Source organism: Pelodiscus sinensis, chromosome 2, assembly GCF_052426305.1.
Source record: "Pelodiscus sinensis isolate ZL-2025 chromosome 2, ASM5242630v1, whole genome shotgun sequence".
Classification (NCBI taxonomy): Eukaryota; Metazoa; Chordata; order Testudines; family Trionychidae; genus Pelodiscus; species Pelodiscus sinensis.
Genome location: NC_143053.1, coordinates 89,524,618 through 89,747,665, shown reverse-complemented (window position 1 = coordinate 89,747,665; position 223,048 = coordinate 89,524,618). Strand labels below are relative to the sequence as shown.

The 223,048-nt window shown below is 43.5% G+C and overlaps 2 protein-coding genes across 9 annotated transcripts; both read right to left on the bottom strand.

Moving 5' to 3' along the window:
• Positions 1 to 31,209: 31,209 nt before the first annotated feature.
• CEP192 (centrosomal protein 192) lies at positions 31,210 to 195,969 on the bottom strand. Of its 5 annotated transcripts, XR_012901559.2 has the most exons (47): positions 195,709 to 195,837; positions 190,091 to 190,278; positions 182,244 to 182,369; positions 173,508 to 173,665; positions 170,557 to 170,606; positions 169,555 to 169,687; positions 159,326 to 159,480; positions 156,880 to 157,014; positions 156,518 to 156,617; positions 152,928 to 153,010; positions 150,989 to 151,319; positions 150,492 to 150,647; positions 149,981 to 150,045; positions 149,684 to 149,887; positions 149,022 to 149,148; positions 140,667 to 140,791; positions 138,652 to 139,732; positions 138,432 to 138,558; positions 136,800 to 136,974; positions 124,761 to 125,658; positions 121,623 to 121,771; positions 120,316 to 120,546; positions 117,328 to 117,453; positions 116,263 to 116,406; positions 115,518 to 115,581; positions 114,508 to 114,647; positions 114,318 to 114,410; positions 97,381 to 97,499; positions 91,444 to 91,620; positions 85,257 to 85,347; positions 83,904 to 84,080; positions 81,801 to 82,061; positions 81,429 to 81,550; positions 76,945 to 77,054; positions 71,483 to 71,624; positions 62,738 to 62,910; positions 62,220 to 62,343; positions 60,007 to 60,112; positions 56,239 to 56,440; positions 54,530 to 54,609; positions 53,792 to 53,887; positions 52,001 to 52,120; positions 46,224 to 46,342; positions 45,310 to 45,433; positions 44,350 to 44,408; positions 38,582 to 39,850; positions 36,157 to 36,290 (listed from the first exon to the last, which is right to left on the bottom strand). XR_012901559.2 is itself a non-coding variant. In XM_089776315.1 (46 exons), the coding sequence occupies exons 2-46, from the start codon at positions 190,258 to 190,260 to the stop codon at positions 36,152 to 36,154; spliced, it is 7,887 nt and encodes a 2,628-aa protein (XP_089632441.1). In that variant the 5' UTR covers positions 190,261 to 190,278; positions 195,907 to 195,969; the 3' UTR covers positions 31,210 to 36,151. The 5 variants fall into 5 exon arrangements, 4 of the variants coding, with proteins under 4 accessions (XP_089632441.1, XP_075777126.2, XP_025037664.3 ...); XM_089776315.1 differs by lacking the exons at positions 38,582 to 39,850; positions 195,709 to 195,837 and adding an exon at positions 195,907 to 195,969 and having other exon boundaries at positions 31,210 to 36,290; XM_075921011.2 differs by lacking the exon at positions 38,582 to 39,850 and having other exon boundaries at positions 31,210 to 36,290.
• Positions 195,970 to 200,995: 5,026 nt separating this feature from the next.
• SEH1L (SEH1 like nucleoporin) lies at positions 200,996 to 222,523 on the bottom strand. 4 transcript variants are annotated; one of them, XM_075921014.2, is made up of 9 exons: positions 222,256 to 222,523; positions 216,673 to 216,723; positions 214,520 to 214,666; positions 212,536 to 212,747; positions 209,948 to 210,046; positions 208,457 to 208,597; positions 206,935 to 207,092; positions 205,856 to 206,006; positions 200,996 to 202,672 (listed from the first exon to the last, which is right to left on the bottom strand). In XM_075921014.2, exons 1-9 carry the CDS (start codon positions 222,364 to 222,366, stop codon positions 202,477 to 202,479), a joined length of 1,266 nt encoding a protein of 421 aa, XP_075777129.2. In that variant the 5' UTR covers positions 222,367 to 222,523; the 3' UTR covers positions 200,996 to 202,476. The 4 variants fall into 4 exon arrangements, with proteins under 4 accessions (XP_075777129.2, XP_075777132.1, XP_075777130.1 ...); XM_075921017.2 differs by lacking the exon at positions 200,996 to 202,672 and adding an exon at positions 203,059 to 204,262 and having other exon boundaries at positions 222,256 to 222,514; XM_075921015.2 differs by lacking the exon at positions 200,996 to 202,672 and adding an exon at positions 204,360 to 205,418.
• Positions 222,524 to 223,048: the final 525 nt, after the last annotated feature.

The window sequence follows — 223,048 nt, the reverse complement described above, 5'->3', positions numbered from 1 at the left end:
CATATGTACAGTTTGAACTGCATGTGTAACCTGTACCCAGGTTAAATTCCCATGGGTGCTGGGAAAGTAGGATCTGGCATTTTGTGTTACTAGCAAATAATTTGCTGAAACATCTTGATTCTTCAAGGGATTAGGATTAGTCTAAACTACAACTTGTCCAGTGAATCAATGGATGATCATCAGGGCAATTCAGCAGGAGGTTTTTCGTACCCTTGTTGGATTCTGAGAGTTCTACCTGCTCCTATACATTGACTGAATTCTCTTTCGTGTCTCATCCAGGCCTACACACATTGGAGCAGACCCCCAGCTCCACTGAGTCAAATAATACTTTATTTTAAATGATTGAAATAAAGCTCTCTTTGTTCATGAAAGGTCTCCATTACTATGAGGAAAAAACATGATCTCATTCTGATAGAATTTTCCCATTAATTGTTGGAGGCTTTGCATTGCCTCAGCTCAGAAAGAATGTCACTCCAGAAGGTGGATTTGAAGGGTCCAAAAAGAGGTTTATTAAATTACTTCAACAATAGAAAAAAGGAAGAGAATGGCATAACTGAATCCAAAATAATGTATGTGAGAGAAAGCAACAGTGCTGAACAGGGCATTCAACCATTCTCTAGGTCCAGCAGTGTCTCAGTTCTGAAGGAGCCTCTAAAGTCAAGCAGCCTACTCCTTACCTTCCAGGAGAACCCAGAACTTCCTCTCAAAAAGTGACTGCAGACTTCCTTATCTCTAGGCACAAACAGAAATGCACCTAAGCAAATCCTCCTTTATTGTATAGACTAAAGGCTTGTGTTTGAGCCTCCTGCTGTGTACTCTTCAATAGGGTCTGAAAAAGAGGTACAATATATGGAGCTATTTAGGCTAATTGCCTAATACAGTTATTTTCAAATCTGGAAGGACTAGTTCCAGTCAATTTTTCTCCTAGAATATGCCCCACAGAAATGAATACTGGACAAACAGATAAGTAGATGGGATACAGCAGAGAGAGGAAGTTTCACCACCCACCAGTCCTAAATTGATTTCCAGTTATCATTCTGGGACTGACAACAACAGTCTGAATCTGAACCATTTCAAAAACAGAAGCATCATCACAAGAGCAACATATAATATAGTGATTACCTTCAGTGCTTTGAGAACCTGAATTAACAGGGCTCGACAAATAATGTAATTTACTCGCCTATGGCGAGTAGATTACAACCCAGAAGTGCCGGCGCAGAGCAATCTGCGTATGCACAGAACAAGCTGCACATGTGCAGAGCGCAGAACCGTGCAGCTGGCGAGCAGAGGTTGCCGCCGCTTGGCGAACCCTGTGAATTAATCTGCATCACTATGTAAACTGCATTACCATGTTCTGTCAGTGAGTTAGTAACACTGGAAATCCTGCCCTTGCCTTGTGCCTACCACTCTCAAGGTATGTCTACACAGCAAAATTATTTCGAAATCACAGCCGTTATTTCAAAATAATTTTACCAGCACCTACACAGCCAAACCGCTATTTCGAAATTAAATCAAAATAGCGGAGGGCTTATTTCGAAATTGGTAAACCTCATGCCAAGAGGAATAGCACCAATTTCAAAATTGCTATTTCGAAATAAGCGTTGTGTAGACGCTTATTTAAAAATAGGGGGCCTCCAGCCCTTCCCAGGGTGCCCTGGTGGCCACAACCAAGAAAACTCCTCTCACTCCTTTCCTCCCCAGAGCCCTTAAAGGGGTAGACTCTGGCCACAGTGCCTGTGCCAGCTCCAAGCTGCCAGCCCAGAGCCAGCAGTTGCTGCAGCTGACCCAGTGGCCCCAGCATGAGCCAGGCAGCCAGTGCCAGCCAGCCCTCCACCGCTCCCCAGGTTCAGTCTGCCAGCTCCCAGGAGCCTGCAAGGTGCCGGAAAAGGCAGGCACCTGCCTGGTCCAGTGTGGAGATCAGGGACCTAATTCAGGTTTGGGCGGATGCCTCCAATGTCCATGATCTCCACACTAAATGGAGGAACACAACCGTCTACAGGTGGATGGCTGCCAGCCTGGTCATCAAAGGCCACATGCAAACCCAGGCGCAGGTTCACATGAAAATAAAGGAGCTGTGGCAGGCGTATGCCAGGGCCACAAGGGACAGCTCCCAACCAGGGGCAGACCCAGACCCCTACCCCTATTTTGATGCCGTGGACCGCATCCTGGGGGGGATGGATGGTCCGTGCCCCCCTGGTGGTCATCGACCCTGGGGCAGAGCTTGCTGTCTCCTGCTGCTCCAGCCTCTGCTGCCTCCCCAGTTACTGTTCCTCCTCCCACTCTTGCTCCTCCTCCCACTCCTTCTCCCCCTCCTGCTTCTTCCTCCCCACCCTCCCCACACCCCCAGGGACACCGAGGCCCCCACACCCACAGTGCTGGGAGACAGTTGGGCCGGCGAGACCCCCAACCCTGAGCTTCTCCTCCCCCTTCCTCCCCTTGCCTCCCCCAGCCAGCTCCCTCCTCCCAGGTTTCCCCCTCCCCTCTCCCACCTTCTTTCCCCAGTCTCACCTCAGTTTCATTCCCCCCCACCCCAGTTTTGTTCAATAAACAGGCTTTGTTGTAATGAACACGTGTCTTTTATTGTACAGCAGGAAGGGGCGTTAGAGAGGGGTAAATGGAAGGACATGAGGGAGGAATGAGGCACAAGCCCCCAGTGAGGCACACCAGGGAGATTTGTACTGCCTGTAGAACATGCAACCAGGCTCGCAGCAACACGTCCAGGAGAAGCACCAGAGTGCCCAGGGGTGGCTCCGGCTCCATGCTGCAGAGTGCTGTGGTGTCCTGAGTGAAGGCAACCAGAGCATGCAGAGAAAAAAATGCTTTGCTGTGCTGTCCCTCAGCGAGGTAGGCAAGCAAGCAGGGAAACCTTAGAACCAGCTGTCCGGGGGCAGGGGTAATCCCTTTAAGCACAGGTCTCAGATAGCCTCAGGCAGCAGCCACACAAGGTAACTCCTTACCTGATGCCCTGCCAGAACTGGTTCCAGCTGGTCTTAAATGCGATTCAGCGTCCTATCAGTGTGGACGCACTATTTCAAAATAGCAAAACGCTCTTTCGAAATGTATTGTGTCTAGATGTGTTATTTCGAAATAAGCTATTTCAAAATAACTTGTTCAAAATAAGATATTTCGAAATAACGCTGTAGTGACTATCGGCAGAGTTCCATGTGTACGCAAATAAATGCAGGGTTGGCACTTCATCTTTTCCATTTAACAGGAGATCAGATCACAGATACAACACTCAATTTTTTCCATGTAGACATTATAGTCATAGTTCATTTCTATGGGTGTAAACTCTGTGGCTACATCTAGACTGGCATGATTTTCTGCAAATGCTTTTATTGGAAAAGTTTTTCCGTTAAAAGTATTTGCGGGAAAGAGCGTCTAGATTGGCATGGAAGCTTTTCAGCAAAAGCACTTTTTGCGGAAAAGCATCCATGCCAATCTAGATACGCTTTTGCGCAAAAAAGCCCCAATCGCCATTTTCGCAATCGGGGCTTTTTTGCGCAAAACAAATCTGAGCTGTCTACACTGGCCCTTTTGCGCAAAAGCTTTTCCGCAAAAGGACTTTTGCCCAAACGGGGGCAGCATAGTATTTCCGCAAGAAGCACTGATTTCTTACATAAAATCGTCAGTGTTCTTGCGGAAATTCAAGCGGCCAGTGTAGACAGATGGCAAGTTTTTCCACAAAAGCAGCTGCTTTTGCGGAAAAACTTGCCAGTCTAGAGGCAGCCTGTGAGAAAAGTCACTGTGACTAGCCAGCTAGAAGAGAGTAAAGAGAAAAATACATACCCATGAGCTATTGTAATACACAGAATTTAGGACAGACCAACCTGAGAAAGCTGCACTGGTTTAAAGATGTGATTTTTATCTGGTGTCATTAAATTGGTACAAACTCTTCTGTTGTCACTTTAACTTCATAGATGTTAAGGCAGTGGTCCCCAACACGGTGCCCGCAGGGGCATTTGTGTGCGCCCGCCAAGTGCTCAGGGCTGGCCTGGCCCTGGGCACATGATGCATGCGCGGTGCCGGAGCCGGTCCCGGGGGCGCCGCAGATTGGCCGCCCGCACTCTGGGCACACGGCGCATGGGGGGAGCGCAGGCCCCGGGCGCGCGGTGCTTGCAGGGTGCGCCGGTCCCGGGCGCGCGGCGCATGGGGAGAGAGAGAGCGCCGGGCCCGGGCGCGCGGTGCTTGGGGGGGGAGAGCGCCAGCGCTGGCCCCGGGCGCACGGCGCTTGCAGGGTGCGCTGGCCCCGGGCGCGCGGCAGGCGAACGGCCATGCCCCCTGGCGCCCGGCAACCTCAAATGGTTGGGGACCACTGTGTTAAGGCTAGAAGGCATCATTATGATCATCCATTGACCTACATAATAACACAAGCCATAGAACTTCATCCAATACATTCCTGCTTCAAGCCCAAAATTTGTTTGAGCTATAGCATAACTTTTAAAAGGCTATCCATTGCTGAGTTTAGAAAGTGATGGAGAAGCCACCACAACCTTAGACAAAATGTGTCGAACTCATTAAGAAACAAATATTAGTATAAGTATATAACTGTACTGCTAACGCCATCTACTGAGAAGTGGAAGGAACAGGGGAAGCATCTTCTGCTTAATCTAGCACTATCCCTCTCCCTGCGCTGCCAAGTGTTCAAGAAGGCCAAGTATGGCCAATCTCCTCCCAAATTTCTTTTTCTTTCAGAAAATATATGTATATTGCACTCTGACAGTGCATAAGGAAGACCTACGCTACGGTCACATTACAGACACTGCAGTGGCACGGCTGTACTGCGCAAGGCTGTCTCTATCAATACGCAAAATATGCAGCTGCATAAGGTACCATGAAAGTTGCTTTTGAGGTGTCCTAGGCAGCTGCATGCTACAGTATGCAATGTTGTGGGCTCTGTTGGCTAGACCCATTCTCCAGGCTCTCCGCCCTGCCCCCTTGCAGATTGTGCCCAGAAGGGCCATATCTAGGGGGTGCAGGGCCTATGACAACTCCCTCTACTCTGTCCCTGCTCCTCCCCCTCACCTAAGACCAGGCCCCTGCTCTGCCCCTGTTCTGCCCCCATTCCCTACCTTCCACCAAATCTCCTCCACTGAGCGATATGGCCTGGGGGATTCGCAGAGGACATGGTGCCAGCAGTAGGGACCAGGCTCACCCCCGTGAACGCACTGGTGGCAGATGGAGGCAGCAGGAAGCAGAGTTACCTGGCCCCAGCCCCCTCGACTCTGCTGGCTCCCAGCCATATTACTCTGTTTCCTGTGAGTGTAAGGGGCTGTCCCACCCTGTTCACCAAGCCCCATCTTCCAAGTGACAAGGCTGGGAGCCAGGAGAGTGGAGCAGGCTGGTGCTGGGTTGTCCTGCCATTGGTTAGTGCTGAGTACCTCCCTGCCTGGCTGCCTCCCTCCCTGGCTGCCCTGCTCCTGCCCATGGGAGAGGCTGAGTAGAGCCCAGAAGTGCTAGGGACAGCTCTAGTACTACAGCTGCACTGCTGTAAGATCTCCTGTGCAGCCAGCCGCTCTATGCCAGCAGGAGACTGCTCTTCTGCATGCACAATTAATCCATCCCCAATGAGTGGCAGTAGCTAAATTGGTGGCAGATGCTTTTCTGCCAATATAGCACTGTCCACACTGGTGCTTTTGTGAGCAAAACTGACACCTCCGACTGACAAATGTTTTGCTGACAAAAATGTGAGCGTAGACAAACCCTTTATCAACTCTTGTCTCATTCTCTTTTACACCAAGGGGGATGCAGTGATATTTTTTATTGCATCAACTTCTGCTCAATTTCAGGTCTGGGTAACTTATGCAGAGTGGCACAGCTACATACAAGACAGCCACACATTGTTTTGCATAAGTGGTTAACATATTTCAAGGGACCATTAAAAATGAAATATTGTGTTAACCTTACCTACAGTCAGAGGGAGGAAATGTGTGTGTGTGTGGGGGGGGGGGACAGAAGCAGCTGGGGAGGAATTGTTCGTGGGTTATAGGTTGTTGTAAGAAGCCATAAATCCAAAGTGTGTCTGTACATTTCATGATTTTTAGTGTCTAGCAAAGTTATGAATTTAAGTTTCCAGCTTTGTCTTCTGAAAGGGTATGTCTACACAGCAAAGTTATTTCAAAATAACTTTACTAGCGTCTACACAGTCAAACTGCTATTTAAAAATTAATTCGAAATAGCGGAGCGCTTATTTTGAATTTGGTAAACCACATTCCATGCGGAATAACGCCAAATTTGAAATAGCTATTTTGAAATAAGTGAGGTATAGACACATATCGAAATAGGGGGCCTCCAGCCTTCCCAGGGTGCCCTGGTGGCCACTCCAGCCTCAACCAAGAACACTTCTCTCCCTTCCCCTGCCCCGGAGCCCTTAAAAGGGTTGACTCTGGCCACCGTGCCTGTGCCAGCTCCAACCCTGCCAGCCCAGAGCCAGCAGTCACTGCCCCTGACCCAGTAGCCCCAAAACATGAGCCAACAAGCCACTGGCAGCCTGCCCTCCACCGCTCCCCAGGAGAAGTCTGCCAGCTCCCAGGAGCCTGCCAGGACCTGGAGAAGGTGGGCATGTTCCTAGTCCAGCATGGAGATTATGGACCTTATTCAGGTTTGGGGGGATGCCCCCAACGTCCATAATCTCTGAACTAGATGGAGGAACGCAGCTGTCTATGTCAGGATAGCTGCCAGCCTGGCCACCAAAGGCCACGTGCGAAACCAGGAGCAGGTTTGCATGAAAATCCAAGTTGGTCTGGCAAGACTCCCAACCCTGAGCCCTGAGCTTCCCCTCTCCCTTCTTCCCCTTGCTTCCCCCTTCCAGCTCCCTCCTCCCAGGTTTCTCCCACCCTCTCTTCTCCCCTCTCCTGCCTCCTTTCCCCAGTCTCACCAGAGTTTCATCCCCCCCCCAGTTTTGTTAAATAAAGAGTTTGTGTTCATGAAAATACATGTATTTTATTTGACATCAGGAAGGGGGGTTAGGGATGGGTAAGTGGAAGGACGTGAGGGAGGAATGAGGCACAAGCCCCCAATGGGGCAGACCAGGGAGGCTCTTAGTACTCCTCAGGGTGGAAGCTCACCCGCAGGGCCTCCTGGATACTGACAGCCTCCGATGTGCCTCTCAGATGGCAGTGTGCAGAAAGCGCAGCCAGGCTCACAGCAACACATCCATGAGAAGCACCAGAGTGCCCAGGGGCAGCTCTGGCTCCATATTGCAGAGTGCTGTGGTGTCCTGAGTGAGGGCAACCAGAGCTTGCAGAGACAAAATGCTTTGCTGTCTTTCATCGAGGTAGACAAGCAAGCAGGGAAATCTGAGAACCGGCTGTCCGGGGGGGTCCTTTAAGCACAGACCTCAGATAGTCTCAGGCAGCAGCCACACAAAGTAACTCCTGTCCTGATGTCCTACCAGACCTGGTTCTGGCCAGCCTTAAATGCGATTCAGCATCCACTCATTGTGGATGCGCTATTTTGAAATAGCAGAAAGCTATTTCTAAATGCATTTTGTGTGTAAACGGGTTACTTCGAAATAAGATATTTTGAAATAACACTATAGTGTAGATATACCCAAAGTGTTGTGCAGGTTTTCTTCAAGAATGGGGACTGATAGGCTGGATAGAGTGATCACTGAGGCTACGTCTACACTGCAGGCTTCTTGCGCAAAAAGCCTTTTGCAGAAGAGATCTTCCGCAAAAACTTCTTGTGCAGGAGTGCATCCATACTACAAAAGTGCATTGCAAAGGCGATGTGCTTTTGCACAAGAGAGAGTCCACACTGCATGGACGTTCTCTTGCAAGAAAGCTCTGTTTGCTATTCATGGAGTAGCCAACAGAGCACCTGTGCTTTTTTCGATTGGCTCTTTTTGCGCAAAAACCCTCTCTCCACCCTTTTGAACTCTTGCACTAAAAGGAGTTATTCCTCATAGAAAGAGGAATACCTACACCGCAAAAAAACCTTTGTTTTTTTGATTTACTGTAAATTTACTTGCGCAAAAATGTGCTTGAGGTGTGGACACTCCACGAGTGTTTGCGCAAAAACCCTGTAGTGTAGGTGGAGCCTGAGTGAAAAGTGTTCACCTAAGGTGATGTGATGTTTTTGCCTTTTATCATTTCCATGTGAGAATTCATTCGAGAGCATAGTGATTGTCTAGGTTCACCCATATTGTTGCTATTAGGGCACTGGATGACATACACCACATGATGTGATGTCATGTTTAGGATCCAGGGATCTTGAAAGGTGGGTAGGAGCAAGGTAAGCTCAAAAGCTTCTCTCTCTCACCAATGTAAATTGGTCTAATAAAAGATACTATTTCATTCCCCCTTGTCTCGCTAATATCCTTGAACTGACACAGCTTCAACACAGCTGAATACACCCTAAAACTAACAGTAATTTTAACTCTTTTTATGCTCCAGGCATAATCATGAGCACTTCATGTGTGAATTTTACTACACTTCCTCAATTGTTTTATCCTTCATCCATAAACTATGTCACTGTCATGACTCAAGAGAAATCCTCCCAAGTAAAATGGATCTTTTGTGCCACTTAAACACCATGTTAAAGGTTGAAATTCTTCACAGCTTCTTATACATTGGACTGATGTGAATTTTACTGCCAAAATATCAAGTATAACTGATTTAATTCTTGCTGATGCTGGTAATCATTTTTATTGTAAATTATCTTTCACTGTTATAGCAGCTCTGAGAAGTGCCTCATTTGATCAGCTTTGCTAACAGCGTGAACATTCCCCAAAAAGCACTAAGCACCCTTATTTGCCGTAATGATGCTTGGCCCTGCCCTCAACACCCAGGTATTTTTACATGGCTGTCTGGAACCATTCATGATGGTGGACTCTGCAAAGATTTCATTCAAGTAGGAGCAGGAAGGTACCCTTTGCTTTCATCTGATATTGATGCTGCTCTGCACTAGTAGATGCCTCCCCTCTAAGAGGATCAGAACTTTTCCAAAGTTCAGGAAAGTTCAAATCCAGAATTATGTTTTGAGACTCTGTCTAACAATTATGTTTTGTTTTTAGAAACTGTCTGGGAACTGAGATTCACTCAAAGAAAATAATCCACCTTGAAGCAAATGTTCCTCCACTGGAGTTGAGGGACCAGTATATTATATAGATACTGAAATCAATTTTTAAAAAATAAAATAAAATAAAATACAATAAAAGCCCCAAAATACCAAGATTTGGAGAGTGCCCCGCCCAAAGACAGCCATGTTCCACAGAGAAAAAAAATCTCAGCTACCATAATGGTTATCAAAAGAGAGAAAAGGCCATTCCATTTCCCTTGGAACTTAGACATGATGGTTGATTAGATCGCTGCCTTTCTTTCTCTCTTCTTCCCTAGAGGCCCTTGTCTCCTCACCACACTGACAGTATCCATATGAACAAGTCTACTGAGACTTTGAACTGCTTTTTACAACACTTCTACAGTACTGCTGAAAACAACCTTCAAGGTAAAGTTAGAGAACATCTCAAAAGATTATTGAATAAATAGAAAAAAAATCTTCAGTCTGATTTCTCACAAAGATTTCTCTGTGTACACAAGTCCCACTTGTCTGGCCATCACCCTATACTATGAACAAACTTCCAAAGAATCTCTTGCTAGTGCCCATGAGTAATTTTTTAACATAGCACCTTTGGCTGCTTGAAGAGTTTTGAACGTGGAAAGTAAACAAAATTGCTTCTAATGCACTCATAAGAGGGTACTTCAGTTTAGAAAAAAAGCCATTTTCCCCCTATCTTTTAGCTTCTAGGAGTCTTTAAATGGGACCCCTGTAGGTTTTTGTCTGTAAACCATGCGAGAGCATAAAAGCTTAGAAAACCTGCACAGATTTTGAAGCAGGTTCACACAGCTCCATTGAAACTGTGTGTGGTTTTGAAGGTCACATGGCTCTAGTCACCAGGAACTTTTTAAAAAAATGCCAACTTCAAAAATAAAGAAGAAAACTCTTAAAAGACTGATAAGGTTTTGTGATGAAAATGTAAGAAACTGAAATTGTCAAGCTTCAATGTACTCAAAGATTTAGTTTAGAAGAAAAAAAACTATTTTGTGAATAGCAGGGAACATGGCTTTGTTTTGCGTGTTTTTTATATAAAACTATACTGAGCAGCTTCAGAAAGGGAAGGGTAACCTCTGTAAACACAGCATGAATTAATCTGCATCAAAATGCTTTTACCTGTATCAAAGGATCAGACTGGTCAATCAATCAAGCCAACACATGGTGGCTCAGCTGTCTAAAAAGTGCTTACAAGATTGTTACAATGGCAAACTGTCAAATCTCTCACTCTGCCTTTGAGGAGATATTTCTCACACCATTTCAGCATCAATCAATATATTCAAAACAAAGTAGCAGATAAGGAACGCCATAATTTCAGCTATTATGGAGAAACCTAAAAATACACCCAAAATGTTCTTTTATAAGTGAAACATAGCCAGGAGGCATTTTTTAAGATTAAGACCTGATGTTGCTAGCTCTGATTTCCTAATTTACATTTGGAAAAGAATACTGATCAGAATTTTGAGGATGAAAAGGGAAAGGAAAAAGGGTATTTTAAAAAAATCTGTTTAGAAAAGACGACACATAAATGAAATGTCAGGGCCTCAATTTGCATTCTTCTGCACCTAAAGCACCCATCAAAGCCAGTGGGAGCTTGAGTAAAAGCCTTTACTCTGAAAGGTTTCCCAACTTGCACAAATGCGTCTTTATTTTGTTTTTGCTCGAGCCAGTATTAATATCCTAGTAAGGCACAGAACAAAATCTTTCCCTCGTGGGTGCAACGCCACTTAAACTAATGTCATTTGAACAGGGATTAATTTGACTCGTTAATGTTTTCTGAGGGCAAAGGGGGCAACAAGAGATGCAGAATATGTTTCCGTACAGATTCTCCCCTAAGACTTATCTGCACAGGCAGCGGTTAAAGCAAACTAAGGCCATCTCTACACTAGGAAATCAGGTTGGTATAACTAAATCATTAAAGGGTGTGAATAATCCACACACCGGAATGACGCAGTTAAACTGATGTAGGTCTTGACATAGATAGTAGTAGGTTGACAGTAGCATTTTTCTGTTGACCTGCTGATTGCCTCTTGGAGAGGCAGATGACCTGGAGTCTCTTTAAAAGTGAACAACATTTGATGCAAATTGAGTTACTTTGGTCTATTGTACTCATGTATGTAATACCATTGCATGTTACTTTAAGAGTTCTCCCACTCTACTTTGTGGGCGACTTTTACTGATCAGTCTGTTTATCTGTGTGCCCTCCACACCTCGTATGTCAGGTTGACTAGGTCTCTTCCCCTTTAAGGCCTGGTAGCGCTTGATAAAAATAATAGCTGTTGATGAGGTGGCCACCTTGTAAATTTCCAGTGTGGCTGCACTAGCTCTTTCTGCCCACATAGCCACGTGTGATTGCATGATGTATATACCCCTTCTGCGCTCACCAATGTTTGGATAGTTCTGCAGTGAATGGTGGTTTGTGCCCACAAAAGCTCATGATACTATTTATATTTTTTGGTTAAGCTCTAAGGTGCTACAGGACCATTCATTGTTTAAGTTCTTTTAATTACAGACTAACACAGCTACCACTCTGAGACTAATGAATGGTGTAATCCATCTATCAATAGAGGAGTTGGAAGCTCTGAGTCTTTGGAATTTCAGGTGAAAAGATACAAACATGGCACTCAATTTCCTCACTGATTCTGTATGATGAGGTAGACTTTCAGGCTGTGTCCAGACTCCATGCCTCCGTCGACGGAGGCATGTAGATTAGCCAGATCGGAAGAGGGAAATGAAGCCGCGATTAAAATAATCGCGGCTTCATTTAAATTTAAATGGCTGCCCCGATCTGCCGATCAGCTGTTTGTCGGCAGATCGGGAGAGTCTGGACGCGATGCCCCGACAAAGAAGCCTTTCTTCATCGACACAGGTAAACCTGGTTTCACGAGGCTTACCTGTGTCGATGAAGAAAGGTTTCTTTGTCGGGGCATCGCGTCCAGACTCTCCCGATCTGCCGACAAACAGCTGATCGGCAGATCGGGGCAGCCATTTAAATTTAAATGAAGCCGCGATTATTTTAATCGCGGCTTCATTTCCCTCTTCCGATCTGGCTAATCTACATGCCTCCGTCGACGGAGGCATGGAGTCTGGACACAGCCTCAGAGTCCTTCTGATGTCTAAGGAGTACCATCCATTCGTGGTGAGATGTTATTACATAAGAACAAAAGAACATAAGAACGGGCCATACTGGGGCAGACCAAAGGTCCATCCAGCCCAGTAGCCTGTCTGCCAACAGTGGCCAATGCCAGATGCCCCAGAGGGAGTGAAAAGAACAGATAATCATCACTTGATCCCTCTCCTGTCATCCATTTCCAGCCTCTGGCAAACAGAGGCTAGGGACACCATTCCTACCTATCCTCGCTAATAGCCATTGACGGACCTAACCTCCATAAATTTATTTCATTCTTTTTTGAATTGTGTCACATTACTGAATGTTAAAAGTCACTGTTGCTTCCATGGGGGGAGGGTGTTTTCCCCAAAAGTTGGTACAAAGGGGGCCATGTGAGGCGTCACCTGAAAGCTTATGTTCTACTGATTCTGTATATGCTATTCATGTACTTGTATAATATCTGTATGTGGAGTTATAAATATGTACTCTGGGTTGATGCTGAAAAATTCTCTGTCTGAGGCAGGGCAATGTGCCACGAATGTTTGTTCAATGGCTATGCTAATTAGTGAGGCTCCGTGGACAATATATCTCTAGCTGCCAGAGACATACCTAAAGGAATGTGTCTGGCTACCGGCAAACCAGCCAGGGCATAACGGTTGCCAGCATGTGAAACAGAGATAGGTCACTCGACCATGTGACCTGCTCTGGCCAGGAGGATGCCAGGAGAGGTATATAAGTGCCATGTGGCACCCTCCATCTGGTCTTCAGTTCAGCTCCTGATCCGAGATGCAGCCTTGCAGGGAACAATGAGCCGAAAAGAACTGTGAACCCATCCTGACATAGGATGTATACCAGAGATTTATAAGATAGCCGTTTATAACATCCCTGCTCAGAGCCTGCACCAAGAACTTGGTGAATCAATGCATATAATGTATTCTCCTTAACAGCCTTACGCTCATGCTTTTCATTCTTTTATTAATAAACCTTTAGATTTTAGATTCAAAAGGATTGGCTCAGCATGATCTTGTGGGTAAGATCCAGAGTGTAAATTGACTGGGACCTGTGGCTGGTTTCTAGGGGCCGGAAGAACCCATTCTGGGTAGGTGAGATTGGGTTCTAAATCCCCTCACCTGTGTGTTAGGCCTGGGGCTGATTGGGGCACAGGAAGAGCTGGGGTGTCAGAGGGATTTTGCTCGTGAGGCTTCAGGCCGGCCAGATAGGCAGCTGGAGTGCTCAGTGTGACTGGTTTGTGGCCTATTTGGGAAGGTCCCCAGTCTGGGGCTATAAGGAGCCCCAAGTTTGAGCAATTCACCCTGAGTGGACACCCTCAGCTGTGTCCAGACTTGGCCTGGTCTGTCACACCCTGTTAAAGTCCTAGTCTTCACAACATCCTCTGGCAAGGAGTTCCACAGGTTGATAGTGTGCTGCGTGAAGAAAAATGTCCTTTTGTTTGTTTTAAACCTGTTACCCATTAATTTCATTTGGTGACCCCTAGTTCTTTTATTATGGGAACAAGTAAATCATTTTTCTTATTTACTTTGTCCACACCACTCATGATTTTATAAACCTCTATCATATTCCCCTTACTCTCCTCTTTTCCAAGCTGAAAAGTCCCAGTATTTTTAATCTTTCTTCATATGGGACCAGTTCCAAACCCCTAATCATTTTTCTTGCCCTTTTCTAAACCATTTCCAATGCCAATATATCTTTTTTTAAAATGAGGCAACCACAAATATATGCAGTATTCAAGATGTGGGCATATCATGGTTTTATATAGAGGCAATAAGATATTCTCTGTACTATTCTCTACCCCCTTTTTAATGATTCCTAACATTGTTTGCGTTTTTGATTGCTGCTGCCCATTGAGTGGATGTTTTCAGAGAACTATCCAGAATTCTATTCTGCTATTGGGCAGAATGAAGGCTGAACCACTTCTTGTGAAGCATAAAAGGAAGAGTTTGCCTTTGGAATGATTCCTAAATTTTGAGCACCACCTTTTCCTTGTGGAACGTGGAGTAAGGTTCCTGCACAGAGCCTGTCAGCTCCCAGATTCACCTTCAGATGTGCTGGCTATGAGAACTCAAGTTCTGATAGAAAAACAGAATGCTGACACTAATGTTATTAGCTCAAAGGGATGGCTTGGCAGAGCTCTCAACTCAAGCAGTAGATCCAACTTTGGAAAGAGCAGCCTGACGGCCATCTTAGCTAACTGGACTGCTCTAAGAAATCTGGCTACTTGGGGGTTCTCTGACAGGGAACTCACAGATCTTACAAATAACACGCTACCATCAGCGGACACCTGAGGGCCAGTGGTGCTGGGTTGGGGGCCTCTGTCAAGGACTTCTTGGAGATAGTCAAATATAATTTAAATTCCTGGATTCACTCTGTGCTCCTGGCACCAGCCACAGAACTCAGTCTAGATGGAGAAGTAGTCTTTTTAATATTTATGCTCTTCTACATGAAAGTAGTATCTTGATGACTTTGAAGGACAGACCCAGCACTACTTTTGCTTCCCTTGTAATAGCTGAGCTGTTTGATGCAGTCAGTTCAGCTCCACATGGTGAACTGTGCAAGAAAATGTCCTGTCTTCTTTGGGGGTGTAGCGGAGATTCTATTTTCAGCTCTATCAGGTCTGAAAACTAGGGTCTCTTCCACCAATATGGAGTTATCAAAATTACTGTCACTTCTCATTTTTTTTCCTGGAACCACCTTCCCAATAATGGGAACAGTGAAAATGCACATAGAAGGCTCAATGACCATCTCTGTTATAGGGCAGGGGTCTGCAACCTATGGCTCTAGAGCCAAATATACTTCAGTAAAGAACCAAATATGGCTCTTTTGTCATTAACAAAATATGCACAACTTTTTAAATTAAAAAGAAAAAAATTCAAATTTTAAAAAACATGTAATTAACTCGTGAAGATAATTTTGTCTATTTCACCGTTAATTGTTCATTTTAACAACCATCCATCCTCTCCACTCACTGGGGGTCATGCATATTTCTCTTTTTATTTGATTGCTCATGAAATCTTTCCATAATCATATGTGATGGTGAACTCTGTAACTCCCCAACAATAAAAATGGCGAAGAGAAAGAGAGATGAAGAGAGTGCCAACATTTTAAAAGGAGTGGACAGATTTGTATGCATTTGTGGAGAGGATCTCCACACTGTCTCATTTGTAGTGAGAGACTGTTCTCAAAAAAATCAAACAAAAACCAAATTTCATGCTCAAACATACAGCATTTGCTACAAAATACACTGAGGGTGCCACATGAAAAAAAAAGCCTGCGAGGAGCTGCAGCGAAAAATGAACATTGGACAAAATAGCCTGCTGGCAAGGTAAAAAAAAAAGTTGGAACTTAAACACTGCAAGTTTTGGGGGCTCATGCGGCATTATTTGAGCGGGAAAGCCTTTCATTGATGGGGATTATGTGAAGAAATGCATGCTAAAAGTTGTTCATGCACTATTTGACAAATTTCACAACAAGGACAAAATCTTAGGCTGCGTCTAGACTGGCATGATTTTGCGCAAATACTTTTAATGGAAAAGCTTTTCCGTTAAAAGTATTTGTGCAAGAGAGCATCTATACTGGCATGGGCATTCATGCAAAAGATTTGCTTTTGCACAAAAGCATCCGTGCCAGTGTAGATGCTCTCTTGTGCAAGAAAGCTCCGATGGCCATTTTAGCCATTGGGCTTTCTTGCGCAAGAAATTAACGTGGCTGTCTACACTGGCCCTCTTACGCAAGAATACTTGCACAAGAGGGCTTATCCCTGAGAGGGAGCGTCAGAGTATTTGTGCAAGAAGCACTGATTTTGTACATTACAAAGACAGTGTTCTTGCACAAATACTCACGGCCAGTGTAGACAGGCAGCAAGATTTTGTGCAAAATCATGCGAGTCTAACTGCACCCTTACAGAAAATTCAAGACATGCCATTATTGGGAAAAACATTTCATGACAGAGCTGTGAAAATGGCCCATCAAATCGAAGGAACAAATGCAACATTTGAGTACAGCTACTTATTTTTCATTTGCTTTGGACAAGACAACCAACATATGTGGCATTGTGTAGTTTGGACTATATATTTGTGGAAATGCTCTATGAAGAAATGATTGAGATATTACCAATGACAAATTGAGCAAGGGGAGAAGACATCCTTAAAACTGCAGTGAACTTTATAAATGAGAAAGAAATACAGTTGGACAATCTTGTGTTTGTGTGTACGGACATGCACCTAGCATGGTCAGCAAATACAGGAGATTTCTTACTCTTGTCAGAACAGCTGAACTGTCCATTTTTTAGCTTTCATGGCATTGTGCATCAGGAGGCACTTTGTGCACAATCTAGTAGAACTGAAATCGAAAATGAAATGGGAGTGGTTGTTCAGATTGTCAGTTGAATTCTTGCCCAAGTCCTTATTCACCATCAATTTCAGTCACTGCTCGAGGAAGTAGATTCTTAATACCCCAGTCTACTAATGCACAATTTTTGCTGGTTATCTTGTGGCAAAGTTTTGTCTCATTTTTGGCACCTGCATTGGTGAGATTAAGTCATATTTGGATATGAAGGGCGTTGAACATACCGAGCTTTCAGACTGTAAACGGTTGCTCAAGTTTTATTATCTCATCGACATTACCAGTCATTTGAATAAATTGAACCTTAAGCTAAAGGGGCAAGGAAATACAGTCCTGACTCTGCAACAGAAAGTGTTTGGACTGGAGTCAAAATTGACTGTCTTCATCAAGGATATTGAGACAGGCAGACTGGCACATTTGAAAGATTATGAATGTTTCATGATTCATATCAGAGAGAGAATCCAAATAACAGCCTTCATTTGCAGCAGCTCACTGGATTTGTTTCTGAGCTCCTGATGGCATTTAAGTCTCGTTTTGTTGACTTTCACAAAACAGTGCTCTGTTTAAGTTTATGATTTGCCCACATAAAACGTCCATTGAAGAACTGGATTTGACAATCATTACAGGCATTTCATGCTACGGCTACACTGCTGTTTTTTGGGGGAAGAGGATAGGCAAATTGTGCTCTCATTTGCATATATTCTTCCAATTCTTTTTGTGGAAGAGATTTTGCCAATAAAAAGCCCCGTGTAAACAGGGCCATTTGTCAGAAAAAAACCCTTTTTCGCAAGATACTGTAAACCTTGATTTTTGAGGAATAAGAGATCTAGCGAAAAAGAGGGTTTTTCCTGACAAATGGCCACGTCTACACAAGGGCTTTTTATTGGAAAAACCTATTCTGCACAAAGAACTGGAAGAAGATATGCAAATGAGAGCACAATTTGCATATCCTCTTCCACAAAAATACAGCAGTGTAGCTGTAGCCTGAGTCAGCAATTTGGAAATGGAAATTTTGATGTAGTTTGGCTCTTTGTTTTGCCGACCCCTAATATAGGGCATCTGTCCCTTTAGATCTGGGGTCCACCTCCTTGGTGAAGTATTTTCATCTCTCGCATTTATATGGCTTGTGAGTACATTAGTTGAGGGAAGGCCAAACATTTAACTGATTAACTCAAAGGCTTATTGATTCAGACCTATGACGGAGCTTGAGGCGCCTATAGCTGACTCAGCAGTCTTTTCACTAATGTACTAACTCTTCCCCCTTGGAGTGCAATTAATTGGGAGATGGGTGTTCAATGGCATAATTAGGCAGGCGGCTGATTGGCTAATGAGAGCATCTAACACATCAGCTGGACACAAAGACAGGAAGGAAGTTCAAGGAGGAGGCTGGCTCGGATCAGAGGCCACACAGAATGCAATCTCAAAATGCAGTGATCTTTCCTTCTCCCTCCCCCCTGTGTGGGCTAAGGGTGAAGTTTATATCCACATGAATGTCACTGCACAAGGCTGGACTGAGGAACTGGAAGAGGGGAACTAATGAATAACAAGCTGGTACTTACAAACCTGGAAAGCTTCCAGCCCATTTGTTGTGCCCAGATGTCAGAGAAGTCGTCACCAGGCACCACTCAGAGTCAGGGACAGCCCATGGTTATAGGCGGACTTGGCCACCGCCTAGGGCACCGCCGCCCGGGGCACCTGATGATGACATCATGGGGGTGCCCGGTGATGATGTCAGCCCATTGACGGCCCTGCAGGTGGGGGCGCCAGCTGCCTCAGCTGGCCTCGGGCCGCTCCTGCTCAGAGTTGTTGACCTTGTATTTGCTGTGTCATCGTGGCTTTGGCTTGAGACTCTTTTTACATGGATTTATCTGAAGTATGTGCTCCTCCACCCAGCGTACAATTTCTATTGCACTGATGTGTAGTGGTGGGTTCTTTGTTCTCCCTTGGCTCTTCATGTATGTGACCATAGTTATTTTGTCTGACTGAATCATGTCATGGTCCCCTTCTAGGCTGGACGAGAACCTTCATAGTCTAGCTTGTCCGCTCTTAGCTCTGGGAGGTTTATGCTATGGGCCTTTTCCACTGAGCTCCAGCTGTGCTCTCTAGCCTTCCAGGCTGGCATTGCCTGTGAGAACTAGAGGATCTAGAAGGCTTAAGGGCAGACCTTTGCTGACATTGCTCGGGACCATTTTCAGGAGCTGAGCGACTGTGCTGGGACCGCTCCATAATGATTGCTGTGTTCCAAGATGTGGCGCCATTCCTCTAAAATGGAGCCTTGCAGGTAATTCATATTCATGTGCTTGCTCCTATTGCGCTTAATCTGTTCGTTCCTCCTTCAACCAAATAATTAGGAATGGAGGGGTAGCCTCCAGAATGTAAGCCCCAGAGTAAAGTCCTGTCCCCAAGATCATCTCTGGAGTCTGCTTGGGTTGAATCTGAATAGCAGAAACAAAAGCTTGCAGCACACTTGGCCTCAAATTACCAAGGGGTTGGAGAAAAGAAATCTGTATATCTTTTTCCTGTTCAGATTCAGACAATTCACCGTCCTCAGTGTAAGTGGGAAAGGAAGAAAAAAAAATCAGAGGACTTGTATCTCTTGGATTGTCTGTGCTTTGTCCTTCCTTTTGGCATGCTTTGAGAGGCACTCCCACTCCACATCTCCCAGGCAGGGCACTGTGTGGAGAACCAGCACCTGGTTACAGTGCTGAAATCAACATTTTACTTGGTAGGTTCCTTCCTTCCCCCACTGCCTCTGCCCAGGCCGGTGCCGTGGCAAAGCCCAAGCCCCTTCGTCCCAGTATGCTGGCCTCAAAGAGCCAAGCCCTGCATATGCCAAAGCCCCATGCAGCCCTGGCACTGGGAAGCCTCACTGCACCTCAGCTAAATGCTGAAATGAGAGGGGAGACAATTTCCAGCCTGTTCACACACCAAATGTAGAGGCTCCACTGCAGCCCCCATGGCAAGCTCTTAGCACCCTCTTCATCCCCACCCCGCCCCGGGCCCTGTCCCTTGGGAGTGGAAGGCTGCTCCATTCCCATGCTGAATCACTTCTCAGATCAGGTTGATCGAAGCCCCTGCAGATTCCCTGGGCCCGCAGGGGGGGGGGGAGGAACAATGCAGCCTTAGGGGTTAACCCCTTCCTGCTTGTGCTGTAGCCAGAAGATAGTAGGCAGCTGGCCTAGGTCTGTGGCCACAAGAGACTGGAGGCATTAGTGCCTTGGGAAACTGCATGGACAAGCTCCTTCTAGGCACACGGGAGCAGAGGGGGGGAGGAAGAGAAGATCTCCAGAGAGAGAGAGGCTGGGTCATCCTTTTCCCCATCTTCTCCTTCTTTGTGGCTGAACTCAGTTCCCATCTCTTACTGCCTGCACAGTTCTGAAAGGCTGCTACTGGCCACATTCTGGTGTGAAGCCTGGCTGAAATTTTGGGGGGGGGGGGGGAGATGGAGGGAAATGTGACACTGTGTGCGCCACCGTACATATTGCCTCAGGAAGATGCAGCGGCAGATACCAATAGAGACAGAACCAGCCAGGGACAGAGGATGAGAACTGGGAATGGAAGGTTGGATTGGTCTGTCACTCCACCCCTGAGAGAGAGGTGTACAGGAGTGTGTCATCCTTCCCAAATTAACCCTAACACCTTAAAGATAAAAAGGTAAATTAAAAAAAAAATCCAGTTAAGCAGTATTTTTGTTTTTTTACAAGATCTCCATCAACTTGATGTTAATTTGAATGTTTGTAAAACTGGTTGCTGCTAAATTCACTTGAAGAACAGTAAATTTTGCCAGGTGTCCTATATTCAGCACTCTGCAAGGTGTTCCACTGACTGCTACTCTGGTGCCTCCTGCCCACTCTGGGGATTAACTCCAGGAGGCCAACGCCTCTTCGCCATGTTGCACACGCTCACTCCCTCTCTCCTTCTGATCTGCAGCCCCATCTCTTGCTCCAGGAACTGTAGTTCCTCTTCATGACTCAGGAACCCCCATTTCCAGGCTACAGTCTTTCAGATTCTCTGTCTTTCCCACAGCAACCCAGCCCCAGCGGTCTTCCAATTTACTGCCGCACCAGTACCATTTCTCCAGGGGTGGATAGGGAAACCCAGGCCTGCTCTCTAGTCTGAGGATTCTAGAACATGCAGCCAACATCTGCTCAGTCCCTCCCCCTCAACCTTGCTGCTTATTCCCTGAGTTGCTTCCAACCCTGGTACTACTGCAGTCTCTGAAGTTTGCAGACTACCTCCCCCCAGTCCCTGTCCTGGTATCAGCTCCTTGGCTGGACACAAGCCACACAGGCAGACTTCCCCTAATTAGGGCTTTTCTCTATGCCTAATTAGCGCATCTAGCTTCCATTAACCCCCTGAGAACAAGTAGGGGGTAGACTCCCTGTCACCAGGGCAGAGACAGCAGAAACACTGGATTTTTCAAGCATTTGAACCCATCCAGCTTTAGCTATGCATCCCGAAGTGCAGAGCAAGAAAGGCCAGAAAGTACACTGCTCAATACTGAAGTAGAGGATCATGTGATACACTTCATGAATGCCATATGCTTAACAACCTGCCATGTGTACATAATGATGTAAACTGAAAGAGGTAGTCATCCCTTCTGCATATGTACTCAAAGGTAAATAATGTGCTTCTAAATCAATCTAGTTTAAACTACTCCCCCCCCCCCCAGTAAAAAAGCCCTTATTCACTTTCACATAAGCTAGGCTGGGATGTGGTTACTCAGATTACGTAACACCATATTTCACCTGTAGTTCTGCTGTTATCAAGGAGTCTCCTTGTGAAGTCAGTAGCTATGCAACATGAGTAAGGGTATAAGTTTACCATTTGAGCAGTACTTTACTGCACCAGCAGTCCCTCTGAATCAATGCAACTATTCACAAAGTACGGTGCTGCTCACAGGGTACATCTACACTGCATGCTTATTTCGGAATATGCTATTTTGGAAGAATAACTCCGAAATAGTGCGTCTACACAGCAAATGCCAATTGCAATAGCGCTGAGCTATTTCGAAATAGAGCGTCCACACATATCGGAGCCTCAATTGCATTTAAAGCCCCCCCCCCCGGAAACATTTCAGGCAGGGCATCAGGACAGCAGTCACTTCCTGGAGTTGCTGCCTGAGGCTCATGATTAAAGGGATCTCCCTATATAGCTGTCTCAGGCTCATTTCTTTTGCCTACCTCCTTAAGGGACAGAAAAGTATTTCCTGTGCCTGCTCTGGTTGCCCTTGCAGATATCACAACACTTCTGCCATGGAGCTGGAAAGCAGTTGCCAGCTCCTGGATCTCATGATGAACCTCCTGGTGCAGTTTTTGCAGGCTGCTCTCATGGCACAGCAGAATCTGGACCCACAGCTCCCTATAGGACACCATCTCACCTCCTTCCCTATGCAGCACAGTCCCCTCCCACCTTCCTCTGTGCACCACCCTTCTGGTGCAGGAACACCCATTCCAACTGGAGGGAACGGATTATCATGGATCAGTGAGACAAGTAGCAGAGACTCCAGAATTTCCGCATATGGAAGGACACCTTCCTGGAGCTCTAAGAAAGGTTCGTTACTGCCCTCAGGTGATGGGATGCCCACATGTAACCTGCAGTCCCCCTCCAGAAGTGCATTGCCATTGTACAATAGAAATCCCCATGCCAGACAGCTAGGGAACCAGTTTGGTATGGGAAGATGGACCGTAGGGGTTGTGGTTATGTAGGGATGACTTTCTTACTATCTTATTGGGAGGGAGATGAACTGCTGGAAGGCAGGGGCTGCTGGTGGTAAAAGCGCCCTCCCTGGAAGATTTTTCAGTCCTACCGTCACAAAGTGCTGCTGTGGGATAGGGAAAGTTTGCAGCTGGTCCTGGTGTAAAGGGAGATCCCAAGGGCTCTGGAAACCCTGTGATTCTGTTTCTCTCCTTCTACAGGTGGTGAGGGCCATCAACACCATCCTGCTGCACTGGCTCATCTCCTGGGCAACATGGAGTCCCCCTCCAGCAACTGGCTTGGTTGCTATGGGTTTCCCCAACTGCAGGGGGGCCATTGCCAGCACCCACATCCCGACCCCCAACCACCAGGTATCTGACTACATCAACTGCAAGGGGCACTTTTCTATGGGCTGTAGGCCAGCATGGACCACCAGGGCTGCTTCATGGACATTCACGTCAGGTGGTCGGAGAAGGTGCACGACCCCTGCATCTTTGGGAACTCCAGCCTGTTCCAGAAGATGCCTGCTGGCACTTTTTCTCCCCAGCTGCACCATCAGGGTCAGGGAGGTGGACAGGCCCATGTGCATAGTGGGGGATGCTGTCTACCCTCTATTCCCATGGATTATGAAACCCTACCTAGGGCATCTGGACCCCACAAAGGAACGGTGTAATGGCAGGCTCAGCAGGGCCCGCTTGGTGGTGGAGGATACCTTCAGGGTCTCAAAGGGAGGTGCCGCTGCCTCCTCACCTGGCTGGACCTCAGAGAGCGGAACGTCCTGCAAGTGGTGTTGAGACACAGTCCTGTACAATATATGTGAAAATAAAAGGGAGACATTCCTGCCAGGGAGGGAGCAGAAGCTGAGCAGGTCACCCGGATCTTTGAGCAGCTGCGGATGGCTGCCATCCGGCAGGCCCACCAGGGGGCTATGTGCCTCTAAGAGGACCTGAGGGAACAGTTTCACACAAGGACATCCATGATACTATCCCCTAGGCCTCCCCACAAGGGATATAGGCAGTGCCCCAGTGTGCTTTTCCTCCTATACCCCTCCCATTCTGATAAAATAAACCAGACCTTTTGTTGTCAAAGAACAAGCTTTTAATGAGGGAGGCACTGGGGGAAGAAGCTGGGAGGAGGGAGGTGGAAGGGGGAGTAGAGGCTCAGGGCTGGGGCTGGAGCCTGCCTTGAGCAGTCCCACCACCTCTTGCATGGGGCCTTCAGTGGCCACGGGGTGGTGAGGGAGAGAAAAGAGGACTAGAGGGAGAAGCGAGAGGAGTGGGGGGTGGCTGCTGGACTGCTCTATGTCATCAACCATGCGGTCCAGGCCAGTGGTGGACGCTGTGTACATGCAGTGGGCCTCTTGGGCCAGCTCCTGTGGTGCAGCTCCAGGTCCGCTTCCCACCACTGGTCCTGCTGATCCAGACAGCACTAGAGGCCACATTCCCACTCAAGGTCCTCACAGGCTCATCTGTAGCAGCGGCTCCCACAGGGTTGGGAGGCTGGCGTGTGAGGTGTTGCAGGTGCTTCACTTGCAGCTGGTCCAACTGTGAAGAACAAAGAAGAGAAGTCATCCCAAGACACACTGTCCCCAAAGCCTAGTCCTCATCTCTGAGCAGACACTGAGAGGTCTTGGGTCCCATGACGGAGAGGTGCTTAGAGCAAGGTCATCTGTGGCCTACACAGTGGGCCCCCTTCTTCAGGGGCACCCACATCCCAGGGATAAACAGGCACAGGAAGGAGCCAGCCAGGCCAGGAGCTTGCAGGTGAGGAGGGCGACGGGGCGGCTTGGCTTTCCTTTGTGCCACACATACACTGGGATTGGCAGTGGCAGCGTCCTGCAGGGAGGTAGGTGGGAGAAGGTTGGTGTGAGCAGCAGACACTGCTTGCTGGGGAGGGTGTTACTGGTTCCCCTCCACTTCCTTCCCCTCCCTGCAAGCTCCCTTAGCAGGGGCTCAGTGTCCTCTGCCTCAGTGTGCTCACCCGGAAGCGGATGCTGTCCCAAGAGAGCAGGCATACCTGAGTGCCATGCATGGCACTGCTGTGTGCGTCCCTGGCTCCATCCTCCCTAGTGGTGGCTGGTGGTGGGAAGGTGTCCCACCTCAGAATGGGGAGTAAAGCAGGCCTCCCCAGAAAGCCTGAGAGCAGGAGCACCAGGTCCTCTGAGGCAGCCTCATAAGGGCTGTGCGCTCCGGACTGGTACTCCACCTGCACAGGCTGCTATGCAATGCTCACTGATTCCCCCAGTGTGTGTCTGGCGCTCACCTGATAGGCTTTCCCCGGCTTCATCCAATCCCTGGGCGACATCCTGGGAGTGTGGTACTGGCTCCAGAGACCCACTGAACTTCTGGCTAGTGGGAAGGCAGTTATGGCTGCTGCTGGGTGGCACAGGGCTGGCAGGGCCTGCATTATGCCACAAGCCCTTTCCCTTGTGGCTGCAACTTTAAGGACTGCAGGGGAAGGGGAACTATAGAGTTCTGATGAGCGTAAACAGAGTGGCCACCAGAGCACCAGTGGGAAGCCATGGAGGCCACTTATTTCAAAATAACTCCCTTTGCCCCATCTACACACGCTCTATTTTGAAGAAATTATTTTGGAACAGGCGTTATTCCTCATCGAATGAAGGTTGCAGAATTCAGAATAAGATACCCATTAAATCTGAAATTATTTCAAAACAGGCTTGCTGTGTCGACACTCACTTTGTTATTTCGAAGTAATGCTGCTGTGTAGACGTGCCCACTGTAAGACTCTCAGAATCTGGCCTATACCATGTTTCTCAGTATTTTCTTCCTTTCAAGATCTAATTTGAAGAGAAACTTTGCAAAGAAGCTTTCATAAGAGGTTACTCAGTGTGGCACTAATATTCCTCTGGGGTTTTATAATCGTTCCTAGCACATTCCTGGCACTACATTTAAACTTTCTGAAAGGGGTTGTATTCCACTGTAAATGGTTATCTGGCATTCACAACACAAAATAAGCATTTGAATATTTATTGTGTGCACATTGCATTTTGCAGAGAACACACAAAGATCTCTTACTACAATTATCTTGTTCCAGCTTTAATATATTAGCTGTCACCTCTTTTACAGATCTTGTGAGAAAGGAAAGTTTCTTTCTATTACTCCTTTTTCCCCCCTGAACGCAATTACCACCTCATTCACAGCTCTTTGTGTCCACCTAATCTCTCCAATTATGTCTCTGACACCATCACAATACCACATGACTGACATACCTGACAGCTCTTACTAGTGACAGAATACTCACAATGAAAACCAGCTCTATGCAGGATGAGTATTACCTACCGCTAGCCTTACAGAACAAACATGGAAGGAAGGTAAAAAAGGGGTGGAGGCATTTCAATACTATTCTAACCCCTACTGAATTTTTCCTTTTAATGTTAGAGCCAAATAGCATTGAAGAGAACAGACTCTTTGCATGTACCTACCTAATGAACCAATTGTTGAATGAACACAAAGAATGCCCATTAGTATTTTAATTTTGAATTCATAGAGAGGAAAATGCATGTTTGGAGATCTGATTTACAAGTAGGCACTGATGAACAATTTTGCCTTCCCCTGGCCCGTTTACGTTTCTACGTGACAACTCCCAGCTGGTGCTCAGCTGCGAGGTTTAGGCAGGTGGTAACACATTACCATACAGCTCATGAAGAATGCTGCACCTGACTACACCATTCTGAGATATCAAACTGTCCTTTTCAACCAAAACTTCATGGCAGAACTGTTTTAGAATGTGTCTAATCGGAGCCATAAACAAACATAAAATGGCTCTAATAAAGAACTTGCTAACAAAACAACACATGCTAATGAGGAACAAAGACAAAGCCCAAAACGCTTTGTAAAATATTCTAAGAAAGTACTATCTTTTCTAAACCATACACCACTTGTGCCAAAGAACTGCAAACAAATCTGACAGTCAAACTTTTCAAGTGTGGACAATCTAAAGGCTAAGATCCTACACCTGTATTTAAGACCCGGGATTTAGAGATTCTCAGCACCCTTTCAAGTCATGCTAGGTCTCTACATAACTAAATATAAATGCCAAATTTTATACTCCCACGTTTAATCATTTACATACATGTTAAATTACAAGTTCCTCAGGCTGTTCAAAACAAAATAAAATGAACAATCGTTAAGAAAAAGCATACCCTGATGAATATTCTGTGACTGAAATGTTGTCTGACAGCTCATTTGTTACAGTAGAATCAGAGTGATTACACCTTGGGAATGGAGGTTGTCCAAATACCTGAGATGTTCACAATGATGAATAAAATGTTAGGCTTGTTCTTTTACAACTGGGGTGGGGAACCTAAGGCTTGGGGGCCAGATGTGGCCCCTGCATTACCCAGATCTGGCCTCCAAAGCTTAGGGCCTCCCTCAGCATTGGGGAGCTGATGCTGGCAAAGTAGCCCCCTCTCTGCAAATCCTGGCCCCCCCACTGATTTTTCTGTGGGTCAGCAGCCCCCAAAGAGGTTCCCCACCCTCTTTTAATTATAAATACATTAAAAGCAAGAGGAAGACCAAGGACAGGGTAGGCCCACTGCTTAGTGAGGAGGGAGAAGCAGTAACAGGGAACTTGGAAATGGCGGAGATGCTCAATGACTTCTTTGTTTCGGTCTTCACCGAGAAGTCTGGAAGAGTGCCTAACGTAGTGAATACAAGCAGAGAGAGGGTAAGTTTAGAATATAGGATACACAAAGAACAAGTTAAAAATCACTTAGGAAAGTTAGATGTCAGCAAGTCACCAGGTCCTGATGAAATGCAGCCCAGGATACTCAAGGAGCTGATAGAGGAGGTATCTGAGCCTTTAGCTATGATCTTTGAAAAATCATGGCAGACAGGGGAGATTCCAGAAGACTGGAAAAGGGCAAATATTGTACCCATCTATAAAAAGGGGAATAAGAACAACCCAGGAAACTACAGACCGGTCAGTTTAACGTCTGTCCCAGGGAAGATAATGGAGCAGGTAATTAAGGAAATCATATGCAAACACTTGGAAGGTAATAAAGTGATAGGGAATAGCCAGCATGGGTTTATGAAGAACAAGTCATGCCAAACTAATCTGATAGCTTTCTTTGATAAGATAACGAGCCTTGTGGATAAGGGAGAAGCGGTGGATGTCATATACCTAGACTTTAGTAAGGCATTTGATACGGTCTCGCATGATATTCTTATTGATAAACTAGGCAAATATAACTTAGATAGGGCCACGATAAAGTGGGTGCATAATTGGCTGGATAACCGTAGTCAGAGAGTTGTTGTTAACGGTTCTAAATCCTGCTGGAAAGGGATAGCAAGTGGAGTTCCTCAAGGGTCTGTTTTGGGACCCGTACTGTTCAATATCTTCATCAATGATGTAGATATTGGGATAGAGAGTACGCTTATTAAGTTTGCAGATGATACCAAACTGGGTGGGGTTGCGACTTCTTTGGAGGATAGGGACATAATTCAAAATGACCTTAGCAAGTTAGAGAAATGGTCAGAGGTAAACAGGATGAGGTTTAATAAAGAGAAATGCAAAGTGCTCCACTTAGGAAGGAACAATCAGTTCCATACATACAAGATGGGAAGCGACTGTCTAGGAAGGAGCATGGCGGAAAGGGATCTAGGGGTCATAGTGGACCACAAGTTGAATATGAGTCAACAGTGTGATGCTGTTGCAAAAAAAGCAAATATGATTCTAGGTTGTATCAACAGGTGTGTTGTAAGCAAAACTCGTGAAGTCATTCTGCCGCTCTACTCTGCACTAGTTAGGCCTCAGCTGGAGTACTGTGTCCAGTTCTGGGCGCCACATTTCAAGAAAGATGTGGAGAAATTGGAAAGGGTACAGAGAAGAGCGACAAGAATGATTAAAGGTCTAGAGAACATGACCTATGAAGCCAGGCTTCATGAACTGGGCTTGTTTAGTTTGGAAAAAAGAAGATTAAGGGGGGACATGATAGCGGTTTTCAAATATCTAAAAGGGTGTCACAAGGAGGAAGGAGAAAATTTGTTCCTCTTGGTTTCTGAGGACAGGACAAGGAGTAATGGGCTTAAAGTGCAGCAGGGGAGGTTTAGATTGGACATTAGGAAAAAATTCCTAACTGTCAGGGTGGTCAAATATTGGAATAAATTGCCAAGGGAGGTGGTGGAATCTCCCTCTCTGGAGATATTTAAGAACAGGTTAGATAGACATCTGTCAGGGATGGTGTAGGTGGAGCTTGGTCCTGCCTTGAGGGCGGGGGGCTGGACTCGATGACCTCTCAAGGTCCCTTCCAGTCCTATTATTCTATGATTATTCTATGATCCACCCGTTTTAAAAGTTGACAACTGAACATTGACTTAATACCCCTTTAAAAAATTTTACTAGGCAGAACAAAAATGCTGCTTTTAATCTTAAGATACATTAAACAGCGTATCCTTACCTTGTCAAGTCTTTTCTTCTAATCTTTCCTTCTTTTAATAATTTATGTTTAACAAACTACTGTACTGTCTCTGCTCTTTTGTATTTTTGTCTCTGCTGCTGTCTGACTGCATACTTCTGGTTCCAAATGAAGTGTGGGGTTGACCAATCAGTTCCTAATTCTGAGGTTCTACGGTGTATTATTAAAATTCCTTTGCCGAATTTGTTGTGCAATATTGTCAACTCATGATTTTGTCAGAAGTTCCATAATTGTTTTCCTTGAAGTCCCAACTCCTACAGTCCAGTGGATCTGCGATTACTTCAGCACTCATTCTTAAAGAATAAGTCTTGCGCTCATGACTCAAAACCAGAAGGAAATAGACCATCAAATTATTGTTTTCACATAATCTCATGATTTTAAAGCCAACAATATATTTGATAAGCCAGACTGAAATTTTTTTGAACATTTGGGGTTGGCAGTACTGAAGACAAGCCTGCTGACAGCAATTCTGGACCATAGAGCAGAACCATTGATGGGTCCCCTAGAACCTATGGTAACAAATTAGGACCTAATATACATAAGTTGTGGTGCTGCTGAAAGGGGTTGCATTTCTGCCCAGTTACAACACCAGTATCAAATTGTGAACCAAAATAGAAGACGTAGGAAAAAAATGGGGGTGGGGATAGGATTTGATAGCAACCTTCAATTACCTGAGAGGGAACCGGGGTTCCCAAAAAGAATGGAGCAAGGCTATTCTCAGTGGTGGCAGATGAGAGAACAAGAGGCCATGATCTCAAGATGCAGTGGAGGAGATCTAGATTGGATATTAGGAAAAGAACAATCCCTTTTTCACTAGGAGGGTTGGGGCAATTTACAAAGAAACATACCAGGCCCTGGCATGGAGCCCCACCAATGATACAGGGCCCCCAGGACTGGGCAGCCCATCTCCGGGCAGATGGTGGCCACTCTGCAGAGGGGCCAGTCCTTTTACAGAGAGGGCTGTGTGAGGGGCAGAAGAGCAGGTTCGTACCTGTAGGCTCCAGCCTCAGGAGAGCTGGCAGGAGGCAGCAAGCAGCATGAACATGGGCTGGAAGGCTTCAGGGAACGGGGCAGCCACACAGCCGGCTGGAGAAAAGCAGCACTTCTCTCCAGGCGCTGACTATCCCACTACCCAGTGCTCCTCTGAAGTCTTTCAGCCCATGTTCATGTTGCTGGTCGCCACCTGGTGAGTAGTGGCTGCCTGTGGGGTGGGAAGGGCAGCCAGCCATGCCTTCCTGCACACAAGGGAGAGAGTGGCAAGGGATGGGAAATCTAGGGTGTGGGCAGGTACTCAAGTAACAAATAGAAGTGCCCCCACTCACCTTAAGGTGGAGCACATGTGGGTCTCTGCCCACCTCTCTGGGCCAACCAGCACAGAACCACCTGAAACTGTTCTCTGCAGCCATGGAGATCTTTGTATCTCCTCTGTCAATCTTCTTCTCCAGACCCACCATGTTCCTGTGCTGGGCTTCCAGCTCTGTCCCTTCCACCTGAGGCTCCACCCTGAGGGGGCCCAGACCTGCCCCTCCTACACCTTGCCCAGAGGCCTGGCTGTTCTGTCAGCAGCCCTGCCTGAATTCCTGTGCCTGAACGGCCATACTGGGTCAGACCAAAGGTCCATCTATCCCTGTATCCTGTCTGCCAACAGTGGCCAATACCAGATGCCCCAGAGGGAGGAATCACAACAGGTAATCCTCACATGATCCTGCCCTGTCACTCACCTCCAGAGAAAGAGGCTAGGGATATCATTCCTACTCTTTCTGGCTAATAGCCATTGATGGACCCAACCTCCATCAATCTATTTAGCTCCCAGGTCTGGACCTGCGCCCAGGAGAGTCAGAATCTGGCTTTCAGCACCCCACGATGAATAATGTTCCAGTGCCAGTGGTGTTAAACCTAACTGGGGAATGAGTGGTCCAGATGGCATACCCAGCCCCACCTGTAGCTACAACCCTGCTCTTTCAGACATTTTATATCTGCCTAAAAATCAAGGTCAGTTTTTTTTAGCAATAATGAAGCAATACTATGAGTCTGGCAGTCAAAAATGCAAAAACAATGAAGACGAGACAAAAAGACGAAGCTAAGCAAAAAACAGTTTGTCATCTTATCTTAAATCTTGAAGTAAAGACTGAATACAAATCCCTCTGCTTTATTCATACCATGATCCAGTCAATTCCTTAAATTTAATCTGTAATGCTAAGTCCACATCTGGTGAGGGAGCTACACTTTGACTTAGTTCAAAACACACTTTTTTTGGTTTCCACATATTGGTGGAGCATGTCACAATCATGCTTGGAGCAGGCAAATGGAAAAGATTTGATAGTCAAAAAGAAGTGACACACCAAGAAGTCTGTTCATGCAGATGCTGTTTTTGGCTTTGAAAATGAGCTATGATGTTATAAAGAGAACCTTATTAGACATAGTCACATTAAATTCTGAAAAACCACATGTGAAAACTGAAGCAAAATCCTTAGCAGAAAAGTTTAATATTGCTGGTTTTGCTATTTTGTGGAACCATTTACTTCAAAAGAATTAATGCCTTCTGCAAACCACTGCAAAAAGTTGATACACATTTATTGAATGTTGAACACTTGTTAGCTTCAGTTACAAGATTTGTCAAGGAAGTTCAAAATGACTAAGTTTGTGGAAGCAGAGACACTAACATTAACATAAAATATAGATTCCTCTGCAATATCTGACGAGAAGCATAAAACCCCAGGAAGTTATTTTTCAATGAAACTACAGGCAATTAAATCAGTTTAAAGGGGAAAAAGAAGATCATCGTTGAGACCATCAATGTTATTTGTAACACAATAATAGAGTAAATGCAGAGTAGAGGTGACTTTCAAAAGAAAACTGTTGATTTATTTTGCATGTTTTTTTGACAAATATGGACGAAGGTTCTAATTTCTCATTGCCATCACTTTTCAGAGAATTCTACCGACAGGACATGGACCCAAATCTTTTTGAAGAAAGTGAAACATTTAATTAATTTTATGAAAAATGATGAACTCAGCTCCAAAATCATCAGTTGATTTGTATAGACTTGTACGTGAGCGTTAGCAGGCAACCTTTTCAAATGTAGAAACCATTCTAAAAATATTTTTAACAATACCTGTCACAAATGTTTCTGTTGAACATTCTTTTTCTATATTGAAACAAGTTAAAGTTATTTGTGAAATATGATGAGTCAGTTCAGCAATACTGACAATTGAAATTGCCTCTTCAAAAATATTACAATGATTTAATTGACAATTTTTTAAAGAAAAAGTGTAGAAAGAAAGTTATCCGAATTTATTTTCAATAAGTTTCTTCAAAGGAAGTGAACTAATTTTTCCATTCACATGTCATCTATATATTTTGCTTACACATTTTTCATGTTCGCTTAATGCAAATACAAGCTTTCATCTACACTAGAAGTTTTCAAACTGTCCTCTGAGAACTCGATTCAGGAATGGATATTATGGGTTTTTGTTTTCTTTAAAATAAAGGGCTCCTATCCTAAGCACTTGACAATAGTTAGCTCATGGTACAAACAATATTTGGAAAGATCATTAACTGGTCCGGCGAGACCCTCAGCAATTTTCAAGTGGTCTATGAAAAAAAGGTAGACTACAAAAACAATCAAGGTACCTCACTTCATTTTAATTTGCTTATTACTTATAATATAGGAGGATGAAGAGAAAAGAATGAAAAATAAGCAGGATGGGAAGAGTGAATATTCTTTTTCTTGGCTAGGTCCTCAGGGGGGCCTCAAACATGAAGCTGAGCTCGGGGCCCCATTAACTCTAAATCCACCACTGAGAAGGGTAGTGAAGCACTGGAATGGTAAGTGATGGTATCTCCAACCTTAGAGTTTTTTAAAGCTCAGCTTGACAAAGCCCGGGCTGATAGGATTTAGTTGGGGTTGGTCCTGCTTTGAGCAGGAGGATAGACTAGATGACTCCTTGAGGTCTCTTCCCTCCCATATCTTCTACAATCCTATGAAATTAAATATATAAAACTTATAAAAAAAGCACAAAACAAAATAAAAAACCCTAATGTACCAAGTAGGCTAATTGAACAGCTAATTGTGATTCATGTATAATCTAAAGACAAGGGAAAAGCTGAATGTAACTAAATACAAAGTTAAAATATACAATACAAATTTTAAAAGTTTTAAATAAAATATATTTGAATGAGGAAGGGGTCCTAAAATGCAACTCTTTGGGATATTTTGCAACCAAATCAAGTACATCTTCAAAGTTCAATGACCTGGCAAGATCTTGCTATATCAAGAAGAGCAAGACCACTAAGACTATCTAATAGAAGTATCGATTTTTGTACATTTTTTATTGGTTTCATTTTGCTAAAAGATCTTTTGGCTTCAGAAACAGTAACAGGAATGGTGCAGAATATCTGCAGCGTTAGGGTGACATTATGAAAAAGACATTCCAACTTAAGCTCATGAATTTTATTTAACAGGTCTACTGGTTTGAGAAGTGTACTTTCAAAGTTGGCCTTACAAATTGCTTTCATGTGTTTCATCTCATCAATAATGTCCATTGATGCATTGTCATATGCTCTGCAAAAAGCAGAACACGAGTTTTCAATCTGAGTATCAGTGAATTCCAAGTATAATCACAGAAAACTGAAATTTTTGATCTCTGACCATGATGAACAGCTGTGTCAAACCACCCCTCTCCCTCCAGAATGCAGTCAACAAGCTTATAAAAAGCATTCATTTCAAATCTCTCTTCATTCTCTTCTCCCAGTGTTTCAAAGTGAAACAGCTTTCTCTTTGTGCATTTCTTGGGGACTTTAGTTTTGGTTGGCAGGTCTGTTGACATGGCTTTGGCTGCACACTAGGCTTCTGATAGAAGTTTTCCACTTACTATGTAACTCTAAGTTCCTCAAACAAAAGATCAAGAGCTGCCTCTCTTGATTGAAGAGACTTATTGCATTGATCTATGACAATCAATATTTTACACCATATTGTTGCTATCAAAGTACATTTAAATGACTATGTAATGCTGAATTCCCTGTAGTTCTGTTTTGCACTCAGAAGACAGATTTAGTTCTCTGCACTTGATAAATGCATGTTTTGTTAGTAGCAAGTGTTTTGCAATTGGTTTAACACTTTCCACGCAAGGTGATTGTCTACATTGGGTTCTGCAATGAACATCCACTTATTTGGAATCTCTCAATATTTAGGGCTGTGAGAAAAAAATAGTAGATTTTTGTATGATCCCCAAAAATGTGATTACTGCATTTGAAGCTGTGAGCTCCACAATTAGAAAATTTGGCAAGAGGCTTGATTTCAGTAATGACTTAAGCACCATTGTATTTGCCAGACATATTGAAACCGCTGTCATATTCTTGACCCTTTGTGGCCAGACAGACTAACCCCATATCATCCATCTTATTTGCCTCTCTGAAGCACAGGGCAGAGAAGGAGCAATATCATCAGCATAGTCTATGCTGGCTCATCTGATCCTGAGAAGCTGAAACACAGATATGTGGATAGAGAGCAGCTAAGTCAATAAGCTGGCCTCCAGGCTGCGGCTGGCACCTATGTTGATTCGAACACACACAGTCCCTGGAAGGGGAATTTCCCACTGAGAAAACAATGTCCCGTACTTCCAATTTAATCATCTCAAATCTCCCTTACAAGTGTAAATTAAGTTCACAACTCCCTTGTAAGAACTGGTCTCACAGCAGACAGACCAGCATCAATTGGCATTACAGATAAGAAAGAGAAAATACGTGACCCAATGGGTATATAAGATGGGCCCAGCACACACTCACTTTGAGTGTCATTCTACCCTCTACCTGCTGGTCGGGTTAGGTGTTTTCGTCTTTTCGCCTCATATTTTCGTCTTTCCTAGGAATTGAGGGACCGGCCCTGGCCTGACATGCTGGAGTCGAGAGGCACAGAAGGGGGTAAAAATGGTACCTGGATGTGGTCCTCTGTCTTAAGTGTACACATAGAAAGAGTAAGCTGTTACTTGGTACCATTATTTCTATTTTTCTATCTTTATCTTCTTTGTAACCATTTTTAAGACCTATATTTTGCTAATAGTTAAGAAATAGAACAATAGCCATTGCAACCATATGATTTATAAGCTTCCTCAATAAACCTGTAACTGTTTAAGCTTTAACCTGACTCCTTCAGTTGCTGTAACAGAACCAAGCACAATTTAAAAGAACTTCAGCCGGTCTTAAGGGACAGATATAGGGAGCCCTGACCGTCGGCTGACACCCTTGCATCCTTGTAATGGGATATTGTGTTTTTTCACTGCAGTTATAATAATGTTAGCAATATCTTGTACGGGTTTTTTGTTGCAGTCAACGAACTCCAGAAATCATTGTTTGATAGCAAAACCTGTATCGTTGTGTAAAAGTATCTTAGGATGATTGTGAGAGAAGACTAGGGGGTTGCATTGAAAAGCACAGCAAAATATTTTGATTTACATCTTTCTAATATGATTAATTAGTAGCTACTGAAATATATTTGATTTTTTTGGGGTAAAAAATAACAGTAACGAGCAGGGGTCAGCTTAAGAACAGATCACTGCATTTTACTAATTTTTGTTTTTAACCTGAGCAAATTTCAGTTCCCAGCCAACCAGGGCAAACTACTCCTGGGACATTTTATGTACCTGGAGTGTCTGCAGGCACAAAGCCCCTCTGCTTCCAGTGGCTACTGTTCGCCATTTTGGGTCAACAGGAGTGGCAAGAAGTGGCAGCCAGCACGTCGCTTGGCCCGCACTGCTTCCTGGTGCCAAGTACTCTATGATTATACTTTGTTGCTGGGAATGGTGCTGGGAGCAGGAATGATGCATTGTGGTTTAGGATTTGACCAACTGAGGGGTTTTTAGATCTGATAGTATCTTTAATATGCTTAAGAGAATAAAATACCCTGGATATAATTGTACTAGAGCTGTTAAGGGGAGTTATTTTTCCATATTGTAAATTTTTAACCCTCAGTTATTGATAATTACTAGTCCTTAAACTGCATGTAGACCAACAACCCTCTCCCCCGAATTTTGAGATTGTATATAATTCTGTAAGCATCCTAGGGAGGATTCAGTATCAATGTGGGGAAAGTGCTGTGGGGATTACTGACAAATTAGGGTTTAAGGTACATAATATTTGGAAACGACGGTGATAGGCACTGTAAAACCTTGACATTTAGATGAAAAATAAGTTTATTACAAAATGAATTACAAATGTATTTCTGAATTTACTAAATTTAAAATAAATAATCTGTATTTAGGAAATCATAATAAAAATACAATGCTTTTCCCCCTTAGAAAGGTGCAGAAATGTAAGCTAGAACATGATAATTTTAAGCATAAAGTGATTTATCCTCATTTTAGAATGTGAAACAAAGAATCATTTGTACAAAATAACCTCATTTTAACTTACAACCAGTTTTACAAAGCAGCATCATAATGTACAAAAAATATAACAAATACTTTAATAATTTAGTTTGTATTACTACAGCTGCTTTCCAATTACTCTTTTGCACGGGCTTCACCAAGTAATCGAATTCCAAGACTGCCACATTTGTCTATTTGCACAAGCAATAGACCTTCAAATCTGCCTGCTGATTTTGGTTTGAACTGCACTGGCAGGTTGATATAATGCTGGGATCTGTAAAAAGGAAAAATTGGTTTTGCAACATTAGTGACTTTAATGCTGCTTTTGGTTATTTTTTTTAAAGTTTACATTACCTGGTCTGATGTTCAGTGTTGGAAAAAATGGTTACTTACCTCTGTAACTGTTGTTCTTCAAGGTGTGTTGCTCATGTTCAGTCCAATTAGGGGTGTGCATGGATTCCAATGCTTTTTTTCCGCCCCATTTGCAGTACCAGTTGGGCCAGCCAGGGAGTCCCCTGGAGTGGTGCCGCTATAGTGGGACATGTATACCTCTGTTGACCCTCCACCTCCTCTGTTCCTTCTTGCCGGAATCCTCCAATGAAGGGGTAGTGGGGGGATTTGGAATGGACATGAGCAACACATCTCGAACAACAACAGTTACAGAGGTAAGTAACTATGTTTTCTTCGAGTGCTTGCTCATGCCCATTCCAATTAGGTAACTCCCTAGCAGTGTCCTAGGAGGTGGGATCGGAGTCTATCAACACCCAATTCAAAATGGACTGCAGCATAGCCTTCCCAAAGGCCACATCTTCCCTTGCCTGCTGAGCAATCGCACAGTGATTGGAAAATGTGTGAACAGAGGACCATGTAACAGCTCTGCAAATGTCAAGAAAGGGCAACTTTGCAACTAATGCCATGGATGACGCCTGCGTCCTCGTGGAATGGGCCATAAGAGGGGGCACTGGCCTATCAGCAAGGTCCTAGCAGGCTCTAATGCAGGAAGTGATCCAGGAGCCAATACCGGTGAGCCCTTCCATCCTTTCTTCTATGGCAATAAAGAGTTGTGGGGATCTACAAAACCCTTGTCCTCTCTATATAAAATGCTAGTGCTCGTCTAACATCTAGAGAGTATAGCACCTGCTCTCTAGGCATAAAATGGGTTCTGGGAAGGAAATGTGAGGAATGCAGAGTGGGGATGTAGCCTAACCTTGTCCTTAAAGAAAACCCATTTATGGGGGCTCCGATGTGAAGGCCCTCAACTCATACTCTCCTGGCTGAGGTGATTGCAATCAAGAAAGCCACCTTCCACGATAGGTGCTTCAGAGAGCTGGTGGCCAAGGGCTCAAAAGGGGACCTCATGAGTCCTGTCAATTAAATTCAGATCCCATGGGGATACATGTGAACGTGTACAGGGGAACCACCTGTCCACCCTCTTCAGGAAGCGCTTCACCATTGCGTACATGAACACTGTCCTACCTCCCTCCCCCAGGTGAAAAGCCACAATTGTGGCCAGGTGAAACCTCAGGGAAGATGTATAGGAGATAATCCAAAATGAGAGGGACTGACACCCCCTTTGGGTCCACTCCCATCTGCACCACCCACAAGGTGAAGCGATTCCACTTGGCCACATATACAACACTGGTGGAATGCTTTCTACTCTCCAGGAGGACCCTCTAAACCTTCTCCAAGCAGAGTCGCTCTGCTCCCATTAACCATGAAGGTTCCTGGCCATGAGGTGGAGGGACGATAGGTTTGGGTGGCATAGCTTTCCCTCCGAGGTGGTCCGAAGAGAGGCCAGACCCTTCAAAATGGAAGGTCCTGCAGGGTGTTCTGGACCGGGGGTGGGGAGGGGGGAAAGTAGGGGGATACCCAATACCTGCAACCAGGGGTTCCTCCTCATCACACCACTTGTGGCCATCATACTGGCTGCCAAGTCTGCAACATCCAATGCTGCTTGCAGCGCCATACATGCCACTGTCCTACCCTGCTCTGCTAGGGAACCATACTCTCGTGTTGAGTCTTAGGGGAGACAATCCTTAAATTTATCCATAGCCGACCCTATGTTGTAGGCGTATCTACTAAGCATTGCCTTCTGATTGGAGATGCAAAGTTGCAGGCTGTCCACGGCATAGGCCTTTGTCCCCAGCCAATCAAGATTTTGGGGCTCCTTAGATTTGGCCGTGGGCCCTGGTGGTGCTTGGCACTCGTTTTGCCCCCGCAGCCTGCGCCACCAATGAACCTGGAGGACGGTGTGTGAAGATGTGCTCATACCCTGCTTGGGGGACGAAGTAGTGTCTCTCAACCCCATTCTGCATGTGTGTGGTGGGGGGGGGGGGAGAAGGGGATAGAAGCAGGGATCTGCAATAAGGTTTTGGAGATCTTGTCCACTGTTTTATTAAGCGCTAGTGCCACCCTACCCGGGGTGTTTGACGCGAGGATGTCCATCACTGGATTGGACTCCTCCTGGACCTCCTTTGCCTGAACCCCCAAGATGGCTGCCAGCCTTCTACTCAGGTCTTGGTGGGCCCTGGCATCCATAAATGGAAGTGGCGGGGCAGGACCTACCAAAGCCTCGTTGGGCGAGGAGGATGAGGACTCCTTGACACCTAGTTCTCCGCCAGTTCTGCCAGCTGTTTGTGGGGTAGACGGTGGCAGGCTCCGGGACTGGTGGTAGGCCCAGGGGGTCCAGAATGGCCACTGAAGTTGTGGCTGCCTCTGGGGTGGCCAAGTCTGTCTGACTGATGGGTTTCGGTGCCGTGGCCCAAGTCCAGAGTGGGAATGGTGATGAGATCTGGACCTATTTGAAGAGGCCTTAGAATGCACCAACTCCCCTTCTGAGTCTGAAGAATAATTAGATACCAACCACAGCAGTGCCGATGTCAGTAACAGTGATCTATGTGAACGTCGTTTTTGGGCCATGGCCGCTGGTTTCTCCCTGTGCACTGGGCCTGGTGCCGGTGGGGGGCATCATCTGTGCCATAGTCATGGCAGGAAGTGACTGGTCCAGAGGCACTAACTGATACAGTGCCTCAGGGACACAGTAAGGCAGTACCAGAGGCCTAGGCTGAAACCCCAATCTCTGCACTGCCAGTACTGCCTCAAGTCCCAGTGACATTAGGTGTTGCAGTGCCGGAGCGCCTGGTGCCAAGGGGGTAGGCATGGGTGCTGGAAATGGTCCCTGCGAGTGTTCCAGTGCCAGTAACATCACTGGTGCCGCTGCTGATAGTGTTGGGCCCAAATGGGTGCTTGGGACACCCCAGGCAGTACCGGGGTTCAGGTTGAGCCTGCTGATGCGGTGCCGAGGTCTCAGCGCATGGGAATGAGGTCAACTCAATGAGCGCCTGTTACCACCTCTGGCACTGGTCTCTCCCTCTGCATCAAACTCCACTGATGCCTTGCTGGTCCCAGAGCCTTGAGATGCACTGTCAAAACCAAGTGCCCCTCCTTACGGTGTATTTTGTGGCTGTGCCTCTCCAGAGATCTTCCCCGCAATCTCTCTTCCTCCTCAGCACGAGGGACTGTGAGTGGTGCCCTAAGGGCTTCTTAGAGGCAACTGCCTGTCTAGTCAGTGCTGTCGAAATCTCCTACACTGAGGCCAGTGCATTTCGCACTGACGGTGCCGGCAGTTGCAAAGCAGACTCCATAAGAAACGAGCTTGAGCCAAGTGTCTCTTTCTTGCTTTGTCCTTGGCTTGAAACTCTTGCAAATGTGGCAACTGTCTGTACGATGACCCTTACCCAGACACTTTGGGTACAAGTCATGTGAGTCACTGCAAGGCATGGGCTTCACGCACTTCTCACACAGCTTGAACCCCTGGAGCTCAGGCATCGCTCCCTGTTGGGGGAGAGGCTAAAGTGAGTAAAACTCCCTCCTCTTATTAAACTAACAACTAAATAACTTGAAAGACAAAAGACCAACTACGTACATGCACTAAAGGCTGAGAATGACTACGCAGTCAGCTCTCCAGCTACTGACATGGATGTTAAGAAGCAACTGAGGGGGTGGAGGGCAGGTAGGGATATATAGAGGGCTCCTTGGCTGGCCCAACAGGTACTGCTAAGAGAAAAAAGCTCTAGAATCTGTGCATGAGATGCCGATGCATGCACACCTAATTGGAATGGAGATGAGCAGGCACTCAAAAGACAACTTCAAATTTATATCAGTGTGTCAAAATACTACAGTGCTTTGATAACTACTATTGGAGCTTATCTGAAGAAGCTTGGTTCTGAAATTATGCTATATTGACAATTTAGAAATTATATGAAAAAGTAGCAATACTGTTTGCTTTTGCTTTAATAGGAATTTTGCCAACAAAATTTCATGTGTACATCAACTGATCACTGAAAGAATTAAATTAAAAGGAATCTAATCATGTAAAAACAATTCACAAAATTAGGTATTTTTCATCATTATCAAGACCCGATCACATAAGCAAAGCAGTAGGGCTCTGGAAAAAAAAAAATGAGGAAGCAGAACTTCATTGTACAGTAAAACCTTTGTTATCTGGCACACTGTTAACTGGCATTGCCCCCAGCCACAACACTGTCACATCTTCAGGCGCACAGGCCTGGCTTGGTTTGCCATGATTGGCTTAATTTTTTATTGAAGTACTAATCATCTAACTCAATATAGAAACGTGAGATCAACTGCCTCACGCTACAAAACTACCAGTATTAAAAACTTTGAGTTTTACTATTATTGTCCATTGGTTTTTCCTAGGTTGCTGGAACCCTCAGATAACCGGAATATTTAGATAACGGGACCGCCCGAATCCCCGAGCATGCTGGATAACACAGGTTTTACTGTAACACTGATGTAAAATCTGTTAAAAATTAAATTAGCAGAAAATCAACCTTAAGAGTAAAATGTACCAAATATAATTAAATGGACAAATTTAGTCTCTGTTCTACAGAATATAAGGAATTGGGTGATTGTCATAAGAGGTGACAGTCTAAACCCAGTGTTGCATATATTAGAAATGCAAGAGATACATACGCTGAGAAGCTGTAGAGTTGTGTGGTAAGCACATAGGTAGGCCTCAAGGGATCAAATGCCAATACTATATCAGGAAGTGAAAGGCAGGTAACGTAACAGTAATAAAGCCAATCAGAATGAGGGAAACAAGCAGCAGCACGACCACCATTTAGCAAGGTAGACCATTAATTGATTTATTCATTCTGCGTTTCCATCATCTCTGCAGTTTTGTGTCTCAGACTCTCTCAGTTGTCTGTTTCCTGACCCAGTGTGTCTTTGCTCATGGAAGCTTGTGCCCAAATACATCTGTTAATCTTTAAGGTGCTGCAGGACTCCTTTGTCTCAGTCTAAACCCATTTCTTCCTTACATTATTCTCACCTTTCACCTCCCATCTTCTCTACCAATTCTATCTTCCCTATGTGTGAAAGCTTCTGTTCAAGCTCTTCTTCCTGACCCCTGTTCTAGTTAGGATACTACAGAGCACTGATTCCCACTGCTGAGATATTTTGATTCCCTCTGAAGAATCACTGTCAGTTAATTAAGAGTCCAAATACATTTGCTATTTTGCCACTACAATTATGTTCTAGTATAACAATAGTTTAGAGACAAAGCACTAATCTTCTGAAATATTTGTCCTGCACTGGGTTATATGTCCCACCTTTGACACAGACTAATTATATAACCATCAGCATGTCAACCTTTGTGCTTCAGTTTATCCAATAAGCCATAAGGGTCAAACCAGAGAAAAACTGCAGGGAAGAGAGGCTGGATAGGAAGATGACCCAGGAAAGAACAGCAAGGAATAGAATTGCACAGACTATAGCTACTGGTTATGGCATCCATGGGCTGGAACCTAATATGTGTGGAGGGCCTGTTCCCCTAACAGTTGCTGGCAAAGTGGTGAGAGCCGAGTCAGGTGCCAGAGATTTTACACAAGGTCTTAGAATTATCTATTGGAATTGTCTGTTGAACTTTGTTATGCTGAAAGGGACAAATATTATAATCTGACTGGAGGGCTGAGTTATAGAAGACCACTGCAGCTCAAGAGTGACTGTCAGCAAGAGGTACCACAGTGAAACAGTTGCTAATACTCTACTTGGCCACAAAGAGGTACACTTAAGATAAGTGAAACCCTTTTCATTGACAAACTACATTCTAGATGCCAACGTATACAGACAGTATGCTCAGAAAACCAAATTCGATCCAAATGCTGAACAAAATGACCTCAAAGGGATCTTCAAAATATTAACTTTGCAATGCAAAACTAAGATATTTGTGAGCCCATTCCTGAATTCTCCTTATGAATTGGTCAGAGGTTCCTCCTTCCTTTCCTTATCAATACTTATATAATCTATTAAGTGATTACCCTACAGTCATTAGAAAAAAAAGTGCTGTGTCTTATCTGGGTGAAGAGAATACTAATCGCTTCTCTTTTCATTGATGATTTATATCAAGAATTTGCATTTGGATTAGACTAATTCTAATAGACTGATTGTGGTAAAAAATCAGTATAGCTGAACTTTTTCTATTTGCACACACATGGCCAATTGGAGAAAAGCAAACTCACAACTGCACTAGTTTTTGAACATCAAACACTGGTATGTTAAACAAAACCCTGAAATTTTGTTGACACACTTAACATTTGAAAGACTGTTCATACAGGATACACTGTTACTTCCACAAATTGTTCTTTTCAAAAAAAAAATCATACCACTACAACATATGATTGTTTCACTTTTTGGTCTGAAGAACACATTCAGTCCTACTTTCAGCAAATACAATTTGCTATGCAATTACCTTCTAACATTAATTAGATGTGGTACTTGAAAGTAATCTAATTTAATTGACTAGTTTCCATATAGAAGCAATGAAAATATAGAAACATTAAATAAAATATTAACTTATTATCTATTAAAAAAGGTTTCTGGAAAAAGGTTTTTGATTTTATTAAGGAGTAAGCTTTGAGGAATTAGGGTATGTCTACACTAGCCACCCTAGTTCGAACTAGGGTGGTTAATGTAGGCAACCGGAGTTGCAAATGAAGCCTGGGATTTGAATTTCCCGGGCTTCATTTGCACATTGCCGGGCGCCACCATTTTTAAATGTCCGCTAGTTCAGACTCTGTGCCCGCGGCTACATGCCGCACGAACTAGGTAGTTCGGATTAGGCTTCCTATTCCGAACTACCGTTACTCCTCGTGGAACGAGGGCTCCTCAGGAGTGAGACTGAAGTGCACTGGCTGCTGGCCCCGCCCCCAGGGACTACAAAATAGTCGACTAACTGACAAGAATTAATGAGGTTACTCGACTATTCAATTAACTGACATTTAACATCCCTAGCGGGAACTCATACTCATAGGAAGCCAGCTTTTAAACTGGCTCCTCCCACCCCTCTGCCACCTCTATTTCAGAGGTTACACATTTACAAAAAAGGACAACACTTTTTAACATTCCCACTGGATGTAAATCTTGGCTTTTCCATTGATTCACTCTGACATTGCTTTATGCCTCACTTTTTCCAGCTCTAAGATGGAGAGACTGGTTATCTGATTCCATGAAACACCAAAATCTATACTAATTGTTAACTTGGTTATATTATGTATTGTGGTTAAATTTTAGTTTTAGCAACCTTATTCTGCTTCCTGGCCATTCCAATTTTAACAACAGGATGAAGTATGCATCTGCTCTTCTAAATTCCTGTGTTAATATTGTTGTCCAACACTTTCCATGTTTCACTCCAGAAATGGTTACACACTACTTATAAGGATCAGTCAATAGTCACTGAATTACTAGATGGTTATGGAATCCATCAAGATTAAAAGAGTGCTATTAAGATCAAGTATACAACTTATTATTATAGATAGCCAACATGCTGAACAGCTATTGCACCTACTCAGATACAATGGTGGTCTAGGACATTTATCTGCAAAAAGAAAAAAAATCTTCATTATCACTCTACAGTTCTGTCAAACTAGAAGCATCACGGAAGCATGCTGACTTAATCAGTTGTATGGAAAGTAGAAATGGGGAAGGAATGACCCAATTGTGTGCAACGCATACCAAATGATTTAGGCTTAGTATTAAAAGCAGCAACGTAGTCCGAGACATGATACAGGGAGGAAATGAGCAGCCCCAAAAGTAATTGTGGGGACTCTTGTGCCTTCAGATAAAATATTAGAAAGTAAGATTTGTGCAAAAATATACATTTTAACTAGAAGGACAAGAATGTTGCAGCTGCTGAAATTTAGACTTTAGAGTATGATATATCCTTAATAATTAGAACTTTACCTCACAAAATAGCTTATTTATGTTTTGAAACTTCTAATATTGAGTAAAATTTGAGTAAGAAATTCACTCACCTCAACGAGTATTTTGAGTGTTTGATGTGGAAAGGCTCTCCGGGATTTACAAACTTCAGCTGCAATTTAATATGAAATACTTGAACAACAACATGTAAGCAGCACTGTAACTATTTTAGCACACGCTTCAAAATAACTCAAAGTTTTCAACTACAGACTTAGATATAAACTTTAAAGAGAAAGCCAACATTTAAAAATGGAACATGCCCAACTTTATACATAGTTAAATTGAATATCAAGACTTATTGCATATTTTTAAAAACTAGACTCCTATAAGCAGCCTATACTCGGACTATTCCAGCTGAAAGAGGTGACAATTTAAGTATGCTATTCAGAAAACTCTTGGGCTACGTCTACACTGCCCCGTCTTGCGCCAGAACATATGTAAATGAGGTATGGCGCTGAATATCGCTGTGCCTCATTTGCATACTTAATGAGCCGCCATTTTGCGCAAGGGGTTTTTGAGCAAGAAGCAGTCTGTACTGCTCCTTCTTGTGCAAAACCCACCCCTTGCGCAAGAGCTGTTCTGCCTGAAACTAAGTGGCAAAACGGCTCTTGGGCAAAAGCCCCTTGCGCAAAAGTGGTGGCTCATTTAGTATATAAATGAGGCACGGCGATGTTCATCGCTGCGCCTCATTTGCATTTGTTCTGGCGCAAGACTGGCCAGCGTAGATGTAGCCTTGATGCTTAAGAGTCAACAAGAAAAGAATAACTGAAAAGCAGCAAGAAACCTCTAAAAGTGAACTTTTTTCCACTATATAAACATTTTAAGTATGAAGTTGGGAACCAATAGTTTCTACTAACGCAACATGCATTAGAACATCTTAACACACAATTCTTAGCATCAAAGGCTAGTGAAAATACCAGAGAAAATATTAGATATTGTTAGGGTTGGTAAATGCAATTTTAAATGTTTTGCATTTTGTAAATAAAGTTTAAAATTTGAAGCAACCAACTTACCATATGGGTTATAAAAGTATTATTCCGCAAATTGACTTTTAATATGCTTGATTCCCCAACTCTTGTTGGTAGAAATGTATACTGATCTTCTCGGGCATACACTCCTCGAATTACCTCATTTTGCCTATTTTTGAAAAAATAGGTTTAAATCATTAAGTTCTCCGTTTATCGGATATACAGGATCTACATCTGGATGGAATGATGAGACACTATTAAATGGTATCAAGTGTAGTTCCAAAATAGAAATACATTCAGAATCATTGGAAAGTCAAAAGTAATGTATTTTTATAACTAGGGCTATAATTTGTCTCATTCAGTTCATGAATTAAGAGATGGAATTTAGAAGAATGCTGTGGCGAAGTAGCAATCAGAATAATTTATACTTTCACAGCCTTGAGTTGTGCCCACATGTTTTCCTAGAGACCTAGAAGATTACCATATGAACACCAAGCACCCGTTCACTCCCATAAAAAGGAAGTGCATATTTCATTGGGCTTCACATCCATCATTTCAAACTTTGAAGGCTTGAACAGTGATCTTGGGGAAAATTATATTTTTGAGAGAAGGGCCTATGTGAGAAGAGTGTCCAGTTAAGAGCAAGATGCTACATTCAATTCTGGTTAATGGACTGAGCAAATTAACTGACAGCAAACTGCAGCGAGCTCAAACGAGACAGAGATTACAAATGGAGACACTTAGCTAGCACCATCTTTAAAAGGTTTCACAATTGAATGTGGTTCTAATGCCTTCGTCAGTTGTCGCAGTAGCCAATCATGACCACACATACAATAATGCATTCTGAACTAATGAAAATTTGGCAAGTTTGTTTATGAGTGGCAAAAGGCGAAGATTCATAGAAGAGGTCTGCCATATAACGTTCAACTATTTGCCTTTTTAATTAAAAAGATACATACCCAGTTTTAAGCGTAGAAGTCTCTGGGCCAGGTCTTCTCGGCATAACTGGAATTTCAGTTTTTATTAGGGCACCTTTAGAAACTTTTTCTTTCACAGCTTCATTTTCTGTTTTAGCACCCTATGGGTAAGAAAAGCCTTACATTAATATTTGGAGTAAAGTAAAGCGCTAAGTGACATTTGCATAGCTCCCAAAATATTGGCATCTGGACCAATTAAGAGCTTGCTGATCAAAGCACTTGAAGCCCATTAAGGCCTACTGGGGCTTGTTTATAAAGCCTCCGTGCACGTAGGGCAGAAGCGTAAGATTTGAGAGTGAGAAGGTGACCTGGGTGAGAGATGTTGACTATTAGCAAGGCAGAGTGCTGTGGAGAAGCAGGACAGACTTCCTCAGGTAAGAGAAAAAAGGTACTTGGAAGGTATTGTTTGGGGAAAGGGCCCAGGGAAGAAGCTGCCAGTCTCTGAGTAGAAAAAACCCTGTCTCTTGCCATTGTCTTAGGGTCCGTAGGCCAGAAACCGGAGTAGTGGGCAGGCCCAGATTCCCCCCAATCTTCCCCATGCCACTGCAGAGACTGTTCCTGAAAGGTGAGACAAGGACTACAGAGAGGTTTTCACCCCAAACTGTGGACTAGCCTATGATGAGTATTGTTCAGTAGATGGTGACCATTTCCTCTAGAGAAGAGGAGGCTGCGTGGAGGGTCACAGCAAGCCTCTGAGGCAAACACTATCCACTAGTAGCACAGGATCCTTGGGTCATGGCCCTTTGGCCAGATAGAAATACAAGGTCTTATACAACACAAGTTTTGTAATTTGGAAAGCAAGCCACAATCATATAGCATTTCCCACTAAGAGGTCTCTATAGAGAAACAGAAACCTAATTTGCAGAGTTTATATGGAGGATTATGGAGTGAATTATATGAAGGATTATATAACACTGTTATGCAACTTTTCTGAAATAAAAATGTTTCTGGCCCACTATTCCTCCTGGGACCTTGCACATGAAGCCTAGACTCCCTTTAAGGAATGGTTTTCCAGATGTTACATGCCAAACTCTTCTGAGGTCCTATCACTTTGTACCCAAATTATAGGACTACTTCTATGGATATTCTGCATCAAAATTTAAGAATTCTGTTTAAAGTTAGGGTGTGCATGTGTGATGGGATCAGTCCCTGAAGCCAGCCTGTCTGGGTTACCAGCACCACCTTGATATTCAAAGAACAGCGTGAGTGAACCCTGCAAAAGAACCCGCCAAGGAAGAGAGACAAAAGCCCCATAAAGAAAGACGATCTAAGTCCCATCTGCCATTCACTGATGACTCATGGTCATACAATGCTCTTAGGCAGTGGAATAGGACAAGACTTAGGTTCTAAAATGTATAAAAAGATGGGTGCTAAAATTATAGAATTGGATCTTGTGGTTCTTAATCAGCCTCCAGGAGCATCAGTGTGCACCGACATGACCCAGCTCCCTTCCTCATGTCTAGGCCACCTGGCCAATGGAATAGCATAAACAACTCAGGCTGGCCCCCCATAATTGCTGGTTATCTTATCTTTCAATCCTACAGCATTTGATTCCATAACTTAATATGCTGAAGTTAAAAATTAATTTACCTGTAAACAGACATTGAGACCTAATCCAAAACAGATAGTTAATCCTTCACTACATGTGGAAAGCTTCACACATCTCCACCAGGAATTTTTGGAAAAGTGGCATTACAGTCAGGAAACGAGATAGATGCAAGGAGTGTCCAATTCTGGCCAGAACTATGCCTATGACATTTCTGGGATGCTTCTTTGGGTTGGGGTCAGATAGTGCTTGTTCTTGAACACAAATATGTGTGCAGCATTTTCATCTGGACAGAACTCTGACTAATGTAGTCCCAAAAATGGGTATAAAAAGAGATACATGTATAATAAAGCCTTTTTCTGACCACAACCAGAAGCATTTCCCCCTGTGATTTTAGGTGCAGAGCCTCAACTTAAAGGATTCTTGTGTAAGAGTGGAAGCTCTCATAGCAAGGACACTTAGCAAGGAAACTATGAAGACGACAGATTTTTCATACTATCATGATTATCTATCCAGTGTCTGAAGCCAGGACATTTCATGTCCAAAGAATAAATCATACCTCTATGACAACCTTTCTGAAAATAGGCTCTTTCTGAAGTCATATCTTTCAAAGGGGCAGTAGGTACTCAGAGCATAATCAAGTCACTAGAATATTTCTTGAATTAACCAAAACCAAGCATCTTAAGTTCCTCTGTCTTCCAGTCCTCAAATAATTTTACCAACTTTTTTCTGAATCCTTTAAATTGTTCAACATTTCTGAATTACTGATACCAGAACTTAACAGTATTCCCATAATTGTCTCACCAATACCTTACAGAGATATACTCTGCGCACACCCCCTATATTCCCCCCCCCCCCCGCCATATATCCAATGATTGCTTTAACCCTCCTGTTCATTGTACTGTGCTGTGACCTTGAATTTAGCTGGATATCTACCAATGTCCCCAAGTCCTTTTCAGAATCAATGTATTTCAGGATACAGTCACCTTAAGTGACCCATGTTCTTTTCTCCTACATATGGCCTTGCATTTGCCTCCTCTTGCTAATTAAAAAGACATCTGCTTAATAAATAAATAAATAAATATCTTTAATAGCTTAAACAGAAATTGTATTGACTTTGCTGCTAACAGAAATGTGGCAGATGATTGATTTGATTCAACAATCATTCCACTTTAAGCTCTTTCATAGACCTTTCCAAAGTAGTCTTATCTCACATGTTTTCTGCTGTAAATACCCAGCAAGGTGAAGAGTTAATGGAAGTTCTGGCTGTAGTAGTTACACATTTGTTAAAATCCCCGAGATCCAATTAAATCACAAATCAAGTCCTCGCACTGATGAAGGTAGTCTAACTTGTTTCTAATCTCACATATTTTCCTTTTTGTGATACAGTTGTAGGATATCTTCAAGGTTGAGAGCTCTGATCAATCCATGAATACTTTACGGAAAAGTTTATGGCACTTAATGATTTAAGAAAACAGAATTTTCCATGGTTACTGAATCTGAATTTTTTTCAGTATGAAGGAATTTTAGGCTGAACTGCATTCCTTTGGAATTAAGAGAATCCACCTTTTAATGTGAACTAGGAGAAATCTATATTGTGGACCTAGTTTGTGTTGCCATAACTTTTTCTAGGATAGGAATCTTAGCTATGAAGAGGTTTGTTCCTTAAAAGGAAGAGCCTGAATCTTTATACCCAAAGCATGGAACCATTAGGGTACAACACCAAATGTCACATACATATGCAGAATGTTTAAAGTATCAAACTGTTTGCAGGATATACCTTGCTACACAACTGAACCCACAGAATAGAACCCCCCACCACACACAAAGTCCAACTGCATGCAATGGAAGGATGTCAGAGTGGAAGTTGGACAGGCCGTAAGTAACTGGTTGCAGCTCTCTGATATCACACTGAGTCGGGCATAAATTAGAATTGGGCAGTAGCTCTAATTTTACCTTATGCTACCAGACAATTGGGCACAGCAGAGCTTAGATCGAAATGCTTTCCCTTAAAAAAAAAAAAAAAAAAAAAAAACCAACCCTCAAATCGAAATGCTTTCTATAAAAAAAAAAACAAACCCTCAAATTATTTTATATATTTTCTTACTAGTCTTCGCGATTTAGAGTTTCAAAAGGAGACCTTCTCAGGGGTCTACAGCTTAGAGAAATATTTGGTTCCAGAAAGAAGCTGAGCCAAGGCTTACCCTATAGTTGAGGTCAAATAAGTGACCTAGATCCAGACCTCATTGTTCAGGGAAACGATTAAATACATTTTTATCACCAACTCAAATTAAGTAAACCAATTTTGTCAAAAAAAAAGTTGGCAAATGAACTGGTCCATGACTCACGTCATGTGTAGATGGATAATCAGGTGAATCTGATAAATCACAGATACAATTTATGGATCCATGGGTCAACAGCTATGTTCCCTCTAATTTTCCCTCCATACACGTGCAGAATAAATGTTGTTATATGCACGGAGGTCTGTATGGATGTGCACCACCAATTGAAATCGATGCTGCTAGCTGTGGAAGCTTTGCTAATCAGCTGGGAGGCACCTGAATCTCTTTTGAATGGCTGCCTAAGCACTCTGCTTACAGGTAACACTAGTCAACCAGCAAGTGCCCCTAAATATTTTATTGTGTTGGTATGTTTCAAAAGTGAACAAGATCAGAACACAAAGCCTAATGTGGGATCTACGGAAAATAATGAAACATCAAATTATGTTAATCACCTACTGTGAATGTATTAAGCACATGACCCTACTTTTCATCCACAGCTCTAATACCATAGCTGGGAACTTTAAGAACCTCTGTTGTCATGTTGCTTAATGTTAAGGGGATAATCACAAAGTATGCATGCACAGAAGGCGGAGCAAACTGGGGAATGAATGGATAGAGCACTAGCCTGCTGCATATTTCCCTGATCTTACAGTCTTTCACTATTAAAGTTAATAATGCATTAATGCAACTTTTATGCATCCCATTACTTTTTTAGATTCGGTATTGTTTAGCAGATCTTGGAGTCACTGCGGATAGTTCTCTGAAAACATCCACGCAATGTTCAGCAGCAGTCAAAAAAGCCAACAATGTTAAGATTAAAAAAGGGACAGAGAATAAGACCGAGAATATCTTATTGCCTCTATAGAAATTCATGGCATGCACATCTTGAATACTGCATACAGATGTGATTGCCTCATCTCAAAAAAGATATATTGGCATTGGAAAAGATTCAGAAAAGGGCAACAAAAATGATTAGGAGTTTGCAATGGGTGCCATATGAAGAAAGACTAAAAAGATTGGGACTTTTCAGCTTAGAAAAGAGGAGACTGAGAGGGGACATGATAGAGGTCTATAAAATCATGACAGCTATGGAGAAAGTGAATGAGGAAAAGTTATTTGTTCCCATAATATAAGAACATGGGGTCACCAAATGAAATTAATAGATAGCAGGTTTAAAACAAACAAACGGACATTTTTCTTCATGCTGCACACAGGTATTCTGTGGATCTCCTTGCCAGAGGATGTTGTGAAGACTAGGCCTTCCAACAGGGTTATAGAAAGAACTAGATAAATTCATTGAGGTTAGGTCCATCAGTGGCTATTAGCCAGGCTGGGTAGGGGTGATGTCCCTAGCTGCTGTTGGTCAGACTGGAAATGGATGATAGGACAGGGATCGCTTGATTACCTGTTTCTGTTTATTCCCTCTGGTGCATCTGGCATTGGTCTCTGTCAGAAGACAGGCTACTGGGCTAGATGGACCTTAGGTCTCACCCAGTATGGATGTTCTTATGTTAGCAGGAGTTAGCAAGATCTATTTGATACAGATCCATGGATTTCAAGCCCCACAAGAGAAGTAAATGTGTCACAAAATCAGCAGTTACCTGAAGGGATAAGTATTTTATAATTCCCTTCAGAACAATTAATGCAAAATAAGATGCTAAAGTTAGGGTAAGATAAATATTTGTTATATAACCATTCAAATTACTATGTTGAACAAAATGTGTAGAATATCTTTTTAAAATAATCAACAAGAAAAATTAGAATTGGGACTACCCGCAATTAAAAGGTTTACTCTAAGACTTAATTATGTTCTTAATACATTTTGGATAAATAGCACACAGCCTTGAACTGTGATTATATATATTTTATTCCACTTCAGCAAATGATGTGGACAAATACTGAACATTAGTTTATGGAGTTCATAAACTTACCACTCCAGAAAGTTGAAATTGTAGCTTATTTTTCATATGAGGTTCTGCAAGTCTGTAATATTCCAGGTCCCAAAATTGAGCATAGTCTCCTCTATCCCTAGGTAAAAAGATGATAGCAATCTACCAAGATAGGGGTAAAGTGTTAATGAAAGTTTACTTAAAATTTTATATACAACTACAATTTTGCCTATATGAAAAAGTTGCAGTATTTTGTCCTGGTTTAACTACATTAGTTTAAATTCATACACTGAGGCTTCAACTTCACTGAGTTCTTCCTGCAGGAAACATGCTAATGAGGGACTCATTAGCATAAGTTGCAATCTCATTAGAATACTTTCTGCCATTTCTTTTTGCGCAAGGGGTTTTTGTGCAAAAAGCAGCAACGTGGTTGGGGGGGTTGCGCAATACCCCATTTTGTACAAGATCCTTACGCCTGTCCCAGAGAAGCATAAGGATCTTGCTCAAAACAGGGTTTTTGAGGGAAAAAAGTCCACATTGCTTGTTTTAGTGCAAAAACCCCTTGCACGAAAAGAAATGGCAGAAAACAGCTAATGGGATCACATACACAGCAATGATAACTGGGGTATGAAGGTAAAATGCACTAGCCTAATGCATATTAACAGACTGTATACACTCTGCTACTGAGAACTAGAAGTTCCTAGTGCACTGTAGGAGTGACTTGTTTCAAGTTAGCCTACATCAAACAGGTTAAAGCTAAACCAAAATAAGACATTCAAACAGATGCAACACTTAAAAGATCAAAATGGTTTTTAGGGTAGGCTTTTAAAAATTGCATCACTACACACGTTATTCAAAAACTTCATACACAAAAATTGATAACAAGTCTCAAAGGGTAGCTGTGTTAGTCTTTAAGGTGTCACAGGACTCTCTTTTTCCAAATATAGACTAACAGATTTTACTCATGAAAGCTTATGCCCAAATAAACCACTTTGTCAGGTTCATTGGAGTGGAAATGACAGAGGCAGGGACATATGCATATGTATTAGCATATATAGAGAAGGGAGTTACTTATCAAGTGTAGGACCAGTGTTAACCAGGCCAATTAAGTCAGGGTGGATGAGGTTCATGCCCAGCAGCTGATGAGATGTGAATTATCAAGAGAGGGAAAATTACCTTTGTAGTGAGGTAAGTACTAAATAAGGATTTAGAATGCTTATTTTATCATATTATATTTGCAAATGAATTGCAGCTCTGCTGTTTCTCTTTGTAGTCTGGTTTTGAATTTTTTTTGTGAAAGGATGTCAGATTTGTGCCGGACATCAGGAAAGGTAACATACAAAAACCAGTAAGAGGACACTTTAAATCTGTTACTAAGTGTATAAGGAAGTTAAAGTAGCATCCTTTTCCAAAAAACCCTTCAAAATCAGACTTCAAAGAGGAAAACACAAATATTCAGTGGTTCCTTATATGGGTTTGATCTTCAAAAGGTGTTTAAAAAATAAGTTGATCTCCTCAGAAAAAGGCTTCATAGATACAAAATATAAATGTATGTATTTTTCCAATATTGTTAATTGAGTTTACATGAAGAAACAGATTGATGAATGGATGCGAATAACCATTCTGATTTTGTTTTGGATGGCCAGTGTTTTAACACCATTTAAACAGATATTTAGATGCATTTTAAACTATTTCCAACTCTGAAGACCAGATGCAACAAGGTTGTATTTCCTGGAGTTCTTATGTTTTATTTAAATTATAGTACAGTTAAAGCAGATAAATGCTGTGTGTTAATTTGTAATACTAAAAAAACCACACACAAAACACACTTACTTTTTCTTTTCCATGAGCTTCAAGTGTACCAGAAACTCGGGAACATCTGAAAGCTGTGTAGGTTACCCTGTAAACATTTCCACTTTCATCTAAACCCTACAAATGAGGTAATTAAGTTTTGATAAATCAAATATAATCAGCTTTAGAAAAAGTTTTTTTTAACAGCATTCACCCAGTTCATAATCTAATGGAAAAACTGTATAATATTAGAATATACTATTGTGACTGAATGACTAACAGGAAAAAAAAGAGTATAAGTAGGGGTTCCCAAGCATTTTCATAGTCTGGATCAAAGATTGCCTCATGGACCACGTTCTCAACAGTTCCTGATTGTATGAGCTTGTTCGTCATTCACTAGCAATCAAATGTTCTCACATGCACAACAACTGACTATGGAAAACATTAGAAAAGTAATGTTTGATTTTTTTAATGCAATTTAGCTGCAGGAGACTATGAGTCAACTTCATATCATCCAGCTCTCAACAAATCTAGTAATGCACCATGGACAACTTCTTGTTTACTAATCACACAGCTTGGGGACCACTGAGCTAAAGTAGAACAGCAATGAATAAGTCACCTACTTACCATGTATAAATATTACTGTAAGTAAAACATTTCCTAAAAGGAAGATTTTTAAGCTAGGAGAAATGTTATCTGAAGGGACTAGTAAGTATCTCTTTAAAAACGCCCATTGACAATTTATATAACACACTATTTCCAATACAAAATTTAACTCACCTTGACATATGGTGGTGCAAAAGATGACAAGTGCCACTTCACATCTTCATTCCCAGGATTTTCAATCTCTAGGTAGTTTTCTAAAAGAAAAACCTCAGATGAATAAACATGAAACAAGAGTGATGAAGAATAAATATTTGCATTATTAACAACTCGAACAACCTTCACCTCTCAGAGTGCTAAGTAACATACTTTGCTCGATGCCACTTTATGTATTTTATCAGCAAATCAATTACAAAATTCTGAGAGGTTGAACATCAAATTGTATTTTAGGATTTAAACCTATTATTCTTCATCACCTAATAAAGGATCATATGGACACAACGGCAAGACCCAAAGTCTCAAACTAAAATTTGTCCTTGAAATCCTCTGCATTTTCCAATTAAATCTGAATGGTACAAGCTACCTTCTCATGGTAAATTGATGAACTTTTTCATCTTTAGAGAGTATGAATCATGGGTAAGACACAACTCAAACATACAGCTCGTCAGATGAATAAGGTCTTTGAATCTTGGCTGAAGCTAGGTAGCTCAAGGGATCATTTGGCAGCTAGGCTACCAGCTCTCCAAGATGTAGACAATCCAAACTCAGTGCACTGAGATCTAGGCAGACATCTCCACATATTACTGAATAAGCTGATCCCCTCCCCCAACCCACAAGTAGAGAGGCACTCCTAACCTCTTCCCAAATAATGGAATTTGACTGTCTGAAGTATGACACCACCATAGCTGGCAGTAAATACTACAAACTTGTTTCTACATCTTTGGCAGGTCTGACACAACAATTTTCTCCTGGATATCTATTGACTCTTCCTCTAAGTTCTGACTGTGGGAAAAACTAAATCAAAGTGTCCAGCACTGGCATTTTAGCTGTTGAATCTTTGATGCTCACTGCAAATAGTGGCTGCTGAAGCTTCACTCTGAAGCCAATTAAGTGAAACCTATAGCAAAGACTCCAACACAACCCTAATTCCAAATAAGGCAAAAACTCAATGTCATGTTCCACCATATTAACTCTGCCGGAAGGAAGACACAAACCATTACGTGATGGTTTTCTTAGGAGATGATGGGTCCAAGTTATATCTTGGAACACATTTAATGCCTTGAAATATCATGAATCTTTCCCAGGCAAATCAAGCCAGTACTCATAACAATACATCCGAAATCATATCTGTTTGAGGTAGCAATTGAGCTGCTTATATTAAACTAGGCAGACATTAAAAGGGGAAGGAATGGAAAACCAACATCCATCTCAGGGCTCAAACACAACAGCTTTCCCTTAAATTAATATAATAGCAAAAAATGAATTGATCAAGTAAGCCTAGAAAAGTCTTGGGGCATACTAATTCAGTAAACTATGAAGACAATGCAGCACTAACTCCTGATCCATTAGTTGAAACAGATGGCTTCCCTACAGGCTGGGTCGAAGGGCAGCAATCAGCAGGGGTCAGTTTATCGTGCCTGGTACTCCACTAGAGCAAGAAGAATAAGTGAAGTTAATGGCAAAAGTCAGCTGTTGACTTACTGCAGTAAGCAGACCCAATTATATTGTCAACTTCCGCTATGTTACTCTAGTAGCTGAAGTTGCATAAGTTAGGTTGACAACCCAAGGCAGTGTAGACAAGACCTTCTTTCCATTCTTGCAACGTAACAAACAAAGCTGAACATTTGACACTAGTGGACCTGGTAATTTTGTGAGTAACTGATTACCTGAGCTTTCACCAGATCCTGTTTCAGGAAAAATAATAGTTTTGTTCTTTATTTCCACTTTTGATGAAGGTAGCTTTGTAAATGGCTTTATCATATGAGTGATAGATGCAGATGGTGGTGTGAAGACATCAAGCTTTTTAGACATTGATGTGGTTGAAGATACATCCTGGGCAACATTTTGTCGAATCTGAACTTTAATGAACTTTAGAACAAATTTGAAAAAACATGAACAATGTTAAGCCACACACATCCCAACAGGCTCTGCTCATGCCCTTTGCCCCAAAACTACATCTTAAATGGCTTTAATGTATCAATGGCTTTAACAGAAAAAAAGGTTACTTACCTTCTCTGACCTTTTGCTCTTAGAGATTTAGGTCACACGTGCATAACACTTCAAGGCTATGTCTACACTGCCCAGTCTTGCGCAAGAACATCACCACCTCATTTGCATACTTAATGAGCTGCCATTTTTATGCAAGGGGCTTTTGTGTAAGAAGGAGCAGTCTACACAGCTCCTTCTTGCGCAAAAAAGCCCTCTTGCGCAAGAGCCTCTCTGCCACTTATTTTCAGGCAGAACAGCTCTTGCCCAAAAGCCCCTTGTGCAAAAATGGCAGCTCACTAATTATGCAAATGAGGCACGGCGGTTTTGCTCCGGGGCAAAGGAGCAAAGCCGCACGGGCAGCGGGGTCCCGCCGCCTGTGCGGCTTTGCTCAGGTCTCCCTGCTGTGCTGGAGGGGACTCCCCCCCCCCCCCCAGCACAGCAGGGAGACAGGAGCAAAGCCACAGAGGCGGCGGGGCCTCCGCGGCTTTGCTCGGGTCTCCCTGGTCTGCTGGGGGGAGAGGGGGTGCAGCTAGTGCGCCCTCCCCCCCCCAGCAGACCAGGCTTTTGTTGCGGGACGCCTGGGGTAGAGCAGCTGGGGTGCTGCCGGGTTGGTCCTGGGGGGACCTACCCGGCAGTGCCCCAGCTGTTCTGTCCCAGGAGTCCTGTCCCAGGAGTCCAGGTTCAGCCGCTGTTGAAACTGATCAGCGGCTGATTCCAGGAAGCCGGGGGCAGAGCAACTCTGTCTAGGGCTTCCTGTAGTCAGCCGCTGATCAGTTTCAGCAGGGGCTGAATCTGGAGCCAGTTCCGACTTACATACAAATTCAACTTAAGAACAAACCTATAGTCCCTATCTTGTACGTAACCTGGGGACTGCCTGTATTGTAGATAATTATGAAGCTCTTATCAAATGTATTCAATCTCAGACTCACTGGAAAAACTTCAAGATTGCTTTTTTCACTTTGGTGTTGCCTCTTGAGGCAGTGCTAAGCATATAGTGACTAATGAACATGTGGATAGAAGACAATATCTCCAAATATCCACAATAGAGACATGTCCCATTAATGCTAGAAAGACTACATATTGCCTGGTTGTGTGTGCCATCAATTTTTCAAGTAGCATCCTGCCCACTGAAGCAGAAGAGATGCAAAATGGATTACCAGTTGAAAGTCAGAATCATAATTGGGTGTCCCTTCATTTGTTCTGCATAGGAAAACAAACAACTGAGTATAGACACCTAAAAGTTTGTTCGGTCCAGGTAATATAACAAAAGCTCAATGTACATCCAGAAAGTGCAGCTTTTCTTCTCACTGGTAAGCTGTAGTTTGGCGAGAGGGGGAGACAGGTAAATATAGAAATTAAGGTGGAAATCTGAAGCCACCTTTACAGAAATTTTGTATCAGATCTAAGCTGGACTTTGCCCAGATAAAAACAGTGTACTGGGGATCTCTGTCAAGTGCCTGCAACTCTCCTCCTCTCCTGGCTGAGGTGTGATGACCACCAGGCAGTCTACTTCAAAGAGATACAGAATCAAAAAAATATGCTAAAGGTTTGAAAGGGGGGGATTCATAAGAATGGACAATACTAAATTTGAAGTCTCAAATGGGCACTGGGTCACAAACCAGAGGGAATAATTTATCTAGACCTAAGTGATGTGGCCATTACAGGATTAGTGAACCAAGCTTTACTACAGATTTTAAGACGAAATGCTGAAATTGTGGCCAATGGAACTTTAAGAAAGCTTAAGGATAGAATAGATGTATTGATGTGGGAGTCTAACTGTATTTGAATAGCACAAGCAGTAGTCTATTACTCATGTGCTTAATCATGTTTGACAAGCCAAATACCATACAACAGTGTTAAATATATTAACAAATTTAGTTAAAATTAGTTGACCAATTTGACCAAATTCTATATGTAACATCCATTGATTCGGTTTTCTCTTTCCAATCGTCACTCTAGGTTTTTCTGTAATTGATGAGCTGATTTCTACAGTACCCATTTCCTCACTTGGTCGTCTTCCTTAATTCTCAACCTCTCTCTTCTTCCCAAAACATCTCTAAATTTTATTTGTCTCTCTTATCTCACCACTCTTCCCTTTTTTATTGACCATCCTCAGCCATGTACCCAATACACAGATTTGGAAATTTTAATAGACACAGGAGGACTAAGTTTATTACCTGCAGAGAGCTATGAAAATGGGATCACTGAATGGCAGTGCCCAAAGCACGAGGCTAACACCAAAATCCACTTCCAGCTGCTACAATTCCAATCAGCCTCCAGTTAACAGGGAAAGTATTTGAAGCTCTGCTTATCTAGCCATCTTGTAGCTGGAAGGGAAAACATTTTTCTGTTTTCCTCCCTAGAGCCTACTTGCTGCTGCAAGAGGACATTTCTGCTACTACTCTTTCATAACCGTCATTTTGAGTCTCCTTCTTCAACAATTTCAGTGGCTGATTCTGTTATTTCTTGCTTTCCCATGATGCAGCATGATGAAATTAAACTGATTTTTTTCAAGTTTTACAGCTGAACACTGAGATCTGAAAGACAGCAGTGAAAGCTGACAAAGCTCCCCAGCAGCTTGTAGAAATACTAAGACACTCAAGCCGTGCGTCTGCAGATTTTAAGGAGACAACACTGCATCAGTTAATCTTCCTAACTTTACCTTGCCTCTTTGGACAAATACATAATAAAAGGCCACATACATCAGGTAGTGAGATTGTAGTAAGTTCTGAGGTACTGGTTCCCATTTCTATCATACAATTCAATTACATAGGATTTCTTAACAGAAGAAACTTTGTTCCATCTGTGACATTTCTGCATTTAAATTCCGTAATTCAAAATAGTTGCCAGAAAAAAAAAATCTTGTTTGGCTAGAAGCAGGAAGACAGAGGAAAAAGGGAAAAGACTAGTGTTTGTAGACTTCTTGCCACAGACCTAGACTGAATTTTGATTAATATTGATTGTTCTGCAGATGCCAATCAGGCCCAACAAGCAAATGCTCACCACCCTTGTTTAGCAACAACCTACTACAGTAAAATATGAAGAACTCTCTCATATCTTCTGAGAAACTAAACGCAGAAAATGTGCTTAACAAGTGTGAGAATTTTAAACAACTCAGCCATTTTAAGGATTCTCCTCATGATTCTTCAGAGACTGACAACCCAATCAAGACCCTTTCAATCCTAAAAGGAGAACTTTAATTTATTAAATGAAATGAAATATTCTTTATTAAGTGACAGTAAGTTGTCTTTATATTTCAATAACAGTTTTATCCCCTAGATTTTTAATATCTTCACAGGTTTATAGAACAGACTTTCATAGGCAAGGTAAGTTTAATGGAATGGTAAAGTAATTAATCAGTGTGCCCAAATTAAACTGACTTGTAGCAATATGGTAAGCAACAATCTTAAGACTTTATGGAATCTCTCTAAGAAAACCACTTTTACCTTTTGTCCGTTGTCACAATGTATGTAAATTAGACCACTCCAAGGAAATACTGAAGGTTTTGTGGCAAGTGACGGATTAGGACTCACAAGAATTACGATACTGTTCCTAAACAAAGCATTGAAAAGCAGTAAAAACTATAGCATCCATTTGAAAAACTGTTAATTCTCTCTACACACAATAACTCAAACTCAAAATTGTTGAATACTGCATCTAAGTAAGCTAATATATATACTACTTTAAAGCTCTAGATTTTAATGCAGTGGGTAAACATAATTCCTAGTACTAAATTGATATCCCATGTATTACTGCAGTTTAAGGTCCCCATAGGTTTCAAAACTTTGATAGCAATTGCAAATGTGCATACTACACTTACATTTAAGTGCCAATCATTGGAAAACTTGTCCTCATATGCCTTAGAGAAGGCTATATATTTCAGAATCCCTAGAAAAGATAGCTGTGCTTGTTGAAAATGGGACTTACGGACTTGTGGTCTATAGTTTTTACCATTTGGGCAAAATGACACCGGAAAGGAGTATTTAAGGACCCTTAAAACCATTGCAGTTGCCAATGATTTTCATGAAAATAAAGGCACTCCAGTTACACTGAAAATTCCTACTAATCCCTATTCTGGGCCAGTAGGATGCCTTGAAGTCTAATCAGCCTCAACACAGAATATGTCTGTCAGAGACCATAGTGATAGTCTGATTTAAGGGCTCTGCAACAAAGATAAAAAGATTAGGAGTCTTCTGAAAAGCTTTCATCTATCCAGGTAAAAGACATGGGTTCTTCTTACATAAAGTGTATCTAATATAGCTTCCTTGTTGTCACAATGAGGTTTGGGGTACAAGACTGAAAGGTGACTCAGCTGGCTCATGGGGAATTTTGAGAGCTCCATTTTTAATGGAGCATGAGTATAATCTGTCCCTCTTTAGTCTTTTTAAAAAGCGTGTCGCATGTGAAGCCTGGCATATAGTATTACTGTAGTGCTTCCTGCCATATGTTCCAAGAACTAGCACTATCTCACTAATATTTCCAGGCTACTTTGAACGGTCTCAGTGTGGCCAGGTAGAGGAATCTGTGTTGAGACAGGAGAGCTTTGACCTGTAACAAGTTGAGATCAGCCCCTATGAATTCCAGGTGTTGCAGTTGAATGAGGGTTGATTTAGAGTCACTGATCTGTAAGTTCAGATCTGTAAACAAGCATATACGTGCTAGGAGAATCTTGAAAATGTTCTTGGTACTGATGACAAACAAAAGGGAAATACTGGCAGTGGTCTTGTCTCAGACTGAATCTGAGAAATTATTTCAGGACTGAGATATAAAAGTAGGTGCCCCGAAGGTTGATGGATGAAAACCAGTCTTCCTGTTCTAATGCTGGCATGATTATTCCTAGAGTAACCATATTGAATTTTTGAGCACTCACCAATTTGAGTGTTCTGAGGCTGAGGTCTATTATGGGTCTCAAATCTCCCTTCCTGTTGGATGTCAGGAAATAAGAGCAGAACCCTTCGCACTAGAGAATCAGTACCTAAGTATCTATATCTGGAGATCATCTAGCTCTTGCTTTAGTAATTTTCATAGGAACAGTCCCTGAAGAGGAGCAGGTAACAATGTTTTTTCCCACTTGCTTCTAGGTAGATGCCATTGGTGCTGGGTCTGCCAAATGGTTTTATCTGGGTCCAGAATGGCCTCAATAAGCAGGCACTCCTCTTTCCCCGTCCTACCCAGTGATAAGGTCCTTCATGAAAGGCTTTCTACAATGGAAACTTGACCAGCAGAACTATAGCAATATAATATACCAATATGTCTATGCTGGTTTAAGTTACTATGTGGATAGTTTTCTGGAATAAGTGACTTAACTCTAGCATAATTACTCCATGAAGTTATACTGGAAATAAAACATTATTCCAGACATATATTCACATATGGAGTTATACTGGCATAACTACTGTGGTATGTGCTTAGTGAGAAATGGTACAACCGATTTCAATGGGTTGTAGATAACTTACCCAATTTTAATTTCTTTACAATTAATTGTTCAAACACCAAAAGTAATAGCATAAGATCGAATATATTAGGACTTATGAAGTGTGTATATTCAAGAAAGATAAAACTTGTGCCAGATTCAAAGATATGTGAACAGCAAGAAAGTAAGCTAGCATCTGCAAAGTCCACTAACCTTTTATAGTAGAAGAAAATAAGACAGACTTACTCTGGCTCAATAACTCCATGTTGAGGTGTTATTGTAAGACAATGAGCTGGCCAAGAGAGTTCAAATTTCAATGATCTATTACAATTACTCATAATTTGTATATGTCCAGTTTGAGTTGTTCCACCTGTTGTACAATATACAAAAGTTTCAGTTCAGCTATAACATTTTACATGAATAAATTACTGTAGATCAAAAACTGATAGCTCCATTCATTAAGTAGGAAGCTGTTCGCTATTTAACATCCCTTCATCATGTTTTGTACTGAATGGTTATCCTTGCTGGCAATTAAGTGTATTTTAGAAATGAATCGTAAAATCTCATTTTCAGGACATATACTGGCACCTAAAGGTATTCTGAAAGCAACTTCAATTGACAAACCAAAACCACAGCTCAAACTATTTGGTAAGAAAATTAAATAGGAAAGTTATAACCAAAGCTGAACTTAAATACTATGGTAGGTTAGGAACATTCAGTAGTTAGACCTCTTATTACTTACTCAAACTTAAAGAAATACTCACTAATAGAAGGAGATGTCAAAATTAAATGTTCAGGCTGAATGGTCCATGTCTCTTGAGAAATAAACTTATTCTGAACAGGGTCATCAGTATTTAAAGATAATGGGAAACGCTGAGGTCCTTTAACTGGAAGAACATCCAAAGTTGTGTTGGTATGTGTCTCAGAGCTTCCAAGCCTGAAATGAAATCATGAAGAAAAAGCTTTTACTGAAGACCACAATCATTTCTTTATACAAAGTTAGTTAACCAGGGTAACACTGTTTTTCTTTTGAGGACTAGTTTAGCACGGCCTCAATTTGAGTTTCCATTAAAAGGAAACTATTGAAATTCAGTAAGCTATATATAATTGACATGACAGTGGGTAGTTTAGTTTACATAAAATTTGAAAAGCAGTAAATGATATTCTTTGAGAAAGGTGAATTTCCTTAACTGGTAAGGAAAAATTACTTGTTGATAATTCTAAATTTCTTAGTAGTCTCCTGACATCCAGCAACAGCAGTTGTTGACAGCATAATTGTTCTTCCTACCAGAAACAACTATATTTTTCAACTGATTAATTTCCACACCCCCAGTTTGACATTTCCGGAGAAAAGTATTGAATAATGAGGTCACAACTCCAAACAACATTTTAAGGGAAGATAGGAGATAGATAAAAGAGGACGACTACAAACAAATGATACTTGCAGGTAATTTCTCTTTGCTGTATCTTATTTAGCTGGCATTGCTAGATGAAGATGTGAGGAAGTAATGGGGTGAATACTATACATATTTATAAAAAGAAACATTTCTACCATTTGGTCCTAGAATATTCATATGCCTATTACAAAAAGGTGCAACAATGACGTATGCAGTTGATTAGCTTAGCTTGATTTTGGATGCAAATTTAAAACCACCCATCCATTTTGGATTTGATTGTCATCTGCCCCTTGTTATGATGTTAATAAAATCCTCTTTGAAATCTGAGACAGTTTGCTTGACTCCCAAAAAAATTTCTTTTCTGATACACAAAGATGTGACACTGGTTAGAGAAAACTGGCTGGTTAGCACAGAATTCCAATCTCATCTAGGTTTCCTTTTTTAATTTATTCCAAATAATGTCCTAGATTAGAGGAAAAAATGAAAAATAAGTGAATTCTCCCACTATATAGGGAAGTATTACAGCAAATTTAAAACAACAAACCTAAAACCGAAAATAAAGTCACTTCTACTTTTGGTATTTATAGATTCAGGAATATGTGCCCCAAAATGTGACCATCTCCATTAACATGTGGAAAATCAAGGATATGATTGACTGGAGAATACCCATCAGTACATGAGTCTCAGCAAAAAAAAAAAAAAAAAAAAAAAAAAAAAAAAAAAAAAAAGGTTAAAAGCTTCTGAAGGATTTTTATACCCGTTTCTCTACCTTTACTGAGACTACAAATAGCTAAAGAAATTGAAGCATAGACATGAAGAGAACTGACCTAGACATTTTTTTAAAATGGGGACAGAAAATGCTGCTGCTGAAGAGAGCAGAAATGTATATGCTACCTTGGTCACACAATACCAATATGAATGAGTACTTCAGATGCAGAAGTCAGTAAGTGAAATTGACTGTACCCTATTGCACATATTGAATCCCAGTTTCTTGGTGAAGCCTTCAGCTATGTAACTGCACTGCAGAGTTTCCATACTGTCTGATGTACTAGTTGGAAGTGTAGAACTTATGGCCATCATACATAACTACCTTCCAGTACTGCATGAAGCAAATGTGATTAGTACCTACCATTTGTGTGTGTGTGTGGGGGGGGGGGGGGGGCAGAGGGAGAGGAGAGGGAGAGGAGGAGTTATACATATCACTACACATTACAGTCTGTGAAACATTACTGTTAAGTCCAGGACTATGGAAAAGTGTGTATTGCCCTCCATCCATTAACATTAAGCTCACATCCATCAGTAACTTTTAACTGTTTCCATGTACTGCCCAAATACAGGATGCAGGATTTATGATTGACTTCTGCTAGATCAGCTTCTAGCTAGCTTTGAGCTTGATCAGGAACAGATCTTTAATATCAAGCAGAAGTCAAGTTTTAAAACTAGGCTTGACTTGAAGGGGAGATCAGACCCTATACATTATCTCTAGGAATACACAGAAGTCAGGTTACACTAGGCCCTATAAACCAGAATCATAGAATCATAGAATAATAGGACTGGAAGGGACCTCAAGAGGTCATCGAGTCCAGCCCCCCGCCCTCAAGGCAGGACCAAGTTCCACCTATACCATCCCTGACAGATGTCTATCTAACCTGTTCTTAAATATCTCCAGAGAGGGAGATTCCACCACCTCCCTTGGCAATTTATTCCAATATTTGACCACCCTGACAGTTAGGAATTTTTTCCTAATGTCCAATCTAAACCTCCCCTGCTGCACTTTAAGCCCATTACTCCTTGTCCTGTCCTCAGAAACCAAGAGGAACAAATTTTCGCCTTCCTCCTTGTGACACCCTTTTAGATATTTGAAAACCGCTATCATGTCCCCCCTTAATCTTCTTTTTTCCAAACTAAACAAGCCCAGTTCATGAAGCCTGGCTTCATAGGTCATGTTCTCTAGACCTTTAATCATTCTTGTCGCTCTTCTCTGTACCCTTTCCAATTTCTCCACATCTTTCTTGAAATGTGGCGCCCAGAACTGGACACAGTACTCCAGCTGAGGCCTAACTAGTGCAGAGTAGAGCGGCAGAATGACTTCACGAGTTTTGCTTACAACACACCTGTTGATACAACCTAGAATCATATTTGCTTTTTTTGCAACAGCATCACACTGTTGACTCATATTCAACTTGTGGTCCACTATGACCCCTAGATCCCTTTCCGCCATGCTCCTTCCTAGACAGTCGCTTCCCATCTTGTATGTATGGAACTGATTGTTCCTTCCTAAGTGGAGCACTTTGCATTTCTCTTTATTAAACCTCATCCTGTTTACCTCTGACCATTTCTCTAACTTGCTAAGGTCATTTTGAATTATGTCCCTATCCTCCAAAGAAGTCGCAACCCCACCCAGTTTGGTATCATCTGCAAACTTAATAAGCGTACTCTCTATCCCAATATCTACATCATTGATGAAGATATTGAACAGTACGGGTCGCAAAACAGACCCTTGAGGAACTCCACTTGCTATCCCTTTCCAGCAGGATTTAGAACCGTTAACAACAACTCTCTGACTACGGTTATCCAGCCAATTATGCACCCACCTTATCGTGGCCCTATCTAAGTTATATTTGCCTAGTTTATCAATAAGAATATCATGCGATATTCTTATTGATAAGGCCAACTTGGTGGGGGTACTACGGTAAGGCAAACTGTCTTAATGATCAAATAAAATTCTTATTTTACTCTAACCAAGCCATTTCACAAGTAGTTATTCCCAGATTCTAACAAACCTCCCAAAATATGCAGGCTGTACTTACCATGAATAACTATGGTTATACAGCTGAGTCATTCTAACCCAATCTAACGGAATGTTGTCCCTTCTTAGAGTGTACCCAGACCAGAAGAGGGGAAAAAAGGGTACTTCCCTAGTAGAGTCACTGGAGTTCTTTAAGATGTGTGGTCCCTATCTGTCTTTGATTGTGGGCATACAGGAGTTCCACCCAACTAAGATAGGAACATTTCTGCTAGTTGTGACCATTGGTCATTGCCTGTCTCCCCTCATGCTCCAAACCAATGATAAAAGCATTGGTATGAAATGACCAACTGCAGTTCCTTCTCTTCCAGAAATCAAGACTCAAGCAGATGGGAAGGAGTCAAGTAGGGGAACAGAAACTAGACATCTTGAAAAACAAATTACTATACACATAAATAACCTCTGATGTTGGACCATGTGTATTTTGCATTATGGGGATGGACAAGCAATACTCAGTGAGGAAGATGGTGTAAGGACTTGTGGAATGAAGGATCACCAATCCAAATGAAACATTAGTAGCAAAAGTCTGGGCAACAATATAATGTCTTGTGAAGGTATGTTAGAACTCCACATCGCTGCCTTGCGGATGTCAATTAGCAGCACTTGATGAAGTAATGTTACCAAAGCTGTCTGGATTGTTGCTAGGGTGTGCGCCTTTACACCTTTCTGGGAAACTGGTAACAGAACAGGATACAGCCTGAAAAACACTTGTTAATCCTTTAGGAGATGGCTGGCCCTTTCCTTCATTCCACAAATTAAAACAAATAATTCAGGTGATCTTCTCTGAAAATAAACTTCCAAAGGTTGGTATCCAGGAAGTGGAGTTTCTTCTCCTCGTTAGTGACATGTAGTTTCAATTGGGGGAGGAGGGGAAGAGAGGTAGGCATAAATGAAGAAGTGGGAATTTTCAGTAATATTATTATGAATCCAGAATATATTGCTGATTCCCTCTATACCGTGCACTGACATCCAGTAGGACAAAAAGGATTACCAAGGCAGTTGTGCCACTATGAAATGTACTGTTTAGTTGATCTATACTGATGGGAGTGCGCTCTCCTGTCAACACAATTAAACCACCACTAAATGGTGGTAGTGGGAGACTGCCAACATAGCACTGTCCACTCTGTTGGCGTAACTTACGTCATTCAGAGCTTGTGGGGTTTTTTACACCCTTAAGCAACATAAGTTATACTGACAAAAGTACTAGTGGGGACATAGCCTGAAACCTGGCAGAAACCAATCCAGATCAACAAGGTGTCCAGGGAGACAATGCAAGTTCTTATGACTCATGGATTGAAATGTTCAGCAGCAAAGATGAGTAAAGACCCCAGCTTGAAAAAAAAAAAAAAAAAAAAAAAAAAAGAACAGAGGTGTGAGGTGGAGGGAATAAGTATGGACTTCTAGAAGAGACCAGGACCTCTCTCATTTGGGAACTGGCTAAGGAAAGAAGTCAGAGAGTAAGTGAGCATGAGATTCTGAAAGTGAAGTTCTCTACAGATTTGCTGGTAAACTGCTGAGCTGATCAGAATGGACTATGATTTAACCTTCATTTCCCTATGCTGAACCCAGCTGTGAAAATCCTTAGGTCTTCTGGACTAGTATATGCTACTCTGTTTTGAAAATGCTGGTTGGGGTGTCACCGCAAATACTGGCTGCGGCATGTTAGCCCTGAAGAATATCTCTCTCTCTACCAGGAATGTGTCAGTTGCGCTCGCTGATCAGAGCTCATGGCATGAAGCTGGAGTTGAAGCCTTAGCACTTAATTCACAGGAGGCAGTAGGGCCACATGACATACACTGAAAGAAGATCCATTGGGAGATGTGTTGCATCATAAGGATTCCTTTAAGGGACTGTTCCAAAGCTGGAAGCATAGTATCAGCCTTGTAGATAAGTGTTGTCATATAGTCTGGTCTAGATGAAAAAAGTGAAGAGGGCTTTGGGTGTGAATTTCATAGAGTAATACTAACATAAATTTGTCTGTATAGAAAATAGCATATGACTGTTTATCCACAAGGGCACCCAATTCATTAACTTTTCTACCAAAAAGGTGATCTTTAGAAAGAGATGGGAGATCAAGCATGTCACTAAAGGTTCAAACAACAGCCTGGTTAATGCCGAGAAGACAAAAATCAAAGCCCATGTCGGAGCAGGTTTATTTACTGAAGGGAAGGTTTTAACTAGACACTTACAGTGTGGGTAGAAACAAAGTAGTTGTCAACTGCAAAGAGGGAAGGCCAGATGCATTCGAAGGGAGCTAAAGGTAAGACCATAGTCTTCAGAGTGAGCACATGATATTCCCTAATTTTTTCTATCCATGTTCAGAATGAATTCTGTAATGTGCTCCAATATCAAGGTACTATGCATGAATGTCATTAAAAAAAAAGCCTTAGATATAATGGGTTTTTAAAAGTTACCATAGGGATAAGAACTCCAGCCAGGACAGATTAGGCATTTTGGAATGCACTATTCAAAGAATTAAATTTAAATGTAACAGCACAGACTAGATACAAAAGTGAGAAAGACATACCTCACCCCATCTCACAGTGCCTTTAAGTAGTTCAGCAATCACTAGTCAGAAGTATTCAGACAGCAGCAGTCTTTAGCAAGCTCTGTCCCACATCCTGCTCCTGAACCCTGTAATGTCTCCCTGACCTGCCCACCCCAACCACCACTTTGCAGAAACGGATATGTGGATTGGGGAGGGAAAGGATGCGAATACACTGACATTAGCTTCCTTCCACCTCTGCTTTGTGCAGCAAGTAAGAGGCTCTGGGGAGCAGCTGACCAGTACCTCCAAGACAGATGGGAAGAGCAACATGGAAATGGGGGTGCGAGGAAGGGCACCTTGAAGTGGACCAATACTGGATAGATTGCTAGGTGGCCCTATAGCTTATATGGCAATGTAAATCCTGTGTAGGTTGAGGTAGTCCTAGTGTGGAAGGGGTCCCCAATAATCAACAAAACTAACTAGAACTACTATATAAGACAAGTAGTAACATTTCTTTAGCAATGTTTACAGGTTAAAAGTTATAGGATCAGCTCTGTGGACAATGGAGAGTTCACACTCACCCTTATGCAGTGGTAGAATGGAATCAGAGAAGTCAGTATGAACCACTTAAATGCTCAAATCAGAAGATGAGAGTTTGCAACCATGGACAGACAACATCGCTATTAGAAGTTTTCCAGTCTTAGGCAGAACATGCACATTAACAATGAAATACACTTAGGAAACACTCAAAATAGATATTTTCACTCGGGAAACAAGTAATAAGGCTTGGGAAAGGAGGACTCCTTGGATCCCAGGTCACAGCCACCCTGCTGTTACATTTCAAAGCATAGGACAACTACTATTGTCCAAGAACAAGGCTTGGGCTTCAGTATGTTACCCTTAAAGAAAAAAAGATGGCAGACAACCTAGTCATCGTTACTTATGTGCACTTGAAAGATTGAAATTCTTAGTGCTGTACAGGACTCTACACAGAAGAAAGTAAGGAGCAGGAGGATCTAAAAGGTATCAAGTCTGCCCTGATCTGACAGAGGAATTAGCAGTAAATGGGACAGGGACCACCTCAGCAATTCTGAGGGGTGCAGAATTCAAACCCTACGTAGTTCATACCCATAGGCTAAAGTTACTGTCAAGTGCACGATCTGCTCCCACCCCCACAAAAGGGTGATAAACTTCTATTTCATCATTCAATGACAAAAGAATAATTACTTTTGTCCAGAAAAAAAATTAGTAATTCTGCAGCTTGATTTGTGGATATAGGATTGTTAAAGTAAGGATCTGAGAAGTCTGGGGGCATGTCTAGACTACCCTCGGCTTCCGAAAGATATGCAAATTAGCATATCTTCTTCTGATCCTTTTTTTGGAAGAGGTTTAAAAAAAAAGCAGTAGCAGCCTAGACGGGTTTTTCGTGCAAACCCCCCCTTTTTGCAAGAACTCTGTAAATCTCATTTTTGGAGGAATAAAGGTTCTTTTGAAAAAGGGAAGGGGTTGCACAAAAAGCCCCATCTAGACTGCTTTCCCCCTCACCCCGAAAAACCTCTTCTGAAAAAGGGATTAGAAGATATGCAAATTTGTGCCAAATTTGCGTATCTTCTTTAAGAAGCCGAGGGTAGTCTAGATGTGCCCTGAGAAAGATGAAGCAATATACCTGGAATCCTTGCAGATAAAGCCACAGCACTTCAGTAGAAGGTGGCTTATCATACATGTGGGGAGAATCTGCTTCAGACTTATATTAGACTAAAGGAATTGGCCTGTGGAGAATTGGAGGGTCTATATGCAGTAGTCCATTCCAGTGTCCATTATGATAGGAGTCTTCATGATACTAAGGGGCAAAGACAAACCGAGTAGCAGAAGAAGGGTGAAGATTTTTCCCAATGAGATCAGTCTTGGTCAATAAAGAACCAAGTTTCTTAAAGTAAAGAAAGGCCTGCACAATAGTGTTTATCCTAGTGATAATGCAGTCTTCCTGGGGTCTGTCATTTGGACTTAGATTCCTGGGTAGCATTTCCTGGAAAAGGCGCTCTAAAGTTGGCTTCTCTCAGAAGCAGAATATACCTAAACTCACTGGATTTCCCCCTTTCTTCTCTATTAAGTTCAGAGGGTGGAATCAATAGCTAAGAACTGAAGTACAAGGTAGCATTTTATGCTTCCAGGTCAGGAAGCAGAGAAACGAAAACACATGAACACTATCTTTTTGGGAGAAAGTTGACTGCTGGATGGATCTTATTCCTTTAGGGATGCAATGTGGTTTTCACAATCTTTGAGGGCTTTGCATGATGGATGTGTCAGTGTAACAGCTCATCAGTTCCCTGAATAAAGCTTGATACCTCTGTGAGGAGAATAAAATTTCAGCTAGCTTGCTCCCCCTAACTCCAAACTTGTCTTAATACCTCAGATGAGGGGCATAATTTATTTTGAAACAAAATGCTGTTTTCAAGATGACCGAACAAAGCAGAAGAAATATCCATAAGTTGCATCATCAGCTTTTTATTAATTTAGAATTTTAGTTAACAGTTTTATCGGAATGTCTGTCAAAATGCAAATACAAGAGCCAATGAAACATTCAACTAAGAAAAAAACATTTTCAGAGTACTGCCAAAACCCTTCTTAATCCATGAAAAATGAGGGACTGGAAATAAAGAAAAGACAGCTTAATTTTGCAATCTAGTTTCACTGTCCCATACACCAATATTTCTAACATGCCCTAACAGGATTCTAATGTGAAAAGTAAAATGAAGTCCTCCTACCAAAGAACAATGAATTATAGCGATTTTTATAGTGAATATAATGTTCACTTTACCTGTCTGATTCCAAGCTATGTCCTTGAGACAGTTGAAGACAATCCCTCTTACAACTGGCATCTCCAACCACAGAAAGGATAATTTTACGCATATTTCGATAAAATAGCTCAATGTCATTTGTCCTTTGTGGTAAGTCATATGCTAAGAAAAGATATTTTCAAGGATTAAAAGGAAAAAACTTACAAAGTCCAACATAATGCATTACAATTGTGATTTGATAGGCTATAAGTTTCAGAACAGAGACCCAAAATAAACTAAAATGGATTGTGCAACCTAACAGAGTTTCTGCTACTGAACTTAAACTGACTAGTTTTCAGAACTAAAATCTTGGTTGGCTGCCAACTTACAGACATGAAAATAGGACCCAATGAGAGCCTCACCATATAGCAATGTTAGTGTTGCTGACTATTCAGACTGAAAAGGTTGCATTAAGTATATTTAAGTTTATTCTGTATTTTTACGCAAATGGTACAATGCAGATTGTAGGCTACCAGACACTATTAAATACTTTTGGGAAGTAAAAGGATGTATGAAATAGAGGTAACTTGAAACTGGAGTCCTTTGATATTTGTGGTCTTTATCAGTATTCCACTCATGGCTATACCTGCTTGCCATGCACTTGAGTGTGGAGATTTTTACTAAGCTGTTTCTGAGGAATCCGTGGCACCCTAACAAGGAAGGGTTTTATTTGGAAGTAAGCTTTCATGCGGGTGAGGAGGGGGTGGGAACTTACTTTGTCAGATAAATCTGATGAAGTGGATTTTTGCCCATGAAAGCTTATGAACTTATATCCAAATAAATCTGTTAGTCTTTAAGGTTCCAGAGAACTCGTTTTTGCGTTGTATTAGAAGGCCTGGAAATTCATGAATGCTTATGGGCAGACAAGCTATGCTTACGAGAGCCGAGAACACCATTTAAATGAAATTCTTGATAGGCTAGATAACACTCGTCTACAATTTTTTAGAAGTCGTCTGCTTCAGAGATAAAATGTGCTATTTATTATGTATTTTGATGTGCTGAATTCAAATATGACAATTAAAACAACTGATTGGCTACTGTTTCCAAGATATTTAAGTTTTTACATTTTACGTCTATATTGTGTATTGAGTTTTAATCATAAATTGTAAACCTAGGTCTTTTCATGTGTTTATGGTTGCTTTACATGATAATATTTCACCTGTCCTGTTTATGTAACACTTTAAAAATCAGCAAAAGGGTTATATAAATAAAATGTATTATGAAACAAAAGGCAAAAAACTATTATGTACATAGTTTAGTCCTATTCAGTGTCTACTCGGCGCTTCTTGGCTTGTTTCTTTTATTCATTAAATGGAGCATCTCTTGTCACTGTCCGGCAATAGTCTGCAAGCATTGATGGGCTCCATTTGCCCTGATAGCGTTTCTCCATTGTTGCAATGTCCTGTTGAAATCGCTCGCCATGCTCGTCGCTCACTGCTCCGCAGTTCGGTGGAAAAAAATCTAGATGAGTGTGCAAAAAAATGTATCTTTAGTGACATGTTGCAACCAAGGCTTTTGTATGCCTTGAGGAGGTTTTCCACCAACAACCTGTAGTTGTCTGCCTTGTTGTTTCCGAGAAAATTTATTGCCACTAACTGGAAGGCTTTCCATGCCGTCTTTTCCTTGCCACGCAGTGCATCATCTCGAAGAAGTTCACGAATCTGAGGACCAACAAAGACACCTTCCTTTATCTTAGCTTCATTTAACCTTGGAAATTTTCCACGGAGGTACTTGAAAGCTGCTTGTGTTTTGTCCATGGCCTTGACAAAGTTCTTCATCAGACCCAGCTTGATGTGTAAGGGTGGTAACAAAATCTTCCTTGATTCAACAAGTGGTGGATGCTGAACACTTTTCCTCCCAGGCTCCAATGACTGTCGGAGTGGCCAATCTATCTTGATGTTGTGGGAATCTCTTGCACGACTATCCCATTTGCAGAGAAAACAGCTGTACTTTGTGTATCCAGTCTGCAGACCCTCAAAAGTTGTTTCATGTTGTCATAGGTTTCCTTCATATTGACTGCATGACCAACTAGAATTGATGGCAAAACATTGCCATTATACAGCAAAACAGCTTTAAGACTCGTCTTCGATGAATTCATGAACAGTCTCCCCTCATCTGGATCGTGAACGATGTTGAGGGCTGCCATCACACCATCGATGATGTTGCAGGCTACAAGATCACCTTCCATGAAGAGGAATGGGACAAGATCCTTTTGACGGTCACGGAACATGGAAACCCTATCACCACCTGCCAGGAGATTCCACTGCTGTAGTCTGGAGCCCAACAGCTCTGCCTTACTCTCCGGTAGTTCCAAATCCCTGACAAGGTCATTCAGTTCACCTTGTGTTATGAGGTGTGGTTCAGAGGAGGAGGATGGGAGAAAATGTGGGTCCTGTGACATTGATGGTTCAGGACCAGAAGTTTCATCCTCTTCGTCGTCTGACTCAAGTGAGAATGATACTGGTGCATCAGGAACCGGCAGTCCTTCTCTGTGGGGTACTGGGCATATAGCTGATGGAATGTTTGGATAATGCACAGTCCACTTTTTCTTCTTTGACACATCTTTCCCAACTGGAGGCACCATGCAGAAGTAACAATTGCTGGTATGATCTGTTGGCTCTCTCCAAATCATTGGCACTGCAAAAGGCATAGATTTCCTTTTCCTGTTCAACCACTGGCGAAGATTTGTTGCACAAGTGTTGCAGCATGTGTGTGGGGCCCACCTCTTGTCCTGATCTCCAATTTTGCAGCCAAAATAAAGGTGATAGGCTTTCTTAACCATAGTGGTTATACTGCGCTTTTGTGATGCAAAGGTCACTTCACCACAAACATAGCAGAAGTTATCTACACTGTTCACACAAGTACGAGGCATCTCTGCTCACTTTGGCTAAACAGAAATGTGTCCCTTTGCAAAATAAAACACTGACAAATAAGAGAGCACGACACTGTATGATTTCTAGAGCTGACATAGGGCAATTTATTCAGCAGTGATGCAAGCTTCGTTATGATTGCATCATCCATGACTTCTAAGAATAACATGGTGCAATTCATATCATGTATGACGCAATGCCAGCTTCAGATTGCAGCATTCATTGTTTTGCCTAAAAAGCAAGTACTGTCCAAACCCAGTCAGATTTATTCATAGATCCAAAGATGTATTTTAGTCATTTCTGGTTTAAATTGAGATCCCTTCCCTTTATAACTCACTTATTCTCTGCTATTCGCAAGTCAAGGGTCATATATACTGACCCAATAGCATATCTTGAAAACTAGAGCCAATCAACAATTTTAAGCATCATTTTCGTTCTCAGTGATCCAGAATTAGTAAAGTTTGACTACATTTATTTCAGAAGCATTTTGGCTGTAGAGCAGTGGTAACTGTCAACAACCACAGCCTCCATGTGTTTTTTGAAAAACGTACTATACCTTGGAGACCAGTTTAAGAAGTCAGAAGTTAACATAACTCTCATAACAATTACATAGAGAACTAATAGAGCACCAAAAAGTTAGAAAATGCTATGACTAAGGATGTCTATGCAACTTTAGTTTGTCCCTATTGTACAGGCACATTGTGACACTGTTTCTAGTGATTTAATTACACTATTTTAGCAAAAGGACCGCTGCTTCATTCAGTGCGCAGAATGAACTATTCAGTGCGCAGAATGAACTATAGTTACTGAGTGACTAGTTATTCAGAATTTACTTCAGAATATTCTCCTCACTGAATGTGTAAGCAACAGGCTTTATTTTCTGTACATCATGGGTGTTGGGTATGTAAGGCATGGGAAGGTTGCTGCCCCAGCACCTGCCCTCTGGTGCTCCAGGACTGGGGAGGCCAGGCCCAGCCATGTGCTGTGCTATCCTCTCCCCCAGTGCTCTGGGGCTGGAGAGGTTGGACTGCACTGGCACCAGGCTGTGCAGAGCACAGACAGGGAGGAGCAAGGCATGTTGTACCACACAGCCCAGCCTATTCCCTCCCCCAAGTGCTGAAGAGTGTTGGCTGGGCTTGGCCAGGCCAGGCCACTCCTTCCACGGGGTCTGGGGAAGTGGCGATGAGCATACACCCGCTCTCCCTCCCTCCCCTCCCATGGTTAGAAGGAGTAAGCACACACTTAGCACACTGTCCCGCCTCCAGGGGGTGAGTAAGGAGCAGGGCTAGAGTCTTTCCTCCCCAAGCTGTGCTTTCACTAACCACCCATGATGCACACTACTGAACCCCTGTACTAAATATATATTAATTTTCTCATGAATTTTAATATGGTATGTAAAATCACAAATGCTTCACAAATATTACATTATTTTTGCCATGTTGAACAAGATGAGTAAGATAAGGTCTCATAGGCTACCTCTACACTGCAGCGCTATTTCATGTCTCCTGAAAAAGCTATTTCATGTCTTTTGAGCCTGTTATTACGAAATATAATGGGCTCGCTATTTTGACGTCCTTGTAAACCTCATTTCACAAGGAGTAAAGGAGGTTTTAGAATAGTGATTTTTTTTCAAATAAGTGCTGTGTAGACCGCAACAAATTTCAAAATAAGCTATTTCAAAATTGACTCGAAATAAGCTACGCAGTTTGTGTAGCTCATATTGCATAGCTTATTTCAAGCTATGGATGCAGCGTAGACACATTTTTACTGGACCAAATTCTGTTGGTGATAAAGAAAAGAATACATGTGGAAAGAATCTGTCTTTAAGTTACCTTCTGTCTTTAAGCAACAGAATTTTTGTGATTTTAACAGTTTTGGTGCTTAATAAGTGCAACTAAATATATTTTTGGCATTCAATTTGACCTTTTTTTGTTCAGATGATATATTGGGGTTGGGTGGGGGGAGGTTCATCCATTAAAAAAAAATACAACAACATCCTGAGAAGCAGAAGCACGCTTTTTAAATAATCTGGATACTAAATTTAATTGTTGTACAAAGGAAAAGATTGTTTCCTGTTTGAAATTTTTTTTAGGGGTGGAGAAAAGTTTTTTGCACCACTTTAAAAAATGTTCCTTAGAAACTATAAAATAATCTCCTCTTAAAGAATTTTACAGATATGAGAATAACTAACTGACTTATTGTCACTGAAGTGTATGAATATATTTCTGAGGCAGCAATGAGAGGAAGAAACTATTGAAACAATTATAATGCAATACTGTTAGAAGGCCAATCAAATCTGGATCCTGTTTCACCATTACCTATATTATGCAAGGTTAGCAATGGACAGCTCTTTGTAGCAGGGACTTGCAAAACAAAAACCCCACATACCAGTTATTCAAAAATTACTGGGTAAGGAATGAGAGGAGGCAAGTTTGATGTAAATTGGGAATTCTATTTTGCATTTACCAAAAATTGCATAGAAATGTCTATTTGGCGTGATGCCCAGAACAAACATTTCAGGATTAAATATTTCTAGTGGCAAATTTTTTTTCCCCCAGACATTACATATTTACCTTCAGTCACTAGCTGTTCCCCTTGAAATTCTTCATCAAATTTAATGTTTCTTAGCACACTGTTTTCAGGGAACATTTGTTTTGCTGCCTCTGGTTTATACAGCATAGCCCTGTTAAGGGAAATATCAGAGAAATATCTTTGGAATCCACCTACTTTTACAAGTTAGGCTGAGAAAAGAGTACACCTCAATGAAGTGTGAAAAAAGTTCACTATCAAACAATCTTGATTATTTCTTGAATACACTCAAACCTGTAACTTTCTTCAGTGATATGACAGTTTTTATGAGCAGGTCTCATTTGAGGAATATTTCCACAGCCCCATGATGTAGGAACTAGTGAACTGAGACCATCCAAAAACCAGCATTGAAAATAAAAATTAAGCTAAATGAATTTCTCAAGAACTTGCCCACTCCCACAGTTTTAACTTAAAATAAGTAGTTTATGGTACCACACAAGGTTTTCATCTTCAGAGTGTGGCTACGGCTACACTGTAGCCTTCTTCCAGAAAAGCTTATGCAAATTAAGCATGGCGTGGAATATCGCTGTGCATCATTTGCATAATTAGCAGCCACTTTTGTGCAAAAAGGAATGGTGTCGACGGAGCTGTGCAAAATCCCCCTCTTGCGCAAGAGCCGTTCTTCCTCATTTTTTCAGGAACAACAGCTCTTGCGCAAGAGCTGTCTACAAAGCCTCTTGCGCAAAAGCGGTTGCTAATTAATTATGCAAATGAAGTGCAGTGATATTCCACATGGTGCTTCATTTTCATAAGCTTTTCCAGAAGAAAAAGTGTACAGCGTAGCCGTAGCCTGAGTGTGATGTTAGTCACTCCCAAAATCTGAAGTTTAAGGAAATTCACATGATTTTTGCTATTGAGGCTACAGAAACCTCAGACCCATTATTAGAATTAAGCCAGATCTGGGAACTTCACTACCTGATGTCTCATGCACTGCTATCAACTGTGATTACTCTGACATAGTAGATTGTGATCGTTTGTTGCTGTGGGGAATTAGAAGAGAATCCCAGCCTTTTTTTTTTCCTTAAAGGAAGACTTTAGGTTTCATGGTTTGTGGAGGAAAGCTAGAAAAGCTGCACCGAGTTCAAAGACCTCAAGCACCAGATGCCAAATAAAAAGATGCATGTGTATTTTAACTGTGGTTTCAAAAAGCCATTCTCTTTGAGGATGGAAGGCTGATTTATGAGTTTTGAACTCTTAGGATTAGCAATACAGAATATTCAAGTTGACAGTGTTTCCTGCTGTATCCAGGAGCCTAGACAGAGAACAGGATACTTACAAAAGACCTGAAACTGAGTCCTCACTCTTACACCCACATGTCTGCATACTGGGATCCTCAACAATCCTCTAACATCTGCACCCTCACACTGGGATCCTGCCTCCTAAAAACTACATGCTGGCACTGGGATCCCCCCCCTCCCTGATAACTCAAAGTGAAAACCATTACCCCTGCCACACTGACTGCAGAAACACGTCCATTCAGGCGGCTTCCTGACCAGCATGATTTGCATCATGACATTTATACTGAGCAGCGTTCTCTGCAGCCAGGACTATGTTTGTGCAGGTGCCACATGCACCTCCCCTCCCTGGCAGCAGCCATGTGGGCCTTATTAAATAACTGTTGCCATCTATTTCACAGGTTGGATTGGGTAAAGTGCTCGGGCTGTAGATGGCCCAAGGGTTGGGAGTCTGAGGCCTCTCATCTATATGGATTTAGGCATGCATATAAAAACTGAAACCCAAAAATAAAATTTATAGGAAGAAACATTTTGCTCTTAGTTTAAAAAGTCTTATCTTTCACCAAATCTTTGTGTATCAAAAATATTACATAGAGTTGAGTCACTGAGTACTAAAACAGATGGGGAAGTCAAACATGTCAATAAAGTAGTAAATATGATCATGGTTGAGTAAGTGTATAATTGGTTTTTCTATTTCACTAAGAAAGTATTGCTTGTTTTTCATTTAATTACTTGAATACAGAACTCTGTCAGGTTGATAGAGCTATAATGTCTGGATTGATCTACAACTCAAATGCCACAAAAATCTAGAACTGCTGACTGATTGGAATACTTTTGGATTCATGGACTCCGACCTTGAAATTACTGGAATGGGAAAGGTCTTGGTTCAGATGCAGGTCCCCATGTCAAGGTCAAGGTCCCAGATCTGATGAATCCTGGGGTAAATGTAAGCACCAACTCTAACTTACCACTAAAGTGATATAAGTGTATTCAATAAAACTTCTCTATAGTCTTCTGGTAACTGGTGCCCAGGAGAAAAACTTAGTTTTTGAAACAAAACTGATTTATGTAAGGATCACTTATTTCAATGAGCTACATGCCTTACAGAATTTTGTGAGGCCTGGGAGGATATCAGCCAGTCAGCCTAAAGTAGGGATGTACGGGACCACTTCAAGAATTTGGAAAGTGGTCAGTGGCTGCATTCTTTCATGATATTAATGGAGGAGGTGCAAGGATAGGATCGAAGTTGGGTGCAGAAGGAGGCTTGCAGTAAGGGACTGGGGTACAAGAGCGTGTGGGGCCTGGGAGGGAGTTTGGGTGAAGGAGATGGTTGTGACTTGGGGCAGGGACTGGAGTGCAGGATGGGGTGCAGGTGTTTGGGCTGTGACCCAGGACAGGGGATATAGGTGGAGGATCTTGAGGGGATATGGGTGGAGGAGGGGGCCAGTGGGTTGGGGTGCCAAAGGCTCTTGCCCAGCAGCCTTCTCAGGCAAACTCCCTGCCTGTCCTATCCCCGCACTGGCTGTGGTGACCACATGGACTTTGAATAGCTACCAGAGTAAGGGAAGGGAGGAGGTTGCTTCACAAGCTGCCTGTTGATAACCAGCAGCTTCCATTAGCTGGAAACTAGCCAATGGGATTGTGATAGGGACAGTACATGAAGCCTCTTCCCCCTTTTCAGGCTATCAGCTGTTCAAAACAGGGCCCTGCAGCAGCTGCTTTTCTCAGCAGCATGGGGGGAGAAGTAGGCAGGGAGACTGCCTGAGGCTCCCCACTGCATCGACGGACCAGATATGGTGGCTTTGCAGCCGCAGACTACATTTTGCCAGCACTGTCCTAAAGGTTCCACAAAGGCAGCCAGTTCTCCACAAAATTACTAATTTTGGAATCTCTTTTTAGGGAACTTGGAACTGAATGTTCTGGGTAAGTATGCATATAAAAAGTTTGGTGTTTCAATAGAATCATAGAACTGGAAGGGACCTCAAAAGATCATTGAGTCCAGTCCAGTCCCTTGTCCTCCTGGCAGGACCAAGCACTGTCCTGACAGGTGTCTAACCAACCTGCTCTTAAATATCTCCAATGATGGAGATTCCACAAACCCCCTAGACAATTTATTCCAGTGTTTAGCCACTCTGACAGTTTGGAAGTTTTTCCTAATGTCCAACCTAAACCTCCCTTGCTGCAATTTAAGCCCACTGCTTCTTGTCCTATCCTCAGAGGCCAAGGTGAACAATTTTTCCTCCCTCCTCCTTGTAATACCCTTTTAGATACTTGAAAACTGCGACCATGTTCCCTCTCAGTCTTCTCTTTTCTAAACTAAAGCCCAATTCTTTTAGTCCTCTTTCATAGATCATGTTTTCTAGACCTTTAAGCATTTTTGTTGCTCTTCCCTGGACCTTCTCCAATTTCTCCACATATTTCCTGAAATGTGGTGCCCAGAACTGGACACATACTTATTTTGCAATTTCAACATATTGTCATATGTGTTCTAGATATAGCATTGTAGAAACCATACACGTGGTACTTATCTGACTTCTAACATGTGTGACTTTTTCCCTCTTTGGTACATTACATGGGAACCTATGTAAATCTTACTTCTTGGCATGAATACAGTGTGTAACTCATTCCCCATCAATGCCTCAGAGATAGGAGACAGTAGCGAGGTGGTGAGGCTGCTCTAGCTGCCAGCAAAAAAATTATAGTCAATGTTCTTCCTAACCTGAGAACCAGGAGAGATGCGCAACCAGGTGATACTTTACCTGGAAAACAACACAAAGTGGGTGTTTCAGAGGTTGGGCTGCTGGAAGTAGGTCAGTCTCCTGTTTGAGACTCAGGGGTGGGGAATCCAGGGTCCCTGCCTCCCCTCAGGATGAGCTTTGCTGAAAGTTCCTAACTTCTGTGCTAACAAGATCTGTTCTGTGCTGTGTTTGTCAATTAATAAATGCCCCTGTTTACATGCACATTGAGAGTCACTGCTAACTGCAAAGTTGGATGCAGGGCCTCTCTGGCTTTCCAAAGGATCCCATCCAGGTGAATCCACTGCAGAAAGTCCATAGTGAGAACAGGAATGCCAAGTTCTCTGAAGCCAGACCCAGAAAGGCCATAACCAAAAAGGTTTCTTGTCTTCAACAGCGTGCTCTGAGGGAGTCAGACTTTCCCCGAGTCCTGTTTGGCTTCCATGACAACTTGTAATAAAATAAGTGCCTATTCCAGAGTTGTAAATTCAACCCTACCTGCGATACTGTTGCCTGGAAACTTCATCTCCACAAAAGAAGCATACTGTAGATAAGAACGACGTGCTTGTTTTATGTAACATTTCTTCCCTTCCCAGCGGATTACATGTTACCGTAATCACCTGATTGAAAGAAAGTATTTAAAATATTTTAATTTGCAAAGTTACTTTTTCCTACATATTACTATTAAGTTTGGTAAAGTCAGTGTCACTGAAACTTACTGTTTCGTCAAGTTAGTTTAGTCTTCTAGATTGCATAAACTTGAATCCATTTCAACTGGAGAACTTACACACATTTTGCAGGTATATATTAGCTGGTGTCAACTTCATTTAAACAAATACAACTTGTGTTGAATTGGGCTTTTACACTTACCTGGTGTGTGCCTTCCTTAAGCACAAACTTCTCTGGAAAAACAATCACCACTTTAGAATGCATGACAACTTTTGATTGAAGGTCTCTAAAGCATAGTGCTTTAACATAGGCAGCTCGAGAGCCCATATTTCTTATACGGAAAGAAACTTCTTTTAGTTTATCAGGCAATAATCCATTTAGTGTGACCATGTAACTGTCAGACAGTTTTTTAACATTTTCTAAAATTATATTGCTCGTTCCACCATATCCAGACAAAGGTATCTGAAAATAAAAACAGTAATTCATCTAACATGTCAAGAATGTTTCATTAAATAGTTTTATGAAAGCTGCTAAGGTGTACAAAGGGTCCATTAAGGATAAAGGAGGGATTCAGGAAAAAGCTTTAACTTGATACACTGGAAACAAACCTTTTCAAATTGATATTAAGAATAAATGTTTTATTGTATTTTCCCCATGCATTGTTTAAAATTCTGATCACACCCATCTAACAAGTTACAAGAATATCCAAGGGCTTACCTCCATAGAAGTATTGGGCATGTGATTTCTGAAGTGTACTAAAATAGTGGTACATATAAAACTTGCATAAAGCACACTGGTTGGTCTGTACAAGCCTGTTGAAATGGAAAGTTTCCTAGCATATTTTAATATTGTAAAACCTATTTGGGAACTTTCAATGAGCACAGATAGGGACTGTGCAAACTAATTAATATACAACACATTAGTGTAGTTTAGAAAGTACACCCCCATAGTGCATGCTACCCACCCCACTATGTAGATAAGCAGGGGTAAACATGCATCACCCTTTCAATTATATACTGTAAGCGCTCAGGCTTTAAAGTTGAAGTAGGCAGTTATTGATGGAGGGGCCATTTCAAAGTTTTGGTAAATGGACAAGGGCCACACTTGTGTCTGTGGAGGGAGTGTGGGGTCTGGGATAGAGGTTGGGTGAAGGAGGAAGGTGTGCCCTGGGGCAAGAGGTTGGAGTGCAAGGTCTGGGAGGGCGTTGGGATACAGGAATGAATTCTGACCTGGGGAAGGAGTATATGAGGGGATGCAGAGTCTGGGAAGGAGTTGTGAACAGGGGCAGGGATGCAGAGAATATGGGTTGTGACCTGCTGCAGAGTTGGAGTGTGGGAGAGGGTGGGGCACCAGTTGTAAGCGCTTTCCCCTAGGTAGTCTGCAGTCAGCAGGACCCTCAGGCAGGCTCCTTGCCTGCCACATTCTGCACAGCGCTCAAAGCCCCTGGCTGCTGGGCCATGTGCATCTACGTGCAGTGCGCCATAGAGGGGGGGGGAGTTCCACCAGCTGCTTGTGCCCACAAACATGGTCCAGACAGCTCCCATTGGTCGGAAACCCATGGGAGGATCTGCGCAGAGACGTTCTGTCTGTGGGAGGGAGTGTGGGGTCATTGGCAATCACGGGACATTGGCAGCCCAGAGGATCGTGGCGGGCCAGATCTGAAGCTTTACCAGGTTGGATTTTACCTGCCCTTGCCTTAAAGATATTTCTACCCATCAAAGAAAAACCTGTAGCTGGCCAGATGACTTGGGCTTGTGGGGACATTTCACTGCCATATAGACCTCTAGATTTGGGATAGACTAGAACTTGGTCTCCAGGACCCTGCAGGGTAGGAGGATGCTAGAGCCAGCCGTGTCCTAGAGACCAGGCTCCAACTGGTAAAATCATAAAAAAAACCCTGCCTCACTTCGACCAAGTCCATGGCTTGAGTGGGGCAAGAAGCAGGTCAGCCCAACTTCCCCCTATTCCTTTTGGCCATAGATCCTTTCAACTTTCAGACCCTGCACCCGCCCCTGTCACCATTCCCCACAGCAACTCCTGCTAGCTCCACATGGTCTCCACACACACCAGCTGGGAGGAGAGCTTGCCCACACCCCAATCCCTCAAGGGATCACACACAAGGGTGGGTATGACCACTACACTCCCTGAGAGGTAAGAAAGTAATGAAAAGAGCCCATCTCCAAGCCTCCCTGCAGCACTTCTACACACAAATCACTACTGCTTTCCCACCATTCCCCTTCAGGAACGGGAGAAGCCCAGTAGCTCACTCACTAAAAATATAATAAATTAAGTCAGGAAGCTTACAGTAAACTTAACTCCTGGCTGACACTGAATCCCCAACTGTTTGATTTCAAGCTTTGCTAACATGCAAGCTACATGAGTGGGTGTAAACATCAAGAAAATATTAGTATCTTCTCTTGGACGGATTTTGAGCTCCTGATTACTAGTCAACCGCTCTTCTGTGCCAAATGTACTTTTCAACTATAAAAAAAAGAAAAATAATAAAGTCAATTGAGTGCAATGAAACCTAGTAACATTTCACTATTAATTCAAAAGAGTTTAATGTAATAAATGATGTTTCAACCTAACTGAATCTGAAATTGGCAGAAGGCAGCCTCTAAAACCTGTTACAGTCAACTTCAGATAATCCAGCGCCTTTAGGACCCAGGGGGTGCCGGTTATCAGATAAGCCGGACTATCGGAAGGGGCGGTTATGAGGGGTGTGGGGTGGGGGGGATGCCACCCAGACCCCTCATAGACCCCCCTTCCGATAGTCCGGCTCTGCCCCAGGCGTCCCTGATTCAGCTGCTGCTGGTCAGTTTCAGCAGCGTCTGAATAGGGGATGCCTGCAGCAGAGCAGCTGGAGTGCTGCCTGGTTGGTTCGGTAGCGCCGACCTTGGTGCGGCGAGACCAACCCGGCAACCCCCCAGCTTCTCTGCCCCAGGTATCCCCAAGTCAGCCGCTGCTGAAACTGATCAGCAGCTGACTCCAGGAAGCCCGAGGCAGAGCTGCTCTGCCTCGGGTTTCCTGGAGTCAGCTGCTGATCAGTTTCAGCAGTGGCTGACTTGGGGACAGCTGGGATGCTGCTGGGTTAGTCCCGCAGCCCCGAGGGGCAGCGCTACGGGACCTACCTGGCGGCACTCCAGCTGCTCTGTCCCCGGCTTCCCCGATTCAGTCACTGGTCAGTTTTAGCAGCGGCTGAATCGGGGAACCTGGGGGCAGAGCAGCTCCAATGGTCCGGCTGCCCGGAGCACTTCCGAGTTCCTGATGGTGCCAGACCATCAGGAGCGCCGGACCATCAGATGCCAGACCATCGGAGTTTTACTGTATATATTATTTTGAATTGGCTATTTCAATTAGATAGTCATCAAATCGACGGATTCAAAAAAGATTTAATCCATCCTCTGAAATGGGGACTGATCACTGACCTGCTGTTTTAGAATGAACTCAAGAATTTTACTGTTTTGTACTGAAACTGATTCACCGCTGGAATCTGATTCCTTCAATTCTTTAATAAGACTACCCCTGTGAGCCAACCTTTTTAGATAAAATATATCAAGCTGAAATATCAGACGAGCAGAGTTTTTGGAATTTTACTAAAATAGAGTTGTATGATAATATTGATTAGGTGTGAACACAAGTTTGCATTATGCTAACCTGAAAGCAATTCTGATCTTGACCTCTTATCAAGAGTCGTAAATGCTGCGTTGCAGATGGAGAGTTATTTCTTAGAGTTAGTTTCTGTTGACTGAAAAATATTTAGAATTGTTTCAGTTACATGGGATTTATTGAAGCATGTGTTTATTAATGATAAAAGTATAATTAACTTTTAAGAAATGCCACTTTCCCTGAAAACATGCATATAGTTGTAACAGTTTTAAGACACTAATTACAAAAATTATTTCTATTTTCTCCAGTGTTCATCTTATTGATTTGATGTACTAATTCCTATTAATGTAGGAATTTCATTCAACTGTAAGGTAAAAAAACCTCAATATGAAAAATGATTAAGATTAGATAGCAGCAGATACAGCACATGAAACTAATTTTAGTGCACTGTCTTAAATTACTGCAAGTTAGAGGTGATGCCAGAGCAATTTTCAGACTGTTTCAGTAGAACAAAGATTACTTCTTAGAAGAATTATATAAGCATTTTAAGATACGGTTATATTCAACTGAACAAGATTGATGACCAAGTCCCTTCAACCACCTGAAGTGTGATATCTGGCAAAATTTTACTTGAGTCCAGTATAATAAATGTACGGATTACCTTTTTAAAGTGTTGCAAGATAACTTTAACTATGTGGCATTCTCTGTGCCATGTGTGTTGTGAGATTTTTCTCACCATGTATCATGGGATGTACAGTGGAAGGTAATGGAATTCTGGGACTTGAAGTCGCATTTTTAAAAATCCCATGATTCTACTCTCTCCATTCCATACTTCCTCCTTTTGGGCAGGACAACACCATTTTCAGATGCTGATGGCCAGCATGGATTCAAATGTTCTGAGATACTATGCTAGCAATTGCAAATACACTGAGATTATTCTGCCATATTTCAACCCTCAAAGCTGGGTGGCTTCTTAACTAGATATTGCCTGTTACACCACTGACTTTTTTTCCAGGAGGCAGCTTTAGCAGTAACTGAAGAACGAGCGCAAGTATGATAATGAACAAAGATAGAGCAATTGCTGCTACTGGAGCTGTTCCATGTCTGGGTTACAAAAACAGTACTGACAAGTTGAAAAGGATCCTTTGTAGATTTTGGTGGTCAATGGTGTCAAAATATTTCAGTATGTACTAAACTAGCCCTGGAGCTGGAGCCAACAAAAATGTGTTGTCCCATGCCCATGGAGAAGCAAGTTACCACTGCTATGTAGAAACTGGACACTCATTAATGTTACCAGTCCATAATCAAATTGGCATGGGGGATCAGCTGTGAGGGTTTGGAGCAGGAACGGGCCAGTCTTGACTCTGCTGCTCTGGTGTTGGCTGTCCCACTGATCCCAGAATTGGTGGAACTGAATCCATTGGCATAAAGGTGTATGATGCCAAGCACAAGGTATTAATACACAAGATTATAATAAAGCTTAGTGATGATTACTGATTGTTTTGATACATGGGGCTCCCAAACTGTATTGGAGCAACTGATGGGACCCATACAACTCATTTCCTTTGCCCAACAGGCCTCAGAATTTATAAAGAGAAAGGGGTATTTTCCATAGTGCTCCAAGGGCTGCTTGTCCAAAGAAATGGAAAGTAGATGTTTGGGAAGTCCATTTTATTTGAAGGATAAAGGACAGGATCACTATGGATTCTAAGGAAAGGGAGATGTCTTCCATTATCCTGAATGGCCTCACTTATCCCCTGCTTCTCTGATTAATGAAGCTTTTCACAGGCCACCTGAATGGTGGGTAGATGCACAGATGGAAGTAACTTTTACCTATTGCCTTTGTTACAGAATAGCAGTTGAGTGTGCATTTGGGGCATCTGAAAGGAAGGTGGTGCTATATATGAAATAGACTGGAAAATAAATAAAAATACGACCTCAATCTCTGTTGGTATGTAATCTGAAATGAGGTTTCCAAACACTTCATCCTGAATTTTCCATGCTCCCCCACTTCAGCCAGTCACTAAGCATTTGGTAAAAGTCCTGTTCTTGAGGGTCTGGGTTGTGCAGATGTAGAGGCCAAGGAAGTGGGAAAAGAAGAGACCATATTGTTCTTATTTCAGATAATCTGCGACAGCTCTTTTAAAATATTTATTTCTGTCCTTCCCTTCCTGAGATTCTTCCCAGTTCTGGGTGGGGGGAACTGAAAGATGATAAATGATAAATGCATGGGAGCTAGGCTGGGATTTTTGGATGGGCAGTATATGCAGTTTGGGCTTGCTTTTGTGCCTTGGAAGCTGTAGGGCACTGGGAATTATATTCCTAATTTCAGTTTGCAATTTACTTGTATGATATCAAAAAGGATTGACAAGAGGCATGTGGGGGAGAAGATGGATAGTAATTCCCTCCAGGCCACCTTGTTGCTTGATACTATTACGTTGATGTGAGTGACTAAGAGGCACAGAATGGCCTTATTCAAAAAAGTCAAATGACAGACCAGTGAGAGACACTCAAGTGCTGTAGAAACAGAAGGAGACTGAGCTCTACCGGAGAATGATTGTGCATCTATCCTATATATCAACACACACACACACACACACACACACACACACACACACACACACAAAATCGAGCAATTTCTTAGTGTTAGATTCTGCTTAATTTCTGTATGATGAGCATACAGAGGAAAAACAAAGTTCTTCATAAATTGTCTGAAGCCTTAACTGATGCCAGTCTCTTTCTGTGAGCCTGTGAAAGCCATTAAGAGATGTATGGCTTTACTTTCAGGGTAGCAAATTTCGTATGTAACCACTATTTCAATCAGCTGTTGAATTTCACACGACAGATTTTTCAAACTTGTATATGCTACAGAGGAGGATAGATTGAGAAGTAGAATAGAGATTGTGGCTGCACCATGCTTCTGGCTATCATTTTGAGCCAGCAAATGGTTTAGAATGGGAGGTATGTTTGCTGGCCAGAGAGATGCAGTATGGGGAAAGGAAAATAGGGGACATATCCATATCTGCCTCTGTACCATGGTCTCAGAAACAGTGAACGAGTGCCCAATTTCTCCAGGTATAGCAGATTCCATATTGAAAATATTATGAATGAGGGACGGAAGTGGGGCAAGAGACCCTGAAAGGCTTCCAACTCACACCAGTTAAAAAAAGCCTATGGCTTTAGGACACCCAGAACAGCAGTTAGCACAACAATGTTGTATATTAAGTTGTGAAAAATAGGTATTTACATGCAGACATTCCCTTTATGGGATCTGGATTTTCAGGTCCAGCCTGGGTTTCTGGCTGGGAATCAGGCTTGCTTCCTATATAGGTGAACCTAGAAACCTGAAATGATCCCGGTTTTCTGGGGAGAATTCTTCATGTCCCTTGGGTTCTTCCTTTAATGACTATTGCTAGTCCTTTTTCGGGGGTGGGGAGGCAGATAGTCACAAGATCCACAGACTGCCAGAGTTCAGGAGTAGTGTAAAATCCTTGAAATCACATCCAAGATTTTAAAAAAATTGACAGATTACATTTCTATGGCCGGACTGTTTTCTGGCATCAATGGTTAGAAGTCCTGCTGAGCTGTTTATTGTTACTGTTGGGTTTTGTTTTTTAAATTGGGCATTGGTCGGGCATTTGGTCAGCATCACATTTGTGACTGCTCATGCACATCTTAGCAATTTCCATAAAAAGCACCTTTATTGCAATGGCTGGACCCACAAGTTTTCCACACAGATGCTTCTCCCTAGATGCTGAGAAGGGGTACCATTTCTGCACAGCTCCAAGCAGAACACTGAAGAAAAGATGATGGAAAAATATTGTAGCAACTTTGAAATCTGGAGCAAAGTCTGGCCCTGTGCCAGAGCAGAGAGGACACCCAGTCAAACGGAAATCAGAGGAGTGAAGAGCACACAGGTAAGTCAAAGCATTAGATGCCTACTAAGCTGTATGGGATAGCACCTGTAAGGTTGCCAAAGCACTGCACACGGCACCCATTCACACAATAAACTGCATTAATTCACAGAATCATAGTGGGTTGAAAGAGACCTCACAAGGTTATTGAGTCCAACCCCCTGCCCAAAGCAGGACTGATTCCAACTAAGTCATCCCAGCCAGGCCTTTGTCAAGACTGGACTTTAAAGCCAATAGGGATAGAGACTCCACCTCACTCAGTAACCCTTTCCTGTACTTCACCACCCTCCTAGTGAAATAGTTTTCCTAATATCCAACCTAGATCTCCCCCACTGAAACTTGAGACCATTGCTCTTTGTTCTGTCATCACTGAGACCAGCCTCTCCCATGCTCTTTGGAATCCCCTTCCAGTTGTTGAAGGCTGCTATCAAATCCCCCCTAACTCTTTTATTCTGCAGATTAAATAAGCCCAAATCCCTCAGACTTTCCTTGTAAGTCAGATACTCCAGTCCCTTTATCATATTTGTTGCCATATACTGAACTCTAATGCATCCACATCTCCTCTAAAATGGGGGGGGGCTGTGTCCAGAATTAGGTACAATACTCCAGATGTGACCACACTAGGGCCGAATGAAGAGGAATAACTACTTCCTTAGATATGCTGGCAATGCTCCGACTAATGCACCGCAATATGCTGTTAGCCTTCTTGGCTGCAAGGGCATGCTGTTGACTCATATCCAGCTTCTCATCCACTGTAATCCCCAGGTCCTTTGCTGCTGAACTGCTACTTAGACAGTTGGTCCCCAGCCCATAGCAGTGATTGGGATTCTTCCGTCCCAAGTGCAGGACTGGGCACTTGTCCTTGTTGAACCTCATCAGATTTCTTTTGGCCCAATCCTCCAATTTGTCCAGGTCACTCATCCACAAACTTGCTTAGGGTGCAATTCATTCCCTCATGCAGGTCATTAATAAAGAAGTTGAATAAAAATGGCCCCAGAACAGATCCTTGGGGAACGCTGCTAGATATCAACCGCCATCCAGACATTGAGCCATGGCTCAATATCCACTGAGCCTGACAATCTAGCCAGCTTTTTATCCACCTTACAATCCATTTATCCGATCCATACTTCTTTAACTTGTGTCAAGAATACTGAGAGCGCCAGTATCAAAAGCTTTGTTAAAGTCAAGGTATATCACATCCACCAAGGCCTTCCCCATGTCCAGAGAGTCAGCACTTTGGAAGAAGAGTCCTGAGCTCACTGTAAAGGTGGAATCCGTGAGCTCTAATGAACTGAGCTGTGTTTATACAAGCATTTTAACCATAGACTAACTCTGGTCTAAATCCTTATATACACAACCCTGAATGTTTTGTCACAGATTTTTCAAAACGAATGCTTCTAGATCTCTGCAATAGAAGTTGAACTTTGTAAGTAAGAAGTTACTTGGCCACACATGTACAATGAGTGTTTAATTCATCTTCTGTGCAAACCAGAGAAAAAAGAGGGACAAAAATCTAACAAAGTAAATTATATCCTTTCACCACACTTATTTTGAGCAATTTCCATAGAAATTTACCACTGCTTTCTGTAGTTTAGATTCTCAGACACTCTGCTGGCTACCTGTTCTCACTTTGATATACAATGATATTGTATATCAAAGTAAAATAAGTTTGACAGTTCAGGTGGAAAGCAATAGGATATTGAAAAATACTGTGTAAACTCAGTTCTGAGTAAGCCATATAAAAACCGAATTATGAAGCTGGCAATAGACAGCTACAACTGAAAGCTGAACTGTAGATTTTAGTAGTAGTTTCCAGTTTTACGTATACCAGCTATGAAACTGAAGAGTTTTGGATCCTGAAAGTTACAGCATTTCAAGATTTAGGGAAGAATCAATTTATAAAGTAATAATTAACATACCAGTTTCTATAACATTTTTCTATTAATTAATACATTTTAAAATGTTCAGTAAGATTCTTTGGAAGTGATCCTAATATTATAGAATTGTTTGAAATAGTTCAGTGAACTAATTTTAAACAACAGAATATATTTGTCCAACTGCTGCCATCAGAAAGTTAAGCAAAGCCAAGAGCTAAAGCAAGACTACAGTTAGAGTCTCCACAAATTTTCTGCACAAAAGATAAAAAGTGTGTGTAACAAACTCAACAGGAGGACGTGAGCTTAGGAAGATAATAAAACTAGTCTATCAACGTTGCATTTTCAGTCTCTAAACACAAGCACAGTAAAACATTTACAGTGCACACAAGTACATTACAGTATAAATAGGATATTACTATGAAGAATTGTACTGATGGTACTTACACAGTTTGTCCAAGTGTAACACCTCCCCATGACATGAATTGCTTATTGGAAAGAATGGGTGGAATGTCCGGGTAGCAGGAAATCGTTGCCAGAGACCTGTTTCCCAAAATTTTCACCTCACCTTTTACAACCACTTCATATTGAGGTCCAGATGGCAGCACAAGGATTTTCAAAATACTACAAAGTAGAAAATCCTGAATGAGTCAGCTGATAGGCATGGGATTTCATCATGCAAAATGGTCACAAATTAATGTTACATAACATTACCTCCCCTACATTTATTACTGCCGGTGTAAGTAGCTCCATCAAAAAAGCATTGAGTAACCATTCGTAATTATTCCTGGGATAACTGTAGGACTGTGTGCAAGTAGAAAATGCCCCCACAGAGTTCCCACACTTCTCGGCAGAAAACAGAAAAGAAAGCAAAAGAAAGCCGCAGAGGAGGGAGCTGGGGGGGATGGATGCACTTGAGGGGGAGATTGCCCCCCCCAGACAGAGGTGCAGCATGAGGGGGCATATGGGATTGTGTGCCAATGCCCTCTCCCCCCATTTCTGCAAGCACAGACTTGCCCAGTTGAAGGAGACAGTACCTGGATCCACTGACTCTGCAACTCAACACTGTTCCCTGAGTCCAAATGCCACCTGTGCTCCCTTTCTGCATGCTGAGAGCATTCCTGTTTTATGCGCAACAGTGAACGCCTGCAGCAGGGCTACGTAAGGGGGTGGTGGAAATGACAGAAGGGAGGTTGTGGGGGTGGAAGAGGCAACAGGAAGGAATAGGGTGGAATAGGGCACCTGGAACACCCAATGAGCACCCACAACACACTGAGCCCCAACTAGTTGCACCTGGATCCACACTCCATCAAGCCCCATTCCCCCCAGCATCAGAATCCCCTCATTCCCAGACCCCTGCCCTGCTGAGCCCCAATCGCCTTCATCTGGATTAACTACAGTAATGGAGGGCAGTGGCACATAAGCCCATATGCTCCTTGATACCACACCTCTGTTTGAGGGATCAATCCCCCCCAACTGCACCCATGGTTATGCCATTGCCTCTGCACCTGAACCCCCACAATGAGCCCCCTATACCTCCAGATCTTCCACTGAGTAGCCTGCACGCAGATAGCCTTACAGTGAAACCTCTCATGTCACTCTAGGCTCCTCCCACATTAAGTCTCTCCACACTTAGATTCTACTGGTGTGGGCCTGCCCACCCACATCTGGTGTACCTGCCACAGAGGGCACAGCCCTGGGGGTATTCTCTGGCAGGTCTGGCCCTTGCATTGTGACAGGATCAGCCTCACTGCCAAGTACAGAGGAGATGGGGCTTTAGAGTGTTCTCCCATCTCCATGCATCTCCCATCTAGTTGCCTGTTGTGGCAAAGCTCTAGCTCAGGGCCCGTGGTGTGGTTTGGGTTTATGTGGGGCTCAACACGTGGCCTGCAGGTGGAAACAAAAAAGTAGTTGATATAATGGTCTTCTATTGATATGTGTTTTAGTAGATAAATTCCTGGACTATCATTGCTCATTAAAAGGTGGAAATCATGTAAATATTGCATTTTATTAACATCAGCAGAGCTCACTTAAACAGGGCCTGTGTGTTGTGTAGTCATCCCTTAATCTTTGTATACATGCCAGTCAGTGGGAAAGAAGCCATTTGCATTTATATGCAACCACACTTAAGTTGAGACCTCAGGGACTTCCAAAGTTCAGCAGTCTGGCTCTAGCTATTCCCCATGGGTCTCGTGCTACTGGAGGATAGGGTTAGCTTCAGATGCTCGCTGTAGTCCTCCACACAGCCTCTCTTTACTAGAGGCAGAAGCCACAGCCTACTGAGCCACACTCAGTACAGGCTAGTTCATAAGTTTGGGGTAAAATCCCCCTCTGGAGTCCTGATCTCCCTTTGAGGCAGAGGTTGAGATGTTGCAGGTAGGTTGGTGGGAACCCGGGCCCACCCACTACTCCAGGTTCCAGCCTAGAGACCTTAAATGCAGTGGCAACAAGCCAGGTTACTGCCACTCTCAATGGGGCAGCTTTTTCCCAGTCCACTTCCCCCAAACAAACCCTCTTAGTACCTTTCCTTTGGTACTATTCCTTCCCCCTTCCTTGCCTGGGGGCACCCTTTTAAAGCAGCACCACAGGCTTTAACTGGCTGCATGTGACTAATCAACCTGTAGCTTCTACTAAGTTCTAAATGACCCCAGGTGCCTGCCTGATTATGCTAGACTTAGGCTTAGCCTTTTACTCAGGAAAGAGAAAGCTGTTCCTCCAAGATCCAGCAAGTATTCCCTCCACCAGTGAGTGGCAGACCACTGATCTGGTTCTCTCACACTGTTTCCCTCTGCCATGCTAGAGCCACATATATTTATTGACAAACAACATGCACAGAATTTTAAAATAAGGTGCACAACTTTTTTGGCATAGAATTCCCTCAGAAGTACCAATGTAAGACCCTATTTTCAATTGCCAAACTTAAAACTGTTGGAGGCAGACACTCATGGAAAAATTTCAGACAGTCATGCCATTTCCAAGAACAATGTTGGTGAAAATCCAGTTTTGTCTATGTAAGATTTTTGGCAACCTATTCTTTGACAGACTAATATCCCATGGTTTGAATCAGTGACTTTAAAGTTATCATCTATGGAAAGTTCACTAGTCATCCAGTCACATTTTTCTTAAAGCAAAGTAGGCACGAAGCAGCTCTGACTGCCTATTCTGTTACGAGCTCACCTTCTCCACTGAAAAGCAGACCCACACTATCCTTGATTGTTCTTTTTTCCTCTGACATATTTGAAGAACCCTACCTGTTGTCTCTAACATTTCTGGCCAGCTGTATCTCATTCTCTGCCTTGGCTTTCCTGATTTTGTCCCTCTATGCTCAGCTATACCCATGTATACTTCCTTGTTGATATGCCCCTCCTTCCATTTCCTATATGTATCCCTTTTGTTTAGACAGCTAAAAAGCATCTTGTGCAGCCACATCAGTCTCCCACAGATCTTCTTATTGTTGGCCCATGTTGAAACAGCTTGATGTTGCACTTCTAGTATTACAGGCAGTCCCCAGGTTACGTACAAGATAGGGACTGTAGGTTTGTTCTTAAGTTGAATTTGTATGTAAGTCGGAACTGGTACATATTGTAGGGTAAACTCTAGCCAAACATTCTTTTTTAGTTTTGGATAGCATAGGGAAAGGTTAACTCCCCTCTAATGTTTGTTTTGCTGTCTGTTCCCCTGTTCAGAAGATTTCACATCTATTTCTGTCCCTGTGACAAACTCAGGACTAAAGGAGTAACTCATCAAATACCAAACAGCTCTGCACCATGCTTTGAGCTAATAGCTTTATTTCCACACACCACCCAGGGTTCTAGGAGGAGGGTCCTTTTTTTGCTAACACAATGAGGCCAGCACTTTGTTTGTTTTGGTGGAGTCTTTGTTTGCCCAGGGAGCCCAGCATGTATAGGGGGAGGAGGGGCGGAGAGGCTGCTTTTGTCTGCTGTTCGGCAGCCTGTTGCTCAGGGGAGGGGGCAGCCTGTTGCTGGCAGGGGGGGAGGGGGGAGGCGTGCAGGATGCGAGGCCGCGGGGCGGGGGGGGGGGGCAGCGGGTGTGGGGAGGCACTTTTCCTCTGCCCGGCAGCTCTGCGGGATCCCTGTCCCTGTGGCCAGCTGCTGCAGGCAGAGGCCAGTTGGAGCCGGCCGAAGAGGAGGAGGAGGTGGATTCTAGGACCCAGGTGAGCGAGCCCCGGGGACACTGCTGCGCTCCGAGCCCGGCATGTATAGAGGGGAGGAGGGGCAGAGAGGCTGCTTTTGTCTGTTCGGCAGCCTGTTGCTCAGGGGAGGGGGCAGCCTGTTGCTGGCAGGGAGGTGGGGGGGGGCAGCAGGCGTGGGGAGGCACTTTTCCTCTGCTCGGCAGCTCTACGGGACCCCAGTCGGAGCCGGCCCGAGGAGGAGGAGGATCCTAGGACCCAGGTGAGCGAGCCCCGGGAATGCTGCTGCGCATGTGCGGGAGTTGCCTCACCCCGTTCGTATCTAGGGCTCCGACGTAAGTCGGATCCACGTAAGTCGGGGACTGCCTGTACTTAAGGAGTATAAGCACCCTTCTAGTCCTTTTCTTCCCTATTTAGAGGTCCTCAAACTATGGGACATAGAGGAAAGGGGGTGGAAAGGGAGTGCCATCCAGCTCAGCTCCAGCAGTTGCTGCACCACAATCACCAGTTCTGCCTCCAGCTCCATCTTCAGTCCAAGCTTCTCTGCTGAGCCAACTGGAACGTGGACAAATTCCATTACTGGTAAGGCACAGTTGGGGGCGAGGAGTAATAGGAAAATGTTAGGCATCACTGTCCTAACTGGTCTTTCCGCAGAAATTTCATGCCTGCTATTTCTGAGTGTCAAAATCTGCCTGTCTGAATATTTTAATGTAAAACCCCATTTAAAATGTTACCCAATTAAACTACATGTTCAACTGGTTAACTTTTCCCCGTCACATCATGGGTGGGGCAATCACTAGAGCAGCTCTTCTCCTGTGCACCTGGCTGGGCTGGAGCAGGTCCCTGCCCACAGCTACACTGACAGGGCCAGGCCCAATGCACCACACAGCGGGTGGGGAACTGCTCTGGTGAGGTGTCTGTTCACTGGTTACACATTTACATCCCTAATATATACGTGGCTCCTTCAAGATCAATTAACTTATAACTGGAGTTTTTTTGTTAACCTTCACTAAGCCTTATTGGAATGGGAAACACTCTGAACTGCTTCAAATGTCCTATCCTTCCCCTCAGATACTCTAGGTGCATACAGTCCCAGAAGTTTGGATAAAGCATAACAAAAGCATGCCAAGTCTTTTTGGTCTCTCTCTATGGGCCCAAGAATTAAAATATTCTGAAAACACTAATGCAAAAGAACGGTTCTCTCTTAATATTTCAGTTATTAGACACGAGCTCAGAAGACCGCTCAGCAGGATGTATGGATTTTATATGCAGATGTTTTCAAATTCAGATTTGACACAGTGTTGTACTAGATAAATAACCATCTTAATTAAATTAACATCCTAAAACTAATCTGCAACATAGAAGGCACTTCATGGCAACCCATCCTTGCAGTCTGGATTTTTTTTTTTTTTTTTTGCGCTGCACAATCTAGAAACGAGAGAAGGTAGCTGGTGCCATGCCCCCTTCTTTGGTCATGGCCTCAGTACATACTCCACCACTAAGAGTAGAAGGGGTGCATGAACTCTAACAAGCACTTCCAACAGAAGGTTCCAACTTGCACATTGCACCAATTGAAACATCCATCAGTAGGAATATGCAGAAAAACTACCAGGAATCAGACTTTCCAAAGGAATTGGAAAACTAACTTGAGAGCAAAATCTCTGCCTTCAGAAAATAAAAACGAGAAAAGAGAAAATCACTATTTCTACTCCACTCTCTTTTCCCGGTCTGCTGGACACATTTAGGCCAGGTCTACACTAGACTTGGAAGATTAGGTTAAGATATGTAACTGCAGCTACTTAAAATTTGTAGCTGGAGTCTGCTTACCTTAACCCAAGTTTGGCACTGTCTTCACAGAGGAAGGCTGATGGAAGCAAATGCTCGTGTTGGCTTCCCTTACTCCTCATGACTGGGAGAAGGAGTACAGGCACTGGCCCGAGCATTTAATTTAGGGATCTTAATTAGGCCTGCTAAATCGAACACCAGAAGAGTGACCTCCAGCATGGTGAGTTAAGATGTGTCCTTAAGATGCTTAGCATCAATCCCTGACCCCCCCCCAAAAAATCTAAATAAGACAAAATATTGCAATAAATACAAGATACTTAGGAGACTAACCATTCTGGTAAAAAATGGTCTGCATTATACAGAAATTATGCAGGACTAGCACCTGTTCACAACCCCCATACGGAGATCTTCTGTTTTAAAAACTAAACATCAGGAAGATTATACCCTACCTTTCACTACTTATTTTTAAATCCTTTGGAGAAAACAGGACTGCCACTTCTCGTTCTTCTCCAGGCTTAAGGAAGAGATCCTCAGGTTCAACAGAAATGCAGTTGTCTTGACCTGATATCTGAAGATATAAAAAAAGTTTTTTCAGGAGTAATCTCCTTCCAGTCTGATATAATGTGTTTTCTCTTTCAGAACATATATCGGCTGCAGTCTAGACACACACATGGAAAACCTCGAAAATGGTTAACAGTCCTGCACCAAGTAAATATTTGGGCAAACTAAATATAAACTTCTTAAATAGTAATTTGTTATTCAACTGTGCTACGGACGTACAAAGACCTAGAAAACCTAGAAAATATTTTAGTCAGCTAAACTTTAACTTTATGGATTCAGACTTCTGCCTGCTACATAGGACTGGACCATAGCAAGTGTAGAAACCATTTCATATTTAGCTAGAAGCCATCTTGTATAACAGAAACTATTTCAGCTTTTCTCTTTGGCACGTAGACCAGAGTGAACTTTCTGTCACCCCATAAGAAGAGGCCTACAGCATGGGCTAGTGGTAGGTGTTAATTGGGCTGGTTGGGACAGGAGATGTACTCCCTCGTAACTGTCCACCATCTTGCTGATAAGGCTTTGTTTTTCCGAGTTTAATTGAGGATTTCTGTAATTGGATGCCCTGACGTCAGACTGTTTGGCTAAGGGTATAAAGATACTAGGATTGATTGTATTAGCCAGCCTTACTGGGCCCAGCTCTGCTGGGACCACATTTGGCTCACTTTGCTATATTGATCAATAAAGCTGTCTGTTTAGCCGCCAAAACAGAGAGAAGTTTTTGCTTCAACACAAGTAACGTGAAACATTATTAGTGAGAGGAAAAGAAAGTTCTGTGTTTTTAACTAACGTTCTTCAAGATGTATTGCTCACGTCCATTACACAGTAGGTATGCCTGCTCACCACGTGCACCAGAGCAAGAAGTTTTTGCTCTGCAGTATCTGTAAAGGAGCAGCTCCATGACACCTATAGTGGCACCTTCATGGTGTAGTATAAGGCGTGCTGCGCACTTCTCCTGCCTCACTTCCTTCCAAGAGTGGGGAAGAAGGGTGGGATGGGAAATGGACATGAGTAACACATCTCCAACTCCACCTATTATGAAACAATAGTCTTTTCTTCAAGTGTTTGCTTGTTAATTCTACACTAAGTGACTTCAAGCAGTATCCCTGCTGAACCAAGCATCATCTCTGGCCTGCTGAGTAATGGAGAAGAGAGGGGGTGACTTACCCTCTGCAGTAACTGAGGTTCTTCGAGATGGGTGTTCTATCTTGGGTGTTCTATCTTAGGTGTTTGGGCATTGCAGCGCAACCGGCCAGAAGATTACAATAGCAGTGCTAGTGACAGGTAGTTCGTGCACACACAGCACACTCTATACACCCGGCAGCTAAAGTATGGGCTACGATCCCTTCAGTTCCTTCTCCATCCCGGTAAGGATGTAAGATGATGCACCGATGCCGAGGGGAGGAAGGGTGGGTGGTAGAACACCCACAAGGAAATGAATCTCAAAGAACCTCAGTTACTGCAGAGGATGAGTAACCCTCTCCTCATTTGAGGAGTGTCCCTAGGGATGTTCCACCTTAGGTGATTATGATTATGAAGCAGTGGATCCACTGGAAGCAGAAGCTTCAGTTGCTGTAGTGTCCTTATGGACAGCTGTGAGGATGGAGTGACCAAACAGGGTTCCCCGAGGAGACGTATGTGTCAAGGGTGTAATGGGTCACGGAAGTATAGGCAGATGACCAAGTAGCTGATTTACAGGTCTCTCTCAGGGGGAACGCCCTGGGTACATACAGTTGAAACATGCAGCCATGGCTCTGGTTGAGCGTGCACAAAGTTGTGCAGGCAGTTCTTTGCCGAAGGCTGAATATGCCATTCTTATGCACTCCGCTATCCATTTGGAGAATCTGAGAGGAAATAGGGAGTCCCAGGGAAGGTTCAGCAGTTGAAATGAAATAATCTGTTGGTTCTGTGGATACGTTTGGTTCTATCTATGTAGAACATGATAGCCCTGCAGAGGTCGAGGGTATGGAGTGTTGCTTGCACCTCACTATTGTGAGGTTTAGGAAAGAAGACAGGTAAGTTTCATTGTAAGGGAATGCAGAGGGGACCTTTGGCATGAGGCTCAAGTACTACCTTGTCTTTATGGAAGACGGTAAATGGTGGGTTTTTCATGAGGGCCCTGATTTCTCCAATCCTTCTGGTGTTTTGCACACACGTTTTGCATGTTCAACCACCACTGGAGCAAGTTTTTGATGGCAAGTAGCACCGAGACCAGCTTGAGGAGGCTGTGTTTTCTTGGTCTGTATACTGTGCTGAGACAGTGTTGTAGCAGTCTCATGTGTAATCTGGCATGAGTGACTACAGTGGTGGCTGCTGTCATGTGGCCTAGGAGCTGGAGACATGCTCTGCCGGCTAGTTGGGGAGTTGTGCAATGGAGTTGGATAACTCCCATATGGCCAGGAATCTCTGATGGAGCAGGGATGCAGTGGCGGTGGCGCAATCTATGAACTCTAGCACCTGGGTTGGTTGGAGTTGACATTTTGAGAGGTTTATCTGGAAGCCCAAGGATTGAAAGAGTTCCATCGTAGTACTGACTGAGTTTCATGTTTTTTGAAGGGAGTCAGCCCTTATAAGGCAGTCATCCAGATAAGGGAAGATGGACACTCCCTGCCTGCGCATATGAGCTGAGACTACTGCCAGAAGCTTGAAGAATACCTTCAGTGCGGTGGAATGGCCGAAGGGGAGTATCACATACTGGAAGTGGTGTCCACTCGTGGTGAACCTGAGGTATTTCCTGTACACAGGGTGGATAGGCCAATGGAAATCCGCATCCTGGAAGTTGACAGTCGCCAACCAATCCTCTTTCTTGAGGGATGGGATAATGGAGGAGAGGGTAACCACATGGAAGCATTGGGAAAGGACATGCTTGTTGTGGCTTCTGAGATCTAAGATTGGCCTTCATCCCCCTGACTTCTTTATTGTGAGGAAATACTGTGAATAGAAGCCACTGTTGTGGTACTGGTGGGGAACATGTTCCACTGCTTTGATGGAGAGCATGGGGTTGATTTTTTGGCATAGGATAGACTCTTGAAATGGGTCCCTGAAGAGGGATAGGATGGGTGGGGTTTGGGGATGGACAGAAACAGTAGGCAGTACTCGTTCTTTATGGACATCCAACACCCACCTATCAGATGTTATGAGGCACCAGTGATGATAGAACGGTGCTAGACATTGTGTGGATATTGGAGTACAATGAAGGACGGGAGGAGAAGTACAATTGTTACTCCTGACTTCAGCTTCAAAACATTTATCTATTATTAGAGGGCTGGGATGGGGTGGGCTAGTCAGTGGATTGCTGTCTTCTGCCCTGGCACTGTCACTTTCTCTGGTCATAATGCCTCTGTGGTTGAGTAAAGACGGCAGGTCTATCTCTGTGAATAACCTTTTGTTTTGGCAGAGGAACCTGAATGCCCAGTGTAAAAAGAGCATCTCTGCATCTTTCAAGGAATGCACCAAAGTGTTGGTAGACTCCAACCAACTTTGGGCCCTCAAATGGGAGGTCTTTCACCCTTGTCTGGACTTCCTTTGGGAAGCCATGTATGTGGAGCCAGGATGCTCGCCTCCTCATGACCGCAGCTGCAAGGGAATGAGCGGCAGGGTCAGTGGAATGAAGGGCAGCCTATAGGGCTGTCCTGGCTATTAGGAAGCCTTCATTTGTGTTGGCTTTAAATGGCTCCCTTTTCTGTTATGAAAGTTACTGAATAAAAGCGGATATCTGCTTGAAAATGTGATGTGTATATTTTGCCAGAACAGCCATGTATTTCGAGATGTGTAGCTGGAGGGAGGCAGAGCAGTAGGTTTTTCTACCCAAAAGGTGAAGTTGTTTCCACTCCTTATCAGGTAGAGTGGATTTTAATAAGGTATGTTTGGCCTTCTGGTTGGCAGCATCAACAAGGAGGGAATTGGCAGGAGAGTGTGTGAAGAGGAATTCCACACCTTGTGAGGAGACATAGTATTTTGTATTGCCTTTTTGCCCACTGGGATATGGTGGTGGGTGTTTGCCACAGTTGTTTTGGCAGGATCCATGAGGCCAGGGTACATGGGTAGCGCTAATTTAACCATCAGTGTGCCATGTAGGATGCTGGTGAACTTATGTTGGGTATCAGGCTGTGTCCTTAATGAAATTTCTAGTATATCAGCCACCCTTTTAAGAACATCCTGGAAAACCCTGGAATCTTCACCTGCTGAAGGAGGCGGTGGCATGACGGTATCGTCCCGAGGGAAGGAGGACTACTGAGTTGGTGGGTGAGATGAATCTTTCAAGTCATCTTCACTGAATGGGTGATTGAAAGTAGTTTGATCCCCAGACATGTCTAGTGAAATCACTGATGTGGGTCTCGAGTGAACCTGATAAGCAAGATGGTATCGGTGCTGCTGATGTGTTATAAAAGATGCCCAGGGGTTCCAGTAGGGTCTAGTGGGAGGCATGGGCCTAAGAGGCAGTAGCCATTGGTTGGGGTACCACTGAAGTATCCTGGGTTGTGGCTCAAGCGTCTTCGTCTTAGGAGAGGAATGCCTGGGTGAGATGTCGTTTGAGAGAGATGCTGCTTCCTCCTCTCTAGATGAAGGAGGTTCAGAAGCTGTGATATTTACTGGAGAGAAGCTGGCTAGTGCCAGGGAAGCATCAGTATCGAAAAGCAGAGTTGTGGGTATGGAGGTAATTTTTAGTTGGTCTGAAGATGTAAAAGAATAAATTTGAGGCATAGGCAGCAGGAAGTACTCATAGACTTTAAGGTCAGAAGGGACCATTATGATCATCTAGTCTGACCCCCTGCACAGTGCAGGACACAGAATCTCACCCACCTCTTCTAGAATAATCCTCTCATCTATATCTCAAATACTAAAGCCTTCAAATACTTTGAAGACCACAAGATGCAGAGAATCCTCCAGCTATGATCTGTGCCCCATACTACAGAGGAAGGAGAAAAAACCTCCAGGGCCTCTGCCAATCTATCCTGGAGGAAAATTCCTTCCCGACCCCAAATATGGCGATCAGCTAAACCCTGAGCATGTGGGCAAGACTCACCAGCCAGATACCCAGAAAGTTCTCTATAGTAACTCCTATCATCCCTCCATTGACCTATTTCCCACTGATAATGAATGGTCAATTAGTTACCAAGATCATGTCATCTCATCAAAGCATCCCCTTCATAAACCCATCTAGTTTAATCTAGAAACCAGATAGATCTTTTGCCCCCACTACTTCCCTTGGAAGGCCATTCCAGAACCTCACTCCTCTAATGGTTAGAAACCTTCATCTAATCTCAAGTCTAAACTTCCTACTAGCCAGCTTATATCCATTTGTTCTTGTGTCCACATTGGTATTAAGCTTAAATAATTCCTCTCCCTTCCTGGTATTTATCCCTCTAATATATTTAAAGAGTGCAATCATGTCCCCCCTCAGCCTTCTTTTGGTTAAGGTAAACAAGCCAAGCAGTACTGTGCCTGTGTGCCTTTCAACTTGCCCAGTACCGGGGGAAGACACACACGCCAGTGGAGTCGGGCATGGGGCTTTGGTAAAACCGCTATTTTTAATCAATAGCGGAGTGTGGAGTCAGCAGAGCCAGTGGTACTAGGATTGCCCTAGGTTTTTGTGCCACAGGGGGGCTTAGGCTTGCTAGCCTGTTCCAGCATTGTAACCAGGTCCTGGGACTCTCAGGGTGCAGCGAGCGATTGCAGCCCCGGCAAGCTCTTGTCCGGAGCCTCCACAGGGGATGGAACTGGCTTGGATTTGTGGGATCGCCCTTTCTTGGGTGAAGGGGATTCCCTGTTAGCATCTGCATGTGTCCTCAGATTGTTTAGAGGTTGCAGAGTTTGCAATTGATGGTGGCTAAAAAGATGTGTTGATCTGCAAAAATGCTTGGCCCGCTAAGTGGAATGCCAAGACCCTCCTGATGTTCAGTTCATGGAGCCACCTTTCTTCCACTGACCTAATAGACTTGGGACAGAACACTGGTGGGAATATATCTTGATTAATGTGAAAAGCAGAAAGTACCTTCAGTAAGAAGGCTGGATGTGGTCTCAACTAGACCTTGTTCCTGTAGAAAATCACACAGGGGATACCAAGGTCAGGACTCTGATCTCCAAGACCTGCATTGCTGAAGTTACTACCACCAGGAATGTCACATTCCAGGACATGTGGAAAGAAAGTAGGACCCAATAGGCTTGATGGGTGGCACCAGGAGCGGACAAGGCTGAAGTCCCAAAGTTGGATGGGGTCTTGAACATGGGGAATAGAGCCCCTCAAGGCCCCAGAGTAACCTCACTATCATGTCACAGGAGAAGACTATCTGCCCTTGGATCAGATTGTGAAAGTTGGGGATGGCTGCCAGGTGCACTTGGATGGAAGAATGCACGAGCTCCCGATTCCTGAGCTGCAGCAGGTAGTCGAGGACGGTCTGGACTGGAGCACAGCCTGGAGAGATATCACGCACCGAACCCCGAAGAGAACCTTGTCCATTTAGTCTGATGCAATAAACATGTAGATGGCTTCCTGCTGCCAAGGAAGACCTGCTGGACCTCCTCCGAGCAAGCATGCTCCCCTCTGCCTTCAACCAGACAGCATCCATGTCGAAAGGTGAAGGGATGCAAGACTGCGATGCCGAAACTGACCTTGATTCTGCAACAGAAAATCTGGGCAATCTGGAAGGGGCCAAGTTGGGTACAGCGCTATGTTCACGAGTATGCGGACTTAGTGCTCGTGGGGCCATGCCAGAGCAATCACAATCACTTGAGCCTTGCTTAGACTGTTTCATCCAATCTAAGACCTGACTTTATCGACACATACAGGAGATCCTCAGACCATGACATGTGAAACGCATTGGAGAAGGAGTCCTTCCCAATTCCTGCCCCTTCTCCTCCAGAGTGGCATTTTCTTTTTGGTTCAGTGGCAGACAGGTCCACAAAGGGAAATCCCCCACCTTTGGAAGATCATGCTGATTATATCTGTATGGAGTGACTTCTAGTAGTGAGAAGAAGAGTATCTGCTGAGGCCATCTGCCAGAGCATTGTCAACTACCAGGAGATAACAGCCCTTCAAATGGATGTCATGACTGATGCAAATGTCCCAGAGAAGAGGTACTTCCTAGCATAGAGCCGATGAGTGTGCCCATTCATGCCTGTTGATGTAGAATAAGGCCTCTAGGTAGAGATGTTAGTTAACATGTAATTGAATAGTCATGTAATTGCATCAAATTTTAGCACTTACATAACTATTCAATAGTCTCTGGAGGTGGGGCCTGCAGCCAGTGCACTCCCACCCCCTGTATCAGAGGCAGCAGCATGGGGTGGCAGGTGGTAGCCCATTTAAAACTCAGCTCCTTGCGCAGATCAGCTTCCACCTGCCACCCCATGCTGCTGCCTCTGATACAGAAGCAGCAGTGCTGGGTGGCAGCAGGTCATCTGTGGGGGGGTCCGAACTCCCCAGGGAAAAGAGATTACTCTGCAGCAGAAGCCCTATTCACGGGGAGCCCTGATTCCCCAGACAGAGGCAACTTTGCCTGAGAGAGGCAGCAGTGTGTTGGGGTGGGGAGGCCTGGGCAGGCAGCACCACAGAACCATTTCTAGAGACAGACAGCTTTTAAGCTGGCTCCCCCAGCACTAGCTCTTCTGCCTGACCCTCCCCCACCTCTGTAAGAGGCAAAAAGGGGGAGAAGGGGAGGAGGGTCCACAGAGCCAGATCCCCACATGTATTGGCTCCTGCCTACCCCCTCACCCTCTGTACTACTGATTCTCTATCAGAGAAGGCAGACCCAGTGCTCACGGGGAGCCGGCTAAGAAGTTCCCACCTCTCCTCACCTTGCTGCCTCTGATACAAAGGTTGGGGGGGGGGGGGGGGGGAAGAGGCAGAGGGAATGTGTCTTTATCAACAGGATACATGGATAAACCCAGGTTATTGCTTAATCCTGTATCTACATGTTGACATCCCTACTCTCAGGTCCAAGATGGTCTACAGGCTTCCCTTTACCTTTGGAATTAGGAAATATTTGAAATAGTGTCCCCTGTTCTGATACTGGGGGTGGAACATTTTCCACTGTACCCCAACCACTACAACTCCTGAATTTCCTGAGCAAGACTACTCTCGTGAAAAGGGTGCCTGAAGGGGTCAGGAACAGAAAGGAACTGGAGGGTATAACCTTTGGAGATAGTGCTTAGGATTCAACATTCTGAATTTATGGAAGGAATGGGAAAGTCAGTTGCTAAACAGGGGCAGGGTGGAAGGGAGGGAGGGAGGGAGGAAGAGAGAAATTGGATCCACACAGATTATTTATTTAAAATATTTTTAACCCCATCTCTCTAAAGTATTTGAGAGACCTTACAAAATCTTAGACTATAATCTATAAAAAATTAAAATAGAAGACTCCCAAAGAGGAAACCTACTAAGACACTGAGATGAGTGGCACGCGCACACACTCTCAAGCACCAATAAAAGCTTGGGTAAAAAAGGTAGCTTTAGCCTGGCACCAAAACAATGCCAGCATTGGTGCCAGGCAATGTCCCAGGGAGGGAGTCCCATGGCCTGGGAGCAAAAGCTGAGAAGGCCCTGCTCCACCTAGATGTCAGCCTTATCTCCATAAGTCGAAGAACACTGAGCAGAGCCTCCCCAGCTGACCATAATCTCCTGGCAGGTTCTTACTGGAGGAGACCATCCTTCAAGTATACCAGTCCCAGGGCTTTATAGGGTGATAACTAAGACAGTGAATTGTGCCCAGAAACCTACTGGAAGCCACTGCAGCTGCCAGAGCACTGGCATGATGTGCTCCATATAGCAAGTGTTAGTTAGAACTTGAGCAGTTGCATTCTGGTCCAGATGAAGTTTCCGAAAACTCAAAGGCAGCCCCACACAGAGCTCATTACAGTAGTCCAATCAGGATGTGACAAGAGCATGAATTACCATGGCCAGATCATTCTTACTCATGAAGAGTTGCAGCTGGCCGATCAGCCAAAGCTGCCCAAAAGCACTCCTGGTCACCGAGGAAATCGGATTCTCAAATTTTAGAAAATAGTCCAGGATGACTCTCAAGCTGCATACCTGTTCTTTCGGGGGGGAGGGAGTGCAACCCCATCCAGAACAGGTAACACACCACATTCCCAGCCACATGACTTCCTGATCCACAGGATCTCGGTCTTATCTGTATTTAGATTCAGCTTATTTGACCTCATCCAGTCCATCACCTCCAGGCACAGATTCAGATTAGTCACTGCCACACCTAGATCCGACGCAACAGAAACAGAGTTGGGACCGGATGGCATTCATCCAAGGGTTCTAAAAACTCAAATGGGAAATTGCTGAGCTATTATCTGTGGTTTGTAACCTATCCTTTAAATCGGCTTCTGTACCTAATGACTGGAAGGTAGCCAACGTGACACCAATATTTAAAAAGGGCTCTAGAGGCGATCCTGGCAATTACAGACCAGTAAGTCTAACTTCAGTACCGAGCAAATTAGTAGAAAAAATAGTAAAGAATAAAATTGTGAAGCACGTAGAAGAATATAATTTGTTGGACAAAAGTCAACATGGTTTCTGTAAAGAGAAATCATGTCTTACTAATCTATTAGAGATCTTTGAAGGGGTTAACAAACATGCGGACAAGGGGGATCCAGTAGATATAGTATACGTGGATTTTCAGATAGCCTTTGACAAGGTCCCTCACCAAAGGCTCTTGTGTAAATTACATGGCCATGGAATAAGAGGGAAGGTCCTTTCTTGGATTGAGAACAGGTTAAAAGACAGGAAACAAAAGAAAATGCAGGACAATGTAGCAATTTAAAGACTAACAAGATGGTTTATTAGATGATGAGCTTTGGTGGGCCAGACCCACTGAGGAAGTGGGTCTGGCCCACGAAAGCTCATCAACTAATAAACCATCTTGTTAGTCTTTAAAGTGCTACATTGTCCTGCATTTTGCTTCAACTACCCCAGACTAACACGGCTACATTTCTATCACTAGGAAACAAAGGGTAGGAATAAATGGTAAATTTTCAGATTGGAGAGGGGTAACTAATGGTGTACCCCAAGGGTCAGTCCTGAAACCAATCCTTTTCAACTTATTCATAAATGCACATCGGGAAAAATAACCCCAACTACATGTACAGTATGATGGGGGCTAATTTGGCTACGACAAATCAGGAAAGGGATCTTGGAGTTATCGTGGACAGTTCTCTGAAAACTTCCACACAGTGTGCAGCGGCGGTCAAAAAGGCAAATAAGATGCTAGGAATTATTAGGAAAGGGATAGAAAATAAGACCCAGAATATCTTACTGCCCCTGTATAAAACTATGGTACGCCCACATCTTGAATACTGTGTACAGATGTGGTCACCTCACCTCAAAAAAGATATTTTGGCCTTGGAAAGGGTTCAGAAAAGGGCAACTAAAATGATTAGGGGTTTGGAACAGGTCCCATATGAGGAGAGGTTAAAGTGACTGGGACTTTTTAGTTTAGAAAAGAGGAGACTGAGGGAGGATATGATAGAGGTCTATAAAATCATGAGTTGTGTGGCGAGGGCCGATAAAGAAAAGTTATTTATTACTGTAGTTCCCTAAATAGAAGAACTAGAGGACACCAAATGAAATTAATGGGGAGCAGGTTTAAAACTAATAAAATAAAGTTCTTCTTCACACAGCATGTAGTCAACCTGTGGAACTCCTTGCCAGAGGAGGCTGTGAAGGCTAGGACTATAATAGAGTTTAAAGAGAAGCTAGATAATTTCATGGAGGTTAGGTCCATAAAAGGCTATTAGCCAGGGGATAAAATGGTGTCCTTGGCCTCTGTTTGTCAGAGGCTGGAGAGGGATGGCAGGAGACAAATCGCTTGATCATTGCCTTCGGTCCACCCTCTCTGGGGCACCTGGTGCTGGCCACTGTCGGTAGACAGGATACTGGGCTAGATGGACCTTTGGTCTGACCCAGTACGGCCGTTCTTATGTGTCACCTGCATACTGATGGCACCGTCCTCCAACTCTACTTACGACTGCTCCCAGCAGTGTTCCACCGCACAGGGGACAAGATGGAACCTTGCAGGACCCTGTAACACAATTGCAATAAGGTCGAGAAGCAGCTCCCTAAGCTCCACCTTCTGAAAGCGTCCCTACAGGTAAGACTGGAACTACTGCAACACAGTGCCTCTACAATCCCTAACTCCATCGGGCACTCCAGAAGGATATACCATGGGCAATAGTATCGAAAGCTGCTGAGAGGTTTAAGAGAATCATCAGGGACACACTCCTCTCTCTCTCTCTCCCAGCATAGGTTGTCTACCAGGGCAAACAAAGTGGTTTTCAGCCCAAAACTAGGCCTAGAGCCACAGTGAAATGGATCCAGATAATCCATTTCTTCCAAAAAAGCTTGGAGTTGCAGGAGCCCCCCCCCCCCCCCCGTTGAGTACCTTGCCTAGGAAAGGAATATAAGTGACTGGGTGATAGTTATTCACATCATGTGGGACCAGGGAAAGCTTCTTAAGGAACGGTTTTATCACAGCCTCTTTGAAGGTGACGGGAACCATCCCAGATCTAAGAGAAGCATTAATAATCCCCTGAACCCAATCAGTTATCCATTCTTGCCTTGGTTTAATAAACCATGAAGGGCAGGGGTTGAGTGAGAATGTAATCAGTTGCACTCCTCCAAGCACCTGTCCACATCCTCAGTCTGCAAAAGCTTAAGCCGATCTAAAGAAAAATGACTTGGCAGTGAGCTTGACACATTCCATACCCCTTTTACATGACAGCCAGATTCCAAGCTGGACCAGACATAAGCAATCTTATCTGCGGAATACTTAATAAAACAAGTGGATTGCTGAGGGCTCCTTCATCTCATCATGAGGGCCAAACTGTTAAGAGACCCCGTACTACTCGAAACAATTCTGTCGGATGGCACAGTGCAAACATGATGCGGGTGGAGGAGTAGTTTTTCTTTGCTGTCAGCATCACTGCAGAACAGGCTCAGGATTCGACTAACCCACAATTGATCAGAATTGGCTTGAGTTCTCCTTCAGTGGCGCTTCATCTGTCACACAGATTGTTTCATTATTGCTTCAACTTCTCCCTGTGGGGTAACCCCAACCCTCCCACAATCTCTTAATAGTGGCCCTTCAGCCTCAGGGATGTGCTGATAGAACCTCCTGCTTTTTCTTAGAGCACAGGAATTAAATCATAGTCTTAAAAAAGGTGATTTTATTAACAAAACAAAGATGATATATTTGGTAAAGCATATTTGGTTGCTAGGTGTTAGAGAGCAACTTACAAAAAGGATTAAAGCACAGAATTGCTTGTCTGGGATACAGATTGTGTAAAGCCTCTGCCCAACACAGTACAATATAAATACGTTTGAATATAATGTGAAGGTAAGTTTTGCTTTGTAACTCTAACATTCCACTATGTCCTTTAAGACCAGTAGCTTTTATTACTGGTGTAAATCTTTTGAGCTCTGTAACCATTATGTGAGAAAGGGAGCGTGTGTGTGTTGTGGGTGATAAGAAAAATGCTGGTCTATTAACCCAGAGACAATGGCCAGAAGGACACAGAAGCCCAGTGATGTCTGATACAATCTGCCTAGTCACGAGAAAGCAAACGTGGAGGCACCATGTAGGTGAAGGAAGAATTTGTTATATATGTGAGAAACTAAACATGGGCAGGCTTCTCAGTAACAGGCCCAGAAAAAGGAATTCTGTATGTGACAGGAGCCACCTGGACAGCGTGATAAAAGGAGGGAGCATGCAGACAATGGGTGGTGCAATCAGCTCGCCGGCCTGGAATCGTGACTTTGTAGACACACTGGATCCACTATGTCTTGGTTTCTTTTGCAGTCTCTGTGCAACTCTTCTTTTCCAAAAAAGTGTGAGAGTATATTCATGCATGGATGCATGTGAGAGATCAGGTTCAATCCTTTCTGTTTAATTCAATAGCAGCATTTAATAAGAGCCATGTAAATGTAACCCTGGGTTGGTCTTTAGTGAAAAAAGGTAACAAGATGGCTTATAGTGCTAGTGAGCTTGCTGATGTGAGACATCAGTCCTAGACCTAGACTGAAAAGGCATCTTCTGATGCTGGGGATTTAAAGGTCTTCCTTTGGGTGACAGGGGTATGTATACCCCATCAAAGGGAAGGTCCTGTACTGCTTGCTGCATCTCTGGAGAAAGACCCAAAGGCTGGAGCCATACCACTCGCCTCATGGCAATACTGGAGATCAAGACCTGTACTGCTGAATCCTCAGCATCCAGGGAGACCTAGATGCAGATCTGGGAATCTGCCTCCCGTCCTGGATGAGGGCAACAAACTCATTACATGAGTCCTGGAGAAGCTGGTCCTGGAACTTCAGGAGGAAAGACCAAGCACTGAAATTGTACCGGCACAGGATAGCCTGCTGATTGGCAATATGAAGCAACAAGGATACATTTTGGTCAAAAAAGTCAAGGCTATTAGCGTCCTTAGACTTCTGAGCCAGAGCACAGTGGCCCTGATGCTCTCTGTCTTCCACAATGAAAGTGGTGAACGAATAGGGAAGCCAGTGGGTGAAAAGATACATCGGGTCATCCTGCTTGACCATTTCTTCCACCTGGACATTTAGGCTTGTGCCAACCTTGCATGGCAAAAGTCCTGAAAGGGCCCTATAATCCATGGGAGGTGGGTCCCATGACAAACATCCCTGCTATCACATTGTCCAGTGAGGAGAAGGACCTCACCAGGAGTGCCATGTCCTCTGCCCCTCTATTGCTTGGTTCTGCACCAGGCCTAAGGAGGAGCCTCAGGGGGCATCACAAGTGGATCAAGGCATGGTGCCAGAGGGCAGCTAACTGTTGCCTCTGGACTCCGGGCTTCGAAGCGACTGATGGAGGGCCCCCCGTGAATGGGACCTGGGTTTGATGGTATGCTCAGAGTCCACAACTGCCCCTGGAGTGACCACTGTGGGACAGGCTGCTCCCATGGAGCAGGACCTGCAGATGTGGATCCGTTTAAGATCACCAAGACCTCCTCTGGATGCCAGCAAACCCAGATGAGATTGTCAAGGTGGTGCCAGTCTGGTAACAAGGGAAGGTGTGTTTAATGCCGCGTCCCAATGAACACTTGGTGCTGTGCATAGAAAGGTAGATTGGATACGTGATCCATGTGGAGACCATGCAGGAATCCATGTAGAAGGGTGTTGTGAAAAGCATCAGTGCTGGGATCAAAACCGAGACTGGAGTCAGTGCCAGGAGTGGAGACTAGAGCAGGATTGATGACAGAAGCAGGATCAAGATTGGTGCCAAGAACGCTACGGTGACAACCAGTGTCGAGATGACGCACATGTTCTGAAGCGTGGTGCTGGGAATGCTCTGAAACATGGTACTGACTCAGAGGCACAGTCCAAGGAACGGTGTGAGGATGAAGCACAGTGCCATGATAATTGTGAAAAGAGAAATGACAGAGGGGTCAAAGCTAGAGCTGCACCCATGCATTTGGTGGCGTGAGGTTTGCTGGTGTCAATCACTCTGGGAATGGTCGGAAGGCAGAGACCATGCTGCAACAGGCCCAGCTTGACGTGGAAGCTCTCAAGTAGGAACAACTCAGAGTACTGGCAAGTACAATGCCGTAGGTTGGACCAGCAGTGCCAGGATTCTGAGTGGTGTTGGAATACCGAGACAAGAGCAGGAAGCCCCCGGCATGACAGGCTTTCCTCGAGAAGTCTGGCAAGGAGCCAGAGACCTGTCTTGAGGCGAAGATCAAGTTTTCTCAATGAGGTCCCAAGCAACCTCATAAAGTGTCCAGCACATAAATGGACCGATGGTCACTGCCTCAGTCCTTTGAGAGTCCAGGACTATAGGGTTCATTCACATAGGCCAAGCCTGATGCTTCAGTGCAGTAGGATCGGGAATGCTGGAAGCCCGATGATGTCCAGGGAGTTGGCCCTGTAGCCTGTAAGAGTGCCACTGGCATAGCCTTGGCCACCTTAAACAACTGCATCGGCAAGTGAGAAGGGTGTTGTGCTGAGGCCTTGGGACGAGGGAGGGGAGACTTCCCATGTCAGGAGTCCTTCACTGCCCATCTTAGTGCCAAAGATTGTGTGCTGCGGACCAAAGAGCTCGGTGCTGGTTCCAGACAATGTGGATTCAAGGTGGATCCCATAAGGAGTTGCTTCAAGTGAGAGTTCCGCTGTCTGATATGAGGCTTAAAGGTCTTACAGATCTTACACTTACCTGTCTGGTAAGATTCCTCCAGGAACCAGAGGCCCACATCCGGAGCAAATTATACACTGGCACGTGTTTCAGGCAAGAGCTGCACTGCTTAAAGCCCTGAGGCTGTGGCATGTCTCAAATCTCTGGAGGAACGTGGGAGAGAAGGAAAGGCCCCTCACTACCACTACTGAACACTTAACTGGCTATCTATTGTTAAACAAATGAACTATCTAGCTAGAGATGAATGGCAATTTGCAAAGAGCCAAAGTTCCAGCAGTCACCACAGGTGGTCAGAAGGGAACTGAGGAGTGGTTGGGTCAACAGGGTCATACATAGGGTGTTGCACTGGTGCTACTCCAGGGGGCTCCACAGCTGACCGGACAGGTAGCAGTTATAGAAAAACTTTGACAATAATAAACACACCGCGCATATACTTAACATATGAGCAAGTACTCGAAGAAGGGGAGGTTAATTGCTTACTATGGGCCCAACTGGGTATGCCCCCTGAACTGCGAATACAAGGAATGGGTAAAAGGAAGCAGCTCACTCCAGTGAGAGCTGGTTGAGGAGAAAGATGTGCACGCACTGCCATATCCTCCCAAAGTACTATCAGATATTCACAGGAGCAGTCCTAGAAGAGCTGCCTGCAACTGGCGCCCTAGGCAAAACATGCAATTGGCGCCCCCGCCTCTAAAGCCCTCAACGGCCGTTTATCTTGGTGCCTTAGGCGACCACCTAGGTTGCCTGTCTTGAAGGGCTGCCACTGGATATTCAGACTACAAAGGAGAGTATCTCTGACAAAACTACAGGAAATCCCCCATCACTAGAGGCCAAGGGTGATACCAAGTCATGGCCTGTGAAGAAAGCCCACAGGAGACCCAAGGATAGGACATGACCTAATCAACATTGAGAACTCCCACTTAACCCTTAATAAGGGGATCAGCAGCTTCTTAGGCCCTGCGTTGGAACCCAGCACAACAGAGTGAGACCAGGTTGTCCTGTCCCTATCCCACCCTGCAGTTGTCTCAATGGATTACCATCAGGGATCACTGGTATAAGCTGTTTGTTTTTTCTGCCTCACCCCAGGCCCAAAACTAAGACTGTTATCAGCCCCAATCAGGAGGTTAAGGGCTACAGATTGTTCATTTGCTCTGCTCCATTTTGCTCTGCTAATAAGGCGGCCAGAATCGCACATTGTGACTGACACCACTGTGTCCTGATGACACTGTGATGCAGCGTATCGAACCTGCACTGGGTGAGTTGGAGCATCCCTACAATGGATGCATAGCACCTCCATGACAGCTGATATCATCTGCAGCTGCAAACTCATGAAATTAACTATTTAATACTGACACGCTCACAAGTCAAGCATACACAATTATACAATGATTGAATAACCTCTGATTTTAAGGGAACAAAGCACACTGCAATAAGCTTCCATCCTTAGTGACCAATTGGCAAGATCTCTTCTAACAAAACAGCAGGAAACTTTGCTTTAAAAAAATAATATGGAGCACCCGCCTGCCAGCTACAGTCCCTCCAAAAAGCCAGAAGTACATCCAGAATACAAGGTTTGTGGGGGGTACCAGAGACCACCTCTAATTTCAATTCAATATCAGCAGCACTAAACCAATAATTTAAAGACTACTATTTAGAAAAATAAGAAGTTGCCCTACCTTAATTTTTAAATATACTTCAATATTTCCAGCATTCTTTAAAGGCAGTTGCTGTTGGTCTGAAGAACCCACACTAGCAGACAAACACATGGTCTGAAAAAAAGTGGTTATATTTTACAAAGAATGAAAAACACCAACACAAAAGAAGTTAATCTACACTTTATTTATATATATATTTTTTTTAGAATACCTGTAAGTCCTTTGGAGCATGTATCCTAGCTGTTCCAGCTCTCGCTCTGAGGGGAATATTTTTTATTACACTAGTAGGCCCTGGACTGTCAATCTCTACATCAACTCTTGCTAAGAACTCATCTGCTGGACCCAAAGTATCTAGAAAGATTTTAAATTAAATAAGAATCAATCATTTTTCCACCAGCAACAATTCTTAAAGCTTGATGCCTGAACTTAAACTCAAAGCTCAATATTTTATTGTGGAAGCAGTTATAATGGTAATGGGGGCATTAATTAATTAAATATATTACTGTACTTTTGTTTAGGGTGTAAGTTGGACCTCCCTGGTCCAGAACCTTTGGGATCAACTGGCCCCCAAAGCAGGGAGTTTGGTGTACTAGGGAGGTCAATTCCACCGCTCTACTGAGACTCTGGGTTCCCCCAGGATTTGTGGGCAGACCAGGATGTCAGCAGACTGAGCTGGGCTTTCCTCCTGGTTGTCAGGCTGCGCTGCCCCTGAGGCTACCAGGGCCCTAGTATGCTGCTGCCAGGCAGACCAGAGATATTGCCAGATCCAAGAGCCACAGACCAGAGATTCAACCTGTATTACTTAACTTCACAATATTCAAGCATTAAAACCTCTCTGTAAACCTCAGTATACACACACAGTTAGGGAAACAGAGTGTACAAAATAGTTTATTCACTTGCTTCAGCACTGGTATACCTACTCCCTTAACACTGTGAGCCTGCTTGCATGATGTCCCTTACTAGTGTTTTTATTAGGCCGGCTCTGGTGTCTGTCAAACTCTCTCTAATTGAGCCACATGAATTTTGATGTCATTGTTCAATGAATGCTCAGTTAGACTATTATCAAGCTGAAGACCTGTGTTTAGCAGTAAAGAAGTAGAATGTCATTGGGCTACTGAAACGAAATGCTGAAATGTTTCATCTACAACAGTGACATCCTTTTACCCTAAAGCAAAAACATGTAACAGTAGTGTAATTAAAATGGAAGTCAAACTACTATACCTGAAAAAGCAACTTGTTTCTTTGGTGCATGGAACAGAACCCACACTACTAAAGTTTCGGGATCCTGAAAAAAGAAACACTTTTCATAATTTATATACATCTACTGAAAATTTCAACTTTTAAGCTGCCCAGTAGACAACATGAAGCAAGATGTCCATTATGCTGAAGCTGTACATGTCTGGGCTCAACATGGAAAACCGGTATTTGTAATACAAAACAGCCACTGGGGGGGGAGGAGGGCTTCCCTCAGCAGACCAGGAAGACAGGGAGCAAAGCCCTGGAGGATGCGGGCGGGACCGTGGCGCGTCTCAGCGGTCCCGCCACCCGCGTCTCCCTGGTCTGCTGAGGGGGGGGGGGGCGCGCGCGCACTAGCTGCCCCCCCCCAGCAGACCAGGCTTTTCTCGCCGACAACGCCTCAGCGCTACTGGACCTACCCTACAGCGCCCCAGCTGCTCTGTCCCAGGCGTCCAAATTCAGCCGCTGTTGAAACTGATCAGCGGCTGATTCCAGGAAGCCCAGGGCAGAGCAACTCTGCCTCGGGCTTCCTGTAGTCAGCCGCTGGTCAGTTTCAGCAGTGGCTGAATCTGGACACCAGTTCCGACTTACATACAAATTCAGCTTAAGAACAAACCTACAGTCCCTAGCTTGTACGTAACCCGGGGACTGCCTGTACACTGTTTCTTTAAAATGCTTCCAGTTAAAAACAATTACTCACTCACAAAATTAATAGTTATGAACTACTTACTTGTCCATCATAACTTGCATGTATCACATGGTTTACAACAGATGGAGCCGCTAGCTGAGAGATTGCATCAGTTTGGGGTGAATGTTCAATGAAGTTAGTGACTGGTTCCTTGGAAAATGTGAAGCAACGCCACGCTACAGCATTCTATCATAATGAAAAATGCTTTTTAGACAATATTAAGAGCTACATTTTCCAAAGTAATATAGATATAGTTTATAAGGATACTTCTCTAGGTACTGCATAGCCTTTGAGACAGTCACAGAATTGGTAATTCAAAACTATTCTTTTTTGGAAAGATATCCCAGCAGTACAGCTAAGTAACTATAACAGCTACATTTAAAATAGTTTCTCCCAATACAAGCTCATCCTTATCAACACTTTATTAGAATTAGTGTTACAGAGAATTCAATTCTCAAGATCCATGCCATTCCTCCAATTCCACCTCTAAATATCTAATATACTAGAAGATTCACGTGGTGTTGCTTGGGTCCTTAACTCAAATAATAAGTTTTTCTTCATTTAAATAATTGTTCTGAGACCGGACTGGGGATGAAAGGTTCAGCATGCAGACTGTTGCAGGGAAAGAGGACTACCCCCAATCCTTTCTCTCTATGGCAACATGGGACCAGGTGAGAAGCACCTGCCATGGCTGCTGAAGCTACAGCACACTGGGGGAGGGATAGGGACACACAGACAAACTCAAATACATAGATAGCTGTCCCTTTCTCTGGCCCTGGTCCCAGTTGGCCTGAAGGTGTTATAGCTGTCCCAATCCCCATCTCTGGCCCCTTGCTGCCCCACTGTAGTCATTCTGCAGTGTAACTGTCCCTTCTATCAGACCCCACCCCTTTCCATTTTATGAGAAACAATCTAATTCCAGGCTCATCCCATTGTCCTGGTACAACCAATCCCCGACCTTGCTTTAAGTTAGGATAAAGAAGCTGCATACCAAATTTTGTGGTCCTACCTCTTACCATTTAGGAGGAGTTTTTGAACCAAGATTTGAAGATGAACAGATGGACTCACATTTCTAAGATATACAGTAAGATAACTTATTTCACTTACTGCTTTGATAATAAGTCTGATGGGCAGAGAAGCATGGGTCTTGTTGATTAGTTTCAGTGGGAGTGCCTTCCAACTGCCAGATGTAAGATCACCAAAATCTAGACCCTCTGTCTTTCCTGTTTCCACCTAACATATATAAGAGAAAAAAAAAAAGAGAGAATACACACACCTTTTGAATTTGAGGGAAGGACCATGCTTTTCCTTCTCTCTCTCTTCTCCTACACCCAGCAACATAGTGAAGCTCCCCTGCTGTCAGAAGTGCAACAAGTGAGATGACAGCTTTAACACCAATTCCAATGTTAAAATGTGGGTATTTAATCAAGTTGATAGAATTTTTAATCAACTACTCAATAAGCAGCCCAGCTCCGTTCTAGCACGCGCCAGGTGCAAGGCCAAACCCTGCAGTAGATCGGCAATTTAAAAGGCAGTACAAGCCAAGCAGCCTGCCCTCTGTCTCCTAGTGCATTTTAAATTGCATAGCCCCAGAGAGGTTGTCCCCCACACCTGGTGTGAATCAGAACTGAGCCAGGCTGCCTGCCCAGCTGCAGCAGCCCATGTGTGGGGGTCCACAGCTAGGTCACCATGGACAGGGGCTGCTTCATGGCAACAGCTCCTGCCCCCCTCCTCTCCCACCTCTGACAGAGGCAGCAGCAGGGCGTGAGGGAGACATGGGAGGCACCGTGGAGCCAGTGCTGGGGGGGGGGGGGGGGGAGGAGAGGAGAAGAGAGAGAGAGAGAAGGAAAGACAGGCTTTTAAGCCAGCTCTCCCCAGCACAGGCTCCTTCTTCCCCAACTCCCTCACTGCCTCTGATACAAGGGAGCAGAAGCAGCAAGGGGGAAGGGGGAATGAAAGTAGTTAACGCAACTACCTGATAAGCCTATGCTTATCAGGCAGTCCACTAGTTGATTGCTCCTTTACATCACCCTAAACACCAACAATCAGCACCAGATGGATTATCCCTCACACTTTGGCCTGCATCTACTTCTGTGTAGTAGGCATGATAAAGTAATCACCCAAGGCTGGACATGATTGAACAGGCTGAATAAGCATCAAGACAGTAGGGGAAGAGGCAGAGGGGTTTGGATAAGCCTTTAAACTACATGACAAGACATATACCCTTGAGATACAGAAAACGGTAATATAAAAAAGTGTCTATTTGAATTATAAACTGTTGTTGGAAGGGATTGGGTATTATTGGTACAGACCCTAGCACAAGACCTCAATTAAGATAAGAAATCTTTGCTGCTGTTGTACTCCAAACGCACCTGCACAACATATGAGCTAACTAGTTCCATTTTTTTCCTCCACTACCCACAATGTCAGTACATAAAACGAAACAAAAAATAGTTTCTCTATATTTTTAGCTAGTTATTTGAGCATAAAGTAATTTTTCTACTAATACAGTAAAATTCTTTAGCATTGAACAGCAGTATCATGGAAGCAACTCAGTAAGAACACAGAATTCACAAAAGAGAGGAACATTGACTTTCACAGTGATGCATATGCACTATCAAAAGTTGACCGCATAAGGTCGATTTTTGCATTATTTATTTCTTTGCATTGTATATTTCTGTACTCCTCTCTCATCAAGTAGTACAGGAATATACTTTAACCTCCCTTAGAGTTGGTGGAACGTGGTTGGTGACAGACTTATGGTCTACAAAATTGACCTATTGATGCGAAGTTCAATTTACCTTCCTAGTGTGGACCAGGTCAAAGACTATTTCTAGTAACAGACTTCTTTGCAAACATCAAGTAAGGAAAGAACTAGTAATTGCTAAGACCATAGTAAACAGGCAAGAGAACTTGTAGGCAGCATGACCAACAGGCGTATACCAAGCTGGAGCAGCTGTGTTTGAAAGTATGCCTATGGACATATCACAGAACCAGAAATATGACCAACTTTGTGACAGTTTAACTGAGTCAAGGAACTGACTTGCTCCCTCAAATTCACAGGAGGGTCCGACAAGAACACCTCAATATGAGAACAGAAATTAGGATAAAGCAACCAGCTCCTGAGAGAGCAAGGCTGTGTCTACATTGGCAAGATTTTCCATTGGAAATCTTGCCACCTCTCTACACTGGCCGCGAGTACACTGACATGCTAATGTACAAAATCAGTGCTTCTTGCGCAAATACTCTGATGCTCCCGCTCAGGGATAAGCCCTCTTGTGCAAGAATACTTGCACAAGAGGCCAGTGTAGACAGGCAACGTTAATTTCTTGTGCAAGAAAGCCCGATGGCTAAAATGGCCATCGGAGCTTTCTTGCGCAAGACAGCATCTACACTGGCACGGATGCTTTTGCGCAAAAGCACATGCCAGTGTAGATGCTCTCTTGCACAAATACTTAACAGAAAAACTCTTGCGTTTGTAAGAGCAGAGACTCCAGAACAGGCTTTTCATAACCAGGCTTGCTTCCTGGTTTTAACCACATCAACTGCAGGAATGAATGGTTAGATCATTGTTCATGGTTGATCATGCAGTAGTAGGAAATCACCACCAGTTTGATGATAGAAAAAAGGTCCATGTGAGGAAGGAGCATATGAGCATCCATGGCTCAGACAATGCTGAACAAAAAAACAAAAAACAACACAACACAACACAACACAACATAAAATAAAATAAAACCTTAAATACATTGAGTATATGCACCAGAAGGAGTACTCATGTGGACAATTACTTGTAGAACACTCATATTTTAACCACCCAGCTATTAAGACTAAATGAATAAGAAACTGTACTCCATATTTTAGCCAATCACCCATGCAACTGTAGTATCTAATACCCCATACAGGTGCCCCACTGCACATTAATAGTGCTAAATATCTTGTGTTAAAGTTTGTAAGTCTGGTACCTTATTCCTTACATGAAATATTCTCATCTCTTTTGAAATAAAGTCATCTTGTGCTCTAATAATTTAAAATATTCATAAGAAGCAAACATACAAGAACATATCTTTTCAATATAACAGTATAACTGCTTCTTACCTCTAAATTAGGATTTTCAGCAACTGCTGTCAAAACTACCCTTGTTGCCAAAGCTTCTGCCTGGACTACTGTTCCAGCATCTGCAGAAACTGGCCAAGATGAAACACTGAGGACACACTGGAAAATTCCAGGATCACAAGGTAAGAAAAGTATTTTCAGCTCTTCTGTAGAATGAGGTCCTATAATGGTTTTGTTCTTAAACACTAAACATTGATATTTCAGAGGATCCATCTTTAAAAAAAAAATTAAGACATGTTAGTTCCTACAAGTTAAAAAAAAAAAGTAAGCAAGCAAAGTACTCCATCCTCAAGACTCACTCCTAAGATGATGCCCATGAAGCAAACTAACAATAGGTCGGTAGGTGGTTAACTGATACTTGATCATATTTTTACCTAATGGTTTTAAGGTTACCTTTACCTTCACCTTTCCCCAGGTTCTATATCATCCAACTGTGGCACCAATTTTATATTTTCAGTTTGTACAGCACCAAGATCACTGAACTGCTTAGGACAAGTAGAATAAGGAACTTAACTTCCTGCAACGCAAACTTACTTATGTTCACTCTCCATTACCCCTATAGATTCTGCCTATGAAGAATTAGTTTTACAAAATGAAGCTATACAGCTTATACAGTAAAAAAATATTAAGGCTGTTTCAGAGCACATTACACAGGAAGACTAAGCTGCAACCTAAAACTCAATGTAAACAGTTACCAGTTCAGGTTTCAAATATTCAAGCAGTACTTAGCATCAGTCAGGATAGCTGGTAAACGTTTGCACCAGCTGCAATGCAGAGATTTAAGTTGGGATCATGAACTAATATCTGAAAAGAAGCTCCTAATAAGGTGTTAAAATTATGTTATTTTAGTAATCGAGTAGTTGATGAAAATTCTTTTAGTAATCGAGTAGTTGATGAAAATTCTATCAACTACTCAATAGGGGAAGACAGTCTGGCTCAGTCCCAGCTCATGGCAGGACCACACCCAACTGCAGCTCTGCAATTTAAAAGGTGATAGGAGCTGGGCTGCCTGCCCCCAGGCTTCTACTGTGTTTTAAATTACAGAGCTGCAGTGGGGTTTGGTCCCAACCATCAATCAACTAGTCTGGAAGGAACCAACCACAGAATTTCTTCCCACTGGAATGTGTTTCATAATGGTAAGAAAGGAGAGGAGTTGAAGTTTGATTCAATACAATTGCAGGAGGGGAAGAGTTTTGGAAGAATATAAGGCTTCAATGGACTCTGTACTTATTGTCCCTGGCACCTGAAGTACCGTAATGTACACTAAAAGCTATATAGAAAAAGCTTACCTTTTCTCCATTAACTGAAATACTGAATATTCCAATGCTGACCTGTAACCATCGTTCAGTTGGATTAAAAATACTAAGATTAGTTTGTGATGCAATTCCCACACAACAAGCGTTAGGAAACTTAAGCTCCTCTGGTACTCTCACATTGCCTAGGAAAGAAAACATCTCTATTAATTGCCAGTATCTGTACATCTACAAATGTATGCATCAACAACTGCTATCACAAGCATTATGATGAAAGTAACTAAACCAGACCATCAAGTGTATGATGAAGTTAAAATAGTTCATAACCTGGCAATCACCTTGATTCTAAGCATGACTGACTGCCTTGAGATTTCTTGCAATTGTAACCCTATGAGCAGGGCTTGACAAATCAGTGTATCTACTTGCCCATGGCGAGTAGATTTCAGCCGGTGGCCCCGTCCACTGGCGGCACACACATGCACAATGCGGGTCCGGCACATGTGCAGTGCAGGGCTGGTGAGTGGATTTCATGGCGGTTTGTAGAGCCCTGCCTATGAGCTTGAATTTGAGGACTTTAGTTAAGTGTTCAAGATTTTAATGTAATTAAAAATGAGGTGATTTAAGAAAAGCATACCAAATGCAATTACTAAAGCCAACAACAAAACACAGAGTACTGGCTGAACTCAAGGTTTCATATTAAATGGAACAACAACTGAGGGGGTGTTACATATGCCTCAGAGGAAATGTGTATGTCTATAAGCATCAGGATTACAATACAGATTAGTCTATTTATTTAACGTGATAGACTTTATTACAAAACTGACTGCTGACTTTCAGTTTCTGCTCTTCAGCAGAGTTCTAGAACACTACAGAAATTAGGCACCAATTTGTATCATTAAATTGAAAAGCCTCTCCAATTACAACAGAACTTGTTACATATTCAGAAGGTTTCAAACCTCCAGGTTTTTTGTATGTCTGTAACCAGTGTTCCCTCTAAGGTGCGCACCTGCGTGGGCGCACACCAAGAATTTGAGGCCCACCACCTCCTCAGCACAACCACAGAGTGGCTGCTCAGCTGTTCAGAGACAGGGCTCCATGGCAGGTGGCTCTCCTGCCCCAGGAGCAGCAGGACAGCCACCACACAGCCCTCCCCCTAGTGTCAGACCTTCCCCAGGCTGGAGCTGCAGGCTGTGTGACAGGCAGCTGGTGGCTGCTCCAGTGGCTGCTCTGGAGGCCCTAGCTGGGGCCAGAGCCAGAGTCATATGGCAGGCAGCCATGCCAGCGGCCCCGGCTGGGCCCAGAGCTGGAGCTGTGTGGTGGGAGGGCCAGGACTACTTCAGCCAGCTACAGCTGGGGTCACTTGGCAGAGAGGTGCTACCTGGGAGAGTCTTTGGGAGCAGTGCCACTGGTGGGTGCCACAGGGACACACATCCGAACAAGTGCCCACAACCACCTTGTTGGCGCACAAGACAAAAAACTCACTGTGCTCATGGATGGAAAATCTTAGCGGGAACACTGCCGGTAACAACTATAATTTTATTTTATTGCTGCCTTAACTGAAAGATTCAGAGGGGTAGCTAAGTTAGAACAGGAAAAACTTAGGCTACAGGCAGTCCCCAGGTTACGCGGATCTGACTTTCGCCGGATCCGCACTTACGAACGGAGCTTTTCTCGCCCTGGAGGACGCGGGCGGCAGGACCGCCCAGACGTGCCGTGGTCCCGCCGCCCGCGTCCTCCGGGGAGAGAAAAGCTGCTCCGCATCTCCCTGGTCTGCTGGGGGGGGGGGGAGGAGGGGGCAGCAGACCAGGGAGATGTGGAGGACCTGGGCAGTGGGACCGCAGCGCCTCTCGGTCCCGCTGCCCCCATCTCCCTGGTCTGCGGGGGGGGGGGGGGGGGGGCGCAGCTAGTGCGCCCCCCCCCCCGCAGACCAGGGAGACGGGGGCGGCGGGACCGAGAGGCGCTGCGGTTCCGCCGCCCCAGTCCTCCACATCTCCCTGGTCTGACCAGGCTTTTCTCGGGACGCCTGTGGTAGAGCAGCTGGGGCGCTGCCAGTTGGTCCCGCAGTGCCGCTCTTGGCGCTACTGGACCAACCCGGCACCCCAGCTGCTCTGCCCCACGTCCTGATTCAGCCGCTGCTGGTCAGTTTCAGCAGCGGCTGAATCAGGATGCCTGGGGCAGAGCAGCTGGAGTGCTGCTGGGTTGGTCCAGTAGCGCCGAGGAGCGACGCTACTGGACCAACCCAGCAGCACCCCAGCTGCTCTGTCCCAGGTGTCTCCAAGTCAGCCGCTGCTGAAACTGACCAGCGGCTGACTACAGGAAGCCCGAGGCAGAATTGCTCTGCCCCGGGCTTCCTGGAATCAGCCACTGATCCGTTTCAGCAGCAGCTGACTTGGGAATGCCTGGGGTTCTTAAGTTGAATCTGTATGTAAGTCAGAACTGGCGTCCAGATTCAGCCGCTGTTGAAACTGATCAGCGGCTGATTCGAGGAAGCCCAGGGCAGAGCAATTCTGCCTCGGGCTTCCTGTAGTCAGCCGCTGGTCAGTTTCAGCAGCGGCTGAATCTGGACGCCAGTTCCAACTTACAGATTCAACTTAAGAACAAACCTACAGTCTCTATCTTGTACGTAACCCAGGGACTGCCTGTATTTGTTGTTTATTAGCTCCTTAAAGACTAAATAGTTACAAGAGGCTGATAAGAATCATTAGTTTGCATATGGAAAGGAAAATGACCAACACCCGATTCCACACAGACATCAAGAACCATTAGCACTTTCATTGTTTGGTTGGTTGGTTGAACCATTAAGATGTGTTCCACCAACCAGAACTGAAGGGCAGGTTTTTCTATGACATCGTCCCTCACATTCCCTAAAGATCCTGCCACATCCTCTAGAAAGAACCAGGTCAGAATCTAGTGTATCTAATAACCAAACAGATATCTTTGAGCTGGCTAAGCAATTTGTCAACACTGATTTAAACACAATTTAAATCAAAATAGAAAGAATTAACAGAGTCTGATAAAAGCAGTGTATGTACAACAAACTAAATGACTGATGCAGCTGTCTATCAGTGAGACACAGAAAGTTTGTTTCTTTCAGTAATTAAGTTTGATTACCATTTTAAACGGTTTTGATCAGTAACAATATTTTAAACAAAAATGTCACTTAGAAAAACTTACCAAACCCAGGTGGCTCCCAACATTCATTTCCACTTGTGCTAGCCGATTGCCCAATGTAAGATTCTGTACTTAAAGTATTTGAATTCCAGGGAGCAGCGTGTAGATTACAAAGTGAAGATGTACCCAACAATCTAGGCCCAACACTTGGACCTAAAGGAATTCCTACTGCAACTGAATTTTGAATATGTCCCACTGGCATACTAGAGAAAGGAAGTCCAGCTGGAAGACAGCAAGTGGCACAGCTGCCACCATACTGTGGCAAAGAAACATTTCCACTTGGTTGCATGTTTCCCAGGTACTGTTGAGCAAATGCTGTTGCTGCAAGTGAACGTCCAGTAAGTAGTGTGGGAATTGCAGAGGACACGGTCTGAGTCTCGGAAGCAGACCCATGGGATTTGAAGCTTGCAACAGGAATATACTGTTCACCACATGTATTTTGACTGAATGGAATATAAGCACCTAATCCACTGTATGTGGGTACCATATTTAAAGAGGATAATCCTGGCCTCTTTGTATGATCCTGCCAAGTTACAGGTATGTCAACATTAACAGATAATGGCTGGAGCACACATTTGCTAGGTAAAGCTGGATTAACATGGTCCATCTCATTCTTACTGGGCATTGTGTTTGGGAGATTAGACGTAAACTCATTTTCACTCTCTAGCAAACCCTCTTTGGACAATTTATGTGTAGGTAGTGCATCTTCAAGTTTGTTGCTATGACCCGTTGACTCATTTGCTTCTGATTTCTCATTAGTGCTCTTCTGACTAATATTTAACGATGTTTCTCTCTTGTTTCTTTGCCATGAGAAGTCTTCAGGTTTTTCAGTAGTTTGTTCTACTAATGGAGTTGGACTGGCTCGAATTATTGTTGTGCTCAACTCACTAGCATTATTACTCTAAAAAATAAATTGTTAAATATCACACATTAATATTATAAGATATATAGCCTTCAAACGATTGATTTTATCGGTAAATGTCAGTAAACGTCAATTTACACAAACTGATGAAAATATATTTCTATTGATAATCAAAATGTACACCTAGGCCAAGAAAAATGCTTTTTGAGAATCAGAATGAAGGGTATTTAGTTTGTGAACATCATGTGTCAAAATGTAGTTTCAACCCTTATAAACCTTTGAACTGAATATCGACATCTGTCACTAAATAATTGTCTGACCATAATTTCCTGCCACTATGCAAATTTAAAAATAGAAAAAAAAATTGGAGGAAATATTTAAAATAACCTTGATTATCCATCAAAATTATAGAAAGCAAAAATTGAGTTCTGCCTAGCCTAAGTGTAAGAAAACAATTAGGTTTCACTTTTTGGTACATACCGATGTAAAACAGGCAACTGTGCTTGGAATTATCTACAAGATCTTTTGATATAAATACAGTTTAAACAAACTTCTGGAAGTTCCCTTTCTTCTAATAATAAAGTCCTCTAATAGAACAACCATGAGTGTTCCCACTTGCTTGCAGCCTGGGGCTAGAACTAGACTAAGTTATCAAGTTCCCATCAGTTAAGTTACTTCCATAACTAGCGTAACTCATCCCACTTTCCTCAAATGGATTATGTTAACTGTTAAAAAAAAATCCAAGTTTCTTCTACTACACAGCAAGGAATAGTTTTCCCCTAACCAAATGAAACTGAAACTTTAAAATGTTAGTTTATCTGACTCTAGATAATCCCTGTTTTCTGGGTGGGCTGGATCTGTGGCTTTCAGTGATTTTCTCTCGAAAGCTTGAAGTTTCCCCATTATCACAGTGGAATTTTCATTGAAGCACTATGCCAGGGTGGAAAGCAGGATCATTCTTTAAATACAGACATGCAAAAATGAAGTAAATTATATCCCACCTTCCTTTACCAGGAACTATAGCATGAAGATGTCGGTCAAAATATGGCACTAGACAGAGACTGGACAACAAGTTTCTATTACTGGCTAAGTTACATACTGATGGCAATGTGGTCATCAAAAAATTTCATTAACAAATATGACTCGAGTCCGGGAGATTTAGCACTCCTAAGGATTGGACTGTGATGGTGGAATTAGAGGTTATATCCCTAAAATACAATACTGAGGACCCAACAGTCAGACATGGAGGACCATCTCAGCAGGAAATGTGAAAAGTGGGTGCCAAACACAGGGGGGACTGGATCCACTCGAGTATCTGATGTGTCACCCTTGGGCGTACCTTCAAAATTTACCTGCACCTCTGCACTGCATCTCCCACTGGCCACAGATAACTGTTCCTGGCCAACGGGAGCTGCAGGAAGTGGTGTCTCAGTTCATGCCACAGCTCCCATTGCTGAGAATGGCCAACAGGAGCTGCAAGTACCCATACCAGCAGATTCACAGGTAAATACAGCGGCGGCAACCCAGGGGCTAACCCAGATCAACCACTGCTGTCTTATTCTCCACCTCTGAACTGCAGAAAAGTACTGCCTATGCAGCAAAAAAAGAAGCTGTCTGGAGCCCAGCAGTTCTGACACCATCACTGGCAGCAAGAAAGGAACTGAGGTGGGGAAGCACACAGCGCCCCTTATACTGTGTCATTGAGGCACCACTCCAGGGGTAGCCAGGGCTGCTCCCCTACGGATACTGCTGAGGGAAAGACTTCTGGCATTGGGCCACAAGGCCAACGCATACCACTACTGTGCATGAGCAAGCACTTCAAAAACAGATACAGAACAGAACAGCAGCTGTTTTACTTCTAATGTGCCTTCGACCTGTGGTGACTCAAACCATCAACACAGGTGATAGGAACAAGGAGGACTGAAGGATAACTCTGGCATTCAAGCATCTCACAAAACCAGATGACTGGGTAACTAAATGGCAAATGAATTTTCATGCTGATAAATGCAAAGTAATGCATATTGGAAAACAATCCCATCTATACATATAAAATGATGGAGACAAAATTAGTTTAGAGAGGGGGAGACAGATTATATATATCTGGAGTAATTGTGAATAGTTCTCTGAAAACTTCGACTCAATATGTAGGAGCAGTCCAAGCAAACAACATTAGGAATCATTAAGAAACAGAGAATAAGACAGAATATTTTATTGCTTAGATATAAATCCAGGACACAGCCACACCTTGAAACTGTGTGCAGATAGCTTTTTTTTTTAAAAAAAGATGAAATGACGTTATCATGGCATTGGAAAGAGTTCAGAAAAGGGCAACAAAAATTATTGGGTGAATGGAATGGCTGCCATATAAGGAGAGAGTAATAAAACTGGGTCTTTTCATCTTAGCAAAGAAGAGACAAAGGGAGGATATGGCATGTCTAGAAAACCATGACTGGTATGGACAAAATAAAATCAGTAAAAGTTTTTGCTTCTGTAACAAGAATGAGGAGTCACATAGTGAAATTATTAGATATCAGGTTTAAAACAACCACCACATAGTCAACTTGTGGAACTCCATGTCAATGGATGTTGTAAAGACCAGCACTTCAACAGGATTCAACAAAGAACTAGATAAATTCATGGAGATTAGGTCCATCAATACTTATTAGCCAGAATTGGTAGAAAGAGTATCCCTAACCTCTGTTACAGGCTGGAAACGGATGACATATTACCGTAAACTTCCGATAATCCAGCACCTTTGGGACCCAGGGGGTGCCAGATTATCAGATTTGCCGGACTATCAGAAGGGGGGTTATGAGGGGTCTTAGGTGGGGGGGATGCCACCCCAGACCCCTCATAGCCCCCCCCTTCCAGTAGTCCGGCTCTGCCCCAGGCGATCCGAATTCAGCCGCTGCTGGTCAGTTTCACCAGCGGCTGAATCGGAGACGCCTGCAGCAGAGCAGCTGGAGTGCTGCCGGGTTGGTCCAGTAGCACCAACCCTTGGCGCAGCGAGACCAACCTGGCAGCACCCCAGCTGCTCTTGGGGATGCCTGGGGCAGAGCAGCTGGGGTGCTGCCTGGTTGGTCCCACAGCACCACTCCTCAGCGCTACTGGACCAACCCGGCAGCCCCCCAGCTGCTCTGCCCCAGGTGTCCCCAAGTCAGCCGCTGCTGATACTGACCAGCGGCTGACTCCAGGAAGCCCGGGGCAGAGCAGCTCTGCCCCGGGCTTCCTGGAGTCAGCCGCTGGTCAGTTTCAGCAGCGGCTGAATCAGGATACCTGGGGCAGAGCAGCTGGGGGGCTGCCGGGTTGGGTCCCGCAGCCCCGAGGGGCAGCACTACGGGACCAACCTGGCAGCACTCCAGCTGCTCTGCCCCCAGCTTCCCCAATTCAGCCGCTAGTCAGTTTTAGCAGCGGCTGAATCAGGGAAGCTGGGGGCAGAGCAGCTCCAATGGTCTGGCTGCCCAGAGCACTTCTGGGTTCCTGATGGTGCCAGACCATCAGGAGTGCCGGACCATCAGAGTTTTACTGTACCTGTTATGTTCACTCCCTCACGGGCATCTGGCATTGGCCACTATCAGAAAATAGGATACAGGGCTAGATGGACCTTTGGTCTGACCCAGTAAAACCGTTCTTATTTCTTATGTAAAGACAAAAGTTATCCACATGAGGGTAGAAGACCACACAATAGCTGTTAGGTGGACCATGACGGAATGAATGGCCAAAACTTGGTTTCCAATATAAACCCTTCCCCTAAAATATGCTATTTCAATTGGGCAACCTCCAGACTGATAAGACCACAGAGAAAAGATTCCATTTAGAGAGTTCAACAGAACACTCAAATGTTGAATAGTAAGACTAACACATTTTGAACATCTTTTTGAGCAAGTATCCCCAGGGTGTAACCCTGCCATTAGACAAATGAAACAGGTCCCCGCGGGTTGAAAAACTGGATCCACATCAAATGAAGCAGTTTCACCTCTTTTACTGAAAAGGATAAGAAAGTGGAGAACCAGTGTTGCCTCATCTATGCTGAGACAATCAGAATAACTCTGGAATTGATTCTAGGATACATTAACAGGTATGTTGTGAGCAAGGCATGAGAAGTCCTTCTTTTGCTCTACTCTGCGCTGATTAGGCCTCAGTTGGAGTAGTGTGCCCAGTTCTGGGTACCACATTTCAAGATGATGTGAAGAAATTGGAGAAGGTTCAGAGAAGAGCAACAAGAATGATTAAAGGTCTAAAGAACATGACCCATGGGGAAAAAAAAGACTGAAAGAATTGGGCTTGTTTAGTTTGGAAAAAAGATCGAGGGGGGACATGATCGCCATTTTCAGAGGATAGAACAAGAAGCAATGGGCTTAAACTGCAACAAGGGAGGTTTAGATAGGAACTTTTTCCTACTGTCCAAACTGTCAGGGTGGTTAAACACGGAAATAAATTGCCTAGGGAGGTTGTGGAATCTCCATCTGTGGAGGTATTTAAGAGTAGATTAGATAGATGTCTATCAGGGATGGTCTAGACAGTACTGAGTCCTGTCCTGAGGGCAGGGGACTGGACTCGATGACCTCTCGAGGTCCCTTCCAGTCATAGTATTCTATGATTGTCCAGTCTGACTTAATAGAACCCAGTGAAGGGGTATAATCAGTGGGAAAGAGCACAGGTCACTCTTCCAATGAAAGAGAACAGCATCAGAGTTTCTCAATTTTTTTATTTTTATTTTTTAAATAAGTACCCCCCAGTACCTACAGTTTCCATCATTTTTTTCTACCATTGCAACAATTGTTTAGACAACTTAATCGTAGCCAGGCTAGGGATGAAATTTTTGGGTGTAAAAAGTACAAAAATAAAGCACTGTAAAACTTAACACAAAGGCGAGTAGGAACAAATGGGACTCCTATGCAAAGATTGGCTGGGTTTGTCCATCAGCCTGGAGAGTCCAAAATGTCACAGCACCCTTAGAACATTCAGTTCAGATGCTAATGTTTTGCCAAAACTGAGTCCAACCAATCTTGCAGACTCCTAAAACTTAGTCTGGCATACTGGTCTAAATATATACAAGTCTCATAATTCTATTCAGTTGTGGTTTGGCAAGACTTGAGATAAAACAATTACATTAAAGATCCAGTACTGCTGCTATGAATTCTATCCTCTGAACTAGTGCAAGGATCCACTTTTCTGAGCTGATATCTTAAAAGTTGATTGGATAATAATTACATTGTACAGACCCGGATCTAGAATGGCCTCTCACATGCCACTCATACTGGAAGGAATAGTTTTGTACTCTTACGCTTCTCAAGAAGGCAGCTACCACTGCGATGTATTTTGTAATAATCCAGAGAGGTGCTGATATGCTGAGAGCAGCATCATGAACTGATGAGGCTGAGATTCCTAGTAAACCAGATACTTCCCATGGCCTTGATAAACTGTCACATGAAAATAGGAATCCTTTAAGTTGAAGATGGCACACCAATCTCCAAGAAAGGAATAACGGAAACTAGCATAACATGCAACACTACTATTTTTAAAATATCTATTGAATTGATATAGGTCTAATATTGGCCTGAAACATCCCTTTGCTTTTAGTATTACAAAAGAGCAGAAATACCCAGTTCATACAAGACATTGAGCCTCACTTATGGCTTCTACCTGAAGGAGAAAGCTAAACTACCGGTCATATAAGTGCCTTGTGAGGTAACCCTGTAAAAGGACTGAGAAGGAGGAGAGGGGAAAGGGATGTATTCCCCTTTCACAGTACTGATGAAATGGGAAAGATGGTTTGTGAACAATGGGAAAGGAGAGATTGGAATCATGGAGACTGGTCTGGTATCCTCAACTGAACAAGCAGATCGGCTGCTTAGTACCCCTTAGGGCACTCAGTTGTAACAGGAGGTACTGAAGAAACAGCAATGTCTGCATATACATCTCCTACGCTTTTTCTTTAATAGATGTTGGTGAGGCCCTGAAGTGGGGTACCAGTGGAACTGCTGAGAAATGAAGTGCTTCTTGGACAGAGCCAATGTATATACACACACAATTATTTCCATCTCCCTTGAGTTCTATGAAGCATAGCACCAGTCAAAGGAAAAAAGGGATGCCCATTCAAGTAGCAGGACACCTAGACAATCTGCTGAAACCCTTGAGGCAACCATGCAGACTACAGCTGTGGTCACTGGCAGATGGTGACAGCAAGAATGTAATTGACTTGGCTGCTAGGACCATGGTCTCTGCCATGAACTTCCCTTCATCTACCTGTAATAGATCTCTTGCTTAGCAGCCTCAAGCAATTCGTCCTTACATTATTAGAATAGCATCCTAAACAGTATACCCATATAGCCCTAAACTACTGTTCAAAGACAATTCTAAGCTGTAACTGTCATCAAATACATTTTTCTATGGAACAAACCTAATTTTTAAATGCCCCTTGACTTAGGTTAGACACCTGTGGCAACAGATATTAGCGATCCTGGAGGAGGGTGGGAATAAAAGTTTTCAAAACCCATGAGGGCACATAGTATCTACACAGTTTGCTTAGATATGGGAAGGGATAAGTTTGCCAGAGATCTTTTTATAAGTTCTAAAATTGCCTCATTAAGTGACAGCACCACCCAAGACCAGAATATCAATAAAGTGGCAAGAAGATTCCTTAACCAACTCTATCTCCATGTTCAAGGCCAAGGCTACCTTTCTTAAGAGCACTTGGTGAGCCCTGTAGTCATCAAGAGAGGATGAAGACACCCCTGTGAAAACTATTTTACTTGGAAAGAAGGAAGATTAAGTCAACACAGATTGAGGCTGTATCTTCTGTTGGCACTCTCAAACGTTCCTCAACACATTCTTCCAGAGAGATGTATGTGGGGCCAGCACCTATGGAGGTGCTGCTTCAGGCCCTGGCAAAGAGTCAACTTTGCTGATGAATGGATGGATGGATGGATGGATGGAGTGCTTTGATTTTCACTGCACTCAACTGCACAATCTTTCCACCTTCTTGCGAGGCATAGGGAACAGACAGCTGCCTCTCTGAGTGTCCTCAGAAGCGGTCTGCTTTTCCTGCACACCAGCCAGGAAAAGCAGTACAGGAACTCAGTCAGCATCAGAGGTGCACTTCTTACAGATGCTGATGTGCTCAGTATCATATACAAATAAGAGGTTTCTAAAGGTGATTGCAGCAGCTTCAGCCTGGCCTCTACATTTTTCTTGGTCAGAGGCCTGATGCCCTTAGAAATTTGGCATTGATCCTTAATATGAAAACTCATCCAACCACTTCAAACAGCTAGATTTTGGTTGCTCACTGGCCTGGGCTTTGACCACCAGACTGTCAGGCATGCTCAAAGCATTTCTCTGTACTGATAAACAGAATCCCGAACTCAGGGAACTGAAGAAAAACCTAACAAATATTAAATTAACTCAGCAAACGCTAACCCTAATAACTATACATATATGTAACTATATGTAACAAAGATGACATGTTGAGAGCAATTGCTAACTCAAAACCAATAGGTGCCAAACAAACAGTCACAAGCAGTAAGAACAAATTATGTGGTCAGGGCAACTTTTTTTATAATTGCACACAGAAGCACTTACAAGCAAAAGGTGCTTGAGCTGCATCGACAGGTAATGGTAAGAGAAAAGTTCCTAACAACACACACATACCAAGGGTAGAACATATACGGGCATTCGTTCAAAGAACAGGGTTTTCTTGCAGGCCCCAGGGCATGCAGCAAACAAGGAAAAGCCTAAGTTCTAAAATTGCCTCATTAATTGGCAGCTATGCCTCCTGATTGCTTTTGTGCCCCATGAAGGTAGACTTCAGTAAGGCCTGTTAAGTTAGAAACACTGTCCCTGTCCACGAAGACAGCTAGCCACATTTCCCCTAGATAGTGATACCAGGTTGAATTTTAATTTGTACACACTGAGGAACCTTACAGCCTTACAGGAAGTCAGGAGAGCTAGAAAACAACAAACAGTAACATAAAAGCTCTCATTAACTGCTTCTGTAAGTGGGCTGCTCTCAGTCACATCACTGCCGCGTCAGCTGTTGGTGGGCAGCAAGACATGGCAACCTATAGCAATTGATGGGGCAAGAGCAGCTAGAATGACATATTTGTACTTTCCTCGTCTTAAATGTGGCAGGAAATCCTATGCCTTGATTATGATTCCTTCTCACGGTTCTTGGGGAAATATACTAGGCAGCTTATCCATGGAAATCACAAATTTGTTTTACTGAATTCAGGGGCCTCACGTGTCTCAAGAATGACTTGCCCCCTTTTATTAGATGTGTTTCATATAAGGCTGTCCTCCTTTGGAGCCCCCAGCCTGGCATATGAATGTGGCTCCTAGGAAGCTTTTATCAGTATCGGCAAGTAGATAGCTTAACCCAAAATACTCTACTATACTTTCTTGTGCTGGCAGTGCTCATGCTGCATCTACTGCTGTCCTCCACAGTCTCAGAAGAGGAGAAGAAAGGATGCAGTTGAGTTTGGCAATCACACGACTGCTGGTTTGGGCTCTAGGGATTTTTTTTTACGTCTTCCATCTAGTATGCTGACTTTTGGAATCAGTCCCTTCAGAGATAAAATGGAGGGGCTGCCTGCACTGACCTTGGCTTTTCTAACCCTGCCTACCTCGCTTCTTGCCCAGATCACAGAGCTGGACTAGACTTCTAAATGGAAGCTATATTTTGTCCATGGAAAGTCAGACTCGTATAAGACACTTGACAAGAAGAGGAACAGCAAGGGAACAACATATTTATTTTTGGCTCTCTCAGCTTAACTCACCCTTAAGCAACACAAGCCACGGATGGACCTCAAAAGAGAACTGAGAAAAGAAGAAAAACTTCCTAAGAGGCAAGTAGAGGCCTAGGACATGATTATAAATTTGCCAAATTGCTAGTCAGAAATTTTAACTCAATGTCTGGCATTTATCAGAAGAGCTCTGCAGCAGAGAATAGTGGATAAGCCTGCCATGAAGGCAAAGAAAACTGAAAAATTTCAGGAGATGAGGCACTGATCCAATGCCCATGTGACTGATTCTGCTCCCAAGCTGTGAAAAGAGTGAAGTACTGACCCACTGACATCTGTGGACCTTAGCATGATGAACACTAAGTAAGAACTCAACATTAAAACAAAGATCAATAGTTCTCATGAACCATAGTGTAGACTGAATATACTGATGAGTACAGTAGGTGAGGACTAAATGCATCTTCCTTTGTTCAGGAAGTCATTTGAAAAGCATGCTTGGCCACAGACACTACCAATGCATCATTTGTTCATGCTATAGTGCCCACAAAAGCAGTGCAAAAATTCAAGCAAAGAGAAACTGTGCCAAAGTTAAATTGCTATGAGGAAAGTGTGTTTTGCCTTTTTAACTCATGTAAACAGATTTGTTATAGTCTGCTTTTTAAAAAAAATCTGTTTAAATGTGTTTAAATTTTTTGCTTTCTTAAAGTTAAATTAGAATTATGGGTCTGATAGGAGATTTTTCAAAGGATTTGAAAACTATAGTTGAAGTTTTCTCAGTCCTCAATTGAAAAAATAGGGATGTTTAATATCTCAACTTCTCTTCTACAGGTATGTCTGCACTATAATCAAAGATAAGCAGCATGGCAACCGCTGGTCCAGATCAGCTGACACAGGCTCACCACAGATATAAAATTGCAATGTAGATCTTCAGGCTAGAACAGTGGTGGGAAAAAGGGCCTCTACCGGCCGCATCCAGCCCACAGAGTCCCTGCTGCTCTCCTCCCCAATGCCAATTAGGGTCTGGGGGGCAGGAGGAAGCGCATGAAGTTTCCTTTGCCCTGCCAGGAACACGCAGCACTTTGAATGCTTCGCATGCTCCCCTAAGCCCAACCCAGGAGTATGGGTGCTTATGGGAAACCTGGGGGGAGGAGGGCTCCCCCACCCCAGACCAATCATGATCTGCGGGTGGGGAAGCCCAGAAGCATGCTCACCCCGCCCTTTCCACTTGAGGCCCCACCCCTTCCAGCATGGCCTGGGGCCACTTCACAAATTTTTGTAGTGGTCCCCGGCAAAAAATTATTGCCTACCCTTGGGCTATAGCCTAGACCAGGGGTCTCCAAACTACGGCCCGCAGGCCGGATGCGGCCCGCGAGGCCCTCTCATCCGGCCCGTGGAGACCTTTTAGTCTACGGAAAAAACTTTTGCATCAAGGTACCTTTCAATCTTTGGAACAACATACCTGTGTGAACAAACATTTTCAAGAATGAAATACGTGAAGAACAATTTGAGAACAAACTTGTCCGATGATAATCTCAGGTCACTGTTGATGTTAGGGACAACAAATCTAAAGCCAGAAATGTCTGCTATTTTGGCATCCAGGAAACAATTTCACCATTCACACTAATACAGGTGTTCATGTGTAGTGTATGAATGTGTTATTAAATAATAACTGAATAAAATAATGTTAAATAAATAATTAAAAACAACATCCATGTTTTGATTGTTTTTTATTTGGACCTCAAGTGTGTAGTCGGCCCCCGAACTGCTGTTTGATAGTTAATGCGGCCCTCGGGCTGAAAAGTTTGGAGACCCCTGGCCTAGACTCTGAAAACCCTATGAGGGGATCAAGTTTCAGAGGTCAGGCACCAACTCAAGCCCACAGCTCTACACTGTGATTTTAGTGCCATAGCCTGAGCCCCAAAAGCCTGAGTCAACTGACTTGGGCTCCGAGACCAGTTTAAAGCAGTGTAGACCTACACAAAGTGTTCATAAGAGTCTGAATTAAGTAGATACTAGCAAAAATGTCAGACCATAACTAACACACCTTCCCCATTCAACTGCTCAGCTTTGTACTGTTATCCCATATTTTCCACTCACAGCAGGGTACCAAAAAGATAGTCTAACCCTGATATTTCCCTGGTGTGAAAGAAAACTGGAAAAGCCTCACATTTCCTTTAATGAATGCAGAGGCAAACAGAAGGCAATTCACCATCAATAAGTCAATATTAAATACAAATCAATTCAGCAAAAAGATTTAAACTATTCATTTAAATAAAAATTGCCACAAACTTTTCATTTAGGTTATATTTTGAAGCACCTATTAAAAATTAAACTGTAGGCAAACTGATAAAAATTTTAAGCATTTCCAAGACAACACAGTGAATTTTATTTTTTGAAAATACTTGTGACAAATGATTAAACTAGAGCACAAGACTATCTTACCCCATGTATTGCTGGACTAGGTATGGTGACTATATTCTTAAGGGTATTTTCAGTTGCAGAGACATATGTCAATCGACTCATGCTAGGACTTGAGCACACTGACTGAATTAGAGTGCTGTCATTGTAGGCAGTCCTCTGAAAATAAGGTTCTGTGCAAGGAGAATCAGCTTCAGATCTGCAGGAGAAATGCAAAGTATCTTAATGTTTACTTGCACGTTTTCCCTCCCATCTCCTCCCCACCCCGAAAATCAAACTTTAAACGTTAGAAACCACTTTCAGGGCATTCAGTTTTATTAATTGGATGCTTTATTCAATTCAATCTGTAGACCATTTACTGTTGAAAAAAATTGGATAGGTCAACTACGCAAAGATATCTAGATCAGTAATAGAAGTCTTCCCTTGGATATGTACGCACAATTCCTTGATGTCAACAGGGTCTATGTTTGGATTGCCAAGGACACATCTTAAGCAAAAACCAACACAAACTGGGGCATACTGATACTATAGTGAAAGAAATGGCCTAAAAACCTAAAACAAGTCAATTGTTATGGCATAAGGAGGCTTTAACCGCAAGCAGTTTTATATTTCTTTGCTTTTGTTTAATGCCATATGGTGTTACTGAATATCATCAACACCACCACCCAACATCTCTTTTACTCCACACCTAGTATCAACATTTTCTGAATGGAGAAAACCCAGGATGTTCTCCCTTGCAACTAGGAACGTTTTAATGTAAGAGTTAGGTAAAATTTAACAAACTATTATTTATCCAAATAACCCAAAGCTATATACGTTATATCTTTTAATACCTAACAGAAGAAAATATTCATCCAAAATTGTGTATTAACTTTTTGAAGAAAGCTGCATGACCCATAATTCTGAGATATAACAGTATGCACCATACATATATTATTAATGTTTAAATTCTAAATAAGTTACTGTGACAGTTATTGAAAAAAAACAACATTAGGGAAGGGTATAACTTGTGTTAGTGAGAAAGCCATGTTCCAATTTTCATCAGCCACCATTAATTTGGGATTACGAAATGACCAAGGCCAGATAAAAACGATCAGTATTACAGGTTCAGGTTTACAATTCTAAAATTAAAATTTTACAATTGTTAGACGGAGCTATTATTTTAGCAAAACTTTAGAAGCCCACAAATTGCAGCCAAGCCAGTGATATCTGTTTCAGGTAGCTGGGGGGGGGGGGGGGGGGGCAACAACTTTGAGAAGTGTGAATTGCCCCATTCATCTCAATATGGCAAAACAGTTCAAGTGGAGATCCCAAGTCAAACTTGAGATTTACATCTGATCTATAGGCTGGTTGTTTGACACCTACTAAAATACGGTATAAGAGGGCAAGGCAAGACTCCAATCTAAAACATTTTGATCTTCTGCTCAAATCAGCAGGATAATATGGAAAGCCAAGTACAGCCCAAGGCAATTATCACTTGCACATTTGAAAAAAATACTGGTACTTAACTGAGGGACATTAAAGTCATACATTACTGAAACCAAAAATCTACAATAAGTTGAGTTCAAACATTTTCAGGTAGACATCTAAAAATTCAGTATAAAATAGGGCTATACAGAAGTGTTTGTTTCTCACTCCCCCATCAAAAAAGTTTACCCTGAAAGAGCTGTTCCAGAAGCTTCACTGGGAGAAGAATGAATTAGTGGAGAAGTCGAGGGTCTGAAGCTGTATTGCTCATCTTCTGAAGATTGTAAGTCACATTCAGACGACATAGGTTTCCGATCTGTTGACAGAATAATCCCTTTAAACACAACGAAAGGGACAAGTGTTTTAAAAAGAGCCATTTAGGAGATAAATCAAGGCTATATTTACTTACCAACACTTTTCAGGGAGGTCACAGAAGGCTTTTCAAAAGTCACGTGTTTCACATTATTAGTGCAAGCAGTACTAGACTCCCTGACATACTTTTGCATTTTTCCATCTTGTGTCTCTTCATCTTTGCTCGGTTTCTGTGTGGATTTTGCTTTGGTATGATTTACAGGTAACTGAATACTAGATTGCTGGACAAGTTTTAAATTGTTGTTTGACACTATGCTTTCTGTATCTGTTCTCTTCACTGTATCATTACTTGGTGTAGGAACAATTCTATTAATTGCCCAATGAGTTGTTTCTTTATTTTCACTGGAATAGTTAATATGTGAGTTTGTGAGGCTATTGGTTTGGCTAGAAGATGGCTTTAATGTTGTGTAATTGCCTATAAATACCATATCTTTCTCTGTTGCAGGTGCATTCAAAACTCCTTTCACCTCATTTTCACTGGTTATTTTTTCTGAATCTAGTACATTTGAAGTAAGACTAAATCTCTCTGCATGTGAGTGTTCACCTGTTACCAAATCAGAGGCGTCTTCTGAATACTTAGTCCTGTTTACAGTTTTCTCTCTTGTCTCAGGAAAGTTAGATGCACAAAAGGAATCCCGAGTGCCATTTTCTTCATATAAACTTTCTGCATAGTCCAGAAGCCATTTCCCTCCCTTTTTCATAAGATTACTATTTAACATGTCAGAAGCATGAGTGTCTTGAGTTTTATGTTTAAATGGTAAAGAGCTATCCTTAAAGTCATGGACATACACATCGGATCTTGTAAAGTTTTCAGGTTCACTTTCATGCCCAGCCTCTTCAGTCTTTTTAAGATATTTCTCCATATTAAATAGATTATGCTTTTCTTCGGTGCTGGATAAATTCCGATTAATGAACGAGAAATCTGTACCTTCATCAGCTTCAGGAAGAACAGGTTGCTTTCTACTTTTGTTTGAAAGTGCTATCATCATTGCAGCTAGCTGGGAAGGATCAGCACTAGCTGACACATTAGCAAGAGCAGAAGTAATTGTGCTTATGCTCAGGATAGCATCTGTGTGATCTGGCAGCTTGTCTTCAAATTTGCTTTTATCAAGTCTTTCCTAAAATGAAAAAGTAAAAAACCACAAGCTCAACCAAGTTTTAATTTTAACCAAGTTTTAATTAAAAATAAACTCTATAATTCAGCCTTACCCTCCTACAGGAGTACTAAATATTTATTTGAGTTAATATACATGCTTTGGAATATATCATCAGGTACTAGGTATTACCTAGTATGTTTATAAAAATCAGTACCATACGAAGTTAGATCCACCATACTACACAAGAGTTTCAGTAAGATTCTAGAGAAGAGCTAATAAAAGCAACAAGCCAATAAGTTTTGTAAGAACTGGTACAGAAGGCATCACTGGAGCTTACCATATTCAAAGAAAATCCTGTCTGTGCCTCCTATGACTTCAACTTAAGAAACTGGAACTAGACTTAAGATAATGCAGAATGGGTCAGGAAGACCCAGAAACATGACAGTGTACAAGTTAGAGTAATTCAGCTACCCCTCTGAGACATTAAAAAGGCATGAGGCCTAAAATTAACAAATCCAAAATTACCTATTCTCACAAATGTATTTGGTTTTGCACTGCTCAATGCCTAAACAACTTGGTTGCACAGCTCATGACCAAAGCTTTCTTTAGAAAATAAATTTGAGGCAAGGCACGTCTTTTAATTTTGATACTCAAGATAGCAGAAATTAATGACCGTTTCCCCATCCATCTCAAGTAGATAGCAGTGATTCAACATATTAAGAAGCCTCAGACAGTTGGGGAGTGGGAAGAGAATGAGACACACACACACACAAGATTATCAAGAGGCAGGGTCTTTAGTATCAAAGGATCCTGAACACTGTCAGATTGTGGCTGCTTGAAAGAAAGTGGGGGGGGGGGGGGAAAGTTCATTGTCAGTGCTCACATTTGACATCTTATTCATTTTAAATACATAGCTCAAAATGAATTCTCCTGATACTTTTAATATAATAGATACCTCTATTTTACTTTCAGCAGCAATTTGCATATTATTTGTATTTATTTCTCCTGTAGTCTCCATCGCACCAACAGTAAACGTGGCTGATGCAGAGTCCGGATGTTCCTTTGTGTGCACTATGGCTTCTATAAAAAACAGGAAAAAAGGATAAGTAGTAATTACAGTTAAGCAGATGGTTTAAATACCCATGTTCTTGGGATACATCCACTATGCCCCTGAAGTTCTGCTGAAAGCAGTGATCATTAAGACCTCATGTCTTCCTTTCAGATCCAAACAGTGAGGACTGCTGGGACCACACCACTCTCCACAAACTCCAGTTTCCTAAGGGGAGTGGCTGCAAAAAGCACCTGATCAGATACTCAGTTCCTGGGGTTCCCCCTGCCAACAGTTTGCCAGTGCCACAACTCTGCTGCTCACTTCCCCTCCTCCTCAGAAAGGAAAGGCATCAAACTCAACTTCCTGAATAGAGCTAGAAAAAACATTGTCACACCACACTTCTATTTTGCACAGTAATATAATTATATAAGTATGCATATTTGTGGTATATTTTACACAAGATAAAGTATGTGCGTCATCATAGGAAAGATAATTTGCTGAATATGATCACTTTCTATGCATGTATCATTTTGCATCTGAAAATATGAATATTGATTATCTGTATCTCACGTGTAGTTACACCTGTGTAACATCCACTATGCAACATGCTCAGCCTAGACTGCTGGGTGGGAAGGGCCCACTCAGGTTAATGATCCATTAAAGAGAACAACAGGCCTTAGGAGGAGCTTACCTCCCACTTGAGAGCCCTTCCTGAGGGTGCTACAGACAACCAATGAGCAGTGACATCTGTGACTAGGTCACCAAATACTTGACTCATCTTGGGATATCAGTATTTATTTCCTGACTGGCATGGGAACAAAGTTTCCACCATATGCAAAAGCAATACAAGACACGGGTGGAGAATCAGTGAAGACCTCAAGACAGCTCCACACTTCTGGAAACACTTAAGGAACAAAGACTGAACTGGGGAATGTGCTGCACCCAGGCTGAAGGGATTTGTAGCCTGTGAAAGGAACATTTGGGGAGTCTAAGCTTAAAGCAAGAGCAGCTTGCCCCTTAAGAATCTGCAGCTTGTTAATACAATTACTAGACTAGATACAAATAGCAGCTTCTCACCCTTCTTAGTATCTTTTAAAATGCTCATCAGGCAGGAGTAAAGTAACCTGGGTGGATGCAACTAAGCTTAGTAAACCAAATAGGGAAGCTCCATTAACCCAGCCCCAGGTTAGAGGTGACCATTTTGAGGAGTTCCTGGTGTGCCTTTCCATCATCTTGCAGCACCACGTGAGGGGAAACTCATAATAGCTCATATAGGGAGGACAGGGTGATACAGGTGTCATGAGTTCCACCCACTCCTACCTACAGGGCCATCTGCTAAAATCTTCAGGTTCTGTGGAATTTCCTCCTCGGGAACTTGCATCTGCTTGGGAGGGTGGAGGTGGGAACACAAGACACCGAGGTGGATAGATTCTCCAGAACCCAACCATGCAGCCTGGGACCGCTGGATAAACTCCCATGGGTTCAAAGAGTACCAAGTCCCTAGAGCCATATGGGGAGGTACCATTAGCATGATGCCTGGCCCAATGGCAGGGAGCCCTGCTCAGTGCAAGCTTCTGAGGTCACATACTCACTACCTGAGGTCACATACTCACAGGAGTGGGAGGGCCTCTGACTATTTCTCGCATAGTGGCGAGTAATGAAGGCCCATAAGGACCTCTCCAAGCAGGACAAGCCACTGCCAAGGCATCTCAGAGATTGCTGGGATAGGCGGATCAGCGATGAGCAGAAATCAAACACCTCCCATCATCTGCTCAATACTAGGACCCCGAGCAGAATTGGGAGGCCAAGCAAGTCCAATGACCTGAAGAACCACTGAAACTGTGAGGGCCTGTGTGATGGGGACTGGTGCCAGCATGACTGCAACTGATGATGTTTGTCCAAACCAGCCATGGCCAACCCTCTTCCCGCCCCCCCAAAGTGCGGCTCATGAAGCTGCCCCTGCACCCCTGAAAACAGCCCCCGCTTCCTGTGCTCACCGGGGCAGGAGGGCTGTCTGGCGCACGCATTCAAAATGGCATCTTCAACATGGTGGTGGCCGGCAGGAACCTGATGTGGCCAAAACGCCTGTAACAGCATTTCTTAATTGTGGCTGGGAACTCTTTTTTTTTTTGCGCTATGTGCAACTATTTTGGATCTTTGCCTGTAACAGGTTGGCCACAAACCCCCCCCTTCCCTCCCCCACACACAAAACATCCCACACACCACCACCCCACACCCACCTATCTTCACAGAAGGAGTAGTAAAGATGGAAAAACCATGTACTGAAGAGAGACTAGCAGAGCTCTGACTAAAGTAGGGATGCGAAGTACTAGTCAACCATTTGATAAGCAAATTTTTATTGGATAGATGACAGGCTAGTAGACTAGTTTTCCCTCCCTCTCCCCATCAGAAAAAGGCAGCAAAGGGCAAGGAGAAGGAGGTACTTCAGAGCAGCAATGCCACGTGGCGCCTGGGGCCAGATCTCAGGCTCCATGTGGTGCTGCCGCTTGAAACAGCCCTGGGCTGCACACAGCATTTCAAAGCAGCAGTGCCGCATGGAGACCAGGATCAACTGGGGACTTCCCTGCTGACCCCGGGATCTGTGTGACACTGCTGCTTTGAAATGCCACATGGAGCCTGATGCTGGGCTTCCCATGGCATTTCAAAGAAGCTGCACCACATGAAGCCCAGAGTGAGCAAGGGAGTCCCCAACTGATCCCAGACTCCACGCAGTGCTTTCGCCTTTGAAGTGTAGCAACAGCCCCGTTGCTATACTTCAAAGGTGGAGATGCCCTATCAACTAATCAAACACTCGATGCAAAAATGCAGCAATGATTCAATTAGTCATTACTTGCAATTTAACATCCCTAAAGACCCTGCATCCAGACATGCTTGAAACCGCACTGAAGAATAACCAAACTGAGTAAAATCCAAATGAAAGGACTATAGAAATCAACAGAAAATCTACAATAGCTTTCAATTTAAGCTATTTCCTGGTTTAAGCCTTTTAACACTGCAAAAAACTACCCTGAACTTCTTTAGAGGACTCAAACCCTCAACTCAAACCCTTGTGCATGCCACTACAGTAGTTTTAGATCAAACAAGCAATTGATTCTACAGTAAGAGCAAAATCATTTGGCAGAATTGGTAGCTGGACTGGAGGTACTGATACAGTAACAAAGCAAGAATTAAAAATGACATTAAAATTAAACTTAAAACACGACAAATGGTCTGGTAGCACTTTACAGACTAACAAAACATGTAGATGGTATCATGAGCTTTCGTGGGATACCATCTACGTTTTGTTAGTCTATAAAGTGCTACCAGACCATTTGCTGTTTAAGTTTATCCTGTACAGACTAATTTGTCTACCCCCTGAAGCATTCATGTCAAAGCTATCAATGTTCAATGAGCTTTGCCTTGTCAGATTTTCCTGATGATCCTCTTACCTTAGTATAGGCAGGAAAGCACACTAAAAATCTTGTTACTGTCTGAAAGAGCAAGACAATTTTTAGCCCTTGCATTTCATAAGACTCAGATTTCTAGCGGTTTTTCCTAGTTGTTAAATAGGCTTTGAGACAATAGCCAGTTGGTACTTTGAACATTTTCTGTACTGGTATGTAAGGAAGTGCTTTGATAGAGAAGGCATGTATGTTAGACCAGGACCAGACTACTTCTTTTCTTGACATCAAGAAAGGAGGAGAAAAAAAAAGAAGATAAAACCTGTGTTACTAACTCTTGAAAAGTCAGAGGCACAGATACATTTTGGTTTATTTCAACATATCAGTTTTATCATTTAAAAAAATAAAAGCAAAACCCACAAACATGGCCAGTGGTCCATCAAACTCATTGTCTTATCTGATAGTATTTAGTACCAATTGCATCAGTAGACTGCAAGGTCTGACAAGAAAGAAATTGCAATACTCACAGAGAAAGTCTCTTATCTCCCATTGGAAGTTGGCTTACAATTGAGGCAGGAGTATTTCTATGTGTTGAAAAATTAGGAATAGCAAGTCAACATTATTCTGTGACCATGGAAATAACATCCAGGGCAGAGAAGACAACTTTCAAGACAGATCACATCAAGGATATAAAAAAAAAAGTGGGAGTTCTAATCCTCTATCTAGTCTGTACTGGACAAGAAAGCATTTTGGGCTTGCTAGATACAATATGGGTTCTTGGTTATCTGTAGAACTTTGAAGCAGGATCTTAGCTCAGTCTCTGAACACTTTTTTTTGTGTTGCAGTTGCAATTCTTCAGGCCAGCACAGGGCCCTGACCAGTCCAACTCTGAGCCTCATAGTAGTGTTGGCTGGCAGGGCACATGAAGGGTATAATTCACCCATTGTAGGGCCTATAAATGCTGTTTTACATAGGAAACTCCACTTTAAATATAAGCCAGGTGTTCACAGGACAGCATTGGCTTGCCTGAGTGAGCACAGAGGAAGAACTGAGGCAGCAGATGATTGAAAAGTCATGCTATTCATCCAATTGAGGAAAAGAAAAGGAGGAGGATGACTGTAAACTGCAACTTCATAAACCAAAAGTAAGGGTTTTAAAACAAAATAAGAAGGATAAACTGACAAACTTGTTCCACTGCCAGAAGCAGAAAATATTGTCTTAAACTGAAGGTCAAAGCTGAGCCCTGGAAGGCTTCAGTAACAACACTGGACCACAATTCCACAGGTCACAACACTAGGACAATGAATGGAAGAGGAGAGAAGCTGTAGAACAGAAAGTAACTTTACTGAAAAAGGAGATAAGGTTTTAGATTAGTAAATTGTGTTATTTCTTGTGCTCAGTGGCAGACTGCTCACAATTATTATTAATAAGCCTTGTAGATTAACAAGAAATCAGAGTTGTTTGAGGCTGAGGATATTAACTTTGTCTATTTCATTACTTCTATTTCAAACATTAAACAGTAAACAACAGGATGCCTTGACAAAGTAGGCCTAATTGCTACAAAGGTTGCTTTAGGTTACTTTAGAATTGTTATTTGCTCCTCAAAGTGATAGCCAAAACTGTCACTTGATGATAGTACTGGGAACCACAGCTTTTGTTCAAGAGCATGACATCCTTACAACCATCTTAAAAAAATCCATATGCTAGAAAAGTCTGACAATGGATTTTTTGCAGGTTTTGAGATCAATAAGTCAATGCACCAAAAGAGAGGTCCTGTGAGTAGACCTCCCAAAGCATATTGTAGCAAGCACTGCTTTGAAAAAGGAAGAGGAGGCTTTTAAGTCCTTTTATCGTGTGCTTGTCATCCTTTGGCCAGAGGTTCTTTGCATTAGTAACTGTTGCAAGGGAGATTGTCATGTCTTGTTAATGACAAAAACAGATGCCATCAACATGGAGATTATTTCTCGATATGTCCAAATTGGAGGGCTTGTTGGCAGTCTTTCCTTCACACAGAATTTTCTTCTATTACTATAAGGCTTAGTTCAATGAGGCATGGAAGAAAATAATCAAGTCTACCATTGTTTTATAATAGGAGACACTTGTCCAAGGGCATGTCTATACTGCAAGCTTATTTAGGAAAAAGCTATTCCAGAAGAGCTTATTTCGAAATAGCATGTCCACATTAGGAGTGTGCGCCTTGGACTAATTTTGAGGCTTCCCTGTAGTGCTGACACTATCTCGATTTCGAGCCCCAGGAGGCACTGGGGAGGAATAACTTAGAATGGCCTTGGTGAGAAACTATTTCGACATAGCAGCAGTGGAGTGTCCACATACCTCCTCTTCCGAAATAGCTTTTTTGGAAGAGACATTATTCCCCATGGAGTGAGGTTTACCAGAGTCAGAAAAAGCCCTCCTTTATTTCAATTTTCTTTCAAAACAACACAATTACTATGTGGATGCTAGTACTGTTTTTCCGGAATAATGGCTGTTATTCCAGAACAACAGTGCAGTGTAGATGCACCCGTAGTTTTGATTCACTTTCAGGATTATTTCAATAGCTATTATGATTCTCCTGGTCATTTTCTCAAGCAATTTTGGTGGAAGACTGTTGTTTATCGAGTTTCTCACCTCTATGATTGACACCAAAAGGGTATTGTCTTCCAAAAAGGAAATATATTTTTGGTTGACCTTGTGCTGCTCCTGGAGAAGGGAGTCAGGAAGGAAAAACTGAGCTGCATCCTAATAAGACAATGCGTATTAAACTTTTTTTTAGATTCTGGAAGCTTTTCCTTCTCTGAGCCATAGAACCACAGGTCTCTGGGACTTAATTCTGCAATAAGGAAAGAATCTGAGTGCGCCTGGTTCACTGCACCCCAGTCAAGTATTATTACATGAAGTGACCTATGGGACTGTTGCTTTAAAGGACAGTGTCTAAACTAAGGTCACAAATGTTTCCCCCCCCCCCGTCTCTTCAGCTGTCCCACACAGGGAAGAGAAGGGTTAATGCACCCTTCAGAGAAGCTGTGTAGAACCTCTATTAGTAAGAAGAGAGCTTGGAGAGCTAACCAACAGGGTGAAAGCTTGTTAGGGCATCTCATCGGGGCAGGAAGGGCTCTATAAGAAGGGCTGCTCAGCAGAACAGAGGTGGCCTCTTCCTGGGCTGCAAGGGAGAATTGGCTACCTGATGAGAAATATCTTTGACAGAGAAGAGCTAGGCAGGGTTACAAGAGCAACAAGGAGCTCCAGCCTGACTGGCTGCCACACTAAAACCCTGATATGAAGGACAAAGGAGGTGCTGGGGTTATGGGAAGTGGTCCAGAGAAATAGATGACAGTATGTGGCTGGGTCATCCAAAGGGGAGTGGCTGCAGTATGGACTGTCACTTGCCACTGAGCTGAGTGGTTAGACTTGAGAATGCAGTTTGCCACAGAGGCAACAGGACAGACTAAGGACTGTCAGTCACCTGGAGGGGAAGGAACAACTGAGCAGGACACAGCCTGTAAGCCATGCTCACAAAAGGACACTTTGGTCTAGGGAGCAACGCAGGTCCAAACTGTGGAGACAGTATTGATGGCAAACATGACACTAGCTGAAAGCTAATTCCCAGAACAGCTAGCAGGTAATACGGTGGTGGTAAGTCACATCCCATTACACACCCTCATCTACCCTCTACTCACATACAAAAGCTTATTCTTCCCACTGCTTCAAAGAAGCTGAACAACATATATTATCACATGTTCTTAGTTATAAGTCTTACTCTTTCCTTGCCCTCTCAATGTCCACTGTCTTTCTAGATAGGGATCTAATTGTGTATTCTTGTGAAACAGTAGACATATAGATGTAAATAGTATTTTAGTAGTAAGAGGCTTAATAAGTGTTAAATATCTCAAAATGATTCGTAAGACTTGAAAATTCACTTTCACGCAGTTTTCCAGGGTTCCTCGTCAGACGTTGAAATGGCCAGAACAATTCAAGTTTCTCTCAGACATTAAGACCATATAAAGATTGAAGAACACGCAATCTTACAAGAAAAAATAAATAGTGGTGAAATATATTTCAGTGATCACTCCCTTCAAAAATCTTCACTAATTCTAACCATAGTGATAGGACTATTCACATATAGCAGTGGTCACCAACCAGTAGATCGGGATCTTGGAGCCTCTGACAGGTGATCCTGACTGGTTTGGCCAAAGGCTATTATCACGTACCGGCATTTGAGCTGCCCCTCCTGCGCATCTCTTGCCCTTTGCCTAGAAGCTGTCCCTTCAGGAACCTCTTGCTTGTTGTGCAGGGCAGGGCAGGGCGAGGAGGGATGCTGATGTCAAGGTGCCTCCTCTCCCACTTGGTATCCTAACTCCACAGAGCAGAGAGGGGGCACAACAGGACTTGGGGGGAGTTGTCTGGCTGCTTTTGGGAGTGGTGCGGGCCAGGACAGGGGTGAGCCTGCCTTCGCCCCACTGCTCTACCACCCAGGAGCCACCTGAGGTAAACAGTCCTCAGATGGAGCCCACATCCTGAACCATACCCAAGTCAAACTCCCTCCTGCACCTCTAACCCCAAGCACCACTGACTGCATGCAAATGTCCTCCCAGAGCTCCTCACATGCTCCAGATCCCTTAATCCAAGTCCAGAGCCTGCACCCCAATCCTCTGCCCCAGCCTAGTGAAAGGGAGGCTGGAATAAGCAGGGGTGGGAGCTCAGAGAAGGTGCACAAAGGAGGCGAAGCAAGGGTTGCAGTTAGATCTTGGATTGCACTTAAATTCAAAAAGTGATCTCATACATAAAAAGGGTGGGGACCACTGACATACCGCTACCAATTCACTAAATTGCCTCTACCGTTTTACCCATTTCATAGTACCTGGAAATAATGCATCAGAAATTTGTAAACTCTCTTTGTCAGAATTGCCTCTTGCTGCATCAGACTGCCTCAACAAAGCTACAGGGTGCCTTTTCTCTGGAGATGTAATATGATAACCAAAAGATGGCTGTAAAAAAAACAAAAACAAAAACAGTTAATGATTTTTTCTTAAGTATTGCAACGTTCCAAAGATATTCTGTAGCTCATTTAGCTAACATTAAAAAAACCTACTTTCCCCCCATTTATTACCTTTTTATTTAGTTGAACTGATTTTTCTTGATATACCGCAGAAGAGGATCATCTCCACAGACTTTCAATGATCTTCCTGTATCTGGCCTACTTTTACTATATGCTATAGCCAAACATAGGATATCACTTTTCTAAAAAGTGAAAATTGAAATCCACTGGTAGTCAAAGTGGTCCTTCAAATAATATAAGGCATGTCCTATACCTGCTTTCTAAACTCCCAGCCTGGCATGCAAAACAATCCCAGTCTCTCTCACTTACTAGTACTGAATATTATTTGCAACTGGACCTTTCCAGAAGATCAGATTCATCTGGAAGCATTAGTTACAAATGCAATATAAGAACAGAGTTCCAGGTATGTTCCTCTTGTCCTTTTCTTCAGTTCTTTGCATTAAAATGATAACTTAGCCACATACCCTTCTCACATCACTGCCTCCGCCAAGACAGCCAAGAGCTTCTGATCTCTGACCAAAGAACTCGCCCAAAGACAAACGTAAGTAGCTAGCATCTTTACTAAGATCCGATGTTGTTTGGGATGCTTTCAGCAAGTTATAGCTATTGGCAGATTTCCATGAAGTATCCTCTATTTCCGATGTATTGTGTGTGTCTATTTTCTCTTCCTGTGTACAGAAAAATCATTTGGAATGTTGTTCAGACTAAACAGACCTCTGTTCAACAGTTCCAGGAAAGTTATATTTTATGAAGTCACTAACCTGCATAAATCTGTGCTCCCTCTCAAATTCTTCTTGATCATGTGCAATCTTGGCTACTGCTTCAGCTTTAAAAAATGAAATTAATTATCTGTTATAGCCCCGACATAAAACTGATATGCAATTGTAATTTTAAAATGTTTGCAGCACTTTTCCAACTTAAATGACAAATTATTTCTGCTTAAGTTTTATGCATAGTTGCACATACTTTATTTTGTGATCCCACAATTCTGTGCCTATCACCTGAGATATCTACATTTGGACACATTTATGTAAGGGTCAACAGCTCCTTTAAACTGCAAACCTCAGAGGAAGATGGAGACACAAGACATGGGAAAGAAGCCATTAGCCATCTAGTTGTTCCTTAGGAAATGTACAGGATCAGAGGTTTAATAAAGTTAACATTAGAGATGATGGTAGAACCAATCATTCCTATGTTCACATATATGAAAGAAAGCATTGTCTTAATTATACGCAGTCAAGTAGTTAATTGTACATGATAAAGATTACTTACATGCAGTTATGAAGTTCTCACTTATTTCAATGTTTGCAGGCAGATTTAAGTCTTGCTCTTTATCAAATGAGGTATAATATGCCAGGTCCGTCACCCATTTTCCCTCTTCATTTTGGTAGACAACACTATGTGGTGGGCCATTGGGGTCATAAAATGCTGAGTGTAATTTAGACCAAGAAGAAGAGGTTAAAAAAAATGCAGTCTTAAATTCTAGCAATGTTTGCTGGTTAGTTACATTTTCTAACTTGTAATGTATGTTACTGGAATTGAAATAACTTTTATAAACCATACATACTCCACAATTTAAGTGATTTAATATATTAAATACTATTGATAAATAATGAAGCTCAAAATTTCTTCTAGTTAAATTGACTTAGATCTTTTCTAATAATCTTCCAGCATATTTATAAAAAAGCTAAACTTGCAATAGAGTTCCCTCACCAAACAAGCCAGTCTTGACTCTTTTGCCCTAATGGGCTATTTCTACAGCAACTGACCTTCTGTTGTATCCTGATATTCACTTGTTCTACTATCAGCAGTTGGAGACAGGTAAGTATCAGCCAGTCCAAGTTCACACTCACTAACTGGACTTTTATCGCTCACAGTGGCATTTTCATTAACAGGATTTGTGTCATACACAGATATACCATCTATTGAATGATATACTTCTTCAGCATCACGTGAAAAAGCATGACATAAGTAAGAGGATTGTTTCCTCCCCTCTAAAATAGTATCGGAAAGATCAGCCACAGTCTTATTGATGTTCACGTGCTGAAGATATAACGAATCTAATCCGAATTCAGCAATGTTGGTGGAATTCAGTACATCCTTAAGAAAAAAAAAAAGTACAAAAAGTAGTTAGCACTTTGTATGTACACAAACAAAACTAGCAAGCCTTTGAAGATAGATTTGACTATAAACCATTTATGTCCAGTTTATAAAGATTAGTTTTAAATAGCAATTGAGTACAGAATGAACATTTAGAAGACATGAACTAAGGTCACCAAATAAAATTAACCAACAGCACATTTTAAAAACAGAAGTAGTATTTCTTCACACAACACTCAGTCAACCAGTAGAACTCGCTGCCAGAGGACGTTGTGAAGCTCAAGACTACAAAGGTTCAAGAAAGAACTAGATAAATTCATGATGGTTAGGTCTGTCAATGGTTACTAGCTAGAATGGCCAGGGATGGTATCCCAGCCTCTTTGTCAGTGCTGGCAATAGGGGATGGATCACTTGATTACCATTCTCTGGGGCAGCTGGCATTAGATATGGTCAGAAGGCACTATATTGGGCTAGATGGATCATTGGTCTGACCCAGTATAGCTGTTCTTATGTAAACTAAAATTAAAATCTTTTAGTCTATTTTTTGTAACTATTTAACTTAGTCATTACTCACATTAGCATGCTGTTTTACTTGGGTTACAATGCCATTGATAATGTTGCAGTCACCTTACCACCACTTCCTCTTAAGACTATAATAATGAAGTGAAGATCAACATATACAATTAAAAGCATGACAAAAATCCCGGAACTTCGTAGTCAGAATTATATTTAACAGAAATTGAAACAAGCCAAACTGTGAAAATGCATAGGTCAGAGACAAACAACTTCAACTCTGCCCTGGAGTAATGCTGTGCAATAACCAAACAATTGCGATTAAGACAATTTAGTGTTTGTGGCAGCACATTACTTTTTTCATACTCTTCTCTCTTCAGGGGGTATTAAGCAACAATGTTATTAGTGCTATCCTGAAGCTACATTTAATATAGGTAAGAAGGGACACATTAAGCAGGCTTCATTGAATCATCTCATCCTAAAATTACACCCCAGATGTCTTGTGCCAGATTGCCACAAGTACAAACAATCAAGAACGAGGAGGAGGGAAGGATAGAGACCATACCGATCTGTAGTCATCAAATACAATTATACCTGTATACAAGAGATCATTTTTAATAGAAAAGCTATTTTGAAGCCTCCCTGGAATATTTCAGAGTGCTAAAGACCTGTATTTATTATAGTCACCTAAAGAAGACCCATCTCAACCAACTCTTCTTCCCCTCTTCTAGAGTCTTCCCTCCAAGAGGAGACTCAAAAGTACAGTTCCAGAAAACTGTACACAACAGCCAACTGGGCTTTGGCTTGGAGGAGCACAGGGACAGAAAGAATGAGAAGATATAGACCAGCTATAGATCTCTTCCCTGCTTGTCACTGGAGGAGCAATATCCCCTTCTGCTTCACATCCCAATTACAGAGCCAAATACTATATTTATCCACACGTGGAGTTGCAAACACATTACCAAAGATCCCGCAGTGATAATCGTCAGAAAAATCAAGACAATTTTACACAGACTTATTGGAAGTATTTAAACAATCAAAAAGTTTGCATTTTTTCTTGGCTGTACAAAAAGCAGTTCCTCAAAGTTGTGTTACCTCATTATGCATGTTAGAGGGAAATAGTGGTACCGAAGCTGTTCCTTCACTTTCATTACCAAGATGTCCAAACTCACGACTTCCTGCAGCATATGAGAAATCATTTAAATTAATATTAACAAACCACTTAATCTGCTGTGAGAACACTAACAGAGTAGTTCACTTTGGAAAGATAACAGGAGGTAGTTTTAGCTCTCTTGTAACTCAGTAAGGTTCACTGATTTTAAGAACTGATCTTTTGAGTTGTCTAAACTAACTAAATGGCAATGCTATTTACATTGCTAAGTAAAACACAAGTGTAGGGGTTTTAACTTGGCAAATACAGACAGGTGATTTTCTCCTTTCTGGTATTAATGAGACAAAAAGATAAAGGATTGTAAAAATGTAACTTTTGGTTTAGTGAAGATCAATAGATGCCAAAGGATTTCTCTCAGTTTTTATGCGCATGACATTAAAATATTGGTACATGACTATCTCCAGAAAATGTGCCATGACCTACTTTCCCATTTGGTTTCCATCAGAAGTTGGGTCTGTTTTGTTCAGTTAGCTGTGACTTAAGAGTCTAAAAGTTGCTGAATTATTTTCTATTAAAATTTTCTCTTGCATATGGTAAGTTCATGATGTATATAACATGCAGTATCTCTCTCATTTGTGATATCTTCAAAGCAACATTCTTCAGATGCAGTTGTAGTTCTAAATCATCAACAGTTTGTCGGCTCAGTGCGGCAGCCATGTAAATTTAAATGAAGCGGCGATTATTTAAATCGCCGCTTCATTTTCCTATGTCTGGTAGCCTAATCTACATGCCTCTGGCAACAAAGGCATGTAGTCTAGACGTACCCTTAGAGAGGATCTTCCAATTCACCTATGAGTCCTTATTTGGGGCACTGCATAATGACGTGTTTGATGGTTTGAATGTTTTCACCAAAGACACATAAAGGGGAGTCTTGGGTTTTTCCCCCCTTGTGAATTAAGTAGCAAATCTTCCATGGTTTGATCAGATAACAGTTCAATGAGAAGGGGGAGAAAAGAGTCAGGTGTATCATCCCATTGGAATACAAGAAATGATGCACCCATGCCTGAAGCATTAGCTGGCACCTGTTGTGTTATACCTTCCTCAGGATTCTGAGATTTAAGATGAGAAGAAACATATAGGAGACCTCCCATACACAGAAGAATCAGAAACATGTTTACCAGATGTGATGGGGCAGCCCAGCCCCCCACTGACCAAGGGGGAAGCCAATGGGCCTGCTGGGCAGAGAAGGCCCCTCCCCCACAGTAGTGCTGGGCATGCTCCAACTGCGGGCCAGGTATAAAGGCCAGGGAGACAGCACAGTTGGGGCTGGCCTCTGGGGAGGGAGGAACTTCTGCTCAACCTCCAAAGCCCCAACCGGACCAGCCACCGGAGCGAGAGCCACCGGAGCGAGAGCCATCGAGCCTGCAGCCTCCGCTGCAGAAGTCCCCGGGCCGAGCACAACCACAACGATGACCACGGTGGGCAGCCCACCCAGCCACTGGGGATGCCCTCGTCAAAGCCACCCCAGACATCAGGCCTACCAACGTCATTGCCACTGCCAGCCCAGCACCTGCAGGTGGGATTGCCGTCAGCTGTGAAAGCTGTGAAAGGAAGCTCTGAGGTTAGAGCTTGGAGTTTTGACACTCTTCTAGCTGATGTGCTCACCACCAAGAATGCCACTTTGAAGACTAAGCAGCTAAAGGCTCAAAAGATGATGCCCCCATTAATTTTGTGAGGACAAAGTTAAGGTCCCAGGGAGGAACTGGTTGGCACACCTGCAGGTACAACCTATCTAGGACCTTCAGAAAGCAACATACAATTAGACTGCCAAAAAACTGACTTGCCTCGAGTACCCAGGTGAAAAGCAGAGAGCTACCAGGTGGACCCAGACAGATTATATAGATAAACCCTGTGTCCTGAGAGCCAGCAAGTAGTGCAGTATGACTGGGACCAGAGTGTCCATCAGGGCTGTACCTTTCTGAAAGGATAAAAAAACCGATTCTACTTGGCCACATAAATGACCCTAGTGGAGTTTTCCTACTGCCCAAGAGCACCTCCTGCACTGATTCTGAACACTGTTGCTCCACCTGTGTTAACTATGGAGTTCCCAGGCCATTAGGTGGAGGGAAGAGAATTTACCATGGTTCTAGATAATTAAGTCTGGGAACATAGGAAGAGCTATAGAGTCCATCATTGAGAATTCCAAGAGAGAGTGGTGAACCGATGCTGACAGGACCAGGCTGGTATTGCCTCATCCTAAGAAAACTCTGTGCATGAGAGGAGAGGAAGGAAAGGCATACATCAAATGGGACATCCAGGGTACCTAAAAGGTGTCCCCTAGGGAACTCTTATGTAGGGATACCCCCAATCTGTGGAAAACAAATAGGGCCACATCTGCCCTGAAAGACCACTCGTGAAAGTAGAAAACTCAGCTGAGCCAGTTCACCAACATGTTCTGAATTCCTGGAAGGTACATAGCCTCCAACTGGATGGAATGTTGCAAACAAAACTCCCACAGAGGGGACAAGCACCACACTATTTAAGTCAAACATTGCTCTGTGTTGTCAGTCAGGACTCAAACACACTTGCCTAAGTTAGGAACATCTGACACGTGAGACCTTCCACCCTTAGCTCCCTGACGATAATTCCCAAGACCACATATCTTGAGTCCTTAGGTCTCCCGTATGCGTTTCCCAGCCCATTTCAGGTAATAGACTAAAATGTGCAGTACGGCAAACTGCACTCTACTCCCTCCTGAAGTCACCAAGTTAAAGAGTGCATGACTTCAGGGGAATCATGACCTCCATGGCCAGCAGGTAGTGGGTGGGGTTATGCACCTGACTTAGCCATGCTTGTAGTGGCTATAGCCTTAGACTGGGGTGTTGGTAGACATATGTACGTGATGCCATGTGGCCCAGAAGCCTCACAATTCCTGGCCATTGTAGCTGGGAAGAACTGTCCAAGTGTTAGGATATTCCTTATTGCTAGGAACTGGGGTCATGGAAGAGAGGTCCTGGCCTGGGTTGAGTCCAACAAGGCTCCCACAAACAATCTGCTGCATGGGGACAAGGGCAGACTTGGCCTCATTGAAAATGAGCCTTGAGCAGAGAAATGTAGTCCTTGCCAGTTCTATATGATCTACACTATTTTTCTCTTTTCTGTGAGGAAGGAAAACACTGCTGTAACTACATCTTCAGTCAAGGATGACAGAAAAAGAACGGAGGGAAACTTGCACCATGCATGCACCCAACAGACAAGAAAAGTGCAGATGGCAACTACACATGTGCACTTTGGGAAGACACTGCTAGGTAAAAAACTTCAACCAGTGGTGTGAGGACACACTGAGACCTGAGAGGAGCACCCACAGGAACACCACTCAAAGAAGAATTTACTGTGGGTGAGAAGAGGTTTATTTGCCTAGCAAAATTTTAAGAGGTTTGAAATGGAAGTACAATCTCAACTATATTTTAGTGCCTTCCCTGTGACAAGGTTATCAAGTAGTGCACATCAGCAATTTATGAACACAAGCTCTAAACTTATCTAAAGGAAGTACACAACTGTTAAATACTTGTACCTGCTACAAGTGGACCAGTAACTTGATCCTCTGCGGAAGACTCATCACAACTATTGCCTTTTAGTCCAGGTTTAAAGCTTGTATTGTCAGCTTCACATATCTGTTCATGAAAAAGGTTCACAGATACAAAAACTACATCACAAAATTAGTCACGTTAACAGTAAATAGTTTACAAAGTAACACTTGTAGTGCAAAAGTTTAAGATTAAGAATTATTCAATTTTAATCAACTTTTTGATGAGAAATACTATCCCTCTATTACTTGTCACTTACCAACTTTCAGGTTTCTGTTCCAAGGGAGGTTATTTAGATACTGAAGTCAGTTTTATAATGATCAGAACATTCTACATACAAAGGTCTTACCGTTCTTGGCAAGAAGAATGATTCTCTTTGCACAGGATGCCCATATTTCTCCAATTCACATGATTCTTCATCACTAGCAGTGGCAGAATCCACTCCTGTGGCAGCTTGGTGAATTTCAGGCACTTCAAAATTCTCCTGCAGCATTAGCATTTATAATTCAGCTAGAGTAACACTGAATTTTTCTTGCACTGTCATCATCAAAGCAAAGTACTTCATTTGGCCAGAAGTACACTATTCACTTTCATGTTATAATTCCCAATGTTAATCTGATATTTCCTGAGGGAATTAGGCATTACTGTGAGTGCACAGAATTCATGGTTCCCACAGATTTCTTTGGTTCCTTGCAAAAAAGCCTCCCCAACTTCTGACAGAGAAGAAAAGGGAAGCTGCAAGAACAGTCATGAGTCCTTCCCTTCTCCCCCAGGTAGCACATGTGATTTTGGGTGCCCAAAGCTGCCAGTAGAGATATAAATCACCATCAGGCGCTGTAATGTGAAAGACACTCTGTCCCTCTTACTTGCTATCATAACACAATTGGCATTGAAGGGCCATGTTTTAGAATGTGTGACACAATGTACCCCAGGACAAACTGGGACCTTTTGGAATTGCTGCTCTACTAACTACTCAGATAGGCTGGCCTCTTACCCTGTACCACCGGTGACTCACAGCCAGCCCTTCTGGTCTCTATTATCATTCAACATGATAGATGGTGCCACATATCCAACTGAGTACTTAAGTGCTTTACCTAGGTTACTCATGGACCAACAATGGAGGCACCAGCCAATTTCCCCACTCCATAGTATTGCACTCCTACTGGAGTATAAATCCAGAATTATGAAGTTATGCACTGCACAGGGACTTGATTGATATGATGCAAACTCAATCATGAGTCCCCTATCACTCAATGTGGGTAAATATGAACAAGCCTTTATTAATAGAGCTAAAATTCCCGAACGCTTTATTCAAAAAAAAACCACACACCAACAACACAGAATAAGATAAAATTGAAGACAGATTAACTACAGAAGAATAGATTTTAAGTAATAAGTGACAGCAAACAGATCAAGGCAGATTACTTAGGAAATAAACCAACACCATGTAAGCCTAATAAAGTAGACATGATTTGAATCACACAGGGTGAAGACACCCTGATTGATGATACAAGGAGGCTTACAGATTGAGGAAGAGGCAGCATTTACTTTGCAGCCTGGGTTCACCTTGTTAACCCTCCCATACTTTATGAAAATTGGCTTATGAATATGCATAACTTCAAGACACTTTAGGCAAAATGCATCATGTAACAGATCATTTTTAAAGTTATGATTTTCTGAATATGTATAAACTATTTTTGCACATGTAATGTAAGTGACGATAGAAATGTGAAGCATGAGCCTGTTTCATTAATCTAAATTTGTTAATGAAAGATGCTAGGGGTTCTTAATTCTTGATCCATATTGCAAAGGCCAATTTAAAAGGGTCACCTTTTTTTAAATGCCCACCCCCTCCCTTTTTTTTATTGCTAGTTTATTGTCAAAGAATCATCCCTTCCCTGATGAGCTCCTTGACACCCTACAGAGAAGAAAGAGCTCTCGAGACAGATGCTTATAGTTTTCTTCTTTAGGAGAAACAGCCACAGTAACAGAACTGAATCCACAGGTTCCTCTGCCATTAGTGCCCACTAGTGGTAAGAAGAATACCAGGAAAACACACAGGAGGAAGACAGAGAGGGAGAAATGATATAAAAGGAAAAGTGTAAACGAAGAAAAAGGCTACTGTCAATAGTGCCCCTGTTGGAAACAACATGATCATGTCTCATCAGTTATTTCAATACATTTCCAGAATCCTTAACGACAACCATCTGCCAGCCACTTAAGCTATGCCTAACACCACTATTCCTGATGTCAGTATAAATTGTATCACTCAGGGGTGTGAATAAGCCACTGCCCAAACAACATACATTACACTGACCTAGGCACCAGCCTGGACAGTGCAGTATCAGCAAGAGAGTGTCTCCCATTGACTCAGAGCAGCTACACTTTCTAGTATAGCCATACCCTAAATCAACTCTCCTTCCCTGCTACTACCGTGTACATAGGAAATAAAGTAATTGACTTCTACAACTGTTCTTAGCTCAATGCACTAGGAAGAAAAAGAAAGCCAGGAAGACAGTCTGAATAGCAGGCTGCTTATCCCCTTTGTATCTTTTCCTTCATAAAGGAAATCTAAAGAGGAAACAGAACGCAAGAAATTTAGAATGAAATTAAGTTATATTTTTATATCACGCCTTGAAAATAATAGGATAAATCCTTTTACTAAAGGATATTTTTATAAACTGCTGGAAGAAGTGAAAATCATCTTTTAGTATTCATTAGTTAACAGTCAATATCACACAATCTTAAAAGTCTTTAAGTGTATGGAGCCTTCAGCTATGCTGGCTTAGGTTTACCTGATTTAAGCCACTTTCAGGCGGCTTCAATGCTGTACTACATTCCAAAAGTTCCAGTCCTTCACAATCACTTCCTGGCATTTCTGGTGGCACCAGCTGTTTGAAATAGGCCTCCAGTTGGTTATCATAGAATTCTTCATCGTCAATATCATCATCTATTGATAGCACGGAAAAGGATTAATAAAAGTTTATTGCTACAGATCTCTGATCCTCGTTACCATAGCATTGGTGCACCTCACAATGTTCAATGTACTGATCACCGCAACACCCTTACGAAGCAGGGAAAAAAGGAGTTACTCAACTCATGCAGTAACAACTGTTCTTGGAGAGGTGTGTGGCTATTCCACAGTTGGTGACAGGTTGCCCGAAGCCGCAGACTCAGAGCCCTGCAGAGCAGTTTCCCCCCGCTGGGCTGTGTGCGTGCAGGAGGCATCTCATGGCATTCATGCCTCAGCGCCTGGGATGCGCAGCCCCACGCCACCTTCAGTTCCTCATCTACACCAGAGTGACTAAGACTCCGAGTAGAGAGGAGGAAAAGAGGACTGTGGAGCACCCACGGGATGCACATCTTGAACAATCATTACTGCATGAGGTGAGTAACTCCCTTTTCTTCAAGCGATGTCCCCATGGGTGCTCCACTGGTGGTGACTACAGAGCAGTGTTTGACTTTGGATGATTGGAGTCACTGTTTGGCGCTGGTGGACAAGACTAATCAGCCACCACTGAGTCAGATGCCAGTTGTGGTAGGATCGCATAATGTTTGGCTACAGTGCAGTCCGATGACCATGTGGCAGCATGGTAAATGTCTCTGAGGGGGACATAGTTCAAGACGACTATGGAGGCTGCTGCAGGACGAGTGGAATATGCTCGTGGTGGGTTCTCTGAGGTCTATAGGTAAGAGTGTGCCATTTGACTATGCAAGTAGATATCTATTTCAAGATGTGCTGGGTTGAAATTGGTGTACCTCTGGAGCATTCAGCAATAGAAATAATAAGTTGTTGAGACTTACGAAGGCTCATATTCTCTCTAAAAAGAAGGCCAGTGTTGTCAAATTTCCAAAGCATGCAACATCGCATCTCTAGGGGATGCATGGGACTTAGTATTACCTACTTCTTCCCAATGGGTTAATTCACGTGAAATGCAGTTCAAGTGTTTGGTAAAAAGGAAGGGTTGTGTCTCAACATAACTCTGTCCTTTGTGAAGACTTTATGGGGGGGGGGGGGGGAGAGGTTCTGCCATAAAGCTCCAAACCCACCAACTCTCCTTACTGTGGTGATAGCTAGTAGAAAGCAGACCTTCATAAAAAGGGAGGAAAGTGAAACAGTAGCCATAGGTTCAAAGAGAGGTCTGGTCAAGCAATCTAGGATGAGATTTGCGTTCCATGATGGCTGTGGAGCCCTAAAAGGTGGGTATGGGTTATGGAGACCTTTAAGGAATCTTCATGTGACTGAGTAAGGAAATATATAGAGTCAATCAACAAGATTATGGAATACAATTATTGCTGACAAGTGGACTTATGGAGGAAAGGGCAGATGTCTTGAGTTCTAGTATATAGTCCAGGATGATACTGAGTGAGGACATGCAAGAGTCAATCAGTGATCTCTGGCACTACAAAGAAGCATGTCCATTTTTGTAGGTAATTCTTTCTTGTAGAGAGCCTCCTGCTGTGGAAAAGAATATCCTTCACCTGCTGAGAACATCCGGTCTCTAGTTCCCAGAATGAGATAGAAGCTATGCTTGAAGATGGAGAGTGTGTGGTTGGGAGAATGGAGCATCTTCCCAAGATTCTTGGAAAGAAGGTCATGCTGGTATGGAAATGGGTAGAAAGGCTGTATTGATAATTGGTGAAGGTATGGGAATCAGGTTTGCCTCGCCCAAGATGGGGCTATTAGGATGAAACCTACCTTGTCTGTGCAAATCTTGGAATGAGTGGGATCAGGGAAAAGCATAATGCAATGGGGCACTCCACCAAATTAGGAATGCATCTTTGAGGAAGCCTTTGCTGATCCCTGCTCGGGAGCAAAACTGGAGGCATTCAGTGTTCTGGTAGGAAGCGAAGAGATCTATGGGTGGTCGACCGCATCAGGAGAAGACTGTAGTTATGAACTTCAGATGCAGTTCCCATTCGTGATCTATGGAGAAACTGTGGCTCTGCAGCAGCATTGACGACTCCAGATAACTATGATGCCATGAGCGTAACCCAAGCGCAGATGCATCAATTCCACAAGCAGAGAATGATAACATGTGCTGCCTTGTCTGTTTATGTAAAACATTGTGGAGATATTGTGCATTAGGTTCCTGACTCTACGATTAGAAACTCTGGGAGGCACTTCTCACTGCTCTGATCTCCAGAAGATTAGATGTGCAGCAATGTCCCGTGCGGAGACCATTTGCTCTCAACTACATGATCACACAGATGAGCAACCCAACCCAGTAAGTATGCATCCGTTGTGATTTGCACCGTGGGCTGACACTGGCGAAAGGGGACCCCTGTGAGAAAATGGTCTGCTAATGTCCACCATTGTATAGAGGGAAGTAGATCTGGGGGCATAGTAACTCTCTTGCGTAGCAGATGATGGAATGGAGTATAGATGATGGAACGGAGAGATCAGCAATGTAATTGGGCATGTTGGATTACATAAATAGTTGCGGACATCTGGCCCATCAACAGCAGGAAGGCAAGTATTATGGTAGATGGACTCATGGATAGGATACATATAAGATCTTGGATGGCTGCAAAGTGTTGTCGAGATAAGTGTGCTTGGGCTGAAACTGAGTCTTGCCAGGCTCCAATGAACTCTATGTCCTGAACAAATTGTAGTGTCAATTTCTGTTCACTGATGAAGAGACTGAGGCAATCGAATAGAGCTTTGGACACATGTATCATGAAGGTAGTTTCCTCACATAACCATCCTTTTATTAGGCAGTCATCAAGGTATGGAAAGATGATTATGTGCTGTTGTCATAAATACACTGTTGCTAAGGCTAGAACTTTTGAAAAATACTCGAGGAGCAGAGGAAAGGCCGAAAGGTAGGACCTTGTACTGATAGTGATCTGCCTCTAGTATGAAGCAGAGGTAATGCCTGTATGCGGGGCGTATGGCGAGGTGGAAATAGGTGTCCTGTAGGTCAAAGGCTCCCCTCAATCCAATGCCGGAATGGTTGTGGTTAGTGTGCCCATCTGGAAGCATTTTTTTTTCTGAGATTTGTTCAATTTGTGGAGATCAAGGATCCATCTCCAACCACGTTCTTCTCTCGGTTAGGAGGTAGAACCCTCGAGGGTTCAAACAGAACCCTCTTCCATGGAACTGCTTGGGTTCCCTCTCTATGAGGCCCAACAGCAGGAGTCCATCTGTCTCCTGTCTTAGTAGATTCTCATGAGACGGGTGCCTTAAGAGGGATGAGATAGGGTAGGGGAAAGAGAAGTAAAGGTGATAATGTATCCAGTAATCACAGATTATCTCCAATACCCAATGGTCACATGATATGGTCTCCAACTGTGGTAAAAAGAGGTATAACCAGCAGGTAAAACAATGGCACAGTTGTGAAGGCACTGAATTGTGACCCTTGATCATAGTCTCAAACCTGCCACTTTGAGGACTGGGTAGTGGAAGGGCAGCCCTGACTGGAACCTCTCCACTTTGGTCATTGTCTCAGTCAGTTATCTTCATATGACCTTTGTGGTGGTCGGTTATATTGCCCATACCTGTTGCAGTTGCATAGGGTGTGTTGATAAGGCAAGGTATACATGCCAAGGATACACAGCATGGTTTGTGAGTCTTTGCTGCTGTTTAATACCTCCTCAGTTTTGGCTGCAGAGAACTTTTGTTCATCAAACAGGAGATCCTATACTTTGGACTGAAACTCATGGGGGACCCTTAGAGCTATAGCCAGAATACTCTGCACATAACCATAGCCAGGGCTGTTGCTCTAGTAGTGGTGTCTGCAACATCCAGCAATGTCTAAAGGGCTGTGTTGACCATAGTATTGCCCTTATGCACTTATAGCTTTCAGGACAGGTTTCTGAGTTGGGAATATGCTCCATGAGCTCTCTCAATTTTGAGTAGTTGTCAAAGTCATGATTTGCTGGAAGGGCTGAATAACTAGCGATTCTGAGTTTCAGTGTAAAGAAAGAGTATCATTTTCTCCCAAAAAGATCCAACTCCTTATGGTCCCATTCTTGATTTCCAGCTCTATAGTGTGGCAGCTTAGATATATGCTGTGCCAACTCTACGACCAGGGAGTTTGGTTGGGGGTGCATGAATAAGAACTCCATGGCCTTCGAAAAGACAAAGTATTTCCTGTCAGCTCTTTTGTAGGTAGGCTGGATGGATGCAGGAGTTTGCCACAGCTGATCTTATGTCTCCATAATTGCCTCAATGGGCAAAGCAATTTTCCCCTGCATCGTGGGGTGTAAGTTTTTTTAGCAAGCAGTGCTGTTATTCCTGCACTTCTTAGACTGGAACTTGCTGGCTTGCTGCCACTCTTTTGAACAGCAGTTGGAACGGTTTAAGATCATCCGTTGGGCATATGTCCGATGGTATGATCGCCTCATCAGGTAATAACGAACAATTATCTGTTGGACATGTCCAGTACATCAGAGTTTGGATCCCTATCAATGATCTGTCCACCTCCTCTTCTGAGTCTTTGGGTGGCAGGAGGGGACGAGGAAGAGACAGACACCTTTTAGCTGGTTTGAAGATGTAGTAGACCTGTGCCTGTATGGGTCCCAGTGCTCCCAGGGTGGCCACTGTGGAGGGGGATATGTCCATTGTGGGCACCAGGAGGGATGATGAGAACTGTCCTGGTAGTAATGTGACCACAAGCCCATACAGGATGAGCACATACAGGATGATCATCAATGGCTAGAACACTATGTTGAGACAGTACTGGAAATGTAGTAAGACATGGAGAGCTGTGTGTTGTAAATGGTGCTGGGGATGGGTTTCTGGAGGCAGGGTGCAAATGGCAATGCTTGCCCTGGCTACTGTTATCCAGTCAGGCGTTATCCATACCACTTATGGATTTAATTCTGGTGCGTGGGGGGCTGAAGGTGGCAGCATTGGAATTGGTGCCATTTTAGTTGAATGTGCCGATTTTGTCTGCAGGGCCGTGGCTTTTGGTGGTGCTGGGTCCCAATGTGGTGCTGGAGCCACAGACTGCCAGAGAGGCATGCACCGGTGCCGATATCTGTTTTGGCTGAGAGCCACACCTTCATTTTTTGGTGCTGTGGTACTGATATACCTGCTAGCTCTAGGGAAAGAAAGAGGGAGAGAGCATGCTGTGGAAGTTCTCTTTTTAGAAGACTTCCTTGGCATCAGGGGAAGCGGCTTGTTTCTTAGTGGAGCCCCCTTGTAATTGGGAGGTATGTTGTTCCTCTGCAGGCTGCATGGCTTTTTTCAAACAGTATTGTTCTGACGCGGAGCTCTATCTTTTCTGGCTTTCGCTGTCAAACTGCAGCAGGCGTCGCATTTTGCAGAATATGGGCTGCCTCCAAACAGCAGATGCACAGGGAATGGCCATCTGACACTGGCATGGGCTTGCAACATTGGTCACATTTCTTGAAGCCCAAAGAGTCCAACGTGTTAAGTTCACAGCTCTCTTGATTTTTCATCTTTTTTTTTTTTTAAACCACACCAAGCTAAATCTGAACAAGGGAAACTATTAACAATATCTAACAAGAACTCACTAAAACTATTAAAACCATGGACTACTAATCGCTGAGGTAAATAATTTGAGCAAGAGGATGAAGCTCCGTCTGCAAGTTAGGGCAGTTAAAGAGGAACCAAGGGGGAACAGGAGGTGTCAAGCCACATGCACATATGAGGCCCAACTGGGGAAACTGCTTTGGAGGGCTTCAATATGTGGCTCCGGTCAATCTGCCATCAATAGTGGAGCATCCACAGGGACATTACTCGAAGAAGAAACACTATTAGCCCCATGTTATCAGAAAATGGAGGCAAAGAAACTAGGATTTACCGAGTTACACAAGAAAACTATCATGAAACAATTGGACCTAGATCTGTAGCTGGTTGGGTTCTGGATTTTTTTTATAAAATGTCTTGTCATCAAAACAAAAACTTGGCTGAAAAGGATTGGTTTTCATCAGTTTCTAAACTCAAAAATTTTGAAAAAGATTCAAAGTTGTCTAAAGATATTTTGGCAATTTCTAAATACTTGAACTCTGCACTGTTACTTTGAAATTTAGGATAGTTATAGTACAACGCTTTTTTTTTTTTAAATACAATGGTGAAAAATGAAACCTAGCTATTAAGTTGATCATCAGGAGCACCATCTGCCTAAAAACAACTTGTTTTTTCATCCCATGAATGTTCTGTAAACTCTTTCTACTCCTGAACAGAGATGTAAGACTAGTGCCTTGACTAGTTGCTCCCACTCTCCCCCTTCCTTCCCCCCCACACTCTCCCACACTTGCTGCCTCTATCAGGCTCTTAATACATTTAAAAGGCAGAACGAAAGCAGGGTAGCACCCTGGGAGCTAACTCCACTGCCGCTCCCTGCTTATCAACTAGTCAAAGGAAAGTCCATTGACTAGTTGATTAAATTCAATTTAGCATTCCTATTCCTGAACCAGAATGAAAAAAATATTACAAATGCTCTCAAAAGCCCAAATATTTTTTCAGTTTAAGTCAGTTGAAACATTTACATATATTTTTAGTTACTTTTAGAAATTATGCTAAAGATTAATTGGATAGCACTTTTAGGACTATCCACCATTGTTTTAGTACCTAACTCAAGTGGTAGCTATCATGAAGCATGCCTCTATGCTCCATTAGACAGCTGTGCTGATCTGCACTGGTTGACTCAGACCTGTGGGGCTCAAGCTAAGGGTCTGTTTAACTTCATTGTAAGAGGTTGAGACGAGAGCTGGAGCTTGGGCTCTAGGACAGGGGTGGAGAAACTTTTTGGCTAGGGATCACTTATAATAAACATCAGTCAGGGGCTGCACACAAGTGAAATAAAACATACAGCTCTGACCAGGAAGGCTGGGGGAAGCCCTGAGCCCCAGGGGTTGGATCCACAGACTCCCCCCCGACCATACATTCCACACCCCTGCTCTAGGACCTACAAGACAGGAAGGTCCTAGAACTAGTACTAAAACTCAAGCACTAATGGCTGCACTGCAGTTTAACAGCCCAAGCCCCACAAACCTGAGTCAGCTGGCACATACCATGTGAAACCCAAGCCCTCTATCCTTGTGTGGTCTACTAGAAAGCTTATAATGTCTGCAATTGTAACATCAACTGAATATTTTAATGCATAAAAAGGTAAAACTTTTACAATTGTTGCAAAATATATTTTAAATATTACATTATTGCCCTGCAATTATAAAATGTTTATAGTATTTTTTTTTCCCCCAGAAAACAACTTTTGGGGGGGGAAAAAAAAAAAAAAAAAAAACACCGAATAGTCCTGTGGCACCTTAGAGATTAACATATATAATAAAGATATTAAATACTGAATAATTTACTAGTTGAGTAGTCAATGGAATTTCCATTGTCTATCAGCATTTTCGCATTCCTCCTTTGAAATGAGCATGGACTCTTGTATATTTCAAAGGAGGAATGCGGAACTCCATGTGCAGCCTTGGGCCAGCGAGAAGTCCTGCTGACTCCGGGCTGTACGTGTCGTGCCAACTTTGAAATGTACAAGAATCCCCAGTGGGGGCTCACGCATTTCAAAGCGGAAGCGCCATCATGTAGCCTGGGGTCAGCGTGGGACTAAGAGTCCCCCACAGATCCCAGGCTCCGTGCTGCGCTGCTGCTTTCGAAGTTCACGCAGAGCCCGAGGTCAGCTGGGGACTCCCAGGGCTCTGCATAGCATTTCCCCAGCACCTGGGATCAGCTGGGAACTCTCCAGCTGACCCCAAGCTCTGCACACTGCACTAGAACCAGAGATCAGCTGCTGACCACGGGAGCGCCACACAAATGCCACGGTGGCATTTCAAAGGGGCAGCGCCACATGCAGCCCAGATATTGGCTCCATGCTGTGCTGCCACTTTGAAGTAACCCCTCTTCCCCCCGCTTTGTTGCCTCTGATAGAGGTAGCAAGGGGGGAGAGAATCAAATAGTTGACTAGTCCTTGGCATCCTTAATATATAATAGGGAGAGCACACAGAGAGTATCATGGGCTTTCGTGTGCAAAAGCAACTTCTTCAGATGAGATGAGCATCTCATCTCTCAAGATTATTCTATCTTTTTGGATTGAACAGTCACAGACATCCCAATTTTGGGGGCAGAAGCACAAAACTGGGCACTAGTCCTATTTCCTCTTACCAATTGATCAACAGTTGGAGGAATGTTTGGAGGGCATCTGAGGCCAAAGCTGACCTCCTCCCGCTGGGCATGGCTGGCCACAACTGGTCAGACAAGTCCTGTGAAGTTCCTCATGCTCCCTTTTAGGGATGTTAACTAGCAGTTAACTGAATAGTCGATTAACTTCATAAATTCTTATTGGTTACTCGACTATTCTATAGTCCCCAGGGGTTGGGCCAGCAGCTAGTGCGCTCCAGCCCCATTCCCGAGGAGCCCCCTGCCACTCCGTGCTGTTGCCTCTGGCTCCGAGACAGCAGCACAGGGTGCCAGGAGGGAGCCAGTTTGAAATCCAGCTCCCCTTGTGGACTGGCTGCCTATCACCCTGTATTGCTGCCTCTCAAAGAGCTGTTGACTCCCTCGTAAGAACTCTAGTAGATTAGAAAGACATGATTTCCCTTTACAGAATCCATGTTGACTTTTCCCCAAATTATATTTATCTATGTGTCTGACAACTCATCTACTAGCATTCTTTGAGGAGGTCAACAAAAATGTAGACAAGGAGGATCCAGTGGATCTAGTATATTTAGATTTCTAAGGTCCCTCACTAAAGACTCTTAAGCAAAGAAACTTGTCATGAGGTAAAAAGGAAGGTCCTCTCATGGACTGATAATTGGTTAAATGATAGGAAACAAAGGGAAGGAATAAATAGCAAGTTTTCAGAATAGAGAGGAATAATTAGTGGTATCTCCAAAGGGTCCAATCCTATTCAACTTATTTATAAATGATCTGGAGAAAGGGGTAAACAGTGATTTGCTGATGATACTAAGACCAAAGCAGATTGTGAAGAGCTTCAAAAAGATCTCACCAAACTAAGCTACTGGGCAACAAAATGAGAAATGAAATTTAAGGTTGATAAATGTAAAGTAATGAACATTGGAAAAAATAATCCCAACTACACATACAAAATGATGGGGAATAATTTAGCTATAATTACTAGAGAGATTTTGGAGTCATTGTGGACAGTTCTCTGAAAATATCCACTCAATGTGCAGTGGCAGTCAAAAAACCAAACAAAAAGTTAGGAATCATTCTCTCTTTTTTTTTTAATAAAAGACAGGAATCATTCTCTCTTTTTTTTTTTTTTAAATAAGACAGACCATCTTATTGCCTCTATATGAATCCAAGGTATGCCCACATCTTGAATACTGTGTGCAGATGTGGTCATTGCATCTCAATGAGATATATCAGCATTGGAAAAGGTTCAGTAAAGGTCAACAAAAATAATCAGAACTGTGGGAGACATTGGGCTGAAGAAAGTATTTCATTGCATTACTGCATACTATCATGAAGCATGTGATCTAGGAGATACAAGTAAGGTTGGTGGAAATTTTACAAATTTCCATTTCCCCAAATTACAATTTAAAGTACCTATCTTAACATTTTTAGCATATAATATGGAAATATACTGCATACAAACACCTTAAAAGTCACACAACAGGAAATAAATTATTAGAAGACTTCAAGTGTGCTTTTAAATCTACAAGCTTAACATTTTCAGTTATGTCACAACCGACAGCTAGATCTAACCATTCACTGCACAGAGTTGCTTGAATCCACGTAAGTGGAATACTTTTCTCCTTAAAATTCACAGAACCAACAGAATACAGCTCACCATTTAACTTATAAACTAAGATCATGTCAATATCAAGCTCAGCAATGAACTCTCTATGCATCAATATACTAACAACCATAGGGTCACTGGGAAGTTTACCTTTGATTGTACAAGTTTTACTTATTTTAAGCACTTAAAAAAAACTGGCCTCCTAAATTTTAGAGGTACTTAATTTCCAAAGTTAACACTCCTCTTATGAAGGACTAGTAGTTAAAGTGGATTCATCTAATTAAAAACATTATCCACTACAAACAGGCTACAAGTTAAATTATATACTTTACCAGTTGAATTTCCTTCTAGGCTTGCAAAAGACAGCAGTTTTTCGTTTTCTAATAAACCCGAAAGACTTGCACTGAAATGGTCACTTAAAATGTCATCGTCCACCAACTTTTCTCCTGGTTCAGGTCCATCAATCTACATAAAAATTAAAGTATGTAAGCACTTAAGCGTTCCCAACTGTGTAAGTCAGTAATTTACTAAAGAAAGTAACTTAAGCTGTTTAATCTGACCACAACTCTTCTTTCGCATTGCACTCTCACCATGAATTCTAGGTGTGATGCATCTTATGTTCTCCCTGTAGCCATCCCCAGAAAGAGTAACAGAGACAAGTACAAAAAAAGAAAGAAGCTTAGAAATAAGAGATGAAAATGCTCTCGACTATATTAAATATTTAAAGATTTGATCAGATGGAAATAAAAGAAAGCATTTAAAAATTTCCATGTGGGAAAGAGCCATTACTTCCATATCCCATACTGAAGCATGCAGAAGAGCTTCCTTAAACAGGGTTCATGATCTGTTAATTCACAACTCAAGTCCCTGTAGTACTCATACACTAAACTTACTGAAATGATTGAATTGAAATAAATTCACATAATTGAAAAGTTGATGTAATTTTCAGCTGAATCCTGTCAGCTAAAAATATTTTAGAAGTTCTGTAACACTGAAGTCTACATACATTTACAGATCAATACCATACCAAGCAGATGATTCATTCCAATGCCACTTGAAGACACTATCAACAAATACTGAAAAACAACAGTTCTTTGATGTGATTCATGTAAGCCCTCCTAAATAATAAATTTTTAGGTGTTTAAAAGCAATTTGTAGTCCCCTCTAAGAAGCTACACTGAGCCAGAAGGGTTTTTTTTGTTTGGTTGGTTGGTTCTCTTTTTAAATAGAAAACCACACCACACACACACTTAACTTATCCCCTTATTTATGTTAATATTTTCTTTTCTTATTTAAAAAGTTCTTCAATTTTCTGGAACATGAAACACCTTTACCTTATTCGCCTTTTCACTTTGCAGCAGTGAACATATCCCAATGGACACATCTGCAATACAAGAGAATGTTATTTAAGAGCACATTCAATTTGTTCCTATATTACACTGCTAAATTTGTATATAGGTGGCCCCCCCACTTGCGACGTGATTGGTTCTGGGGGAAGCAAGTCGGGGGGGGCGTCGTTACTCGAAACCTCATTTACAATAGGCACCACACAACGTAGTAAATGTGAGTTGAGGACGTAAGCTGGGGGGTTTCAGCCCCTTCCACACTTACAAAAATCATTGTAAGTGCGTGGGGTCAGAACTTGGGGGCCTCCTGTACTCATACTTTCCCTGCAAACAAGGAATAATTCTAATGGACTAAGGTTCTCAGGACAAGACTTATTTTTGTCAAGTATTATGTACACTTTATAGTACCATAAAATACCATGTGACAAAAATCTACATTTATAGATTTCACAAAATAACGGAACTAATCATTATTCCACTAATATTAAGAAACCCCAACAAAAAAAATAAGGCTGCATAGTCTCTGGTAAACAAGAGAATGTCTGCTCCACTTATAATCTATTGATTATCTAGATAAAACAGAGTAAGAGGAGAACAGAGGGTTTGAGTGGCTTGCTAAAGATCATAGAGAAGCTAAGTAGCCAATACAGAAATAAAAGGACAGATCTTTTGAGTCTTGGTGCTATATTCTAGCCATTGGGCCACACTGTTTCTTTCATCACTTGCAATTAGCTTGCATACATTACCCACCTATTGTATCAATTACAAAGTTTAAGATCTTTGCGGGCAGAGTCATTTATATCGGTCTTCATGCAGTACTGAGAACATTAAGGACCTGAACCCCAAGTGGAATTTCTAAGCACTAAACGTAAGGAGAAGAGAAAAAAAAAAAAAAAAAACTTTGCTCACCAATAATTTGCCATGGACCACTGCCTTGAAAAATTCAGTAATCCAGCATTTATTTTTAAGTTTTAAGTCTTAGGAGGTTAAAAGATATTATTAAAAGGCATTGGTATCACCCTAATATAATTAAAGAATACCAAACAGCTAACTTTGCAAAGTTCCCAGTTCCAAAAAACTAAACACGCCACAAGTTTAGGTCAACATTTTTGCAATGGTTACCTCTGGCTATAAAAGATGAATGCATATTTTAATCCAAGATTACTGCTGAAATCTAAAGAAATATGTTTTCAAGAGGAACTACAACAGCATAAAATCATTGGAAAAAAGTGGATTACCTGTTTAAGTCTGATATTTTTTACATCAGTATCTCCCATTGAATGGAGAAACAGGAGACTGACCTCACTATTGATACAATATTAATACTTATTTATTTTATGCATTACAGTGCAATTAGAAGGGCGATTGTTATACTTTCAGTGGGTCTGCTAACCATTAAAATTAATCGTGGTTATTTGCAAAATTAAAAAACAAAACAAAAAACAAAACCCCCAGACACATTTATACTAATCTAGTTCCTTTATAAAATGTTTGGACTAGTTAAAGACAATGAAAAAAAGAAAAAAATGTCCTTAAGGTTTTCCCTATTTACACCTAAAGGGTTCATATAAAAATTCAAAAGAATGTGTGTCAAACTCTCTCATTTTTGCCTTTTGTGCCAATTTATTTTAGGTTACAGTAGGTTTTGAAAAATGGGTGTAAGCTTGCTTGTGGTAACTGGTGCTTTATATAGACTATTTGATGGGAGTTTTAATTATAAAGACTAATACACACACACAAAAAGGACTCTAAAGAGAAACAACACTGACACTTACCAAACAATAAAACTACAAGGATAAAGTGGCTCCTAGAAGGAGAGCACTAAACTTTAATAATTTTTAAAATAAAATTATACTTCCAACTATTTAAAATTACCCCTAGCTGCTCTACAGCAGCTATGAGGAACACAAGTTTCCTCTCAGTTTTTTTTGTTTGTTTTTTTTTGTGGTATCCCTCAGTCTCCACACATGGAGCCAAAGTACAAATAGAAAATGTTATGGAGTTCCAGAGATTTAATAGTCACACGCAAATATTGGAAAGCTAATTAATAAAATACTGTCAAGCCATTCTTAAAGACCAAATTATTTATTACTATCTTGCTTCTCTTAGAACTCTATTGTTACTTCAAGGCAGCATGATTTTAGCAGTTGATAATACAAACCACTGGAGTTAGGCATTAATATATCACATTATTTGAAAAACTAGACTAAATGTTCTTAGGCCAAAAAGCAAAATGTAGAAACCAGAGCAACTGAAGGGAATAGTCAGTAAATTCAGGTTAGAGTCGAAGAGAAAATGGAGAGGCAAATAAACAGTGTGTTTCATACCTGAAATTGCCATCCAGTAACGTGTCACTCATTTACTGACCATAGAAATCCAGTTTACCGGTAGCCTTCATAATGTGTTTCTAGTTTATTTTAAGACCTCAAACCCTAGATTTGTTACTGGTCCACTACTCTTGCTTTGCCTTTTTGCCTCAAAGTACGGCTAGACTACGAGTGTTTTTCTGGGATATAGGAAAAAACTCTTCCATTTTTTGGGGGGGAAGAGCAAACGTGCTCTTTCGGAAGCCTCTGTATTCCTCATTCTACGAGGAATAAAGGGGGGTTTGAAAAAGCATTTTTTTCCGATATTTGGCCCAGTCGATCCAAAAGGATCGAAAACAGCTACACAAAATGCAGAGCACATTTTGCGTACCTTTTTTCGGGGGGGGGGGGGGGGGAGAGAGAGCGGCAGTGTAGCCGTACCCTCAGAGTTAGACTTAATTATAATTAAGTCCCAGGCCAAAATTTTCATTCTTCACGAGTCAATTAAAAACTCCCAATAGAGAGGAGCTATTCTTATTTATACCACAACCAAAAACTGATCATGGCATCAACAGGCAAACACCATAACAAAGATATAAGTAACATGGACCACAATTTCTCAGAGTTAAATACCTTCCAAGTGTTCAATTGGCAATATGTCAAACAACGTATCTTGACTGAGACTTGAACACTCAGCGATGGCATTCTGGTTTTGCTCTCTGTGTATTAAGCTGGACTCTTTCAAGCCATCAGGAATAGGGAGAGCATCTGTAATTGGTGCAGTAACTCCTCTAGAAAAAAAAATTGTAGACACTCTTAAGCCCAAGTTTGATCACATTCAACATACAATTTCTCTTATTTTATGGACACGTTTCTTTATTCCTTTAGACCCTAGAGTTCCAACACTGCTGACTAAATTACTCCCAAAAAATTGAAGAAGATGGTTACTCACCTTCTCATAAGTTGTTCAAATGTGTTGCTCATACCTATTCCAGCTAAGTGTGCATGCACCATATGCAAAGCTGTCGGAAGGTTTTCCCCCAAGCAGTTACCTGTTGGCTCAGCTTTACAGCCTCCCTGCTGTAACACCAGTATGGCACTCTGTATATGAGCCTACAGATCTGATTCTCATCACCCCACCATGCCCAGTTCCTTCTTGCAGGCTACTTCGACAGAGTAAACAGAATGGATATAAAATAGATGTGACCACCACATCTCAAAAACAGTTACAAGAAGATGAGGAAAGGTCTTTTCTTAGTGTGCTTGCTCCTATCAATTCCCCAATTCCCAACCTTTATCTAGCCAGAGGGATCAGAATCAACAAATCACTGATTGCAGTACTGCTGTGCCAAAAGCCACATCCTCTCTGCTCTGATGCACAATGGCACAGTATGATGTGAAGGTATTAATGGATGACCAGGTCACTGTTAGGGATGTAAAATCCCATTTAATTGGTTAACTAGTTAAATGTGATGTTTAACCGTTAACCAAGCAAGCAGGTGGGCTGCTCCAGCTGGGCTGGAGCACCTTTCTCCCTACTACCAGAGCAGCTCTGCCTGCGGTACACCCAGAACCTTTTCAGACTGGGGCTGCTCCTGCCTTCAGTGGGCCTCCCATGGACTGGAGCAGACTCTTGCCCATGGCAGGCAGGGAGCTGCTCCAGCCCCCACCCGTTAACTGGAACCAATAAGCATCACCTGTTAAGGATGATGCTTACCAGTTAACCTTTCAAATCCTTAACAGCTGCTCTGCAGATCTTGAGAATAGGGATGTGAGCTAGGAATACAAATGAAGAGGCCTATGCCTACATGCAATGTGGAGCACTGGTAGGCAGGGGGAGCGTTGCCAGACTCTACCATGTATTTATGGAAGCCATTATCCAAGAGTTGATATGCAGTGAGGAAATTGGCAGCCCTTTCACACATTCCACTATTGCCACATGCACTTGTAGCGGCTTCCTAAAGGTCTTAGTATGGTCACAATGCAAGAATTCTCCTAATGTTGAGAACAACTTTTGTTCTCACAGGCTTTTGTGAGGCTTTGGATAGTACACTGGCAGGAAGATATCCTGACTGGTGTGAAATTGAGACACCAGCTCCCAGATCTAGGAGAACAACACCCCCTGCATAAGAAGTTGCTTGGCAGAAGGGTCCCTGAAGAGGGATGGGCAAGAGATGAGGGAGGGTAGAAGTGGAACTGGATAGAACATCCCACCTCTGCCATTCAGAGGACCCAACAGTCCAAGGTGATATGGGACCATACATGTTGAAAGTGGGATTAACAGTTCAGGAGGGGAAGGGGAAATCCATAGCGCTGACCAATAATCTGTCTTCAGGCACATTTTCAAGAGGGTTGTTTAGGCCCTGAAGGGGGTTTCACTGGGCATATCTTGGGCACCTAAGGGAGTAGTCAGGTTTGGGCCTGAAGGAATAGAACTTCTGCTCCATGGCCTGCAACTTGAGAACAATGTTCTACTGGATAGCCAGGGTATGCATACTCAGGGATTTCATGGTGTTTCTGGAGTCCTTTAAAATGTGCAGATTAGAGTTGTTGTGCTTTGCCAAGAGGCCAATGCTATCTAACAGAAAGCTCTGGATAGTTTGCTAGACCTCCAGAGGTAAGCAAGAGGGTTGGAGCCAGGTGTTGCAACAGACAGCTATCCTGAAAGAAAAGGCTCAAGCCGCAGAGTCTGCTGCATCTAGGCATGCCTGTAGGGAGGCCCCGACAACCACCTTGCTATCTTGTACCAAGGCAGTAAACGCCTAGCAAGATTTCAATGGGAGGAGCTCTTTGAACTTGAGAAGGGAGGCTCAGGAGTGTCAGTCACACCTTCTCAAGATGGCTTATTCATTTTCTATCCTGAGCAGTAAGCCCCCACTGAAATACCCTTTGTGTCTGAATAGATCAAGGAGTTTAACAGCCCTTTATGTTGGCACTGGGGTCTGTGCCTCTCACGTTTACCATCTCCACCACTGAGGAACACTGTGGAGGGTGGATGAACAAGTATTCAGAGATATTGATGGAAAAAATATTTGTGCTCCACCCTCTTGGCCAAGGGGGAAATGGGGGGGGGGGGGACGTCTTCCAAATGGTATTAGTGCTCACTATAATTAAAACTACACAAAGTAAAGACATGCTTGATAGATCCTCTGGCGCCAATATGTCGTCCTGCTCCACTACCTCCTGCACTTAGAGGTAGAGACTCAGGACCATCCTACAGAACAGTTTCTGCAGTGCTCTATAGTCCATGGGGACAGAGAGAGAGCAACACTGATGTGACCAATCACCACCCCACCAGAAGAGGGAGAGGAAGACAAGCACAGTGGTGGGGCTGTGTCTTGTGTCCCCCATTCTTGTTGACTTGAAGCAGGACTCAGCGGAGCCTCTGGAATAACTACTGGTAATAGGGCAGATGGAGCTGGACGCAAAAGGGGGTGGCTGATCACCACCTCCCGGGGCCCAGATTTCTGATAGTTACAAGAGGGGTCTTTTAGGCAAGGTTTCTGGGCTTGGTGGAAGGCCCAAGGAGTCCAAAGTTACCATGGTGGAGGCCACTGTTGTGCAATAGCTTCTCACATGGATCTGGGCAACACAGGTTCAGATGTATCCAGAGTTCTGGAGGCTGCGACAGAATGTGACAAAGCTGATGAGCAGGATGGCCAAGGTGGGTCTGAGTAGCATTGGATAACCATTTCCCAGTGAGCTGTCCTGCACTGGAGTGGATACTGAAGCGGAGTTCTGCTCTGGGACATTGAGTGGTGCTGCGATGTTAAGCATGTCATTGTGCAGTTGTTCCAACTGGTGCTGTCAATGGAGCAATATTAGGTCAGGGAACAGCAGTCACTCAGACTGCACCATGAGTTAATACTGCAACAGAGTGATGCCCTCATCACAGACAGTGCTGTGTGGTTGGCCCTTGTGATTCAGATGCAGGGTCTGCTGCCTAAAGGCACCATCATGTGGTAGCAGCTCAACTATGGGATCTGTATTGCGAGTCAGACCAGTGCTTGAAATCTGACCAGTAGAGCTCGCGTAATTAGTGCTGGGACTCCAACCAGTGTTGCAAGCCCAATGCAGGTGCAGGCAGTGCCAACATTGCCTGCTTGCCTCTGGATGACATCTAGCAGAGGGGAAGTGATGGGCTGTCCCTGATGGTGGGATATTTCTGCACTGTCATTTCAATTAGACTCACTGTGGGCTAAAAGGTATCCGGGGTGGAAGATGTAACAATTTCCTCCACCTCTACTTTTGGAGAATCCAGCATGAATAGCTCAGAAGGTCTGTGGCAGTGCAGTGCCCTATAGCGTGGATATAGGGGGACCTTTCACTTGCAACATCCTGGACTGATGACAGTACAGTGGTAGTCTGTGCCAATGGAAATCTCTTCACCATCTTTCTGTTTAGTGAGGGAGCAGGAATGGTACTGGTACACTGAGGACTTAAGTGCTGGTGAGAATCAGTGCCATTTCAGAGAACACTAGAGGAGTGGTGTGGATCAATGCTTTCTGTAACTGGTCCTATCCCTGCTGGGGCCAAAGGGACAACTCCATTACAAATGCTTAAGACAAAAGTGCTGCTCCTTCCTCATGTAAGGATTAAAAGCTTTGCAGATCCTGCACTTCTAGCACTGGTGAGATTCCCCAAGACACTGAAGAGAAGTCATGGGGGTGGGGGGTCATCTACAGGCACAGGCTTCACACATGAATTGCAAGGCTTGAACCCCTGAGACTTGGACATGTCCTAAGTCCCAGAGGGAATGCAAATGAGAAGGAGCACACGCACGCATGCACACTACAGACAAATACTAGGAACAAGATATCCAAACTAAAGGACACGAGGGAAAACCAGGAAATACAGATTTATACAACATGTCCAGGCATCCTTAGCTGTGTCGCCCACCATGTCTGAAGCTAGCAATATTCTCCGGGAATCATCTGATTTCACTGTATTAGGAAGGCGTGGCTATTAGAGATGTGACAGACTAGTCCACTATCCGATAAGCAAATGCTTATCAGATAGTTGACTAGAGTGTCAAGTAGTTGCTTCCCCCTCTTGCTGCCTCTATCAGAAAGAGGAAGCAAAAGTGGTCGGGACAAGGGGATGCTTCAAAGCAGCAGCGCTGCATGTAGCCCTGGGCTAGACCCTGGTCTCCACGCAACACTGTCACTTTGAAATGCTGTGTGCAGCCCAGGAAGCTGGCCCAGTCTGCACATACTATTTCAAAGTAGAAGTGCTGTGGGGAACCTGGGGTCTGCCACTTTGAAACACCATATGCAGCCCAGGGTCAGCTGAGGACTCCCACACTGCCCCTGGGCTCCATGTGGTGCTTTCGCCTTCCAAGTGTAGCAAGAGCCTTGGGGCTGTTGCTACACTTCAAAGGCAGAGGCACCCTTATCAACTAATCGAATAGTCAATGCAAACTGCATCAACAATTCAATTAACCAACTAATCTAGATGTGACATCCCTAGTAGCTATTGAGCTGTGAATGTGTATCCATGTACGTAGTTAGCCAACAACCTGGGCTCGTCTGTTAACCCTTACGGTTACACTGGCCACCCCCCTCCATCAGCTGCTGGAGACTTTGGGCACAGGGAGCCAACTGAGCCACCTGCCCCCACCAAAGAGGCAGCAGTGGGGCGGTAGGAACCAGTTCCCCGCAAACACCAGCTCCCACCTGCCCTGCTGCATGTTAACATGTAATCATTTAAAATTTCAGCAGTTACAGGTTTACAAAAATGAATGAATTTTAACATCCCTAGTGAGTGTATTGAATGATAACCTGAAGTGAAGAGGAGGCTGTAGCACTCTGGAGGTGTGAATGTGCATCTCCCTTAACCTGTGTGTAATCAAAGAAAAGAACATGAGTATCATGCAAAATGAAGAATGTGTCTCATTGCTGCAGCATGTAAGCTGTGTCACAAGCAAGGGACAAAGGAACTTTTTCAAGGGGATTGTCAACAATTACATAGGAAGTAAGAGCAGACTTATTTACGTGAAGGTTCAACTCAAGTACAGTGTTGAATGCCACTATGTCCATAAGGGTGAAAGGATTGCAGGGGGGACTAATGGAATTCTGAAGTTTAACAGAAGTATAGGACTGCAGAGAGGAGGTCAAGTGCACAAGTGTAGGAACTCCCTGTTCAGGAGAGCAAAGAAAGAAAACAATTATGCGTTATACACCAAAACAATGCTTAAAAAAAAGCGCAGTTTAAGTTCTGTAGATATATACATTTATTTTATATTCCACGATTTTCACAATCCGAGTCTTGGGAAATGAGCTATCACCAGGCAACCATAATGGTGTATTACAAGGTTTGGTGTTTATTTAAAAAAAAAAATGTTATTGGCAGGAGTTGGTGAAAATCTAGGCACACAGTTCAGATGCTCCAGTGGACAAGTAATAATAATAATATCTAGTCCTTACAACATAGTCTTTTATCAGTAGATCTTACAAAAAAAGGGGAGGGGTAACAACTTCTTAAGTTGTCCTTATGAAGAAGAGAAAATTGAGGCTCAGAGAGGTAAAGTCACTTGGCCAAAGTTACCAACAGGCACAGTGGCAGAGACAGGAATAAAGTCCAGGGTTTTTTATTGTTCTCTTCAGTAAGCCACCCCCTTATGCAGGAGTGGGGAACATTTGTTGGGTCCAGGGCCACTGACCCACAGAAAAATCAGTCAGGAGGCTGCACACAAGTGAGAAGCGGAAAACCCCAACCCTCATTGTGACCCTTGACTGAGAAAGAACAAGACACTCTCCCCAATACCCTTGTACACCAGAGCCTGGGGGTCCCAACCTAGTACATGTTGTGTGCTCTAACCCCAGGGAAGCAGAAGGGCAGCTGAAGCGCCAGCGTGGGCTCTCCAATGCTGGGTTTGCCCAAAGCCTCGGGGGCCAGATCCAGGCAACCTAAGAGCTGTATCCAGCCCCCAGGCCGGAAGTTCCTGCCACCCCTGCTCTTTTCTGATTTGTAAGTGTCCCCATACCCTGTTTGCTCTGTTGTAGTGAAATGCATATAATGGTCATGCTTGAAGACACTTGGAAATCTGTAACTGTTAAAAAAAGCTGGTAGAGAAGTTTCAGACATAGTCTATATCCCAATAAATAGTTACTATAACCACCAGATAATTAATTCTAAGCATGTGAAAGCTGACTGATGCCTCCCCTCCTTCCCTAATTCTCTCAATGCATACACGCACCTTGCCCTGTCTTTCTTCTTCTCAGTTGGGGACCATATCAATGAGGGGTTTTTTTGGTTCTCCCATCACTTTGTGGCCCCCAACCCAAAAAAGTTTCCCCGCCCCTAGACTACAGCCAAACTGTAGGTGTTGGTCTCAGAAAGAGACAAATACCTACAGGATCTTTATCAAGCATTCTTAAAAACTACAATAGCTACCCGGAAAAGTCAAGAAACAGATTGATCAAGTCAGGCAGATACCCAGAAGTCACAGCAACAGAATGCCATTAACCAGTACCTACAGCCTGCCCACCCACCCACCCACCCCCAACTAAAACCTCTTCTAAACATTATCAAGGATCTATAAGCTATCATGGATGATGATCTCTCACTCTCATAGACCTTAGAGGCAGGCCAGTCCTTGCTTACAGAGAGCTCCCCAGTTGGAAACATACTCTCACCAACTCCACATCCTGCAACAGAAAAACTAATGTAAGAACCTATTCCTTCAACAAACCCTGTTGCCAATTCTGTCCACATACCTATCTCAGTGACACCACCACAAGACATAACCACATCAGCAACACCATTAAAGCCTCATTCATTTGCACACCTATAAATGTAATATATGCCATCATATGCCAACAATGCCCCTCTGCCATGTACAGCGGACAAACCAGACTGTCTCTACACAAGAGAATAAATGGACACAAATCAGACATTAAGAATACAAAAACCAGTGGGAGAGCACTTAAACTTCCCTGGACACACTGTTTCTGGACATGCAAGGTGCCACTGTCAGGCTAAAAAAAACTTCAACAACACGCTGCACGGAGAAACTGCTGAGCTAGAATTCATATGCAAATTTTACACCCTGAAACAAGGTTTAAATAGGGCACATGGAATGGTTCTCACGTTACAATAGGTAATTTCCCATTCAGATAGTCTCATCCACTCTATATGCCAACTAGCCTAAAAAAATCTCTAAGTCTTTCAAGTGTCAGACTCCTTATTGTTTTTGCTGAAACAAACTAATATGGATTCCTATCTGGAGTGGGAATGCTTCTCAGAAAACAATACAGAAAAAAAGATAGAATGACCAGTCAGGTAAAAGGAGCTGGCTAGGGGCTCGCCCCACAGCTCAGGACTGCCCCAACCCCGAGACTCCCACCCCCAATTGCCCTTTAGGGAAGGCAGGTAGGACTGAAGCTGTCCTTCCCCAGATTCTACTGGGACATTGTATTTGTCACTTACACCCAGATGGAAGGCAACAGCCAGCACTCTCTCTGGCCCTGTTAACCAATTAAACAGGGTGAGTGGGTGAGCCACTCCAGCCCATCCAGGTTGGAGTGGTCCTTCCCCACCCCCTACCTAAATCAGGGCACACCCCTGTCCACAGCAGGCCCTGTGGGGATGGGGCAACCCCCTGCACCATGGCAGCTGGGGAGCTGCTCCAGCCCCCACCAGTTATCTGTAACCAGTATGCCTCACCAATTAAGGGTGAGGTTTACCAGTTAACCAGTTCAACATTCACATCATGATTTCCCACTTCCCCATATTCTGCAGAATATTAACTGTTAAACAAGATACTAACAAACTATTTTTTTCAGATGTCACTTCATAGTCTGAAAGCCTATAAAAGCTATTTGGGCTTTTAATTGTGATTACGAATTCACAAACTACTTTTACCTCATATACATGACACTGGAGCTGTACCTAAAAGGGCTTATAGAATCTTGTAGCAAAACTGCAGAATTAATTGAAATATGTGTACAAGCTATAAGCAAGGAAACGTCTCCAGAGCAAATATTGTTTTAAAATGGACACGAAATCAAACTGGGAGATTTTCTTGTTATTCTTATAAAGTTAATACAGCAAATGAAAAAAGTTTAGAGAACCAATGACCTAGAACTAACCTCTAGTAACTTCACTATTCCTTCAGACATTGCTTTTAAATCAAGTATATTCAGATCTTGGATTTAAGCAACAGACTTTAGTGTATCAAAAAACTAAAATTTTATTAACAAGTAGCTAGGGACAAAATAAAGCATTTAACTGCAGCCCAAATAATTATATCATAAAGAAAAAACAATTCAGAGTAAAGTAATTTATATATACAATTATACCTCAGATTTTGTGGTAAGTAATTTCCCCCATCTTTTTATGAAGGGTTAGAACACCAGTATCACTTACAAGTCTCCCTGGAAGCCGAGAGCTAACTTCCCCCTTGGCTCCAAAGTAGACTGATCACTATGAGAAGATGCTGATGGAAGTGAAAATCTCCTTTCTTCTAGGTAAGAAGCCTGAACATCAGAAAACCTGTTGGAAAAAAAATTCTATATGTTCAAATCTTTTCAATTCTTAAGAGCTGACAAAAATAAAGCTCACAAGCATGCATATACCATCTATTGTAATTGAATGATCCTGGATAACTCAAAACTGTTTCAATTAATATAGATGTTTTGAAAGTATATATTAGGTAGTCAGTGAGGGAGCTGTGTAGTACTTCTTCCCCCCGTCCCCTTTATAAATACTGTATGAGCTTCAGGCTGTTTGATACTAACCTTCCTGAATGTCAGAATTAAATCTAAAAAGGTTGTGAGGAGGGGGAGAAACACACAAGAAACAAAATAATGGCAAAGGTGAGGCACCTTGAGGAAACAGTGTGGGTAAAGGAAGGCAATTCTAAATTGGGGGTATTCCCCTTTCTGGATCTTTCCAACTAGAACGGTTTATTTTCCCAAAACCGAGCCAAGGATCAAAACACTCAGAGCAGTGGTTCCTAACCTTTTTTTTTTAAAACCGAGGACCAGCAAACTCATTCAAAAATTATTGGCAGACCAACACAAACATTTGCATATTCATTGTGGTAATTTTAAGAGGTCACGTGTTATTATAAATTGCATCTGTACGCACACAATACATATCAAGCTTTGCTTCTCATTTATGTGCAGTCCCCACAACTGATTTTTCTCAGAGTCAGAGGCCTCCCCAACTCAAAAAAGGTTTCTCCACCCCTGGGCTACAGCATCAGTCAAAGCCAACAAACTGGCAAGGAGTTACACAAGACAGGGACACACAAGATGATGTCATCAGGAAAGACTGATTCTCACGGTCAGAGATCCATTTCGAAGTGTTAGGGTATGTCTACACTATACAATTAGGTCAAATTTATTGAGGTTGACATTTAGCATCCATTTTTATCAAGTCAAAAGGTGCACACCCTCACTAAGCACGGTCAGTCTGCAGCACGGCTGAGTAAGACATGGCCTGGGGCTCAGACCTAGCCAACCTAAGACTTCTACCTGGCCACTTTCTATTTATGTCCTGATGCCCATACAACCAAGTTTCCAGGCAGTGCCTCAGGCAGCAGGATCCTATTTAATAGCTCACAGCTGCAGTGCTACCTTGGCAAGAGCTGGAGCCACAAACCCTTAAAATAGCTGCAGCAACCCCACGTGGCTGCCAAGCAATGCAGTAGCAGCGGGGCTGGGAGTCACAAGCTCTTCACTATGTTTTTAGTTCAAAGCCTCTAAGCCCAAACAACTCGGGGAGAGCAAGGGAGGCTAGTCCCCAGCCTTGGCCCTCCCTCCCCAGCCCTTCTGCTCCAGACATTATCCATTCCAGAGGTGGAGAGGACAGAGCCAGCCCACAACCACGTACCAAAATTCATTAAGGGTATGAAAAATTATTGCCCACCCCTGGTCTATGTAGTGCACCCCCACTATCATGGACTCACACAGTAATGCACTATTGGTAGTCAATGCACAGTTCCCGTTGCCCACTTGAATTCTGGATTAGGCTCCCAATAGGCCAAAAAAGTTGTCTCAGGTTTGTCCAGAGCCTAGCCAGGTACAAATGTGAAGTGCTGTCCTGGTATGCACCACTGCCACAGCTCCCACTGCCTAGAAACAGCAATCTATGGCCAACGGGAGCTGCAATTTCCCATACCTGTGGATGCACAGGTAAACAATGCGTCTTGCAGCCAGCTAGTGGTTTGTAAGGGTAAGCCACAACAGAGAGGTGAAAATCCTTGCCCTAAAAGAAGTGGGGCAATAGATGAAACGCAAATTCCTATCTTGGCATCAGACCACCTTGCTAAAGGGGACATAAACCACAAGGGACATTTCTCACTGTCGTTGCAAATCCTGGTGAATCACAAGAGCCATTTCACCAACATCAATGTTGGATGGTCAGAAAAGGTGCATGGTGTGTGAATCTTCTGGAACTCTGGTCTCTTTAAAAAAAAAAAAAAAAAAAACAAGACAGAACTTTCTTCCCAGACCAGAAAACCACCACTAGCTATCTTGAAATACCAATTATCCTTAGAGACCCAGCCTACCCCTACACATGAAGTTGTAAACAAGCACCACAGTCAGCAGTAAAGAGCAGTTAAATTACAGGCTGAACAAGCGCAGAATGGTAGTAGAATGTGTCTTTGGCCATTTAAAGGATCACCGGCACAGTTTACTCACTATGTTAGACCTCAGCAAAAGCAATATTCCTGTTGCTGTGCGCTGCAAAGTATCTATGAAAGTAAAGGGGATGTTTCTGGCACAGATGGAGGTTAAAGTACATCACCTGGCCACCATTTATGAGCAGCCAGACACCATGGCATTAAGGAGAGTACAGTAAAATGTACTGCACAGAAAGGCTTTGAAAGCCAGTTTCACGAATGACTCGACAATGATGTGACGTGTGTATCGCTCAGTACCGAGCTACCCCAAGTTGTATGTGTACCACCACACCAGACTTGGAACAGTGATTGAAGATTCTACTGTTCTGAAATCATGCATTTTTATTGGGCTACAAAATGAAGTCACCACTGAAGAGGAAAGACGACACAGGCATAACCAGGATCTGATAACATTTGGGGGGGGGAAGGGAGGGAGTGAGCACAAGAACATGCAGCTTATTACATCTTCCCTGTATGGGAACCAAAGATTTGGGAATGACAGCGTTATGCTCCATAAGCATTCCTCAGAGCCAAATGAAGGGCTTCTTGGGCCTTTTCTTCTCCCTTCCTGCATTCTAGAACATCTGGTAGAGGAATTTAGTGAGGAAAGCAGGTGGTTTATCAATGGCTGTGGTGTGACTCTATGCTCTAACCGCTTTTCCTGTGCCTCCCCTACATGTTTCATGAGGTCTGTTTGCTCCCCCATGAGCCTCAACATCCTCATCCTGTATGCTACTTTCATGCTCCCTGCATGCTTTCCTGTCTCCTGTGCACTTTGGATAACCTCTAATAGCATACACATCCATACACTGAGTTGTGTCCTATCAGTGTGGGCAGATTGCATAAGCTTCTTCAACATATTGTCACATGTATTTTTTCCCCCCCTTCTAATCGGTGAAAACCTAACTTCTGGAAAAACAGGGGAAGATACTACAGGCAGGCCTCCAGTTGCATTGGGGGGGAAACCCAAAGGTAGACTTTACAGAAAATAACTTTTTTTACAATGCAACTCTTGTACACTGAATGAAGCAGTTTATAGTACATTTGTTAAGTAAAGACCAAATTTTGCATTTTAAATTTAGCACCTATCAAAAAGGTAGAATATATGGCAGAACACTGGGCAGCTGAACTCTGTTTGCAAGCATGCATGCTAAGCAGCACATTAGGAGCAGTCTTTTGCATCTGCTTTGAAAACATATATCAAAGCCCTCAGCCCTCATTCATGTTTTACATTTGCAAAGGATGACAACAGGTTGAGGTGGAGGGGCATAGATGTACACAGTCTACATGGGGTCACACACATACCCCACCACAGTATGGCTCTTCGCCAGGATGATCCCTTCAAGCCTCTCCAACAGGGCAGCACTCTTTGGATCAAAATTTGGGGGGGCGGGGAATAAGCAAACAAGTGTATTAAATACTATTAAATTACAGAACTTCTCCCATTTCACCCCCATCATCATGTGCAGTATCAATATTCTCCAAATCAGAAAGCATGAGAAAGAGCAGATGCTGCATGAATGAGGCCAGAGACCTGGGTCTTACACTGCTCTGCTTTGTGCTGCAATTATGCCAGCACAATTATCACTTACCGCTGGCTTGGAGTGGTAAAGTATCCTACCGTCCTTGTGAGAAGGATTACAGTACCTCAATCAGACTTTTGTAGAGATGTGCAGAGAGGATTCCCAGCCCATCTCCAGTAGGGATGTTAAAATGTGTTTATTTTTGTAAAGGCGGAAAATTTCAGCAGTTACATATTTACATGTTGGGGGCAGCAGGGAGATGCCCATCCTCATTTCCTGATTCTGTACACAATTCATATACATGACATTTTAATCCCCAGTTTAGCCTGGTGTTCATAAGGCTACATGGCTACTTTAATTTCCTGAGTTGTTTTTTTTCTTGCCAAAAAACAAGTTATTGTAATTAATACAAGTCCATCTATAATTTCTGCTATGTAGCCTTTACTTTTAATTATAAATACAAAAATAAAAACCTCAAAGAAATTACTACAATGTTAGTGATGGTCATGTTCATAGTGAACAGTTCTTTGGTTAACAACTCTGCACAATTCTGGCAGTTGACAGAAGAAAAGAAGAGTAGGATATACATTTTCAAACAACTTTCTAAAGTAAACCTAGAAATCTCACTGATAATAGGGACTCATTTAGTTACAGATAACTGTTTGTCTAGTGACTGAAAATTCTTATATTCTATCTTTATGAAAAAGACACAACAAGGAGTACTGTTGCACCTTAAAGGTCAAGATTCATTTGGACATAAGCTTTCCTCAGCAAAAACCCACTGCATCAGATCCATGCACAGGACCCCTCATAGTTTTTGTGGATAGAGGTTAACATAGCTACCCTACTCATCCTTTTCTATCATTATGACCAAGTGCATAGCCAAGAACAGCTGACAAAAAGAGTCAATGCCTGTAAGTTATCACATATACAGGCAGTCCCCGAGTTACGCGGATCCGACTTATGTCGGATCCGCAGTTACGAACGGGGCCCTTCCTTTCCCTGGTCTCCAGCAGACCAGGGAGAGGAAGCAAAGCGGCGGAACACGCGGGCAGTGGACAGGGCTGTCCGCTGCCCACGTGCTCCGCGGCTTGGCTCTGCTTTGCCCCCCCGTCCCCCTGGTCTGCAGCTGCAGACCAGGGGGACGGGACGGGGGGGGGGGCGCGCAAAGCAGAGCAAAGCAGAGCCAAGCCGCGGAGCGCACGGTCAGCGGCTTGGCTCTGCTTTGCCCCCTCCCCCTCCCCCTGGTCTGCAGACCGGGGGGACGGGGGCAAAGCAGAGCAAAGCAGAGCCAAGCCACGGAGCGCGCGGTCAGCTGACAGCCCAGACATGTCTGGGCTGTCAGCTGCCCGCGTGTTCCGCCGCTTTGCTCCCCGTCCCCCTGGTCTGCAGACCAGGGGAACGGGGAGCAAAGCAGAGCAAAGCCACGGAGCCCGAGGGCAACAGGACAGCCACAGCACGTCTGGGCTGTCCCACTGCCCCGCGGCTTTGCTCCAGACACCTGTGGTACAGCAGCTGGGGCGCTGCCAGTTGGTCCCGTAGCGCTGCTCTGGGCGCTACTGGACCAACCGGGCAGCACCCCAGCTGCTCTGCCCCAGGCGTCCTGATTCAGCCACTGCTGGTCAGTTTCAGCAGCGGCTGAATCAGGACACCTGGGGCAGAGCAGCTTGGGTGCTGCTGGGTTGGTCCAGTAGCGCCGAGGAGCGGCGGCGCTACTGGACCAACCCAGCAGCACCCAAGCTGCTCTGCCCCAGGCGTCCCCAAGTCAGCCGCTGCTGAAACTGACCAGTGGCTGACTACAGGAAGCCCCTGCCCCGGGCTTCCTGGAATCAGCCGCTGATGAGTTTCAGCAGCAGCTGACTTGGGGATGCCTGCGGTTCTTAAGTTGAATCTGTATGTAAGTCAGAACTGGCATCCAGATTCAGCCGCTGTTGAAACTGATCAGTTTCAGCAGCGGCTGAATCTGGACGCCAGTTCCGACTTACATACAGATTCAACTTAAGAACAAACCTACAGTCCCTATCTTGTACGTAACCTGGGGACTGCCTGTAATTGCAAGAAATGTAATATGACATTTTGAGCGCTCTCTCATATAAATCCACAGAAAAAACAAAAAAGTCATATAAATCCACAGAAAAAACAAAAAAGACAAATGGTGCCAAGAGCCAAACAGGACTGGGCTAAAGAACAATATTCTAGCCTAAGGTGGACAATATTTTTTGATGGAGGAGATACTCCAAGGATTTGCTAAGCAAAGGCCACACTCTTCCATGGAGGAAGTGCAGAGTCTTGGATGGAGGTTGGGGGAAGAAGGGAGCTCAGAGTAGGGGATTAGAGTGCAGGAAAGAGTTTGGAATCTAGGAGTGAGTTTGAGGCGAGGGGGTTATGACCAGGAGCTGAAGATTGGGGTGCATGGTCCAGGAGAAAATTCAGACCTGGAGAAGGTATGAAGGCACCGGGAAGGGATAGTAGCCTGGGCCAGGGTACAAGAGGAGGTGCAGGTACAAGAGGATTATGCGTGCAGGAGCAAAGATGCAGAGAATTATGAAGAAGAGACTGAGATACCAAGTGCAGACTCTGAATGGGAGGTGCTTATCTAGGGGACTCCCAAGCAGCAGCCCAGTAGAAGCCTCGAGCAGACTCCTTGCCTTTCATGCCCCTGAATGTTGCTCAAAGCAGACTGCTGCAGGAGCTACATGCTCTCTGCACTGCGCACTCCTGGAGGGGAAGGGGACAGGGCAGTACTTCACATGCTGCCTGTGCCACAAGCATGACCCATGCAGCTGCCATTAGCTGATTTCTGACCAACAGGAGCTGCACAATTTTTCTGGGGCAAGGGCAGTCCACAAGACCACCTCCACCACCACCACTGGTGGTGCACAGAGAGCACATAGCCCCCAGCAGCCAGCCACTTTAAGCAGCTTATGAGGGCACGGAAGCTGTCCGAGACTCCTGCTGGGCTGCAAGATGTTGGCAGGCCAGATGTTGCCCATGGGTCCTATTTTGCCTTGCTTCTATTCTAGGACAACACAAAGAATACAGGATAATAGAATTATAGGAGACTACACAATCTAAATTCTGAAGACTCTTTCATGCTCGCTTGGAAATGGTAATGGTCCCAAACTCAATTTAACATTTTACATCCATACAGGAGGCAATAGGTATTGTGTGTCACTTGGCTCAAACTTTAAGGAGGAATCACATGCTTTACTCACTAGCATGCTGGTTGTATCTTTGGTACCAAAATCTGTTCCAACTACTCAGTCAGCATTTTGTGATAGTAACCTTAACTTAAAAAAAAACACACACACACACACACACACACACACCCACACCCCCCGACCAAAAAGTCAACAGTTTCAGAGGCGTAGCTGAGTTAGTCTATAACTAGAAAAACTTAAACAACGAATAGTCTAGTAGCACCTTAAAGGCTCACAAAACATGTAGATAGTATCATGAGCTTTCGTGGGCACAATCCACTTCAGCTTAAGTAGTGCTCCACTAAGTTATCTCCTAATTTTTATTCGATGATAGTCTCTATTCAAAACTATTGTAAAGTCAAATGCATCTAAAGGTTTCTGATTTCAAGAAAAGTACTATGTACCCGTTATTCTCTAACTACTAGGATTAATAACTACTGATGTGCCAGTAGTATGCTCCAGAGTTAGATTACTATTCAACTTAAAGATACTGTTTCACAGTATACATTTTAATCTCCCGTCTAAAAAACAAGCTAAAATTTGTAATGAAGCATCACAACTTCAAGTTTTATTTGTCAAAATGCTATATTTTGTAGCATCCAGTGTTATAGCTGTGTTATTTCCTGCATATTCACTATCAGAAGTCGTTCCCATAACAGCTATTCCTTATTTACCTTTCCTCATTTTGTAGTGATCAAAAGTTCGTTCTGTAACAGACATTTTTCAACACTTATTGAATTCATGCCATGTTACAGAAGTCTTCAAATAACCTCTTTCAGCCTTTCTGAGCAGACATCTCATACCACTCCTGTAACAAAAGTGTATTTTAGGTTATCAAAGGTATCATGAGGACAGTCTTACCTGTTGTCACAGCATGTTTTATTCCTGGCAACAGTTGAAGCTGCAACAGGCAACCCAAGATTTGATGAAATGGTAACATTTTCCAAAATCCTACTGGTATTACTGTTCAATGAGTTAGCCAAAAAGCTTGGAAACGTCTCATCTGCAATATTTCGGAAATCTTCCATCATGCCATATATCACATCACACTGTTTAAAAATCAATTGAAAGAAGTCAGTACCATCTTGCTTGTTTTGCTGAACTCAAAACACTTACTGGTAATGAAGGTCCTATAAACTCCCACTGGAAGCAATATGGCCAGATGCTTCACAGTGGAGACACACAAAGATTTTATTTTCACAAACCAGCATGGAAGGACTCTAAGCCCAGTTATGTGACTATCGGAGAAGCAGTCCTGATTCTGAATTGTATACTAAATTCTTAATTATCCATGGCCTAAATAGCTACAATAGCCTCTACCGTCATTGTACTACTAACAGTACAGGTTGAATGTCTCTGGTCCAACAGGACTACAGATTGCTGGAGCAGAGCCCCAAGGCGACAGCAGCACCAGCAGCCGTAACAAGTTAGGGCATCTCTTCACTATCCAGTGGACAGAGGGGGCAGCGATTAATCTAGCAGGCGTCCATATATTATGTCTAGTATAGAGGTGATAAATAGACCGCTGAGCACTCTCCTATCTACTCTGGTACTCCACCAGAACAAGAAGAGTAGAGTCAAGTCAATGGGATGGGAGGACGTCAGCTGTCCACTTACTGCAGTGAAGTATGTAGAACTATGTACATTGACTTCAATTATGTTAGTTACATAGCTGAAGTTACCTAACTTATATTGACAGCCTCTGATCATATTAAGGATGTTAAGTAACAGTTAATTTATTAGTCGAGTGGAATTTCCACTAGTTGATAGGCACTTGCACATTCCTCCTTTGAAATGTACAAGAGCTCCCACTAGCGCTATATCTACACTACAAGTTTCCTTGGCAAATATGCTAATGAGGGACTCATTTGCATGTTTTCTGCCCATCTGTTTGTGCACTAGGGGTTTTTGCGCAAAAACAAGCAGTATGGATGTTTTCTTTTTGCACAAAAACCCCTTTTTCAGCAAGATCCACACCAATCTGTGCCGTGCTGCCCAGCGTCACACAGCAGCACCACACAGCTGATTCCGGGCTCAACTGTGCAGCGCTGCCCCTTTGAAATACCCCCCCCCCCTTCTTCTCCGTTTGTTGCCTCTATATGATAAAGGTAGCAAGAGGGGTGGGGAGGGAAATCAACTGGCCCGTAACATCCCTAGATCATATAGACTTGTCTTAGAGCCCTCAAGATGTCTGAGATGCCTGACCTTCAATTAGCAAGCTGTAAATGTAAGGGACTAAAAAAAACTTTAAGAAAACAAGATAATCACTAAGGAACTATAGGACCAAACAAAAATATATACATAATATCATGAGCTTTCATGGGTATAACCCACTTTCTCAGATGACAAATATGGAGCAAGAGGCTTAGATTTTGAAATATAAAGCAAAAAGAGGGAAAAGGGAGAGGAGCAAGAAAGAAAAAACCTGTCAAATTAAAGTGTCCATGTTAAATGAGGGTAATAATATCAGGCTGTAAGTGCCTGATACTTAACCTTTGATGTCCTTTTGGTGTTGAATATCCAGTTCAGGTCTTTGTTCAAGCTGTGCAAAATAACCCTCTTTCTGCTTTATAATTTCAAAATCCAGCCCTTGTTCCATATGTCATCTGAAGAAGTGGGTTGTGTCCACAAAAGCTCATGGTACTATTTATATTTTTGTTAATCTCTAAAGTGCTACAGGACCCTTTTTTTAAAAAAAAGGATTTTTTTTACATTACAGACCCCAATATGGCAACCCCTCTGAGACCTGTAAGGGGACCAATAGCCACTTACTAAAACTCAATGTGGGTTTTTGGCTGGCTAGCCTCAGTACCTAAAAGGAGGGGGCAGGGATCATGCCCAGGTCAGTCAAACAGAGCATTGACAGGGCAAGCAGGCGAATCAAGGAGCCAGCATGTTGGAAGAGGAGGTCCAATCTTCCATATGAGCTGCGTTTTCCTGGATCAGAAAGGGTGGGGCAGAGCTAAGGAAAGAGCAGGGGCAGGAGATGAGCTGGGGAGGAGAGCTATGCTAGCCAGAGAGAGATCACAGAGAGCAAATTCATGCTGCGATGAGAGCTACATTCACAGAGCCAGAGAAGGTACCAAGGAGCCACAGGCAGAGCAGCAGAGTGTGCAGCTGAGGGTGGAGCAAGCTGGAGCTGGTGTGATGAGCAGCAAGGCTGAGCAAGAGGGGAACATGGGTAGAGGCTCAACACAGGGAAACTCCAACAGCCAAGAGGCCTTGCAGGCCAGAATGGAGGGGCAGCTGATGCTCTGGGTGGCAAGACCCTTCTCCCCAGCAAGTGTCTGACCTGCAACATAGCCCAGGCCTGAGGAGAAAGCCTGGGACCTATGAGAAACAGAATGTGAACTGCCCTTGCATTCCACAGACACTGTTTATAAGGTCTCCATGTCACAGAGCAAAGTACAGGCAGTCCCCGAGTTACGCGGATCCGACTTACGACGGATCCGCAGTTACGAACAGGGCCCTCCCTCTCCCTGGTCTCCAGCAGACCAGGGAGAGGAAGCAAAGCGGCGGAACACGCGGGTAGCGGACAGCCCAGACATGTCTGGGCTGTCGGCTGCCCGCGTGTTCCGCCGCTTTGCCCCCGTCCCCCTGGTCTGCAGACCAGGGGGACGGGGAGCAAAGCAGAGCAAAGCCACGGAGCACGCGGGCAGCTGACAGCCCACGGGGACGGGGAGCAAAGCAGAGCAAAGCCGCGGAGCATGCGGGCAGCTGACAGCACAGACGCGTCTGAGCTGTCCGCCGCCCGCGTGTTCCGCCGCTTTGCTCCCCGTCCCCCTGGTCTGCAGACCAGGGGGACGGGGAGCAAAGCAGAGCAAAGCCACGGAGCCCGAGGGCAGAAGGATAGCCACAGCGCGTCTGGGCAGTCCCGCTGCCCCCGTGCTCCGCGGCTTTGCTCCGGACGCCTGTGGTACAGCAGCTGGGGCGCTGCCGGTTGGTCCCGTAGAGCTGCTCTGGGCGCTACTGGACCAACCCAGCAGCACCCCAGCTGCTCTGCCCCAGGCGTCCCCAAGTCAGCCGCTGCTGAAACTGACCAGTGGCTGACTACAGAAAGCCCCTGCCCCGGGCTTCCTGGAATCAGCCACTGATCAGTTTCAGCAGCAGCTGACTTGGGGATGCCTGGGGTTCTTAAGTTGAATCTGTATGTAAGTCAGAACTGGCGTCCAGATTCAGCCGCTGTTGAAACTGATCAGTTTCAGCAGCGGCTGAATCTGGACGCCAGTTCCGACTTACATACAGATTCAACTTAAGAACAAACCTACAGTCCCTATCTTGTACGTAACCCGGGGACTGCCTGTAATCTGTTTTCTATTAACTTTTTTCCATTTTTAAATTGATTGATGTTTAATACATTGAATTTGCTTTGAACTGTATGTAATCATCAGTGGCTCAGGGAAACATTCATTGTCAAAAGAACACCCATGAGTGGGATACTGTAGTCCCTGCCCTTGGCGACCACAACATTAGGAGTTAAGACCCAGGAATCCTGGGCCCAGCCTTATTTGAGTTACAAGGACTCTGCTGACAGGCGAGTGCAAGGTGCACTTGCCAAGTCAGCAGGGACTCTGGGTAAAGGAGGTGGAACCAGAGACTCAGATCCTTTCACTAGCCCATTTTACCAGGGTAGCATAGAAGCCAGGAAAGTACCCCTCAACAGTGGGACCATTTGCTCGTTTACATAATGATGCTTAGAGCACTTTCATCTTCCTCTGCTTCTACAGGCTAAACTGTACCCAAAGGATCATAAAAAAATCCTATACAACACATCAACTTCATTAAACCTGCTGAATCAGAGGCAAAGACCCACAGCAACGGGCTCCTAGAAATGCAGCTCCTCTACAACATACACATCCCTTCTGTCTTGTCTACAGCCAGGGAGCCCAGTGGGTGTACGAAGATGAGGGCATCAAACAAAAGCCTGGTTTGAGGTGAAACCTAGCTAACAATGGGGCAAAACTTGGCTAATATAAAGTAAAGCAAAGTAAGCTGCGAGCAAGAGGCAAGCCCCTGCTCACAGAACTTGGCACAAACAGGGCTGAAAGTGTAAGACACTGATAGCCCCAGGTGTAGTACAGTAATTGGTACTGATCATAAGTTGAAAGCTCACTGCAAAAGGATGGTAATGTTAGCTCACTGAGGAAGACCTTGATACCCACACTTCCCACAGATACCAACCCAGGATTAGGAAAGGGTCTAAAATGACAGCATGATGGAAAGAAATGATCTAATCAAGCCACGAGATGATGGGTGGTATCTAAATTGCACCAGAGGGTGGTAACGTGATACATCATTCCTGATGTGTAACTTGTTTGCATTTGTACATAAAGTGGTGCCTTGGAGTGACAGTTGTTGTTCAACCAAGGGGGCAGTGGGACCTCACACTGAGTCCATTGGCGAGGTATCGTGGTTCAGTAGAGTGCACTGACAACTATTGCCGTACTTCGCTTAACAATACATCTGGACAAGCGCCTTCGATCGTAATCTGATTAGTGGTCTTTGGGGGCTCTATCAATGTCTGCTGTGTTGACTTAAGTCAACATGACACACATGATTGAGCGCACACGCACACAGAGCCTTCTGGTTATCATCACTGACAGAGCAGGAGACCTGTCAGGACTCAACACTAAATCCTAACCTACTACATTAGTGACTGTACAATAGTAGGCACCACAGGGACATTTCACAAGGATACCATTGATCTCTGCTGGTTCCCCACTCAGGAGACAAAGTGGGATACGGAGTAGGGATGCTACATTTTGATTAATCAGCTAATCAAGTAGTCAATGGAATTTCCATCTACTACTCCATTAGTTGAGAAGGGCATGGTGGGCTGCTCACTATCCCAGCTATGCCTCTGCCTTTGAAATGTAGCAAGAGACCCAGGGCTCTCCTGCTCCATTTCAAAGGCAGAAACACCACAGCTAGGACCAGGTGCAAGTGGGGACTGCTTGAGTCCCTGGCTCCAGCCGTTTCCCCGCCGCACCTCTGCCTCCCTGGGGCAACTGGGAAGGAGAGCCGGCTTTTAAGCCCGCCAACTCTTGCTCCCTCCCTCCCCCGCTGCCTCCAATACTGGGCACGGCTCCTAATGTAGCCATGCTAATTCCGAAGTAAGGGTACCCGTTTCTGGTTCAGCGCGCATCATTTCGCCCAGTCAACAGCCAGCCAGCCCCACAACAGTCTCGAGTCCTCTAGGCGGCCCAGGAAGGTCTCTGGAAGCGAAGGCAGGAGCCCCCCGCTAGCAGGGTGCGGGGCCCGGCTTCCCTCGGACAGCTGCGTGGGGGGAGGTGGGGCATGGACCGTACTCACCACGCGCCTCCCCGAGAGCTCGGCCTTTGCCGCGTGCGCCCGGGGCTGAGACACTCCCGGCGAGAGAAAGCAGCAGCAGCCGGGACCCGACACTTTCCTGCCGGGAGCAGCCCGGCCCCGCAACCGCCACAAGTTCAAACCCTCCCCCCTCCGCCGCGCTCGCTCACCCAGCCCTGCGCAGCGGGAGAAGGAGGCGGGCGCTGCAACCGCCCCGCCGGATTTGTGCGCGAGACACCCAGCGCAGCCCGCGGCAGCCGCGCGAGACCCCTCCCACTTGCATGCACCCAGCCCCGCCCCCGGGGCGCGCGGTCACAGACGCCTCTTCCTCCACCCCACCCCCCTCCCCTCCGCGACTCTTTCTGTACCTTCGGGGCGGAGCCCGCGCGGGTCCGGAGGCTCAAGGGGCGGGGCCAAAGAATCCGGAAAAATTGAATAAAAAAAAAAAAAAAAAAAAAGCGGGAGCTGACCCTTGGCCGCTCAGGTTTAAAAATGAAAGCCGGGGCTAAGTTTGTGATTGGGGAAGGGTGAGGAAAACGAGAGGCGTGACGTCATAAACCCCGCCCCAGGCTGTTGTGAGTGACACCTGCCGGGGGAGAGGGCGGGAAAACTTCGGGGCTTACGTCAGAGCGGAGCGGATGCCCGCGGAGGGCCCCGTGGCAGCCAGCGGAGAGCGGCCGGGGCTGCCTGCAGTGAAAACAGACACTGTCCGACCCTTCGCAAGGGCGCCGACTAGCGGCGCGAGGCTGCGGTTGACTTTGTCTTTCATGTAAAGGGAGGGGGGGGGGACCTCTAGCCTGCGCGCTGCTTTAAGCACCATGAGCCTCCCCTGCAGCGCCGCCGGATACTTCTAGTCCCTCTCCTGCACCTGGGAGAGGCCCGCGCACATCTGGGGGGGGGGGGAGGGAGAAGCTCCATGGGCTGGAGCGCTGCGGCGTTTCCCTAAGGTGGCAGTGAAAAAGGCTGGAGCTGCTTTCCAGCCTCCTGCAGCTGCAAAAGCTGGCAAAACTCCTTTTGCTGGGAAGGAGAAGGGCGGGAACAGAGGAAGGACCGGGGAGAGGGGAGAATCTGTTCTCAGAGTGGGAGGGAAGCACCAGAATCCTTGCCCTGCATGGGGGTGTCTTTAGGGAGGAAGGGGTGGCCCACAGCTGGGCAAGCCCCAGCACTCCTTCCCTGTATATGTGGCTTCAGCAGGGAACGGTATCTGGTAGCCCCAGCCACACAGTGCTAGCAATGGGGTGGAAATCCCTTGCAGGAGTGGTAGGGAAGGGAAGCACACACCCTCAGCCCTTTCCCTGCAAAAAGCAAACTCAGACATCACACTAACATTCTGTGGCTACGTCTACACTGGCCCCTTTTCCGGAAGGGGCATGTAAATTTCACCAGTCGTCGTAGGGAAATCCGCCGGGGATTTAAACATCCCCCGCTGCATTTAAATAAAAATGTCCGCCGCTTTTTTCCGGCTTTTAAAAAAGCCGGAAAAGAGCGTCTAGACTGGCCCCGATCCTCCGGAAAAAGTGCCCTTTTCCGGAGGCTCTTATTCTTACTTCAAAGTGGAATTTGTGTGTGCCTGTGTTTTTTCTCTCACTGTGTGCCCCCCAAAATGTTATCGCTGTTGGTTAGCAGCCACTGACCCAAAAAAAGGCTCCCTACATTGATGTAAAGCATCCTCTGAGTTGCTGCTGGTAGGAGTTAAATATTCTCCTCCTAATTAAAGACATTTCTAGAACTGGCTAGCTGTGCCAGCTGCATCAGTGACCAGATTGCATAAAAGCACATTTTTAGGATACCAAACCTATCACGAGATGGGCCAGAATTAACACACAACTGCATACCTGATATAAAAGCTAAAAAAATAATTGCCACGCACCTTTCAACAGTATGTATAGCACACACACAAACTTATGAGACTCTCAACCTGTCAGATTAATGTTTTGTTAACATTAAAATTGACAGTAAAAAAAACTTGAAATAAATGTTTCAGTTCTTACTGCAGGCACATCAAGGTTTTTTTAATTTCTGGATTTTAACAACAAATGGTCTGGTAGCACTTTATAGACTAACAAAACATGTAGATGTATCATGAGCTTTCGTGGGCACAGCCCCCTTCTTCAGATGACCGGAGTTTTGAGTTTAGGATGTGCAGATCCAAAATAAATAGGAGAGAAGGGGCGGGGAGTGGGAGGGGGGTGACAGGGAGCTAGCGAGAATCTGTAAGTATCTGAAGATTGGGTAGTTAAAATGAAGCAGGTAAGAATCAAAGTCAATTGATAGTATCCTTCCTGACATAGGAGTCTACACAAAGAACTTTTGGACTAGTGACTAAGTAAAACAGAAGGCTTAAGAAAATATCTAACAATGAAAAGCTGCTACTTATTCAATTGATAACATACTTAGGCAGAGAGTCCCAGAAGCACAATAGTCATGTTCTTTATCAAAAAATGTGAGGTGTCATTTTTAGACCCAGTTTTACATTAAGGGTTTTTCTTCCCAAAATTGTATTTTAAAGGAAATTTTCATGTCAAGTTTTCAAACTCATGTAGGTTCCTCAGAGCATCTGTTTTGCCATGAAAAATTTAGATTTTGGGGGGGGGATATTATAGGTAGGGCTTATCTTCTATCGACAGCATGCTTTAAGAAGCAACATGACTGTATAGCCATAAACCTGGCATTACTTACAGTAGTGGGCAATAATAGTACAAATATACAAGAATGAGTGTATTCAAAACTGGATTGGGGGAAATGGAGTATCTCATCCACCTTCCTTTTCTTGTCTTGAAGTTTAGAAGGGAAAGCTGAAGTTTTCTTGGGGTTAGTCTGGAGCAGTGGTCCCCAACCTTTCAGGGCTGCTGGGCGCCCGGGGGTGGGGCTGCACATGTGCCGGGAGGCCAGGGGCGGGGTCGCCCATATGCCAGACGCCCAGGGCCTGCATCGCACGTGCCATACGCCCGGGGCAGGGTCGCCCATGCACCGCACGCGCAGGGCCAGCACTGCACATGCGCCGCGTGCCAGGGGCGGGACCACCCCAGATCATTCGGCGGGCACACGTAAATGCCCCGGAGGGCGCTACGGCCCCCGTGGGTACCCCGTTGGGGACCACTGGTCTAGAGCAATTTGAGAATCTATGCCAGAAAAACAAATCTAGAAGTTCTTAGGTAGGCAAATGATATTAGAGAGATTCCTCACCTTTTTCATAATGCAGGTCTCATGTTACTAGGCCCTTTTTTCTAATTTTCCTTGCTCTGTCATTGCCACCTCTTTATGAGCACAAAACATTTGTATAAATCAATTACATTTGAAATATTACTTTCCTAAATATTTACCATTTTTTTATGTCTTAGTTCCACATTTTTTGTCTGTTTATTTTAAGAAAATAAACCTGTTTACTTGTGGTCAACATTTCATTTCCCCCTCCTTCCACTTTAATTTCTCAAGAACCAACACCCTATGAGCAGCCAGCTTTCTGTGTACCATCAGAAAATACTTCTTGGACTAGATTACGAGTTATATTTTTAGGACTAAATATTACAAAACCACTCAAATTCAGTAGCACTATAGGAAATGAAAAGTATAATGTAATGCACACGAGGAGCTGCAGTCTCTGCAGCCGTTATGTATGAAGAACAAGCAAAATAGTATTTTAGGACAAATGAACAAAAGTTCATCTTCAGCAGTTATAGTTTTAGAAGAGTACAGTTTCCACTAAACTACCTCACACTCACCCTTTCTGCTTTTACACACTATGGCTGCATCTACACTGCAGGCTTTTTGTGCAAGAACAAGTGTTCTTGCGCAAAAACTTGCAGAGCATCTACACTGCACGCATGTTCTTGCGCAAGTAAATTTACAGTACAGCGTCAGAAAACAGGGCTTCTTCTGAAAGAGTTATTCCTCTTCCCATGAGGAATAAGCCCTCTTGTGCAAGAGTTCTTCCACAAGAAGGCAGTGTAGACAGGCAACATGAATTTCTTACTCAAGAAACCCCTATGGCTAAAATGGCCATCAGAGCTTTCCTGTGCAAGAGAGCATCCACGCTGCCATGGACGCTCTTGCGCAAAAGCACATGGCAGTGTGGATGCGCTCTTGTGGAAGATCTTTTGCACAAGAACTCTTGCCAAAAAGCTTGCAGTGTAGATGTACCCAAAAGTTCTAGCCACATTTCCACCCAGTAGATGATTACAGAACACTGGAACTGGAAGAGACCTTGAGAGGTCACTGAGTCCAGTCCCCTGCCCTCACAGCAGGACCCAGTACCATCTAGACAGCCCCTGATGGGAGGTTCCATCTGTTCTGACAACACTAGTAACTTTACTTCTGGTGAAATTCTGCACTACTGTAGTGCACCAAACTTTTGTCTCTACCTCCTCCTCCCCCCCAACCCCCGCCCCCCCCCAAAAAAAACATTCTGCCTGGGAGATACTGCAATTACACCTTTCACCCATGAGGGACTGCTGTGGAGACTGTTTTCCTCACTGCACCCTTCCTGTGGAGCCAGGTAAGAAGGCACAGATACAGGGAAGACAGAGCAGGGTACACACCACTGGGTTATAACAAAATAGGATGGGGACACTGTGCTGGGGGTAGAGTAGGAATGCAAGGACACTATGAGATGCAGTATGAATGGGGATGTACAGGCTCACATGGACAAAGGGTAGTTAAAGAGTGCAAGGGACATATGGGAAGAGATGGTTCAGGGACATACTGGAACAGGGAGAAAGGGTGGCTGAGTGAAGGTACAAGAATACATGGGGACAGGGCAGATGTGCCTGACTGAATGGGACAGACCGGGGGGCAGAAATGAGTCAACTGCAGCATAAGGAAAGTGCCCCAATTCCCTAACATGCCTTCTCCCCTGCAAAAAACTGTCCACAGCCAACAATTCTCCAGCTTCACTCCCCAGTTACTTCTATCAATTCTTCCTTCCTTAGATTTGACTCCCACCGACCTCCGCATTGCTTCTGAGGAGTGTGGGAAATAAGTTTCTGTAGTGTACATGAGTTATTCATAGTTTGGTATTAGTATGCCCAGTAAGGAACTTGTATCAGAAAAACTTTGACTGGTCTGTCCTGTTACATGCTCACTAACAGGTTTTTTAAAATAAATTCTCAAACTAAGAAAAGCTAGCATGATTGTATTGTTAATTTGGCAAATAAAATATGCCTAACTTAAATCATCATGCAGAACTTGTACATAAACCTTTCACCAAATGCTGCACAAGCACCTGTGCATGCGTATCATACTTTTGCTACACCAGTATTAGAAAACATTAAGCTAGCACACATTTTTAGTCTTGCATTGTCAAATGGGCACACTTTATTTAAAAAATACTCAAGTAGGGGTGTACTCAGGTTAATTTACATACTAAAATTTTAAACTCTTCTATACTAGCATGTCAGTTATCATGAGGCTATACATTAAGTAGTGGATAGCAAAGAGCAAAGTGTTTTTTGGTTTTTGTTATTTATTTTCCCCACTATCAATAAACTGAATAGGAGCTGTAACGAAAAGGCATATTCAAGCAGTAGTTTTCAATTGTACAAACACTGCTGCAGATGGTTAATCTTACAAATGGGAGCAGAACCTCTGATGAATAGGAATATTCACACAATGTTAAAGTGTTTTGAGTGCGGCAGAAAGAAATTGCAATCCACATCTTTAATAAAGCTATATTATGTTACAAGAAGTTAAAATGGGCTAGATTGTAGGCTTAAAGATTATATGTTAATGATTTCTTGGCAATTGGGTTTGGGCCATTTTTGGTACCGCAACATACAAAGATCTAACTTTTTTTCCCTGCTTTTTTGGTGTTTAAATCTTAGCTATCAGGCATGTCAAAGCCAGACTTCCCCATATTTGCTTGTCAACACAAGGGTATCTCTAATGTGCCTTGCACTTCATCTGACAAGGAATCCAGGCATGTAATCTTTTAAGATTGTTATGTAAAGTGCTTATTACTGACTTTGTCAAATCAGTGATCTCTATTTAAAAATGTTCTCCCTTCTCTACTTTTCATGCAAAAATCCCATTGATAAGATTTCATATAAAACCTCAATTTCTAATTTAAAAAAAAAAACAGGGAAAAAAGCCTCTCTTACGTTCAGATCTTTATGCATCGTAAGCCAGTAAAAGATTCAGAAAATACTTGTGGTGGTCATAATAGTAATCACAATCAGCAAGCTCTTCTAGATCTTACATACTAACAGCCACATTTTGTTTTAGTATTTAAAAAGATACATTATACTAAATTCAGAGTTTTAAAATGTCTACAGAAAACATTGTTTAATTTGCCCACATCTACCCCATTGCAAGTGAGTGTGATAGATTGGATATTTGCATCCAGAAGCCTCTTGTCATAATAGTATTCCTTTGATGAAAAAAGGAGCCAACTAATCAACTTTTTAAAATAAGTTTAATTAACCTAATTATAAAATTTAAATAGTTTATTTTATGCAACAACGTGGAAAAGTCTAACAAATGATGAATCATACAAAAAATTCAACTTCTGCTGTAGTAAACAGGAATATTTTCATTTATTTTAGATGTCAATTCCAATTACTCTTTAGAACTCTCAAACAATTCCTTGAAAGCATGTTTAATTGTGATGACATTTATTGACGTGATATGCTCTATAACAAACTCAAGACAACAAGAAACCAAATACAAAAAACCCAATTACCAGATAGGCACTTTGAAATCAGCTATTCTATATATAGCTCACAGTTAACACTGCTTGCTTATATGTAGTCACAGTTCATCAAAGGCTACTGAAGAATAGAGCTAATATTCCTTTGATGCATAAGCATTAGGATCCAAATCATGCAAGAAAGCTGATTTTTGAAAATCTTAGGAGGAAAAGTGAAAAATGAAAGCAGCCAAAAACTGAAGCATTTACAACCATCTGAATAAGGCCCTTTAGTATTTATTTTAAATATGTATGTTTAAATCCCTTCATTCTCAGGTAAAAGGTTAAGAGGCTGAGAGATATATCGTCTGCTTGGACGAGGATACTGGAGGTTGGCAGTGTCAGCATCGCAAGAGCGCTCTATCAGAGGAGGAGGAGGAGGAGGTAGGAGCTGGGCATAACTGGACCATCTTGATCCAGCCCGTGGGGAATCCAGAGGGGGAAAGAAATACCTGAAACAAACAATGAAGACAGGAACAAAAACACCAGAACAAAAAAAACAAAAACAAAAACAAAAAAAAGAGAAAAGTAGTAAATACTAGGAAAACCAAAGGGGAGAAAGACATGCTGGAAAAACAAAGCTTTAGTATATCCATGCCAAAACCAATAAAACATAACAGCAGAAATTAGGGTTCTAATTAAAAACAAGATTGAACAAGTCTTGAAACTGTTTTTTAAAGGAAAACGTATACTCTTGTCCACTGAAAGCCTCACAAAGAATACTGTAAATACATTCTTAATATGCATTTTACAAAGAAATGTTACTTTGTAAATCAAAATGATCTTGTAGCAGTCATCAGAATCATTGATGCACACTGCCTCCTAGAATTCATGCAACTTATTAACAGCTTTTAATAATGCTTCATTTGCAACACCAGGCAGACATTAAATATTATGCAAGTACATATGCTGCATTGCATCCAATCCAGATGAATTTTACTGCAATTTACTAGACCATATGTAAAAACATCAGATTGTTTTTACAATACTTAGATATAACAATATACATTTACAAAGAATGAGTCTTTTCAATTAAATACAATCTTGTTATGTATTTACATACTTCTGCAGAAACCTCAGAACAAGCTAAAGTTTTCTGATAACCACAATGCTCAGAAAATGCCATGTCATTCTTATTTAACTTATTATGATTTACCCGTAATATTTATGTATTTTAATATAACTATTAGAGTATCTGTAGACATTACCTATCTTGTTTTTTTGTTCTGAGAATATTTACAGAATGGAGTGGACAAATAATACAATCCTGGGACAATACACAGTTAAAGATGTATGTTGATCTGAATTTAGGTGATTACTGTACACTTCAGAATGTTGTGCTGATGCAATCAATTATTCTATGGAATCACACTATAGGAACTTACTAGCATATATTTTAAAAAGTATTTTAGTGAGCATGAAGCATGACAGTACTTACAAAATATTTCTTTGAAGTAGTTTGAATTTATAAATGAAGCAACACCACACTAAGTTAAACTATTATCTGTACAGTTGTCAAATCACACTGTAATCTGATTTCTTTAAGACTAACATTGCAGTATATTAAGAAGTAATCACAAAGCTGTAATGTTTAAGAATCAATTATATATTTTAACACTACAAACAAAAATTACTCAAAACAATCTTAATTAACTCACTTTAATAATCATTATGCAGTCTTCTTCCTCCTCCCAACCCAGCTAAGGACAACAATCCTTTTAAACCATATACACTAATCCCTTAGATTCATGAGCTTTCCTGGGTGGAAAATCATTTTTGATGGCAATTTGTCTCAACAAGAACCCTTTCCAATTATCCCTCTTTCAGAAGTTTCAACAGCGAGTAGTACAAAAACAGTATACAGTGTAATTTTAAAGAGGCATTTTGAATTGCGTTTAGTAGTTATCAGCCTGCTGGTGTCTTGGGAGAGCTCAAACGGCGTTGGGGAGGGGAAAAAGGAGTTGTCTTTCCATTCCTGTGTGCATGCAACAAGCAGCAAAACAGCAAAGTTACTCCAGTTAGGTTGATATCAGCTCTGTTTTCTGTTAAAAAGGACATAATACAAACGGAGAAGGGAAAATGCATCACAAATCTAGACACAGGTGGTTATAAACACAATAAGAACACAGCACTACTGAGTGAGTTTTCTAGTCATTTATTTTCATGTTTCAATCATTCCAAAACTATTTTTATAACTAACCCAGAGTATGGAAAGCCTAAGTGATGTATTTACTCTGATAAAAGTTCATTTTCAAAAGATTGCAATATTATAGTTTAACTATCCTTTGCTGTGTAAATGTACAATGTATTGTCAGGGCGTAGTCTAAAAGCAAACTAATGGTGGTCCAATCTAATTTGGTCAATAGTCAATATATTGCTTTGCTTTTATTCAACTTAAAAATCACGAAATCATGTTCTAAGTATGATTTTTACACTTTCAACCCAATATAGTCACAAAGCAAAGATGATAAATACTTTTGCACATAATACGGCTCTATCATAAAGGACAGGGCCCAGTATAGTCAGAGATTCCATGGCTGTAGACTTCAAAGTGGAATTCACCCTCCTGCAGAATTATGAACAAGAATTGAACATTTCTCTTTTTTTAAGTATGTTTCTAGTCCTTAGAATTGTGGAGATAACCTTGGAAACATATCAAGGAAACATACACCAATGCAGTAGTGGCTGCCTGAGTCTGCCGAGAGCCTGAAACAACAAGCGCTAAAGTTGTAAACTGTCCCATCCGAGTCAGGGCCCTGTGGAGTCTACAATTCCACAGCTGCAGTTAATAGCATTTTTGCAAGATGATATCAAGTTCAACACTTTTGCTGCAACCAGCTGATTTTTGTCTTCCTGTCCTCCTGGGATTTGGTCTGCAGCTGCCTCTTGGCTCTCTAGCCTTCCCCACAAGGGAAAGTTAATTATATTATAGTGCATGATCCCTGCACTCTTCCACTGAGGGCCAAAGCTGGAGTTCAGCTTACAGCCAAGAGAAGGAGGAGCCAGGAGCATAGGCTGGCCAGCTGGACTGCCAGGATAGCAGAGCAACAGCTGACACTTGAGAAATCTGGGAGATAACCCGCTGAAGCAGGCTACAAGCTTCCCCCTTCCCTAGTACACAGAAGGAAAGGAGCTTCTGAGCTGGGCCTCCTGGACAACATCGCGGGAGCCAAGGCTTGGATTGTGGAGCCAGGCCACCTGGAGAGCATAGGAAAGATACCCATCCTCAAAAATAATCACTGAATTTTATGTGAATGAATATTTTGAACTATGAACCAAAGGTGCATTTGCATAAGAATGGAAATGAAAGATATTTCACAGTAATAGTACAAAATCATGTTGCCACAGAATTTGGAAATTTCTGCTGTGGAATTTGGTCCCATTGCGCTGCAGAATACACAGAGCCCTGAAAAAGAATATCTGCTATACATTGGAATCTATGATTGCGTTACAGATGCAAAATTAATCACTTTTCTAAATCTTAGTGTAACGGGAAAAAAATCACTAGTGCAATACAAAAATTGTACCACACAAACATAAGAGAAACAACCAAAATGAGAGGGAACACAGTGGAGTAGGTTCACAGAAATTAAGTGTATTCAGAAATACTAAGGTCTACGTAAAAGTTAGCCTACCTGCCAGCAGCTGATCCATTTAATGAATTCTGTAGGCTTGTATTGGCTGAACCTATGGAAGTATTAAACATTCCCTGCTGAGAACCACCATTGACTGGACTCCCATTACCTTTCAATATACCAGTGCACTTCCAGTTATCCATGTAGTTAGCTGCAAAGATATAAGAAGTAACTTTTTATTTCCGACCCTAAGATCCCTAAGAGCATTTGATAGGGTTACAACATTTTGGGCAGATTCTCAGCTTGTGTAATACTGTGAAGCACCCATGAACTCAAAGGAGCTATGTCAATTTTAAGACCACTTCAGATCTAGCTCTTGAAATGTCTGACATTCTCTTCCCATCCACCACTTTGTCTGATATTTAAGTTCTTGTGAAAGGTATCTATACAGACCAGAGTCCTTAAATCTCTCTCTCAAATCTACATTATTGGGTCCGCCAACTGACAGACCGAATGGAAGTCCGTGAATGATGGAAATGATTAATTTTTCCTGTCACTTTGAATACATCTATTTTTTGCAATTTCCACTTTATTAAGCTTAAAAATGTCAATGTACAATAAATCTGAAATATACAAGTGACAAAGTTTACCTTTCCAATAAATTATTACATACAAAAATGTTAATACTCATAACATTACAAAGTACTAGCTGGGCACATTGAAGATTAAGTATCTGTACTGTTCAAGATCTAGAGAAAGTAGATTTTTCACTGTTCTGCCACCGACGGAAGACAGCAACAGAAATGGTAACTTTCGTATTTTAGAGTTTTGCATACATCTAATATTTACTCCTCACTGCAGCAGACAAGTTCATAAGATAAAAGGGCACAATGACTTCTACTACTTTAACTGAAAAATTTACAAGACAAGTTCTGTTGGCTCTTACTGTGCTCTGAATCAAAGCCTGTAAGATTCTTTTTCTTTTTACATGTATTTCAGAAACACTTACAGTCCACAAACTAATTCAAAGGAATATGCATTCCAGGAAATAAATCAATTTCCCCATAACTACAGGTCAATCTTTAATCTTTCAGCATTTGACAAAGCAATCTAAAATGCGTGCCCCACAGAACTCTTACCTTTCCACAACCTAACACAGCCATCATCACCAGATGATGCAAGCACTGTGCCTGTAATGTTCCAGCTCACTCGCCAGACTTGGGAATTGTGATTATCAAACTGAGCCACTATCTGAATTTCAAATTTTGTTAGGCCTCCAGAAGATGTCAATTCTTTCCTGTTTAGAAAAAAAAATGAGTAAAAATTCTGCATATACTTGTATTGTAAGATAAATGTTCCTAATACTGAACAAGAAAATAAAAAGTATCAGCTATGTTTGCCAAGAAGGTATGAAACAATATTTTCCTCAGACAAGTACTGAGACATGTAAAAGAAAATTTTGTTGTGGTAGTTTATTGGTTGTATATAACATAGAATCACAGAGCTGGAAGAGACCTCAGAAGGTCATCAAGTCCAGCCCCCTGCTCTAGGCAGGACCAATCCCAACTAAATCAACCCGGCCAGGGTTTTGTCAAACTGAGACTTAAACACCTCTAGGGATGGAGACTCCATTACTTCCCTAGGTAACCCATTCCAGTACTTCACTACTCTCCTAGTGAAATAGTTTTTCCTAATAACCAACCTGGACCTCTCCCACCACAACTTGAGACCACTACTCCTTGTTCTGCCATCTGTCACTACTGAGAACAGCCTCTCTCCATCATCTTTGGAACCTCCCTTCAGGAAGTTGAAGGCTGCTATCAAATCCCCCCTCACTCTTCGCTTCTGCAGACTAAACAGACCCAACTCCCTCAGCCTCTCCTCATAAGTCATATGCTCCAGCCCCCTAATCATTTTGGTTGCCCTCCACTGGACCCTCTCCAATGCGTCCACATCCTTTTTGTAGTGGGGTCCCAGAACTGGACACAATACTCCAGATGTGGCCTCACCAGAGCCGAATAAAGGGGAATAATGAAATCTCTGGATCTGCTGGCAATGCTCCTCTTAATGCAACCTAATATGCCATTAGCCTTCTTGGCTACAAGGGCACACTGTTGACTCATATCCAGCTTCTCATCCACTGTAACCCCCAGGTCGTTTTCTGCAGAACTACTACTTAACTGGTTGGTCCCCAGCTTGTAACTATGCTTGGGATTCTTCCGTCCCAAGTGCAGGACTCTGCACTTGTCCTTGTTGAACCTCATCAGATTTCTTGTGGCCCAATCCTCCAATGCGTCTAAGTCACTCTGTACCCTATCTCTGCCCTCAAGTGTATCTACCTCTCCCCCTAGCTTAGTGTCATCCGCTAAGAGCAGTTCTTTCTGGATAGGCTTAAATTACTGATGTTTTCTTCCATCACCAAAGCATATCAGCACAAGACTATGTCCCTGTCCCCCCCCCCCCCCCCCCCATATCTATATAAAATGCTTTTCCTGATGGATGACAATGTTCCTGCTGGGTGACAGAATGATGTCATCATCTTGTCAACCTCAATAGGTTCTCTCAGTGAAGCGAAAGCGGTCGGGGGGAGGTAGGTGAGTGTAGCAAGCAGAGGGCACAGTCCCCCAGTATGCTTTTATGTTAAGAATCTCAAAAGCTCACCTCACAGGTTTCAGTGTGAAAATTCGTACATCTTTGGTAGCTACAGCTAAAATATGAAAAGATCTTCCCAAGTTCGGAGCAAATGCAATATCATGTACAGGATCAGTGACTGTCATAAGAGTTTCTGCTTTTGCATACTTCCTGAAGAGCAACAGACAGGTTATTCATTTCATGAATGCTGACATCATAGCCAGTGATGCAAACAACATGGAGATAACAGAGGGAAGTATTGTACAGAGAAGGGACCAGTAATCAAATTAAAAACAAGTATTAATAGTTATAAATTAGAAATCATCATCATCTGTGTTCAACAATTAACTTCTGACTGCCTCATTTGTTGTGCGAGTACCATTATACTAGGACCCAAGTCTGCTTTATTAGAAAAAACTACATTTGCTCTACTGTCATTTCAGACAAAATCTGGTCCAGAACAAGGTATGAATCCTGCCTCATGCACTATTCAGGACCCTCTTGAATGAGGCAGAAATTCTAATATATGTGATCTCAAAATTAAATAGTTTTATCATAAAATTAAGGCTTCACATTAGCATCCACACATTTTCTTACTGGTGTGCCTAATTTAACAAATCTAATGCTTTCCTAATAGTCTTTAAAGAATGTTGATTATTCAAAGGACTTTCTACCATCAACTGAAAATATTTTACATTTTAAAAACATTTTTAAAAGGTAGTGATGTAACACTCATTGTTCATATTAGCATTTAAAAACAAGAATTCAAGCACTGGACTATTTAAATCTTGGCCCTAATCTTGCCAAGAGTTATATATCTGCTTAACTTTAAGTGCATTAAGTAAATCTGTGCACGACTGGAGCCTCAGATCTCTCTATGAAAATTCTTTGTGACACTCCTGGGGTTTGTGTGTTTGGAATGACAGCACTAGTCATGGTCCATGATCATGATGTGTAACATCAGCCAACATTCTGAAATGATTCTTCTACCCATTCCAGGATACAGGAACATATGCATTAGCTACAAAGATGCAGTATTTTGTTACTCAAAAGTGTATTTTCTACTTCTATGCATTCACAAGAATAAAAACTATTTAACTACCACACTGTTATAAACCAGCAAACAGCCATTCTAAACCCATCACATCAGATTTGTAACCTCAGAGTTACAAATGCCCCAGGAGTAGAGATTGTAACTCAAATATTTGCAACTCTAAACAAAACGAAAACGTTATGACGGTTCAAGTTTATAATTGAACATTAACTTAATACAGCTTTGAAACTCAACTATGTAAAACAAAATGCAGAAAACGCATTTTTCTTAGTAATTTCCATGTCACAATACTGTACTTTATTTGCTTGGGGGGGGGGAGGGGGGGAGAGAAAGCGTCCTCTGCTGCTACTTGCTTGTATATTTCTGGGTCCAAATGAGGTGTGTGGTTAACTGGGGTCCAAATGAGGCGTGTGGTTAACTGATCAGTTCATACATATGAAACTGTAGTAGTTTATTCCTTAAGTTACCTGGTGTTTTCATTGTATTCATAAATCTGAACCTTAGCCAGTATATTTGGACTGTTGTCATCGCTTCCTACAGCTATCATCGGAGAATGAGCTCGAGAGCTACAAGTGAAAAATAAATACCATTACATTTACAAAGTACTATTGTGCACAGCACAATTTATTTAAGTACTACAGACAAAAAAATTTTTTTTAAGTTTGTTAGACTGCGAAGTCAAGCATTCAAAAGTTTACAACTAACAGATTTTCAATTCCCTGTGCAATTAGAATTCTGTCCCCTAGAACGTCCATCTTCCTCACTGAATGAGGCAAGGTCCCTGTGGAAAAAGAAGCATAGAACTGACGACTATCATTTAATGCATACTAGGGATGTGAACGACTAGCCAACAATACAATAAGCAAATGCATATCAGATAGTCGACACACTAGTTTTATAGTCCCTTCCCCTCCACTCATTGCTGCCTCTATCAGAAAGCAGCAGCAGGGGAAGGAGGATGCTTCAAAGCAGTAGTTCCACGTGAAGCCCAGGACTAGACCCTGTGCTCTGTGCAGTGCTGCTGCTTTGAAATGCCACATACAGCCCAGGGCCAGCTGGGGATTCCTTCACTGACCCTGAGCTCCATGTGGCGCTGCCACTTTGAAATGCTGCGGGAAGCAAAGGGCCAGCAGGAGAATCCCCAGCTGGCCTGGGCTGCTCAAAGGCAGAGGTGCCCTTATCAGCTACTCGACTAGTCAATGCAAATTACATCAACTATTCGATTAGACAATTAATCTAAATTTAACATCCCTAAAGCATATACACATGGAGCTAGAATTAGAATTGTAATTATAAACTGACCATGTCCTAACTTGTGTTTGTCTTTTGCAAATTAAATAATTTTAATTACTTAATTTGGTACATAATTTCATAGGGGTTTTTGAATTTGTTTTTAAATAAATTAAAAGGTAAAATAAACTGTTTGTAACTTTAACAACTTGCACATCACAATCAATCAGGAGTGTTTAAACCTGAATCTTCAGAACAGAAACACAGATTACCACTATGTAAGCTATACAGCTAAGTACATTAGTCTCCTGGAGCCAGCTATTTTCCCAAAAGGAGGAGTGGATTGCCAGAGCTAGGGGTGAAAAAAAAAAATCAAAAGCAGTGTAGTCCTGTTTGGCTCCCGCAATCCTTATGATTGGCATTGGAGCAACTCTTGCCCCATGTATCCCCACACCCCAAAGAGACTGGTGTCATGAGCTGGGTCTAGAGCAGGGGTGGGTAAGATGCAGCCCAAGGCTGCCTCACCAGAACCCTTAGGCACAGAGCAGTTCATTCTGCTTTAAACAGCTGGCAGCGCTCTGATCTGGACACTGGAGAAGGAGACGGAGGCTTCACACACTGACTCTGCCCCTCCCAGCAAAATCTTTCAGCTCCCATTGGCCAGCTTCCAGACAATAGGAGCTGAGAAATTTTGCTGGGGGCAGAGGCAGGGAGCAACGCCTTCTCCCTCCCCACACCCAGAGCAGAGCCACATGGAGCAGCAACCAGCCCTTATGACCAGCTCTGGACTGCAGCCAACAGGCAGAGAGCCTGCCTCAGGTTCCTATGAGCCACCTAGGTAAGTGTCTTCCATCCAGAGCCTGCTTCTGGCACTCCACCCTCATTTCTCTTTGCCAACTACCTCCCCAGGACACCACCCAAACTCTCTGCACCCTCTCATCCCACTTCCAGTAAGTCTCACATCCCTCCCCCAGGTCAGAATCCTCTCCTGAAACCATATCCCCTCCCAAATCCTGCACACCAAGACCCTGTCCTAGATCACAACCCCTTCACCCAAACTCCCTCTCAGACCCAACTCCACCTCCTGCACTCCAGTCTCCTACCCCAAGCTCCCTTCTTGGTAGCTTAGTAAGGACCTTCTTGTCTCTCACTCCATCTCTCCTAAGGTGGGATCAAGGAGTTCTTGTCCCATCACAAGTCACATGCAGCTAATGCGCTCCTAGAGCCATGTAGGATTTATTGAATAAGCCTACACCGCCTCTCTTAAGGCCCTCTTCCTTCCCCAAAGGCTGCTTTGCAAGGTCACTGGAATTTCCTGTTCGGCACGTGTTACTGCTTTAGTAGTGACATCAGCCTGGCCTCATAATGTTCAGTGATTTGGGCAGACTTAGCATGTTTTCCTGAGGAACAGAAGTGAGCAAAAGGAAATGGCAGTATTTAACACTATATATCTCAGACAAATCTGAATGGCGTTTCATGAAACTCAAGATATTTCTATAGCCCAAAGAGCTTCCTCCAGTTAAATATCAAAGGCCTGCTGAAAAGAACACAAGAGACCTTCTCAAAGAAAGGGCTCAATAGTCCTTAATAATAAAGCTTTAGACAAGCTTAATGTAGAGATGCCTCCCCCCCATCATTTCTTCTCAAACTCTCACAATTTAATTGAGCCAAACTATATCAAAGTCTTTCGTATTTATGTTTTCCTCTAGACCTGACAAAAATCTTTTGGATTTTACTGAATGAATAAGTTTTAGATAAACTAATCTTTGGACTTTTCCTTCCTTCATTCTTTACACCTATCTAAATGATGCTATATAAAACTTACCTTGATGGATTCCAAGAAATGCAACTGCAGCTTAGTTTACATGAGATTTCATGCTGCAATGACCACTGACTGAGATTCATAACATCTGGAGCTTCATATATCCTCACTACTCCATCTGCTGAACAGGTTGCCAACATAAGACCCATATGTTTGGGAGCAAACTTCACATCTGTAACAGATGTCCTACTATCTACAAGAGTGGTCCTTTTCACCTGAAAATAAATGCAGTAATCATTAAATAACTGATGGATGGTTACAGGCATTTGTTCTTTAGTCACCAGTTTATGATGCAGATATGTGACCATATAAATTGCTACATACTAGTGCCCCAGGTTCTAGAGCTGTGGTGTCCACCACACTAACCACATGTTGCTATTTGGCTGGTAAAGTGTGGCTAGTTGGCTTGAACTATGTGGCTATTTGGCCGGTTGAGTGTGGCTAGTTAGCTATAGCAGTAGCCACTATAGTACAGTAAAACTCCATTGGTCCGGCATCTGACGGTCTGGCACTCCTGATGGTCCGGCACCAAACACATCAAAGTCAGGTTCCAAACCTGCTTTCAGGTGCCAAAAGCTGTAAGTATCACCTGGGTAGAAGTTAACTCTAGGGATGTTAGCTATCTAGGTTAATTGAATAGTCAAATAACCACCTGAATTCTTAGCCATTAGTCCACTATTCTTTAGTCCCCAGGGGCAGGGCCAGCAGCCAGTGCAATCCAGCCCTATGCCCAGGGAGCTTCCTACCACCCCGCACTGCTGCCTCTCTATCAGAGGCTGAAGTGCAGGGTTCCAGACAGGGGCTGGTCTGCAAGGGAGACAGTTTAAAAACTAACGCCCCTCACAGACAGGCTGCCTGAGTCCCTGCACTGCTGCCTCTGATACAGTCAGCAGCACAGAGCAGCAGCAGTCCCAAAGTAGCCTCTGTCCATGGCCAGCACCAACACCACCGTGGACAGAGGCTGTTTTGCAGTGGCACTCCCTACCCGTGAGAGGCCCCAGCCCCTTGCAGGTAAGGGTTGCTGCTGGAGCAGCCTCTGCCCAGAGCAGGTCCAGGCTCACTGCAGATAGAGGCTGCTCCATGGCAGCCTCCTCCCCCTCCCCACTGCTGCCTCTGGTAGAGGCAGCATGGGGAGGGAGGGAATGCAAGTAATCGACTAGATTAACTGATAAGCATAAGCTTGTTTGTTAATAGACTAGTCCACTATTTGTTCACATCCCTAGTCAACTCTTCAAATTTCCACCCATCCATCATATTTAGAGTAATTAAATATTTTCAGTGCAAAAATCTTGGCATGTTAAAATCTGGTAGCAGCAAAAAAGGAGCTGAATATCAAAACAAAGGGTACCAGACTTATTGTTATAGGCTGTATATTGTTTGTGAGGTAGGTGGTAGCTGTCCTACATAAGTAAGGAATTCCAGCTGCATAGGAAGGGTCTAATGTGCTACACAGAATTCATCAATTTTAAGGTAAGCATTTTTTCCTTTGTGGATATTTTAACAGAGGGGACAGCAAAAAAAAATATGTAATATAAAATCGGTTACATATTTAAAACTGCAGGTCTCACTCTATAATGAAGTTAAGAAAAAGGACACAGCTTGATGTTAGGAGACACTTGACATCTATTTGTCTATTTGATGAAAACCAAGCCATTCATTTAAAATTAGCATAGATAAAGTACAATCATAAGTTAACAAGCGCTATTATCAAATAAATGACTATTTTAACAGAAAAGCTCCATGGAAAAGGACACTCTCTCCAGTTCTATTTGGGAGTAGAAAATAGATTGAAGAAAAGAGAACTTCCGCCAGATTACAATAACTTGCAGTTTGGAACAATTTCAGATTTAGCCAAGTTCAATCCTCTGTTTAACTCTGGAGTTTTTGCAGCTGAAATCTTAATGCTGAACCATTAATAGGAGATAGCATAAAGAACAGGAGAATCTAAGTATGTGTGTGTCAAAACTAACAATATTTCAAGTCTCACCCAGTGACTCTGCCCTCGAAGTTTATCATTCGACTCTCCTACTATTTCTTCCCACACTACAGCAGTTCTGTCAAAAGAGCAGGAAGCCAGAACCTGTCCAAACTCAGGATGAGCCCATGTCACACGCCACACAGACCCACTGTGTGTCTGGAAGATAAAAAAAACAAACAGTCTGCTAAATATGTACTTAATTTGTAATCATGGGAAATGTAAAGTTAATATCTTGCTTTTAAGTAACGTCAAGTTTTCAAGGGAAATAAAGGATTACAGATGTAAAAGTTAAAAGTAACAAATCTAAAAGGCTTTTAGAATACTTCTTGAAGTATATTACTTACTGAAAGCCATGCTCAAAATTCCATAATCACTGCTAAGAACAACTACTGTAAGTTAACCGATAAAGTACTTGGATTTTTCTTGCAAGTTTAAAAATCACTACAATATACCCCTAAATTTGGAGAAGTGGTTAAAAAGCTAAACAATATGTTTTGACACACAAATTAGAACTATAATTTAAACTGCTGCCACCACCTCTGACTTCCTGGACATATTCCTCCGAAGTCCATACTGACCACAGCTTGTCTTCCTTCCTGCCTGCTACTCATTTGTAAAGTCTCTTGGACTGCCTACTTTCCTTCTTAGAAGGAAAGGACTACACAAGCTTCACCTGAGCTTCCAACTTTAGCATGCAGAAATCTTGTAATTCTAATTCCAATTATACAAACTACAGTAAACTTAAAAGTTGACCACCTCAGTTCTCTCGTGTAATTTAGGGATGCAAGTCACTACTCAACTAGTCGCTTGCCCCTTGCCACCTCTGTATCAGAGGGAGCAAGGGGGGAGAGAGGGGAGCAGGAGCCAGTGCTGGGGGAAGCTGGCTTAAAATCCCATTCCTCCCAGCACCATCTCTGCAGGAGGCAGGGGAGGCAGAGGCACAGCGGAGGTAATGGCACAAGCCGGGATAGAACAGTCCCAGCTTGAGCCAGGTCCCAGACACTGCATCTCCGCCAGGCTCTTACTACATTTAAAAGTCAGAGCCTCAGTGAACCACTACTTGAGTGGTCGATGAAAATGCCATCATCAACTTGATTAGCTTCCTAAGCACTATTAACAGGGCTCGCCAAGCAATGGCGAGCCTTGCTTGCCAGCCGCGCTGCACAGCCCCACCAGCTTAAAATCGAGTCGCCACGAGTGAGTAGATTGAATCATTTGTCAAGCCCTGACTATTAACATCCCTAGTGCCACTCTGATCTTTTTTTGCAAATCAGATGTGAATACAAATGTATCTTTGCAGGGACTCTATTTTTAACAGCTGAAAAAATAACTTTTCACCACTTCCATTTTCATGTCCCATCATGAGACTAGGGATGTCAACATATACTGTACACGGTTAACTGATAAGCCTGGGTTTATAAGCATGGTTACACGCACTCCCTCTGCTAGCTCTGTATGCCGTGGAGCCATCCAACCAGCTACCAGTGCGCCAATTGCACCCCTTCCCCTGGCACATGCCAGCTCCCACAGAGCCACCTTCCCCCCGCTGCCTCCCACAGAGAAGCAACACAGGGGCAGGCAGAAGCTGGTGCTCCTAGCAAGCTGGCTTTAAAGCAGCACAAGCACCGGCTTCTGAGGAGCCACCTTTCCCCTCCATGTTACAGCAGTAAGGGAGGAAGGGGAGGCAGAAGCCCGTACACATGGGAAGCCTGCTTTCAAGCATGTAAATGGGTAATCTCTAAAATATTCAGTGGTTACATACTGTACACAAATACATGTATTTTAACATCCCTAAATGAGACTAGAAAATAGTCCCAGCGATACATTACAAAGTCTGTGCAACAATAACAAAAATTGTCCATTGTATCTTGTCTGTTCTGGCTGCTGAAATTGCTGTACATTTACTAAACAGATCAGTAAATGTAATGAAGTCTAGAGTACACAACCTCATTAAGCCTCTGCTTACATTTTAAGTGGTCTGAGACTGATGGACTTTTAGAAGTTAGAATAACTGGATTTGCAGACTAGTAAAAAGAAAATCGGGAAGTTTCTACTGTACAAAACTGTATAAGCCAGCAAATACTTGAGTAAAATGATTTACTAAATAAATACTGGGAAGTCCCTAGCATAACCATACTTAATTATACTTAAGTAATGCTTACCTTCCAGCTGGCAGTACAATGCCAATCCCCATTTTCAGTTTTGTCCCAAACCTATAAAGAAATAAAAATGCAATCATATACTTTACTACCTTCAAGAAAGGAAGGAAAATAAAGCTTATGAAACAATCCTTGCATACAGAGACACAATCCACATATAACATGTAGAATCTTTCCCCTCTGAAGACCCTACCCATTCCTGCATACCTTTGCATCTACAATGAAGCAGTTGCAGGACTGAGGTGTGAAATCGACCACAGGGTCAGCTGGGGACTACCCATTTGCAAAATATGAGCCTATTTTCTTTTATAAAGTAACTTAAAGGGAGTAGGATGTGTCCCTTATATCGTAATCTCAGAACAGCATGAGAACTCCAAAACCTCTTAGTTTCACATTAAGGATGTTAACTAACGAGTGATTTACTAGTCGAGTAGTTGATGGAATTTCCATTGACTACTCAGCTAGTGGATAGGCACTTCCTCATTCCTCCTTTGAAATGTACAGTATGCCACACGGAGCCCGGGGTCACCTCCATGCAGCGCTGCCGCTTCAAAACACCGAGGCTGCGTTTCAAAGGGGCAGCGCTGCACAGAGCCCAGGATCAGCTGTGTGGCGCTACCCCTTTGAAATGCCGCACCAGTGTTTCCAAGTGGTAGTACCGCACAGAGCCCAGAAACAGGCTCCGTGCAACACTACCACTTTTAAGTACCCTCTCTCCCCCCTCCATTTGCTGCCTCTATCTGATACAAGCAGTGCGGGGCGGGGGGGGGACGGAACCGACTAGTAGACTCGACTATCTGATAAGCATTTGCTTATCGGATAGTCACCTAGTCTTTAACATCCTTATTTCACATAGGAATGTAAGCAAGTAGTCGAGTACTCAACTACTTGCTTCTGCCCCGATACAGAAGCAACAAAGGGGGAAAATACAGCAGCTATTGCTGGGGGGAGCCGGCTTAAAAGTCAGACCTCCCCCCCAGCCCTGTCTCCGCGGTGCAGCCTTCCCCCCTCTGCTGCTGTCTCTATCAGAGGCAGAAACCGGGGGAGGGTGAAAGGGGGATGTTAGGGGAGGTTCCTGGCTTGCGTTGAGTTTGTGAGCTACCCTGGCTGCAGCTCTGCAGTTTAAATGTAGTAAGAGCCTCACAGCTCTTACTACATTTAAACTGCAGAGCTGCAGCCAGGGTAGCTCACAAACTCAGCGCAAGCCAGGAACCTCCCCTAACAGCCTCACAGCTCTTACTACACTTAAAATGCAGAGCCACAGTGGTCCAGCTCTGACTGGTCCAGGAGCTACCTCCACTGCAGCTCAAGCGTATTAGGAGCCGGGCTGTTCACGCATACCTGGCTCCAACTAAATTTAAACTGCAGAGCTGCAAAGGGTTAACTCCCGGACTGGCACCGAGTGGGGACAGAGCACCTCCCCTTATCAACTAATCATGTCGTCAATCCAAATTGTATGAACTATATGATTAGTCAATTACTCAACTTTTAGCATCCTTAGTTTCACAGTCTGTTGTGTTCTCACCCCATTGATACTCAAGGTAAAAGTCAATAACTAAAAAGTGAAATTATGACTGCCTACATGTGTACCAACTATAAAGGTTACTCCTGCAAAGCTACTTTGTGGAGGGGAAAAAATCCATAATGTTCCATTGTGTCCAAGCAATAAGATAACTGTGCAATTGGAAACAAAACTTTTGTATCGTAAAATCACAACATTCCCACTACAGTGGCTGAAAATTGTAGCTTAACACTGTTGATGTGAATAATTTTTCAATTCTTAAGCAGTGATGTTTGTAAACAATATTTATATACACTAGGGGGCTGTGGCCTCCCCCCCCCCGCTCGCTATGCTCACCAACCCCCTCCCGCCTCTCCAGAGCACCAGGCAGGCCACGTGGCTCCTGCCCCCTGGAGCACTGGGGAGGGAGGAAGGACCCCCGGCAGCTGAGTGGGGGAGGGCTGACGGGACACAGAGTGACGTGCTGACATCCCTCTGTAGTCCCACAGGAAACATTTTTTATATAGAGAGAGAGATTATAAACCTACCTAGTCCAGCAAGTTTTAATAAATAATTTTAATACGAAATTGTAACTGATGCCCCCTCCTTTGTAGGCTACTGTGAAATAATAAAAAGAACATGAAGCTGAAGGTTGAATTCCTTACTTCCAGCTCCTCTGACTTAAGTATGATCTCAGACATATCACAACCTCTTTGCCTCAGTTGCCCCCCAGACAAAAATGTGAGATAATCCTTATCCACCTTTACCATGTTGTCAAATAAGATCTGGAGGTCATTACTGGTTAGTTCAGAGGAATAAGTACACTGAATCTGGAATTTATTCCTGGCCCCCTCTCTCATTCACCATTTTATCTTACGTAAATCATGTTGCCACTCACCCTGATTATAACCAGTTTAGAGCACAACCATGTTACAAACCAGTGGTCCCCAACCTTTTGGGGCTGCCGAGTGCCCGGGGCAGGGCCACTCTAAAACCGGGGACGGGGCCACCCATATGCCACGTGCCCAGTGCTGGCGCCACCCGTGAGCCGCACTCTTGGGGCTGGCGCCGCTCCTGTGCCGCACGCCCAGGGGTGGGGCTGACCATATACCACACATCCGGGGCCGGCGCCACTCCTGTGCCGTGCGCCCAGGGGCAGAGATGCCAATACGCTGCGCACCCAGGGGCTGGCACTGCCCATGCGCCTGGGGGTGGGATCGGCCCCAATCACTGGGTGGGCGCACAGAAATGGCCCAGCAGGCGCCATGGCACCAGCGAGCACCGCATTGGGGACCACTGTTACAAACCATTTCCTAGATTTACACTCTATTTATAGAGCAGACAGACTTATAGAAGCACTGGGAGGCATTATACATATAAATCTTTTCAAGGTTCTCTGATAAAAAGGTACTTTTTAAAATGCAAAGTAGGGATATACAATCCCATTTAATTAGTTAACTGGTTAGACATTAAGTTTGACAGATTAACTGATTAAACGGGTGTGGGTGGGGGCTGTTCCAGGCCGCTAGGCTCCCATGGGCTGGGATCTGGCAGCCTCGTGCAAGGAGATGGGACAGAAGATGGGGTGGGGGAGAAAAGATGAGACTGCTGGCTCCCAGCTCGAGTCGAACTGCTGGCTGGCAGCACCCTCTTCCCCCACAAGCCTGCCCACTGACAGCACACAGGGCTAGGAGCTGGCAGCGCTTCCCCCACGAACCTGCCAACTCACAGCCCACAACCCTGGGTGGGCTGGGAGCCAGTAGCCATCCTGCTGCCATTCTCTCCCGCTTGCCCCCACCCGCCACCCTGGCCACACACACCAGCCCTTCAGGCAGCTCCCTGACACCCATTAAGGCAAGAGTGGAGAACTTCAGGCCTGAGGACCACATGCGGCCCTCGGCTTGACTGGATCTAGGCCCCCCCCCCCCGCTCAGCGCCACCCCCCATCATTGGGAGCTGATGCTGGTGCTCCAGCCCCCCTCCTCCACCCCTGCTACCTCACTGCAGGGCTGGAGCACACAAAATCTATTAGGCTAGGCCCCTCTAGGCTCTGGTGTGTGAGGGGAACATAAGGAGTATCTTTCTCCTTCTCAGTCAGGGGCCACATCAGTGTGGGTTTTTTTTTGTGTCCTCCCCAATTGTGTGCAGCCCCCCTCTCCCTGACTGATTTTTCTGTGGTTCAGTGACCCCAGACCCAAAAAAGGTTCCCCACCCCCACATTAAGGAATGCTTACCAGGTAACCATTTGCATCTCTAATGCAAAGTTACATTATAGAGTTCAGGCAACGAACACTGGAACTAAAGCTCTATTTTGAAGCATACTTCCCCCCCCCCCCTTTAACAGTCACCCATAACCTTCCCAAGCACATTACCTTCACGGATAATTTTTACAAACTTGTTCTCAGACCATAGTTGTTTAAGTTTGAGATAAATTAATCCAGTTATTTTTGAGTAAAAGGAAAGCTACAAAAACATGACTTCAAGACTTTGACCAGCCTTTAATTAGCTTCATATAACTTAAAAGCAGCCAATACTATATATTCCCAATTTGCCATGATTTTAATACTCACTGAGGGAGGAAACAGCGAATTAAATATTAAAGTACAAATGTTAGGTATCGTGTAATTGAATAGCCATGTAACCACATGAAATCTTAGTGGTTACAGGACTATTCGAGAGTCCCCAGGGGTCTATTTGGAAAACCATGGGAGGGTGGGCGGGCGAAGCCAATACACTCCCAGCCACATTCTCGGGGAAGCTCCTGCCTCCTCATGCTGCTGCCTCTATGTCAGAGGCAGCAGCAAGGAGCAGCTGCAGCCCCTGTCCCCAAAGGAGCAGAGCTCCCCATGGACAGAGGCTGTTCCATGGGATGCAGAGCAGTCTGTCTGTGGGGAACTCAAGACCCCCAGCAGACAGAAATGGCTCTCTCAGAACACCCTCTGTCCACAGCAGATCCAGGCTTACCGCAGACTGCAGCTGCTCTGTGTGATATGGAGCCGCCTCTATCTGCAGAGAGTTCGGCCACTGAAGACAGAGGCTGCTTCGTGTCAGCTTCCTCTGCCTCCCCCACCCCTGCTGCCTCTAGTGGCTGGGGGTGGGGGAGGAGAGGGCACCAGGGAGCTAGTGCTGGATGGAACCAGCTTTAAGCCAGCTCTCCGCAGCACCAGCTCCTGCCTGCCTCCCCTCCACTGCCACTGTAGGAGGCACACGGGGGGAGGTGGGGGGGGGGACAAGTCTGCAGGAGCCAATATGCATGGGGAGCCTGCTTGAAAGCTCCCCATGTGTACTAGCTCCCACCTGCCCCTTCCCCCCATACTACTGCCTCTATCAGAGAAGGCAATGTGGGTGCTGGGCAGGCAGATCTGGTGGTCACGGGGAGCTGACTTAAGAGGCATCGGGAGGAAATAGGTGTAGTCGACAATTTTAACCACTAAACCCAGGATTATTGATTACCATACACTTGTCTACACTGTGACATCCCTATATGAAAAGAGTATTTTTAATTATGTGCAAATTACATAATCCAACTCTGATCCTCCTGCCAGGTAACACTCCAGCGCCTCCGGTAAGGTGCTCCAGCACGACGTTTCTTTTGCCCGCAGTCTCTCACCCTTGCTCCCTGCAGGGCTTTGAACAGGACGGCGGGCTCGCTAGCCAGCAGGCCGCCGACACACGTGGCAGGGGGGAAAGGCTGGCTGGCTGCCGCCCCTACCCCGCGGCGCTGAGGGGGCTGCCAGGAAACGCGCAACACGCGCACGCTGGGGGCACTTGCTGCCCAGGGAGGCCAGAGCGAGGCTCGGCGAGCAGGCCCGGCCCAAGGCGGCGGCGATCTCCTCGCCGCACCGGGGGGACGCGCGGCGGCCCAGTCGCGGTGGCTCCTCGGCGCCCCAGCCGGGGGCCCGGGAGACATTCCCGCCGCCTGGGCCTGGCGCGCGGCTCGGCTGGACGCGCGGGTCACCCCGCCCCGGCGAGCCCAGGCTGGCGCGGGACATCGCAGCCCCGCCCGCCCTCCCCGGGCCCTCCCCGGCAGCGAGCGGCTGGGCAGGCGCGTCCCGGCGGGGAAGGGGCCGCCCAGCCCCGCGCACCTTGACGCTCTGGTCGCTGGAGCAGGTCGCCATGCGCCGCCCGTGGAAGTCGAAGGAGACATCGTGGATGAGGTCGCGGTGATCGGCCGCGATGCTGCGCGCCACGAACATCCCCCGGCCGGGCCGCGCCTCGCTCCCCCGCCGCCGCCGCCCGGGACAGAGCCCGCCCGCCTGCCCGCCCGGCGTTCCAGGAGAGCGGGCGGCGCGTGCGTGCCAGGGGCGCTTCCCTCGCGCTCCGCCAGGGGGCGAGCCCAGGCGTCACGCGCCGCGCGGGGGTGGCTGCCGCCGCGAGCGCTGGAGACTCTGAAGGGAGCGCCAAGTGGCCCCGCCTCCTGCTGCGCGGCTCTTCTCGGGGCTGATGCGCCGCCTCCAGCCCAAGCGACCTTCCAAAGGGTCTCGTAGGGCCATGGAACTGGAAGGGACCTGTAGAGACCATCTAGTCCAGCCCCCGCCCGCATGGCAGGACAAAGCACTGTCTAGGTCTCGGAGCTGCAGGGGAGAGCCCAGTTAGTCTGTTACAGAAAAAACAACAACAAATGATCTGGTAGCATAGGCGTGTGTGCGCAGCACATTGCATTAGGGTGTGCGCCCAGGGAATTCTGTTTCTTTTAAAGGCGAACATTTATTGAAGACTCAATCATAAAGGACATTATTTTTATTCATCAAACAAACTAAAGAAACTAAACAACTAAACTTAATTTTTTTAAAATGGGTGCAGCGGGGCTGGCCGGGGAAGATCGGGAGGAGGAACCAGCTGGCAGGAGGTAGAGCTGGGGGCGGGGGTTGGGTACAG

Bases quoted from the DNA above. Each gene is read 5' to 3' on its own strand.
- SEH1L (XM_075921014.2), bottom strand. From the start codon at position 222,366: ATGTTCGTGGCGCGCAGCATCGCGGCCGATCACCGCGACCTCATCCAC. The intron at 214,667-216,672 runs GTAAGCATTACT...TTTATCTTCCAG, and splicing joins ATTGTACTGCCAGCTGGAAG to ACACACAGTGGGTCTGTGTG. The intron at 202,673-205,855 runs GTAGGCTAACTT...TGTTTGTTTCAG, and splicing joins AATGGATCAGCTGCTGGCAG to GTATTTCTTTCCCCCTCTGG.
- CEP192 (XM_089776315.1), bottom strand. From the start codon at position 190,260: ATGATGGAAGATTTCCGAAATATTGCAGATGAGACGTTTCCAAGCTTT. The intron at 84,081-85,256 runs GTTAGCATAATG...TTTTTTTTATAG, and splicing joins AAGATCAGAATTGCTTTCAG to TTGAAAAGTACATTTGGCAC. The intron at 56,441-60,006 runs GTAAAAGTGGTT...TTTGTTCTAAAG, and splicing joins ATTGTGACAACGGACAAAAG to TTCATTAAAGTTCAGATTCG.